The 252,304-nt window shown below is 33.3% G+C and overlaps 19 protein-coding genes and 1 non-coding gene across 39 annotated transcripts; 9 read left to right on the top strand and 11 right to left on the bottom strand.

The window, feature by feature from the left end:
* Nucleotides 1-6,268: 6,268 nt before the first annotated feature.
* LOC132254302 (secreted RxLR effector protein 161-like) lies at nucleotides 6,269-6,967 on the bottom strand. Its single transcript, XM_059739612.1, has 2 exons — nucleotides 6,535-6,967; nucleotides 6,269-6,417 (listed from the first exon to the last, which is right to left on the bottom strand). Exons 1-2 carry the CDS (start codon nucleotides 6,965-6,967, stop codon nucleotides 6,269-6,271), a joined length of 582 nt encoding a protein of 193 aa, XP_059595595.1.
* A 17,709-nt stretch (nucleotides 6,968-24,676) lies between these two features.
* Nucleotides 24,677-24,803, bottom strand: LOC132254384 (U6atac minor spliceosomal RNA). The gene has a single exon (XR_009466664.1). It is a non-coding gene; the product is annotated as a U6atac minor spliceosomal RNA (small nuclear RNA).
* A 1,387-nt stretch (nucleotides 24,804-26,190) lies between these two features.
* LOC100249613 (GDSL esterase/lipase At1g29670) lies at nucleotides 26,191-29,316 on the bottom strand. The gene is made up of 5 exons (XM_059739851.1): nucleotides 28,980-29,316; nucleotides 28,528-28,655; nucleotides 28,019-28,267; nucleotides 27,670-27,922; nucleotides 26,191-26,510 (listed from the first exon to the last, which is right to left on the bottom strand). Exons 1-5 carry the CDS (start codon nucleotides 29,242-29,244, stop codon nucleotides 26,287-26,289), a joined length of 1,119 nt encoding a protein of 372 aa, XP_059595834.1. The 5' UTR covers nucleotides 29,245-29,316; the 3' UTR covers nucleotides 26,191-26,286.
* An 11,495-nt stretch (nucleotides 29,317-40,811) lies between these two features.
* On the bottom strand, nucleotides 40,812-42,658 carry LOC132254301 (GDSL esterase/lipase At1g29670-like). The gene is made up of 3 exons (XM_059739611.1): nucleotides 42,275-42,658; nucleotides 41,926-42,178; nucleotides 40,812-41,035 (listed from the first exon to the last, which is right to left on the bottom strand). The coding sequence occupies exons 1-3, from the start codon at nucleotides 42,506-42,508 to the stop codon at nucleotides 40,812-40,814; spliced, it is 711 nt and encodes a 236-aa protein (XP_059595594.1). The 5' UTR covers nucleotides 42,509-42,658.
* Nucleotides 42,659-53,396: 10,738 nt separating this feature from the next.
* On the bottom strand, nucleotides 53,397-55,992 carry LOC100266713 (GDSL esterase/lipase At1g29670). Its single transcript, XM_002266879.4, has 5 exons — nucleotides 55,698-55,992; nucleotides 55,293-55,417; nucleotides 54,176-54,421; nucleotides 53,825-54,071; nucleotides 53,397-53,728 (listed from the first exon to the last, which is right to left on the bottom strand). The coding sequence occupies exons 1-5, from the start codon at nucleotides 55,942-55,944 to the stop codon at nucleotides 53,505-53,507; spliced, it is 1,089 nt and encodes a 362-aa protein (XP_002266915.1). The 5' UTR covers nucleotides 55,945-55,992; the 3' UTR covers nucleotides 53,397-53,504.
* A 5,075-nt stretch (nucleotides 55,993-61,067) lies between these two features.
* Nucleotides 61,068-61,913, top strand: LOC104880415 (uncharacterized). The gene has a single exon (XM_010656969.3). It carries the CDS (start codon nucleotides 61,134-61,136, stop codon nucleotides 61,827-61,829), a length of 696 nt encoding a protein of 231 aa, XP_010655271.1. The 5' UTR covers nucleotides 61,068-61,133; the 3' UTR covers nucleotides 61,830-61,913.
* A 903-nt stretch (nucleotides 61,914-62,816) lies between these two features.
* LOC100244390 (uncharacterized) lies at nucleotides 62,817-69,319 on the top strand. 4 transcript variants are annotated; one of them, XM_002266762.4, is made up of 5 exons: nucleotides 62,817-62,927; nucleotides 65,658-65,918; nucleotides 66,464-66,615; nucleotides 67,712-67,848; nucleotides 68,732-69,319. In XM_002266762.4, exons 2-5 carry the CDS (start codon nucleotides 65,665-65,667, stop codon nucleotides 68,897-68,899), a joined length of 711 nt encoding a protein of 236 aa, XP_002266798.1. In that variant the 5' UTR covers nucleotides 62,817-62,927; nucleotides 65,658-65,664; the 3' UTR covers nucleotides 68,900-69,319. The 4 variants fall into 4 exon arrangements, 2 of the variants coding, with proteins under 2 accessions (XP_002266798.1, XP_010655272.1); XR_002030896.2 differs by having other exon boundaries at nucleotides 62,820-62,927; nucleotides 67,717-67,848; XR_002030895.2 differs by having other exon boundaries at nucleotides 62,820-62,927; nucleotides 67,658-67,848.
* Nucleotides 69,320-72,058: 2,739 nt separating this feature from the next.
* Nucleotides 72,059-77,319, top strand: LOC100249551 (uncharacterized). 2 transcript variants are annotated; one of them, XR_786675.3, is made up of 5 exons: nucleotides 72,059-73,596; nucleotides 74,760-75,164; nucleotides 75,361-75,563; nucleotides 76,679-76,993; nucleotides 77,115-77,319. XR_786675.3 is itself a non-coding variant. In XM_002266713.4 (4 exons), exons 1-4 carry the CDS (start codon nucleotides 73,176-73,178, stop codon nucleotides 76,922-76,924), a joined length of 1,275 nt encoding a protein of 424 aa, XP_002266749.1. In that variant the 5' UTR covers nucleotides 72,059-73,175; the 3' UTR covers nucleotides 76,925-77,319. The 2 variants fall into 2 exon arrangements, 1 of the variants encoding a protein (XP_002266749.1); XM_002266713.4 differs by having other exon boundaries at nucleotides 76,679-77,319.
* Nucleotides 77,320-80,797: 3,478 nt separating this feature from the next.
* Nucleotides 80,798-99,303, top strand: LOC100254662 (pumilio domain-containing protein PPD1-like). 8 transcript variants are annotated; one of them, XM_010656975.3, is made up of 10 exons: nucleotides 80,798-80,950; nucleotides 83,668-84,391; nucleotides 85,493-86,964; nucleotides 87,097-87,238; nucleotides 87,364-87,471; nucleotides 89,178-89,390; nucleotides 89,473-89,583; nucleotides 90,126-90,320; nucleotides 91,809-91,980; nucleotides 98,930-99,303. In XM_010656975.3, the coding sequence occupies exons 2-10, from the start codon at nucleotides 83,747-83,749 to the stop codon at nucleotides 98,950-98,952; spliced, it is 3,081 nt and encodes a 1,026-aa protein (XP_010655277.1). In that variant the 5' UTR covers nucleotides 80,798-80,950; nucleotides 83,668-83,746; the 3' UTR covers nucleotides 98,953-99,303. The 8 variants fall into 8 exon arrangements, with proteins under 8 accessions (XP_010655277.1, XP_059595752.1, XP_059595754.1 ...); XM_059739773.1 differs by having other exon boundaries at nucleotides 80,813-80,950; nucleotides 83,746-84,391; XM_059739774.1 differs by having other exon boundaries at nucleotides 80,813-81,153; nucleotides 83,746-84,391.
* Nucleotides 99,304-100,039: 736 nt separating this feature from the next.
* On the top strand, nucleotides 100,040-105,282 carry LOC100259765 (reticulon-like protein B23). 2 transcript variants are annotated; one of them, XM_002266508.4, is made up of 4 exons: nucleotides 100,040-100,408; nucleotides 101,816-101,957; nucleotides 102,288-102,357; nucleotides 104,976-105,282. In XM_002266508.4, the coding sequence occupies exons 1-4, from the start codon at nucleotides 100,149-100,151 to the stop codon at nucleotides 105,068-105,070; spliced, it is 567 nt and encodes a 188-aa protein (XP_002266544.2). In that variant the 5' UTR covers nucleotides 100,040-100,148; the 3' UTR covers nucleotides 105,071-105,282. The 2 variants fall into 2 exon arrangements, with proteins under 2 accessions (XP_002266544.2, XP_019077745.1); XM_019222200.2 differs by lacking the exon at nucleotides 100,040-100,408 and adding an exon at nucleotides 100,462-100,963.
* A 918-nt stretch (nucleotides 105,283-106,200) lies between these two features.
* On the bottom strand, nucleotides 106,201-111,534 carry LOC100264965 (probable mitochondrial adenine nucleotide transporter BTL1). 2 transcript variants are annotated; one of them, XM_010656977.3, is made up of 6 exons: nucleotides 111,254-111,534; nucleotides 110,932-111,060; nucleotides 109,354-109,448; nucleotides 107,577-107,910; nucleotides 107,018-107,255; nucleotides 106,201-106,725 (listed from the first exon to the last, which is right to left on the bottom strand). In XM_010656977.3, exons 1-6 carry the CDS (start codon nucleotides 111,275-111,277, stop codon nucleotides 106,475-106,477), a joined length of 1,071 nt encoding a protein of 356 aa, XP_010655279.1. In that variant the 5' UTR covers nucleotides 111,278-111,534; the 3' UTR covers nucleotides 106,201-106,474. The 2 variants fall into 2 exon arrangements, with proteins under 2 accessions (XP_010655279.1, XP_010655280.1); XM_010656978.3 differs by having other exon boundaries at nucleotides 110,932-111,506.
* Nucleotides 111,535-115,460: 3,926 nt separating this feature from the next.
* On the top strand, nucleotides 115,461-121,552 carry LOC100259844 (RNA pseudouridine synthase 3, mitochondrial). Its single transcript, XM_002266974.4, has 10 exons — nucleotides 115,461-115,562; nucleotides 115,777-116,108; nucleotides 116,582-116,653; nucleotides 116,866-117,024; nucleotides 117,337-117,384; nucleotides 117,476-117,556; nucleotides 119,321-119,437; nucleotides 119,627-119,728; nucleotides 119,846-120,004; nucleotides 120,920-121,552. Exons 2-10 carry the CDS (start codon nucleotides 115,788-115,790, stop codon nucleotides 121,298-121,300), a joined length of 1,440 nt encoding a protein of 479 aa, XP_002267010.1. The 5' UTR covers nucleotides 115,461-115,562; nucleotides 115,777-115,787; the 3' UTR covers nucleotides 121,301-121,552.
* Nucleotides 121,553-127,126: 5,574 nt separating this feature from the next.
* On the top strand, nucleotides 127,127-174,337 carry LOC100265030 (uncharacterized). Of its 2 annotated transcripts, XM_010656979.3 has the most exons (22): nucleotides 127,127-127,398; nucleotides 131,848-132,232; nucleotides 136,574-136,690; nucleotides 136,792-136,871; nucleotides 137,135-137,281; nucleotides 137,369-137,517; nucleotides 137,596-137,726; nucleotides 137,857-137,979; nucleotides 138,116-138,189; nucleotides 138,781-139,371; nucleotides 139,549-139,660; nucleotides 139,814-139,951; nucleotides 140,672-141,001; nucleotides 143,356-143,629; nucleotides 143,747-145,050; nucleotides 152,113-152,515; nucleotides 152,607-153,532; nucleotides 153,617-153,682; nucleotides 153,765-153,890; nucleotides 165,585-165,829; nucleotides 165,921-167,152; nucleotides 173,840-174,337. In XM_010656979.3, exons 1-22 carry the CDS (start codon nucleotides 127,262-127,264, stop codon nucleotides 173,899-173,901), a joined length of 7,152 nt encoding a protein of 2,383 aa, XP_010655281.1. In that variant the 5' UTR covers nucleotides 127,127-127,261; the 3' UTR covers nucleotides 173,902-174,337. The 2 variants fall into 2 exon arrangements, with proteins under 2 accessions (XP_010655281.1, XP_019077812.1); XM_019222267.2 differs by lacking the exons at nucleotides 143,356-143,629; nucleotides 143,747-145,050 and having other exon boundaries at nucleotides 127,128-127,398.
* A 5,345-nt stretch (nucleotides 174,338-179,682) lies between these two features.
* LOC100242742 (protein SMALL AUXIN UP-REGULATED RNA 51) lies at nucleotides 179,683-180,762 on the top strand. Its single transcript, XM_002266880.4, has one exon. It carries the CDS (start codon nucleotides 180,126-180,128, stop codon nucleotides 180,657-180,659), a length of 534 nt encoding a protein of 177 aa, XP_002266916.1. The 5' UTR covers nucleotides 179,683-180,125; the 3' UTR covers nucleotides 180,660-180,762.
* A 2,261-nt stretch (nucleotides 180,763-183,023) lies between these two features.
* Nucleotides 183,024-183,437, bottom strand: LOC100247885 (auxin-responsive protein SAUR21). Its single transcript, XM_002266839.1, has one exon. The coding sequence runs from the start codon at nucleotides 183,435-183,437 to the stop codon at nucleotides 183,024-183,026; it is 414 nt and encodes a 137-aa protein (XP_002266875.1).
* A 3,477-nt stretch (nucleotides 183,438-186,914) lies between these two features.
* On the top strand, nucleotides 186,915-187,427 carry LOC100253008 (protein SMALL AUXIN UP-REGULATED RNA 51). Its single transcript, XM_002266804.1, has one exon. It carries the CDS (start codon nucleotides 186,915-186,917, stop codon nucleotides 187,425-187,427), a length of 513 nt encoding a protein of 170 aa, XP_002266840.1.
* Nucleotides 187,428-191,093: 3,666 nt separating this feature from the next.
* Nucleotides 191,094-202,619, bottom strand: LOC100258138 (uncharacterized). The gene is made up of 15 exons (XM_002265966.5): nucleotides 202,359-202,619; nucleotides 201,549-201,601; nucleotides 200,809-200,846; nucleotides 199,536-199,626; nucleotides 198,335-198,440; nucleotides 198,164-198,234; nucleotides 197,614-197,683; nucleotides 196,408-196,470; nucleotides 195,166-195,237; nucleotides 194,934-195,035; nucleotides 194,488-194,562; nucleotides 193,878-193,997; nucleotides 192,523-192,639; nucleotides 191,698-191,754; nucleotides 191,094-191,567 (listed from the first exon to the last, which is right to left on the bottom strand). The coding sequence occupies exons 1-15, from the start codon at nucleotides 202,518-202,520 to the stop codon at nucleotides 191,508-191,510; spliced, it is 1,257 nt and encodes a 418-aa protein (XP_002266002.1). The 5' UTR covers nucleotides 202,521-202,619; the 3' UTR covers nucleotides 191,094-191,507.
* Nucleotides 202,620-215,878: 13,259 nt separating this feature from the next.
* Nucleotides 215,879-216,690, bottom strand: LOC100242841 (uncharacterized). Its single transcript, XM_002265859.5, has one exon. It carries the CDS (start codon nucleotides 216,482-216,484, stop codon nucleotides 216,080-216,082), a length of 405 nt encoding a protein of 134 aa, XP_002265895.1. The 5' UTR covers nucleotides 216,485-216,690; the 3' UTR covers nucleotides 215,879-216,079.
* Nucleotides 216,691-217,110: 420 nt separating this feature from the next.
* LOC100247980 (pyrophosphate-energized membrane proton pump 3) lies at nucleotides 217,111-234,013 on the bottom strand. 6 transcript variants are annotated; one of them, XM_059739764.1, is made up of 17 exons: nucleotides 233,799-233,987; nucleotides 233,435-233,628; nucleotides 232,671-232,790; nucleotides 232,216-232,586; nucleotides 229,915-230,118; nucleotides 225,611-225,762; nucleotides 225,376-225,523; nucleotides 225,021-225,153; nucleotides 222,122-222,294; nucleotides 221,031-221,151; nucleotides 220,352-220,539; nucleotides 219,686-220,123; nucleotides 219,426-219,590; nucleotides 219,191-219,346; nucleotides 218,982-219,093; nucleotides 218,139-218,358; nucleotides 217,280-217,554 (listed from the first exon to the last, which is right to left on the bottom strand). In XM_059739764.1, exons 4-17 carry the CDS (start codon nucleotides 232,306-232,308, stop codon nucleotides 217,455-217,457), a joined length of 2,403 nt encoding a protein of 800 aa, XP_059595747.1. In that variant the 5' UTR covers nucleotides 232,309-232,586; nucleotides 232,671-232,790; nucleotides 233,435-233,628; nucleotides 233,799-233,987; the 3' UTR covers nucleotides 217,280-217,454. The 6 variants fall into 6 exon arrangements, with proteins under 6 accessions (XP_010655291.1, XP_059595747.1, XP_059595750.1 ...); XM_059739767.1 differs by having other exon boundaries at nucleotides 233,535-233,628; XM_059739766.1 differs by having other exon boundaries at nucleotides 233,554-233,628.
* A 7,765-nt stretch (nucleotides 234,014-241,778) lies between these two features.
* Nucleotides 241,779-245,339, bottom strand: LOC100251259 (vacuolar-processing enzyme). Its single transcript, XM_002266591.4, has 9 exons — nucleotides 245,092-245,339; nucleotides 244,834-244,998; nucleotides 244,590-244,746; nucleotides 244,019-244,101; nucleotides 243,399-243,598; nucleotides 243,255-243,303; nucleotides 242,458-242,664; nucleotides 242,147-242,356; nucleotides 241,779-242,065 (listed from the first exon to the last, which is right to left on the bottom strand). Exons 1-9 carry the CDS (start codon nucleotides 245,302-245,304, stop codon nucleotides 241,919-241,921), a joined length of 1,431 nt encoding a protein of 476 aa, XP_002266627.1. The 5' UTR covers nucleotides 245,305-245,339; the 3' UTR covers nucleotides 241,779-241,918.
* Nucleotides 245,340-252,304: the final 6,965 nt, after the last annotated feature.

Raw genomic sequence — 252,304 nt, 5'->3', positions numbered from 1 at the left:
GTCGCTACTTATTTTTGTTTTATTTTTAAAAGGGTAAACAAAATAAGAAAGAAAAACCCTAAGTGTGACTCCTTATTTCGGAAAAGGTGGTCTGTGAAAAAAAACCAGATCGGGTTCGGGGGTCAGGTTACTTATCGAGAAGGTACGGTAGAGACCGTAGCACCCCTCTAAGTCCCTAAAAACGGGTCTCTACTAATAAAATGAAGCAATTATGACAATTAATTAAGAGATCAATGAATACCCGGAACTATCATGCACATATGAGAGTCAGTAAAATGCATATAGACTAACCAGATTGGGAATGAGTGCGTACCTGGGCAACGAACCATCATGCGCTATCAAGAGAGGAGGGTTAATACACAATTAAAGAACGATCTCATGCATGGCAATTAAATCAATCAATCAGTCAATTAGTCATGAATTCACATATGTAGGGCCCCCCATCAAAGCCCGATTAATCTTGCACAAATTAATCCCACAAATTCCATTAATATGGAATTATGAAAATTACATTCATGCTTATGTAAAGTCGAAATAAATAGAAGATTATTTGAAACCCGAAAATCATTAAAACTGTTAAAGAGAAAACTGGATTTTTTTAAATTTATTTAAAAATTGGAGTCTTGGGAATTAAATTTAAGAATTGGAAAAGAAATTGGAATTTTTTTAAAGGATTTGAGAATTGGTGTCTTGAAAATTAAATTTAAGGATTGGAACTTTGGAAATTAAATTTTAAAGAAATTGGAAATCAGAATTTTAAAGAATTATTTAAAATTTGGATTTTTAAAAATAAATAAATAAATAAATAAAATAATAATAATAATGAAAATAATAATTAAATTAATGAACGAGAATATTGGAATTTTCGGGATTAGGGATTTAATTCGAAAATCAGAAGTTTTAAAGAATTTGATTTAAAATGGAGTTTTAAAATAAATAAATAAAATGCTAATGATTAAATAAATTAGTGGGAATATTGAGAATTTACGAAAATTGAAATTTAAATTTAGAAACAAGAACTTTGAAAGATTATTTAAAGGTGAAGTTTTAAAATAAGTAAATGATTGGAATAATAGTAATACCTAAAAAAAAACAAATTCGGAGATCGGGATGTCGAAGAATTGCTTGAGAACAGTGTGTAAAAAAAAAACTAAATTTTGAAGGAAATTGTTTTTGGTATGGAATTTTTAAATACATGGAAAGAAAATAAACAAATAAGTAAATACTCTTAAAAGGATGACACGCACCTGAGAGAAAGTGGTCATGCATAGCTGAGCCAAACACATGCTTTATGTACACCATTAAATGCAAATCATGCTGGTGGGACCCATTCCAAAATTCATTTCTCCATAAAGTTCTCTGCCAACATCTTTTCAAGCACTAACATTGTTTCATCAAACTTCCCAACCACTACTGGCATAATAAAGAGCCCCATCTGCAGTCACCACCGGCACTTAGAAACGGGAAAATGCAAACCTGGACACATAATCTGGCTCGTCCACCTCCAAAGACTCGACACAAACGTCCATTTCCGACATTACTCCATCATCATCATGAAATGGAGCCATAAACAGGGGAAAAAGAGAAATAGCAACAGGAAAATGAACATGAAACCTTTTACGAACGTGTTGAACTCACTTCATTATTTGTTCCATGAGTCCAACAATCGGTGGATTAAGGTGAAAAATGTTTACCAGAGCAGAGCATAGAATATCTCAAACTATTTCAGATATCCAAGTAATAATCCCTCAACCAAGCAATCCAGCCAACAATGTAGAGATTACAGAAAGTGAGACATGAGAGAGATCTAAAATGGAAGGATATGGGAAAATTATAATGGACATACCTGAAAATGTCCTTCTGTGGTAAGCTCCCGTTCAACTTCAAATACTCTGAATCTCCCAGGAAAGATACAATGCTTCAGAATATCCTCCAAACCAGCCCAGAAACTCCCTGAAAGCTTGCTCCCCCTAAGCTAGCCCAAAAGGAAAACCTCCCTCTGTCTTGACCTTCTCTCCCCCGAAATATCTCCCGGCAGCCCCTCCAAAAAGCAACCTCTGTTTCCCCCCAAAATATCTTCCCCGGCAGAACGTCCCAAAAAGCCTGCACCAAAAAGCACCCCCCTCCGTAGCAGCCTAAACTCCAGAAAAATCCCCCAAAAGCTCTCTGCTATCACTCCTCCCTCTCTTCTTCTCGCCCCCCCACGATATCTCCTCTTTCTTTCTTTTCTTCTTCTTCTCTGTTTTGAGTCTTCCTCCGCAAGCCAAGTTCGTATCCCCCGTCCCATCTGCCGTCCAAAAACCTCTCCCATCAGTCTCCTTTTTCTGCCCCAAAAACAACTCTCACCATCATGTCGAGCGGCTCGGGAAAAAATCAAAAGAAAACTCCCTGCCTCCGGGGGGGTCTACACTAGTATTTAAAATAAGTTGGATATCTTTTGAGATGTGGAATAATTAAGGTAACATTTGAATTTTTTTTTTAAATAGAAGTAACAATAATTTCTATATAAAAATAACAATATCTTCTATATTAAAAAAAAATTACTTTCAAAGTTCTAAAATTTTGAGATAATAATTTTTTTTTAATAAATTTTAAAAATTATTATGGTAGATATCAAAATTTTTAGAGAAATAAATTATCATTAAATTAGTTTTTAGAAAAATATGGTTACCCAAAACAACAAAATTTGATATTAACAAGTGATAAGTCTTATGCACATTTGACATGTGACATGCATCAAAAAAGTGACTGTGGTAAAATTTGAAAGACTATAAAATTAAATCTTACAAATAAAATCAAAATCTCCCTAACTACTTTTAAAAAAGAATTAAAATAAAATAAAATATTTTCTTAAAGGGGACAAATAAAAAAAGAATAAATAAATATTCTCTTATTAACAAATTTCTTTGATGAAAAAGATAAGTTGTTAAAATAAAAAAACCAAATTCTTTGAATTAAGCAAGGGAATCTCAAAATTTAATTCATTAATTTCACCTATAAACAAGGGTGACTTCCTTCCATGAAGAAACTTTTCCAGATATCTTTCTACAAATCCAAGAAACGATAGATATTATAGACCTTATCTAAACATTTTCATCATTGTTTGAAAATTGTGATGAAAGTGAAAGAATTAAAAAGATATATTCTTTTGCTAAAGAATATTACTACAAATATTGTACCTCATAATTTATTAATATTAATAAAATATTTTATTTCTCATATTTTTCTATTATTTTGCTTAAATTGCAAGACTTTTATGAAATTTGTAAGTACAATTATATTTAGAATGCAATTTAAATTAAACACGACAAGTAAATTATTTTGTCTTAACCATCAAAGTCCATCCTCTTATCCAAATAAAGCTCAATTTAAATTAAACACGACAAGTAAATTATTTTGTCTTAACCATCAAAGTCCATCCTCTTATCCGAATAAAGCCAAATCAAGTACGAAAACTTTCATATGTACTAGTCAAATACAGAGATACAGAAGATCATATTATCCTTTTTTACTTTTCTTTTTAGCATTTTTTTCCTGAGAATGGTTGAAAATCCTACGTTGGCATGAATATGGTTTGCTTATATCATGAATAACACCTTTTTCTTACATCATATTGAAAAAACACCATCAATTATCTTGATTCTTTTATTGTTCTAATTTTTAATTTGTTTCATTTTATTTATTGGGTTAAATATATGGATGACAACAGGGTGAGCTCGATACGGATTACCCCCATGCCAACCCCTCCCATTTATTTAAATCAATTCTCATTGCCATTAACAAAACAAACTTAACAAGCTGGAAGAGGCAAGACAAGAATAGGAAATTCCCATACCCACCTTGCCGCCATTTGCCTTGTTTAATTTTTTTTTCTTTTAAAATATTAGATTATATTAAAAATAAACATAATTTATAACTAAATGAATATTATACGTATTTACAATTTACTTTTATGAAAGTAATATTATATATATTAGAAAAATGAAAAATGAAAAATGAAAAATGAAAAAAATCAATTAAAATAAAATTTTGTTTGATATTATATATAATAAGGGGAGACAAAATCATACTCGAACCTGCCTTGAACTTATCTTGAGTTTTAAAATAATCACAAACCCATTCATATTTATCTTAATCTTGTCCCATTGAGGACGAGGTAAAAGAGGCACCCAAAAACACCTACTTTATAATCATCCCTAATTAAATCTATTTTATCCCTTTAACCTTTTTTCAATATGTTTTACATTTTGACTCTTCACATTCAAAACTAAACAATTTGCCCTTGGGCAAATTTGTTGAAAAAAAACAACAATTAACACCACCCCCCTCCCCCACCCATCATAAAACTTACATAAAATTATAAAATGATTTTTTTTTTTCACACTTTGATTCAAACACTAGTTTGAACTTGGGAAGAATTAACTTTAAATTGGTAGTCTTGAAATAAACTTTCTCAAACACCTTCCAAATAAAACAACTATCAATTTTAATTTTTTATTTTAAATAAATGTTTGCATGTCTATTCATGATTTTCACATGTACTTGCAAAGTGTAACAACTTTAAACTTGAAGAATGAGTAATTTTCTTTACATTTTAACTTTTTTCTTTTTTAACTTAATTTCAATAAGTTTGAGAAACAAAATATTTCACTTTAATAAATTTAAGAGACGAAGAGTTTTGAATGTGAGGAAACAAAAAATAAAAAACTTCAAAGATTGAGATGATCAAATGTATTTAACCCTTATTTATTTATATCATCATTTATCAACTCAAATTTCAACGTATACTAAAACAACTAAAATTATAAAGTCAACATGATACTATTTTTCTAGAAATGTGGCTAAAAGTTACTACACACGCAGTATAATATGTTGCATTTTAATATTTTAAACTAAGCTATAAATAAATAAATAATATATAGTCAATTTGTATTGATTAAATTAGTCCAAATTGATTTGATTTGATTCTATTTTGTTTAATTAAAAGCTAACTCTTTTAGTCAACTTGGTATAAAATTGATAATGTCTAAAATTGGACATTCGGAGTATTATTATAGTTTAGCAATTAAAAAATCTTAGGCTCTCTGCCCCTCTCTCTCTCTCTCTCTCTCTCTCTCTCTCTCTCTCTCTCAATTTCCATCTTTTCAATTATTACTCAAAATATATATATATATAAAATTTGCTAAATATATATATTTTTTGAGTTAGAAAACAATTACCTGTTATAATCCAATCTCTATTTCTCCTTGTTTTAACTCAACCAAGATAAATGCCCTAATTTATATATACTGGAATATTTAACAAGGTGAATACCCTAACTTCATATATACTGGAATATTTAATAAGGTGAATACCCTAACTTCATATATACTGAAATATTTAACAAGGAGAATACCCTAATTTCATATATACTGGAATCTCCTGATTAAAAACAATGAGTAGAAAAATAATAGCGGAAGCATACCTGAATCCATTGAAGGAGAAACCTTATAGGAAGAAAACCCTTTGAGATGGTCTTCCAATTCTAGCCACTAGATTCTGTATCAATTTCTCTCTGAGAGGATTTTCAGAAATTGGAATGCGTAGTCGTAGAATGGGGACCATAACCCTATTTATAAACCGCTAGGGCAGTTTTAATTTTATCACAATTATATTTCTGCCCCTCATAGAAATAATAATTGTCTAATGGTATCTACACAATAATCTCATGACAATTATACCCTTAAGCCAATTAATCAATTATTAATTAGATCACTATATTTAGGCTTAATTAAATGATAGCACACACATTTTAATTATTTACATGTGTGGCCCAAATTATAGATTAATTACAAAATTAATCTAACAATCTCCCACTGGGCCACATGCATATGTAATCAAATAAATGTACTTAACCTTATGAGCTCAAAATTTGCTATCATGTCCTTAGGGTATATCCGAACAATCTCGTCCATTAACTATACTGACATAGGATCAAGGTGGCCTTTGTTACATCAATCGTTACTAGACCAATCAATGGTCACATATATCTGCACAGCTAAATGACATAGATCAATCATGAGTGCATAGCATGGAAATTACATGCAATGTGATCTATTCATGCCTATTTCCAACTGGTCCAACTTAACTTTATTGAGATCAAATCTTTAGCATAATTTAACAGAGTGCAATAAAATGAATACTTTATTTCTGCAGAACACAATCCAAATGTATAGATAAAGTCTAAACATAACATAGAGCAATATACAATGAATAATACAAACTCCCACTAAATTTGGATATCCTCAAATGAGACAACACCCATATGAGCAGTGTGCTCATGAAAGACCTTGGGTGGTAATCCCTTTGTAAGCGGATCCGCTATCATGGAGTTTGTTCCAATATGCTCTATGGATATCTGTCCACTCTGTACTTTTTCTTTTACAACAAGGAACTTGATATCAATGTATTTTGATTTTGTAGAACTCCTGTTGTTATTGGAATATAAAACTGCTGATTTATTGTCACAAAATATCTTCAGTGGTCTTTCAATACCATCCAGAACACGCAGCCCAGTGACAAAATTTCGTAGCCATATTCCTTGATTGGATGCCTCATAACATGCTACAAACTCTGCTTCCATGGTGGATGAAGTTACGAGTGTCTGTTTGGCAGACCTCCATGAAATTGCTCCACCAGCCAACAGATAAATATAGCCTGATGTGGATCTTCTGCTGTCTTGGCATCCAGCAAAGTCGGAGTCAGAATACCCAATCAACTCTAACTTATCCAATCTCCTATATGTAAGCATGTACTCTTTTGTTCTCTGTAAATATCTCATAACCCTCTTGGCTGCTCTCCAATGATCCATTCCAGGGTTACTTAGATATCTGCCTAACATGCCAACAATGTACGCAATATCCGGACGTGTACATACCTGAGCATACATTAGACTCCCCACAGCCGAAGCGTAAGGAATCTTCTGCATTTCTTGACTTTCTAAACTATTTTTAGGGCATTGATTAAGACTGAACTTGTCTCCTTTAGCGACAAGGGTATCACCTGGTTTGCTATTTTGCATGCCATACCTTTGGAGGACTTTATCAATATAGGTCCTTTGTGACAATCCTAAAATACCCCTAGAACGATCTCGGTGTATCTGGATTCCTAAGACAAAGGAGGCATCACCAAGATCTTTCATCTCAAAATGTTTTGATAAAAATCTCTTGGTGTCGTGCAATATGCTAATATCATTTGTGGCTAGTAATATGTCATCGACATATAAAACCAGGAAAATATACTTACTCCCACTGAATTTGTGATACACACATTCATCCATAAGATTTGCCTCAAAACCATATGAGACAATAATTTGATGAAACTTGAAGTACCACTGACGAGAAGCTTGCTTGAGCCCATAAATGGATTTAGTTAATTTACAAACCATATTCTTTGAGTCTTCAGACACAAAATTTTCTAGTTGTACCATATAAATTGTTTCATCAATGTCACCATTGAGAAACGCTGTTTTAACATCCATTTGATGTAACTCAAGATCATAATGTGCAACTAGTGCCATGATTATCCTGAAAGAGTCCTTCGTAGAAACTGGAGAGAAGGTCTCGTTGAAGTCAATTCCTTCTTTTTGAGTAAAGCCTTTAGCTACAAGACGTGCTTTATATCTTTCTACATTACCATTTGAATCCCGCTTGGTTTTAAATATCCATTTACAACCAATGGGCTTCGTACCAACTGGTAATGGGACAAGTTCCCAAACTTTATTGTCTTGCATAGATTTGTACTCTTCATTCATGGCTTCAATCCATTTATGAGAGTTGGAACTTTTCATAGCTTGCTGGAAGTTGATTGGATCATCTTCCATCATTCCACTTTCTACCTCACGTTCCTGGAGATATACGATATAATCGTCCGAAATTGCATTTCTCCTCTCTCTAGTGGATCTCCTTAATGACATATTTTCTTGAGGTTGTTGAGTTTGTTCTTCAGGAACAATGTCCTCATTTGCAATTAAGGGTTGAACAATATTGTCTGTTGGTTGAGGATCCAAATTTACTTCTTGATCAATGATAGGTAGTGAAACCTGTACATTATCAAAAGCAATAGTAGATCCCTCTTCCTCCTCAAAGACAATATTCCTAGCCTGATTTCTCCCTCCAAACTCAACATCCTCAAAAAATGTTGCAGTTCCCGTCTCAAAAATTGACCTAATACCAGGATCATAAAATTTAAAACCCCTTGATCGCTCTGCATAGCCAATAAAGTAGCTGCTAACTGTTTTAGAGTCCAATTTCTTTTCATGAGGCTTATAAGGTCTCGCTTCAGCTGGACATCCCCAAATATGAAAATGCTTTAAACTGGGCTTTCGACCCGTCCAAAGCTCATAAGGCGTTTTAACAGCCGCTTTAGTTGGCACCCGATTTAGGATATAAGCTGCCGTTTTGAGTGCTTCACCCCAGAGTTTTTCGGGTAAAGTAGAATGACTAATCATACTCCTTACCATGTCCTTAAGGGTTCGGTTTCGTCTTTCTGCTACACCATTCATGCTAGGTGATCCTGGCATGGTGTATTGAGGGACGATCCCACATTCCTCTAGGTATTTAGCAAATGGTCCTGGATGTTGTTCACCTGATCCGTCATATCTACCATAGTATTCACCACCACGGTCAGATCTGACGCTCTTTATTCTTTTGTTGAGTTGTAACTCAACTTCTGCTTTAAATGTTTTGAACACATCCAATGATTGTGATTTCTCATGTATAAGAAATAGGTAGCCATATCTTGAGTAGTCGTCTATGAATGTTATAAAGTACTGTTGACCATTCCAAGATGTCGTAGGGTATGGTCCACAGATATCTGTATGAATTAATTCTAAGACGTCTGTAGCTCTATTGGCACCTAATTTCTTTGTTTTGGTCTGTTTTCCTTTAATACACTCAACACAAATATCAAAATCTGAAAAGTCAAGTGAATCCAAAATCCCATCGGACACAAGTCGCTCAACTCTAGATTTAGAGATATGACCTAGGCGTTTGTGCCACAATGAGGCCGAATTATCTTTATTCAATTTACGTTTTGTACCTCGTGATTCCACATGCAAGGTTTCATTATAGGACGGAACAGTTTCCAACAAATATAGATTATCATAAACATTAAGTAAACCGGTTCCTACAGCATTTGAATTAATAGATAATGTAAATTTATTGTTTCCAAATGAACAACAATAACCTGATTTGTCCAAAACAGAAACTGAAATTAAATTCCGTCTGAAAGACGGTACAATAAAAGTATCTATTAAATCCAAAAAATAACCAGATTTCAATAATAATCTAAAGTGCCCTATTGCCTCTACTTCTACCGACTGACCGTCTCCAACATAGATGCATCTTTCAGCATCACTTGGTTTTCGGTAACTCAGGCAACCCTGCATAGAAACACAAATGTGAGTAGTAGCACCAGAATCTAACCACCATGTGTTTCTAGATACTGAAGCTAAATTAACTTCAGAACAGACCAAAGTAAGAAACATACCTTTCTTAACACGCCAAGCAGCATACTTGGTACATTCCTTCTTAGTATGTCCAGGCTTATTACAGAAGAAACATGTTACCTCAACTTTCTGTTTCTTTTGTTCTGGACCATTAGAAGCAGCAACCTTATTATCCTTATTCTTTCGTTTGCCCTTATCCTTAGAAGTGCTAGCCAGATGAGCACTTTCGGTCTTGTCTTGCTTCAATCTCTCTTCCTCTTGCACACAGAATGAAATGAGCTCATTAAGAGTCCATTTATCCTTTTGACAGTTATAACTGACCTTGAATTGATTAAATTGTGCAGGAAGAGAGATGAGAACCAAATGCACGAGTAAATCATCAGATAACTCGAGTTTCAAAGCCTTAAGTTTTGAAGCAAGATGAGACATCTCCATGATGTACTCCCGAACATTACCCTTGCCTTTATACTTCATTGAAATCAAGCTTGCTAAAAGCGTGCTCGTTTCAGCCTTATCGTTTTTGGCAAAATGTTTCTGAATTTCCGCAAGGAAGTCACTGGCATTAGTAACCTCATCGGTTACCGCACCCCTGAAAGCTTCTGGAATGCCGTGCTTCATGATCATAAGACTTAGCCTATTTGAACGTTCCCACTTACCCCAATAAACCTCATCCTCTTGAGTACTTTGCTCATTGAGTTCATCAGGTTTGGGCATTCTCAAGGCCAAGTCTATATCCATGCAGCCTAAGAGAATCATCATATTCTCTTTCCAGTCCTTAAAATTAGTCCCATTTAACATAGGGACATTATTGATGTTGGCAGATATAGAAGTAGTTGATATAAAAGCTGAATCGAGAACAAAATAAAATGAATCAAATAAACCATCATGCTCACATAAAATAAGCAATTAAACACATAATCTTTAAATTTAAAAGCAAATTATGACATTTCAAGATACCTAGCACAACATTAATATCAAGTCTTTGGACAGTAATATTAACTGTAAGTGGTACTCTTGTTGTAGTGATCAAACATTGATGATAAGTTATGTCAAATAATAAATTAATCTTTGGATTGATTTATGATTCACATTAAGTTACCTTTATAATCATCACATATTTATCACCACAAGTATGTATGCAATTTGACCAAATATTAACTTTCCTTTGGGCCAGTCAATACCCGCATGAATCACATACACACAAATATCTAACACCCCGAACAGACTAATCTACACGGAAGATGTCACTTTGGTGATTTTCCGCTTTAATTAGCCTATTTAAAATGCTAGATCAATAACTTAAATATTAATATCATAAAATGCTATTAAATAATAATAATAATAATAATAATAGTAATAAAAAAAATTTTATCAACTCAATATTTCATAAATCTTAATCCATTGACATATATTAAAATAATAACTCAAAGAATTAATCAAAGAGTAGGCTCTGATACCACTTGTTATAATCCAATCTCTATTTCTCCTTATTTTAACTCAACCAAGATAAATGCCCTAATTTATATATACTGGAATATTTAACAAGGTGAATACCCTAACTTCATATATACTGGAATATTTAATAAGGTGAATACCCTAACTTCATATATACTGAAATATTTAACAAGGAGAATACCCTAATTTCATATATATTGGAATCTCCTGATTAAAAACAATGAGTAGAAAAATAATAGCGGAAGCATACCTGAATCCATTGAAGGAGAAACCTTATAGGAAGAAAACCCTTTGAAATGGTCTTCCAATTCTAGCCACTAGATTATGTGTCAATTTCTCTCTGAGAGGATTTTCAGAAATTGGAATGCGTAGTCGTAGAATGGGGACCATAACCCTATTTATAAACCGCTAGGGCAGTTTTAATTTTATCACAATTATATTTCTGCCCCTCATAGAAATAATAATTGTCTAATGGTATCTACACAATAATCTCATGACAATTATACCCTTAAGCCAATTAATCAATTATTAATTAGATCACTATATTTAGGCTTAATTAAATGATAGCACACACATTTTAATTATTTACATGTGTGGCCCAAATTATAGATTAATTACAAAATTAATCTAACATTACCAAATACAACTAGTATAAAATACCAATACTTCTTCTCCTATAAATAACATATGTTATAAAGTATGGGATTCACATGCAGCATATTATAATCCATTCATGCATCCATGCATGCATTTAGCTCCACCAGTATTTATTAATTACTTGCCACCCTTCATGAAAATTAAATCAATTTTGAGATGGTTATTACTTAATTTGATGCATGATAATTCATATATGGTTACTTGCTGAGATAATTCATTCCGGTTTGTTGTGTTTAGATTTTTTTTTTTTCGAGTGTTTGAATGCATTTTCTAGCTTTTTATTTTAAAATATATAAAATTATGTAAAATATAAAAAATTTATACAAAAAGTAATACATAGTAAGGTAATAATTTGGGTGGGGTTGTTCGGATTAATAATTAATCCAAATTATAAAATAATTAATTCAAACTCAACCCAACATAACCTCTAACTCAAGATATTATTTAACCCAAACTCAACTCAACTTCGTTTTTTTAAATTCAAGTTAAGTTTGGATTGGTCAAGCTAAACTTGGATTTATCGAGGTAAACTCGAGTTGATCGTATTAAACTCATATTAGTCTAGCTAATTGGATTGCCTGATTTAAAATCCATTTATAGTTATTTTTAAAAAAACTTTTTTTTTTCTATATGTTTATACCAAAATTCAAATAGTAAATAACACAAAATTTAAGATAACAATGAAAATGTAAAATAAACTTATTTATATTTTTTGAAAAAATAAAAAAGTATATATTATAATTTTTTTTTCAAATCTAAAAAGAAAATGAATATTATTGTAGAGGTTAATAAACATTATAAATATCATAAAAACATTAAGTGAGGTTGAGGTTAGACTCGAGTTGTCCAAATCTTGGCATTAACCCAATCCAAATTGAGTTTAGGTTAAAAATAAATAAAAAAATACTTAATCTAAACTCAACGCTAATATTAAAAATGTTTGTTCAAACCTACCTAAACATTAAGTTGGGTTGGACCAACCTGTCTAAGTTATATCTCTAATACATAATTTGTTACTTGGAAATAGTTTAAAAAAATTTTAAATTTTGAAATGTGTTTTAAGAACACATGGTAAATGTTTATTTTATTTCATTGTTATTCGTAATACCATTTTTACTAATACAGTAATTTACATTCCTAAACTACCGTCTCTTATTATTTCCCCCATTTCTCTCATCTCTCCTCCCCAACCTCATGTCCCAATTGTACTCATTTTTTATTTTTTTTTTCCTTTTCCTTATTTTTTTTCCCAACCCCCCACCCCCACATTTTACCTTTCTTTTTCTTTTATTTTTATCTTCCTTTTCATCTCTATCCACCCAACCTCCCACCCCATGTAAATTTGTTTTTTTTTCTTTTCATTTCTTTTATTTTTTTCACACTCAATTGTTTTTCATATTCTTCTTATGTTTTAAAATAAAATAATTTCTTTAAATAATAAATTATAAAATGATTTTTTCACCAAAATTATATTATGTAAAATGATTTTATTATATTCAATGTTTTAATGTGAAATTCATAACTCGATTTTTTTAAATAAAAATTATTATTAAAATTTTAAAATAAACAATATTTAATTGGAATGGTTTTTTAAAAAATATATTTTTTATTGTGTTCAATATTATTATTTTTGTAACCCAAACTAAAATATTGCATATATTTTACATAGAAAGGTGTTCAAAATTGTTTGGATGAAGCTAGGAAGAATATTCTTTTATTTAAATATGGTAAAGTTGATTTTAAGTATATTTAAATATCACCTTATTATATTTTTTTTTTATCTCATCCTAATACTAATGGGGAATATATTTGAAAAAATATATATATTTTACATAGAGAAGTGCTCCAAATTGTTTGGATGAAGCTAGGGAAGAATACTCTTTTATTTAAATATGCTAAAGTTGAGAAGGCATTATATCGAATTCAAAATCCAATCCTTTCAATATATGGTTAGATTTGGATCGTTGAATAAAAATATAAAAAAAAATGAAACCCAAATAAAAATAAAGATGGACAACGATAATTAAATTCAAAGCAATCATTTTATTATAAAAATATAAGAAAATGCTAAGATATCATAACGGTACCTATCGAAATCTAAATATAAACCATTAATTGTATATGATATGATTTAAATCATTGAATCCTGTTATAATTAAACTAATTTAAAACTAAATTATGTATGTAGCTGTCACGTGTCCTTTTTTAAAAAAAAATTAATAACTATAAAGTCAAACAATTGCATTTAATCTATTGTTATTATTTTTTCAAAATTTTGAAAGCTTTAAGCTTGTAAATGATAATAATTTTAATAATAATAAATGAATAATCAATGTACGAAAAATGTTATCATAAGTTAACAGGAGAATTATCTTTTGGGGGTAGATGGGCCCCCAAATTAACAAAAGATCCATATAACTCTTCAAATTGAATTGAAGGATATGAAATAGTAATGGACAAATATACCTTTTAAGAACACATATAAAATATTTTATAAAATTAAGTTAAATAATTTTTTTTCAATAATTTTTTTTCTTCAAAAATACTAAATTAAATAAAAGTAGTTTTCAAAAATATTAAATCAAATAATTTTTTTTTTCAAAAATATTAAATTAAAATTTTTTTTCAAAAATATTAAATTAAATTAAAGTATTTAAAAAAAATATTAAATTAAATCTTTTTTTTAAAATATTAAATTAAATAAATTTATTTTAAAAAAATATTAAATTCAATAAAAGTATTTTAAAAAATATTAAATTACATAAAAGTATTTTTTAAAAATATTAAATTAAATCAAAAATATTAAATTAAATAAAAGTATTTTTCAAAAATATTATTTTTTTTTCTCAAAATCAACAAAGGGCATTTTTGAAAATACTGAAAGATGATATCCTTCAACTCAATTTTCATACTTTCATTGGGTCTTGGGCTCAATTTGAAGAGTTACATGGACTTTTTGTTAATTTGGGGGCCCATCTACCCCCAAAATATAATTCTCCCTAAGTTAGCATTAGCCAATAATTAATGAGGTATATGTGTGGCATGGGTGGGTCCGAAAAGATTAAACCTAAACTAGGCATGATGTTGCACAAGAACCCCTTGTTGATTCGGGCAAATTGGAATGGACGTGACTATTCTTAATTCCAATGATAATAAAATCACATAAATAAATGGACAAATACATAGTATTAATTCAATATCATATCCAACTTTTAACTTGAACCGATCATAGATATGATTTTATTTGAATCATTAAATAATAATACAAATATATGATATCGTGGTATAAATAAATGAAATCATAATATAAATTAATATGATAAAGGTACAAAACAACAAAACTATGTAGAAGATATAAAATAATAAAATAATGAAACATGAGATGTAAAGCAATTGGACCGAAATAGGGATTGAAATGCACACATTTTGGTGGTACATTTTGGTATGATATCGAAAAGGTACAATTAAATACCTAATACTAAAAAGGGACCATTCCTATGCCATAGTTTAACTCTAAATAAATACATAATTTAAAATTTTAAGATAGCATAACATTACGTTAATTATTTTATATTTGTAACATAAATTTATTTTTATTTTTAAGGGATAGTTGACTTAAAAGCATGAAAGAAAAATGTATTATTGATAGAGAATAGAGATAAAAAAGAAAAAAGAAATGTCACAATGGAATATGTTTCTTTACGAGTAGAATAATTATTTGCACTTATAAATTTATGGTAGCTAGGTTAAATAAAACAATTTTGAAGTAACATATAAAAATAATTTATTATTTTTATTTTTATTTTTTATTTTTCTTCTATTTTCTTTCTTTTCCTGGGATCTTCTGTTATATTTTCAAGGATTAAAACATAGCATAATGAAATGAAAAAATGTATTATATTGCTCATTCTAACTTGCCTAAAATGAAGGTATTGAAAATTTAAAAAGATAAAAATAAATTGAATAAATAAAGCACTTTTCTTAGACAATCACTTCAAGCTTGATGTGTAAAATATTTTTACTTTTATGAAAAGCCATATATCAAAAATATCATATGTTATGTTTCAAACAAGTAATTTAGATAATCTAGTCGAAAATTACAATGTTTTTCACCTTAAAATTTTATAAGGAAACATATTTATCCTATGTTTTTATGATTTTCACATTGAAGTGCTAGCAATCTACATTCTACAGAACATGATTCTTTTCAAAATTATAATAGTACAATGTTGGAAAGTGTTCAAAATTCCTAATTAGTAAAAATTCTTTTTTGTAAAGAATATTATATAAAATATTTCTTAAATTGATAAGTTATTATAATACTATATTTCTTTATAAAATAAGGAAAGTTGTTAGAAATATATTTATAAATATTATAGGTTATAAGAGGAAAAAGTCATCAGATGGAGATGAATATGAGCTTATAGGGACTATACGAGGTGGATAAAAATGTAAGGAAGAATCGAAGACATTTGGTGAAGTGAGAAGCTCATAGCTCAGGGTGTAGGTATAAGGAATGGGGAAACATAGAATGTTTCAAGAACTTAATAATTGTATTTGATTCTATCATTTGTAATATCTTTTACGGTATAGTGAAAAGATTCTCAATGTAGGCATGATTGGTCGAACCACTTTAAAACTCTGTATACTATATGTGTGATTATTTTATATTTGTGTTCTTAAACTAACATGTTTACATTAAAGTTTTCGTTATCACAATGTATAATATCAAAATATTATCTCAAAGAGGTCTAGTAATCTACTTCCCCAACTAATACATAAAATGAATTCTCATTATCATATAATCAAATACTCTTTAGTCTTATTATCGAGTACTCTTCTAGATTGATCTTAAATGATCATGGCATGGAGCATTTTCCTTTCCATGTTACCTATATCGCACTCAAAACAACAAAACAATAAAGGAAAAAGAGGAAAAATAACTTAGGTTAAATTCAAACAATAGGCATTCACCTAGCATAGATGTAACACTTGCCAGAATGACTCTGAGAATTTGACATTTGGAAAAAGCAATCCTCTAAAGATTGTTTTTATTAGTGTTATGAGTAATTTCAACTAAATCGGTGTCCACCGGGATGAACTCATAAAATTGACGAGTTTTCAAAGGATCATTAGAATTGAAGTTGACTCCTTGAGGAAAGATGTAAGGAAGAATTTTAGGAATCTCTTCATAATTGAACTCTGGCTCAATGAAAGCAATTTCTAAGGTTTTGGGTTTTTTGACATATTGACTGTAAGAAAATGAAGAAGAAGGAGACTGAGAAGGAGAAGGTAATGTTGAAATAGTGTTAGGGCTGGATTGTCTCTGAACAACAATATTTTTAGGGGTTGATTTAGAAGTTTGAATAAAACTTTTTGAAGGTTGAAGATGAGGAAAATCTGGACTCAAAACTTGAAAGGAATTTGATGTTTGTAATGGAAAAGTAGGATGAACATTTGAAAATTTTGAAATCATGGCATATGAAGCTTTGGTTTTCTTGGATGATGAAGGAAGTTGAGGCCTAACGGGAGTGCCCATTAGGATAGAGAAGGATCCTTACCCTACAAAAACTCCCGAGTAAGGAAGTCAGGAAGGGAATTCAACTCTCCTTTGATAAATTCAATTTCAAAATCAAAATTTGAAAGTAAAACTTGCCATTTTGCAAAAATTTGTTTTGAAACTAAATTTTTAACATCTTTTTGTAAAATATTTTTTGCAGCTTTGCAATCAAATTTCAAAAGAAATTTTTTGTTTATCAAATCACTTTGAAATTTTGAAATACATAAAACTATGGATAAAATTTGATTGTTATATTCTTGCTTTAATATGCCTCCATAACCTAAATTAGATGCATCTAATTCTACAATGAGCAATGCATTTGGATGAGAGATGCTGATGCATGGTAAACATTTGACTCTTTGTTTAATTTCTTTGACCAAATTGGTATGATGCTCAGTCCATGCAAGTGCATTTTTTCTAAGTCTTTTGTATAAGGGTTCACAAATGATTCTCAAATCTTCGAAGTAATAAAAAACATAATTTAAACAAGCTAGAAATCTTTACAATTGTTTTTTATCTTTTATTTCATCAGGAAATTTGTCAGCAAATTCTATTGACCTTTGAATTGGTTTTGTTTTTCCTTGAAAAATTTCATGTCTTACAAATCTCATTTTTGTTTGAAATAATTTCATTTTTGGAGCAGAACAAACCATTCCATTTACTTTAATAACATTAAAAAAAAAATTTAGATGAACAAAATGTTTTTCTAATGAATCAGAAAATACTAAAACATCATCAATGTATACAATTATAAATTGAAAATAAGGATTGAAAATATCATTCATAATATTTTGAAATTCAGAAGGGGCATTTTTGAGACCAAAAGGCATGACATTCCATTCATAATGACCAAAAGGGACAGTAAAAGCAGTTTTATATCTATCTTCTTCTTTAATTTGAACTTGCCAGAATTCAGATTTCACATCAAATTTTGAATAAATTACAAAACTATGTAGTCTTTTGAGTAAATCTTGCTTATTAGGAACAGGGTATCTTATCTATTGTAATACTTTATTTAAAGGTTTATAATTAATGACTAATCTAGGTGCTCCTCTTTCTATCTCAGCAGCATTTTGTACATAAAAAGCGACACAACTCCAAGGAGATTTTGAGGGTCTGATTAATTTCTTTTTTAATAATTGATTAATTTCTTTTTTAATAATGAATCAATTTCTTGTTTACAATATTCTAAAAGTTTTTCATTCATTTGAATAGGTCTAGCCTTAGTAGGAATTTTAGATTCATCAAAACTTTGAATGTAAGGCAGACTTATCTCATGTTTCTTTCTAGACCAAAAAGCATTTGGAAGACCAGAACAAATTTCTTTTTAAAAAAGATCTTGGATTTCTTTTATTCTCTTTTGAACATTTTCTTCTACAAGTTGTTCTTCTATTTTTTTATATTGAATTTCTTTTGATAGATAATTTATATGAACTTGTTTTCTTTGAATTAAATTTATTCTTTTATTTATTGAATCACTTCGGACTTGATGTATTTCTTTTTTAGTTAATGGATATATAAAAGGAAAAAATATAGTGTTTCCTAATATTGTAGTTTTGACACCTTCATCATTTACTTGAAAATGGTAAAATAATGTAATAAAAGGAGTTCCCAAGATTAAAGGTTCAATCATATTTTGTACTAATATAAATTGAGTTCTAAAACAATAATTATTTTGACATATATGAACATTTTGAAGTTTAAATTCTATTTCTAATTTTCCTTTATTTGTAGCAAAAAATTCTTCTCCGATTTGTTCATAATATTTAACAGGAATTAATCCTTCTTGAATACAATTCATATCAGCTCCTGAATCTATTAATGCTACTATTTCCATTTCAAAATCTTCTACTATGAGTTTTATATTTGTATACCATCTTTGAAAATCTATTTTTGTTATTGTGTTTCTAAATGATTCTATAGGAGTTTGTTTATTAGGTATTATTATTCCTGGATCTTGATTATTAGATGTTTCAACAAAATCTTGTTTATATTGTATTACATTTCTAATTTGTTCATTTTCTTGTTTTATTATTTCGTTTTCTAGTTTTATTTGTTCATTTTCTAATTTTAATTGATTTATTTGAATTTTTATTTCTTTTATTTCTTCTTCCAAGTCTTTAATGGTTATTGGCCTTTGAGTCTTTTTGAATCTATTATAAATTTCATCCATTGAATATTGTGTAGATTTAATTTGAATTTTATTTGAATCTTCATTGAGAATTAAATTTTTTAAAATTTTTAAATAGTTTCTTTGTGTTTCTTCATCTTGAATTTTATCTACAACATCAAAAAATATTTGCTTATCTACTTTTGAAGATATTACATTTATTGTTTTTATTTTTTCTTTATTTTCTATTTTTTGTATTTCATTAATTTCTTTTATTGTTTTTTCTTCTATCTTTGATTCCTCCACCTCTCTTGGGGCAGAAGAAAACAAAATTTGATTAAATTTTGTTTTACTTGACTCGTCTTTTGATTCTTTACTTGACTCTTTTGGATTTGAGTTTTGTTGCTCTAATAATTTTTTATTATGTGGAGAATTTTCTATTGCTTTTCTTGAAGTTAATGTTGCAATTCTTTTAAGGGGTTTCCTATATTTGAAAAACCAAAGGAAAAAAAGAATAGTTATCCTAACTTGTTGCATATATTTTTCATATTGTTTTCTTAAAGCATTTCTAACTTGAGGAGGAAGTTGTTGAAAATAATTTCTTTTTGCAGTATTTTCAGGAAAAAAATAATTTGCTTTGATCAATTCTACTTCAGGAACAAAAGGATTTCTTTTAATATTTCTTTTTCTAATGATATTTATGTTTAAAGGAGGTTTCAAGAATCTTTTATACATCTGTATCTTTGTATTCCCTTGTGTATATCCAATAAAAAAAATAAAAAATAAAAATCAATAAGTCAAAAGTCATGAATAGTAGAATTTGTCTACTATTGTCTACTATTTTACTTTGCAAGCAACGTGGAGAATGGGAAAGCAAAGAGAATTTTTTTTCTTCTCAAGTCTCTAATAAGAAAAAGGAAAATATTCTCCCTTTGCAGACTTCATTTCTACAGCTGTCTCTACACGTGATGAATTTCAAAATTTTCAAGATTGAAAATTCAAGATAGATTCAAGTCCGACTTCATCACCTACAAATAGAGCCACTTAGGACAGAGGTTCTAGGATTAGGTTTTTTTTTTAAAAAGAAAATTTTGGAGGATGATTGTTATTATTATCCTATTATAACCATAAAAATAAGAAAAATAAATTGCTTAGGACACAAGACATATTTAAGGCTATGTTTGGTCCTTAAAAAATTTAAAAGAAAATACAAGGGAAAGTGCATAAAAAGGAAAAATAGAATAAAAGAAAAAATGAAGAAAATAAAAAATAGAATTAAAGTCAATAAATTATTTTTTTATACTATTTCAAACTCATTTTATTTATATATTTATATATTTATTATCTAAAGATTAAATAATTTTAAAATACATAAATTTTTAAATAATTTTAATTATATTTGATTTTCTTTTATATTTTTCATATTGAAACCAAACATAAAAAAAAAAATCATTTTCTTGTGTTTTTTTTTTTTTTTGCCTTAATACCTTTTGAAAACTAAATATAACCTTAGAGTAGTTTGTTTAATAGAAAAAAGTAAAAGTATTTTATTTTTTATGTTAATGAAAAATTTTATTTATGAGAAAAAAATGTGTTTTCATACATTCGTATGAAAAAAATTGTAAAATAAGAACCTAAGTTTGTAAAATATAAATTTTAAACAACTATCTAAAAATAATTAGCATTTTATTTATTTTTTTTTTTGTCAAAGATACTACGATTTCTATTCAAATTCAAGTAAATTAAGATATATTCATATTTGAGACAAATAAAAAATAAAACCACCACTCAAATCATAATTATAAATTTTAATTATTATCGAATGATCAAATTTACATTAATTACATAATTAATCATTATAAATTTTTTTATTATAATAATAATAATGAATTTTACAAATATTCTTAACATCTGACAATAAATAGATTTAAGGGAAAATTGGGTTTTGATTCGCTAATTCAAAAAAATATAGAAAAAAGAATTATAACTGTAGACCCCCCGAACAGTAAAGGTTTTTTTTATTATGATGATTGTTTTTCTTTGTTTGTTCATCTGACCACCCCGAAATCAAGCTGGTGGTGGCGGCGAGATGGGACAAAAAGACAGGAGAATGGGCGGGAAAGAAAAGGAGAGCAGGTGAAGATTTTTTAGAGGGGGGGAAGAGCATTCGCGGAGGGAGGTTTTTGGGAAGGAGCAAAAAGAAACTGCCAGGAGAGGAAAAAGGGTTTTTTTTTTTCTGGAGGGGACCTGAAGCTAGGGGGGAGCTCGAAATGGGGGGTTTTGGGAGGTGGAAAAGCTGAGAGAGATTTGCGGGAAGAAGCCCAGGTATGGCCATGAATTTTTTTTTTTTTTTCATTTCTGGTTTTTGTTTCTCTTCATTATTTCCATTGGGATAACCCATAAAGAAATTTTTGGGTTTTTGTCTCCTAATAAATTCTTCTTTGCGGAGGATGGAAGAATCTTGATGCGGTTGGTGCGCTTTCGGGTTTCGGGCTTCCATGGAATAAGCTCGGGACGATTTTATCACGTAGGTTGTGTCGGTTTAGGGTTTTTGGGCTTAATAATGTATTCTGTTTTTGGATTTAGTTTGGCTTTTCCATTTGTTTTGGGTGGGAAGGGTGATTTAGGCCTTGATGCTGGTGCATTTGTTTGATGGTTTGAAAAAGGTTTTTGTGGGTTTTGATTTGGGAGTTTTGTGGAGGAAAACGTGGATGCTCAGTATGAGATTTGCAGAAAAATTAGGTTATTTTTAATATCTTGGTTGTGAGAAGGGGTCATTGGTATTTGCGTTGAGCTTGAGGCATTTTCTGAGAATGGGTTAGTGGGGAGTTGCAGGAAGAAAGTGTGGAAGCAAAGGTTTTTTTTTAATTCTTAAGGGAGTTTTAATGGAGCCACGTGTGAGTCAAAGATGTTAGCATAAAGTAGGGGTTTTATTTATTATTAGCATTGTGTTATTGTTGTTTTATTTGTTTGCTTATTTATTTATTTTAAAATTATATTTTAAACAATTCTTTAAAATTTTCTAATTTTGAATTTCGAATTTAATTTCTAATTCCAAAAATTCTAATGTTCACCATTAATTTATTTAATCATTATTATTTTGTTTATTTATTTTAAAATTCCATTTTAAATAATTCTTTAAAAACTTCCGAATCCCGAATTTAATTTCTATTTCTGAAAATTCCAATATTCACATTAATTTGTTTAATTATTATCATTTTATTTATTTATTCTAAAATTATATTTTAAACAATTCATTAAGATTTCCCACTTCCGATTTTAATTTCTAATTCCAAAAATTCCGATATTCACATTAATCTATTTAATTATTTTATTTTATTTATTTATTCTATTTTAAACGGTTCATTTAAAACTTTCGACTTCCGAATTAAATCTATATTCATGAAAATTCCAATATTCACGTTAATCTATTTAATTATTTTATTTTATTTTATTTATTTATTCTAAAATTCCATTTTAAACAGTTCATTTAAAACTTTCGATTTCCGAATTAAATTTATATTCATGAAAATTCCAATATTCACATTAATTTATTTAATTATTATTAATTTATTTATTTATTCTAAAATTCCATTTTTAAACAATTCATTAAAATTTCCGCTTCCGCTAATTCCAAAATTCCAACATTCACATTAATCTATTTAATTATTATTATTTTATTTATTTATTCTAAAATTTCATTTTTAACAATTCATTAAAATTTCCAACTCCCAATTTAATTTCCCAAAATTCCAAAACTCACATTAATCTATTAAATTATTATTACTTTAGCTCTTTATTTCGAAATTCCATTTTAAACATTCTTCAAAATTCCAATTTCTGAACTTAATTTCCAATTTCCAAAATTCTAATTTCTTTCAAATTTAATATCCAAAATCCCAATTCTTAAATTTAATTTTTCAAGACTCTAATCTTTAAATAATTTTCGAGACTCTAATTTCCAAATAAATCTCAAAAAACCCAGTTCTCTCTCGAATAGTTTTAATTTCACTCCGATTTTTAAATAATGTTCTATTTCTTTTGATTTTTACACAAGCAAGAATGATGAATCTTCATAATTCCGAAATAATGGGATTCGTGAGATTAATTCATGCAATATAAATCGGGTTTTGGTGGGGGCCTAACATATGTGATTTCCTTATGATTGATTGATTGTTTGTTTGATTTAATTGCCATGCATGATCGATTTTATTCTGCTCTATGACATGCTCAAAATTATTCCTTGATGGTGCGCTAACCTCACTTCTTGATAGCGCTTTATGGATCACTGCCCAGGTACGCATCCACACCCGCTTGGGTCATTTTCTGCATGCATGTTTAGATTCCCACATGTGCAGGATCACTCTGAGTATTCATCGATTCCCTCGTCAATTGCCATTGATTGCTTCATTTTATTAGTAGAGACCCGATTTTAGGGACTTAGAGGGGTGCTACGGTCTTTACCGTACCTTCCCGATAAGTAACCTGACCCCCAAACTCAATCCGGTTTTTCACAGACCACCTTTTCCAAAGTAAGGAGTCACACTTAGGGTTTTTCTTTCTTATTTTGTTTACCCTTTTAAAAATAAAACAAAAATAAGTGGCGACTCCAAGTCAACTCTTTTTAATAAATAAAATCATTTTCAAACCAAAAATCGAGTTTCGCCATCGAGTGGGAAACGCATTGAGCCGAAATGCGGGGTTCACAATAACTTTTATAAATTAGTTTTATTTTCATCAATTTAAAAATATTTTAATATATATATATATATATATATATATATATATATATATATATATATATATATATATATATATATATATATATATATAATTCAAATAATTATTTCCTGAAATACTTGATAATATTAAATAAAATTAATCAAAATTAATTTATCATTTTAATTTGATAAAATTGTTTTACAAATAAATACATTATAAATTTTTTATTTTATAATATGAGATACAAATTATTATGAAAAAAATTTCCAGGATTATAAATAAAATATTTATAAATTTTCTAATTAATTATGATTTTATATTGTGTATTATGTAGATCCCTCATCTTATCATTTTATTTAATAAAATTGAATAAAAAAAATTATTAATTGACATCAATAATCAAATAAGAAATTTTAAAAATTAAAAATACAATTAAAACTAAAAAACATAAAAATTAAATACAATTAAAAACTAACAAAACTTAAAAATTATAAAATAAAATATTTACTCCCATTATATCTACACCTCTTTCTCAATATTTATATTTTCTACTTTTAATTAACTGAAAGTTAATACTTAATATTCTACTTTTATATTTTTAGGCTTAATGGTTTTTTTTTTTTTTTTAAATAATAAAATAAGTAAAATTTGATTGCTATATCAAGCGTAAATGATAATAATTAGGAAAAAAATTGGGTTAGAGATCCACCGAAGTGGAAAGCCTTAACCGGATGTGTGGTAACAGGTAAGCCCGAAGGCTGTTCCCGTCCCTGTCAGGGGAGATGCCAACCGTCTCTCCTTTCTACGAACACAATCGGTTGACGCCCAGCAAAGGTATTAAAAAGGGTGATAAATTGTTCTCTTCTCTCGATGTGGGATGGCACTCAGTGTTGATAAATTAGTCTTCTGAGGTCCCTTTGAGAGTGGAAAAGCCATTGAGGTGTACAAAAAGACAAGCGTGAGATGAAAGGAGTTTCACTGGGGAAGGCATCTTTCTATGATTGTATCTTTAAAGCATTTATTGACTTCTCAACTTTTGGAGTTTTCCTCCAAGAAAAATATTTTTAGTAGTTTGAAAGAGTTTTCAAATCCTCCAAAAAAAAAAAAAACAAAAAAAGGGAAAATTATAGTATTAGTATTTTGCATTCATGTGCCAAAATATTTAATCCAACCAAATTAAGATACATCACACAAACACAAATCTTTCATATAGAATTTGTTTTGATTTATAAATTTTTCATATGATTTTTTGAATTGAAATTCTTGAATGTGTCCTAAAGGTTATTGTTCTTATGAAAGATAGGGATAAAAAAATGTTATTTATTTATATATTTTGGTAAATAATGATATTTAGAATCAGTTTGTAAATTATTTTTTAGAACAGTTTTTTTGTTCTCTGAAACAAAAAATATTGAAAACACGTTTAATAATAAAAAAATTGTTTTTTCCTTTTTGTTCTTAAGAACAAAAAATAAGATGTTTTTAAAAAATATCTTTTAATTATTTTTTGTATTTTCACTTTTTTTAGACTATTTTAAGAAATAATTATACAAATATTTAGAATGATTAAAAGTAAAACACTAAATATAAAAAATATTTTTAAAACATATTAAAAATATGTTAAAAACATTTTAAGTTTTCAAATAGACTTTTATTTTACAAAATTATAAAACAGTTTTAAAAAACTATTCTCAAAAATCATTTTTCAAAATTATTTTTAAAAACAACTATAAAAATGACCCTTACATTTTATGTTAATTCAAAAATGATATTTTAATGGTTTTGATTAAGATTTTGAGTGAGTTTAATGGTGTTTTTCATTGAAGTATTTGTATCGAAAACATTGTAGTATTTTCGAAAGAACCATCTATTAAGTGTTTATCTAGAAAGTTCTATGAATGGTTTTCTTTTTTTAATTTTTTAAAAGTGTTTTTAAAATTTTTTCATACATCTCATTTTTCTTTAAAAACACTTTTTAAACTAGAAGTATTTTTTAAAAACAGTACAAAAAAAACTCTTAGAATCCGTTTGATAATGATTTTAAAAAGTGTTTTTAATATTTCTAATATTTAAACATTTTTATCATTTAAGTGTTAGAAATATTAAAAACGCTTTTTAAAATTACTTCCAAACACACTCGTATTATTTTAACCGAAAATATTTCCATATAATCTTTGTTGTAGTTAGAAGAAATGAAGGTAGTAGTAAATAGCCTTATTATTTGAAAATAAAACACAAACTATGGAACTTCAGTACAACAAAAGCCAAATATTTGCTATTTGCAACAAAACCCTACTAGAGCTTGGCGAGGTCAGATATGTCAATCGGACAAGTGTGGGTGGGAGATTGAGCATTATATGACCTATTTGCAATGAACATATTGGTGGCCTCCGAAAGATGAAGGGCATCCCAGTATAGGTATTCATCTCTATTAGGACATGGAGTTTGGTTAATAGTACAAAGTATGAGAGTATTATTGCTTGCCACCGGACAACATGGTGCATCGATGACCCTGAAGCCTAAAATGTACAAACAAAAAACCCCAATAAAGTTCAAGAAAAAGATAAAAGGGATTGATAATTGTTTTCGAAAATAGTTTTATTTTTTTTTAGGATAAAAAGAAAAGGAAAAGGAAAACATATTTAAAAATAAAAAATAAAAACAAAAAATAGTTTTTTATTATTAAAAACAAAAAATAACAGCATGTTTGGAAATTGTTTTTCAGAACGGTTTTCTGTTCTCTAAAACAAAAAATATAGAAAACATATTTGATAATTAAAAATTATTTTTTTGTTTTCTTTTCTTAAGAATAAAAAATATAGTGTGTTCAGAAAGCATTTTTTAATTATTTTCTTTTATTTTCACTTATCTTTTTAGAGTTTTTTTTTAAAAATAATTATATAAACATGTAAAATAATTAAAAGATGTGTTTAAAACATATTTTAAAATATTAAAAATAGGTTAAAAACATTTTTTTAGGGTTTTTCAGAATTTTTTTCGAAAACAGTTATCAAATAGATCCTAAGATGCTTCAATTAACATCCTTTTATTATTTTTAATTGTTTTCACTTGTTTTTCAAGACTATTTAAAAAAAAATACAAAGATGTAAAAAAAATGATTAAAAATAAAACACTACATATAAAAGTTAGTTTTAAAACATATTTAAAAATATAAAAAATATATTAAAAACATTTTAAGTTCCAAAACAAACATTATTTTACAAAAGATTAAAGAACAACTTTCAAAAATTATTTTTCAAAACTATTTTTAAAAACAATTACCAAACAAGGTCCATATATTATCCTTTTAATAAATTTTCTAAGATTAAAACTAATGTGGTATTTGTTTTTTTACTTAATTCTAAATTGAACCTTAATGTTTAATAGTGTTAAATATTAGGTTGTTTGTTTTTGTAATATTTTATTTTTATTAAGTATTAAAAGTAAAAAAAAAAAATGAATATGTTATTTTTTATATTTAGAAAAAGTTACATATTTTGGTTTTTTCTATTTAGTAAAAAGTTTATAATAAATCATGAAAAAGTAGAAAAACAAACAACCTAAATTTTAAAACTAAATTGCTTTCAGTAAAAAGCCAAGAAAACAAACACCACCTAAGCCTTAAACATATAAAAAATAAGTATAAAGTAAGAAAAAAAAAAGAGTATTGTTACTTACTAGGATATGAAGTTGCCTCTGATGCTATCTCATAAACATTCACATAGATAAATTTGGCATCGGTTAGGTTACGGTTGAGCTCATCCACCAGCTCTTTGAGTCGATTGTTGAAAATTTGAACAGCGTCATTGATGTAATCCACACATGCAGAGCCATTTGTGGCACCTTTGGAAGCTACTACGCTAGGAGCGCAACCTAGCTGCGCCAATCCAAATAGGGCTACCTTCCTTGCTCCATAGTTTGTGTACAGAGTCTAGCATCAAGAAAGAAAAGAAAACCCAAGTGACTTCTTCATATGATCTCCATGTTAGGGGTGCTAAGAGACAGAAAACTAGGCACTAGCCCATACCTTTAATTGTCGTGAATATTGTTGAGCTAGGACTAGAGCATACTGCTCGGGAGTATAAATGCGACTAGTTGGATAAAGTGAAGGGAGAAAATAGTTTGAGACATAGTCGTTAGTCCCCAATCCAGCAGCATATATGCACTTGTTTAGATACTCTTTAGCAGCAGACTCATTTTGCCCCAATCTGTTGATGAGGCTTAATACCGTGATTTGATGATTTCGTAATTGCCCATCCATGCTAATCCGCGCTCCCTACGAGCACCAAGGATGAATTAGGGATGAGGGATCAACAAGTTAACAAAAATTATTTTTCCCTTTAAGCTTTTGGCCATGGAAGAACGAGTCAAATAGTTTCATTACGATGGATCGATAGATAGATCGATCGATCAATCAATCAATTTATCGCATTGATATCCATCAAATCCAATATATATATATATATATATATATCATGTTTTGGACACAATTCTATGTGAGTAAGCAGCAATGGCAGTGGCATATATATGCATTACCGCATGCTGTCCAGTTTCAGCTCGAATCCCCGATCCCCCAGATGCATAATTCACGCCTTTGAGTATGTTTTCGCCTCCTACCGTGCTTGCAAACGATGGAATGTAATCGTCGAACCCAAGAAATTCAGCTGCAAGAAAAAAGATCCCAGTTACCACGCATACACATACATATAGGCCTTCGTGACAAGATGAGTTCTCATGAAAAATTCAGCACCAAAGGCAGGAAAAAAAAATGAAAAACAAGATTGAGTATACATTGAAGGTATGAAGAAGGTATCAGACCATGTTCATTAGTTTCAGAAATCAACCCTAAACCTACAATATTATTCCAGCATATGTATACCCTTTTAATTACAAGGAAGAAATACTAGTAATAATTGTAATATATATATATATATATGGATAAGAGTATGATCAGTTTAGGCATGTGTAGGGAGAATGGTGAATAGTACAGATGATATCGACAATGCTTCGCCCGTTGCTAAACCTCCCCGTTGGCCCTGCAGGGAAGTCGATCCCATACGGCGGGTAATTGGCTTTAGCCAAAGTTGGGAGGGCATTGTTATTGCCATTGTCAAACGAGGAAGCTCCGAAGATGAAGAAACATGGCACCATGAGCTGCCCGTGATCATGCCTTCCATGAACCGAACCCGATACCGAAAACAATATGAACAAGAAGCAACGTATTGCAGGGTTGCAGTAGTAGGACTCCTTCATTGTGGAGGAAGAGAAACAAGGAAATGGAGAGGAAAGCAGGAGGGGAGAAGTGTATGGATATATAGGAGGAAAATGAAAAGAGATGAGAGTTAATGTGGGATGTCCCATTTCATATCTTTTGACCGTTCCTCTACATATTGGAAGGCGGGTTTTGGATGAAAAGGACATCTTTGGAGGTTAAAGGGTGAGCTTTTGGTGGATGGACTTGCATTATTGCGTGTCAGCAAGGTGGGTTATGTACTTTGGAAAATCATGGGGCATGTGACAATTTTTTAATGAGTTACAAGAATTTAGATTTCTAGTAATTATGTGGGTAACTTGGAAATGCCAACCTGTAAAGAGATGTATCGTGTTCTTGACATTCTTTCGATCGATAACAAAATATAAGAAAATTATATATTTAAAAACTATTTTTTATTTTTTAATTTAAAAACAAATTTTAGAAAATATAGTCAAATAAACCCGTTTTTTCCTTTTATTTTTTAAAATAAATGCAAACAACTTCTATTTGTTCTCATTTTATTTTGTTTTTTAAAATTGTTTATCAATAACAATAGTAAAAAAAACTGTTTTTAAATTACACGATTGTAATTTGTATTAAAAGTATGATATATATGCATATTAAGTTCAAATCAAGTTTAAAGTTATAGGAAAATTAGTAATTCAATATGGTATTAAAATTTTATTTGACAAGAGGCCTCGGATTTGACTCTCTTCTTCATAATTTATATTTTTCTTATTCATTTGTTGGATATAAATCCAAATTTTGTCTGTCTCTATCGAGGTAAGAGAAAATACTTAACATTTTAAGGTTAGATATATTTTTCTTTATTTCATCAATATGATTTTTTAGACAATAGGCTCTATAGTCATTTTTAAGATACAACTCAAGGAATGCTAGATAGTTTTGGTAGTGGATCCCTTTAATTTCACATATCGTAGACAAGTTGAGGGATAGCTTCATTGAATGTTTCCTTTTAAAGAGTCAAGGAAATGTTGCTAGAATACTTCCAAGCAATTAAGGGAATTGTTACTTTCAGTTTCAACGTGCAGAGATCTTTTTTTGGTCAAACAATCAGTATGAATGCTGAGACTTTGGGACCCTCACAGTGCCATATTATTTTCCATGGGTTGAGAGGTAGTGAGATCTTATCAATGGAGTTGAAGAAAAAAAAAAGGATATTGTCAAATCATATAAGTCGGTGATTTGAATTGATTGGTTGAATAGAAAATTTGAAATGAATATAATATTTTGAAATATCAATATTTAATTACTTATATTTGTTGAAAAAAAAAATATACATGTTGACCAATAACATTTATTTTCTCACCTAACAAGCTTATTATAATTTATTTCTTACATTGATTGTAGACATGTCAGATTTCAATTTTTAGAAACCTAACTAATTCCTACCAAAAAAAATTTTATATTAAATAAGTGGGCATTATTTATGGGTACTTAATTGCTAGTATTTAATTTCTAAATAAAAATTACAATCTGTTCTATATAAAATGAAAAAACTCTTATTAAAAAAAATTAATTTCAAAGTTTTAAAAATTCCTTTTATCCTAATAAAGAATTTTCAACCAAATCTCTTCAAATAAAACTAAATCAAAGTATGAAATTTTCCATGCATGCTAGTCAAATAAAATGTGTCTAGATCTAAAAGATGATATCATCTTTTTGACTTTTTTTTTTCTTGAATTTTTCTTTTGTTTACTTATATTTTAGAGGATGGTTGAAAATTCAAGGATGGATTGTAGTACTTAATATGCTGGTATGATTATCTTATTATTTGGTATCTTTATTCTTTTATAGTTTTATTTTTTATTTTTTATTTCATTTGCATAAGCTGAAATTGTATCTTTGAAAAATCCTGAAATCCGATAGGATAACAAGTGGGTGAATGGATGTACTTAAAAAATTTAAATAAAGATTTATATGTATTACCTGTTAGATAATCCCATTAAAGATAGAAAATACAAACAAGATAATAAAAAATATAAGCAATAAGATACAAGGATTTTTGTCAAAAATCAAGAGGTCTAAGACCATTGATCTAAATCCACTATATGAGATAGAGTTAGTGGAATTACCTTATCACTTTACCCTAAAAACTCATTTCCAATATCTACATCTTGATCCACATCAACAACACAACAATTTACCCTAAAAACTTATTTTTCAATACCTACATGTTGATCCACGTCAACAACCTCATATTGTTCCAATAAATACATTTCTAAATTCGAAGGGTTATAATAAAGTATTTATAGGCAAATAACTCGAAGAGTAGTGGTTTTGGAACAATTCTAAATTAAATTTGCATGAAAAAATTTAGGAGAATCAACTTGCTTGTTGGAGCGGTCTTCAATGCTTGAGTGCTTGAGCTATCTTCAATGCTTGGAGCATTTCAAACTACTTGAGCGGTCTGCCCTTTTTCAAAACAATAATTTAAAGCATTTTAAGTTAGAAAAACAAAAAAAAACAAAAAATACAAAATCGATTCACTTTATACCTCATACGAACCTAACTTAATTACCATAAGTCAAACATTTTTAAACATACCTATAACTTCTCGGTTGAACGAATTAACAATCTTTAATTTTCAATGAAAAACAAATCACTATCTAAAAGGACTTTTATAATCAAACATTTAAAAAAAAATACAAAATTACCAACATACAAATAAAACTCAATATCCCAACGCATCATATACTTAAAAAAAACTTAAATCAAAACATCAACATAATACCAAATCAATACTATATATGGATTTTTTTTCTAGAAATATGGCTAAAAGTTACTGCACACACAATATAATACACACACACATCAATTTAGTTCATTAAAGGGATGAATTTTTTTGAAAATTAAGGCTATGTTTGGTAATTATTTTCAAAAACAACTTTTTGTTCTAAAAAAAACACACGTTCAATAACTAAAAAATAGAAAATGAGGGTATTTTCAACTAATGTAAGAGCATCTTTTAGTTGTTTTTACTTTTTTTTCTAATGAATTTTAAAAAAATAATAATTATACAAATGTGGAGAATGATTAAAAAAATAACTCTATATATAAAAATTATTTTAAAAAAATAGAAAACATGTTTAAAACATTTCATATTTTCAAACAGATATTTGTTCTATAAAACATAAAAGAACGGTTTTTGAAAATAACAATTTTTTAAAATTATTCTCAAAAACTATTTTTAAAAATTGCTTTTGAAAATAGTTAGCAAAGAGGCATAATATTTTGAATTGCAAAAATTTACATTACAAAAGGCCAATATACATGAGCCTTCTTAATAAAATGATTGAATAAGTACAACAAGAAATTTTATTGAACTTTAAAAAAAAAAAATCTAAACCAACTAACGGTCAAGGGCATGTTTGGTAATATTTTTTAAAAATGTTTTTGAGTACCATTCTTAAAAACATTCTTCAATTATATATTTTCAAAAATAAAATTATATTTGAGAACTCATATACGAAAAACAAGTATACTCATATATAATGTAAAAGTTTTTAAAATAATTTCCATCTTTTCAATTATTACTCAAAATAATTTATATATATAAAAAAGAACATGTTTTTAGAATAATTAAAAGAAAAAAACAAACTGTTTTTTTATGAAAATTTTGCTAAATATACATTTTTTGAGTTACAAATTAATCAATTACCAAATACAACTAGTATAAAATACCAACATTTCTCTTATAAATAACATATGTTATCAAGTATGGGATTCACATGCTTTTACTCCCAACAGACAGGCACAACATCATATCCTTTATTTGGCTTAAAATCAAACACATTATTGCCAGATGGCATAGGAATTTATTGTAGGAACTGGGTTGGAGTTGAATGCCCTTAAATACTGGCCAATTCCTCTTCTGAAGGGTTTTTCAATGGCTGTTGCCTTGGAGTTAAAAACCCTCTTTACTACCCCTTGCATGCATGCAGCTCCACCAGTATTTATTAATTACTAGCCACCCTTCATGAAAATTAAATCAATTTTGAGATGGTTATTGCTTAATTTGATGCATGATAATTTATATAGGGTTACTTGCTGAGATAATTCATTCCGGTTTGTTGTGTTTAGATTTCTTTTTTGGAGTGTTTGAATGCATTTTCTAGCTTTTTATTTTTAAAAATATAAAATTTTATGTAAAACGTAAAAAGAAATTATACAAAAAGTAATGCATAATAAGGTAGTAATTTGAACGGATGGTTCGGGTTGATAATTATAACATGAATTAAGAAAAAATCAACCTGAGATATATACTTAACCAAAATCCAATTCAACCTCATTTTTTTAAAACTTGGATTAAATTTAGATTGGTCAAGTTAAAATGGTGTTGATCAGGTTAAACTCGAGTTGATCGTATTAAACTCGGGTTAGTGGAGTTAATTGAATTGCATGGTTTGACATCCATCTATAGTGATTTTTTTCTTTTAAATTTCTACATATTTATACCAAAATTCAAATAATAAATAAGACAAAATTTAATATAACAATAAAAATGTAACTTATTTATCTTTTTTTTTAAATAAAAAAGTATATAATATAATTATAATTTAACTTTTTTTAAATCTAAAAAAATGAATATTATTATAAAGGAAAATAAACATTATAAATATTATAAAAACATTAAGTGAGATTTGTGTTACGCTTGGATAGCCCAAATCTTGGCATTAACCCAACCCAAATTGAGTTTTGGTTAAAAAAACTTAATCTAAACATTAAAAATATTTATTCAAATATACCAAAACATCAAGTTGGGTCAAACCAACCAGCCTAAGTTACACCTCGATCTAATACATAATTTGTTACTTAGAAACGCTTTCAAATTTTTTAAAATTTTGAAATGTGTTTGTATGCACAAATTTCGTAAAATTTGGTCTTTCAAAATTAGCAAAACAAATAGGAAAATAATGTGAACAAAAAATTTATTGAAATTAAAAATATTGTGGGTACAATCTCAAAAATAATATTCTTTCCAAAAGAATATTTTCCCTCTGATTCTTTTACCTTGATCACACTTTGAAGATGACGATGATGTTTTCTTGATTTCGAAGATCAATCGAGGGTCACAAGTGGCTTATTCCTGAATGACCTTGTTGAATGGCGAAGAACACATGTAGCAGCTCTTTTTTTGCCATTTACCAAACTTGTAGGGAGATTTGATGAAACTCTTTCTTTTGTTGTGAAACCCCTTTTCCCATATGAAATTACCTTTGAATTTTCTCCTTATGATTTTCCTTTATGGATTTTTATAATTTTCTAAATTTTCTTCACCCCTCCTTGATAGAAGACATCCCTATTTTTAGGTGAAGATAGGGAATTTGAATTTCAAATTCCTCAATTTTAGTTATTTAATTCAAGGGATTTAGTTCCTTGATTTTAGCAATGAGAGGTTTTACCAACATAATAATAATAATAATAATAATAATAATAATAATAATTTTCTTATTATTATTATTATCCTTTTGGAGATTAAGGAAACTTATCCATAAGAGGATTTTTTTTTTTAATTTATTCATTTTGAAGACCAAATTAGTGATAATTTATGTCTACAGTGTTTTGAGAACACAAGATAAATGTTTATTTTTGTAAATTAGTTCTTATAAAATATATAGAAGTTTCTATTTTTAAAATAAAAATAAAAACATATTTAAATGTCACCTTATTATATTTTTTTTATCTTATCCTAATGCTAATATATATATATATAGTTGAAAATATATATATTTTTATGGACCCCGCATCTTCACACGATGCGTTCCCACTCGATGACGAAAATCTTTTTTTATTTATTTAGTGAAAATATGATTTTTTAGAAAAGACTTGAAGTCACCACTTATTTTTGTTTTATTTTTTTTTAAAGGAAAAACAAAATAAGAAAGAAAACCGCAAGTGTGACTCCTTATTTAGAAAAGACAGTATGTGAAAAACTAAAGTCGGGTCCGGGGGTCAGGTTGCTTATTGGAAAGGTACGGTAAAGACCGTAACACCCCTCTAAGCCCCTAAAAATGGGTCTCTACTAAATAAGGTGAAACAAACATAACAATTAACTAGAAAAGTAATGGATACCAATGAAATGATTAAATAATAAAACAAATCATGCATAAGAATAAGCAAAGTGGGAGTGGGAGCGTACCTAGGCAACAAGTAATAGTGTGCTATCATGAAAACAAAGTTAGCTCAAACATAAAATCATCATATGCATATCAAAGAGCAAGCCAAAGATCAAGTAATATCTATTAAGCGTGATAGTGAGACAATCAGAAGATAAAAACTTATATGTAAGGCCCCCACCAAAGCCCAATTGATCTTGCATGAATTAATCCCACAAATTCCATTATTGTGGAATTATGAAAATTATCTTCATGTTTATTAAAAATCAAGGAAAACGGAAAATTATTTTAAAATCAAAGAAAATTTGTTAAAGTGCTTACCTGAAAAGAAAGGTAGCAAGTTTATTAAAAACGAGATAAAATCTTAATAAAGAATGAAAAATTGTAAGATTAATGAGAACTAGAGTGAACTTAAAATTATTTGAAAGAAAACTAGAATTTTGAAAATTGTTTGAAAATTGAAATTTTCGGAAATTAGATTCAAAAGAAATTGGAGCTTTGAAAATTATTGAAAAAACTGGAGTTTTGAAAATTGAATTTAAGAATTGGAATTTTGAAAATTAAACTTAAGAATTGGAAGTTTGGAAATTAAATTTAAGAATTGGAATTTTGGAAAATTATTTGAGAATTGGAATTCTGAAAATTAAATTATGAAAATTGGAAACTTGGAAATTATTTAAAAATGGAAGTTTTGAAAATTGGAATTTTGAAAATTGTTTGAAAATGGAAGTTTTAAAAATAAATAAATAAGATAATAATAATAACAAAATTAATAATGATTAAATAAATATATGTGGAAATTAGAATTTTGGAAATAGGAAATTATATTTGGAAATCGGGATTTTGAAGAATTATTTAAAGATGGAATTTTAAAAAATAAATAAATTAATAATAATAATAATAATAATAATGAAAATAATAATGATTAAATAAATAAATGTGAAAATTGAAATTTTGGAAATCAAAATTTTGAAGAATTATTTAAAGATGAAATTTTAAAAATAAATAAATAAATAGAATAATAATAATAATAACGAAAATAATAATGATTAAATAAATAAATGTGAAAATTGGAATTTTGGAATTTGGAAATTAAATTTGGAAATCAGAATTTTGAAAAATTACTTAAAGATGAAAATTTAAAAATAAATAAATAGAATAATAATAATAACGAAAATAATAATGATTAAATAAATAAATATGAAAATTGAAAATTAAATTTGGAAATCAGAATTTTAGAAAATTAAGCTTGGATATCAAAATACGAAGAGATAATAAAAATAAATAAATAAATAAGTAAAAGAGGTGTGGCACTTGGGGTTGGCGGCCAAAGGTGGCCATGCGAAAATAAGGTCATGCACATGGGCCCTAGGTGCAACCAAGGATGAAAATATCAATAATCACGGTTATATCGGTACTTCGATTTTACGGATATAACGGAGATATATCAACGGATATTTTGGAAAAAAATATCGATAACCTAAAATTAATCAAAATTTATAAAAAATACAAAAAAAACTTTATAAAAATATAATTAGAAGTATAATAGATATTTTAAAGTTGTTTTATTAAAGAATTTGATATATGTATAATATAATTTATCATATTTAATAATAATATCGTATGCATCGATAAAAATATGAATTTTATAAATATACATTTATTATTAAATTATATCAAATATTATTTCATAATAATATTATAATATTTGATTATAATATGACTAACTTAAAAATATATATTAATATCAAAATTATGATCAATTTAATTCAATTGTATTAAATAATATAAAATAAATTATGATATATGTACAATTTTTTAATATTTAATTAATTTATTAATGATATTGAAAACACTATGAAAAAAATTATTATGATAATTTTTATATTTTTGGTAATCAATTAAAAGAAATTTTTTTATTTAATTATAAAATAATTATACTTAATTTGCTCTCTAAAATTTTCTTTTAAAATTTTCTTTACATGATGACTTTGAATATATATTTTAAGTGCAATCTATTTAACAAAAAGCAAGCTTGCCCTAGTGGTTGGATGCGTTGAACCCCAAAAAATGAGAAAATTGAGGGTGCACTGTAGCTCACTATAGTAGGGGCACTATAGCGCGTTGACCCGCATTGACCGATCGAAATATCGACGATTTTCATCTTTTTGGCCCTTTTCCCATTATATCGGCGATATATCGTTGATTTTTTGGGGATTTTTGCGAAATATCCCTCCTCCAATTTTTCTTCATGAAATATCGTGTCACCCACTCTTGATACACGATATATCGAGACATTTTCCTACTTGGGTGCAACTAGCACTGCACTGTGAGGCTAGTGATTACAGTTGGAGAATGTTGATTAGTTTCTATCAAAGGCAATTGTTAGGAATTTGAGGCTAATCCAACCTACAGTAATCACCCTAGAGGGGGGGTGAATAGGGTGATGGTCTCTTCTCGCAAATTTAAACAAGTAAATGTAAGAGACAATTATATGCAAGTATATAATAAGCAATATATAGACAATTGCATATAAATTAAGGAGTAGGGAAGAGAGAATGCAAACACAAGAGTTTATAGTGGTTCGGCGCAACTCGGCCTACATCCACTCTCCTCTAGCTTCAATCCCGAGCTTGAGGTTCCACTAATTTAAGGCTTCCAACCCAAGCTTTCAAGTAATACAATTGGATTATGGTTCCAATTCACCCTCTTGGACTTTTGGCTCTAAACACCCTTTACACTTCTCAAGAGATATCCCTCTCTTAAACAACTTACTCTCAAGGGTTTACACAAGAACTTTAAGCTCAATTGATATAAGAAAAACTAGGATTGAATGGTGCACTAAGAATATGCAAGTTTTGAAATAATGGTGCACTCAAAAATACTCTTCCAATGCTCAAATATAATCAAAAAAGATTTGGGAATGTTAAGCTTATGAAACAATGAAGATTGAAGCCTTTTTATAGAAGAAAAAACACCAAACTAGCCATTGGGGGTTCGACTAGTCGAGCTAAGGGTCGATCGGTTGACTAGCCGTTAGCATTTAATGTTTGGCAAGTGACTGTTGGGCTTCAACCAGACCTATATTGGACCTCAACCGGTTAAGGTTCAACCTTAACCGGGAAGAGAAGGCCATTGGGAGAGAGAGAAACTTTTTGGCCTCCCTCAACTGATTCTCGACCGGACGAGCACAACCGATCGACCGGTTGAGCCATTTTTTGGCTCAACACCCAACATTTTTCAACTTAAAACCTTTTAACACAAGTTTGAAAATCATTTAACACAGGATTTTAGTTGAAAACATGAAATCATCCAATTCTTAAGATATTTAAAACAATATTACTCTTGGATGATTTTGGTGCATAAATAAAGAATGAAATGCATGAAAGTTTTAGTGCACCAACAACCTTACAAAGAGATCTTATGAAGCTTTGGTCTTGAAAAACTCTTATCTTTGAGGTGGTCTTCTTCTTCATGATTTCTCCTTGGCTTGATTTGTCTTTGTGATTGCCACTTTGGAAATCGTCTTGCCTAATCACACTTGAAATATGATCATTAGTTCTAAACCTTATTTTGTTATCATCAAAATCAAGATTAACCAAACTTTGGTTTCACAGCAATGTATCAGCTCTATATGCCACTGCAATATCCAATGACTCTGGTGCAACCAAGTCTTCATCGATTGTGCTAGCAGGAGAAAGGACAACATCCGAAGTGGCACCAGTCTATGGAATATGGCAAACTTCATTGGCTCCATCTAGAAGTCTCTCTCTGGAAATTGGTTGACCAGTTTCAGACACCCACACATTCTTTTTTTTTTTTTTTTTAATTTTATCACCACCTTCAGTTTTGGATACCAAAGATGTGGAAGTATTTTCTACGCTTGTGACAACAAGAAGTGAAGGCGGCTTACTCAAAGAACAAAAGGACCATCAAACTCAACTTGAATAGCTCTGATTTCCTCCATCATATGTACAGATTGTAGTCCAATCGGCACTCCAACACGCCGTGGATCACGCTCCGTTTTCTGCTTGGTCAACTGACCAGAAATGTCCGGCCCAGAACGAGCCAACATTTTTCCGGTGCTTTCGTCTACCGCCACCACTGTCCAACCTGGAGAGGCGATTCGTGGGGACGTCACCTATTACCCGGATGTCGTCTGCCGGTAATGGAAGGTGAAGGCTCTTCGACTGGCGAATCTGGGAGTAAGAAAGAACGCCACTCCTTAGCAGGAACCACCAGAATCTCCAACCCTTGCCATAATTTGTCCACTTGTAGAGAACTCCGGCGACGTTGATATCAGATCCTACCTGCCGCCCCGCGTTGCCGTCAGATCCACCGGAAGAGGCTGTAGTTACCGCCCTACTCACCTCTGGCGACTGGTCTCCTATTCCGGGACTCTCCAGCGATATACTACACAATGGATGTATCTTCTTCACCCGCATTCTGATCCATAAACACCTCAATCCATCAATCAAATATCCATTCAATACGAGGAAGGAAGAGAGAGAAATAGAAGATGGGCTCGAGTTTTTGGAGAGCTCTGAAACTGAAAGAAAACAGATGAGGGAGGGAGGTATAGAGAGAATCAGGTCTGGCGGGTATGGGTGGAGTATGGAGGTCAAAAGATTTTGCAAAGGTTTGGTGGGGTGCCATGCTTGGCCATGCAAAAAAAAAAAAAAAATGGAGCCCGGGTGTTCAGAAGAGTTTGGGGTAGCATTGCGACTCCTTCCTTCTTTGCTGTTTGAACCACTTTTTGCTTTGGTAGAGATGGCTTCACAACCTGCTTGACACGGTGCGTGAACTCTTGCAGAAATTCAGAGTATTCCTTCCCAGTTGCTCTCCATTATTTGAGACCAATATTAGAACTCATTCACCAACAACTTTTCATTTGTTCTCACGTCAACGATTGAAGGCAAGCATGCTGAAGGATGAACACCTTCAAGTGTTGTATACAGAGAAAGTTTCCTTACTAGTATCCTCATCCCCTGGAAACCAAGGCCCCCAAGTCCCAGAAACTTGGCCATTGACGATATCACTCCACCATCAACAAGAAAAAGAGTAATGAACAGAGAAGAATAAAAGCGTAAAAAAAAAAAGAAAAAAACAGAGTATGCATTCAGCTCTATGTCATGGACTGTCAAGGAGCTAGAGCAGGTGGAATCCAAAAGAAACAAAAGCATGATTTTGATACGGTTCACCAAATAAAAAATGAGTCTCGCATCGTGAAAAATATGGGTTGAAAACTAACAAAGAGACTCTTAGTATTATTATAACCCAAAATATTTTCATATAATTTTTCTTGAAGTTGAAGAAATGAAGGTAGTACATAGTCTTATTCTTTGAAACTAAAACACAAACTATGGAACTTCAATACAACAAAACCCTTTAGATAACATTGTCCCATGTAACTGTCATCTCCTTTACTAGAGCTTGACAAGGTCAGAAATATCAATCGGATAAGTGTCGGTGGGAGATTGAGCATTGTATGACCTATTCGCAATGACCATATTGGTGGCATCCGAAAGATGAAGGGCATCCCAGTAGAAGTACTCATCTCGATTAGGACATGGAGTTTGGTTAATAGTACAAAATATGAGAGTATTGTTGCTTGCCACTGGACAACATGGTGCATCGATGACCTTGAAACCTAAAATGGACAAACAAAAAACCCAATAAAGTATAAGAAAAATACAAAGGGAAAAAAACATTATGACTCTGTTTGGTAATTGTTTTTTAAAACAGTTTTCAAAGAACAATTTTTATTATTAAAAACAAAAAATAAAGGTCTATTTAGAAATTGTTTTTTAGAACAGTTTTTTATTCTTCAGAACAAAAAGCAAAAAACATGTTTAACAACTAAAAATTATTTTCTGTTTTCTACTCTTAAGAATAGAAAACATAGTGTTTTCAGATAATATCTTTTATTTTCATTTTTTTTAGGGGTTGTTTTAAAAAATAATTATATAAATATGTAAAATAATTAAAAATAAAACATTAGATATAAAAATTATTTTTAAAACATATTTAAAAATATTTAAAATAGGTTAAAAATATTTTAGGGTTCCAAACGGATTTTTGTTCTACAAAAATTAAAGAACAGTTTTCAAAAACTATTTTTTATAATCATTTTTTAAAATAATTACCAAACAAACTCTAATATGTTTTTAACTAACATCTTTTAGTTATTTTTAATTGTTTTCACTTGTTTTTCAAAACTATTTCAAAAATTAATTATACAAAAATATGAAGAATGATTAAAAATAAAACACTACATATAAAAGTTAGTTTTAAAACATATTTAAAAATTTTAAAAATAGATTAAAAATATTTCAATTTCCCAAACAGACATTATTCTACAAAAGATTAAAGAACAATTTTCAAAAATCGTTTTTCAAAATTGTTTTTAAAAACAGTTACCAAACAAGACCTATATAATTACCCTTTTAATATATTTTCTAAGATTAAAATGAAGCCTTAAACGTATAAAAAAATAAGTATATATAAAGTACGAAAAAAAAGGAGAGTATAATTACTTACTAGGATATGAAGTTGCTTCTGATGCTATCTCATAAACATTCACATAGATAAATTTGGCATCCGTTAGGTTACGGTTGAGCTCACCCACCAGCTCTTTGAGTCGATTGTTAAAAAGTTGAACAGCGTCATTGATGTAATCTACACATGCAGAGCCATTTGTGGCACCATTGGAAGCTACTACACTAGGAGCGCAACCTAGCTGTGCCAATCCAAATAGGGCTATCTTCCTTGCTCCATAGTTTGTGTACAAAGTCTAGCATCAAGAAAGAAAAGAAAACCCTAGTCACTTCTTCATATGATCTCCATGTTAGGGGTGCTAAGAGAGAGAAAACTAGGCACTAGCCCATACCTTTAATTGTTGTGAATACTGTTGAGCTAGGACTAGAGCATACTGCTCAGGAGTATAAATGCGACTAGTTGGATAAAGTAGAGGGAGAAAATAGTTTGAAACATAGTCGTTAGTCCCCAATCCAGCAGCATATATGCACTTGTTTAGATACTCTTTAGCAGCCGACTCATTTTGCCCTAATCTGTTGATGAGGCGCGATACCGTGATGTGATGATTTCGTAATTGCGCATCCATGCTAATTCGCGCTCCCTATGATCAAAAAAGATAAATTAGGGAAGAGGGACCAACGAGTTGAACAAAATTATTTTCCTCTCTAAGCTTTTGGACCATGGAAGAACAAGTCAAATATATTGATCTCATGCTTCAAAGAAATCTCTCAGTCGATGTTGATTTGGTAGGTACATGTACTTACGATCGATCAATCAATTTATGGCATTGATATATATCCATCAAATACCAATATATATTGTCCCTCTACATGTTTATGGCATGTAATCATACATAAAATACCATGTTTTGGACACAACTAATTCTATGTGAGTAAGCAGCTAGCAATGGCAGTGGCTTATATATACATTATGCTGTCCGGTTTCAGCTCGAATCCCCGATCCCCCCGACGCATAATTCACGCCTTTCAGTATGTCTTCGCCTCCTACCGTGCTTGCAAACGATGGAATGTAATCTTCAAACCCTAGAAATTCAGCTGCAAGAAAAAAAAATTCCAGTTACTATGCATACATATAGGCCTCTGCAACAAGATGAGTTTCTGAAGTACGTCATCTTGTTGGTATGAAGAAGATTGAGTATACGTTCAAGGTATGAAGAAGCTATCAGACCATGTTCATTAGTTTCAGAAGTGAACCCTAAACCTATGATATTTTTCCAACTATATGTACCCTTTTGATTATAAAGAAGAAATACTAGTAATAATTGTAATATATATATATATATGGATAAGAGTATGATCAGTTTAGGCATGTGTAGGGAGAATGGTGAATAGTACAGATAATATCGACGATGTTTCGCCCATTGCTAAACCTCCCCGTTGGCCCTGCAGGGAAGTCGATCCCATACGGCGGGTAATTGGATTTAACCAAAGTTGGGAGGGCATTGTTATTGCCATTGTCAAATGAGGAAGCTCCGAAGATGAAGAAACATGGCACCAGCTGCCCACGATCATGCCTTCCATGAACCGAACCCGATACCAAAAACAATATAAACAAGAAGCAACATATTGCAGAGTTACAGTAGTAGGACTCCTTCATTAATGTGAAGGAAGAGAAACAAGGAGATGATGGAGAGGAAAGCAGAAGGGGAGAAGTGTATGGATATATAGAAGGAAAATGAAAAGAGATTGAGAGTTAACGTGGGATGCCCCATTTCATATGTTTGGACCATTCCTCTACCAATTGGAAGGTTATGGATTGAAAGGACACCTTTGGAGTTGGGCAGTCTTTTCTTGTTAGGGCAAAAATGAGGTGGGTTAAAGGGTCAGCTTCGGTGGATTGACTTGCATTATAGCACGTCAGCAAGGTGGGTTAGGTACTTTGGAATTTTTAATGATCAGTTACAAGAATTTTGATTTCTAGTCACGTGGGTAACTTGGAAATGCCAACCTGTAAAGAGATGTATCATTTTGTAGGCGTTCATTACAAAATATAAGAAAAGCTTCTCTTTCCCCATATTTTCTGAAATTTATTTTTAAAAGTAGATCCATTTTTTTCCTTTTTTAAAAAAAAAATCTATGAAAACAACTTCTACTTGATTTTTTTTTTAAATAAAAAAAAACTATTTTCAGATAATAATGATCTAACAGTGTTAGAAATTTGTAAAAACCGCTTTTAAACCATTCAACCATACTCATCATTTGTATTAAGAGTACAACATATATATGCATATTGAGTTCAAATGCGGTAAGAAAATTAGTATTTCAATATAATATTAGAACTTGGTTTGATGGAAGGTCTTGGATTTGACTCTTATTTTAATAATTTGTATTTTTTCTATTTATTTGTTGAATATTAATCCAAATTTTATATGTCTCTATCAGGATAAGAGAGGATGTTTATCAGTATAATTTTTCAACGTGTTAATCAAAAAGAAGAAATTTATGAATGTAGTGGAAGAAAAAAAAAACATTGTCAAATCATATAAGTGAGTGATTTGAATTGCTTGGTTGAGTAGAAAATTTGAAATGAACATGATATATTGAAAGATCACTATTTAATTACTTGTATTTGTTGAAAAAAAAAAGTGTTGACCAATAACATTTATTTTCTCACTAAAGAAGCTTATTATTACTTATTATATAATTTCTTTCTCACCAAACAAGCTTATTATTACTTACTATATAATTTCTTTCATACATTGTTTGTTGACATGTCAGATTTCAATTTTTAGAAACCTAAGTAATACCTACCAAAAAAATTTAAATTAAATAAATGGGCATTATTTATGGGTACTTAATTGCTAGTATTTAAAATAAGTTAGATATCTTTTGAGATGTGGAATAATTAAGGTAACATTTAAATATTTTTTATTTTTTCATTTTAAAATAGAAGTAACAAAATTTCTATATAAAAATAACAATATCTTCTATATTAAAAAAAAAAATTACTTTCAAAGTTCTAAAATTTTGAGATAATAAATTTTTTTTATTATTTTATTTTTTAATAAATTTTAAAAATTATTATTGTAAATATCATAATTTTTAATGAAATAAATTATCATTAAATTAGTTTTTAACAAAATATGGCTTGGACAAAATTTGGAATTGACAAGTGATAAGTCCTATACACATTTGACATGTGGCATGCATAAAAAAAGTGACACATTGTAAAATTTGGAAGACTACAAAATTTAATCTTACAAATAAAATCAAAATGTCCCGATTGCTATTAAAAGAGAATTAAAATAAAATAAAATATTTTCTTATTGAAAATTTTTTTAAGGGAACATATCAAAAGAGAATAAATAAACAAATAAATATTTTGTTGATAAATTTTCTTAATGAAAAGACAAGTTACTAAAATCAAGAAACTAAATTCTTTGAATTAAATAACTAAATCTTGAGAAATCTCAAAATTTAATTTCTTAATTTCACCTATAAATAGGAGTGACTTCTTTCAATGAAGAGACTTTTTCAAATCAATAAAAATGACTCTATACGGAAAAAAAACTTCACAAAGAAGAAAAAATTTTACAAAATCTTTCTATAAGTCTAAAAAACGAAAGATATTATAGACGCAATCTAAACATTTTCATCGTCGTTTTCTAAATTATGATCAAGATGAAAGAATTAGAGGGATACATTCTTTTGCTAAAGAATATTACCACAAATATTATACCCTATAATTTATTAATTTTAATAAAATATTTTATTTCTCATATTTTTCTATTATTTTGCTTAAATTGCAAAACTTTTATGAAATTTGTACTTACAATTATCTTTAGAATGCAATTTAAATTAAACACGACAACTAAATTATATATTTTGTCTTAACCATCAAAGTCCTTCCTCTTATCCAAACAAAGCTCAATTTAAATTAAACACGACAAGTTTATTATTTTGTCTTGGCCATCAAAATCCATCCTCTTATCCGAATAAAGCCAAATCAAGTACGAAAACATTCCTACATGCTAGTCAAATACATAGAGATATAGAAGATCATATTATCCTTTTTTACTTTTCTTCTTTTCTTTTTTTCCTGAGAATGGTTGAAAATCCAACGTTGGCATGAATATGGTTTGCTTCTATCATGAATAACACCTTTTTCTTACATCATATTGAAAAAACACCATCAATTATCTTGATTCTTTTATTGTTCTAATTTTTAGTTTGTTTCATTTTATTTATTGAAAAAAACAACAATTAACACACCCACCCCCACATGTTCTAATTTTTTCAACAGTTTACAATTATCTTTAGAATACTCTTCACATGTTTTTTTTTTTTTGCACACTTTGATTCAAACACTAGTTTGAACTTGGGTAGAATTAACTTTAAATCGGTAGTCTTCAAATAAACTTCTATGTTAACCAAACTTTTATAAACTTTATGCGAAAATTAGAAACAATTTTGGATATATAAAACAAAATAAATGGAAGTACTAAAATAATGATCATATTCTTACCTTGATCCATGATACCAATAACACTTTTGAACTGAGATTGAGTCACCCTGTGAATTGGATTGTCAAGGTCTTCAACTTACTACTATCATATAGTGGATGGGTCACTTGTGTGGTGTATGTTGTTGAAAATAAAATAACAAAAAGACATGAGAATGAGAGTGTGGCTTGGAACCTCAACTTATAAAAAATTATACATATCTTAGTCTTCCCATCAAAGACTATATGAGAGTTATACTCATTATTTACATTCATTATGTACAAATTAATGGGTAATGGTGGGTTATTAACTTGAATGCATCTCTATAATTGCATAGGTTATACTTTTCCATTTTCCTCCATAACTCATAAACATAATGTACCAAATAAATTTCATAATGATGGGGTTACAAAAGTTGTAACACCACATTCATATAAATTAAATTTACAAACTCCCCATTTTTAATTTGAGTTTTCCATACATAAGACTCTTGGATGCCAAATCAATTTATTTACCTACCTATCAATTGATACCCTTAAATAATATTTACACAAATGTAATTATATGGCCACACATTATGGGAAAAAAACTAACAATCTCCCACTTGGCCTACATAATTATATTTGTAATAGATTAAAACATAATATGGTCATAATAATTTCTCAAAAATAGGCATCCCTTACGTTAAGATTATGTTTCATGGAATCACTAGCTAATACCAAATCATTGAAATGATTGGATCACACAACGATCCAATATTCTTCAAAGATTATAGTACTAGCACCTCCATTAACAAGAATCAATGACTTTTATGACATTAGCAACAGTAAGGTGATAATGTTAATTCATTAACATAATGGTCTCATCAACTTTTAAACATCTAGATTGTGCACAAAATGGATGTATAAAAGTAACATAATAATCATCAATATATCATAATTAAGAACTTTATTCTCATTATAATGTGATCACATACATTACAATCTCAATCAATCTAAAATTGACAAACTTGCCACCAAGCCCATACGCGCAACATAATCCATAAAAAGCTTTGGAAAAAAACTAAGGGCTTGTTTGGTTGCTGTTTTTGAAAACTGTTCTGAAAAACAGTTTTTGAGAACAGTTTTTAAGAACGGTTTTTGGTGTTTTTAGAAAAAAAATTATGTTTGGGAACTGAATTTTGGAAAACTGTTTTTGTTCTCAAAAACAAAAAAAACATGTTTGGCTTAGTTAATAAAAAAGGTTTTTAGAATAAGTAAAACAAAAAATATGTTTGAAAGATGTTTTTTTTTTCCAATTAATAAAATATTTTCTTCAAGTAATTTATATTATAAATTTATAAATAATTTTTATATACACAATTCATTTAAATTAAAAAAATTATTTTATTTTGATTTATTACAAAAATATACCATTAAAATTATTTAAAATTTATATATTTTAAATTATATAATCATATGAAAAAATTAAAATAAGTTTGAAGTAGTATATAGAAAATAATTTAATAATTTTGAATTTATTGTTTATTTTTATTTTTTACTTTTTACTTTATTATAATTTTTCAATTATATTTGCTTTCATGAGATCGAAAAGTGGGAAGAAGGGAAGCAAAAGAGCGAAGGTCCATGGTCATCAACTGGATTTAACCGGGCTTTGGAGTCCGGATGAGAGAGAGAAAGAGCAGGTCTAAAGAGAGAAACAACTCTTGGTGATTCAACACCTCCTCTTCTTCTGGTTCTCTTCCTTTTTCCTTTTTCTCCTACAGATCTCCCCCATTGCTCACTCTCACCATTTTTTTCCTTTTTTTTTTTTCCATTTTCCTTGAGGTGTTTTACCCGTCAAGCCTGGATTTTCCCGTTTGATTTCCATGTCCTTAAGCAAGGTTTTTGTTTTTTTATTTAATAGAACAACCAACTCAAGAAAAATCAAAACAGGAAAAATCAGGAATTTTTTTGTGCTAGAGAAGAGGAAACTGGAGAAGCCGCGACTGTGCTGGAGAAGAAGAAACTGGAGAAGAGGAAATATGAGAACGGGAAGAAGAAAAACACGGAGAACATATGGCTTTTTTGTTCTGTAAACAGTAAAAAAACGGGGAAAACACCATTTTGTTGTTCTCTAAACAGTGCCATTTTGAGAACACGGGAAACAACAAAAACAAAAATTACTCTCTCTACCAAACAAGTTTTTGGTGTTTTTTGTTTTCAAGAACAGAAAACAGTTCTTGAAAACACCAACCAAACAGGCCCTAACAGTCTATTCATGATTTTCGCATGTACTTGCAAAGTGTTACAACTTTAAACTTGAAGAATGAGTAATTTTCTTACATTTTAACTTTTTTCTTTTTTAACTAAACATGTTGTTTATCGACTTTTCAATGAGTTTGAGGGACAAAATATTTCACTTTAATAAATTTAAGACACAAACTGTTGAGTTCTAAATGTGATGAGACAAAAGGTAAAAATATTGAGATGGTAAAATGTATTTAACCCTTATTTATTTATATCATCATTTATCAACTCAAATTTCATTGTATACTCAAACAACTTAAATTATAAAGTCAACATAATACTAATTGATACTATTTTTCTAGAAATGTGGCTAAAAGTTACTACACACGCAATATAATATGTTGCATTTTAATATTTTAAACTAAGCTATAAATATATATATATAGTCAATTTGTATTGATTAAATTAGTCCAAATCGATTTGGTTTGATTCTATTTTGTTTGATTAAAAGCTAACTCTTTTAGTCAATTTGGTATAAAATTGATAATGTCTAAAATTGGACATTCAGAGTATTATTATAGTTTAGCAATTAAAAAATCTTAGGCTCTCTCTCTCTCTCTCTCAATTTCCATCTTTTCAATTATTACTCAAAATATTTTTATTTTTTTTAACATTTTTTATCAAAAATTTGCTAAATATATATATTTTTTGAGTTAGAAAACAATTACCAAATACAACTTGTATAGAATACCAATACTTCTTCTCCTATAAATAACATATGTTATAAAGTATGGGATTCACATGCTTTTACTCCAAACAGGCAGACACAACACCATATCCTTTATTTGGCTTAAAATCAAACACATTACTGTCAGATGGCATGAGGAATTTATTGTAGGAACAGGTTTGGAGTTGAATGCCCTTAAATACCAATTCCTCTTCTGAGGGTTTTTTTAATGGCTGGCTGCTGCCTTGGAGTTGGAGTTAAATCCTCTTTACTACCCTCTTGCATGCATGCAGCATATTTCAATTCATTCATGCATCCATGCAGCTCTACCAGTATTTATTAATTACTTGCCACCCTTCATGAAAATTAAATCAATTTTGAGATGGTTATTGCTTAATTTGATGCGTGATAATTGATATATGGTTACTTGCTGAGATAATTCATTCGGGTTTGTTGTGTTTAGATTTTTGTTTTTCCGAGTCTTTGAATTCATTTTCTAGCTTTTTTATTTATTTTTAAATAAAATTTAATGTAAAATATTAAAAAATCTATATAAAAAGTAATATATAGTAAGGTAATAATTTGGGTGGGTTGTTTGGAATGATAATTAATCTGAATTAAAAAATAATTAACCCAAACTCAACCCATTGTGACCTCTAACCCGAAATACTTAATTTAAACTCAACTCAACCTCATTTTTTAAAACTCGGTTTAAATTTGGATTGGTCAAGTTAAACTTGGATTGATCAGGGTAAACTCGAGTTGATTGTGTTAAACTCATATTAGTCTAGTTAATTGGATCACATGATTTAACATCCATTTATAGTAATTTAAAAAAAAATCTACATATTTATACCAAAATTCAAATAGTAAATAACACAAAATTTAAGATAACGATGAAAATGTAAAATAAACTTATTTATCTTTTTTGAAAAAATAAAAAAGTATATGTTATAATTTTTTTTCAAATCTAAAAAGAAAATTAATATTATTATAGAGAACAATAAACATTATAAATATCATAAAAACATTAAGTGAGGTGGAGGTTAGACTCGAGTTGTCCAAATCTTGGAATTAATCCAACCCAGATTGAGTTTAGGTTAAAAATAAAAAATAAAAAAATAAAAACTTAATCTAAATTCAACCCGAATATTAAAAATGGTTGTTCAAACCTACCTAAACATTAAGTTGGGTCGGACCAACTTACCTAAGTTACACCTCTAATACATAATTTGTTACTTGGAAATAGTTTTAAAAAATTTTAAATTTTGAAATGTGTTTTAAGAACACAAGGTAAATGTTCATTTTATAAAAAAGTTTCCATTTAAAAAAAATAAAAAATCTATATTTAAATATCACCTTATCATATTTTTAATCTTATCCTAATACTAGTGGGGAATATAATTGATAAAAATATTTTACATAGAAAAGTGTTCAAAATTGTTTGGATGAAGCTAGGAAGAATATTCTTTTATTTAAATATGGTAAAGTTGATTTTAAGTATATTTAAATATCACCTTATTATATTTTTTTTATCTCATCCTAATACTAATGGGGAATATATTTGAAAAAATATATATATATTACATAGAAGTGCTCAAAATTGTTTGGATGAAGCTAGGGAAGAATACTCTTTTATTTAAATATGCTAAAGTTGAGAAGGTGTTATATCGAATTCAAAATCCAATCCTTTCAATATATGGTTATATTTGGATCGTTAAATAAAAATATAAAAAAAATGAAACCCAAATAAAAATAAAGATGGACAATGATAATTAAATTCAAAGCAATTATTTTATTATAAAAATATAAGAAAATGTTAAGATATCATAGTGGTACTTATCCAAATCTAAATATGAACCATTAAATATATATGATAAGATTTAAATTATTAAATACCGATATAATTAAACTAATTTTAAATTAAATTATGTATGTACGTGTACTATGTCCTATTTTTAAAAAAAATTAATGACTATAAAGTCAAACTATTGCATTTAATCTATTGTTATTAATTTTTCAAAATTTTGAAAGTTTTAAATGATTATAATTTTAATAATATTAAATGAATAATCAATGTACAAAAAATGTTATCATAAGTTAGCATTAGCCAATAATTAATGAGGTATATGTGTGGCATGGGTGGGTCCGAAAAGATTAAACCTAAACTAGGCATGATGTTGCACAAGAACCCCTTGTTGATTTGGGCAAATTGGAATGGACGTGACTATTCTTAATTCCAATGATAATAAAATCACATAAATAAATGGACAAATACATAGTATTAATTCGATATCATATCCAACTTTTAACTCGAACTGATCATAGATATGATTTAATTTGAATCATTAAATAATAATACAAATATATGATATCGTGGTATAAATAAATGGAATCATAATATAAATTAATATGATAAAGGTATAAAACAACAAAACTACGTAGAAGATATAAAATAATGAAACATGAGATGTAAAACAATTGAACCGAAATAGGGATCGAAATGCACACATAGTATCCTCTTATTGGTGGTACATTTTGGTATGGTATTGAAAAGGTACAATTAAATACCTAATACTAAAAAGGGCCGGACCATTCCTATGCCATAGTTTAACTCTAAATAAATACATAATTTAAAATTTTAAAATAGCATAACATTACGTTAATTATTTTATATTTATAACATAAATTGATTTTTATTTTTAAGGGATAGTTGACTTAAAAGCATGAAAGAAAAATGTATTATTGAAAGAGAATAAAGATAAAAAGGAAAAAAGAAATGTCACAATGGAATATGTTTTTTTCCTGGTAGAATAATTATTTGCAGTTATAAATTTATGGTAGGTTAAATAAAACAATTTTGAAGTAACATATAAAAATGGTTTATTAATTTTATTTTTATGTTTTATTTTCCTTCTATTTTGTCTTTCTATTTTCTTTCTTTCCCTGGAATCTTCTGTCATGTTTTCAAACATAGCCTAATGAAATGAAAAAAAATGTATTATATTGCTCATTCTAACTTGCCTAAAATGAAGGTATTGAAAATTTAAAAAAATAAAAACAAATTGAATAAATAAAGTACTTTTCTTAGACAATCACTTCAAGCCTGAATTGTGAAATATTTTTACTTTTATGAAAAGCTATATATTGGAAATATCATATTTTATATGTTTCAAACAAGTAATTTAGATAATCTAGTCGAAAATTATAATGTTTTTCACCTTAAAATTTTACAAGGGAACATATTTATCCTATGTTTTTATGATTTTTACATTGAAGTGCAGGCAATCTACATTCTACAAAATATGACTCTTTTCAAAATTGTAATTGTACAATATTGGAAAGTGTTCAAAATTCCTAGTAAAAAGTCCTTTTTTGTAAAGAATTTTATATAGGATATTTCCTAAATTGCTATATTATTGTAATACTATATTTCCTTATAGAATAAGGAAAATTGTTGAAAATATCTCTATTAATATTATAGGTTATGAAAGGAAAAGTCATAAGATAGAAATGGATATGAGCTTGTAGGAACTATACTAGGTGGATAGAAATGTAAGGAATAATCGAAGATATCCAATGGAGTGAGAAACTCGTAGTTCAGGGTGTAGGTATAAGGAATGGGGAAGTATAAAATGTTTCAAGAATCCAATAATTGTATTTGGTTCTATCATTTGTAATATCTTTTATGATATAGTGAAAAGATTATCGATGTAGACATAATTGGTTGAACCACATTAAAACTTCGTATACCATATTCATGATTGTTTTATCTTTGTGTTCTTAAACTAACATGTTTACATAAAAGCTTTTATTATCACAATGTATAATATCAAAATATTATCTCAAAGATCGAGGTCTAGTAATCTACTTCCCAAACTAATACATAAAATGAATTCTCATGATCATATAATCAAATACTTTTTAGTCTTATTATCGAGTACTCTTCTAGATTGATCTTAAATGATCATGACATGGAGCATTTTCCTTTCCATGTTACCTATATCGCACTCAAAACAACAAAACAATAAGGGAAAAAGAGGAAAAATAACTTAGGTTAAATTCAAACAATAGGCATTCATCTAGCATAGATGTAACACTTGCCACAATGACAACGCAATGTGAAAATCCCCTTGCCATGAATCTATAGCCATCATCTCCTTCATTAGAGTTGAGCAAGGCTATAAATATCCACAGGATAGGCATCAAATGGGGACCGAGCATTGTATGATCTTGTTGCAGTGATGATATTGACAGCCTCAGTAGGGTGAAATGCATCCCAAAACACATACTCAGCTCTATTAAGACATGGAGCTTTAAGGGGAAGACATGTCCCCAAGCCATCACTACTTCCTACTTCACAACATGGAGCACCCACAACTCGAAACCCTAATTAAATTAACAAAGACATTAAAAGCAATGCAAAACAAAAGAAATCGTGCGCGCAAGAAATAAATGAAGTACTAACTAGATGAACTGAGTTACCAGCCAATGCAGGATCCGTCGCAAGAATCCCAGAAGTGTTCACATAGATGAAGTTCGCATTAGTAAGATTGCTATTGAGTTCATCTACTAGCAATCTAAGCCTATCATTGAAAATTTGGACTTCATCATTGATGAACTGCACACATGAGGAGCCATTGGTGCCATATGTAGCCAATTCTTTCGGAGTGCAACCGAGTAGGCCTAGTCCATCTAGAGCAACCTTCCTTGCTCCAAGCCCGTACAAAGTCTATCATCAAGAAACCAAAAGGAAACAAAAGCAACATTAAGTTTATATTGAAGTCTATAGTACTAGAGGTGAAAAAAGAGAGATAGGAATTGTAGGTTTAAAACCCTTAGTTGCAGAGAAAATTGTTGTATAAGAACTATAGCATATTGCTCTGGGGCGTATTCAAGACTTGTCGTATAAAACTTTGGCATATAGTAATTGTTAACATAGTCGTTGCTGCCCATTCCAACCAAATATATGCACTTGACTAGGTATGATTTTGTAGCTGAGTCATTTCCTAGCATGTTGGCAATGCGCGAGACTATGGTTTGATGATTTTGTAATTGCCTATCCATGCTGATCCGATCCCCCTACAAGAATAAAGGGAAAAATTATTTTTTTGCATATGATTTTTATAATATAAAGTTTATATCATGTCTAATTCAAACCACAATCCAATCCCTTCATTAAGTAAATTAATTAAAATCGTGATTTTCTACTAATTTATATTACATTTTTTGAATAAGACTATTCTAATACAATTAGCTTTGTTTGCCAACCATAAGAGTGCAGATGTATTGGCATAGTCGGTTTATATTTGAATTACAACTTAACCTAGTTTTAACAATAAAAACACCAAAATATACCGAGCTTAGTTAAATCACTTTGGTTTGGTTTAAAAAGATATGTGAGATACATGCTAATTTAGGCATTTTGTTCGATTAGTTTTAGAAGTTATTTAAAACCGGTTTAGGTATAAAATCTAAAATACATTTAAAAATTTTAACTCGAAATACAATAGATACATTAAAAATTTATTTCATCATAACTTAATATAAATTAAATATTTTAGTAGAATCCATCTAATATAGATACTAATAATTAAAACAAACAAACAAATAGCAAAAAATATAAGGCTTATAATACTAGTTTGATTCAATTTTTATTAACTAGAAAACAAAAACCAGAAAATGAAATCAACTAAGTTGGTTTTTATATTTCAAAATTAATTAAAATACGAGAAACTCCACATGTCATATATATAAAGATTAATATGTACATTTTGTTAGAAAATGTTCCAAGTTAATTAGTAGTGAGTACCCTAATTGAACTGTACTAACTTACGACATTGAGTGCATGCATGCATGTATGCATGTGTATGTATGTCCTAATTTAAGAAGCTAATCAAGCTACATTAGGGTTTAGTCATAATTTAGAAGTTGCAAAACCATGTAAATATACCTGTTGCTGCCCGGTTTCTTCGCGAATTCCAGCTGCACCCGATGCATAGTTTACGCCTTTGAGTATGTCACGGCCATTGGCGATGGCGAAGGGCTTAATAGAATCATTGAAACCCAGAAATTCAGCTGTAATAATCATCCTATTAGCATAATAATCTATCATGGAATCAACCTACCAACCCCTCATAAAACCTCATCATCACTAAGAAAACTCACAAAGTAGAAACATGAGTTGGACATGTTTTGAAACTTAAATATAAAAAATAGTTTTCTCGACTTATTCTTTTGTCAATGAAGATACTAAAAACAAGTCTAAAACACCTTAAATTTGTTTTATAAAATCATTTTTTTAAAACAAATCATACATATATACTAGGTAGATCGAGGTAAGGAAGGAGAGATCGACCGATGATATCGACGGTATTTCGACCATTGGAAAACCTTCCTGTGGCTCCTGTTGGAAAATCAATACCATAGGGTTGGTAATTGGCTTTGGCCTTTGTCACAAGGCCATTGTTGTTGCCATTATCAGCCATTGAGTCTCCAAAGATGAAGATGCATGGAACTTGCTGTTCTCCATAAACCCTAGGTGGCAGATTCAAACCCAAAACCATGACAAACACCATGCAACATACTGTAACCACAATGGCCATTCACAAAATGGAAAAATAAATAAATTAAAGGAAAGGAAAGGTAAGAAAATGAAGGTAAGGAGAAGATGGTGTGAAGAAATTAAAGCCCAACAAGGAGGGATATATATATAACATAAAAATAAAATAAAAATACAAAGGAAGAAGAAGAAGAAATAATGAAGATGAACGTCATTTATTCTCATGGGGCTAGTAAAATGGCTGATAAATGTAGTACGTACTAATGTTTTTTCAACTTTTTTGGAATTGAATGTAGTAGTCATAATGGTCACACCAGATTAGCTACAAAATTGTGTTGTTTTATGGCTCCTAATCCATGATTTCAATCAAATTTTTGGTGCATCTTGATGGTCTAAAAGTTTTTTATGATATGCTTGGCAAAGTTTTCGAAAACAGTTGTGAAAAGATAATTCTTAAAAATAATTTTTAAAAATAGTTTTCAAATATTTTATAGAACAAATTTTCTTTCAAAAATTTAAATATGAAAAAACAAAATTTTCTACTTATTCTTCATGAAAATATATACTATGTACTTATACATAATACAAAAAGTTTCTAAAATATTCTCAATATTTTCAATTGTTTCCCAAAATACTTCAAATTTGTCGTAAAAAAAAAACAATTTATTTTCATATTAAATTCTAAAAAAAAAAACTATTTTTAGGAAAAATGTGTCTTTAAACTTAATTTGCAGAAGCAAATTCAATCAGGGTCTTAATATAATTAAGAAAAATAATATATATAAAAACCAAATAAATAAATATGTTGTGTCAGATGAGCTGAGAACTTAATGTGCAGTAACTGGTTTGGAGTTATATCTCCATGAATGCCTTCTTTTATGAGGATTTTATTACCCTATTGCAGCCTTTCATAATTCACACCAGCTAATATTGTCCTCTGCTCTTATTTATGAGCTGCTCCATGCAGTATCACTGCTCTTCCTCAGCAAATGTTATAAATCTTTGAACCAAGAACTCTGCAGGTAATTCCTTCCATAGAGCTCCTCATCCATGACTAACCACCCACATGCACATCATCTAAGAAAAACAACCATTCTTACTCATCTTTTATCTCCTAAGAAAGAATGATATGGTACTTGTAAAAAAAAAAAATAATAATAATCAATCATATTGAAGTCATCTTTTGAGAAGGTCCGTTCAATATTCAAAAACTACTCAATGATAATCATCTTTTAGATCGTATGGATCTTAGTGCTAGCTAGTAAGTATCAAAACTATTGCATAAGAGAGAATTTTGATAAAAATATCATTTAAAGTGATTGGTAAATCACTTTTATGATTTAAAGTGATTTAATGACTTAATTTATATTAATTTCAAATTTTTTTATTAAAATAACTTAATATGACAACTTAAAGTTAAAAATAACGGTAAATATTAAGTTAAAATAATTAACTTATATTAAGTTAAAATAATTAACTTATTCTTACTTAAATTTAAAATTGTATTTTAAAAAGAAATTAAGATTGATATAAATTATATCATTAAATCATTAAGTTACTTTAAGTCATTAAGTTGATTTATCAAATTCCATATTCAACTTTGTTATACTTTGATTATATGTAAAATGAAACTAAAATTAAATCAATTTTTGTCTTTTTTCTTTTGTGTGAAATATTCAATATTTAGATGAAATGTGTAGAAATCCAATCTTCTCTCATTTTGCTCCATTTGACTTCACCCATTTCTGAGTTTCACCTCCAAACTTCCCTTGAAGGTGTTTAAGCCCAAACCTTTGGGCCCAAACTCCAGACCGGCCCATCAAAGGCCCATATCCAAAACACCCACAAAACCACAAAAGAACCACCCCATCCACAACCCCAAACCCAAATCCCATTTTCATCTCGGGAAACTGGATCAAAAGGGACAAAAAACCCTCAATATTGTAAAACTAACCCCCCACTTTTAATAGCCTCCAAAATGACCCGATCTGGACAAAAATACCCCTCAGCTACATCAACTCCTTTTTCCCTCCCATTCTAATTTTATTTCCCTCCATTCACCTCTTTTTTATTATTTCTTCCACTTTCTCCTTTTTTTTATTTTCTCCTATTATTCCGTTTCTCTCTTTTCAGTGCATTTCTTCAAGTCTCACACAGTTTCTCTTCGGATTTCTTCAACTTAAAGCGCTTTAAGTTGTGGTTGGATAAACAGTGTACGTTTATTTTTATTTTTCCATATTTTTTTCTTTCATGTTTTATTTATTGAATATTTTCAAACATTTAATGAGATGTAGTAAATATTTAAATAAGTTTGAAATTGTTATAATTTTTTTAATATCATTTACAGCCATGAAAAAAGGGATTAAAAGAAGGAAACCATCAGCTTAAAAAATGTAGAGTGGAGAAACATTGTCTATATGAAAAAATCAAATAATGGTAAGTAATAAAACTTGTGGAATTTTATGATGGTTTTGGTATTGTTTGCATATTTGTTCTTTATATAGATGTAAATATGTGTAAATAGGGTTTTGATATAATATATAAAGTTATCTTTTTTAGTTATATATCAAAACCTTACGGATATTATGTTGAACTTGACGTGTGTTAAGTTAAACTTGACGTAAGTTAAGATTGTATATAGTTATTTTATAGTAACATTATATTATTGTTATTTTATTTAATTATACTCAATTTGAGTTGAATCATTTGCAAATTACCCTTGACATTAAATGAATTATAACATAACCAATCTTTTAGTAAATAAATATATTTTTATTGTTTAAAATAGTTTAGAGTTACAATGTTTGAATTTATTTAATAACTATATACATTGTATTTCTTTAGCATTATTGGTATTATTTGAGGTAGTAAAGATGATTAATAATGTTATTTATTTGTTGTTTATTAAAAAAATAAATATGTGTAATAAAATAATATGTATTTAATAATGAATGAGTTTTTTAAAATTAGTACCTACTTATTAGTGCTAATGCTATGATGTAACTAAAAAATATTCTAATATTATTTGTTGATGCCACTAATTGAATTATTTTGTTATTTTAGTGGTTGATGAAGTAGGAATAATGCTTTTATATGAAGGAGAATGGGTACGATATGGAAATGTTTTCTATTTCAAAGGAAGTAAAGGTAAAGGCATTGAGATCCCGAAAACTATATCATATAAAGAGTTATTAGGGGTTGTCCATCATATTCTGAAGCTAGATCCAACAAATTGTTTTCTTTCAATGAAGTATGTATTCAATGCCAACATACCCACAAGTCTTATACAACTAACTGACAATGGGGATGTGAAATTCTTTATTGGTTTAAATTGTACAAATGGTAAGCTGTCTGTTCCATTGTGCATCATAGTTGAAAAGAGAATTGATAATCACAATCAGAAATCAATTTGCAATTTTTATTTTGAATGTCATATGCCTTCTGAGATTGATAAAGAATTGAATGGAGACTCAATGTTGATGCAAAAAATTAGACACATTCATTGTGATTTAGTTGAAACTCTTACTGTTGATGGTGAAAATGGACCAAGATTTCAAAATGAGTCACTTGAAGGGTATAAAGTTCATGATTGGAACATAAATGAGACTGCAATTAATGAGGAGGATTATAGGATGAATACTAACCCTACTAGTGATAAGCAAGTGACCCAAATTGGCTCATTCAGAACTAGTTCAACTCAGAGTACAGAAATCTTGACCATGATTGATACAAATGATGGTTTCATACATGACAATCCCACTATAATCGAAGATGTAGCAAATGAAAGACAAAACATGATGCAACAACCTATAGTTAGTGGAATTAGTGATGACCATCTAGAAGAGCACCAAATATACTCAAATAAGAAAGAATTATAAAGGAAGTTGTATATGATGGCTCTGAAAAGGAAGTTTGAGTTCAAAACAACTAAATCCACTACTAAGTTATTGCTTGTTGAATGTTTTGATAAAGAATGCAAGTGGCGAGTTCGTGCTACCAAGTTGGGGATTTCCAATATGTTTCAAATAATGAAATTCTATTCAACACACACTTATCGATTAGGTATGATGTCTTGTGACAATCGACATGCAAGTAGTTGGTTGATTGGTGAGAGTATAAAAGAAACATATCAAGGGGTTGGTTGTGAATTTTGACCAAAAGACATTGTAGCAGACATTCGAAAGCAGTATGGTGTTTAAATCAGTTATGATAAGGCGTGGAGAGCCAAAGAACTTGCTTTCGGTTCTATTAGGGGATCACCTGAGTAGTCTTATAACACTTTATCATCCTATTGCAATGTTTTAGAGCAAAAAAATCTTGGTACCATTACTGATATAGTTACTGATTGTGATAATCAATTCAAATACTTTTTTATGTCGATTGGTGCATCTCTTGTTGGGTTTCACACATCAATAAGGCCTGTGATTGCAGTTGATGGGACATTTTTGAAAGCAAAGTACTTAGGGACTTTATTTATTGCAGCGTGTAAAGATGGCAACAATCAGATATACCCTTTAGCCTTTGGGATTGGTGATTCAGAAAATGATGCCTCATGGGAGTGGTTTTTACAAAAACTGCATGATGCACTTGGACACATTGATGATTTGTTTGTGATATCAGATCGACATGGTAGCATTGAAAAAGCAGTACATAAAGTATTTCCCCATGCGAGGCATGGTGTCTGCACTTATCACGTTGGACAAAATTTGAAGACACAGTTCAAGAATCCTGCAATTCATAAGTTGTTCCATGATGTTACCCATGCTTATCATGTTTTAGAGTTTAATTTTATATTTGGGCAACTAGAGATGATTGACCCAAGAGCAGCAAGATATTTGATGGATATAGGTGTTGATCGATGGGCACGTTCATATTCTACCGGAAAAAGATATTGCATATTCAACTTTGTTATACTTTGATTATATGTAAAATGAAACTAAAATTAAATCAATTTTTGTCTTTTTTCTTTTGTGTGAAATATTCAATATTTAGATGAAATGTGTAGAAATCCAATCTTCTCTCATTTTGCTCCATTTGACTTCACCCATTTCTGAGTTTCACCTCCAAACTTCCCTTGAAGGTGTTTAAGCCCAAACCTTTGGGCCCAAACTCCAGACCGGCCCATCAAAGGCCCATATCCAAAACACCCACAAAACCACAAAAGAACCACCCCATCCACAACCCCAAACCCAAATCCCATTTTCATCTCTGACCTCCTCAAAAACCCTAACCATGAACCACATCCTCTTCCACTCCTCCACCCTCCCACCCAAAACCCACATCATCAAAGCCTCAACCCCACCAACAGACAGAGTCATAGTCTTTGGAAAACACAAGGGCAAAATGCTGGGCACCCTCCCATCAACCTACCTCAAATGGGTCTCCAAAAACCTCAGAGCCGGAGACACTGAGCAGTGGGCCAAGCTTGCGGACCAAGTCCTCCAACACCCACTTTACCAAGACCGCCTAGAGTGGGAACAAGCCGAGAGACTCCTCACAGGCAATGACGCGGCCTCACGTGGGGTCGAGAACCCAGCTGAAGAACTCGCCCACCTCTCTGAAACCTTCGGGTGGGACAACGGCGACGGAGTTGGGTGGAGTAGAGTTGATTTTGGGCTTCTGGGTACCTCAAAAACTGGGAGAATTCCAAGGGTGGGATCTGAGAGAGGCGGAGGAGAGGTGGCGGAGAGGGAGAAAAATGGAGGGTCCGGTGGAGGGAGAGCGAGGAGGAGAGAGAGGTCAAGAATGAAGGGTAGGATGGGGATTGTGGAAAAGAGCGGGGATAGTTTTGGAAATACTGGGGGAGATGCGGGTGATGAAGATCGGACGGTGGAGAATCGTCACCGCCCTCACAGCCCTGTCCGCAGCCCTTTTCCTGGCCGTCAAGGGCTCCTCAAGAAAGTGCTTGAGAGGAAAAGATTCTTGTAATTTTATTTTTATTTCTTTGGGAAATTATTTTGTTTTTTCTTATTTTTCTTATTTATTAATGTGAATGAGACAATTCTACTACAATCTTGGAATTATCAACAATTTCAAAAGAGAAAATATATGTTAAAAAATTGTTATCTATTTTCTAAAATTTTAAAAAAATAAAAATCTAACTTACAAACAAAATGACACTTTTTTTTTATAGAAAATAGATTTTTGAAATTTAATTAAAATGTTTTTTAGAACAAATTTGATGGTTTTTGTAATTTATTTTTAATAAAACATTTGAAAAATGGTTAAAACTATGAATAAATATCAATGTCTTGATTATTCACGAACGTGAAAAACAAATTATTATTCATCTACTCTATGAACAAATTATTATTCATCTACTCTCCGAAGAAATTGGCATTAAGGTCGCAAAGATCAAAGCACCAATTGGCATTAAGACGGCAAAGACCAATGCACCAATTGTGATGCAATGAAGTTATTCCACATGTTTGTCACATCTAAAACAATTAGAGGTTACATTTTGACTTTTTTTTATGAGAAAAATGACATATACCAACTTTATTCTTAATTTAAAAAATTTTTATATAAAGAAGACCCGAGTTATATTTGATTGATAGAATAAATATCACCCGTATATGTATAAAACAAGATATCATATGATTCAAAAAGATAAGATATTTATGTTGTAAATTATGATATGCAATTAAAATTAGTAAAATTTGAAAATTTTCTTAGAAGATTTTTTTTTTTTTTTTTTGAAAATAAAATGTGAATGAAATTAGATTTTTTATTTTTTTTTTAACGAATGTGGGATTTTAGACATTTGTTAATCTCTATTAAAATTTGATAATTATATATATGAAAAAAAGACTTTATATATAATTGAATATTTAAAAAGATAAATGGGAGTCTATTTATTACACATGTTCCATCATTTGATTGGTGACAGCCATCACGGTGACTGTGAGAGTAGCTTCTCTTCTTCGGGAAAACGTACGTTATCAACACTAAGCTTTCTTCACACATTGAGCACAGCCGTCTCTTTCTTCACCTTCCACAGCTCTAAGCCTCTATTTTTTCTCTCAGGTAATACCATTAATTTAAAATAAAAATCAATTATTTGTATTTAATTTTATTGCTGAATCATGTTTTTGCTTATTTATTTTGTGGGTTTTTATTTGAATTTTTCCCATTCACTTCATGGGCTTGAATTCATCCGTTAATGAATCAATCTATACTTAAATTTGCTCTGGCTTTGAGTCATGATGTATTGTGTTTCTGGATTCTGGGTTTGTTCCTTTTTTTCTTTCCCTTTGTGTTATTTGTTCATTTGTTTTTGGTGAATTTTGTGGTGGGTTTGGTGGAACCTGATGAAAAGTGAATTGATTTGATAGTGATGATTCATGGGTTTGTTTTATTTTAGTTTAATTTCCACAGAAATTTCTGGGTCTGTGTTGTTCTTAGTGAATGAAGTAGAATAAAGGTTTTGAAGCTGTGTGTCTGTGATTGTGTTTGTATGTTTGTTTGTTCTTTCCTTCTTTTTTTTTCTTTTCTTTTTTTGGGTGGGGGAATCTGTTTTTTTCTGGGGTTAGTGCTTGGTTTGAAGAGGAGATTGAATTTTAAAAATGGGTTTTTATTTGGATTTTGGGAAAGAAAATTGGAGTTGGTGTAATGGAATGAGTTATGTAGTGTGATATTGAATTCACCTTTTCATCACCATTGCACAGAAGTTGGTGTTATTCATGTTCTGATCAGTTTTCTTATATCGTCTCCCTTATGATTCTCTTACAAATTGTGTTTTCCTACAATGTCTTTGGAATGGGGAATTTTCGGGGAGGGGAAATGATTTTCTTAAAAAAAATTATTTGGTTGTTTTCATCCAAATGAATTTATGATGGAAGGGAATTTGAAGGTGATTTAGAAGGCTCCTATGAAAGTTTGAATTGTGCTGAAATTAGTGGAATTTTCCGTTTGGATTGAATTCATGTTAAGACCAAAAAACTTCCTAATATTCCTGTCTTAGTCTCATGAAAATTTGTTTATAATTAAAATTTTCCAAGTGCCAAACAAGAGACAGGAAATGAAACCCTTTTCCCTGAATTGAATTTATTTCCCTCGAGGATTTGTTAGACTGTGTTGACATCTTTTACCTTTGGTGTTATTGAGAGAGAGACACACACACACAGAAAGAAGGATAGGACTGTAGGAAAACTTTTGTTTTAAAATGAATTCTGCCCAAATTCCACCACTTTTGGGTGGAATTCAAACACATTTAAATCCCTCCAACTTGTTTACCAGTTCCTTCTATTACCAACTTTTCTTATTCCGAACATTGAAATTTGCTAAGTTCAATTCAGATCCTTTCCCTTCACCCCAAATTTCCATTTTAACCACAACAATGGGGTTTTCATTTGCGATGTATAAAATCCGAGTGGTGTGAATTTAAACTTATGTAAAGTTTCACTTTTCAGCACAAATAATAACAAAAATTGAAATGACCTAATTCCATAAGATCATAAGATTTAAACCGTATCATTGATTGTTTAGCATGTAATTTCATGTTGATATTGTTTTGATTGCACTCATCCTAGAGCCCTGTTTTCTTTGTCTATGATCCCTTTGTTGGAAATATGACATTGCTTTACGAGTATGTAGCAAATGAATTTGGTTGCAAGTGTAATCAACTTCTGTGGTTCACATGCCTCATGTAGAAAGTGGTTGGAAGCCAGCTCTTAAGAAAAAAAAAATCAGTGTAAAAGATTGAAAATTAGACATATTACCTAATATTTTACCTGGAAAATTGCTGCCATTTCACAAGCTAAACACTTTGAAAACTGATTTCTATCCAGAAAATCATTTCTTGGAAACAGATACACTCGTATTATATTCCAGAGGGAAGTCTCATTAAACAAACATCTTTGGGAATGTGAACCTTCTTTTGTTGATATTTTCGGTTTCTCTTATTTTATGGGTTTCTTTTCTCTCTTTTTTGACCTATTTGGGAGAGCTTTTGGTAGCAGCACTTTTAATCTATAGCACTTCCTTTAGAAACACTTTTGTAGAAAATCAGTTATTGTTTGGATATAAAGTCATTCCCTAGACTTTTAAGATTTTTCCAAACACCTAACTTTTGTAAGGAAAAACGGTTCCCCTCCCTAAATCATGACCAAATGAGCTCTTTATATGTCTCCACGTGTGCATGTATATTTTCATCCTTTTCTTTTGCTTCTCTAATTAATTCATTTTACCTATAAATGATTTTCTCGAGATGCTGCTTGTAAAATTTTCTGCTTCTTTTTTTATTCACACCAATGAAAAAGTTATTCCTAGTTTGGTTGAAATTGGTTATCTATTTCTTTATCATTATGGAATATTCATCCACATCATGTACAATTTCCTGTTTGGCTAGTACACTTTTCCCTTCTTATCTCAATTTGAGGCTCAGTGGTATTTGTGAAAATAAATGTTAGGAATCATAATGAACAACAGCATATTCAATAACTCTGCACTTCTTTGAAATGGCAAAAAATGTCATCTCTTGCCATTTTGCAAGAAATAGGCTGGACAGACCAGCTTCATTCATTATTTCTTGATAAGTTCCGTTATGTAGCTTAGTTATCTGCGAATTTCAATTATGAGAGGCCTCATTCATCACCATGAACACTTCTTTTGTCTTGATTTTGTTTTCCTGCAACATAATGGAATCAGTTAAAGAACTTTTACTCCCTTTGTTTCTCTTCATTCCGAAACTTGTTTTTGCTATTCTTTCTTCTATTTGATAATGAACTTTTGAAACTTTTGGTGCTTATTTTGCAGAGTCCTAATGACAGATGATGCTGATGCTAACACTATAGCAACAGCAGATAGTCCATTTGCAAAGCTTCCGGATCATCTCCTGATAGAAATTTTTGTCCGTGTCCCCCACTCAGAGTGGGCACAAATTTCTTCTGTTTCAAAGCTGTGGGCCAAACAATTTCGGGAAGAAAGCCTGTGGCAAACTGCTCTTGTCAGAAGTTTTCCCTTGGCAAGCCAGGCCAAAAGGTGGCCAGGACCTATCCCTAGAGGGTTGAGCAAAAGGTAATTCTGAATGTCTCTTTGTGATAACATAAGTGTTGAACAAGGAAGCAGATGCAACACATGATTTAACATCAAATACCTATCAAAAAAAGGGAAACAGATGCAAAACATCTGAATCATCTCATTTTCTGATCAAAGAGTTGTTAGGCTACCATTTGACCCAAAATCTTAAGCAAGGTTAAGCTATTAGGTAATGGGCCAACAATGTATGCAAGGCTAACACCTCCTATGTGCAACCGCATGTCCACATAAGGAGTGGCAAATCACAAAGGGAATAAACTGACAGAGACTTGACCTTGAAACCTCTAGTTGACAAGCCCTAGTATCATGTTAAACTATAAATTTGACGCAAAAGTTTAAGCTCAACTTAAGCTGTTAGGTAATGGACTAACCATATACCAGGATAACAACTATGTGGACAGACCAATTATGTGAAATGAAATTCTAATACTTAATTCGACATCAGTGCTTACTCTTTTTTTCATCTAGTACACTCAATTCGGCTAAGCTTAAATATATTTCAACACAGCACCTAATATTTTCAGGAGATATGCAGCACTATGTGTCAGCAAGCACATCTTCACACTTGATGGTGAGATGGATGAGATTGTGGGCCACACATACTTGTTTTTGAAAGAGCAGCTTCAGCTTTCAACTATGGCACCTTCTTCTGGAATCCTTCATGGAACCATAATTGGTGTGTCTTGATTTTCACTCGCATCGTTTTGTTTCTTACAACTCTTGAATGAATCAATTGAACCATGATTAAAAATTTTACTCTCCATGGTGTGTTACTTGGGGGAAGACATTTCTTTTAGGCCAGCACTTGCTTCTGAATGTGCACCCAATGTTTTTGCTTTATTTGATCTGAATTGCATGTTCTTCCTTATGTAAATAAGTTCAGGAATCTAAAACCATGGTGCCTGTTTGATAATCAAGACAATAGGATTCTCCACATTTTTGTAGAAGCTTACTCCAGTAGTTAGCTTAGTGCTTTAAACCTGTAGGAGAATATCAACCAAGCCTGCAATTGACTAGAAGAAAAGAGGTGGGGCAGCCACTGGTCTTCCCTTAAATTTCCCTTTTCCTCTGATACATGAAAAAAAATTACAGGCTGGGTTAGGTAATATGGTATCTACTTAAAGTATTGTTCTTGTCTCAGTTAAAAAACAGAGTTAAGCTTCCTACACTATAGCTTGCCTGGAAAATGAAATAAATGTGTTTTCTGTGATGTTCCCTTTTCCAGTATTTTAAACTAAACTCATTGGTGCAAATCTAGAACAACCATTTTCTTGATCTAGTGCCTTGAAATTCTAAATGATTGATTGCATTTGTGTGATTGTCTATTGTATTCACCATGATAGCACTTTCTTGATTAGTAAATCATGAATTGTATGAATGACTAGTAAGAACAAGAAATCTAATCTAGATTTATTGTTTGTCATGCATAACAAGTGATTTAGTGAAAAAGAATTTGTATATTCTCTTATCATTGTGTGTCTGTGTGAAAATGTCCTTTTAGAACTTTTTGTGCTTCAATTGGTCACTTATCATGCAAATATGTGTCTCGAGTTTTTTGCATAGTTAAGCATAGGTGTAAAAGTGGAAAATAATTGGATCTCCAAACCACGGGAACAGGTTTGCATGCTTGGTTAAGATGAGTGCTCTTTTTCTAGCTTATTCCGTTGTGTGTCTGTGTTTTTCCATAACAATTAGTTCTTTGTGGAGAGCTTGAGCAGAAACCCGAATGTCCTTAAGAACTCCTATCTGGGAATGACTTTGCATTTTAGCAGATCAGTTTATTGCCTGTGGTAAATCAAGGGATGTGGCCCATGAGCTTGCTTCGCAGATCTGGCTGGCTGTTCTTGACAATTTGGAGGAAAATCACTACACATTTCTCTTACTAAAACGATTCGCACAAGAGGGAGATGTAAGCATCTAATCAGAAATCACTCTTTCTATTACTTTATGATTATACTTGATCAAAATAAGATTGATTTACTGAGATAATACTACACACATACATATATATACATGCAGAAGACCATCGCAAGGTTTCGAGTTTTCTTTGCCCCCAATTCTTGACTTCACACAATCCTCTAAGCAATGATGCCAAACTCCTTGAAAGCCAGTTAGTGGAAAGAGACAGCCTGCAACTATTCTTGGCTGAGACTTTTAGGCGGGTAGAAAAATCTACCCGCTTGTTCATGCAATTCAAACGGATGTAACCAAGGAGTGGCCTTCCATACCTTATATTATATACTCTAGAAATGGTCTAGAAGAAAAGGCTAGAACATCCACTTTGATGAAGGGATCTGCATTTGTCTCTTAGGGAGATGGTCACCAGAGAGAGCCAAATCTGATTCTGAAACCTCAATGGGCTCCTCCACAACTCCCATCTAGCTATTTGATAAAAGAAAAATGGCTCGATCTTCACAGTTGAAACCCTTACACATGTATTTGTGTATGTGTTTTTTGTGGGTGTAGTTCATTTAGAAGGGGGAAAATATAAAAATAAAGGTCATTTCCATATTTTGAATCATCTGGGTGGATTTATATTTTGAAATTGACCATCTCAAAGGAGACCCCTGCCCCAGGAGAGTGAGAGCTCTATCACTTCTGTTAACAACTGAAGTTGAAATTCTTTTTCCCGATAACAAACAATGAAGTCCTAACTAAATAACCTCACACTCTCTTAAATCCCAAACTTTTCAGCAAATGTAATTTGTTCCGTATTCCTTGGATATACTCTCTGCAGGGTTTTCTCCCACATTGATGGTATTTACCCTTTGCCCTATTGGTATTTTCTTCAGGTTTTTCTTCCATATCCGTACTCAAGATCGATTAAAGTCCAGTGGAGGGTGTTTGAGAAGCTCTTCACAGATTTTCGTGACTGCTTGAGCCATGCAGACTACTATGATGTATTAGCAATTGCCAAGACCAAGTTTCAGCCGATACCATCTGCTTGGTTAGGTTACTAGTCCACTTCAACTTAGCGGGCCAGAACCATGTAAGTCTTTGTATAAATCAATATAAACTCTTACTCCAAACTGTTTGGTAGCACATTGATATGAAGATCTCTATACCCTGCTTTACAAAAAAAAAGAAAAAAAAAAAGGCCTGTAAATTTTCTACCCAGAATTGCTGTTCGGCTTTAAGAAGATACCCAAGATTAGTCCTTTAAATGTGATAAAACTTATACATTGTAGATTTCCCTCTTTCCTTTTGTTCAAGGTTTTAGAGTAGAACCTCAAACTCTTGCCATATCTTGGTTGCTTCAGAAATTTAACTATTTGTCAGCTCTTGCTTATGTAACTTTGAAACAGTTTCTTTTGTTTCAACATCTCTCACATTTGTGAAAAACGAGCACATAATAATCAAATCAATTGATAATTCTATCATGATCTTGGTTGCATGTAGTTGAAACTTCTGTTTACCTTAGAAAGATGCTTTCTATATATGGCATGTGGCAATGGAAGCCATACCCGACGAAAGATTATGAGTTCATAGATGGTCATTTGAGCTATAGACGCAAATGAAATTATGAGTCTGTTTGGTAATTGTTCTTTAAAAATGGTCTTTTTGTGAACAGAAAACTGTTTTTCAGTTAACAAATTTCAGGTGTTTTCACTTGTTGGTAAACTGTTAGGCAACCCTAACTCTAATCCTAAGTCCTCCATCATCTTCTTCTCCTCCTTCATCTTATTAGAATTGAGTTCCCCAACAGAAATTTGTTTCCAAAAACAAATAAAAATAAAACTGTCTTAAAAACATTCCCAAACAGGCCTGTGGATTCTGTATCATGTAGCGTTTGAATTGGAGCTATTTTTTTATTTCTATCTTTTGAAACTTATATTCATTCTTATGCTGTGTTGCATTGAGATTTTGCTCTAAAATATTATTAGCAGGCCTTTCCAACAGTGAGGAGAATCTTACACTTCTCATTTCTGGTTATACCATGAAAATTTCTGCATGGAGCTTGCATCTTCCTTGACATCTAGGCTATGTTTGATACTCGGAAAATTTGAAAGAAGATTTAAGGAAAATAGCTTAATAGGTAAACACATACGTCTTTAGCTAATTTTAATTATATTTTTTTTATATTCCTTAATAAAACAAAATACAAGAAAATAAAGCTTATATAATATAAGCTTTAAAATAAATCTTAGGGTTTGACGGTGCTTTAAAATAAAACACTTTCAAATTATGATCACAATTATTTAGGAATAAGCTATTTTAGACCCTCAATTAACTTAAAACTTCACAAAACCTTCTTACAAATTCGAGAAAATCGTAGAAGAACTACATATGTATTATTATTTTCATCATCTGCTTTCAAATTGTGAAAAGATTAATAGTGAGATTATACCTCATAATTATTAATTTTAATATTCAAATGACATATCATTTGTGTAAAAAAAAATACATATTAACTAACGAAATGAAATGTGAATAAATATTTAAACAAGTAAAAATTAATAAGTACGAAATTAAAAGCATACCCTACACCCTCTAACTTTTCACTTTTGGAGTATTAAAGCATCCAAGCTTTTTCTAAGGGTGCGCTTGTTATTCTATAGGAAAACAAGGGCTACTTTCGTACTTGTACCTACTTCCCGCCTAAACCAGTTATAATTGTTTCTTAATCTTGGGTTACTAAATGCACCCACCCGGGTTCATTAAGTTAATCCACCTATTTTAATAAAAAAAAAATTAGATGAAATGTCAAAATTACCCTCACATTCTAAAGCCTATATTCTCTTTTTAGTTTTTTCCAAACCCATCTTTTTCCTTTTTTTCTTTCTCTTGCCCAAATCTATAATCTTTTGCATTATTTTTATTTGGTCAAATAAAAAATTAAAAAAAAAATCCTATTTAAGAATCTAATATAACAACAAAAATTAAATATTCAACTCAAACTCAATTCTGTGTTATTTTCATAAATTTGAATGAAGTTTGAACAAATGAAAACGATTGCATAAATTGAGTCGAATCAAATTCAAGTGAGATAAGATTGGATTGAGTTGACATCATTTTTTTAAATTTGGGTTAAGCTTCAATCGTGGACTTAGATTAGTTGAATTGATATAAGTCAAATTCAAGTTTGATAAGATGGACGAAATAATACAAATTATTATTATAACTTGATATTTTGTTCATATAAAATATTAAAATAATTTTGGCCTTTTCAATACTAGGATAGAAGATATAATTTTAGTAAAATTTGAAATTCAGCATTTTTGTGGAACTAATAAAAATAAATTTTGAATAATTATTTTTTATACACTCATAAGCTATTTTAATAAATAATTCTAAAAGCATTGCTCCACAGAAGTTAAGGGTTTGTTTTGATATCTATTTTTGAAAATAATTCTAAAAAATAATTTTTGAAAACAATTTTTTTAAACTGTTATCTAATTTTGGTAAAACAAAAGCCTACATACCTACTTTGTTTGTAACCTGCTTTTAATATTTTTAAATGAGTTTTAAAAATAAATTCTATATTAAGTATTTTATTTTTAACCATTTTACATTTGTATAATTATTTTTTAAAACAACCATTAAAAAACAAGTTAAAATAATAAAAAACAACTAAAATATATTTTCTAAAAACACCTTATTTTATATTAAAAAAAATAATTTTCAATTGTTAAACATATTTTTTATGTTTTTTGTTACAAAAAAACATAAAATTATTCTAAAAAACAATTCCCAAGTGATTAGATATTGTGCATTAAAATCGTAAAAATATTTAAACTTTGGGATCATGGCCAAACAATAAATATAAAATTGGATTAAACCCCTTGTATAACACCTTATTATATAGTTTTTTATAAATAAATATTTCAATAGTGAAAACATTTAGAATAAAAACATACTCTAAAAATAAAACATTATATATAAAAATTATTTCTAAAATATATTTAAAAATATTAAAAATAAGTTAAAAATTAAAGCCATTAAACAAACTTTTATTTTAAAAACTACAAACTAAAAATAGTTTTCTACATGAATCCATCTAATTCTTCCCGAACCAAGTACTGAAGGGTAAAATGGTAATTCTATAAAAATTATGTTAAATAAAAAAACAAACAGTTTCGCGGCTTTCTGCGAGAGGAGGGAGTGGAGGTGACTGTTGTTCTGACAATATTCTCTGTAGTCATCTGGGGTTTCGTGATCCAATTCCCATTTACGGAAACACCCCAAAAATATAAAATTATTCAAAATTTTTCTCTTTTGCAATAATTAAAAAAGTTTTCCACTGATTTTTTTCCTAATTATGGGAATTAATGCTCTCATTCTCATTATTATTGCTCAACTCTTTTGCATTCCCAACCTACTCTCCTGCCTCACCACTTCCCCTTCCGAGGCGTTCCATAGAAACACAAATCCTAGAGATTCTTCTCTGCTTCTGGGAACTCTGGGGTTTTTTTGGGTTTTTGATGATGTTCCTGAATATGGGTTTTGTTTTGTTAAGAGTCTGAGCACAATGCTGATCACCTGATCTGATCTTTTCAGGGTGGTAATGGGTTTTCTGTTTCAGGGTGTTGTTTGGTATGGTTTTTCGGAGAAATGTGGGCTTTTTGAGCACTGAGATGGTGAAGCTTTTGTGAGCTTATAGAGGTTTCTGGGGGTTTTTATCACCATGGGTGCTGTTTATGAGTTCAGCAAAGATGATCTGATCTATTCGGGTTTGTGAGGGGGTGGTGTTTGGTGTGATGTTGCTGAGAAATGTGGTTTGTTGAGCAGTGAGATGGTTATACTTTTGTTAGCTTGAGAGAGGTTTCTGGGGTTTTGATCAGTGTAAGTGTTGTTTCAGGGTTAAGCAAGGCTGATCAGATCTCTGGTTCTTTTTTGGAGTAATGTTGCTGGAAAATGTACTTTTCTGAGACTGAAATGTTGAAATTTTTACTAACTCGTGAGAGGTTTCTGGGTTTTTGATCGCTGCAAGTGTTGTTTCAGAGTTCATCTGACTGCATTTACTTTTCTGCTAAAAAAATGGGGTTTTAGTTTAGGGTTTCGTGTTTCAAAGAAAAATAGATTTCTTTGCTGTTTTTAGCTTGCTTGAATCTCTGGGTAGTCTATCTTTTTTCTTGAAAAGATCTTTGTTGTCTAATAAGTTTGAATCTGAGGCTGTTTTTGGGCCTCATAGGGTTAAGATAGGTGGTTTTGTTCTTAGTGGGGTTTGGATTTTGTAGCTTTTTTATGTTTTGGTTATAAGAAAAAGCTGCTTTGCCTCAAAAGACATATTTTATAATGGATTTCTTCAAAGTTAAGAAGTTTAGAAAAGCCCACAAACCAAACCCAGAAAAGGATTCAGAGGATAAGCCTGTGCCACAACCTGAGGAACCCAAGAATGAGAATGGTGATAATATGAGTAAACCAGCTAACTCTGATCCCTCTGGTGATGTCGAGGATGATGATGATGATTTTATTACAAATGAGGTGAAGAGGAGGTTGAAAGAATTGAGAAGGAGCAGTTTTATGGTGTTAATACCGGAAGAGTCTTGCCCGGAAGAGGAGGAGGAAGAGGAAGGTGAGATGAGCTCTAGCGAGTGGAGGGATGGGGATGCAGAAGGCCGACAACCATGGCACGGGTTTAATGATGTGTTTGACAAATATTGCGAGCGGATGTTGTTCTTTGATCGGATGAGTGCTCAGCAACTGAATGAAGCTGGTATATACATTTTGTTATAATTTGATCTAAGTGTTCGCGTTCATGTATGCTATATAATTTGAGCTGAATTGCCTCTTGACCTATTAGAATTTTCTTTTTTTTGTTTCAAAAGTGAAATTTGTTACTAACGTCTTCATAGAGATTATGTGTTCGTTGTTTTACTTCCCCTTGACCAAGATGCTATTTAAGAGGTGGCCAGAGGAAAAGGCCGAATCCTCCCTGAGTAAACAGCAACCTCATTTGATTTAGGCTTAATTTAGTGGAAAAGCTCAACTGAGAACTAAACCAACTAGTTCATCACCTCAATGCAAGAAACTAGATTGATTATAGAAATTTGAGTATGTTGGAGTTCTGATTTGACCCAGTTTTGGCTTCATGAAGATTGATGAGCCTTGGGTTCAAGATATATATGTTTTTTCTTGTTGAAGTTCTGAAAATCTATGTATCAGTTTTTGCCATTTCACCCAAGTCATTGAATTTGTGCAATTGTTTACTGAAATCATCAATATTGTATAATTCGAATTTAGGCTATTCCCAAATCTACACTTATTTTTTTCAGAGCATCCTACCTTTGAAGCTCATAAAGTTGCTTTTAGAACATCCTCTGGATGGGCTACCACAAACCTAGAGTTATCCTTTGGGGCATATGTAGGAATACTTGTAGTTACCTCCACTGATGAGAAACTCCATATGATTTTTCAATTAAGTCAGGATTATTTGTTAGTGGAAGATTTTTCAGTTTTATCTAGCCCGCCTCTTTCCACCAGATCACACCGAGTCCTGGACTGTGAACAGGGTAGGTTAAGCTCTTTAATGTTGGGGATTGTGGCTTCCAACCCTTCAAAGGTACTCTTGTTCCTATATTTCCTGATACACCAGGCCCGAAAAATTGGAACACCTCTCCCCACCTTTCTCATTCTTTTCTTGGTGTGGTTACTATCACAGCAGAGAAGCACCTTCTTCAAAGGTCTATGAAGCATCAAAGCAATCTGGAACAAAGCAGTAACCATGGACCAAGCTCCCTATACAATATCCATTTTTCTTGTCCTCCTGAATTTCCCAACTTTTGGCACATTTTTGTTTTCAAATAGCCTTCTTTGGGTTGTGTGGGATGCTAGAATCTTTGAATCTGTATGACAAATTAAGGTTCTGTTGTGTTGCAGGTTCTGACGTTCCTTTAACTCCATCACCAAGATCTGCATCTAAAAAGCTTTCATCTCCCTTCCGTTGCCTTTCTTTGAAAAAGATGGAAGAAGCTGAAGATGAAGCCGAACACCTGCAGAAGCCAGATAACAACCCATATCAGGATCTTGAAACGGCATATGTAGCTCATATTTGCTTGACTTGGGAGGCACTTCACTGCCAGTACACACAGTTGAGCCAGAAAATCTCATGCCAACCCGAAAATCCCACTTGTTACAACCACAGTGCCCAGCAGTTTCAACAATTCCAGGTTTTGTTGCAAAGGTTTATTGAAAATGAACCATTTGAGCAGGGCCCCAGAGTAGAAATTTATGCTCGAGCAAGAAATCTGCTCCCTAAACTTCTCCAGGTTCCAAATGTACAAGGTAGGTGCATATTTACATAAAAACACTGGACCATTTTGATTGGAAATTCCATGGTCCCACCTATGAATGGTGTGTTGTTTACATTTTCATTTTGCACCTTGAAACTAAAGAGTATTTTCAATAATATTTGGAGTACTTGGGGTTGAATTTTTTCTGGCTTGTGCTGTAAAGTGTTTTTCTTTGTAAATCTGTTCAGATTCAGATCAAACACGGATGGAAGAGGAATCAGATTTTCTTGTCCTTGCCTCTGATCTAATTAGAATCATTGAGAGCTCAATCCTTACTTTCCACCTTTTCTTGAAGATGGACAAGAAAAAGTCGAGTGGTGTTCTTAATCTGTTTGGTGGACAGAACCAGACTGCTACACCACTTCAACAGATTCAATCTTTTCTTGAGAAGGTAAGGTTTCCATGCTGTATCTCATTTCAATCAAGGCAATGATTCGTGACCTAAAATTTCACGTTCTTTTTCTGATAAATAATAGCATAGCTGTTGTAGAAATCCAGTGCAAGAACTTGTTGCTTGCTTAATAATACTTACCAACCACAACGTTTTATTCTATTCTTTTCAAAAGCCTAATTCTTGATAGAACCATCTAATTGCTAGATACATATTGTGTGATAGTCATTGGACTCGTTCCTGACAATCCCTTTCCATTCTCCTCATGTTTTTGCATCTTTCATGGCTTTTACCATGTGGGCATTTCCTCTCTTGAACACAGACATCTGATACATGTTCATCCTGGAAAGTCACATGGCAGCTTGCCTGAGACTGGTCTATATTAGTAGTTGACAAGCTTACTCAGGGATGAGGAAATTGGGGGATCCATATTAGAAAGCCGTTCCATTATTTTGAGTTTCCATCCCTCGTTGCAGTGGCTGGTAGTGGAGGACTCTCATAGACAGTTCAGGCATTTGGACCTGTTGTTTTGTGGGTGATTCAGCCATGCAATGTCAGGTCCCCATGGCTAGTCTTTGAGTCCCCACAGCACCCCCTCTCACATTCATGGTACTGTAGTAGTCTAGCACTCCAGTAATTGCTCCCACATTTCCTTATCATATTTTGGGTATTACCGTCTTCTGTGAATCCCTGTTTTGATCCTCCTTTTATTAAACTTGTCCTCAGTCAAATAATTTATGTATTTTTACATCCCATGCTCGAGATGATTTGTTTGGGACATACCTTTTACTCAATTTCCTTGTCATATTCTAATCATACATTCAACACTATCTCCTCAATATGACCGAATACTGTATATGATGCTTGCAATTTTGTTAGCTTCATTTCTAGAGTGGGCTGGGTAGTAAAGTAGTTTTGGGTTGATACATTCTCATAATCGTGAACATGAAGATTATAACCCTAGCTGACATTCCCAGATGCATGGGCAAGGCATTCCATTGTGCCAGAGCTGGGAACCAAAAGCCTTAACACATCCCTAAACTGTATTTATCTTTTATTTTATTTATTTATGGGAATGGCATATATGCCACAACTCACGTGCCTTCAAACTGCAGAAAGAGATGAAACTGAAGGAGCTGCGCAGAAAGCAGAAAGGCCGGAAAAAGAAATCCTGGCCCGCAACTCATGCAGAAGTGGAGATGCTGTTTGGCCTCATTGACATCAAAGTCCTGTCAAGAGTACTGAGAATGGAAAGGATCACCAAGGAGCAGTTGCTTTGGTGTGAAGGGAAGATGAACAAGCTCGAGTTACTGGATGGAAAGCTCCAGCGAGACCCTTCTCCTACCCTTTTCCCTTGTTAATATCTGTAAGGAAACATGAACAAACCAAGATTTTTCAGGTGGGAAGCTGCAGAAAGACCGTCTTCACCTGTAAGAAACTCTGCTAGGATGATAGAAACATCATTCTCCTATTTCCTCAAGAATTTTTGGGTTCCCTATCTAATTAGTTTGATCTTTGATGATACATTGGTCTGAATTTCTGTAAGCAAAGTATTCAAGGCTGTTGATCCGTTCAAATGGGTAGAAAACTTACCAGTGTCTACATCAATGAAGGAAATCTGCAGATTAGGCGTCTTGTCCCGTCTCGTTTTGCCTGCAGCTTCTTTGTCTGGTCAGTTCTTTTCAACCAAATCAATGGTGAATTCTATTATGTTGATGTTGTCTTCTTCCTCAATGGAGTTCATGTTTCTGATATTTGTCATGGAATCTTCAATGAAAATGGTGTTTTGAGTTCCATTTTGCTTGGATTATGGAGGATATGTTGTGTTCGGTAGAAGTAGAATGGCAACAGGACAGGAAGAGTTGACTTTTTCTTATTGTTTTTTTCAAAATATTTTTTCTTTTCTTAACGTTTTAATTATATTAAAAATAAGTATAATTTATTAATAAATGAATATTAATTTTTTTATAATAAATATTTTTTTTATTTTGTGTTTGTAGGAGAAAGAAATTCTCATTGTAAATTTGTGGAATATTTGGTTTTGGAAATCGAGGAAAAAGAAAATAAAGAGAAAAAGTAGAAAGAAAAAGTAGAAGAAATAAAAAGAATATTAAAAAATAGATTTAAAGTTTGTAAATTATTTTTATATATGTTTTTAAAATTTATTTTATTGTATTGGGATTAAATAATTTTAAATAAATACATTTTAATTATAAAATTTTTTTTTGTATTTTTTATAATGAAATCAAATATAAAAACATTATTTTGTTTTTTTTTAACAAACAGGGCCTTATGGACTTACCATTTCTCCTCGTTTTAAATTTTAAATAAACATATGAATTCAAAGAAAGAGAAACAGGACATATTTGGTAAAAAATTGTTCTTTGATATTTTGTAAAATAATTGTTTATTTGAAAACGAAAATACTTTTAATATGTTTTAAAAAAAAAATTTATGTTTAATATTTTATATTTAATCATTTTACGAACTATAATTATTTTTTTGAAACAATCCAAAAAAAATAAATAGAAATAATTAAAAAATGTTTTTTAAAACATCTTGTTTTTTTGTTTTTAAGTATAGAAAACAGTTTTTTTTTTTTTTTTTTTTTGTGAAACGGTTTTTCCTTTTTTTTCATGTAAAATAAAAAACTGTTTTAGAAAATGATTACTAGACCTTAGGCTGTGAAAAGAATTTGGGTTGGTGGGCTTGAGATTGGGCTTTTTGAGCCCACGAGGCTAAATGATTGGGCCTTTGGGTAGTTTCTTATTTTTAACTTTTATGATAAGTGAAGGCTAAGGCCAAGTTTGTTATTTTAAATGGCCTTTTTTTCTTCTTGTTATGAAATTTTTTTTGTATGGGCTAAAAAGGGCTTTCACTAATTTTTTTGGTAAAAATTCTCTTTTAGCCAAGAAGTCAAAAATTCTTTTTTAGCTTTAATAAAAGCTTTTGTATCCATTTAGATAGTTTTGTTAAAAGAATTTTTTATTTTTTAAAAAAAAATATTACTTCTTGTAAAAGCTTTATTCCACTTCTTTGATAAATGATTTCAAAATTATTATTATTTTGAAAATTATAACTTTGATTTTAGTTTTTAACAATCGATCGGAAGAGACATAATTTAAAGTATGTCTAATACAAATTTTAGAAAACGTTTATAATCTTCCTTAAAAAAAACTTTATTAAATGATAAAATATTAGATTTTAGCTTTTAATCAATAAAATATCATTACATTTTAATTTATTTTTATGAATTTGTTTTTTATTCAAGAAAAATAATACCCTTATGAATCCAAACATGATAGATAATTAAGAGAATTTTTTTTTCATTTTTTATTTTAGAAAAAAAAAAAGGCAAAGAGAAAAGGCAATGATGTGGTGACAAGCCAAAGTCCAAAAATGGGAGCCGCCACCCATGCCAAGGTCCTAAGAAGCAAAGACAACTCCAAACCCTCCAAATGGGTCTCTCAATCAACATTTCACTTTTTGGCCTTTTGGGAGAAAAGAAAAGAAAAGAAAAGAAAAGAAAGTGGGGCATCCACTTGTACTTTCATTAAGGTCTCCATCCCTTTCCCTTTGTTTTCTCCCCCATTTTCTCTTCCTCTTCTTTTCTTTTCTCTTGGGTGCTTCAATTTTGGTGGAGGATAAAAATATCACAAATTTATAAATATTAAATGGTTGGATTTTATGAAAATATAAAATAATAATATATGTTAATTTAAAACAAAATATTCATAAATTTATACTTCTTCTATATTTAATTACTTTAAAATATATATATAAATTATTAAAAATTTATTCTTCTGCGTTACTTTAAAGTGTGTTAGGTATGTGAGAATACGAATAAAAATAAGATAAGAATGGAATGGAATCATAATACCATGCAAAATAAATGAATCAAAATCTTAGTAAAAATAGGATTTAGTTTCTATAATAATGAAAGATTTTGATTTTAAAAAACAATTTGAAAACATAAATGAATAAGGGATGGAATTGACTTCTCATTCTATAATCCAGCGTTCCAAACACGGTCTTAAAGATCATAAGCTTTTAAATTTTAAAACCATAATTATTAAAAATCATATATTTGCAAAATTATTCTTTTATATATAGAAGAAATAAATTAATTTGGAGAAATATATGATAAAATATATGGAATTTAAAGATATATTTTTATTTTCCTTTATTATTATATTTTTTTTATAAATTTTTGAATTAAGTTGTTTCTATAATTGGGTAATTATAGAAAAAGAAATAATAAATATCTCTAAAAATAGATTTATAAAATAAAATTAAAAAAAGAAAATGATAAGCACGTGCTTCGAGGGCACCAACCCTTTGGGAGGACATCAGCCGTTGACCAAAAGGTCCCTTAGCGAATAATCGGACGGCCAGGATCACACCACATCAGTTCTTTCTCTTTTGCTTTGTGGGCACGTTTTCTGGCTTTTGGCTGCTGCTCCATGAGCCATCCAAACATGGTACTATTTTTTATTCGGAATTCCAAACTTACCCCTCTCATAAGCTCTCTTAATTTAATCACTTTCCCTAATCACATTATCCATTCCGAGGGTGTTTCAGTCACTTTACACACATTTTAAAAAATATTTTTTGCTAGTTATTAGGTGACTTGTCATTAGCAACCCAAAGTAGGAAATTTAAAGTAACAAGATTGTGTCACCAAAAAAAAAAAAAAGACCTAAAACATACCGGGCCTTGCCGGAGGTACCTTCTTGTTGATCCTATGGTTTGTGATAGATCAACGGCTCAGATTTTGTTGTTATTGTCCAATACGAAACCCACCTTGTTAGCTTAACTCTGCCCCATCACAGCCGTGTACACTATAAAATTTTTAGCTTCTCAGGTCAACCAACGTGAATCAAAGCATCACACGTCAACCTAACCCAATCGAACGGCCTAGAATTGCGGCCACATGGTTGACCATGGTAGACCGTGAAGCACCAGAACCACCCCCCAAATCTAATGGGGACAAAGTCCAGGCTACTCTGCAGTTCCATCAAAGAGCCATGCTCCCCCCTCCAAGAAACCCCTCCAAGTGTACTCTCCACTTTGACAAAAATACCAACATTGTCCTTCCAAAATCGAAGGCTTCCCGAAGATACAACCATGGCAAACCAAAGGGCATTATTGTCATTTAATAATATAATATTAATTAATTTATTTGGAAATTATATTTTTTTTTTTAAATAATAAATTTTGGAAACCTTGTCCATATACACTGTGGTGGCTTGGCAAAGTGACATTTGTTTCTTCACACCAAGAACTCTCTCTCTCTCTCTCTTGAATTTCCTCTCTCTAGAATTCCTTGAAAGCTTCTGCCGACTTTGGGGGGCTCAAACTTCTAGGGTTTATGATGACACTTGTGGGTGAGGCTCACAATCCCTTTGCCCAACATGGGTTGATGTGGAAATGTGCACTAGGGTTTTAAAGTTGGAGTCTTTTGTCTTCAATTGGGTTTCCCGTGGTGTTCTTATTGTGCAAAGCCGTTAAAGCCTCTTGCTTTGTTATTATTTTGTTGCTGGCCATGTGAATTTATAGTGGTTTGAGCGAGTTTGGGGTTTTAGGATTGGTGGGTTCTGTTAAATTTTGATGAATATTGGTTTTAATGGATTCTGTTCAGTGTTATTTGATGATCTTTTGTTGGAAATGGTGCTGAAATTTGGCTTGGGTTGGCGTGTGATCATAACCATATGTGGGGGTTTGTGAATTTGATAATTAAAAAATTGTACATAGAACACAGAGCTAAAAGTTGAATTTGGTTGCAAAAGATATGCTTAGGTAATTGCAACTTTTGTTATTCTGAAAATGTGTACTAGGGTTTGAAGTTGGACTGTTTTGTCTCCAATTTCTGATGGTTTGTGTTAAGCCTCTTGCTTTGTTATTATTTCTAGTCATGTATTTGAATTGATTGTGTCTGAGGGATGCTTTAGGGCTTTAGGAATGATGGGTTCTATTCAATTTTGATAGGTATTGGTTTCAGTGGGATTCCATTAAGTGTTGTTGGTGCTGCTTTGTTGGAAATGTTGCTGAATTTTTACTCTGGTTGGCGTGCGAAACCATAGATATTTGTTTGTGGGAACTATGCTATTCTCACAATTTTGGTTTTAATCGTGCATAAAACATGCAGTTAAGAGAATTTGAATTTGGTTTGAAACATATGCTTAGTAAGTGTATTGGGTGCTTTTCATAAGATTGATTATTGCGGTTGAGAAGATATTTATGAGTGAGCATATTAGATATTTGAAACCTTTCTTATATTGTCTCTGGGGAAGAATGCTCAATTTGTTAACAACAGTGAAAACTATAGTTGTGGTTTTGTTAACCTGCAAATAAGGACAGACTGGGGCAGCTTATACAATTACCTGCTTTGCCTTTTTTTATTATGGTTTTGCAGAATGGATCAATCATGAGTTGGGGTGAAATGATCTTTTAGAGTATTGATTTGTCTCGCATGTTTGAAATTAATACGTTCCATCATTAATTAGATACTAAGGGAGTTTTATTTGACTATTCAACCTAATGTGACTTTTTTTTTCTTCATTTATAAAAAGGGAAGATTTATTTTTCCCCATGTTGTTGGTTTGAGTAAAAAACATTTCAAATATTTATGTTCTATACCCACGTGCCCGCTCTTGCCTGGGTCAATTTGCATCACAACCCATTATGCCCTTTCTCGTAGCTCAATCCATGTTTTGGCCTTCATGTCATCCTTATAGAACCTTCAAACTTAAATAACTTTAATTCTTATAATTGCACTCACTGGTCTCAGTGAGACCATTCATGCAAAGACCATCTCAGTTGACTTCTTTTCACCTTATTTCCAGGCAACTCATTTGGTATTAATTATTTCTTACCTTGTCTTGCCAGTTGTTTATCTCGACATCCCCAGTTCATCTATAAGGATGTGTTTCTTGTTTACCTATCATTCTGTACCACAATGCATGCTGATCTTATTCCTTTAATCCGATATGTTGATGTTCATGGTGAACTAGTCTTAGTCACTTTTGTACTCAGTTGATTGCCCAAATTCTTTGTAAATCGTCCTCTTTATCCTCCCTCCTCTTATGGATGATTTGATCTCGCTGATAAAAAGGTAGCTCTTGCCTGTTCTTACAGCTGTTGAAATCTGACCTTAACACTTTTATGGCTCTTGAACTGCCTCATGTTAAATGTTTCTGGTTTAATCCAGTTATTAATTTCAGTTATGTTGAATGTTATGATATCTTTTTATCCTAGAAGCATTTTGAGGTACTTAATAGAATTATTTTAACATAAAATTTTATTTTTTTCCAAATGGATTATTACTTAGGCCCAGATGCACCTATCAGCATTAACCTAACATTTTGCTGGCTCTAGGTGTACCATAAATGACATATATTTTAGCTGCCTTTCTTTTTTGGTTTGGTTTTTTTCCCTTTCGTCAACAGCCTCATACTAGCAGGCAAATTTGTTGACATTGTTTCTGATGACATCACTTATTTTGGAGTTTGTTGTCTTGATGTATTATGGTGACCTTATTACCTTTGTTGGGTATCGATACTAGTTTTACTGTGGTTGTTAAGCCAATGTCACTGTTTCCCCTGATTGCATTGAGCTGGAAACGGAGCATGGACTTGCCAAAACCACCTACATGAGTTCTACAGCCATTGTAAAAAGAGCAAATGCAAGTAAATTTTCCCTTTAAATATGTATTTATATCTTATGATTTAAACAATTTGTTGGTTGTTTTTGCTTTCAATTAGGTACTTTGATTTTTTGTCATTTTTGTTGTAGGTCTACCTTTTAGAGTACTTTTTCATTGCTTCAACTGTGCCTTTTCCCCCCTTCCATTTCCCCTTTTTGCTGTTGGTAACTATTGATTTTACTCTGAAGTCTAAACTAACTTGCTTATGTTAACTTTGTTGTCAATTTGCTCATGATTCTTGTATATGGTTAAAGAGTAAAATGGCAACACCACATGTCGGCATGTGATGCTAGGTGTCTGCAACCTGTTTCCTTTATTTATTTATTTTGACAGGGTTCCTTTTTCTTTTATGTAAATTTTGAATATAAAGTTAATAATTGACTTAAAATTCGTGAATAGGGGGTTGACATGGCTCCCAGAAGAAAATATGAAAGTCATTGTTTTATACAAAGGTTGCCCATGATTATATTTAATCAGGATGGCAACTGAGAGCCCTATGAGAATGGTGGAAAGCAGTGGAGCTACTAAATGGCCCTCTTCCATGGATGCTGCAACATTTGTATCACCATTAAAGAATATGGCAGCGGAGGAGTTGGGATTACTTCTGAATGGTCATAGGTTGCATGGAGATCAGAGCGATATGGTTCCGAATCGAAGTGGTAGTGCACCACCTAGTATGGAGGGTTCTTTTGCTGCTATTGGGAATCTAATGACTCAACGGAACAATCTGGATTCAAGCTTGGCAAGTTTAAGCAGTGCTATTGAGAATTCTGAGTCTGAGGAACAACTGCGGTCTGATCCAGCCTATTTTGCATACTACTGCTCTAACGTCAACCTGAATCCAAGGCTTCCTCCACCGCTTATTTCACGGGAGAATCAACGCCTGGTACGCCATATTGGTGGTTTTGGCAATAATTGGAGATTAACTTCTTTTGACGACAGTGGAAATGGATCTCTGCATTTGTCTCGTGGTTCCCTATCTACTCACAAGGAGGAGTCTGAGGATGATAGGTCACCCCGACAAACCTCAGATGATTGGCCAGAAAGCAGCAGTGCAGTTATGCCTGGACAGAAGACAGCTTCTTCAGCAGGTCGTCATAAAAGTTTGGTTGATCTGATACAGGTCTAAAACTTAATCTGAGTGGTGTATTTTCTGAGTTGCATTCTTATCACCAATCTTGATGCTTGGTCATGCTTTATAACATTTCTGATCTTGGTTTTTAAAATTTGGTATATCTAAAAGCATATCAGCATGTGACTCTGTATATATTTATGGATATCTTTTTAATCCCAATGCTTTTTTGTCCCATTTCTCATTGTTGTTTTTATCACTGAGTTACTTATGTTTATGTTGCTAGTTGAGAGTTCCAAGTATCTTGCTATGAGCCATTTGGGCTTCTCCTTTTCTTTGTTTTATGTATTGACATTGCTTATATAAAATATAAGTAATCATATGACTTTTAACTACAATTTTGTGTGTCTTTTGACATTTCTTGAAGTCAGTTGAAATGTTTCCTCTTCGATCCTACAGGAAATATTGTGTATAGATGCTCTATTAAAAAATAATTTTGTATTCGTAAAATGACAAAAATGATTTTTAACATACAAAAAGTACCAAAACATCAACATGGCTGCTATATTTTAAATTATTTTTTTGATTTTCTAAGATGATGGATGATTGCTATATGATGTATATTGCCACAGTAATAATTATAATAATTATTTACTTCTTCTTCCAAAGATATCCTGTTTTCCAAATATTATTTTCCTGAAATATTGTACATAAATGTTACATTTGAAATAATTATTCTACAAAAGTAATTATTGATTATTATATTACATGTTCATTGAACATAGTACTTGTTGTACAATCGTTTTTATTTGATAATACTTTTAAGAATTGCTACACAAAAATCCATTATCTCTATCAAAAAAATGAAAAATAAAAAGATTTTTTTTTAAAAAAAAAAACCCAAAAATTGTACACATTATTAGAAAAATAAGTAATGAGATGACATTCCATTCTGATGTCACATTTTATATGGATAAAGTCTGTCTGATTTTCTCCCTCAAAAGAAGTCCCTCTTCTGAACATTGGTCATAATATTTATTGTAACATATTAATGATTAATTGCTGCTGTGATGTTCTTTAACTAGTCCTCTGGATAGTTGACATTGCTTATTTGTATTGCCTGGTACTCATGATATGTTTCATTTTTTGTAGGAAGACTTTCCCCGCACCCCATCTCCTGTATATAATCAGTCTCGTTCCTCGAGCCATGCAGCAACGGAGGAACTACTTGATCTTGATGTTCATGCCATTTCATTAAATGATTCCTCTCTTGAAATTTCAAAATTACCGGAACCAGGTCCAGGCACTGTTGATGTTTCTGCAAGCACATGCACTCTAGATGCACCTGCTATTGGGTTAATGCCCAATAAGGATGATGCGGCTAACTCTTTTCCAAGCTCATCATATTCTGATAGAAAACACAGCTCATTGCCTCTACCTAAAGATGAATCAAGTGATAAAGGTGGGGCTGGTGCGTTAGTTAGTGGGGGCGCTGGATTGGAGGTTTCTAGAGTGGAGTCTAAAACAAAAGCATCTAATGTATCTAGTCTTCTAGTTGCTGAGAATAATGCAAATAAACAAGAACAGAAACCATCGTATGAGAGGAATATGCCGCCACACCATCCATATGCACAACAAAGCTCTCCATACAAAGTTCAGGGAGTTCAGGCTCAAGTGATCTCTCAAGGAATGAGCCACCCTTATAATGGCATGGAAAAACTTCCCCATGCACCCCCTAAGTTCTCTTCAGTTGAGGTACAGCCTATGATGCAGTCTCCTGGACTCACCCCTCCTCTGTATGCAACAGCAGCAGCATATATTGCTTCAGGAAGTCCATTTTACCCTAATATACAGCCATCAGGCCTATTTGCTCCGCAGTATGGGATGGGTGGATATGGTCTGAGTTCGGCACTTGTTCCTCAATTTATAGGTGGGTACCCTTCTCCTGCTGCCATTCCTATGCCTTTTGATGCTACTTCTGGTCCAAGCTTTAATGTTCGAACAACTGGTGCATCAATGGGGGAAAGCATTCCACATGAGTTACAAAATCTGAACAAGTTCTATGGGCATCATGGGTTAATGCTGCAACCTTCTTTTCTGGATCCTCTTCACATGCAATACTTTCAGCATCCTTTTGAGGACGCATATGGTGCTGCAGGTCAGTATGGTCGGTTGCCACCAAGAGGTGTTATTGGGGGTCAAGATTCCTCTGTTTCACAGAAAGAGTCCCATGTCAGTGCCTACATGGGTGATCAGAAACTCCAGCCTCCAACAAATGGAAGCCTGAGTGTTCCAAGTCCAAGAAAAGGGGGAATAATGGGCAGTAGTTATTATGGAAGTCCTCCCAACATGGGTGTCATGACACAATTTCCGGCCTCACCTCTCTCTAGTCCGATACTGCCTGGATCTCCAGTAGGTGGGACAAATCATCCAGGACGTAGAAATGAAATGAGGTTTCCTCAAGGTCCAATTAGAAATGTAGGAGTATATTCTGGATGGCAAGGACAAAGAGGAGCAGACAACTTTGAGGATCCCAAAAAACACTCTTTTCTCGAAGAACTCAAATCTAACAATGCCCGGAAATTTGAGCTCTCTGATATTGCAGGACGCACAGTTGAATTCAGGCAGGTGTTATGTGCTGTGTTCCTGTTCTTTACATTTTCTTATATGATTAGGTTTCTTTTTTTACAGTTTAAAATTGAATTTCTGTAGCACATCCAATACAAAGAATCATTTTTCTTGCATTTTAATCTCAGTGTTGATCAACATGGGAGTCGGTTTATTCAGCAGAAGTTGGAGAATTGTAGTGGTGAAGAGAAGGCATCTGTTTTCAAAGAGGTTCTTCCACATGCTTCAAGATTAATGACTGATGTCTTTGGGAATTATGTTATTCAAAAGGTATGTTTTCAAACTTCTTAGGCATTAAATTGTATGTTTGTTTTCATGTATTATCTTGCATGACTTCTGAAATTTTATAAATGAGATAGTTTTTGTTGTTCAAATCTGGACTTTATATGTTACAGTTTTTTGAACATGGGACTCCTGAGCAGAGAAGGGAACTTGCATATCAACTTGCTGGCCAGATGATACCTTTAAGTCTGCAAATGTATGGTTGTCGTGTGATCCAGAAGGTATATTGAACTCTTGCAGTAGATCCATGGAGTTCTACAGTTCCAAAAAACGATTTTGCCTTCATCGGGTGCATCTTGGATGTGTCACTTTTTGCAATATAGATTTCTTTAAGGGCACACCTATGAATGAATCTAAGTAGGTGGGTGTCTGCATATCTTATATTGTTGAACAATGTGTTGACAGACAGAATCCAGATCCTACTAAAATTTTGGAAGAAACCCTTGAAGTCATATACATATATATATATAGATATATTTATGTGACTAATTAAAAGAGACTTCAAGGATTATGTCTAATTAATCACAGAAGACTTGCAAAAGTTCACATCATTTGCAAAACATGGAAGGAACTCCCATGTCCAAAATATGCAAGTCTGATGACATTATTAGGAGATTGACTGTTATTGGATTAGTTTATCTTGCTGATATTATTATGTAGCATTCAATTTATTCTTTGTATTTACCTCTTAGCTAATGGTATTTAGGAAATCTGATCTAATTGCTATTGATAGATTGTCACTGTTAGCCTTCAAGGAGTGACTGTAACACTGTTCATGGAATCCCTGGTCACAGAGAGAGAGAGAGAGAGATAATGGAAGATGGCAGAAGAACTATAGCAATGCAAAGACAAGGAGCCCTCTGATATGCCTCCTTCCTGTCTCCTTCTTCCTCCTCCTCAAACCTTAACTGTCCAAGCCCTGCTATAGCAATGCAAAGACAAGGAGCCCTCTGGTATGCCTCCTTCCTGTCTCCTTCTTCCGCCTTCTCAAACCCTAACCGTCCAAGCCCTGGAGGCCTCCAGATCCAACAGTTCTGGAGGCCTGCCTCCTTCCAAATCAACAATCTACACCTTAAACCTCGATTGTACCTGCACCAGGTCTGTCCTCATCATACCTTCCTCTAGCAAAGGTTGCTAAGGTCACTGTCCTCAAAGACCCACCCATGTGCAGCAGGGTCACATATTCTAAAGAAGCCCTCAACAAAGTAGCACCGACAGAATACATGGATGGCAAGGAAAGGATATACCCTCTCCCCTTAGCCACTCCTTTTCGTTTCATTTTATTCTGTCATTGTAATCATAAAAGACCAGAGGGCTGTGCCCTCCTAAAATCTGTTATTCAAAATTTGATGTTGGGGAATTAGTGGAGTGTGCTTATATTCTTATGTCTAAAGGGCTTTGACTTGTTGTCGCACACAATGAGTTTTCCACTGTATTAAAAATATGTTTCAAAAGATCAATTCTGCTGATTGTATGAACAATATGCAGCTCTATGTGGTGGAATACTAAGCCAATTGTGCTAACAAGCAATGGCTCAAAAACTTGGAATGCCACTTACAAATTGAAAAGTGCTATTACAAGACTGTGTTATAGGTTGGTAGATAAGGCAACTGCTGTAGAACTTACTGATCCCATGACAATTAAGATGTGGAACTCTCTATTCATTGCAAAAAATCTTGAGCACTACTCCTCGATATTGTTTAGTAGCTGGGAGATAGAAGGTATTTTTCTATAAGCATGTCAGTTGGGAGCATGAAAATGATACGTATGTCACTTGTAAGGATTTGCATTTTCCTTTTGTGTGTAGACCTGTATGATTTGTTTAAATGACTTCCTGGAAATAGTTCACTGTGTATTTCTATCTTATGTCATTTTGAAATGTGAACTGCATAAGAACTTTTGATTCTGTGCTGAATGCATGTCCTAGGCCCTTGAGGTTATTGAGCTTGATCAGAAGACACAACTTGTGCATGAGCTTGATGGACATGTTATCAGATGTGTACGCGACCAAAATGGGAATCATGTGATTCAGAAGTGTATTGAATGCATTCCTACAGAGAAAATTGGATTTATTATATCTGCTTTTAAAGGCCAAGTTACCGTGCTTTCTAGTCATCCCTATGGTTGTCGTGTTATTCAGGTAAGACCACATCTTTTTGGTTGTGAGGCACCTTCATGTTTTCCCTCTCATATTATTGGAACATTTTCCTTCTTTGTCATAGAGAGTTTTGGAACATTGTTCGGAGGTGTCACAAAGTCAATTTATAGTGGATGAGATCTTGGAATCTGCTTATGTTCTTGCAGAAGACCAGTATGGCAATTATGTTACTCAGGTTAGTTTTTTATGCCTAGCATAACTGAGTTATTTCCTTCTTTGTTTCACACAAGGTTTTCACTCTGTAAATATTGGGAATTTGACTTATACCTTTTGGGTATTTTATTAATCCCTCAATCATAAAATTGGTGGTTGATTATATCTGCAATGCCTCGTCCTAACTATATTTGAGCAGCAACATAAAATTTCTAGTTGATCATTTTCTGCTGAGTGATACCTTATTCCCCCCTCTTTTGCTTTAGTCAACCATGGACCATATTGATTACTAGCAAAGCTCAGTCATCAAATTAATACCATCACTACCTTCTGTATATTCGTTTGCCTCATGTCATGAAGTATTTGGTCACTATTGAGTGCACTACCGTGTGTTATGGATTTGTACATGAGGCAGCTGCTTTAAAAACATAGATGGTTTTTCTGTGTTCAGTATGGGATTCCCTATACCTCTCTTCTTTGGTGTAGTTGTAATTAGCAACTGATTTTTATGTTTCCTGCCTTAATGCTTGATGATAATGTCATAATTGATTGTACTGTTTGCAGCATGTTTTGGAGAGGGGAAATCCCCATGAAAGAAGCCAAATTATCAGCAAGTTGACTGGAAAAATTGTACAAATGAGTCAGCATAAATATGCATCCAATGTTATCGAGAAATGTTTGGAGTATGGTAGTACTTCTGAATGTGAACTCTTGATCGAGGAGATTATTGGACAATCGGAGGACAATGATAATTTACTGGTAAGTTGATTAAAGTATTAATGCATTTTTCATGTTATATACCCTTGTGATATTCAGGAAGTTAAGGTATATACAAGCCAATAATATGACTTTGGTACTTAAAAGTCATCTTGTATTTCAGGCAGGACCAAACTTTGGTCAGCCAAATCAACCCATCTAAATAGTTCTGGTACTTGTCAAGCTGATCTGGATGGTTTTGGTACTTGCCAAGCTGATCTAGATGGGTTTGGCTCAATCTAGATCCATTCCCAAGTGTAGCCCAAACAAACAGGCTTTTAACTTGCCCATCAGTGATCATCGTGTGGGGGGCCAGGCACTGACCTTCATTGCTTTAAGAGCACAATCCATGTGAGCCTGATTATATCACATAGAATATGTCATGGCCACAGGCCCAGAGTTCAGTGTCATATGAGATTGAAACATCATAAAAACTTCTTACTCATGTCATCAATGGGCCTTCTGTGGATGAGGAAAGCAATAGAAGGCCAGTGAAGAACCAGTGGAAGAGAAGCAACATACTTCAAATTGGGGTTTTGTAAAAGCATTGGACCTTAGATGTCAGTGAGTGAGTGAGTGAAAGAGAGACTACAAAATGGATGGATGAATCAGCTTTTCCCACTTGCCCAAGTATCATAACTTATGTAGAAACCACTTATTCACTTCATATTGTGCATGCAATGCTAGGCCACTAGTGGAATGGATGAATCAGCTTTTCCCACTTGCCCATGACATCCCCATGCATCTATGAGGGGCATTTAAAATTGGGCTCAATAGTTGTGAGGTAGATCTAAACTCAAAATTTCACAGTTCCTTCAAGAGATTTAGGAAAATAGTCTTACAGATGAAGATTCGCTTTTCTATAGCCAATATAATCACAAGATAGAAACTTTTGAAATTTTTATCTCAGATTCAATGGAGATGCTCCATGTATTAGTTTATCCAAGTTTTACCTATCAAACGCACTCTTTTACCTTATTTCACTGCATCGTCATGTAAATGTAGGTCAAGCATGTTCTGTATGGTTCTGATCATTTTAAAATGAAAAACCCACTTCATATCTGGTAGTGACAAGAGGTTGGATTATTACCACCCAGCTAATCCACTCCCGGTTTTTGGAACGTTGCCTTGGAGGAAGAAATTTATTACAGGTCATCAATTTTTTTCAGTGGATTTCTATTTAACTTTCAGTATAAGCATGTGCTCAGTTGGGTGAGGACCCAACTTCTGGCCTGTTCTACTAATTAAATGAACATTGCTTTCAGATTAGTTTATGGTTGATAATACATTTGATCGTCCTACTTCTGATGTTACATTTCCTTTTTCTCCTCGTTGTTATGAACCTTCTCTCGATGATAAGCTTGCGGATTCTTGTCAAGTATATCCTGTTTTCATATGATTTTATGTAGTACCCAACTTTGAATGCACGTACAACGCTATTTGAAGTTAGTACCCTTCTAATTTTCTTGATGTGATTTGATTTTATGTCAGGTGATGATGAAGGACCAGTTTGCAAATTACGTGGTTCAGAAAATTCTTGAGACGAGCAATGATAAACAAAGAGAGATATTGCTCAACCGGATAAGAGTTCATCTTAATGCTTTGAAGAAATACACTTATGGAAAACACATAGTTGCTCGTTTTGAGCAATTATGTTGTGAAGGTACGTTCTGTTACGATACCTTTGATTGAGCATTTACACGTTTAAGACCACGATTTATATGATAGAAAACTGCTTTTGATACATAAAGGCATCATTTGTGTAGGTTGTCAAGTATGTCTCTTGCTTTTTGAACCCCAAAAGGCAAGGTGAATACGGCCAATAGAATTTGTGTTTGATCATAGAAGGCACATCTTCCATGAGCTGAAAAACCGACATTCCACCCCCACTCTACTTACACGACAATCAGTATAATGATCATCACCTAGACCATTATAGTTTTCCTGATGTGTTCTGTTATATGCAACCCACTAACACTGTTGGTACTGGCGTAGAAGCCGCTGCCTCCCCCTACTCGTGTCACCACCTCCTCCCCCATTCAGTTACCAACTCTTCCTATATTGTTTTAAATATCACCCCCACTGTGTCATGTGCCTTCGATGTTTCAGTTTGGCTAGTTGGTTTGCAAGATTGGCTTGCAATGTGCTAAGCCTGAGTTCAGCCATAAGGCTTGTGAACCGAGCCCAAGCCTCATGTCAACTAGTGTAGCTAGTGTAAGCTTAGAGCCTGTTTGGAAGTCATTCTTGTAAAAGTGTTTTTAAACTGTTGTGCTTCCATAGGAAACATTTTTATAAAGAATTAGTTGGTGTTTGGATATGAATTAAAAACGTGCTTTTGATAAATAAATAAAAAAAGAGTGAGTTTGGAAGTACCATATACTAACTTCCAGTTTGGGAGTGATTTTGAGAGGGTTAAAAGAGTTCCCTAATGTTTGGAAATGCTTTCCTAAAGAAATTAGGTGTTTGGTAAAGTTTTAAAAACCGGTTGTACAAATCTAGAGATATCTCTTAAAGTGATTCCTAGACAATTTGGTCCTGTAACTGATTTCAAAAGCAGTTTTTTGTTCTCTAGAACCAAAAGAATAAAAAAAAAACACGTTTGATAATTAGAAAACATTTTTTACTTGTCTTTACTTGTTTTTGAGTGCTATTTTAAAAAATAATTATATAAATATGAAAAATGATTTAAAATGAAGCACTACATATTATTGAATATAATGAATTTATAGTGTACAATCTTTCCTTTTTAATATAGGTTACATGTATGGTAGTTAGGACTCCTGGCCTTGTATATATATATTTTCTTAATTGTAAGTAGACACAATGAATGAGAATCAAGGTTTTCTTCTCTCTCTCTCTTAACATGGTATCAGAGCCAAGGGAGAAAACCTAATTCTTTCCAGTTTCCCCGTGTCATCAATTCCGGGAAACCTTCCTGTGACCGTGTTTCATTCCGGTCACCTTCCCCAAACCCCAAAGTTTTCCGGTCGGTCGAATCGTCGTCAGAAAACATTCACCGTCGGCGACTTTTCGGGCGAACTTTCCGGCGATGTCTTTTTCCCACACCGCAAGGAGCGCTTGGAGGAGATCTCCAATTTTTCCCAAAGCACCGGAGCCAGAAAACCACCCATGCGTCGGCCACGTGCGTTTTTCCGGTCGGCGATTGCATCTCACGCGCCAGCGCGTGAGGGCGCGTGAGCCACTTTCTGGCGACCCGCTTCCTCCTCCAACTTCGCCTGACGCCGATTAGCCACCCTTCATACCTGTTTTTACCATCCGAGCCCTGCACGTGCCTCTTTTGGGGTTCTTTTGCCTCCGCCGGCCCTCCGAACAGTTTTTCCAGCATCCTCCGGCTATTTTTTCTCAACCCCAATCCCTGCACGTGCCTTGGGAAGTGTTCTTCTACCTTTCCGGTGGTGCCACAGTTGTTTTTCTTTTCCATTTGGTCTCTCACATGGGCGATTCTTCGTTTTTCCTTCTTCAGCCGCATCTAAAGTCGTATTAGGGCTCTCTTCGATCCAAATATACTTCATTCTCCAAATAAGTGGATATGGCTACTAAAACTTCCATTTTTTCCTCTGTCATATCTGGATCTCCTATGATTACTTCGGAGAAATTGGTTGGCAGTGAAAATTATCTTTCTTGGTTTGCCTCTGTTGAACTTTGGTTTATGGGACAAGGATATGAGGATCACTTGGTTACACAGGAGGCAGATATCCCTGAGGTTGAGCGCGTACAGTGGAGAAAGATAGATGCCCGGTTATGTAGTGTGTTATGGCAATCCGTTGATCCCAAGATCCTTCTTCATCTTCGGGCCTACAAAACTTGTTTTAAATTTTGGACTCAAGCCAAAGGATTATACACGAATGATATTCAGCGTCTTTATAAGGTGGCTTCTGCTATTGTCCATATCAGCCAATAGGACTTGGATCTATCTACTTATATTGGCTAGATTGCCTCTCTTAAGGAGGAGTTCTTGACTGTGATGCCTCTTACTCCTGATGTTGGGGCTCAACAAACACAGCTTGATAAGTTCTTCATGGTCCTTACTCTTATTGGCCTCCGTCCGGATCTTGAGTCTGTCCGCGATCAAATTCTTGGTAGTTCATCAGTTCCGTCCTTGGATGATGTGTTTGCTCGCCTCCTTCGTATCTCGTCCACTCAGACTTTGCCATCTGATAGCATTTCAGATTCTTCTGTGTTAGTTTCTAACACTACCTTTCGAGGAGGACGCAGTGGTAACCGAGGTAGAGGCCAACGTCCTCATTGTACCTATTGCAATAAACTTGGCCACATTCGCGATCGTTGCTATCAGTTACATGGACGGCCTCCTCGCACTGCCCATGTGGCCCAGTCCTCTGATTCTCAGCTGCCTCAGCCTCCGAGCTCCTCCGCATCTCAGGCATCTCAGGCTTCTATTGCCTCTGTTGCTCAGCCTGGTAATGCTTCTGCCTGCCTTACCCACACATCTTCTCTTGGACCCTGGATTCTAGATTCTGGAGCTTCTGATCACCTATCTAGTAATAAGGATCTTTTCTCCTCTATTACTACTACCTCTAATTTACCTACTATTACCTTAGCTAATGGTTCTCAAACTATAGCTAAAGGTATTGGTTTGGCCCTTCCTCTGCCTTCTCTACCTCTCACTTATGTCCTTTATACTCCTGAATGTCCTTTTAATCTTATTTCCATAAGCAAAATCACTCGTACTCTTAATTGCTCTATTGCCTTTTTTGATAAATTTGTGACCTTGCAGGACCGGAGTACGGGGAAGACAATTGACATAGGACGTGAGTTTCAAGGCCTCTATCACCTCACCTCGGATTCATCTCCTACAGTTTGCATTTCCACTGATGCTCCTCTCCTCATTCACAGTCGTTTGGGCCACCCTAGTCTCTCCAAGTTCCAGAAGAGGGTCCCTCGTTTTTCCACTTTGTCGTCGCTTTCGTGTGAGTCATGTCAGCTTGGGAAACATACTCGTGTCTCGTTCCCAAAGCGTTTAAATAATCGGGCAAAGTCTTCTTTTGAGCTTATCCACACTGATGTTTGGGATCCTTGTCAAACTGCGTCTACTTTAGGATTTCAGTATTTTGTCACTTTCATTGATGACTATTCTCGATGTACTTGGTTATTTTTAATAAAAAATCGAGCTGAGTTATTCTCTATTTTCCAGAAATTTTATGCTGAAATTTAGACCCAGTTCAATATTTCTATTCGTGTGTTACTCAGTGATAATGTCAGGGAATATTTTTCAGCTCCATTTACTTCATTTATGTCTCATAATGGGATTCTTCATCAGTCTTCTTGTGCTCATACTCCTCAACAAAATGGGGTAGCTGAACGCAAGAATTGACATCTTGTTGAGACAGCTCGTACTATCCTCCTCTATAGTAATGTTCCTTTTCGTTTTTGGGGGGACGTTGTTCTTACCGCTTGTTATTTAATTAATCGTATGCCCTCCTCTGTTTTACATGATTAGATTCCTCATTTCCTTCTCTTCCCTGACCAACCACTTTATTTCCTTCCTCCTCGTATTTTTGGTTGTACTTGTTTTGTTCATATTCTCACTCCTAGATAGGACAAGCTTTCCGCCAAAGCCATGAAGTGCCTCTTCTTGGGATATTCCAGACTTCAGAAGGGTTATCGCTGTTATTCCCTTGAGACTCATCGATACTTTTTCTCCGCTGATGTCACTTTCTTTGAGGACTTACCATTCTTTTCCACCACTTCTGAGTCTCTTCCTGTTTCTGAAGTCTTGCCCCTTCCCATTGTCTCCCCATCTGATGTTGTGCCTCCTCGACCACTTCAGGTATATCATCGTCGCCCTCGTGTTGCTACTCCTTTCCCTTTTGCTGAGGCACCTGCTGACTCACTTCCTATCCCTTTGCCTTCTCCTGCCCCGGCTCTGCCTTCTCCTGATGATTTACCTATTCCTATTCGGAAAGGTACTCGTTCTACTCGTAATCCTCATCCTATTTACAATTTTTTGAGTTATCATCGATTATCTTCACCCTATTCTACTTTTGTTTCTGCTATATCCTCTGTTTCTCTTACAAAGAGCACCCATGAAGCTTTTTCCCATCCAGGCTGGCGACAGGCAATGGTGGATGAAATGGATGCTCTGCACTCTAATGGCACTTGGGATCTTGTTGTTTTACCCTTTGGTAAATCTATAGTTGGCTGTCGCTGGGTCTATGCAGTTAAGGTTGGTCCTGATGGTCAGGCTGATCGCCTTAAGGCCCGCTTAGTTGCTAAAGGCTATACTCAGGTTTATGGTTTTGATTATGGTGACACATTCTCCCTTGTTGCCAAGATTGCTTCTGTCCGCTTGCTTCTCTCCATGGTTGCTATGTGTTCTTGGCCTCTTTATCAGTTGGATATTAAAAATGTCTTCCTTCATGGAGCAACCTCCTGGTTTTGTTGCTCAGGGGGAGTCTGGTTTAGTGTGCAGGTTACGTCGTTCTCTATATGGCTTGAAACAATCTCCTCGAGCATGGTTTGACCGTTTTAGTTCTGTTGTTCAAGAGTTTGGCATGCTTCGCAGTACAGCAGACCATTCAGTTTTCTATCATCATAACTCCTTGGGGCAGTGTATTTATCTGGTTGTTTATGTGGACGACATCGTCATTACAGACAGTGATCAGGATGGTATTCAGAAACTAAAGCAACATCTTTTTACCCACTTTCAGACCAAAGATTTGGGGAAACTCAAGTATTTCTTGGGAATTGAGATAGCTCAATCCAGTTCCGGTGTGATCCTTTCCCAAAGGAAGTATGCTTTAGACATCCTGGAAGAAACTGGTATGTTAGACTGTAAACCGATAGACACACCTATGGATCCGAATGTCAAACTTGTACCAGGACAGGGGGAGCCTTTAGGAGACCCTGGGAGATATCGATGGCTCGTAGGAAAATTGAACTATCTCACCATTACTCGTCCAGACATTTCTTTTCCTGTGAGTGTTGTTAGTCAATTCCTACAGTCACCATGTGATAGCCATTGGGATGCCGTAATCCGTATTCTTCGATATATCAAAAGTACACTAGGCCAAGGTGTGTTGTACGAGAACAGAAGTCATACTCAGGTTGTTGGTTACACAGATGCAGATTGGGCTGACTCACCCACAGATAGACGTTCCACTTCAGGGTACTGTGTTTTTATTGGAGGTAATCTAATATCTTGGAAGAGTAAGAAACAAGATGTAGTGGCCAGATCTAGTGTTGAAGCTGAGTATCGAGCTATGACTTTGGCAACATGTGAACTCATATGGTTAAGACATCTTCTTCGAGAGTTGAGATTTGGAAAGGATGAACAGATGAAACTCATCTGTAATAACTAGGCCGCATTACATATTGCATCCAATCCAGTCTTTCATGAAATGACCAAACATATTGAAGTTGACTGTCACTTCATTAGAGAGAAGATCGCATCAGGATGTGTTGCTACAAGTTTTGTTAATTCAAATGATCAACTAGTAGACATCTTCACTAAATCTCTCAGAGGTCCTAGGATTAAATACATTTGTAACAAGCTTGGTGCATATGACGTATATGCTCCAGCTTGAGGGGGAGTGTTGAATATAATGAATTTATAGTGTACAATCTTTCCTTTTTAATATAGGTCACATGTATGGTAGTTAGGACTCCTAGCCTTGTATATATATATTTTCTTAATTGTAAGTAGACACAATGAATGAGAATCAAGGTTTTCTTCTCTCTCTCTCTCTTAACACATAAAGGCTTTTTTTCATTTAAAAAAATAAAAAAAAGAAGCATGTTTAAAAGCATAAAAAATAAGTTAAAAACATTTTAGGTTCCCAAACATATTTTTGCTCTGCAAAACATTAGAGAACAATTTTTGAAAACGGTTCTAAAAAACTATTTTAAAAACCGCTTCCCAAACATGGCCTTAGTGGGTGGATATTTCTTTCAAAAATCACTTTTTTGTTATATGACCCATGACCAAAGATGCTATTAAAGCACCTTTCTAGTTTATATTAAACGTTAAGTGATTCTCTTTGGAAACATTTCTAACGGAAATATTATAAAAAAAAACATTACGAGTCCGTTTGGTAGTGATTTTAGGAAACGCTTGTAATATTTCTAATACTTGAAAATTTTTATCATTCAAGTGTTAGAAATGGTAGAAACGCTTTGTAGAATCACTTCCAAACGCACTCTACATATTAGAAGGAACTTTGCCATAATCACTCCTGTACAAACTCTATGCTAGTCCAAAAACCACTTTATTGATTCTCTAGATTTTTAAAAACAAATTTACAAATTTTGTCCGAACATAGATTTTTTGTGAGAGACACTTCCAAACATTGGAAAATGTTTCTAAGCACGGGAAGAATCGGTACTTATCTAACTCTAAATAAATTGATGTATTTACATTAAATAGAATAGTTTTGGTCTTTACATATCATGAGCCGGCTTTTAAGAAATAGGATTAGTAGATGGTTGGTCTAGTATTAGCCGTCTACATACCCTTTAAACAAGCAAAACCCTAAACCCTAAATCTTAAATTGTAACTTGTTAACATCCTCATGTAACAACATACTGATACCATTCCTCTTGGTCTGACACTAGTCTTAATCTTTGACATGCAGAAAGCCCAGCCCCGGAATCATAAGCGCGCTTAAGAACAGCTGCATTTTGCGGATGCTTTGATTACACATCGCTGATGGTAATCGGAAAAAAATCACACAAAAGGTCACCTTGGGAGGCCCAAAAATTGGGAGATTGGCAAAAACCCTAAATCATTCTTTGCAGAGATGTGTAACCATGGTGGCTGCTGCTGCTGCTGCATCTAGTTGGCAGTTCAATATGGCCAAGTTACTAAATATATGTATTAGTAAGTGATGTATTTTATATAGATTTAAATATTTATATAGATTCAACTGTATTTATGTATATTTATGTATAAAAAAATAATCAAAAAATGGTGATTGTTCAAGAAAGAAAAGGTCTTATTGCTTGCAAAGTTGTTTATCATGGGAAATAGTTGTTGTTTTGTTACGTGTATGCTGTTTGGTTGCTGAGAAAATGTGGAATTCATATGTTCTCCTGAGATTGTTAAGACTTCCTAGTTTTCTTCCACTTTGTTGTAGAATTTCACCACCTAGAAAATTTTATCCATGGTGGTCTGTCATTTGGGTTAGGTCCTTTGCCTGCTCAGTGCTGCACCTCCCCATATCTTACTGATCTTTGGAACTCTGGTTTTGACTGCGGATTTATGCCTTGTTTGGATTGGCCTTTTCTGTTTGGTAGTATTTTTCAAAAATACTTTCAAAGTAAAAATTGTTTTTTTTAAAAAAAAAAAAAAAATCAAAGTATTTGGTAAAATTTAGAAAATACTTTTAAAATTTAAAAAAAATCTTAGACCCATTTGGCTATGTATTTTGAAACTTGTTTTTAAGCTAAAGAATAAAAACATTATTAGATAAGTTGTTTTTAAAAATAATTGAAAAATATAACTTATTCGCATAAGTCGTATTTAAAAAATAATTTTTTGGTTTGTTTTCTTAAAAATATTGCGAATTCAATTTTTATGATATAAATTTAATTATATATATATATAATATAATTATAATTAATTAAAAATTCATATATTATTATATAAAAATTAAAAATGATATAAAGGTTTTTTTTTTTCCACATTTTCTCTATCTTTTTAGAAATTTCCTAACAACCAAACATAGTCTTAAAAGGTATGGGAATTACCAAATATTTGCCAGGTGTAGTAGCGACAGCGTTAGTATTGAACATGATGTAGAGTTGTAATGGTCTTCAATTTTGTCACAATTATTCAGTAGTCAAGTATTTCTGATGATGCGTGACGTAAGATTCGTGGAATTCAAAACGGGAAAGTCAGAATTGCAGGAGGAAGAGAGAAATCGAAGGAATAGGGAGATGGATTACAGAGCTGAGATAGGGAAGCCTGTGATAGTGATGATCTGCGGAACCCTAATCTACTACCACTGTGCTTATCGGAATTCCACGCTTCTCACCCTCGTCTCCGATGTCCTCATCGTCCTTCTCTGCTCTCTCGCCATTCTTGGTCTCCTCTTTCGCCAGATCAACATTTCGTACTCTCTCTCTCTCTCCCTCTCGGTTTTTATTTTTTATTTTTATTTTTTTGCTGTTGGTTTTTGGTTGTTTTGGGTGGTTGAGTGTGGTTTCGTGATTTGTTGTGGGGTTGGGCTCCGTTTGGTTGATGGGAAAGTGGACGAAAAGGTGTGGAAAATGAAGTAAAACCAAAAAAAAACCAAACAAACAAAAAAAAAAAAAGGAGATTTTGAGGTGGGTTTTTTTTCCCCTGAATTGGAATTCTGTTTTGTTGTTGTTTTTGCTTGTTTTAGGCGCTTTTGTGATTTATTGTGGAATTGCGCGTTGTCTGGATGCTGGGAAAATGGGGGAAAAGGTGTGGAAATTGAAGATGAGATTTGGACGTTATCTTGATGCTGCTTTTGCTTTTGGGGAAATAAAATGGGGAAGTTTACACAATTAAGGCAAGTACTGGGTGATTTATTGTGGCATTGGGCTCCGTTTGGTTGCTGCGAGACTTTGGAAAAAGATGTGGGACAAAAGGATGAGGCCTTGACTGGTTTAGAGGAAGGGAAAATTAGAGAAATTTACACAAGGTAAATACTGGGTGATTTATTGTTGGATTTGGCGCCGATTGGTTGCTGAGAAATTGGGAAATATGTGGGAAAAAATGATGAGGTTTTAGCTGTTTTCTGCTTTTTTTGGTTTTGGGAAAGGGAAACTGACTTCATGAGAAGTTTATACAATTGAGGCGAGCCCTGTGTGATTCATTTTGGGATTGTCTTCCGTTTGGTTGCTGAGAAAATTTAGGAAAAGATGTAAAAGAGGGAGAGAGAGAGAGAGAGAGAGAGAGAGAGAGATTTTCACTGTGTTTTCTGCTGTTTTTTCGCTTAGGGAAAGGGAGAAAAAGGGGAAAATGAATGGGACTAGGTTCCGTTTGGTTAGGATGAAGATGTGGGAAAAGATGTGGAATAACTTCATTTTTGATGGTCTTCAATTTGTGAAATGTAAAGAGGAAAATTCAGTACAATTGCACAGATAGGTGGATTAAAGAAGTTGTAGTGGAAATTGGCCCCCAGTTTAGTATGATGTCTCTTGTTTGGTGATTTATTGTGGGAAAAGAATCAAAAGATATGGGGAAAAAATGATCAAGTCCTGAATAGGTTTTGTACTCTTTTTGGTTTTGATAGGGAAAAGTTAAAAGTCCGATCCAATTGACGCAAACCCAACTACCAAATTCAGATTCATCCTGTCTGACCTTGATCTATGAAATTACTTTAACTAGTTAGATTTATCAAAATTGAGCTTGATTGAATCATTTCCTGGTTCTTTGAGCTAGTTACCTTGGTGATTATATCTTTTGCACTTAATCTCTATATCTTCTTTCAGCTATTATAACGAACTTCATGTTTGTATCATTTAAGTTTACTCTGATATGATTTTTGTAGGGTTCCTGTGGATCCCCTCGAGTGGCAGATATCTCAGGACACTGCTAATAACATTGTAGCATGCATGGCTAACACGATAGGGGCGGCTGAGTCTGTTTTGAGAGTTGCAGCAACTGGGCATGATAAGAGGCTCTTTGTTAAGGTAATCTTTAACAACTTCATTGTTGTCGTTGTTGTTTAACGAGGTTTTTATACATTCTTGATAAATCATGTTTCTGCCTTAAGGGCTGAAGAACTTATTTTGATGTAAGCCTCCATCTTTGATAGAAAAATCAAAGAATTCTAAAATACCGGCACAATTCAGCAAGCTTTAGAAGCACCATGCTGGAACATAGGATGGACTAGTTCAGAGATCCATCTCATATTACTATGTCATGTTGTAATACATCTCTTTACTGTATTTTTAGTGTAAATAAGATTGCTTAAGCTTTTAAGTTTCCAAAATGTTGATTTCATATTTGTCTCTCTTCAGGTGGTTGTCTGTCTTTATGTGCTATCGGCTTTAGGACGGGTGGTCTCAGGTGTTACAGTTGCTTATGCCGGTATGTGAGCCATGTGCTTCTTTTCTTTGCTTTGTCTGACATTAGTTTCAATATGGTGTTTAAAGCAAAATTTACTTTTAACACTTGGAATGATTTGTGCCAAAACTTCCATTCAGTTTTACCGAATTATCTTTCTAGTTGTCACTTTCATGGTTGCTCAAAACTTACGATACACAATATGATACAATAATATAATTTTTTTTATTTTTTATAGAAATCGATATGAGATATAACGATACAACAATATATGCACTAACTATCACCCTCAAATTTGTTAAAATCTTACAATACACAATATGATACATTTTTTATGGAAATTAATACGTATCGCAATCCATATCTTATCTTAAATGTATCTCACATACATATATGATACATGATATAAGATATGTGATATAACAATATGTGATGCATATATATATATATACACTAGTCATCACTATTTTAATAAATTATGAGATTTAACGATACAACAGTATATACACTAGTCATCACCCTCAAAGTTGTTAAAAACTTATGATCCATGATATAAGTTGTTAAAAATCACTCAAAATTTTGTTTATTAAAATAATTATTATATTAATGGTTTAAAACGTAAAAACCAAATTTTTAAATTGATTGAGTGAGAGAAAAAGAGAAGGTTGGGGGGATAAAATAATCCTACATGAAAAACTATATTTTTGTTATTGAAGGCCAAAGTAATTTTATTCTTACAATAAATATTGAAGAAATTTCATTTGAAGAATATTATTAACATTAGAAATAATGGTGACTAGTGAGCACAAACTTGTACTTAGTATATTAATTTTTATTTATATATTTATTTGGTGGGAAAGGAATGATAACAAATATCAAAAGTTAGAACTTGGAGATGACAAATATATACAACACCATGTATAAGTATATATGCTTGGTTAGAATTTGGAATTAAAAATTGCTTTAGGCAGTTTGGAACGAAATAAATAGAATTGCTTTTGAAAATGAGGAGTTTTTGATTCATAGAATGAAAAATTCTTTTGTATGTAATTTTTGGTTTTGGACTAAGTCGATTGTAGATGAAGGGCATCTTCCTTTAATCAGCTTTTTTGATTGGTTGAATTCTAGTTGAGGGCTGGTGATTTTTTGTATCCCCTCTTCTTTTTGTTCTTGTTTTTTGGTGCCTCTTATATACCCCCTGTATGCTTTGGGTCAGCCTTAAGGCGCCCTTTATTCTTAATATATTTTCTTTGTGCGTTTACTTATAAAAAAAAAAAAAAAGAATTTGGAATTAAAAATCATATCTAATAATTTAAAAACTTTATTTTTACAGACTTTGTGATGATCCTATAAATTTATGTGTTGTTAAAGTAAACTTTTTAAAACTCTAGGATTCATTGTTTTCACATGTTATGATATAGGTTAATCCTTTAAATCTTACTAGTTTTCATGAATTAGTTATATATTACTGTATATATCTTGCTTCCAATATATATACATAGTTTTTATATTTATGTTCACTATATTAACTTATGACACACAACGATACACAATTTGGGAAAAAAAATGGTACATATTAGGTTTTATGAGTTAACAACTACGGTCGTCTTATACCTTGTCACTTTTGTTGTGTTGCTTTTACTTGATGATATGCAAGTAGAGAGTTTTTCTAAAGCTGCTGAGCTATTCTAATCTCATTCCTTGTGTGAGACAAATCAAAAGGCTTTAGGGGAAGGTCATGAAATTATTAGTTGGAACTGTGCTTAGGTGGACACGAGTATACAGTGACATATTAATCCAAACTCATCTTGTTTCATTTACGGTTTCTTCTCTTTTCAAATTTTGAGTATACCATCAGCAGTTTAGTAGCTTAAAGGGGTGTCCTCCAATCACAATTCCCACCCTTTATACTTGAACAACAGAAGGAAGAGAAACAATATATAACCCAAGCATCTTGAAAATTCTGGCAACACCATGCTGCAAACTTCATGTCATCTGTTTGGTTTTATCTCTAGGGCAGAGAAAAATCCACTTGTATGATGTCTGATTGCCTTTTTTCTGTTTCTTGCCTGCTGACCAATAATTTTATGATACCATTATGTACAATGCAAATCTATTTCTGGAAAACATTTTTAGGAAACTCATGCAGCTTTCCTCTGCTTACACCTTCGATATTTTGTTGTTTATAATTTTTAGTACATTTTCTTTTGAATTTTCGGAATCAAGCTTACTATCTACATTGCTTTCATCTCATATTAAGCATTGAGTTAGTTTACATAGAATAATGATATTGTTCTTCTTGTGAAACAATTAATTCATTATGTTGAATTTTACTTACGCTGCTACAGAGATCAGCTTGTAAGCACTTGTTTGATGGTGTTAATACAGATACATCTGCCAGTCACAGAATTCAATTAATTTGGAAAATCATTACAAAGCATCTCCTGATGGAACAACAAACTCCATTAGAAACAGTTGAGATGGCTAAATCACCAAAACTCACCCCAGCTGCCCAGCATAAACAAAAGGCATAATGGGTCTTTAAATTGAAAAACAAAATCAGTTCTTAGCATTCCTTAACTTTTTAGGTGCACAAAGTTCTTTGATTTAGCCTTAATCTCTAATTGCGCTTGCTGAAACAGGATTGTGGTTGTTCTGTCTATACATGTTTGCTGAGAACTCACAGACAATCTGTGCATGTATGTCTCGGTTCATGAGGAGAAGAGATAACATATAGGTTTCATCATCCCCTGCATGTATCAAGTATTTTGCTCTCTGGCTCAAGATTACCAGCAGCTACTTATTGTTCCCTTGTAAATACAACTGTCCATGTCTTTTTTCTTTTCTTTTCTTTGTTTTTTTTTTTGTCTGAGAAATGAACTGTTATTTTTTCCCAGTGTAGAACAAATCCATTGGAGGAATAGAGAAAGGAATAGCAAGTTTTGCTTATGTTGTCCTAATAGCAAGAATTATTTTTACAATAATTGGTTATTAGATGTGCAAATCTTGTGTAAGGGCTTTAAAAACCTGGGCCATCACACGATTCAGGATGCTAATGCTAACTCTTAATGCTAGGTGATTTACTAGACTAATGAGCACGGACAGTTTGCTTCTCACGAAAAACTGTTTTTCAGACTACTTGTCTACCTGCTTTCTGAAGATCAACTGCTCGGGTATAGCCAGTCTTGTATGATTCTTGATACAGCTTCGCCAGGTTTAGCCTGTTTCTTGTTTACTTTTTGAGTTGATCATTCTCCTGTCAGGAAGCCTAACAAGGCTTGGGATAAATATTGGTCATAGAGGCTCATATTGCCTGTAGAGTTGGCCGTAATGCAAGGTGTTATTCTGTGATACTCAAGAACCTGACTTGATCAATGGATCGATCAACAGAAAAACCCAAAACATTGGCCCTGTGACTCAGCTAGGGTTTGAATACTGCCAATGAAGATTTGGATCATCTGACAACCCTCAAACTAGACCACCCAAACCCCATCTCCCAAATCCTTCCCACCTAATATGGAAACCGATGAAAACAACATAGCATGGACGTGTGCGTCTCCTTTCCTCCCTGCTACATACCTCATGTGCAACAAACTTTCCAAACCCTGGAGGAATCTTAATTGACTAGTCATTTTTTCCAGTTTCCTGTTCGCAGGCATGTCTCTTTCCTCAGTGTAGACAACATTCTAACTCAAAATGGCTTCTCAGCCATTGGACGGCAGCTCAGGATCATGCCTATCCTACCCTATCCTCAAACCCTAAACCTTTCTATTACTGCCTCACCCTCTTATGGTAGATAAGGGTATCCCTTCCCAAACCATAGCTTCTAGTTTCAACTGAGCAACACCATGAAGTAGTTTGCAGTAATTTCAACAGAAACTGAAAACTTGTATTAATATTTCCTCAAATTAAAAACATTTGTCGGTACAAATCATTCGTTATTGATGGGGCTCAAGGGTCAAAGAGCCCAATTTATGATCCCAGTGAAGTCAGCCTCCTTCACATAAGCTTCTCATCTTCCGAATCCGCTCGCATAAGCTTCTCGTCTTCAGAATCCTGGCTCGAGCACATCTCCGAGCCCTGGTACTCAGCCTACCAAACAAACTGAGGACCAACCAATGTAGCAGTCTTAGAAGAGTCGTTATAGATGTCGTCTCTCCGCAAGTAATATATCTTTCCAAGCCTCATAAAACATCCAGGTGATGCCAGATGAGGGCATGACTTTCAAACAGCTTGCACCCCACCCTCTGTAGAGACCCATGATTCCCTGCTCCCGAATAACTTCTGACAGTGCTGCCGCCATGTGGGGTGGACACTTGCCCTGTAGAGCTCCAACCATCAGCCGCTTCCTTGCCACCTCCAATGGGAAGCTGATTGTGCTTGCCGTAAAACCTGTCAATAGATTAAAAGCAAATGAAACTCGTACTCCACAACTCTAATTCCTATGTCTCCCAAGAGAAAGGGAAATCTATGACACTGTCCCTCACTCCCATGGGAAAGTTAGATTTTCCTGCCAGGCAAACACGGGAAAATGTTAAAGAGATCACAACCCGGATCTTCCTACCATTCTGAAACTGAACCCAAGCTTATTACAGGGGAGAGGGAAGGGGATGTTGCCCAGCAGAAAACAGAAACCAAGGAGCTTTCAAACCAGATAGACAGAGCTCAAGGCCAAGATTGTCACCTGAGAGAGCTCCAATCAGGAGCATCTCGGGTCGGCTGAGAGATGTTTTCTTCTTTGCTGTGCAGTACGATTTCTTCATTGTTTCATACATGAAATAGTAGCACGTGCTGTATGGGAGCATGCCAATCAGTGTAGGTGAAATGCCGGCATAGAATGCTCCAATCCCACCATCATTGTGAATCTTGCTCAGTGCAACACTTATACTAGGGTAAATGTCTGGACTAACAGTCAACCGATCCTGTATGGAATTTAACGAGAAAAAGGAATCAGTTTCCCTAGAATTCTTCCAACTTCCATGCTTCAAAGATCCTAAAATCCAAACTGACAAAATTATTTTAAATTCTCTAAACAAAAGATTAGAGCATGATATACATTATAAGTTCAAATCTTAATAACTTAAGTTTTTAGAAGGTTGGTTGCTCAAGGTGGAATCAGAGCTTTGGTTAATCCATGGTCTCGAGTTCTAGCACGCCCTCTATTAACACATGATCTTAGGAACGTTGGTTACTCAACATTAAAAATAACAGAAGATTCACAAGAAATAAAGCTATGAAAATACCTTCAAAACTTCAAGAGGGTGGCAAGCAAGCGTGCTAACAATTCCAGCAGCTGCACCCGCCACGGCAATGGGGGAGATCCACGAGATAGATAAGTTAAGACTGACAGGACCAATCTGCAACTTGGGGCATTCCTTTTTGCTCCATTTCTCCTGGGCTTCTGTCATCGATCGCTTGACACACTCAAATGTTGCAAGCTCTATTGCCTGTGTAGGGATTATGCGCAGCATGTTAATTGTGTTCCCGGCCCACAGCCCTTGCCAACCCTGCTGCTCAATGACCTCTAAGAAACTACCCGAAATGTTTTTCGACCCAATGCCCACCACCATTCTTGTCCTGCAATTTCACATACTTCTGATCAGCCATTACATTTCTACCTCAGATTCAATCTTTCAAAAACCCGAGCACAAGTAGAACTAGAGCTAATGAAAGATTAAATTAATGGTAATGCAATTTTTAGCAATGGGGTCTCAAGATTGGTATCAAATCAAGAAAAAACCATAGAATATTAGGTACAACATCTTATTTCACAAAATTAGCCAATCCATCTAACAATAACCATGTCTTTGCATCATTTATTTACAATGTTCATCCTCTTATTATGATAGAAACTGCATATAAGCACACATATACACATTACACAAATCAGATAAGCAATTACAAAGAATAACTTGGATGGATTTATAAAATCACGAACTTAAACTTCTGCCGTCATATTGAGATCACACGCCATATTGAAATACAACTAAAGTGATTCCACCAAATCACAAAAAAATTGATTCAATGAAATGAACTAACACCCCCAACTAGATTTGCACCATTTTTCCATAGTGAACTGTTCTAAACCCTTTTTATAACCGATGAACCTTCCATAACTGAGCCTTTCAGACTTTCCATGGGGATCCAATCTAAGGGGCATTCAACCAATAACAGGAATTGAATCTGGGGCCATGCACCTCTAGTGACAGGTTCTAAACTAAGGCAATGAAACTTGGTGTCTCACTAAAACGAATAAAGTTTAAACCCGAATCCTATCTTGGGATAATGAACCAAAAGAATGCTCTACCTAACCAGAAAATAATTCAAGCTTTTATTTTTATTTTTTGATAAATAAGCAAGCAATAGATTAAGAAGCGGCAAAAAGTCACAAGGTATACAGGGAGCATACACAATAGCCTAAACCAAAAAACAGAAAAAAAAAAAAAAAAAAAAAACAACCTCACCAGCCCTTAAGTGGACGCTAGCCACTCCAAAAAGCCTAAGAGAGACAAGGACTCCTCACCAATGTACACCCGAGCCCAACTCCACAGACTACAAACAAAAGAATTTTTAAGCTTCTGAATAGCTAAAGACCCCCCCCCCCCCAAAAAAACTAACCAATTCCTCTCCTTCCAAACTGTCCAAAAAATACACAATGGGATGGAATTCCAAATATTTTTCCTTTTTTTTTCCCACAAAAGGGTCCTTCCAACTGAACAACACCTCTTTAACTATCTCTGGGAACACCCACGGAACCCCAAACAAGGCAAGTATGATCTCTCAAAGGACCCTAACCACTGTACAGTGTAAAAGAATATGATTTACAGTTTCTTCTTCACAACCACACAAAAAACAACAATTGGGGAGCTGCCATCCCCGTTTTTGAAGCCTATCTAGGGTGAGAATCTTCCCCCAAGTGACCTCCCAAGCAATGGGCAATGGAAAGATCAAACTTCTGAATCAAATGACAAACCTTTGTGTAGAAGATGGAAATCACAAACAAAAAGATCAAAAGTCAACCTGATGGTCTCAAGAGGAGCAAGAACAGCTTTGGTCATGGCCCCTGCTAAAGCCCCGCTTATAAATTCCCCAACTTCTCGGGTCCTCATAAAATCCTGAATCACATCAATGCATTGCATTCTAATTACCAAAATGCAAGAAAAAGCAAATAAAGATAAATAAAAAATGTAAGAAAAAGAAAATAAAGAGAAAAAATAAAAAGAAAATAACATAAATTTAAAGTTGATAAATTATTTTTACATTTTCTTTGAACTAATCTCACTTATATTTTCTCTTCTATATAAACTTAAATAATTTAAAAATAATAATATACAAGTTTCTAGACTAGTTTGATTATATTTTACAGAACCAAACATAGCATTGATCAAATTTGCAAAGCTTCCATATAGGAATCAATTCTAGGTGGAAACATTTAGGGTGGTGACAAATCATTTTTCCTAATATTGTTTTTCTCTCCTTAATACTTTCCTTGGAACCAAACATAACATTAATCAACATCAATTTTAGGGTTTGTTTGGTATGCAATGATGGAATGGAAGCCGTATTAAGGTGAATCATAATATCACATGGACGATAATAATCAAAATTCTTACTAGAATGAATGAATTTTTTATTCCTATTCTCATTTATAATTGTAATCCAAAAGCCATAAGGAATGGGAAATTGAATGGATTTCCCATCCCCTTTCTCTATTCCAGGGTTCCAAACGCACCCTAAGGAAGCCCACCATGACATTCCAAAAATTCCAACAGAAAAAAAAGGCTGAATTTGATCAGCCACAGTAGCTTAACAATAGAGAGAGACAGTCTGATCTGAGAACAAATCCTTGATGTGATGTTTGATTCTCAAGGAATAGGAAAAGAAAATAAATTAGGCAGGCAAAGACTTTTTTTTACTGTTTGGAAGCTGATAAAAACGAAGCCCCTCAGTCATGCAACCATTCAACTCGGATGCACTGTTCAAAATTCCACGACAATAATCCTCTCATGGCCCACAAAACCTGTTTGGTCATCAAGAAAATGCCCGAAAAACGACAAGCCAAATTTTCAAACCTTACACTTTCCAGTATTTTGACTAAACAAGCGCCCACCCATTTTCTCAGAAACCAAACAGAACCCAATAATTTTTTTTTTTTATATAGGGAAAAAATTAGTATTAGCAACTGCGCCTAATCAACAGAAAATTAAAAATATGAAATGAAAAAGTTGACATCTCAGAAAATTAATAAGTCTTATCCCACCCGAAAAGAGAGAGATAGAGAGAGAGTCCTATCCTTTTCCTCAGTCTCCTCAGAAATCGGAAACAACCCACTAAAAGTGAAATAGAAAAGTTAAAAAATAAAAAATAAAGAATCCCATGCCCACAGTTTTCTCGACAACCTAACAGAACCCAGTAGAAAAATAAAAGATAAATAAATGACTTTTATTTCCTAAATTTTCTCAGCAACTAAACACACCCAGTAGAAAACGGAGAGAAAAAAAAAAGGCAAAAAATGAAAATCATTATTTTCCTCAGATTTCTCGGCCAACAAACACAACCCACAAAAAAAGTGAAACGAAAAAATAGAACAAGACTAACTTGGAAAGCTTGCTTGAGATCGGGAAGCTGAAAACGAAACTGATCAATGGAAGCATCCTTTTCGATCTCGAGCTCTTTGGGGACCATCATCACCCCGTACACGTCGCCAAAAACGCCGTAGCTCTTCTTCTGCGATTCCGATTCCAACGCCATTGTCACAAAAGATCAAAACTTTTCAGAAACCCTAGAACCAAAACTCACTTTGCAGCACAACCCACAATTCAAAAAAATAAAAAAATGCCTGTGAACTTATAGATAAATCCAAATCTAAAGAGAGGGAGAGAGAGTCTAGAGAGAGAAACAGAGATAGAAATAGACGTGCCTGGGACGTGCGTTTTTGGATCATTGTGGACGAAGAGTCGGATATTTCTTCTGAGTTCAGTTTCGCTGAGTTGAGGCGAGTTGAGTTGAGATCTTCAAGAGTTTTTAGTTCCAATTCAAACTTGTTTGGTGTATGTGTAGGGCTTTTGTGGCATTAGGGTTTTGCATATTTTTCACTTTTTGGGGCATGCGTCTGGACCCCACCATTTTTGTGTCCTACCGTTTGGTTGGAGAGAAAGTGCAAGGTGCTTGAAGATTGACTGGTTCCAATGATTCTCTAAGACAACACATTTATCCTATTAAATTTTTTTCCTTATTTGGTAATATAATTATGAAAAAAACATTATATAAAAAACATTAAAATATTGTAAATTTTATTTTCTATCAAATATTTATGTTTTTTAAGAAAAAAAAATCTGAAATATTTATTGTGACACTTTTAAAATACTTTTTGATAGTGATTTTTAAAAGTATTTTTAATATTTTAAAAAATAAAAATTTCCTAAAATCATCATCAAAATGTATAGGTATTGGCATTATTTGTTTAAAAAAAACCTTTATAAAAAATTAATTAAATAGTTAAATATAAATTAAAAAAAAGATAAAAATAAGTAAATAAATATATTGGAAAAAAGATTATTTGATATTGGGAATTATTAAATAAAATTAAAATGTTAAAAATATATTTAAAATTTTAAAAAAATGAAAAAATAAAAAGCTAAATAATTAATCTCTACTTGGTTGGTAATAATAAATAAAATTATAGAAAACATAATTTTATCCATAATAAAATAAGAAAAAATTAATCTACAATTTAATGCTATTTATATACATAAATTAATTTAGAGAACTCATTATTACCATTTTAATATATTTAAAATTAAAAAAGAGTATGATATCTAAAGAAAATTAACAAAAATATTAATATAAAAAAAAGGAAAAAAAATAAAAGCAAATAATAGGAAAGAATGAACCATTTCTTAAACATTATTAGGGAAATGATTCTAAAATAATAATTTCATTAAAATTTGAAAAAAAAATGGAAAATGGAGAAAGAAAGGGAGATAAATATAAAGAAATGACGAATTTCATTAAATATGACATGGGGTAAAGTAGAATTAAATTTTTTTTTTACATTGAGAAAATATAAGTTATTTAATAAAATATTTACTGTATACAAATTATTTTCTATATTTAACAACATTATATAATTTTTAAATATCTAAATCATAAATATCATAAAAAATAAATAAATAATTAAGATGCTGATTTATTTTATTTTTAATAAAAAATATTGGGATATAATATAATTTTTATTTTAAACAAAATTTGAATAATTAAATGTATGATATTTTTCATTCTATTCTTTTATTTTTTTTTCCTGCAAACCAAACATAAAACACGGCATAGCATATCTCATTGGAATATAATATTCAAATACATCAAAAGTATAAATGATATGGAAAAAAATAAATATCTTATTACATTTAATTAGATATATATATCTATATGATATGATATCTTAGGATATCATTTATTGTGGATATCATGAGGAACATATTTATATTTTATTTGTAAAATAAATAAAAAATATATTGTATTTTATATATTTCATATTTGTTTTAAATAAAAATTACATTGCATTTTAAGATTTGATATTAAATAAATAAAAATATCTTTTATGTTTAATATTATACCTTATATATTATATAGAGTGTCTTATCTTATCTATGTTATATCCTTTCAATTAAACATAACCTAATATAGCATAAAAGAAATTATTGAGATGTTTCTAATAATTTCATTAAACTTTAATGTTGTGTTTGGTTTCCGAAAATTTGAGGAAAAAAACTAGAGAGGAAAAATATAAAAAATAAAGAAAAATAAAAAATAATTTTAAAATCAATAAATTATTTTTATTTTTTATTTCAAACTCATTCCATTTATTTAGTTTATTAATATAAATATTAAACAATTCAAAAATATATAAGTTTTTAATTAGTTTTAATTATAATTGATTTTTTTTATATTTTCCATAATACAACCAACTAAACATTCTTTTATTTCTTTGATATTTCCTTGGAACCAAACATAACTTAAAGAAAAAATTAATGAAAAAAATTGGTTCATAAACAAATTTTTATGCTAAGTAGAAAAATAGTTAATATTTTATGAAACTTTTATGATACTGAAACAAACGGGTTGTTTTAAATCATAACTTGGATTTCATTCCTAATTTTCGAAGAAATCAAAATTGAAAACCTAGTTTTTGAAATGAGGCATAAATTTTATTATAAAAATTAAAAAATATGGTAATTTAATTAAAGGGTTTGCATCAAGGGATTAGATGAGTCAACCAAAAGTAGGTAAAGAAAAGAGAGAATATTCAAATACAACAATTATGAAATAGTTCCAAGATACAATAAAAATCTAAAGTCTAGGTGCCTCTTGACCAAAGGCCATGTGAAGAACCTTTTCCCTTCCCCCATTTTTCCTTTTTTCCTTTTTTTTTTTTTTTTTTTTTGGATACTTGTTGATTTGAGGGAGGGACCGTTTGGAAGAATCCTTTTTCTCGAGAAAAAGCCTTTGAGAGGTGATAGAGAAGGCTTTCATGCCATGAACCATACCTATCATCTAAAAAGAGTCACCATGCCACTTGCCCCTATCCAATTTGGCACCATTATTCGGTAGCCACAAAGTCATAGCTATCTGGATTCTTTTTCCATTTCCTTATGAATAGATGTTAGCTCGTGATTGACCCGTTAAAGCACTCGAAAATCACGTGAGAAGACGCGGTCTAAATCATGTCAATGGATTTGATAGTGAAATCTATGAAAGACTAGGTCACATATGGATTGTTGGAATTGGGTTTGGGTGTCTAAACGGTTACCCGACCCGATCCAACAAAAACTGAGCAATGGGTAACAGTTTTTTAGAGTTAAAACTGTCCAAAAACTATCACTATGTAATCATAAAAAATAAATAAATCCTCTCACTCATCTTTTTTTTCTAAGGAAAAGTTTGAAATAATGCATTTTTACAAGATATGTTGTGATAGCCTAGTTGGTCAAACTGAATACTAAAAAGTATAATCCCAGTAAATGACACATGGTTTTCGGTTTGAATCGTACAATTGATAATACTTTTAATTTACCTAATACTGGTTGTTGTAACACGGTCAACATCCTGATATTTGAGTCCACATTTATAACTTGGTTTGAATCCTACCATTGATAATACTTTGAATTTACGTAATACTAATTGTTATAGGACAGTCAACATCCTAATATTTGAGTCTATATTTACAACTTGATTTTGAGCAGAGAATTTGTTAGTAAAACAATTGATTAAGATGTTTGACATTTTCAAAAGATGACCCGAAACCTTATTTTTATTATGTGCAATTGATTATAATTAAAAAGAGGTTGAGAGTTCTTGTTTAATATTATAAAAGAATTAACCAAAGTTTTATCAATCAAAGTATAATATTTTGACTAAGGAAATAGAAATTGCGATTTCATTTCTCCTTTCTTTCTAAATTCAATAATCAAGACACTCAATTCAACATGAATATCATTCTAGTTAGAAAATATATTTTGATGTTTGTTATTTGACTTAAGAATGAAATTATAGACCAAATTAGCTCAAATTTGATCTAATTAATTTTGTTTTCTTGTGAATAGTAAAGAAGTTAGTCACTTGCTCAAAATCATTAGAGATATGAAGAAGAATGAATGAGAACTTTATTGATCAAAATAAAATATTAGATAAATGAAAATTTTCAAAAAAATTTATATTCAACTCTATATCCCTCAAGTGAGTAAATAAGAGTGTATTCGTTGTGTTTCTAATTAAAGTGTTTTATTTGAAATTGTTTTTAGGAAAATCATCTGTTAAGTGTTTCTTCAAAAAATACTATAATTAATTTTTCATCATTATAAGTGATTTTTCAGATTTTTTAAAGTGTTTTCGAAAATTTATCAATATCCTAATTGTTTTCAAAAAAAATTTTTGTATGAAAAACGCTTTCTAAAATCGTGGCTAGGGCTTTAAATTTATTCATAACTATAACATATCTAAAGTTCATCTATGTTCCACAAAGGTAATCATATCATAATTGTGTTGCCAAGAGATGGGCCGGGGCTTTGGGCTCAGAAGGGCCTGGGCCGACCCGAGCTATAATGCCGGGCTAGGCCCATAGCCATTTTCACTGCGAAAGCTTCCTGCTTTCTCCCACAACCAAAACCCTAATCCTAGCAACCCCCCCTCTCTCTCTCTCTGCGACGAAGACGAAGCTTCCGGAAGAAAAGGTATTCAAATCCACCCCTTTTCTCTCTCTGTCTCTTTCTTTCTACATCTCTCTTCTTTTTTCTTTGAAAAAAAATTACTGTCATCTTCACTTGTTTTTATTTATTTTTATTTTGGTTCTTGAAATTAGAAAACTGTTCTTATTCTGGTCTACCAATCGAGCCATTAATAACCATGATGCTCACAACAAGGATGTTCTTTGTCTATTATGTTCAGTATGTGCGATAATGTGGAAGAATGTGCTTCATGAATGCCAAGGCTTGTTTCCTGTGGTGAGGCACTACTCCAGGATTGCTCCTCCACGCCCTGCCTCAGCTGCACCAGTCATCCGGGTGTCCAACAATGTAGCCCAGTTGGGATCCCCCAAAGAGGGTCCAAAGCCTCGACAGCTACTGTCATTGCCCCCTTTCCCTGCTCATCCTTTGCCTGGAAAGAGCTTGGTTAATGTGTCTGGGCTGCCCACTCATGTCACTGCCATCAGTTGGATCAAGTATTACTTTGACGAAATCCCTGGCTCTGTGGTTCAGTCTCATTTCAACAAGGGCCTCGTGAGTATAAGACATTATTTCTTTTTGGATGATGAAATCTCCATATTTTCTTCAGTTTTTTTTTTTTTGTTGGTACGAATATACAACATGGTACGACCAATGCCAATTTAGTGCCTTTTGTTGGGCTGACTGTAGTTGTTCTATAAACCATGTTTGCACAATAACTTGAGAGGAATTTTGGATGAAAACAAATTTGAGCTGTTTCTATGCACATGCACATGTTCTCTTAATAGAAAGTAATGGAGTTATTTATTGTAAGAGGAAATGTTTATTTCCCGGAGAGGTTGACCTTGTAACAATCATAATATGCATGGGTGTTAACCTGTGGTTTATTTGGTCTATTGTGAAGTTTGCTATTATTATCACTGAATGATCTTAGCCATTGAGGTTTCACAGATGAAAAATACTTGAAGTTGTTATTCTGGGGAGTAACTATTGCTTATTGTAAAGTGTACTAACATTTCTTCTTTTAGGTGCATATGGAACGTTCAAACTTGGATGATTCATCTCTAGAAAAGGAAGGACAAATAAAGCCCCTGAGAAAGGTAATGATTCCTTTGGCCAATTCATTTATTTAATCAGACACCTCCCTGATACATCATAAAAGGATACCTAAAGTTCTTTCTCTCCCCCCTTCCCGCTTCTTGTGTGTGTCAGTGTGTGCGTATTTGATTCTTCTCTTCATTTTATTTTTCTATTGACTGTCAACAATTCAATATAGGTTTAATTATTCTACAATTCTACAGCTTCTGTACAGATTAAGCCTAATGAGGTAATGGAGGCGGGCACAAGAATTTATGTACCAGTATCAGTTGCTGAGGCAAGGATTTCCAAGAGATTTGACACTATCCCAAGTGGAACTCTACATCCAAACGCTGATGAGATAGAGTATTTGCAAAGGCTTGTCACGTACAAGGCATGTAGTCAGCTCAGTCACAAATTGTCTCCTTTCATGTTATTTGGATGTATAAATGAATAGTTCAAATGTTTTTTTGTTATATCCTTATGCTCAATAAATATAAGTGAGTGCATATGGGTTTTGTTTGGTTGGTTGTCTTTATGGTCATTGGCTTTTTTCTGGTTGTTTAGATATGATAGTGTTGCTAGGTGATTCTGTATTCATTTTGATTTTACCTTGGTGAATGCTGTGTGACTCCATTTTTTGATTCATTCTGCAGTCATTTTACTTTATGTTGTTATATATAATCAGTGGTTGTTGAAATTTCAGGACCCTGCTATACTTGTGCTAAATAAGCCTCCCAAAGTGCCACTCAAGGTTAGAATCTCTGCAACCCAATTCTTTTTAGTGCTTCATGTTGGCATATTTTCTTGTCTTTTGATTTCATTGTATACAAAAATGTTAATAGGGGAACCTTCCAGTTCATAACAGTATGGATGCCTTGGCAGCTGCAGCATTGACTTTTGACTATGAGGAAGGTCCTAAGTTGGTAAGCTTCTAGTTTAACATTTATAAAGTAGAAAGCTTTTGTGAGTTTTAAATTTTTGTGCCCTATATTTACTGAGTTGAGCAAAGATTCTACTAAGTTATCACTGGTGGTGATGTTGTGTGTGGATATTATAATACTTATGTTTTTCATTTGGAGACTAAGCATCCTGGGCACTTTCATGGCATGTCAGGGATCTGCTATGGCCATTCATGAAGATGTGCTCACTTTATGAAGAATTTTTTAATAGGTTAGCTTTGATAGGAGTGGACATCATTTGGATTTTTAAGTCTGCTAATTAGGATGCTGATTTATATGCCAATAGGAGAGCTCTGATAAGCATAGCCTTTGCAAGTCATCTCTTAGATCCCTGAGAACTGGTTTGTGGGTGGTTGCTATTCTTGAGGAAAGCTTTGTATGGCTATACTCTATTTTTTGAAGGATACCTTGTGCTTATCCTTTTCCTCCTGAAAATTCTTGATTAGTAAATTACCCAAGTTTGATTGACTTATTTAGTAATATCAAAGATGGAAACTGATTGATGGAAAGTCAGCTCATAGATCAATATTAGAAACTCATAACATCAAAGATGAAATATGTTGTAATTTGATTGCTTAATTGGAAACCTGGGATGTGATGCACTAAGTACTTGATTTGGTTTGGGTGTGAGCCAACAGATTGTTAGAAGAAAAATAATATATGATGAGATTTTGGATTTGATATATCTGACTGCAAAAGTTTGTCAGGAAATTAGTTCAGTATGTGAGAAATCTGTTAAATAGTATAAAAAGGAGAAATTTCTATATTTGCTAAATTAGGTGTCAGGGAATGGTAGTGTTTTATGTTAGAATTCTGTGATTTCATACATGGATAGGTAGGGTACCTGTGTCTTATGTTAACAATGGTTATAAATTCTTTTGTTTTGCTCTTTGGACCTATCATTCATGGTATTTTGGTATTTCCGAAATCTGCCATATTTTCACTAGGTTTCTCACAACTTTTTTCTGTTCTCTTTGACATGGTAATTTTTTTGTTTTAGAAGGACCATATTTGCAATACTGTTTGACCTTATTGGGTGTGAAGGAATGAGGAGTGGGAATGGACATTTCATTCCTTTTCTCATCGATTGTCAAGTTTGGATAACCTAAATGGCAATGAGAATGAAGCAAAAAATGATTCCAATAGGAATGAAATCCCCCTCATAAGTGAGATTCAATTGATCTTGAATAGGAGGTATTTTGATTCTCTTAGTGCAGGAAATGATATAGAACATCTTAAATTACTATTTTACCCCTACATTTCCTTGGGTTTGTATAACTTTTTATTTATTAAGTAATATTATTTTTCTTAACCTTATTATTTAGCAAAAAAATCCAAAAGATGTTCCTTTAAAATGAAAATAGAACATTATTTTAAACCATGTGTAAGAGTATTATTGTCAATCTATTTTTTTTTCCCTTAACATTTCCATTGTTGCCAAACATTGAAATGGAAACAAATAATCATTTCAACCTTACATTATTAAGGGCATCCAAATACAAGAATTGAAATCACCAAATTCATTCCTACTCAAGGAAAAGAGGAATGAAAACAAAATATTCATTCTCATTCCCCATTTCCACGTACCAAACATGGCCTTCATGTATTCCATTTATCAATGATAGTCACTGCTTAAATACTTGTACTCACTTTATGTGTGTGTGCTTGAATTGTTGATTTCTTTCGAAAGCATTTTTGTTTGTTGTTTCTTATAAGTCACTTTATTAGGTGCATCGTCTTGATAGAGAAAGCAGTGGTCTTTTATTAATGGGGAGAACGAAGGAGAGTGTAGCTCATCTTCATTGGTTGTTCAGTGACATAAATAAAGCAAAATCCCTATCTAAGGTACTCGTACTTCTGCTTGATCAATCCATATAATGCAATAAATACTACTCCTGAGCATTTTAGGAATAGAGTTTTTTATCAATAAAAAACATGATAGGAAAATAGTGTTGAATGGTACAATCAGATGCTTTTGTGTGTTTTTTTCTAAAATAATATTAAAATCTGTGTTTTATATATGGGTGATCTTAGGCTTGGGACGATGCATGTGAAGCAACATGTCAAAGGTATTGGGCATTGGTCATAGGCTCTCCCAAGCAAAAGGAAGGTGTAATCCATGCCCCTCTTTCAAAGGTTCTCACTCGTCCTCTCTCTCTCTCTCTCTCTCTCTCTGAGAATAAATAATTCTTATAGGATGTTAGCTAGTCCAGAAGAATTAGCAGCTGAATGCATTTGTTGTTGTTGATTTAGGTGCTTCTTGATGATGGGAAGACCGAAAGGGTCATTTTGGCTAATCAGTCAGGTTTAGAAGCTTCCCAAGAGGCTATAACTGAATATCGTGTTCTGGGTCCAATGATAAATGGTTGCTCATGGATTGAACTGTGTCCACGCACTAGTCGGAAGCATCAGGTACCATCAAAATAACTACCTCTCTCTCAGCACATGGTGAAATTTGGTTTTCTCATGTACAATTATTTATGCTTTTGTCTCAAATCCCTTGTAATTAATACCATTTGAAATGTGTTAACTCACATGGCTTTATACTTCATACCAAGAACGGCATTCTCATCAATGAACTGATACTTTCAACTATAATCTGTTTATTCATGTTGGATGTATTTAAACTTATATTGCATTTAACATGTATCTGGTTTTCACAACCCTTGCATGGTTCCATCACAACAATTGTTTTCTTAAATGATATTTACTGGAGTTGAACGAATTTATACCCCACTCCATAAATCCTTGTCAAACTGTTGGAATTGAAATTGCCGGTTCCTTGATATGAATACTAGATGGATACACACACACGAGTTGCCAGGAGGTTAGAAGAGTGAAAATAGACAATAATGGTGATTATCAATAGTGGTTAAGAGCTCTAAATCAAATAGGAGCCTGCTAATTTGTCTATAAAGTTAAATGAAACCCGAATGGAAGACAAGATAGACTGAAGAAATGAGAAGCATAGGATGTTATCAAGCTTAACAATGTATATTGTGCTCTGACACCCTCACCCCCCACATGCAGCCTCATACCCGCCATGGGAGGCACAAGACAAATAAATAGATAGGGAAAGAACTTGAACCCGATGCCTCTAGTTAACCAAAGCTCTCATGCCATGTTGTGTTGACATTTTCCCAAAGGATCAAGTTATTAGGATTGGGCTCAGAATCTATATCATGTTCTAACAATATTGATGTTACAACCAACCACATATCTACCTTAAGGCTTATAAGCCATGCATGAGGTTCAAAGTCGCATTAGGGTTAGGTGTGTATAGTGGATCTTGAGGCTAATAACACAGTTCTTTTTCTCTTCTTGCAGCTCCGAGTCCATTGTGCCGAAGCTCTTGGCACGCCAATCGTGGGTGACTACAAATACGGGTGGTTTGTTCACCGGAGATGGAAGCAAATGCCCAGAGTAGACCTTGAGCCAACAACCGGGAAACCCTACAAGATGCGCAGGCCGGAAGGCTTGGATGTTCAAAAGGGAAGCGTGTTATCAAAGGTCCCCTTGCTGCATCTGCATTGCAGAGAGCTTATACTTCCCAACATCGCGAAGTTCCTCCCCATTTTGGATCCGAAACCCAAAAACCAAAACCAGTATCCCAAGCTCAGCTTGAAGCCGGATATTCTTCGGTTTGTTGCATCAATGCCGAACCACATGAAAATTAGTTGGAATCTCATGTCCTCCTATCTGGTATGAGGAGAATGCCGGAGAGTTGCGTGTATTTATTTTATGGACTTCAGTTGTGGTTTGTAGGATTGATTGAGAGGTTTATTAGTTTACTTTAGGGATGTCAATGGGACGGGTTTAGGTTCGGTCCTATTTGAACCCAATTATTTAAATGTATTTATATCAATCCCAAGCCCAAATTAGTAGAGTTTAGGTTGGTTACCTCACCCTTAAGGAAAAGAAAAAATAAAATAAAATAAATATAATGGCCTTTTCATGTGATTGCTCTAGTACTTGTATGATTCACGTGAGTTTCATTTCATTTTATGATTGACCAAGGAATGGGTCTTCTATGAAAAACATCATAAGATAAAATATCATGATTTTTAGTGAACTTTTCATGTGGTTAAAGATGTACAGGATCATATATAGAGGGTATGTAAAATGTAAAATAGGAATATAATACTTTTAATTAATCACAAAAAGCACTAGTGAAAAGAAAATTTATCATGAAAAATCAAGTTTTTATATATTAGTTTGATATCTACTTGTTATTTTTAGTTGAATAGAAAAAGTTAAATATTTTAGGTGTTGTGTGGTAATTGTTTGGAAAAATAGTTTTTGGAACAATTTTTTAAAATTGTTTTATGATGTTTTGTAGAACAAAAGTTTATTTAGGAACTTGAAATGTTTTTAACATGTTTTTAATATATTTAAATATGTTTTAAAAATAATTTTTATGTTTAAAGCTTTATTTTTAATCATTACATATGCTTGTATAATTATTTTTTAAAACAACTAAAAGATGTTTTCTGAAAACATCTTATTTTTTATTCTTAAAAACATAATATAGAAAACAATTTTCTAATTGTCAAATGTGTTTTCTAGTTTTTTTTTTTTTGAAAAATGGAAAATTGTTCTTGAAAATAGTTACAAAAAAAAAACTTGGTTTTTTCTATTCACCAAAAAAGACAAACACTATCATATTAGTGTTTTTCCATTTTTCTTTCTATTTTTTTCTAATGTCTTTTTTATGTGCTAAAATGATTTAAAACTGATTTTTTATCTTTATTTTTCTAAATAATATTAGTATTAGTAATTACTAGTAGGCATATGCATTTAAATAAAGGTGAAAATTAATAAATAAATACATAATTATTGTAATAAAATAATGAAATAACAGCAAAATTAAGTGTATAAAATGGTGATAAGATAGAGAGCATCTCATTGCTTTATGACTTTTAGTATGTTACCATTTAATTTTCATGTAATAATCATTTTTATATAAAAAGATTTTAAATGGAGATATTTTTGAAAGGAAAGAGTAAATAAATATTATATATTATTAAATGGAATAATAGCAAAACACAATTATTATAATAAATGGTTATTTGATTTAAAGGGATGAAATCATCCCCAACCTATATAAATAATCCTCCACCTTTCTTCACCCTGAAAATACTCATTTTGGACAAAAATGCCTTTACTTTTTTGTTGCAAAAACTTTTTTTTTATTTTTAAACACACAAGTAAATAATCAAAATATTGAAAAATATTAATGTAAAAAATAAGTTAATCTTTAAATTTTAAAATGGAAAAGATTAGTTATAAATATATAGTCTCGTCCATAAGCTACTTCATTGTGGTGTCTCTCAATCTTGAGAAAATATTGAGCTTATAACAAAGTTAGTAGTAGTTTTGACCTATGGGTGAGATTGTAAGTTGATTATATATTTCTTATGGATTAAGCCTTTATTAATGGAAGTCAATATCAACAGGAATTCTCAATAAATGTACCATGATATTTCATGAGATTGCGACAAAGTATATTCTTAGGTGATCCTAAGGAGGCGTGTTTATATAAATTACGACTATAGTAGTTTTGTTGGGATTGAACCCTAAAAAACATGACATGATGAAATAGATTAAGATTCATTTATAAATTTATTTATTTATGTTTGTTGGTTTCCTTTTATTATTTAATTTGCATTGATTAGTTATTTAAGCATGCATGCCTCATATCACTTGCATTGTATATGACTTGAGTGCATTAGGAGTTGAACAAAAGATCCAAATCATGAGTTCTTTGTAGAGTAATGAGTTGCCCATAGTTGATTCATGGATTTGGGTTATCCATCTAAGGCTGTAATATACTACATCTTAATTAGACAAATGACTTGTTTTGGTTGTTGGGACGATTTTCCCATGATGAGTGCACTAGTGTATGTGATGCACACTGGATAGGACATATAATGAATCATGACGTAAGACTATTAACTATTATGATTTACCAAACTACTATACTACATGAACTTTTAACCTTGAGAGGATATTGAGTCTATGCCAAGGTCAACAAGAGACTTTGACTTATGAATGAAACGCTAAAGTAGTGATATATCCTTATATATTGGGTCATTGTTAATAGAGGCTAGTGATAATAGGTATTCTCAATAGAGACACCATGATATTTTATGGGATTAAAACAGTATGTCCTCTTAGGTTATCCAAATGACATGCGATCTAGAAGATTAGTCATAACATTTCCTTTAGTGGGAAATTGGCATAAGTTCCTTGGAGTTAGAGTAGGTAAATTGATCACATAATAAGTAGGATATGTAATTCAAGGATTGAATAGATAACCTTGATAGGTGATAACACTACCTTGTTAAATTACAGACACTTGTTCATTGGGAGTCTGCATGTAGTGGATAGTAAGTCCTGGACTCAAGTTACATCTTGTTGTTATTTACATAAGACATTGAAGTCTAGTTGATTCTTTTTTGTGAAATGTTGAATCAACTTCAAAATTGGATTATGAAGAAGCCAACACTGCTATAGGTCCTAATTGACCCTACTCTGAGCACATATACCATGATGACACGTTTTATTATGGTTAGATTAGCTCCATGTTCACATTTGTGCATAAGGGTATTTTGGTAATTATGCAAAGTTGCACAAGAGATAGTGAAAAAGTTCTTTAGATTGACCTAATTGATTAATTAGATGACCCTATCTAGTTAATTAATCAACCATTGCCTTTTTTTGAGTTAGATTAAGTGACCCAAACCTTGGTGATTGCTATATAGGCAATGAGAGATATTACCCTTATCTTAGATGATAGTAGTTTTTTAGAACTCAAAGATTGTCATTATATTCCTAAGCGTAGAAAGAATTTGATTTTGGTTTCTAATCTATGTAAACTAAATTATTCAATGGCTTTTAGTAATAAACAAGTTTTATTAAGATGAATGATTTGTTTATATGCTTAAAATCATTGGTTGATAATCTTTATCATGCATCTCCCTTATTTCTTTTGCCAAGTAATGAAAATAATCATGACTTACTTCAAAGAAAGGAATATAGTACTAATTAACCGCAACTTTGGCACTTGCACCTAGGTCATATTAATCTCAATAGGATTTAAAGACTGGTTAAGTTTAGAATATTACACTATTTGATTCAAGAGGATTTTCTAGTCTATAAATCTTGTATAGAAGATAAAATGAGTAAGAGACTCTTTAATGCTAAAGGAGATAGAGTTAAGGGGTGTTTGGAGTTAGTGCATATTGACGTGTGTGGACCTTTTAATGAAAACCAATGAGTATTGTAGCTATTGTGATATTAAAAGGTTGAATAATTAAATTGATAAATTATTTAGAAGCATTTTTAGAGTGTTGGAAAATACAAATAGTAAAAAAAAGAAGATATTATGAATGCAATAATGAATTAATTAAATAAGCCTTTTTTTTTATCCATTTGAGGCATTTCAGTATCTATAAAGAAAATTGGAGTTGTGTTATGATAATCAATTTCATAAATATTATTATTTTTGTCCACAAATAAAATGGAAAATAATATACAATTATTTTAGATAATAGAAATCATTGATTACAAAGATAATCGGTAATTAATTTGAGGTTAATTTTTCTCTTATACATAAATGGTAATGGATGAAAAAAGCAATCATCGACTAATAATTCCACTCCTTAGATCCATAATACATGAATCCATTAAAACAATGATAACGAGGGGCATGTAGGAATAGTTTGTTGCACAAGCAAGGAGTTTATCGAGTCATATAACCCAAATACCATTCTCGCGATATCTTGTTACTTAATCACTACAACACTTAACGAACCATGACCTATTGAAAAATATATCCAAATAAGCACGTGGGAGCATTAAGTCAACAATTGTAATGTGATCAATCCTTGAAATGGTCAATGGTTCCAAAATAGTGGAAGTATCAATTAGAGTGAAGGTACTTCATTGCATGGAGGGGTAGTACATTGGCATATCTTTCCATGGCACTACTATACCATTCCTATGCATGACAATTTTTAGAAGGCAACATGTATGAATGCAACTAAACTATATGTGAATAATAATCAAGGGCTCTTGTAGAGAGACTGCTTAAATGGAATAGATGACTATGTTGAGATTTAGTGAAGCACTTGAAGCAATAACAAAGAGGGATGTGTAAGGCTAATTCATTGCAAGAGCAAGGAGTCTACCAACTCATATAACTCAAACATCTCTCTCTTGCTAACACGTCACTTGAGCACTACGACACCCAACTAATTATGATCCATTGAAAGATATACCCTAACAAGCATAGAGAAGAATCAAGTGAAATTGTGTAAGCATTGTTAGATTGGATAATAAAACTAACAATTGTTATGCAAACAATCCCTTGGTATGGTTGCTCGCTCCAAAATAATGGAGGTATAAATTAGAATGAAGGTACATGATGCTCATTGCATAGGGAAGTAGTATAGTAACATGTTTTTCCATGGACAATGCTATACTAAAGGTATATGCAAATCCCTCTAGGTGGCAATCTCCATTGGATTGCAAGTATGAATGCAATAAGGCTATTTGTGAATGATCGAGGGCTCTTAATAAAAAGGAATATTTGATTAAAAAAGATGAAATGAACATGATTTTGTAAAAGTACTTCCTCCCATATTTCAACTTGAAAAGTAACTCGTTTTTTTTTTTTTACATAAATGACCTTCACCATTTGAATTATTTTCATATAAATTTTGCAATATCATGTTATTTTCACAATGAAAGATGAATGATATGTATTTGTAAATAAGGGTTCATGTTTTAGGCTGAAACATGTGGAAGGTTATATTTATAAATTTGATATTGTTTCATATCTTTTAATCAATTAATCATCATATAAAAGAGAATGATTAGAATGAGATAGATATAATAGTTGGAAGTTACATATTAGTATGCCATTTTAACGAGCAATGTTCTGACAAAGACATGTATAATCTTAATGTATGACGACGCTAATAACATTTAATCATGAACTAGTCATTAGAAGATACTAAATACTTATAAAGTTAGTAGAGATTAATTGGAATGAGAGGGACACAGAGCTCCCTTGCATGAGAAAGTTGCATATCGATATGCTCATGCCATGGGCAATGAAGGGTGTGCAACCCCAACATGCAACATGGACACATATTTTGAAGCATAACAAAATATAACCTCGAAAAAAAAAGAGACATGATAATGATTTTCAACTATTATCAATTACACACCAATAACACCCGTTTATTACTATTTTTCAATGTGAATAAATAAAAATAATTACACATAATACAAAATAAGGACAACATTATAAATAAAAAATAGTCCTAAAAATTAATCTAAATTTAATACTTTTTATAAACCGATGACACAACTTAAAGGAGCAATTGAATGACTGAATCCACTATTAACATGATTATATTTTCATAAAATAAATTAATTGAAATTTTTTATTTCTGTCAAAGAGATTAATCGAAGACAAAAACAAAAAATCGGAGAAATCAAATAATTTTGGTTATAAGATAAAGATGCTTAGGGCATAATTTCCCCTTGGCGGGAGAAAGAGAGAGAGTTGGGAAAGTCGTTCCACTCAGTCACACGCTCTCTCTCCTTCCTCCCTCTAAAATCATTGTATTTGATCAGGCAAAACGACGCCGTTTTGCAATGGCGAAGAAGGTAGCGACCAGGAGAGAGCTCCTGGTCCGATGGAGAGGCATCGAGGAAGTCATCGGCGATGGCGGCGACGACGTTTTGCCCGACACTCCAAAACGGCGCCGTCTCCAGCGCCTGAAAGAGGACTGGTGAATGCCACTTTTACTCCCTCACGGCGTTTCCATTGTTTTCGTCTTCACCCTCTGTTTGGTTATCGGGAGAAACGATGAAAGAAAAAAATGATTTTTTCCTTTATTTTTTCCTTTCCTTTCCTTGAAAAAATAAAAATAAAATTCTTGTGTTTTGTGTTGTATTCGGTTTAATTGAGAAGAATTTATCGTTTTCTCGGATCACGAGCGGTGTAAATATTTGGGAAGCTTGAATTTTGAGTTCCTTTGTTTTCCGGTCTTATATTGGCAATGGTTTTGTTGCTTACTGTGCTTTTCTCAGTGATCGGATCGAGTTTTGGTGGTTTCTTGCCTTTTCAATTTGGAGTCCTTTTGGTTACCTGGAAAATGGAGGGAATGACACAAAAGGATACGATTTTGGTTTTTGTGTTTTATGTTGTATCGGGCTTAGTTCAGTGGAGCTTGTTTTGTATCGGGTTATAAGTGCGGAAAATATTTGATTAGTGAATTTTGGATTCTCATATTTTCCTGCATTATTTCTGCAATCAAACGGAGGTTTTATTATTAGTGTGTTCTTGCTTTTTTGCTGTAGAGTCTGTTTAGTTACCGGCAATTTGGTGGAAATGAAGAAAAAAAGATACAATTTTGATTCTTGCGTTTTATGTTGGATCCGGCATAGTTAAGTCGAGTCTGTCTTGTTTCAGAAAACGAGTGTGGAGATTTTTTTGATTAATGAAGTTTGGGTTCCTATATTTTCCTGCATTTTCTCGGCAGTCAAAAGGCGGTCTTGTTGTTTAATGAGTTTTTCTTGGTAATGGAAATGCGGTAGTGTTTTCTTCATCGTCATTATCTTCTTTTTGAATTTTTATATTTTATTCTTGGCCTGCAGTCTGTTCCTTTATAGACAAAAAGGTGGAAAATGAAAAAAGAGATTTAATTCTTAATTTTTCCTTTTGTGTATTTGCTGTATCAGACTTAGTTGAGTGAAGTTTGTTTTGTATTAGATTATGAGAAGGCAAATTTTTTGATTAGTGAGTTTTAGGTTTTTATATTGTGCTGCATTATCTTGGCAACCAAATGGCGGTTCTATTGTTTAATGTGTTTGTATTGGTAATTGAATTGAGTTTTAGTGGTTTTTTTTCTTTCCGATTTGGTTTGGGTTTAGTTGAGGGGAGTTTCTTGTTGTTTTGGATCAGGGGTGCTGGAAACTTTTGATTCGAGAATTTTGGTTTAATTTTTTAATTCTTTTCCTGCATTATCCTGGCAACCAAAAGGAGATTTTATTGTTTGGTGTGTTTTGTCAGTGATCAAATTGAGTTTTAGTGTTGGTCTTGCCTTTTCTTTGAGAGCCTATTTAGAGTTTGGTTACCAGAAAATGGAGGAAACAAGGAAAAATAATACAATTTTGATTTTTTGTGTTTATATTGTATTGGGCTTAAATGAATGGAGTTTCTTTTGTCTCACATAATGGGGGTGGAAATTTTTTGCTGGGTCAATTTTGGGTTCTTTTGTTTTCCTACATTATCTCACCAACCAATGGACTCAGTGGTGAGATTTCATTTTATTGTGTTTTTATTTTTAAATTTTAAATTTTATTTATTTATTTTTATGTTTGGATTAGAGTCTGTTTAGTTATGGAGAAAATGGTGGAGTTTCTTTTTGTTCCACGTTGACGGGAGAATTTTGAATTGATGAATTTTGGATACTTAAGTTTTCATGCATTATCTTGGTAACCAACCAGAGTTTTTATTGTTTAATGTGTTTTTCTTGGTGACTGACTTGAATTCTAGTGTTCTTTTTTGTTGTTTGTTTAGAATCTGTTCAGTTACCAAGAAAACAGAGGTAACTAAAAGGAAGACAGAATTTTGATGCCTCTGTTTTTATGTTTTTTCTTAAGAGTAGAAATTGGCTCCACAAAGCCAGATGGCTATGTCTGGGTCAATTGAGCAAAACACCTTTTTTGATTAGTATTTTTTTTCCATGTCCTAAAATTTAATTTACTCTTAATTTCTTTTCTTCCCTGCATTTTCTTGAAAAAAAACTGAGGGTTGAACTTTCATTTATGATTATCTCCAGTTGTGTTTCCAAACTTGTGTATTGTAAAGTAAAACAATTTTTTTTTGATAGGCAAATAAGAGATTGTATTAGAAAAGCCTAGAAGAGGCGAAAAGAGTACACACGAAGTATACAAGCAACACCCAAGAAGCTAGGCAAAAGAGAGAAAAAAACCTTTCTCCTATCTAGACAAAAGCCACTCTATAAAATCAATTAAGGACAAAGAATGATCCTCTAAATACACCTTACCCCAATTCACAAAAGTGTACAAAAAAGAAAGTTTTAAAGCTTGGTCAGAACGTTCAGTGTCATTGAATACTCTTTCATTTCTTTCCTTCCATAAGGTTGTAAAATAAAACTATTGTTTGAATTTTCTTTAATTTTGTTTATAAAAAGTAATGAAAAGTGCTCCTTAACAAAGCCAAATAGTCGTATCAGGTTGGTTGAGTGTAAATTTTAAAGATGTAAGTTGACATTCTATCAGCAATCAAACTTGAGCATTAGTGTGCTTATAGATTGAAATGTTTGTCTATGATTAGTGCTTTCTTTTTTATGATAAGCATTTGTCTTTATTATAGGTGATGCAAAGCCCCAGTGTGCTTTTATTTTATTTTTATCTCAATTGCTGATGTAGCAAAATGTAAGGCTGTGATTAGGTTTTTTTTCCCCCCATAACATGGAATTCACACTGACAGTGAGACGTTTATCTCAACTGCTAGTGGGTGATATGGGCCACCATCCCTCTTCTCTACACCATTTTAAATACGTCATGCTATGATTTTTTTTTTTTCCCCTTGATAGTGGGGAATCCATCTTGACTGCTAGACATTTATCTCAGCTACTAGTGGGTGACATAGGCCGCCATCACTTTTCTCTACACCACTTAAATACCCTGGGTTATGAATAGTTTTTTTTTCTCCAATGGCCGGGAATCCACCCAGGCAGGGGGAACATTTATCTCAACTGCAAGTGGGTGATATGGGCTGCCATCCTTCTTCTTTGTACCACATAAATATTAGGGATGCTCGAACTTGGGACCTTTGGTTCATTGCTATTTGCTAGGTGGCACTACTGTGTAGCTACCCTTTGACGGCCGTTTGTTTATGATATTACTTGTGCAGTTATGATTTTATCACATGGTTCTTTATGCAATGCACTGGAACATCAAAGAAAAGTTGGAATTTTATATGCTTTGTATGATTGAGTTTGTTTCCGTTTGAATGATAAAAATGTAGGAAAAGAAAAGAATTTAACATTTTGAATTTTAAAATTTTAATTATTTGGTAAACCAGAAAACAACCTTGTATTACCTTAGTTGTGGTGAATTTTTTATTCTTTGGTAAGATGATGACAAGCTTTTTTCATGTGATGGTGAACACTTAAATTGTGCATTCATCATCCAAATATCACATAGTTGGAAATTTCATGGTATCTTTAATTTTGATTACTACTTTTTAGTATGGGGAAATCTTTAGATGGCTTACCCATTGAAAGTATATACCTTTTTAAGAATGTGAAACACTGTATTTTAGAGGTTCATATTCTTCCATTTCCTCGTTGTTCCTCACACCTAGTTATACCTTATTCATGCTTGTAGCTTGAAAGTTTGTCATATTCTTTTTTTACTTGTCTTTTGTTTTTCATGGGGTTGTGGCACAGATTATTTTAATTAGCAAAGACGGATTGGGTCCTCCCAAGGAGCATCTTTGACATGTTATCTACTAATTTTAATGGTTTTGGATCTTCTAAGAGAGGGATTGTTTTGATGGCAAGCTGCGTGCATCGCTTTAATTTGGGTGGTGTGGCGGGAAAGAAATGCAAGGATTTTTGAGGATAAAGCAAGGAATTCAGAGAACTTTTGGGACTCTATTCATTTCCTTGCTTCTCTTTGGGCTTTTTGTTCTAAGGTTTTTAAGGGGATTCCCCTTAATGTGTTACAACTTGATTGGTTAGCGGCATGTAATCCCAATGGGTTGGTCTAACTAGAGAGTTTGCTTGTTTTTACTTTGTATTTTCTTATATTTGATTCCTTGTAGTTTTGTTTTTCTTTGGTGGGAGGATTCCTCATCCTTCTCTTGTACTTTTTTTTTTCAATATATTCCTTTGTAGTTTCCTATCAAAAAAAAAAAAATAAAATTTGTCTTTTGTTTTCATTCTTTTTCCTTCCCCTGTCTCTCTATCCATACCATTGGATCCACAACCAAATTGTGGACTTTCTTATGGAAAAGCATGTTCATGTTAACAATAGTTGTCTGTGTTATTAACTTTATTATTTTACTGTGCTTTAACCCTTTTTAAAATTTGCTTATAAATATTTTTTTTTATTAAAGTCTATTTTAGGTCTCAATCTATTTTTTTTTTCTTTGCTGTCTCTTACCATCTAACAAGGAATCTTTTTTCATGTTTTGAGTTCAGGTTTTCAGATGCATTTAACTTCTTGATTGATTTACCTAGTGAAGATCATATTTGGTGTGGCTCCTGGGAGTTAATGGGGCCTCTTTTGGAAACTTTCTATAATTACTCAACCGATGAGTCTAATGATTCTCCTCTCAAACTTTTATGGAAGAGGATGTCTGTAGAAATGCGGAAATGCACACTATGCATCTCTCAGCATCATCAAGCTCAAGATATGTACAGTATGGAGTATGATTCCAGTTCCATTAGTCCCCTTCTTTCAGTGCTTCGAAGCCTTGATGAAGAAAGGGTTGGTCAGCACTTGAAAGAGATCAATGCAAGATTAGCTGGGGGAGAATATATCCCTGAGCGTGACAATGCTGAAGTTGTTAGTGTCATGTTTGAGGTATTTATGTCGTTTTGATCTTTGACTTTTTCCTTGCACTCGTGTTTTAATCCTTAATGCGATGATTTACACTTCTATTTTTTTCCCGTCATAAATGTTGATTCTTGGTAGCTTCTGTTGCATTTTTTTTTTTGGTTCAGAATATAGGAAATCTCATTCATCTGAAAAAGGCGTCTTATGTCTTCTTGGTATACAAGTAACCTGAATACCATCTTCACAAATAAGTTACATCAGATGGAAAATTATAAGACCAAATATGTTAAAACCTAAAGATAAGCTTGGTTGGAAATAACATCTACCAACTTATTAGTTATGCAGAAAACACACGAGCAAAATTATTGAACTCAGATAAAGTCTGTTTCACATCCTGAATAAGCATCTGAATGCACAACCTGGTATTCCTGACATTATTCACAAGGTTAATTACAGTTTGGGGATTTTCTATATTGTCCTTGGGGCTTTGGCATAAGCTCTTCAGTTTAGCCCATATGGATTGGGTGCCACCTAGAAGTATCGGAGACATGTTGATTATCTCTTTTAGAGGATTGGGGAATTCATTGAGAGGCAAGACTCTTTGACAAATTGCTTGCCTCACTATTATTTGGATTGTGTGGCACGAAAGAAATGTTAGGACTTTTGAGGAAGCCTCTTGCTCTGTTGCTTTTAAGGAAGTTCCACTTAATTTTTTCGATTAAGTTGGCTTTCGGTTTGTAATTCTTAGAGGGTGGATAACATTATGAGAAGTTGTACTTGGTTTTATGTTATTTTGTGTTGTTCTAATTGTATGGTGGAGTATACTCTATTTTTGATTTGGTGTTGTATGTTTGTGAGAAGGACCCCTCATCCTTCTCTCTTTCTTATGTCAATAAAATTTATCTTCATTTTTGATCAAAAAAAAAAAAAAAAAAAATTGCAATTTGGAGATGTCCTTCAATCTCATTTTTCCTGAAAAGATGCAATCTTCAAGCTCAAATATCAATTACAGAAGTCGTACTAGAATGAGGTTTAGCAATACAATGAAAAAAAAAAAAAGGAAGAAAAAATTAGCAACATTGCCAAAATATTTTGTAGTAGCAAACTTGATAACCCCATATTTATAACATAATATCAACTTGAAGCATTACTAAAAGAGTGAAGGCTCCTCTTTAGTTGTTGCTTTCCATTATGAAGGATTTTATGACTAATTGCATGGGGATTCAATACAATCCTCTTGAGATTCTTCAAAATAAGGGCAATGTGTCACCATTCACTGCTGTAGACTGTACGATTAGCAGGTTCTGTTTGTGGTCATGGAGAGCCTATTAGTTATTTGGACCTCCTTCTTGGGATGATCTAATAACACTTGATTTTTAGGATCCAACAACTTTGGATTGCCAACAATCATATAATCTACCTAGTATTTTCATGTGGATCTCTTAGATAGGATAATTTATTTATGGTTCTTATCTTTTACTTGCAAGCTGTGACTACCAGATATAAGGTGATTATGGAGGCTTGACTACTCTTATTCAATATTGTCCCTAATGTATCTATTGCCCTTTGAGTTATGGCTTTTCTAGAGCTGGAAGCCTCTGCAATATTTTTTATATTTTTGTAGATTGCATAATTTTTCCATAACATCTACCTATTTAACCTATGTTTAGTTTTGGTGAATTCATGTTCAAATTTGTGTCAGTGTTTTTTCTAGGACTAAGTTATTTTTTCGCTTTTCTTTTTCCTTTTTTCTTCTTTGATAAGTAGGACTAAGTTCTTCTTGTGTGTGTTTTTGCTACTATCCATATATTTCTTGGTTTTGCTCTATGATATCTTGACCCTTCAATTTTCCCAAGGTTCTTGTGTCAATGCAACATTATAATGGGTGCAGGTATGGCATCCTTGTCGGATATGTGTCTTTAGTTCTGACACCGTTGATTGATTTCTAAGTAATTTGTTTTTTCTTTTTTGTGTGTAATGATGAAAAACCTTGTACATTTTGTATCTTAGGCGTTTGAGAGAAAATGCGTTTTCATGGGGAAGTGAAGTCAGAAATATAGGTCAATTTTTAAGTCTATTAGCAAACTTTGTTAATTTTAAAATGATATAGAGATGTCACTATCTTATTTATTTATTTTTTATCAGAAACAAACAGATTTTTATTAAAATGAAGGAGAAGGATGAGAAATCCTTCCCTACTTTACAAAACCTGATCAAAACAATAGAAAAGAAATAACTCCCCAGTATACATCAAACAACTCGATATTGCTATTTTAACCCTTTGGATCTAGATGTCGACATCCAATCAAGTTGAATTATGTTGAGAGGAATGCCCTAGAAAGCTATAGTAGAGGCCCAAAAAGATGAAAAGAAGTAAACTAGATCCCATATTGTTTCAGTAGACCTTCACTTGTCCTAAAAAATCCTTGTATTTATTTCCTATATACTATTTAAATCAATGAAGACAAACGATTTGCCGAAGAACTTTGCGTTTAGAAATGTTCCAAAAACCATAAAAGAAATGGTGAACATGTCACTAACACTTCTAGGAGGTATCTAAGCCAAATTGGCTGAACTAAATAGTTTGTGCCATAACTCTAAAGTCATCGTGTAATGTAAAAAGAGGTGATCTATTAATTCTCCACTGCCCGTACATAGAGTGCAAACATTTGGACTAAGGGCCTTGAAAGGCCTTCCTCACTTGAAGCAAGTTGTTATTAACCTTTTTATTGGCTACTAATTAAGCAAATACCTTGACCTTTGATGAAGCTTTTGATTTCCATATGAAATTTGGAAGGGAGAAGATGACTTGATTTGATTGATTAGATAAGTCTAAGAAGAAAGCTTTGATCAAAGATAAACTGAAAGATGATAAAGACTAGGTTCTCACATATGGGAAAGACAGTGGTAAGTTAACATGATTGAGAATAGTCAAATAAAGCCTTCATCAACAGAGCGCCTAACAAAAAGGGTGCAAGCTAGTACACATGGAGTATATACAAGGCACACCACTTCAGAAAACAAGAAAACCTAGACCAACCCAAGGCTAAACTATCCTCAAAATCCATCCAAGAATTTACATTAACTACCTTCAAGTCTCTATCCCATAAGAACAATTTGAAGAAAGAATCCTTCTCCATTGAGTTTGAATCTTTACCCCTTCAAAATTTCTTCTATTTCTTTCTTTTCATGTTGTCCAACATAAACAAAGGGGTGCCAAATTTCACACTTCCTTGTGACTCTTGGCCACAAGACCACCATTCTGCACTCAATATATAAACTAGATCAATACTTTGACTAAATTGAAATAGTGACTGATTAAGTGGTTAAAGATGTAAATAATAAAATAAAATCAGTTATGGAGATAAGTATGCAGGTTGTACTTCAAATAGTTTAATTTTATCCACATACAAGTACAAAACTTCTTGTAAAAAAGATAAATATTGTTTTAGTTTGATGAAAACATTTTAATTTAAAATTTAAAGTTGCACTACTTGTACTAACAAATTGTTATTTAAGACTTATTGATGGGAGAAAGCCTTTTTAAAGTATATTCAAGAAAGGGAAGAAAAAGAATAAATAAACTTTAAGTGACTTGGTATTAATTGGAATTAAATTAAGATTAGTATTTTTTGTATTTCAATTAGCTAATTATTAGAATTATACTAGGAGTATTGGAATTAGAGCCATAATAAGTTATTAGAATCTTAGTAAATTTGAATTTCTTAGAGAGGCTTATAAATAAGGCTAATTGATTTAAATCAAGATAGAGTGATTAAATAATATTTGTTCCTTTTGCATGTGTTGCATTGTTCAATAGTGAGACTCCATTGATTTTTTTCCCCTTCTCCTAGGTGAGACTCCTAGAAGGCCTTAGTAAGACTCTAAGACAACCCTTTTAGGATTGTCTTACATCACGTATACGATTCCCCAATAGATCTTAACAGAAGTTTGAAATTTCAAAAAATAAAAATTTGACCAAAAAATGACATCTTTTTGTTAATCTCCTCTATGCCTTAAAATTATATGATTTTGCATTAATCGCAATTGATAGGATAGATACAGTAAAGAACAAAGTAGATATATTTCTCAATCACATAAATATTTAGTTTTTTTAGCCATATCTAATTTCACATACCTGTTATAGAGATCATTTTTAGCCAAGTCTCCATATCTTAAAACTTGGGAACTAGAAGAGTGGATAAGCATAATTTCGCAACTGAACTTTTGTAATATGGGTTTTGCTTGCTTTTGTTCTAAAGAACATAAATTTTATGCGTTTTTTTTTCTTTTTTTAATTCTAGTGTCTGATATTTTTTGCACATGTAAGGAATTGGATCTTGGTAATTGTGGTTGTGTTTCCAACAGGTTTTGACATTCCCCTGCCTGTTCGATGACCAGTCCTTGGTCACTGAGTTTCAAATATTTATTGAAACAATCGATGATAAGCATGAACTGACTTTGGAAGGACATCAACAATACCCTGTACGGATTTTTGTTTTTGGATGATTTGTTTGTGCATTCTATTCATTGGCTTTCAATTCATTTCATATATTTACCTTGTCAATCAAACTGATTTACTGCAGGGTGTTTATGCATTATTTTTCTTTAAAAGAAGAGTACGTACCATTGGTCATCGCTTGGCTGGATATCTTGGAAAATTAAGGTATAGCTGACTAATGCTAACTGTGATAATGCTGTTGGTTATTTGTTTAATTGCTGTGGATTCATTGAGGTCTGTTGCTAAACAGAGAACATCTAAGGACACTCGCTTCTAGCTTGAAACATGGGCTCTCAAAATTCCAAGTGCTTGTTAATTGTCTTATTTAGTAGGGTACTTTAAGATAAGATTCTGTTTGAAACTTTACTTTTGCTTCATGGCCATGTATATCCCGGTTCTAATTTATACATTAATCTAATTGTGTGTAGGGAAGCAACAGAATTGGAACCCTTGCAGCCGTTTCTCAAGAAATGCATTGGCCTTTTGGAGACAGATGTTTTACCATCAACTTTTGAGACCTCAAGACCAAGAGTGCAGCTGGAGCGTATATCTGTATGGCTTGGAATCAAAGCATTGTAAGTGGTTTTGATACTGTTTTTTAGCATCTCTTTCCTTTTGTCCTTGCTTTTCTGCTGACAGTTTCTTTTTTCTGTAACTTGAAGGCTTGGGTTCTTAGAGCCTCCAGCATTAGAAGAAGGCATATTGGAACGCTATCCAATATTCTTTAGTATTGTACTCAATCATATCAGTGATGATTCACTAGAATTTTCTCATGCGGTTGTTTGTTTGAGACTGCTTTTTGAAATGCTTGGTAGGTTCAACCATTTTATTTGCCAAAAATTTTTTTCAAGACATGTTAGTGACAATTTCTTCTTTGGCTTGCTTTAAGGATATAAGCTTTGGTTGAGGTCTACATTATCTCCAACTGTGATGCGCAACACATTACTGAGTCAGTGTTTTCATACCCAAAATGAGAAGAGCCATAAAGAAATTTTTGATCTTTTTCAGCCTTTTCTGCAGGCATGCCAGTCAATCATTCTACTATCTTTTGAATAATTTTTCATTTTTACATGTATCTTCAAAGAGCCAGTGTACATTGTGCAAGCAATTTTTTACTGACATTGCTGATATTACAATCAAATCTATTCAGTCTCTTGAAGCTTTGCAAGATGGGGAACATGAACAACAACGAAGGCATTTTATTTACTTTCTTCTTCATCAAGTAAATGTGAGCAGGAACTTCAGTTCTCTAATGAGAAAAAAGGCTTGCCAGGTTCTTAATTCTTCCTCTATATTGTTAAAAGAATAGCCATTTAGTATATGTCCCTGTAATATTTTCAATTGCTCTTAGATATTTTTTCACTTTTGGATCATTAGTCTTGCTGTTTAATGCACGTTTGTATTTTCAGATAGCTCTTCTTATTATACTCCGAGGTTATAAAATGAATCCTCCGTCTCCACCCTTTGAATGTGCACATATGTGGTATGTCATTTTTGTAGTATGTGCTTGATTACAATTTGTATGTGGATGATTTTTTGCTGGTCATATGCTTTATGTATCTGCCTTGTTTGGAAAAAAACCAGAACTAGCTTTTCTTGAATACGTCTTTGGAACTTTTTCTTCAGATTAATACTTAAAGATTGAAGTTGGAACTGGGAATTTGGAGAAAAAGAAGAAATTATTTAAGTTTCACTCTCTCCTTTGGTTCAGGCAGATGTGTTATTGCAGATTGGATGGGAAAGCAGGGTCTTCCACAGAATAAATCTGTCTTAAAGGTGGAGAAAATTGGAATAAGATGAAATTTATAGAAGTTGGATAATTTTGTACTTCACCATTCTACTTCTCTTTCTCGTAAAACAGGGATAGAAACTCTCAACAAGCATTTTTTGCCCTGCAGGGCCTTTTTGATTTCCTTCCTGAAAAGAAAAAGGGGGATATTTTCTTTTCGTTTCTTTCCCACTGTTTTGTTTCTTTTTCTCCAAATCCCAGTTGCACAAGGAGTTTATTGGACAAGGATTGTGTGCAAAGACAAACTTATATATGGCTAATTTTTTATGTGATTTTATTGGACAGGGGCCCTTCTCTTGTTTCATCTCTGAAAGATTCTTCACTTGAGAATTCTCTGCGACGGCCTGCCTTTGATCTTATTGAAACTCTTATTGTGTCTGATGCTGCTGCCTTGGTAACCTCAATGCTGAATTGCTGCAAGCATCCCAGTATTGACCAAAGCATGATTATTGAGTTGGATGACGAGGAAGATGATGATGAGCTTCCTTTTGTCCTTGATGTTGAAGAGAAACATTCTAGTTCTTGGAGTGAATACAGTGAACAGAGTAAAATCACCTCTCAAGACTGTAGAAGGTGGAGGTGCATTCCGATGTTATGGCTTGAAGTTTTAGTTGAAATCAATCCCTCGGTCCTCCCAATATCAGTCTCTAAGGCTGTTTTCTGGGCTCGTTCTCGTTTTGCTTTAGTAGAACCTGAAAAGAATGCAGAAATGGAAGTTCCTGTTAAGAATTGGCTGTCTTTCTCTGCAAAAGAAATCTCATCTTCATTTGGATGGAAGGTTCCAACTGGTTCGGATGATGGTGGGGATGGGAAGGAGTCCCAAAACTCGATGAAAGTGTCAACAATGTGTATCCCTTTAATAAGAACATTTAAGAGGTTTCTAACATTTTATTTCAAAATCGTTAGCCATATCTTTATTACACTGTTGTTCCCCATATCATTACAATTTGATTTCTGTGATATATAGCCTCCATTTTTGTGTATTTTTTTGGATTAGTAAGCTAGTGGTAGCTGCATGATCTTATGAGTACTCATTCTGGAGGTGTACTACAGGTTGACTGCGCATTATATAGTTCAAATGGAGCAAGAAGAGCTTCGGAAACAGTGGATTTGGGAACCAAGGATGGGGGAGAGCTTGATCCTTTTGCTTCTGGAACCCAATGATGTACTTATTACTTATCTACATTTTGTACATCATGTAGTTTGTCCTTTATGACTGAAGTGATGTAGTAATGAATTCCTTCCTTCCTACTCCCCCTCCTCTGCATGATTGAGCTTTCACCAAGAGTCGAACATAATATTTTTCTATTTGATGCAGAATGTGAGACAAGTTGGCAAGTGTCTCTTGGAACAAGTTTCAAACATGCGTGGCCTTGCCCACTGTTTGCAGTTCCTTTGCTCCTGCACGCTGTCTATGTCAGCCACTTATAATGGCCTGAGACATGCTTTGAGACTGGTAACTCTTATTCTTGGTCTGCATTTTAGGTTGGCTTCTTGTTTTATATGACCTGACCTAAGTATATTTGTTAAACCTAGGGCTTAAATTATATTTTCTTTGTAATCTTTGGGCGTGGTCTAAGTTGTTTACAGCTTCTATTCCTTCTTCCACTGTAGATTTTGTGGACTGGTTGGGCTTTAGGTGAGGGAGACCTGTTTTTTGTTGTCCCTCTCTGTTTTCTGGTGGCGCTTTTAGGCATTCTTTGTATACTTCCTGTATACTTTGGGACACTCGTTTGGTGTTTCTCTCTATAAAATTCTCCTTTTTATCCATAAAAAACAGTATATTAGTTAAACCTGAAATCAACTAGATGGCTTTCATGCAGACCTTCTTGGATGGTCGTATGCACTCCTGTCTTTTCTTGAAGTTGCGCTCTATGCTAGTCTTTGTTTTTTTTTTTTTAATTGGTTAAGAAAACCCTCTTTTTTTCCATCACCTGTATTTGGAGAATAGATTGTTGTCCTCTAAATCAAGCACTGTGGGATGTCAGATCATACTTGTCCTATTGCAGAAGCACAAATCACAACATGATTGACAAGGGCTGATATTTTCTTGCAATAAGAGGATGCCCCTTAGCAAATAGGGGTGCCATGTGGTAGGTCTTAAAAAATGATAAGACCTTCTTGACAAGTTCTTCCTTGTTTCCCTTACAACGCTTTCTTGTTTGTGCTTTTCCAGGTCCAAGTGGATTCAGTCCTATTAAATTTTGAGACTTTACACCATTTCTTCTTTGTTTTATGCAAACTACTCAAAGAAGGGGTTATATGTACCTCAGATCCACAAAGGCATTCATCTGGTATCAAAAATATTTCAAAGTTCTCCTCACAAGGAGGATTCTTGAGGCAGCCAGCATTTGATTCTTTTCCTGAAAATGTTAATGGACATTCATCAGTGGATGACTCAAAATCTCGGGAGAAGTTCAGTTGCTTATTATCAGAAATTACATGGCCCTTTATACGCAAGTGCTTGGTTGAAGGAAAGGCATTTGTTGATTATAAAATCTCTCAGGTATTATCTCAAGCTTCTAGTTGAGTATAATGTCTGCCTTTAAATTTTATTTCCTTAGTTAACTCTTGGTTATTTGTTCGAAAATCATGCATTATTATCAAAAAGAACAAAAGCATCAGTACGGAGTGACTGCGTGTGGAGGAAAGAGGGGGGGAGTAATGTGTGCATGCGAGTGTGTGGCTTGCATGCTCATTTTGTTGAAAAAAAATGATTATTAGCAACAAAAAAAGAATTCTCTTTACTTATCAAAAAAGAAAAAAGAAAAAAAAAAGAGAATATATGAAAGTGACAATCATGTATTTCGCTCTAAGTTGACCTAAGTTCATGGATAAACTGCATCTACATTCTCTAAGGTAGAAATAATATAGGATACATAATATAATGCCTTTTTGGCAACTCCCTGTCTATACACCTCCTCAAAAGCATTTGTGGCTAACAGAGCCAAAAGTTCCCGAAATACCCCTCTAGATTGCATGAATATAATACAAATTCTCCAGGCTAAGGGTTGAGCCTGGTACCATCAGGCCTCACATAACAATGTGATTGTGTGTAAGCCCCAAAGCGTTCATTTGGAATGGTATTTAATGACTCTGGGTGTCATTTTGGGTGATCCTTTACATGGTAAATCCTAAATATTTGGTCAACATCTAGATGGGTAGGCCTAACAATTGTGGATCAGTTTTGATGGATTGCAGTCTTTTCTCTTAAAGACATCTCCTATAGATTGGTGTTACCACGCTTCATATTTTACCAGATTCGATGGGGGCTCAGATTAAGCTTTTGTTGGGTAGGGTATTATTAGATTGATGCACCAATACCAATGCCCATCATAAGTGAGTAAATAATTAAACATGCACTTAGCAGTATTTAATGTGGTTTGTTAAGTCATCCCTACATCCAGAGGTGAGATGGGACAATCTACTATAAGCCATTGAGAAATCACAAAGGATAAGTAATTGATCTTCAACTAAAATCATAATAGTTCTTTCACTCTCTTGTGTATTCAACAACTCAACACCTCAACACCTCAACACCTTAGATAGAACTTGTGCTCTAATGCTACTTGTTGGGGCCCTGAGAAGTTTTGATATTCATTTGTTGGGTGGGGTGTGGTTAGATACTTAGACAGTGTGTGATAAAATTTAATACTTATTACTTAATGAATCAAGTTGACTTTAAGTTGAATTATTTTTAAGTTGTTGACTTAAATCGTATTACTTTATTTTTACTTTAGGTATTAAGGTTGTTTGATAAAATGAATTTAATTTTTTGAAATGGTCAAAATTACTTACTTAGCCTTATTAATTTTAATTAATTTTTACCCTCATTAATTTTAACTAACTTTTATCTTCATTAATCTTAAGCAATAAATTTGTTTGTTATCCATATTAAAAATATTGTAGATATGCAAAATAAATATACAATATTTACTATAAAAAAATGAGTCATAGATGTGGAATCATGATTGTAAAAGAAACTCTCATTGGATATGGACAAATGGGGCAAAGGAGATTTGTGATTTAGAATAAGTTAATTATTTTGACTTAATACTTAAAGTTATTTTTAACTTTAAATTTTGGCATTAAGTTATTTTATCAAGCATGCTTAATCCACTTAATGACTTAAATTAAGTTGTTAAGTCATTAAGGTGGTGTTTGTTTTTTGGCTGAAAAGAAAAAGCCAAAATATTTGGCTTTTTCTATTCAGCTAAAAGTAATTTGTTGACATCATCCAACATAACTAAAGTGAACTCGTTATCAATAGATTCAATTTAGTTATGTTAGATGATGTCAATAGGTTACTTTTAGCTGAATAGAAAAAGCCAAATATTTTGGCTTTTTCTATTCAACCAAAAAACAAACACCACCATTACTTAGCAAGCATCTTAGATTGAGGTACAAATGCCAAGATCCAACATATCACTATAAACAAGAGAGAAATCTTAGAGGATAGAGAAAATTGATGCAAGTCTAAGCCCTAAACCAAATCGAATTACCATGCTCCTAGTATCTATGCCCTACCCCAGCCTTGAAATAAGCCCATGTTTCCCTGCTTTAGCATGTATGTAACTGCTTTCCCTTACGTCTCTACTTCCCATCTCTTTCTCACGGGTTTCCAGAGGACCTTCCTTTACAAGAGCATTTTTACAAAGGGATTCAGATAAGATAGGAATTGAGACAAAATAAGTATCTGAGACCATTTCTAACATTAGGCCATGTCTTAGGTAAGGAATTGTTTTCTCATTCTTTGTAGTTTCTCATTCTTGGTGGAGTTTAATGCCTTATTTTATCTCAAGATGTATTTTAGTTTGGCTTCATTGATAGGCATTGTTTTCTCATTCTTTGTGGTTTCAGCTCACTTGTGCCCGCTTACTTGAGATCCTCCCTGTTGTTTTTGAAAAACTTCAACTATCATTTCATAACCTGGATGGAAGTTCTGGGATGATGGTAGAAAATGTAGTTGACTTTAAATGGCTTCTGGATTTGATGGACTGGGGAAAGTCAAGAGTTCCAGTGATAGCCAGATATTGGAGACAAACTATGATTTCATTGCTACATTTACTTAAAGGGTCATGCAGCGATAAGTCCGCATCGTTTATTAGGGCCATTGAAAATCTTATTTCATGTGGTGAGCTTATCCTTTATTTTGAAGTTGTTTTTTTATTGGTTTTTCATCGCCACAGAATCACAGTCATCATTATTTTATTTTCTACTTTACCTTATGTATTTTTTCTTTTTGATTTAGATAGCCTTATGATGGATGAATTGACGGAACAAGTAGCTCACCTTTCCGTTTCATTATCGAATGAAGCTTCTTGTATTGTTGGAAAGACAGACTTGAAGTCAAAAGCTTTTTTCTCTGAGGATTCATCCTTTGAGAGACAGCACTCAGCTTCAGATTTGCAACCTTTTGCCTCAGACGACATGGATGTGCAGATTCTGGATTCAGTAACTGTATCTAACAAAATGGATAACAACAGTGTAATTATTCTTTCAGATGATGAAACAGAAAAACAAATTTCTTCCAATAAGGTCATCCTATCTGACAATGAGTTAAGTCACTGCATGGTGCATGGCAAGCCTGTGGCGCCTGGTGCTGATAAAGAAGCATCACAAGATGACCTTGCAAGGAAGAGTATTTCTGAATATGACACCTCAAAGCAATTTTTGGAGGCTTTCCAGCAAAGAGATGATTCAGATACTTCTGGTCTTGCTTCTCAGAAGCAGGAATTGGATACAACAAAGGACAGACAAATATCTGCCTCTCATCCCAAACCAAAAAGTGTAGATAGTAGGAGAAAGGAAATAAACTCCAAATTCAAAGTGAAAGACTCCTTCCCATCCCAGTTTAAAGGTAATTTGGTGAGCACATCTGATAAAACTGCCAATCTCAAAATTATGGATCAAGCACTCAACAGAGTGGCTTTAAAAACTGGTGAAACAGCCATAAAGGAGTCAGTACGTGATATTGCTGATGATCCTTGGGAGCTAGCCGTCAAATCTTTGAAACCTCATCAGTCATGTCTGACTAAACCAAGTGCCTCTATTCCAAAACGGCAAGTCATTCAACTTCAATTACCTGGAGAAAATAGATCTGGCTATCTGCGTAAGCTGGATGCTGGAGTCAAAAGGTTCAAGCCTCCAAAGCTTGATGACTGGTATAGACCCATTTTGGAGATAGATTACTTTGTCACAGTAGGGTTAGCATCTGCAAGCAAAGATGAGAGTCAAACTGTTAATAAATTAAAGGAGGTTCCCATGTGTTTTGAATCACCTGACCAATATGTTGACATTTTCCGGCCATTGGTTTTGGAAGAATTTAAAGCACAGTTACATAGTTCCTTTCTAGAAATGTCTTCATCTGAAGGCATGTGTTGTGGCAGTGCATCTGTTTTGTCAGTTGAGAGGATTGATGACTTTCATCTTGTTCGCTGTGTTCATGATGGCAGTGATTCTGCAGCCTATAGAACCTTTTCAGAAAATGACCTTGTTTTGCTAACCAGACAGCCCCTGCAAAATTCTTCCCATGAAGTTCATATGGTTGGAAAGGTATTCCATTATATAGTTTTATGAAAACTTAAGAAAGAGTTGAGCAAGTCTTTTACAGTTGCAAAAAGTTACATTTCTGTTATCTACTCTGACTGCATTGGTCTATCCTTAGTTTTTCAAATTGATGACATTTCTTTTACAATTGTCATGAATTAGATGTTTTTATCCTTCTGATTGATGATCTTTATGTTGTTCATTGTACATATGATCATAAACTCTGCTTAAAATTTTTCTAACTTCTAGGAGGTTTTTTTTTGAAGGAAACTGAAATTGAATTCGACAAACTTCTAGGAGGTTTTTTTTTGGAAGGAAACTGAAATTTAATTTGACAAAGTGTGAAAGCATATATTTGATATTTTGTTTATAGCTTCATTAAGAGAGAGCAAATGATCCTTCATTACTAAGTTCTAGATGGGTCCAAGAGCAAGCTTAGAGTCCAGCCTAATGCCGTGCTTTAGTGGGTATAGGAGTTACTATTCCTTATTCTAATAGGATTTGATTTTGGGTTTTAGATGGAGTGTTAGGTTTTCCTTATTCTACTAGGATTCATTTTTAAGTTTTAGTAGGAAGCGCTAGTTTGTTTATTTGTTTATTTTTATTTTTATTTATTTATTTATTTATTTTTATTATTGTTTTTCTGTTTCTATTTCCTTCTTGTTATCATACTAGGATTGTGAAGTTGGTGATCTATATATAGAGCTTGTACCCCATTAGTATGATTTTTCTGGAAGGGAGGGAGCTTGTGGTGACTTTGGGAGTGAGGTGATCAGGACTTAGTGGGTGCCCCTCCTCTACGCTGACTTAAGCTTAATTTTGATGGTTGTTCATTACAATATAGGACAAATGGGGATTGGTGGAGTATTTAGAAATCTTGGAGGCAATATGGTTAGAGCTTTCCCTAAGCAAACAGGGTTGAGCCTGGTTACCGATAGGGGAGCTCCTAGATTTATTGGAGGAATTGATAAAAGCAACCTTGCAGGCTTTTAGTTGCCTTCTGGTAGAGGGGATTCAACTATTGTCATTTCCTAGGTGTTTCAAGTTAGAAAAGGATCTTCAAGATATGATCCTGCCATGTACAGTACAGTGGATTTCTCTAGAGGCCTGGGCTATTCCTTTCTTTGGAAGCTTAGATCAACCAAGTAGATGCATGTCATTTGGAAAAGCTAGGAGCCAACATTGGAGGTGTTTATTGGGATTCAATACCTTTTTGAAGTCCCTAGATTTGGATTGGTATTTTACTGGCTTCTATTGAGTGTAAATAGATTTAGATTTTGAGATATGCTCGGTGATATTTAAGTGGCAGTTGGTATTGTTGCCTTTGGTTTGTCTTGATGGATATCTCATCCTTCCTTATATCATGCTCGCTCTATTTGATAATTTGAACATGTTGTTTCTTTTAGGGGATTGAAAATAACAACATTTTCAGGAGGTTTGAAGATCTTAAGGTTGTGTGATGTAATGCTAACCCTATTGTGATACCGATATATCCTAGCGTCAGTTCGTAGACCCTCTCAGTGTGGTGCTAGTCTTTCTCTTTCTTCTCAATTTTTTATTTTTTTTCCTTGCAATGCCTCTTCTTCAGACCTTTTCTATTGATACCATTTAAATCCTTAATTATTACTCGCATGGCGTAGAAACCCTAGACCAACTGCTGTATAGTCCTATTTATGTACTAATTCATTCCAAACAATTCTTGTATAAACCCTAATGAAACCCCAATACTCAGATTCCCAAATTTTCTCCATGACAGCACTTGATTCCAACTGCTTGATACTTCATCCTTCCTATATTGTTAACCTTTCTTAATCTTTGACCAGTTAATTCCACTTATGGAGTAACAACATTTTATCCAATTTGTAGGTTTATATGTTTATTTTTATTTTTTACTCTACTATCCTTCACAGTTTGAAGTAAATTCATTTGTTAAGGTAATCATATCTGGTAAAGTGTGGCTTGAGGTGAAATCTGACTCTTTTAAAATCTGTGTGGGAGAGACTAGTAAGGGTAGAAAGTAGATTGTTGTTAGAGGTGGTGATTTTTCCATCTGGATCAAGTTTTGGGAGAAGAGCCTGTCTTGGCTTCTTGAAGGAGTGGAACCATGTTGTAAAGGAGAAGTTGTCCCCCCTTTGCAGTGTTTGGAAGGAATGGGGGAGGGTTTTTTGCTCAAATTGCAGAGCAATAGTGTGGATATTTAGTGCTCTGTTTGAATTGGTGAGGGAAAGAAATTCATGTTAGTTTTTCCAGAAGGTTAAGGCCTTCTAGGAGGTTAGGTTGCTTTAGCCAAGAAGCTCCACTTCCTAGGGGTTGGTGGCCTTAACAATAAGAGCACTCTAGCTGTTTTTAATGCTGTGGGGAGGGCTAAGCTAGTGATAGGTGATGAGATATGGATCCAACTAGGTGAAATGGAGGTAAAAAATTGGAGGACTTCTTGTGGAACTGCTTAGTGGGGAGATGGGGGAACTTTGATGATCTGGAGCCAGTGTTGTCTTCGTTAAAACAAGTTTAATATATGTGTTATTCCTTATTTTATTTTATTTTTTTGAGTTTTCTCAATATTTTCATGAGTTTTAATCAATTTTTGTTTTATCAATTTTTTTTTGGTCAAAATTTCCATCAATATTTCTCGATACATTCTGATATCTCCATAAAATCCAATTATCAATATATCCACAAAAACCGATTTTTTCATCCTTGATAGGAACAACCGGTCCTAAGGGTGACTCCCTCGCAAAGTGTTGTTCCAACCTTCATCATTGCCTCCTTCATCAGGGCTGATGCTGTGATCATCTAAGAGTGGTCATGGCCTAGATGGGCTTCTTTGTCTCGATTCTTCTAGAGGGTGGGGTAGCTGTTTTGGAATGGGTAAAGGGTCTTCCATGCAGGAGGGATACCAAAGGGTATTTGGGAGAGAGCTAGGGGAGAAGTCTTTGACAAGGGGGAGGGGTGGTGTGAGGTGAGTTTTGTCCCTTCGAGCAATGGTCTTATGTCAAGATGGTTAAGTTTAGCATATATCCAAGGATGTCCATTGAGGGGTTCAAGGAGGAAATATTAACTCTATTAAGAAAACTAGAGGCAAGAAAAGGGAAAAAGACGAAGAAAATATGGAAAATTTTAAAAACCGAGAGGGAGCTGTGGAATTAGTGAACTATAAACAAGCAAAAAGGAAGGAAGATGCTATTGGTAAGGGTGGTTGGGGCCTAGTTGTAGGGAAGTAATGAAAGTGAGAATTCTCTCTTAGAATGTAAGGAGGATCAATTACAAGGAAAAAAGAAGGATTTTTATGTCTTTGATTAGATCTGAGAGAGTAGATGTGGTTTGTATGTAGGAGACAAAGATCAATGGCATATTAATGGGGTTGGTAAGGAATCTAGAGGGTAGAAGATGTGTAGATTAGGGTGCAATAGAGGCTTAGGGAGCTACTGACAGAATCTTGGTAGCAGGGGATGGAGTGCTTGAATTGGTTGTCTTGGAAGTGGGGATGTTTTCAATTTCATGTTGATTCAAATGTTATGAGGATGCTTTGTTTAGGTATTCATGGGAGTTTATGATCCTTCCTATAGTAGGGGAAAGGAAGACTTTTCGGTTGAATTGGGGGATATTAGAGGTTTGTGGGATGATCCATGGTGCGTTGACAGGGGTTTTAACATGGTCAGACTTTTGGGGGAAGGAAAAAACAAAAATGGCCTAACAACTTCCATGAGATGTTTTTCAGAGATTATTGAGGACTTGAACTGCAGGATATTTTGTTGAATGGGGGTTCATTCACTTGGTGTGGGCGTGAGAACGATCAATCACATTCGAGACTAGACTAATTCTTAGTGCTAGATGAGTGGGAAAACCATTTCAAAGGCCTTTTGAAAAGTGTTTTGCCAAAACTAGGGTTAGATCACTCTCTTATTTTACTTAGGGGCAAAATAAGGAGGGGAAAAACTCCCTTCAAATTTGAAAGAAAGTGGTTAAAAGTGGATGGGTTCAGAGACTTACTAAGGGGCTGGTGGGTGGGATACAGGTTTAGTGGGTCTTACAGTTTATTCTGGCTTCTAAGTTGAAGGTTTTGAAGACAGATTTGAAGGTGTGGAACCATGAGTTGTTTGACCATGTCTCATTTAGAAAGGAGATGGCCTTAAGAAAGGTGAACTTTTGGGATGCAAAGAAAAGAGGAAATATGCTTAATGCTGAAAAAGCTAAAGCTAGTAGGGGTAGACAAGGAGGAGTGCCTTCAATGGGCCTTATTGGTAGAGGCCTTGTGGAAGTAGAAATCTAGGTAAATTTGGTTGAGGGGAGGGGACAGAAACACCAAATTATTTCTCAAAAAGGCTGAACGCCTATACAAAGAGGAGTTTCTTATCTAGGATTAAAGTGAATGGTGGTTGCCTATTTGAAGAGGAGATAAAGGAACAGGTAACTCATTCCTTTATCTAGTACAAGTGATTAAAGACCAAGAATCAACGGGATGATGTTGGACACTTTGTGTAGGCATGATATTGAGGCACTTCCTTTCACATAGGAGATTGTCTCAACTTTGAATTCAATGGATGGGGATAAAGCTCTAGGTTTAAAAGGTTTCATAGTGGTGTTTTGGCAAACTTGGTTGGGATTTGTGAAGCTTGAGGTGATGAGCTTCTTCAAGGAGTTCTATGAGTTCAGTTCTCTTGAAAGAAGCTTAGATGCCACCTTCTTGGTAATGATCCCTAAGAATGGAAGGGCAAAGGAGTTGAAGGATTTTTTGGCCTATTAGCTCGGTGAGTGGTTTATATAAGTTGCTTGTTAAGGTTTTACCAACTATCTTGAACAAGGTGGTGGGGTCAATTACTTATAATTCTTAGAATGCTTTTGTGGAGGAAGGCAACACTTAGATGTGGTTCTAAATGCCAATGTTACAATTGACTCAAGGCTGAAGAATGGTTTAAATGGTTCGATATGCAAGCTTGACATAGAAAAGACTTATGATCATGTTAGTTAGGCTTATTTGCTAGATATTCTTGACAAATTAGGGTTTGGTCAGAAATGGATTAATTAGATCAAATGTTGCATCTCTACAACTAGATTTTCAGTGCTAGTAAATGGATCCCCTAGTGGCTCCTTTCAAAGCTCTTTGAGGATTAAGGCAAGGGGATCACCTTGCCCCATATTTGTTTGTATTAGCTATGGAGGCACTAACTTGTTTATTGAAGAAGGCGAGGGAAGGAGGATATATCTTGGGGTTTAAGCCTTGTGGAAAGGGTGGTGATGGTGTGGAGGTGTCCCATCTTTTATTTGTTGATGTCTAACCAAGACCAAATTCTTTATCTAAGTTAGATCTTCATGTGGCTTGAAGTCATCTAAGGTTTGAGGATCAATTTGGGGAAAAGTGAGTTAATTCCGATGAGCAATGTTCCTTATATGGAGGAATTGGTGGTTGAGTTGGGGTGTAGGAAGGGTGAACTCCTAGCTATGTATTTGGGTCTTCTTCTAGGTGCATGCTTTAAATCGAGGGCTGGTTGGCATTCTATGGTAGAGAGAGTTCATAAGAGGTTGACTATTGGAAAAGGCAATATCTTTCCAAGGGAGGGGACGGGGCTTACTTTTATCAAGAGCACTTTGTCAAGCTTGCCCACTTATCACATGACTCTATTTGTTATTTGCAAGAAGGTGAGTTATAGGATTGAGAAGATTCAAAGGGGCTTTTTTGTGAGGAGGGGGTTCTTTATTAAAAAAAACCTCACTTGGTGGATGGGAGATTGCTTGCAGAGAGAAATGTAAAGTGGATTTGGATGTATGCCTCAAAGAATGAGTCCCTATGGAGGCAGGTTATTGTTGAAAAATATAGGGAGGAGAAGAGAGGTTGGTGCTCCTGAGAAAGTAAGGATGGTTTTGGTATAGGTTTGTGGAAGGCCATTGGGAGAGATTGGGAGAATTTTAATAGCTTAACCTCTTTCAAACTAGGTAATGAGAGAAGGGTGAAGTTCTGAAAGGACAAATGGTGTGGTGATTATACTCTAAGAGAGTCTTGCCCCTTGTTATATTCCATAACTTTGACAAAGGATGTTTAGGTGGCGGATATATTCGATCATCAAGGCGAGGGAGGGTATTGGAATCCTCACTTTTCTGAAAGGGTTGAGGCTTTCTTTTTTAGGCTTTAGGGTAAGGATGTTAGAAGGGATGAGGAATCAAAATGGAATGGATGGATGTAAAAAAGGGAAAATTTTTAGTCAAATCACTCTTTTTTTAGGGTAGGAAAGAGCAGAAGTTTTCCCTATGAGGACTATTAAGAATTCTATGGTTTTGACTAAAGTTAGTTTTTTTTGCTTGGAAGCATCTTGGCGCAAGGTTTTGACACTAGATCAATTACAAAGGAGAGAGTGGTCTCTGGTGAATTGATGTTTTCCATCTATGAAGAATCGATAAATCACATCCTTCTGCATTGTGCAAAGACGGGGTGTTATGGAATTTGGTGTTTTCCTTATTTGGAATTGTGTGGGTGATGCCAAGTTTAGTAAGACAAACCCTCTTCGGATGGCATGGTGCTTTTGTTGGCAAATAATAAAAAAAGGTCTGGAGGGTTGCTCTATTGTGCACTTTGGACTTTATGGAAGGAGAGGAACTAGAGATATTTTAAAAGCAAAGAGATGCCTGATCAAGTGTTTAAACTCACTTTTCTTTGTAACCTTTTGATGTGGGTTAAATTGTATATTGATTTTTTATTTTTGTGTGTGTGGGTTGTGGGGAAGGGTGGGAGAGGTGGGTGGGGGTGGTTCCCTATCTATGATAGATTTTATAAATTCAGTAGGGTCCCATGAAGGGACTTTTATTTTGTTGCCCTATCTTTTGTATTTTGGGCTTTTTGTCCTCTGTATATCACCTGTGTATTTGGTGCGGCTTTGCTTGGTGTTGTTAATATAATTTCTTTATTTGCCTTTCAGAAAAAAAAAAAAAAACTAAATAATTCCTAAATGATATATCATCAAATAAGAAGCTGTGTAAATACATGGGTGGCTCTCCATATATTAGAATTTAATGTATATTTGGTGAATTCCAATATTTTACTTGATATATTCTATTGTTTCTGCTACTCTTACACAGGTGGAGAGACGTGAGAAAGACAGTAAGAGCAGATCAAATGTTCTAGTCATCAGGTTCTATCTTCAAAATGGTTCTTCACGTTTGAATCGAGCTAGAAAGCTTCTTATTGAGCGGAGCAAGTGGTATCTAAGTCGTGTCATGAGCATTACATCTCAACTCCGAGAATTCCATGCACTGTCATCAATAAATGATATCCCCATACTACCAATGATCTTGAAACCTTTCAATGGTTCTCTTGGTCGCAGTGAGTCTAGAAAACTAGATCCGAGTAAATTGTCCCAGCCCTTGCAGCGAATACTTGAATCATCATATAACAGCAGTCAACTTCAAGCTATCAGTGTTGCTATTGCCTCTCCTGATTCAAAGAAAAATTTTGACTTATCCCTTATCCAGGGTCCACCAGGTATGTATGATTTTACACTGCAATAATTATCAGAATCTGCATTTTACACTCTATAATGTGCTAATGCGTTTTGAACTACATTCATGTTTAGGTACTGGGAAGACCAGGACTATTGTGGCCATCGTCAGTGGTCTGCTCGCTTCCCCTTTAAAAGGGGTTAATATGAAAAATTCTGTAGATGGAAGTGTGAAACAAAGTAGCATAGTATTCACCAATTCAAGGCCGAAGATGAGCCAGTCTGCTGCAGTTGCAAGGGCATGGCAGGATGCAGCCTTGGCTAGGCAATTGAATGAGGATGTAGAACAGAGTTTAAAACCAATGGGAACTTCTGTGAGACAAAGGGTGCTCATTTGTGCTCAATCTAATGCTGCGGTTGATGAGTTGGTATCAAGAATATCTAGTGAAGGCCTTTACAGTAGCGATGGGAATATGTACAAGCCATATCTTGTGAGGGTTGGAAATGTAAAAACTGTACATCAAAATTCACTTCCATTCTTTATTGATACACTTGTTGATCAGCGTTTGGTGGGAGAGAGGATGGATCTTACTGATCCAAAGAATGATTTGAGTGGGGATACTTCAGCACTCCGGGCTAGTCTTGAAAAGTTAGTAGAACGAATTAGGTTGTATGAAGCCAAGCGTGCTAACTTACGGGGTAAAAACTCAGAATTGAAGAGTTCTTTGGATGATGAGACTCCCAGGGTGGATGACATAAAGGAAACATCTGATGCAGAAATTGAGGTGAAGCTACGAAGACTGTATGAGCAAAAGAAGGAAATCTGTAGAGACCTTGCCACTGCTCAAGCACAAGAGAGGAAAGCTAATGAAGAAAGCAAAGCTCTCAAACATAAATTGCGGAAGTCCATATTAAGGGAAGCTGAAATTGTGGTAGCTACATTGAGTGGCTGTGGTGGAGATCTATATGGAGTCTGCTCTGAATCTATATCAACTCACAAATTTGGCAGATCCTCTGAAAATCATCTGTTTGATGCTGTTGTGATTGATGAAGCTGCTCAGGTATGCTTTTCTTTGCTTTTCATTTTATTGAACTGGTCTATCTTTCTCTTTCTACCCTTTTGAGTTTTTCTCTTTGTCGTCCAGGCTCTGGAACCAGCTACTTTGATTCCTCTTCAGCTTCTAAAGTCAAGTGGGACTAGATGTATTATGGTAAAGAGAACTACCTCCTCTATGATAACTATTCTGGTTTAAAAATCAATATTCAAGCTGTCCTTGAAATTTCTAATTGAAGGTTGGTGATCCAAAGCAACTTCCTGCAACAGTTCTCTCTAGCGTTGCCAGTAAATTTCGGTATCAATGCAGCATGTTTGAGCGTCTGCAAAGGGCTGGATATCCTGTTACTATGCTGACCAAACAGGTGAAATGAACTGCTATGATTTTGAGAAGTTTTTGGCTTCTTATGGTCATCTTTGGGTTATAGTCAACAGTAGGCTTATGAGCATTGATATTACTGACTCAGATATCTCTGTTGAGAATTTACAATTTTGAACCTTCAATTCGAATATCCAAAGGTGTTGATAGGCTCCCAAGCCCACACCACTAACCCCAAAATGCCACACCAACAAAAGATTATGCTACTTAAAAAATTGGCTCTAAAATGGTTAAATGTATTCTCATTGTAACCTCAGTTCCTTTATTTACTCAATTGGGAGCAAATAAATATCTATCAGATATTTACTTTTGGCTGTTTTAGTAATTCTGTAAATTTAATTCAGAATTTGGATGCAAATTTAAAAATTTTGTCAAACTTTGGCTAAATGGTCAGAAGAAATTTAAAGAAATGGTTTGTCCATGTTGGCAATGCATTCAGTGATGTAGATGAGTGCAAATTACAAAAAAACTTTCCCTTGATAGTTTGTACAATTACATGTTCCCAAAATGTTTTAATTGGTGAACTTTTTTTTTTTGATAGGTAAAGATGGGTATGTATGAATTAGTAATAGAAAAATGTACACTAGAGTACACAGGATGTATACAAGGAGTACCTAAAGGAAGGCCTTGAAAGATAGTACACAAAAAACACCCTGACACGCAACAAGACCCCACCCACTCTACAAAATCAAACAAAGGCATTAAGCCTTTGCTTATGTACATGCTAACCCAAGCTGAAAGATTACAAAGGAACAAGAGTTTTATCCTTTGGTCATTCTATTCCTTATAGTCAAAAGCTCTTTGATTATGTTCCCACCAAATTGTCCAAAAAATTCGAAGGGGGGTAGCTTTCCACAACTCTTTCCTTTTCTTCCCTACAAGGAGCCATGCCAACTTAAAATGGTATCTTTTATTGAAGAAGGGATCACCTAATCTACACTATATAAGGAAAACATTAGGTGCCATAGAATCCTAGCTTTGGAGTGGTGAAGAAGAATGTGATCAATAGATTCTCCCCCCCTCCCCCCACCCCAGTTTACAAAGATAACATCTATTCACTAGTGGTCACCCTCTCTTTTAGAGATTATCTAAAGTCAAAACTTTTCCTCAATTGGCTTTCCATGAAAAAAAGCTCACTTGGATGGGACCCATGTGTCTAGATAATGTTTGTTGGAAGATGGACCACCCTCCCCACCTCCAAGGCTGCATAGAAAGATGTTAGTTGTTGTCCAGTTCTTGCCTTTCATTATTTCACTCATTTTTGGGTTTAGTGTGCATTAAAGATGCTTTAGGTATCGTTCATTTATTAAATTAATGGTCCTCTTCATTAGCTTATGGTGTATGTTCAACTATGTAGCCTAAACACTTCAGAAGGATGGTTGCGACTCCTTGTATGCCTAAATTATTTTAGATTAATTTTTTCCATTTATGGATGCGCTAGAATATGATTTTTTCACTTTACTAAAGAAAAGACTGTAGTTAAAAAAAAACTATGTAAAACTCTTTCATTGTTCAAAGGTGTGCATTTCTTAATTTGATGGACCTTTTTGTTAACATATGGTGTTTCTGAATGTTTTCCTCTATACCATGAACTTTTGAAGGGGAATTGTGACTTCTTACACAACTGTATATATGAAGAATTTTTGGATTAATGCACATGGCTACACAAATGAAACACTGTCCAGACATGCTTGAATATGATTATTTTTTTCAATAAAAAAAATAATGTAGCTTTAACACAAAACTGTCATAATAAGGAAGTAGTTTGAGTAGGACATGATATAATTGTGCACAGTGTTTCTTCCTCTCCAAGCTATGTAATTTTAGTATATTTATCGACCTGATTAGTTAAACGTATGTACTTGTTATATATAGTTTCATATAAACTTCTAATTACTTATTGTCAATGTTTTAAATGGCCAAAGGCGGTCTTGAGGTGAGGTATAACCCTTGAGGCAAAACAATGCATAAGCCTCAATTTAAACAAATAAATAACGAAAAAATTATTAAATAATTAGAAAAAATACTCATAAAGTCTCAAGAAAATTCAATAGTAATAAAGGCATAAACTTCATTACAATAAAACTAATTATTTGTCATTGTTAATAGTTTCTTGAATGGGGAGCAGTGAATGTGAGGGAGGCAGCAGGGGAAATTGTGGTTTTTTGGGATAATAGAGCTCTTGAGCTAGTGGGAATGGAGGTTGGGGTTACTTGATTTCATGCTGGTTCAAGAACTATGAAGATGGCTTTGTGTGGATTTTCTCTAAGGTGTATGGCCCTACCTGTGGGATTGTTAGAGAAGATTTTTGGGCGGAGTTGGGGGCAATAAGGGGTTTGTGGAATGACCCTTGGTGCATTGGGGGTGACTTTAATGCTGTAAGATTTCCAGAGGAGCGATTGGGTGTTAACATTAGACTGTTTATGACAATGAGAAGATTTTATGAGGTTATTGAAGACTTGTAGTTGAGAGACCTTCCGTTGCTAGGGCATCCCTTTACTTGGAGGGGGGATTGAATATTCAGACCCAGGCGAGGTTAGATATATTTCGGGTGTCAGATGGGTGGGAAGGTCTTTTCAGTGGTGTGATATAGTGTCTACTGACCAGACCAGTATCAGACCATTCACCGATTCTGTTGGATGGGAGGGAGAGTGCGAAGATGACCATCCCCTTGAAAATATGTGGCTCAAGGATGAGGGATTCAAAGTGTTGAGAGAGAGAGAAGAAAACCTTAATTCTCATTCATATTATTCACTACTTACAATTGAGAAGTATATATATATATATACAAGCCTAGGAGAACTAACTACCATACATGTAACCTATATTAAAAAAAGGAAAGACTGTACACTATATATACATTATATTCAACACTCCCCCTTAAGTTGGAGCATATATGTCATATGCACCAAGCTTGTTACAAATGTATTTAATCCTAAGACCTCTGAGAGATTTAGTGAAGATGTCTGCTAGTTGATCATTTGAATTAACAAAACTTGTAGCAACACATCCTGATGCGATCTTCTCTCTAATGAAGTGACAGTCAACTTCAATATGCTTTGTCCTTTCATGAAAGACTGGATTGGATGCAATATGTAATGCGGCCTGGTTATCACAGATGAGTTTCATTTGTTCATCCTTTCCAAATCTCAACTCTTGAAGAAGATGTCTCAACCATATGAGTTCACATGTTGCCAGAGCCATAGCTTGATACTCGGCTTCAGCGCTAGATCTGGCCACTACATCTTGTTTCTTACTCTTCCAAGATATTAGATTACCTCTAATAAAAACACAGTACCCTGAAGTGGAACGTCTATCTGTGGGTGAGCCAGCCCAATCTGCATCTGTGTAACCAACAACCTGAGTATGACCTCTGTTCTCGTACAACACACCTTGGCCTGGTGTGCTTTTGATATATCGAAGAATGCGGATTACGGCATCCCAATGCCTATCACATGGTGACTGTAGGAATTGACTAACAACACTTACAGGAAAAGAAATGTCTGGACGAGTAATGGTGAGATAGTTCAATTTACCTGCGAGTTGTCGATATCTCCTAGGGTCTCCTAAAGGCTCCCCCTGTCCTGGTACAAGTTTGACATTCGGATCCATAGGTGTGTCTACCGGTTTACAGTCTAATATATCGGTTTCTTCCAGGATGTCTAAAGCATACTTCCTTTGGAAAAGGACCACACTGGAACTGGATTGAGCTATCTCAATTCCCAAGAAATACTTGAGTTTCCCCAAGTCTTTAGTCTGAAAGTGGGTAAAAAGATGTTGCTTTAGTTTCTGAATACCATCCTGGTCACTACCTGTAATGACGATGTCGTCCACATAAACAACCAGATAAATACATTGCCCCAAGGAGTTATGATGATAGAAAACCGAATGGTCTGCTGTACTACGAAACATGCCAAACTCTTGAACAACAGAGCTAAAACGGCCAAACCATGCTCGAGGAGATTGTTTCAAGCCATATAGAGAACGACGTAACCTGCACACTAAACCAGACTCCCCCTGAGCAATAAAACCAGGAGGTTGCTCCATATAAACTTCCTTGGCAAGATCACCATGAAGGAAGACATTTTAATATCCAACTGATAAAGAGGCCAAGAATACATAGCAGCCATGGAGAGAAGCAGACGGACAGAAGCAATCTTGGCAACAGGGGAGAATGTGTCACCATAATCAGAACCATAAACCTGAGTATAGCCTTTAGCAACTAAGCATGCCTTAAGGCGATCAACCTGACCATCAGGACCAACCTTAACTGCGTAGACCCAACGACAGCCAACGGTAGATTTACCAGAGGGTAAAACAACAAGATCCCAAGTGCCATTAGAGTGCAGAGCAGCCATTTCATCCACCATTGCCTGTCACCAGCCTGGATGGGAAAGAACTTCATGGGTGCTCTTTGGAAGAGAAACAGAGGATATAACAGAAACAAAAGCAGAATAAGGTGAAGATAATCGATGATAACTCAAAAAATTGTAAATAGGATGAGGATTACGAGTAGAACGAGTACCTTTCCGAACAGCAATAGGTAAGTCATTAGGAGAAGGCAGAGCCGGGGCAGGTGAAGCCGAAGGGATAGGAAGTGAGTCAGCAGGTGCCTCAGCAAAAGAGAGAGGAGCAACGACACGAGGGCGACGATGATAAACCTGAAGTGGTCGAGGAGGCATAGCATCAGGTGGGGAGACAATGGGAATGGGCAAGACTTCAGAAACAGGAAGAGACTCAGAAGTGGTGGAAAAGAATGGTGAGTCCTCAAAGAAGGTGACATCAGCGGAGATAAAGTATCGATGAGTCTCAAGGGAATAACAACGATAACCCTTCTGAAGTCTGGAATATCCCAAAAAGAGGCACTTCATGGCTTTGGCGGAAAGCTTGTCCTGTCTAGGAGTGAGAATATGAACAAAGCAAGTACAACCAAAGACACGAGGAGGAAGGAAATAAAGTGGTTGGTCAGGGAAGAGAAGAGAGTAAGGAATCTGATCATGTAAGACAGAGGAGGCATACGATTAATCAAATAACAAGCGGTAAGAACAGCGTCCCCCCAAAAACGAAAAGGAACATTACTATGGAGGAGGATAGTACGAGCTGTCTCAACAAGATGTCGATTCTTGCGTTCAACTACCCCATTTTGTTGAGGAGTATGAGCACAAGAAGACTGATGAAGAATCCCATGATGAGACATAAACGAAGTAAATGAGGCTGAAAAATATTCCCTGACATTGTCACTGCGTAACACATAAATAGAAATATTGAACTGGGTTTGGATTTCAGCATAAAATTTCTGGAAAATAGAGAATAATTCAACTCGATTTTTCATTAAAAATAACCAAGTACATCGAGAATAGTCATCAATGAAAGTGACAAAATACTGAAATCGTAAAGTAGACGCAGTTCAACAAGGACCCCAAACATCAGTGTGGACAAGCTGTCAAGCTCAAAAGGAGACTTTGCCCGATTATCAAACGCTTTGGGAACGAGACACGAGTATGTTTCCCAAGCTGACATGACTCACACGGAAGCGACGACAAAGTGGAAAAACGAGGGACCATCTTCTGGAACTTGGAGAGACTAGGATGACCTAGACGATTGTGAATGAGGAGAGGAGCATCAGTGGAAATGCAAACTGCAGGAGATGAATCCGAGGTGAGGTGATAGAGGCCTTGAGACTCACGTCCTATGCCAATCGTCTTCCCCGTACTCCGGTCCTGCAAGGTCACAAATTTATCAGAAAAGGTAATAGAGCAATTAAGAGTACGGGTGATTTTGCTGATGGAAATAAGATTAAAAGGACATTCGGGAGTATAAAGGACAGAAGTGAGAGGTAGAGAAGGCAGAGGAAGGGCCAAACCAATACCTTTAGCCACAGTTTGAGAACCATTAGCTAAGGTAACAATAGGTAAAGCAGAGGTAGTAGTAATAGAGGAGAAAAGATCCTTATTACCAAATAGGTGATCAGAAGCTCCAGAATCTAGAATCCAGGGTCCAAGAGAAGATGTGTGGGTAAGGCAGGCAGAGGCATTACCAGGTTGGGCAACAGAGGTAATAGAAGCCTGAGATGTCTGAGATGCGGAGGAGCTCGGAGGCTGAGGCAGTGGAGAATCAGAGGATTGGGCCATATGGGCAGTGCGAGGAGGCCGTCCATGTAACTGATAGCAACGATCGCGAGTGTGGCCAAGTTTATTGCAATAGGTGCAATGAGGACGTTGGCCTCTACCTCGGGTACTACTGCGTCCTCCTCGAGAGGTAGTTTGAGAAACTAACACAGAAGAATCTGAAGTGCTATTAGATGACAAAGTTTGAGTGGACAAGATACGGAGGAGGCGAGCAAACACATCATCCAAGGACGGAACTGATGAACTACCAAGAATCTGATCACGGATAGGCTCAAGATCCGGACGGAGGCCAATAAGAGTAAGGACCATGAAGAACTTGTCAAGCTGTGTTTGTTGAGCCCCAACATCAGGAGTAAGAGGCATCACAGTCAAGAACTCCTCCTTAAGAGAGCCAATCTGACCAATATAAGTAGATAGATCCAAGTCCTGTTGGCTGATATGGACAATAGCAGAAGCCACCTTATAAAGACGCTGGATATCATTCGTGTATAATCCTTTGGCCTGAGTCCAAAATTTAAAACAAGTTTTGTAGGCCCGAAGATGAAGAAGAATCCTTGGATCAACCGATTACCATAATACACTACATAACTGTGCATCTATCTTCCTCCACTGTACGCGGTCAACCTCAGGGATATCTGCCTCCTGGGTAACCAAGTGATCCTCATATCCTTGACCCATAAACCAAAGTTCAACAGAGGCAGACCAGGAAAGATAATTTTCACTGCCAACCAATTTCTCCGAAGTAATCATAGGAGATCCAGATATGACACAGGAAAAAATGGAAGTTTTAGTAGCCATATCCACTTATCTGGAGAATGAAGTATGTTTGGATCGAAGAGAGCCCTAATACGGCTTCAGATTGAGGTGTGGCACCACCGAAAAAGGGAGACGACCTCAGATCGCAGCGTGGTACCACCAGAAAGGTAGAAGAACACTTCCCAAGGCACGTGCAGGGATTGGGGTGGAGAAAAAGTAGCCGGAGCTTCGCTGGAAAGACTGTTTGGAGGGCCGACGGAGACAAAAATCCCCAAAAGAGGTACGTGCAGGGCTCGGATGGGAGAACCAGGGATGTAGGGAGGCTAGTCGGCATCAGGCGAAGCTGGAGGAGGAGGCGCGTCGCCGGCAAAGTCCTCACGCGCCCTCACGCGCCGGTGCGTGAGATTCAGTCGCCGGCCGTAAAAGTGCGCGTGGCCGGCGCGTGGATTGTTTTCTGGCTCCGGTGCTTTGGGAAAAGTTGGAGATCTCCTCCAGGCGCTCCTCTTGGTGTGGTCGGTGTCGGAAAAATATGGCGCCAGAAAAGTTGCCAGTGGTGAGTGTTTTCTGATGACTATTCGACTAATCGGAAAGTTTTGGGAGATGGGGAAGGTGACCGGAATGAAACACGGTCACTGGAAGGTTTCCCGGATGACACGGGGAAACTGGAAAGAATTAGGTTTTCTCCCTTGGCTCTGATACCATGTTGAGAGAGAGAGAAAAAAACCTTAATTCTCATTCATATTATTCACTACTTACAATTGAGAAGTATATATATATATACAAGCCTAGGAGAACTAACTACCATACATGTAACCTATATTAAAAAAAGGAAAAACTGTACACTATATATATATTATATTCAACACAAAGATTTAGTGAAGTCTTGGTGGATGGGCTTCAGTTTCAGGGGGTCCCCTAGCTTCATTTTGGCAGAAAAGTTGAAAAGCCTAAAAAGCTTTTTGAAGAGGTGGGACATTGATATCGGCAATGTGGTAGTTAAGAAAAGATTGGCCTTATCACAGTTGGATTTTTGGGATTCAAAAGAACTTAAGGGGTAATTATATTTTGAGGAGGGGTTTGCTAGGGAGGCTTCAAGGGCAGAATACCATAAATGGGGTCTTATGGAGGAAACAAGCTAGAGACAAAATCTAGGGAGGTTTGGTTGAAGGAGGGTGACAGAAATACTAGCTTTTTCCAAAATGGAAAATGCACATAGAATGAGGAATACTATGGCAAAGGTGAAGATTAATGCGGTTACCCTCATTGAGGAGATTGATATTAAGTTAAGGGTTGCTCAGGCTTTCCATTCTCTATTGACGGAACCATCTAGGGAGTGTTTCGATGGTTGATAGTCATGATGCAACAAAGTTGGAGGACGAGAAGGGGAGGCGTTCAATGCTTTGTCAGAATTTAAGGGGGATAAAGTGCCGGGGTCGGGATTCACTATGGTCTTCTGGCAATGTTGCTGGGATTTTGTAAAGGAAGAGGTTTTGGTTTCTTTATGGAATTTCATGCATAGGGTTGTTTTGTGAAGAGCCTTAATGCTATGTTTATGGTGTTGGTGCCAAATAAAGGAGGAGCTGAAGATTTGAAGGACTATAGACCGTTAAGTTTGGTGGGTAGCCTCTACTAGCTAAAGTGTTGGCCAATTGGTTAAAAAAAATGGTGAGCAAAGTGGTCTTCAAATTCTAGAATGCATTTGTGGAAAGTAGACAAATTCTTGATGTGGTGCTTGTAGCAAATGAAGCTATTGACTTGATGATGGGAAGTAATAGTTCGGGGGTGTTGTGCAAGCTTAATATTGAGAAGGCATATGACCATATCAGTTGGAATTTTTTACTTGAGGTGTTAGAAAAAATGGGCTTTGGGCGAAGGTGGATTAGTTGGTGTATCTCAAGACCAAGGTTGTCAGTGTTAGTGAATGGCACTCCATCGGGGTTTTTCAAAGCTCTAGGGTTCTAAGGCAAGGGGATCCGTTCTCTCCATATTTGTTTGTTCTAGCCATGGAGGTGCTCAGTTGCCTTCTTAGAAGGGCAAAGGAAGGGGGTTATTTGTCAGGTTTCAAAGTGCTTAGTAGAAATGAAGAGGGTTTGGAGCTTTCCCAACTTTTGTTCGTTGACAATACTTTGGTTTTTTGTGAGGCCTCTTCTAACCAAATGACTTACTTGAGTTGGTTGCTGATGTGGTTTGAGACTATTTTGGGTTTGAAAATTAACTTAGCAAAAAATGAGCTCATTCTAGTTGGAAGAGTGTTGAATGTGGAGGAGTTGACTTTCGAAGTTGGTTGCAAAGTGGGTGCTCTCCTAACCACTTATTGGGGGCTCCCATTAAGAGCCACTCATAATTCTGTGGTAGTCTGGGAAGAGGTTGAAGAAAGGTTTTGAAAGAGATTGACAATGTGGAAAAGACAATATATTTCCAAAAGGGGAAGGTTAACGTTGGTGAAGAGTATGCTAGCTAGCTTGCCAATCTACTTTATGTCTTTACTCTAGATGCCAAGGAGAGTTTGTTTAAGATTAGAGAAAATTCAAAGGGATTTCCTTTGGAGGGGGGGGGGGGGGGGGTCGTCTTTAGAGAGTAAGCCTCATTTAGTGAAGTGGGCTATTGTGTGTTCAGACAAGATCAATGAGGGTCTTAGAGTTAGATGCTTTTATTATCTAAATAAAGCCCTCCTTTGCAAGTGGAATTGGCACTTTGCCACCGAAAGGGATGTCTTTTGGAGAGATTATTTGTGACAAGCATGGGGAAATGGAAGGGGGTTGGTGCTTTAAGGAAGTGAAGAGTAGCCACGGTGTTGGGTTTTGGGAGACTAAAAGGAACTTGTGGGAGTTAGTTTCTAGTCGGATTTCTTTCTCGGTGGGCAATGGGAGAAGGATTAAGTTATGGAAAGACAAATGGTGTGGAGATGAGCCTTTGTGTGATTCGTTCCTCTCCTTATTTGCCTTATCTAATTGCAAAGAGGCTTAGGTGGCGGACTTGTGGATGCACTCTAAAGGAAAGGGCTCTTGGTTTCTTATTTTTCTCTAGATCCCTCAATGACTAGGAGGTTGAGACTGTGGAGTGCTTTTTGTCAAGCCTCCAATATAAGGCAATGGTTGTAGAAAGTGAGGACAAGTTGTAGGTAGTAACAAAGGGTGGATCCTTCTTTGCTAAGTCCCTCTATTCTATTCTTGAGGCAGGAAAGGTAGAAAATTTCCCTTCTAATTTCGTATGGAATGTGTGGGTTTCTCCTAAGGTAAGCTTCTTTACGTCGGAGGCATCGTGGGGGAAAGTTTTGACTTTAGACCAACTACAAAGGAGGGGATGAGTTTTGGCCAATAGATGTTCCCTTTGTAATGCTCATGAGGAGTCGATTGATTATATCCTCTTGCATTGTGGGAAGGCGAGGGTGTTGTGGGAGATGTTGTTCTCTCTTTTTGAGGTGCATTAGTTGATCTACGCTATAGTTAGAGAGACCCTTTTAGGGTGACATGACTCCTTTGTTGGTAGAAAGTGGAAAAAAGTTTGGAGAGCAGTGCCTTTATGCCTTTTCTGGACATTATGGAAAGAGAGAAATAGAAGATATTTCGAAAATGTGGAGCTTTCAGTTCAAAGGGTGAAATTCTTGTTTTTGTGTAACTTATTATCTGGGTTTAATTTATTTATAGAAAATTCAACTATGTCTTTAGTCAATTTTATTGATTGGTTGGGGTTAGATTGAGGGAGGGAGTATTTTTGTTTTCCCTATACTTTTTGGCACTGTTTGGCGGCTATTGTATACACCGTGTGTACCATGGTGCGCCCCTTTTAGCACTTTCATTAATGCTATAACCATTTACCTATAAAAAAAAAAAAAAAATTCCTTTTTCTTTCTTCTAAAATTTAACTCTCATGGTTTTGTCAAATAATTTTCAATATTACTATCACTATTACAGTAGGATCCTCCTAGGAATATAGTCATATCCAATGGCTATATTATCCTCCCCATTAGTCTTAATATCCACTCATTCTTCTTCTTCTTTGTCCATTAATTGCAGTGATATTTTTCTTATCTATCAATAATAAGATAATGATTATATATGAGATTAGCCATTAAGATAGTCAACAGTTCCCCCATTCTTTCTTCTCAATCTCTTTTTTTCCCTTCCATTTAAAAGGTTAATTGAAAGCACTGAGTCCTTATTTCGTAAGAAGTTAACCAAGTCAGGACCCAACACAATACTCATGAATTCTATGTCAAAAGCTCACAAAAGCATAGATGATAATAAAAGCCATTAAAATTCACTCAATATTGAGACTAAAGCCTCTTATAAAATATATTCCAAAAGCCCACAAAGGATGAAAACCCTTCGGATATTTGAGGCTTAGGCCTCAATAGCCTTGAGGCTATAGTGTGAAAGCTATAAGCCTTGACAGGGTGAGATGTAAGCCTCAATTACACTACCTAAGGCTATAGCCTCAATTACCCTACCTAAGGCTATAGCCTCAAGGCTAATTCACAGAGTCTTGCCTTAAGGCATAAGCCTCAATAGCCTTTAAAATAACACAGATTTTTGTGTTTTTTCTATAGCAGTGTTCTACATAATCTGGATTTATTGTGTTGGTGTTTTTGTGTCTGTTGGGTCTTGTCATATGCGTTTCCTGTGTCTGTTTTTCTGTTAGATGTCATTTGCTCAGTTTGTGTTCACCTTATGTTTTACCCCATTTTATGTTGCTTTATTCCTTTTAAATTTTTGTAGAGGCTATTCTCTGGAAGTTCTACTTCACTCCAGATGCTTTAATACTTACAACTTACAGGTTGTTTTACCATTTGGCAGTATAGGATGCACCCGGAGATATGCCGTTTTCCTTCTTTGCATTTTTATGATAGCAAGTTGCTAAATGGGGAAAATATGTCTAGCAAATTAGCACCTTTTCATGAAACTGAGGGCCTTGGACCCTATGTATTCTTTGATGTTGTTGATGGCCAGGAGTCTCATGGTAGGAACTCTGGTACATTCTCCCTCTGTAATGAGCGTGAGGCTGATGCTGCGGTTGAAGTACTAAGGCTTTTCAGGAAGAGGTATACCTTCTCTTTCTTCCTTTCCCCCCTCAATTATCATGATTTATCTAGTTTATTGCTTTTAATTTTGGATTTTATATTCTTTGTATAGGCATCCATCTGAATTTGTTGGTGGGAGAATTGGCATCATAACTCCATATAAGTGTCAACTTTCGCTTTTGCGTTCACGGTTTTCAAGTGCTTTTGGATCTTCCATTACATCCGATATGGAATTCAATACTGTGGATGGTTTTCAAGGTCGGGAGGTCGATATTCTAGTGCTTTCTACAGTTAGAGCGGCAGGTCCATGCTCTGCAGCATCTGGGATCAACTCAAGCAGCATAGGGTTTGTTGCTGATGTAAGGCGGATGAATGTTGCTTTGACAAGGGCCAAGCTCTCCCTGTGGATTTTGGGTAATGCAAGAACATTACAGACAAACTGTAACTGGGCTGCTCTCGTTAAGGATGCTAAAGAAAGAAATTTGGTTATATCAGCTAAAATGCCTTACCAGTCCATGTTTAAGAAAGCTTTAAAAAACCCTAGTTCAGAAAATTCTGATTATAGTTCAAGACAATCAAGGCATGGTAAAACTGACATCACTAGCAAGCGTGCCAAACAAAATGAGAAAAATGCTAAGGAAGTCTGTGAAAGGAAAGAGAATTCTGTCAGCAGTCAATCACAAATTAACAAGAGAAAAGCTGGAGATGAACATGACCTTTCAGCAAGGAAGGAAGATGTCCAAAGTAACAAGAGAAGAGCCAGTGAACTATGTGATTTTTTAGCAAAGAAGAAATTTCCATCTTCAGTTGTTGCACAACGGGATAGTAGTACCTCCAAGGATGTGAAATCTTCAACCATGGGAAACAATACTGATGGGGATGGTAGAAGTAAAGAAAGTAGGGAAAGGCAGCTTCACTTGAGGAGTACTCATTTAGGCAAGGGGAAATGTACACATGAAATTTCACAAACTAATGCAGATCGGTCTGAACAAGAAATGGGTGATGGCAATAAAATTTTGAAACCACAAGTGTTGAAAGGAACTTCAGAATCTTTAGATCATGGGGGAAATCAAAAGAGTATGGAAGCATCAACATGCTCTGCTGGTAGTATCCTTGAAGAAAACGATGCGAGTGATAGACGTAGGGCACTTAAGGAAGTTGACACTGCCAAAGATGTGATTTCAAAAAGGAAACAACAACGTGAGGCTGTTGATGCTCTTCTTTCTTCTGCTCTTATACCTTCAAAGAAGTCTGCAGCCTCATTGAAGGCAGCTCCTGCTAAAAGGTCTCTTTCCCCTGCACTAAATGCAGGTTGTGACATCAACCTGCCTAAGCCAAGAAAAGGTGAGCTCCTTTCTTTGTTGTTGTCGTTGACTATTGAAAAACCTTTTTCTAGTGAGGAAAATACAATGCTTTGCAAAGTGGTCTTCTTATTACTGTGGTTAAATGTTTTAGTTGGCAGTAGCATGGTTATTTTGCAGACTGGATTTGTTTATGGAATCATTTATTTGGTTCTTGGGGCTTTTTATGTTCAGGTGTTAAATTTGATTGCCTGGTTTAGAAGTAGCTTTTTCCTGCCTTAGTTTTTGATAATTATATCCTATTTGTTGATAAGTAGTCAAATTTTATGGAACTTAAACAAAAATATTGAATTTTAAAATTTGATTTCTTAATGCAATTTCCATAAGAGGTGCTCATTCAGTAGGTTCATTTGTGCATTGTAGAACTCATCCCTCTCAATTGTGTAGTCTGAAATCATTCTGCAGTATTGAGGTAAATATTTGCATTTTAGAATTTATACAAGGCTTCTCTTCAAACAGATCAACATTGAAAGCAATTCACATACCGGCTCTGATTGATGGTATCCACAGTTAAAACCTGAACATTTCAAGCACCATTCTGGTTTGAATTAGAAGAGAATTGGAGGCAATTCCATAAATTAGAAACAAATTGGGGGCAATCATTTTAAAGAACAAGGTTGGCTTTTAGGGAGGGAGGGAGGTAAAGAAAAATTGTAGTTGTCTTCTTTTCTGGTGTTGAGGGACTACCTTGGTTTTCTATACTGCAGTATCTTCCTAATAATTTGCTGCATATTATGATGAGAGCCTGGTTGAAGATTCTGGGAATGTTTCCTTCTCTCCAAATAAAGAATCTAATACTGGATAGTAAATGCTACATGTTAGGCAGTTGAGCTTAAGGACTAAACTTTGAAGCAGTTCCTAGGAAAGCACTACTAGAAGAGGCAGTGAAGTGTAAAATTTCTCCTTTTATTTGGTCATGTTGGCTAGTTATGAGGATGTGTCCTGTTTTCTCCTTAGATTCATTATTTGGCAGGTGATAGAGGCAGTTGAGCTTAAGGACTAAACTTTGAAGCAGTTCCTAGGAAAGCACTACTAGAAGAGGCAGTGAAGTGTAAAATTTCCCCTTTTATTTGGTCATGTTGGCTAGTTATGAGGATGTGTCCTGTTTTCTCCTTAGATTCATTATTTGGCAGGTGATAGAACAAAAATTCGTTTTTGGGAGGAAGCGTAGTGGGATAATCAACCTCGTTGGTTTTTATTCCCAACCTTCTTTTGGATTTTCAGGTTTACAAATTCTCCCATATCTCTGATGCTAGAGCCTTATTCCCTGCCAGTCTTCTGGAATTTCATCTTTCTTCTTATTTTAAGAGATGTGGAGATTATGAGCTCTCTATGCTCAAGTCTTCCTTATTTCCTGTGCTCTTATCTTCATCTTTCACTGACAAGAAGGTGTGGTCTTTGATGTCCTAGGGCCTATTTTATTTGCAATGTGATTCCATTTTTAGTGTATGAAAAACTGGAGTACATTAGATCCTAATCATTCCTCTGATTTTACTTCTTGACTGCAGCACAGCATGGGGATGCTTTAATCCTCTATCTCTTAGGACATTGTGCTGTCTGCTTTCAAGCAGGCCATTGATTTTAAAGGGTATCATATATATATATAAGGAAATAGAATAACCCTGAGGGGTAGCTCAGTTGGTCCGGCCTTGGGTTTGCTCCCCAATGGTCACCAGTTCGAGTCCCCTCAGGGCCACTGGAGGTTTACCCGGTCGTTAACTTCAGGGCCCCGTGGGATTAGTCGAGGTGCGCGTAAGCTGGCCCGGACATCCACGGTTATCAAAAAAAAAAAAAAAAATATATATATATATATATATAAGGAAATAGAATGAACATGGAGATTACAATGGCTATATTAATCTAACTAGAGCAAAGTTTCCTACCCTTGGTGACAGGGCAAAAATGCACACACACACACGCACTTGCATCTTTCAAACCCAACCATCTTCCTGAAAAGAAACTTCTTGAAATATTAATCATGTTATAACTAGGGTAAAACTGTGAAATACATCATTTGATTACATATTCCTTATCTTAGTTTCCTGTACTCTACACCTCAGTTCAGTTGGTTAACTGGACTTCCATCCGGTCACTGAAAGCTAAAGGTGAGATGCAGTGCAAAAATCTCTCAGCTTAATAAAAGTCTTGTTTGGAAAATGGTATTGGAGGTTTTCTGTGGAGCAGAACAACCTTTGTAATGAGAAAGTTCAGAGAGGTGGAGGGGGTTTGCTGCTCTAGGATGGGGAGGAGATCTATGATACTGGTCTTTGGAAAGCCATTAGCTGGATATGGGATGATTTTCTTGCTAGAACTAGCCTTAAGTTATGCAATGGGAGCAGCACCATACTTTAGCATGATGTGTTGTGTGTGGAAGTAGTGTTGAAGGGTCATTTCCTAATCTTTATGTTTTACCTGTGCACAAAGATGCATGGGTTGCAGATTTGTTGGTGAAAGGAAGGGGAAACCCTGGTAATTGGTTGAGTAGATTTAGAAGGAGCTTTCAGAATTGGGGGCTGACCTTTATAGGTTTTGCTTTTTATTTTTTTGCAGCTTCTCCACCCTTGTACTACTAGGTAGAATTGTAATTAGTTGGTGTGAGCAGCAGCCAAGAGGGGTCTTTCCTCTCGTAAGTCTTCTTATCTTTTGTTATGTTCAGGAAATCCCATCTCTTTCCCACTAAGGAATTTAGGCTTCAGTTGCTCCTTCTAAAGTGTGCTTCTTTATGTAAGAGGCTGCATAATGGGAGATCTTATTTCAATCAGCAAATGACTAGAAGGAGGTCACTAGTGAACAGATGTTGCTGTGCAAACAGAAGGAAACTGCTTATCTCATCCTCATTTTTGTGAGTAGGCAAGTACACAGATATTTATTATTCTTTCCTTTTGGTATGATGTGGCTTCTTCCTTCATGGTTAAGCTCTTGCCTGGTTGACATGGTAGTTCTGTAGGAAAGAAACACAAAAAAGTTGTGGAGGACGTCTCCCTTGTACCTTTTTTTTTATAGGTAAATGGAAATTGTATTAAAAAAGTATACACAATGTATACAAAGCAACAAAAACCATAAGGGGTGAATACACAAAAAACAACCGCACCCTACGGGGAACCTAGCCAATCCACAAATTCTAATAATGATATAGTCCCATCCCCAATGTACAATCTAATCCAATCCCAAAATATATATATAAAAAAAAGGAACTTTTAAATGCTTCATCCAAACTTTCACAATTTTCAAAGGCTCTCTTATTCCTCTCCCTCCAAATGGACCAAAAAAGGGATACAGGAGCAACTTTCCAAGCCTTTGTCCTTTTTTTTTCTGACTAAGGAGCCACTCCAACTCAATAGCACCCCTCTCACTGAAGAGTGCATCATCCACTGTACATTAAAAACAGAAAAAACCAGCTGCCACAACATGCGAGATTTCGGATAGTGCAAGAGAATATGATCACCCGTCTCTTCTTCTGCTTTGCACATGTAGCATCTGTTAGGCATCCTCCATCCCCTCTTCTTGAGTCAATATCTTAGTCCAAGTTGCTTCCCAAGCAAAGAAACTAGCTCTTATAGGGTGCCTAAGAGATCCAAACTATGCTATGAGGGAAAAACTCTGCTCTCCTACTTGCCAAGGAGTAAGAGGACTTAACTAAAAAAACACCATTTTTTTGTCTCCAACCAAAAAAATATGCTATGACGTCTCCCTTGTACTTCTTTTGGTGCTTATGGAAAGTGATTAACTTAAAGACTTAGGAGGGCCTAGAGTAGTTAAAGTTCAAGCATTCAAAGACCACTTGAAGCCTTTTTCTTTTGGTCAAAAGGAGATGCTATGAAGGGGTCTTACTCTTCTTTTCAGAATTCATTGATTTTCTGGGTATATGGGGTAGGCTGTGTTCTAACCAGAGCAAAGTTTCCTACCCCTGGTGACAGTGCAAACATGTGCACACACACACACATGCACTCGCATCTTTCAAACCCAACTATCTTCCTGAAAAGAAACTTCTTGAAATATTAATCATGTTATAACCAGGATGAAACTGTGAAATCATCATTAGATTACATTTTCCTTATCTTAGTTTCCTGTACTCCATACCTTGGTTCAGTTGGTGAACTGGACTTCCATCTGCTCACTGAAAGATAATCTCTAGCTTAATAAAAGTCTTGTTTGGTAAATGGCGTTGGAAGTTTTCTGTGGAGCAGAATAACCTTCACAGTAGAGTTGTCATGAGAAAGTTCAGGGAGATGGAGGGGTTTGGTGCTGTAGGATGGGGAGGAGATCCATGATACTGTTGTTTGGAAAGCCATTAGCTGGAAATGGGATGATTTCCTTGCTAGAACTAGCCTTAAGGCATGCAATGGGAGGAGCACAAACTTTTGCATGATGTGTTGTGTGTGAGAGTAGTGTTGAAGGACCATTTTCCTAATCTTTATGTTTTACCCATGTACAAGATGCATGGGTTGCTGATTTGTGGGTGAAAAGAAGAGGAAACCCTGGTAATTGTTTGAGTAGGTTTAGAAGGAGCTTTCAGGATTGGGGGCTGACCTTTATAGGTTTTGCTTTGTATTTTTTTGCAGCTTATCCACCCTTGTACTAGTAGGTAGAATTGTGATTAGTTGGTGTGAGCAGCAGCCAAGAGGGGTCTTTCCTCTCGTAAGTCTTCTTATCTTTTGTTATGTTCAGGATCATCTCTTTACCCTCCAAGGAATTTAGGCTTCAGTTGCTCCTTCTAACCTGTGCTTCTTTCTGTAAGAGGCTGCATAATGGAGATCTTATTCTCAATCAGCTTATGACTAGAAGGAGGTCACTAGTGAACAGATGTTGCTGTACAAACACAAGGAAACAGCTTATCTCATCCTCATTCTTTGTGAGTAGGTGAGTAAACTGATATTTATTATTCTTTCTTTTTGGTATGATGTGGGTTCTTCCTTTGTGGTTAAGCTCTTGCCTGGTTGACATGGTAGCTTTGTAGGAAAGAAACAAAAAAAAGTTGTGGAAGACAGCTCCCTTATACTACTTTTGGTGCTCATGGAAAGTGATAACTTGAAGGCTTTGGAAGGTCTTGAGTAGTTAGAGTTCATTCATTCAAAGATCACTTCCTTGAAACCTTTTTCTTTTGGTCAAGAGGAGATGGTATGAAGGGGAATTGCTCTTCTTTTCGGAATTCATTTATTTTTTGGGTATGGGGTAGGCTGTGTTCTCACCTTCTGCAATTTTCCTCTCTTTTATGTTGTCCTGTGCTGTATTTTGTACGCTTCCTGGTGTATGCATGTGCGGCCCCTTTCTGGTTAGCGGTTATTTATACTATCAAATGACTGGTGTACTCCTGTAAGGAATGACACATGCATAAAAAGTGCAAACAGTCCTTGCGTAGTAATTTGTTTGTGCTGTGTTCCCATTTCTTCTGGATGTTTCATCCATGCATTTGTTTCTTTTGTGTCTGCAATCTTGTTAATCTAACTGGTGGCAACAAGAGCTGTCAATCTTGCTATGCTTGTGCTGATCTTAAATATCAGAAAGGAAAAGCTTCACACCCTCTTTTGACTCTGCAAACTTGTTAATCTAACTGGTGGCAGCAGCAGCTGTCAGTCTTGCTTTGCTTGTGCTGATCTTGAATATCAGAAAAGAAAAGCTTCACACACATCCATATTGAACTGATATCATAAATTTGAACTATATATGATTTTTTTTTTTTTTATAGGTAAGAACCTGGTATCTCTCACAATTCCGCCCAACTCGTTACCCCTTGAGCCAGGCCCTCAAGGGCATTTGAAATAAATGACTTAGATCCAACATCCATGGTAGGGGTGCAAGTGAAAACCAAAAAACTGACACAACCGATTCAACCCAAACAAAACTAACCAAATTGGTTTTATTTTCAGTGACCATGAAGCTTGGTTTGGTTTGAGAATTGTGGAAACTGACTTAGTCAGTTCAGTTTTCGATTTCTTTGTCTTCTAACCGATAAAATTTGAACCAAATCAACATTCTAAGACCTATATCTCTTGTAATATATAATTATTTGATGTTAAATGGGGTTTTTGTATTCATTCTTTGTGGACCTTATTAAGTAATTTGTTTTTGTTAGATTATGGTCAAATTAATTTTAAATGCATCCATTATATTTTGGGTTAGAAATTTTAGTGGGATGTTTGGTTCTTAGAAAATAGTACAAAAAGGAAAAAAAAAAGTACAATAGGAAAATCATTTTACTATGTTTGGATGATATGGAAATGAGGTTGGAAAAAAGTAGGAGGGGAAGTCTTAAGGAAAATGTTAAAATACTTTTTGGTATTTTCCTTTGAAAGAGGTCAAGAAAGTTTGGGGAAAGTGGATTCCTCAACAATTTATTTATTTTTCCTTCAAATTTTCTATGGTTGACCAAACAAGAGAATCTCCTTTTTCTTTCATTTTATTTCTTCTCTCTAAGTTCTTTTCCTCAAACTTTTTGTGAACCAAACATAGTTTAGATGTATTTTAGACTTCAAACCTAAATTGGTTTTAAATAACTTTTAATAATCAATTGGGCTTAAGGTCTGAACAGGCTTGCATCAAACCGAATCAACATCAATCGATATGTTAATTGTTTGTAGTCTTGTGTCGCTTTGTTTCCAAGTTGAATCTGCATTTTCTTGTGGATGTTCCACACATCTAATGTTCTTATTTCACTTCTTTATACCTCCAGCAAAGCAGGGCCAAATTCGTCAACACCGTGACAAGAAGCACAGAACTGGGGATGAAGCATGAAATTGTTTAAAATTTTGATTCAAGATTCATCAACACCGTGACAAGGAGCACAGAACTGGGGATGAAGCATGAAATTGTTTAAAATTTTGATTCAAGATCCAGATGAAGCTGCATGAGGATCTTATAACTTTCAATGAACTGCAAAGAGAAAGTGTTGTCGACTTTCCTGCAGGCCACATGGTAACTTACTGCTACCCTTTTATGGTCATATACTACTCCCATAAACCATAGTTGAGATTAAACCATCTGGATCACTATCTTTTTGTGAATTAGGATATTTCCATTTTGGTGTCTTCTACAGTAGTTTCTAGCCCTTGGGAATTACCCTTTGATCAATGTCAATTTTGCCTCTAAATTTGAGTAAAAAAACTCTGTACATTAATACTATTGATGTAAATATGCACATTTTATAGATGAATTTTTACTCCTTTTCTTCTCTTTTGTTTTTCTTTGTTTTTGTTCTTGATTTCGTAGAGGGAAGGATAGTTAACGGTAGGCTTTAAGCTGGGAACAGGACCAAGTAGGTAGAGATTAAGAGAGGGATTAATTCTGAAAATAATTTAGTGGCTTGTTGATATTGCCCGGATTTGGAAAAAACAACCAAATCCCCTCACCTGTTTTCTGCTTAGTTGCTTGAATATTTTTGTAATGCTATATTTATTGTTGTCTTGGTTCTCCATCTCCATTCTCTTTTAACCCTTGTTGTCCTCCCTAGGCCTTCTATGTATCTCTTTTACTTCAGCCTTATAATATGCACTACAAGAATTGCCTGAATTTAGTTGATTTTTGCTGGTTGTCCTCAAATGGAGCTACTTTGATGATGTAATGTAATCTCAATTGATTTGTGGCATCTTCTTGCAAACTAGTGCTATCTTCAAATTCTTGTGTTATAAAATATCAATTCAGTACATCCTGAAAAGTGGGACTAATCAGATTGTGTCATATATACATTTTAGGTCTCATTGCTTTGTATTTTAATTCAGTTTCATTGCTTTGATCTCATTCTTTTGTAGCTTATGTCATTTGTCTGTACCTTGATTCCATATATTTGTACACTTATCGAACAATCTAGATTTCATAATACATTTCCAATAGTTCGGACTGCATATTCAATAGGTATCGATTCAATATTCTAGAATTTTCCCACCTTTTAATCTTTTCACTGATACATTTTTATATCCTTATTGTATATAGATAAGGTACAAATTGTCTATTGATAGGGCAGGGTTGCAACATGGGCAGGTTAAAAGGTAATCCCTGTGTTAAACTGCCTATCAATATGTCCAACCCGCATCAAATCCAGTTTGACCTAGTTGTAAATTTCTAATCCACATCAAACTTATGGGGAATTTAGGTTTCCAATATTTTAATAATTAAAAAAGTAATAAGCTTGTAGTCTAATATAATTAAAAATTAAGAAAAGTTAGTTCTTTCTTATTATTTCTATGTTTTTTATATTTTAATAAAACAAAATAATATAACTTAAAATAAATAAATAATGTGCGGGTTTGAGTTTTGATGAGTTGCCTAGACCTTCAATTGGCATTAATCCTAACATTTTTAAGTTGATAAGCTTGATCCTAACCTATTCAAATCTTGTCCAGTCCAACCTGAATTGCAGCCTTCTTTGTTGAGATGCTGATCATCTTCAAAGAGATGAAACAATTCTAGCCCTTTTTATAGGCTAAAAGATGTATAAAAACTCAACATTTATGCCATGCCTTGAATCCCAGGAACCCACTCCCTCAAACTCAATATAGGCGGGTGGTTTGGAACCATATCCAACGAGCCCCACACCATCCCAATCTCCGATACCAAATTCTCAAATACAAAAGCAACATTAAAGTATAGTTGATGAGCATGATCTTTCTCATTCTATTTTTTAATAAAGTTGGTGAGGTGTTGTAGCTTTAGATAGGTATTGATGGAAGAGAGAGCTATGTATTATTATTATGAGATATGTAGGGCTTGAGTTCGCCTGTATCATGATCACATATTCTTGGTAACGACATTTTCTTACAACTTTATTACCTTATCACATACAATGCATCTAAATAGGGTTATCTACAGTACTGATTTGATATATATCGAAAAACAGGACTACTCGGGTTGTGTTACATATATACTTTAGATATTATTGTTTTGTACCCAAGTTCGACTCCATTATTTTGTACTTTAATCTCATATATTTACACCTTCATTCAGAGTCTATATTTTACCATAAGCTCGAAACGGATGAAGTATACTATCATTTCAAGATACCATCTCTAGAAATTTCCCCTCTTAGATTGAATGATTGAACCCCACCTCGATCCTTTGGTGATCGGCACCTGGGGTATATGAGAGGATTCGTGAAAATTTTGTCAAATTTGATATTTTTCCAATCATATAGTCTCGCTCTATGATTGGAAAGGAGCCGTAGAGATAGAGGTTTAGGCGTTTTGGAAGTTACAAAGGGAGTTATGGCATTGAGTCAGAACCGCCCTAACTTCATTATTCTGCTGCAGTTGAAACCATCTATATTCACTTCACTTGCTTCTTGATACCAAAACCGAACACTACACAACACTGCACTCTACACTGCTTTTTCAGCTTCATCTTCCATTTTTGTAGCAGCATTCAAGGAACCTAACCCCACCACCGCCCACCTCCCTCAATTCTTTTGCTCTATATAGAGGTTGTTTATCATATGGTTTATCTCTTTGTAGATACAATAATATCGTAATATGAAAATGAGATGATGCTGCTAGCTTGCGAATTGATTGCAGATGTGATGCTTGTGTTGTCTTATTTGATGATCCTGGATTCTCTTGGAGTTTTCTCTGTTGTATTTGTCTGAAAAAGTCTTTTTATCTCGGGTTAGGGTTTAGGATTTAGGATATCTTAGTCGATTGAGTATCGATTTTCAGACTTTTTCATTGTTTAGTTGTTCCTTCAAAAGGAATAAAAAATTATTTTAATAAATAAAAATTATTTTTAAGAATAATTTTTTTACTATTTGCACTCTAAACTATGGTAAAATCGTTAGTTTTGATTAAATATTTACCAATTAATAATAAAAATAAAGATGATGAATTATGATAACATGTATAAGAGAAGAATGAAAAGAAAATTTTATTTATATTGTTACATCTAAAAAATAATTTCATAAATAAGAAATAAAATAAAATTTATATTCTTATTATTCATTCTAGTATTCCAAATATGCCCTTCTAGATGGAACTTGAGCTTTGTTGTAAGTCACGTGCCCATGGGAGTAACCCCAACTATTATTTGTTGTCCAAAGACATGTGAATGAGAGAGGGATTACTTCTTTTTAGTTTTTTTTAATTACATTTTATTTTATTTTATTTAGATTCCTATATATATAGTAAGAGATCATGTGAATTACCCAAAAATAAGCAAATGAAGATAAATAATTAGAATAAATTCCCACATATGATGATAGAGGAGACGGGCTTAGCAATCAACTAGCTATTAAATAAGTAATTATTAAAAATTAGTTAAATCAAATTGTACTATTGTCCATTTTCTTTTGACCTTTGACCAAACAATGGGGGTTCCATTATTATCCAATATTTTAATTCAAATTGGCAAGTGATCATCATTTTAATTCCATATTTGGTACATCCACTTTGTTTATTGATTTGTTTTAAGAGTCCATTTCAACTTCCAAGATGTGAATCCAACACATGGTTTTCTCTTGGGAGGACCAAAAACCACCATTAGTCAAATTACATTGAAATATGCAACATTTATGTGTACTACATGTATTAAAAGCCCAACGTATGATGGATTCAATTCAAAGAAATATCTTCTTTTTCTTAATAATATTAAAATTATAACCCTATTTTGGATGGGTTATATTCATAATTTTAATATTTTTAAAAAATTTATACAAACTTTCTTAAAAGTACTTATTAAAGAGAATTTTATGAATAATCTAAAATTCTTAGACTTTATTAGGGATTTTTTTTTTATCTTGAATTGACAAAAAAATAATGTCATGATTTTAAAATGATAATATTAATATTTAAAAAGCTTTATAAATAAAATAAAAAATTGTTTTTATAATATATATAATATTTATGAAACTACCAATTTTGCTAAAAACTTAAACTTGTATTTTTTAACAGGTGTGATTCGAGATGCCATAAAATTATAAATTATTGTAAATTGATATCAAAGAATTACAAATAGGGAAGAGGTAGAGAAATAAATGAAGGAAACAAACATGTAAATTACAATATATAGAAGTATTAATTTTCTTAAACACTGAAAATTTGTATAATTTTAATTCAATATGCCTATCATGTTACTTAATAATATTTACATTGTAGAGTTTTTTAAAATCAAAATCATTTAAATAATATATGATGTGATTGAATGAATATCCAAAGCAGAACTTAGTGATAACTAATCATTCCAGAGTTGGTCAAATAATAAAAGAAAGAGAAGTTAGTTATTAAAAAAGAGAAAGGGCCATTGATGTGTTGTTTCAGTGTGCTAATCTGTCAACTCGTGACTTGTGAGCTCATTGTTTTTTATTTTTTTTATTTCTCTCCATAAAGAAATGGGCATTTTCACATGGAAATTTGTGGGCTTCTTCCCATCTTCCACGATCTTCTAAGCACCTCAAATCCAACAAACAAAACTAGTGGAAAAACAGATATATATATATATATATATATATAAATTAATGACATGAAGATGCAGATACCAAGGCAAAGCTATCTAGGGTTTGCCTTCTGGGTTTTGACTGTTGAGGCAGTTGCACCTGTCTCCAATTCATTAAATATCATCATGACACTCCATTCTATTTGTTAAATTTAAAAATATTTGTAGCTTATACTTAAGTGGAGTATATTGCATTTTTCACTCAATCATAAGCTAAAAATTAATAATCAATTTATCAAAAAGTTAAAACCTAATAAGGACCATGATATCCATATAACCCAAATCCCTCTAAGGTTAAACTTTTGGAAAATTTGGTAGTTCATTAGAACTTGATTTGACAGAAGTTATATATTCGAGCTACCTTTTCATAATTTACATGTTTGTTTCCGCTATTTGTGTCTGTTATACTCCTTTACAATTTTTTGATGTTTTTCTCTCCTAATTTGTAATTCAATGATATTTTTTCACATACGGGTATGAGGTCGTATGTGAGGGAATTGGTGTTAAGAAATATGTTATGCGTATTGAACCCAAATCTTACAAGCTTAAACCTTTATAAAAAATAATTTAAAATCTTTAAAAAAATTGGTAACAAATAACACTATTTAATTTTTAATGTCGGAAAAATTTATAATATTATGTCATTACATCTTGTATCATGGCCATGAATACTATTTTTAGATTTTGTGCATATATAAAATAAAATGAAAAACAAAAGAAAATATCATGTTAAACTATTAGTCCAACCAAAAGGTTTAACCATCAATTTATTAATTAATTGATGATGATTGATAGAAAATAATTTCTTCCCCTTTTGGCAAGGGCCTTCTCTATTTCATACATAATTGAGACAAATGTTTATAGGATTGATCTAAGAGCCTCACACTATTTCATACATTGGGACTTAAGTTATAGTCTTAGTACTTCATACTTACAATAAATGGTATTTCGTTTTATATATGTATACATGTCTTAAAACTATCTACAAAGATTTTAAGTAATTAAGCTAGCAAAAATTAGGCTTAAACTGTTAGATACAAACTTTACTTCACAGAGATTTCAATTTATTTATTTATTTTGCCATAAACAAGCCAAAGTAAGAGGAGTCCAAAAACCAATGGTGGGAACTTGCATTAGAAGCCAGTGCAATAAATAAGGTTATGAGAGATCATGTTCAGAGAGAGAGATCAGTGCAGCAGTAGAATTAAGGAATACAGATACCAAGAGAGATGGAGGCAAACTTCAAAAAGAAATCTGGAAACTACCCTTCCCCAGTCCTCAATTCATATATGTAGACAAAACCCTTGATGGGTTTTGATTCTTGAGGCAGTTGCACCACCAACCGACTGTAAGTAATATTTCATATTATAATCATCCATAACAGAAGAAAATGAATAAAAAAATCAGAATCCAAAGCACCCCACAACTTTAAAATCTCTGCTCCCTCACCCCATTTGGGATTCACACACCCACACCCACAGAGCCAGAAGACAGAAATATTTTTTTCTTTTTAGTTTAGTTTACTTGGTGATCAGAAGCCCTACTTCATGGATTCAAAGAAGTCTAACAAGATCAGTGAGATTGTTAGGCTTCAGCAGATCCTCAAGAAGTGGAAAAAGCTTGCAAATGCACCAAAAAACAGCAACAAAAATGGCAGCCACAGCTCTACTTCCTCCTCCTCCAACAATGGCAGCAAGAGCATCAAGTTCCTCAAGAAGACTCTCTCCTTCACAGACACTACTTCAATGCTTTCTACCGAGGTCGTCCCAAAAGGGTTTCTGGCAGTGTGCGTGGGGAAGGAGCTGAAGAGGTTCATCATCCCAACCGAGTACCTGGGTCACCAGGCATTTGGGGTTCTGCTGAGGGAAGCCGAAGAAGAATTCGGGTTTCAGCAGGAGGGTGTGCTCAAGATCCCATGTGAAGTGGCTGTGTTTGAGAGGATCTTGAAGGTGGTGGAAGAGAAGAGAGACGTGTTCTTCCTGCATGAGTTTGGATTGAATGCAGAGAAGGAGATGATTGGTTGTTGCTCATCCTCAGATTGTGAGCTCACACCTTCTCACCATCCTCAAATGTGTAGGTGATCAGAAGATGAGAAGATCATATCAGATCAGATTTCACATATAATATTTTCATATATATATCTTTTTTTTTTCCTTTCTCTTTTGCTTGATTTTGTGAAGGCAGTGTACGAGGGAGAGAGAACAGAGTAATACTAAAGTTTGAATAAAGTAGGGTACTTCACTTTAGAGTGATCAGTTCAAATCAATGAATCATATAAGACACAAGTATTTGATGTATCTTCCATCTCTATGGAATGGAATGGATTAATTCTCATTCACATTAATCTCTATTCCAACCTTTCAAATACACCCGAGGACTTGATTTGTCCTCGAGAACTCTATCTAGTCATGGTATATTAAGAGTGAGTTTGACAACAATTTTACGAAACATTTTTTTTAATATTTTAAAATTAAAAAGTTTTTGTATTAAAAAAAGTTTAAAAAAACTCTCTAAAAATTACTATCAAACAGGTTTTAATTGACTGCTTAATGCATTAATGAAATCATCATATCCGGATCTGAAAAATGTGATTCATAATATTTTTTCTTTTCATTATGTGGTCACATATGCCCCCTTAGATAGTGCTGCATCAGCTTGGAATCCTTTGTCTTCCTGCAAATCTCCATTATTGCCTTTCCCCACCATTGTTTTAATTTAGTCACAGCTATTAATAAGCAGCCATTTATAGAGTATGATAAAGTACTGAAGTACTTAACATTAGTACTTAGTATTTTTAATCAACTACACATGGTTGATTGTCCTACCCAATTAGTAATTTAAGTTTCAATTTGTAATAATAAATTGGCCAAGAAGAAATACATCTACAACTTTGGTACATAAGAACATTGTTATATTAGGAAAACCACATGCAGAAACTGGTTTTCATCAATTTTGAAACACAAATTTCTGAGTCCATTATCTTTCTTATGCTTAGATTCTTTCTTGCTAATTTTAGATTATGGATTGATTAGGAAGTACTGCAAGTGGGCAATTATGATCTTGTCTCATTATGTACTTAATAATACTTTGCTCTATATATCTTGGCTTCTTTGGTAAAATTTAATAGGGTTTAAATGAATATTGATCAATATTGTTCATTGAAACTTTTATACAATGTTTATGTAATGACCTAAAGCCAAGACGTTCTACGTATCTACATAATTAAAAGGGACCTAGTTAAAACGAGAGAATTTTTTCCCCACATGATGATGTGAGTTTTCATATTTTTTGTCTAATGTCAAAAGTCATACGTCATCTAATTGTATATTTTCACCTAGTCGATATAGGATTTCATCATCGCTTTCTCAAATAGGACTAGTTAGAATGCCCATTCAAATTTCAAATTGTTTAAGGATTAACTTAAACTAAGAACCTCACAAACTTAACACGATCTTTACATTTAAAAGAAGTCGATCCACATACTCTATCGAAAACTTTTTCTTCTAATTGACATGGGATCTCACAATTATCTTCATCAAGGTTATTAGATTATTTATTTTCATGATCCTACCTATGTTTTTGAACATGGGGCTTGCTTACAGGAAAGGCATGTAACAACGTATTATAATGCAGCCTCATTAATTTTTCTTTAAGATCAAGCAAATCCTTGTGATCCTGCACCACCAATGAACTAAAATATACAAGTTAGTTTTCAAGTTTAAACTCACATGCAACTCCATGTTTAAATCATATTAAAAATGAAACTAATCCCGATTAATATAGTTATCTAAAACATGCAGTAGTTAATTAGATCAACTGTCACGTAGCCGTATGGCTTTGTGTACCCTCTTTCAATTGTCCCAAGTCAAATACTTTGATTGAAGCTCCATGTGGGTGATCATCATCTCCTCTTCCCTTCATTAATTTGTTGTCTAGGTCTTGTTTACAAGTGAGAAACTGAGAGAAATGTATTGACCAAAACCCTTGAAACTGATTGAAAATTATTCACGGAACCCCAAAAATGTTTAAATACCTAGCTAGCTAGTATGAACCAACACAATTTCCTGCAAACCATCCAATACAGAAAGGAGGAATATTTAAGTGAAAGAAAAGATTGAATGTAATAACACAAAGCTTGCTTTGGATTGCATTAGGGTTCATAAATTTTCCTTTTATACATGTATATATTTAATTATGAACAGTTATATTTCAAACCCGATCTTATAGTTATTATTCAAATTAAGCAAAATACTTACATAATTCTGGGATTTTTCAGCAAATCCTCAGTTTAAACAGTCAGCAAATAGTTCTTATTGCAGCCAATCTAAGGAGAGACGAATCTCATCTCCTTGAGAAAGGAGAACGCCATTACACTAAAGGTCATAGATATATACTTATAAATATATATGAGTGAACTATTGATAATGGGTGATCTTCTCCATCAATCAATTTTGTACTACTCCTTTATGTTTCTTCATTTTATGCCTTGTCAGACACTTCCCCAGTATCTCCTCAAAATCTTCCTCCTCACAAGGAATTTGCAGTCCACCTTCTTGCTCGAACCCAAATTCATCTGCCATTCGCTCCATCAAAGCCCTAAAGTCAGGCATGGACAAGTAGCTGGTAGGGATTACAAACCGCCTTAGCTCCGGCCCGACGTACACGGCCAAGAACCCTCTGGGGACCTCCTTTAGATTCCATTGACACAAGTACTGGCTGGCCAGCAATGACCCCCTCAAGGTCTCGGTCGAATGAACTTGAAAACCCTCCTTGTTCAATGGCAATGCCGGAGACCTACGCCGCAGCTGCGGCGCCCACCATAGCCATAGCCGGAGAATCTTCTTTGACCGCATAACCATGGCAGAGTTTCAAAAACTATCTATCTGTATATATGTATATGGAAATATTGATGTTGTTGGAGACCTCTGCATGCAATTATACAACATGCACAAGGTTCATCTAAAACCCTAAAAGAATGAGAAATTGCACTTAGAAACCATTGATTTCAAGCAAACCCCATATAACAAATGAAGAAAAAACAATGCTATAATCATGATAATGAATGCATTTTTCTTCTAAACTCTCGAAACCCGAAATAAACGATGAACTCAAGTACTTCGACTGCATCATGTAGTGCACAAAGAACAGGGTTTAAGAATTTTTTTTTTCTCTCTTCTTTCTCTACCAAAGAAGAATGAATGTCGTGAAGAGCATGGCAGTTATCTTTGTGGGGTTTAACTTGTATAGAATAATATATATAGGAAATTAAACTCAAAGATGTTGTCTTGTCCACCTAATTTTGGCTTCTGATGCCCTAAATTTTGCCGCAGTTGCACCAAAAAAATGGCCAGTTTTGTTGTGTAATAATGCTTCTAATGGAGTTCCATAAATCCCACCGATGATTTGTTCATTTTTTATGGAATTTGGATTAGATTAAAGCCAGTTAGAACCAATTTTTCTAGGGAGTCTGATCAGTTTGCAAGGGGTGTAATCTTAGTTAAGGGTTTTCAACATTTGTTTTTTCTTTTAGTTTGTAGTTTTTTGTTGTGTAGAGATTATAAAACTGGCTAAAGATGATTACTAAAGAGGCTAATTGGGTGGATTTGAGGTATAGGAGATGATTACTATGGTATGGTCACAAAATAACTAATCTATGTTTTTCCATCATCTTTGAAGATATCAAATTCGATACAATGAAACCCAGCCTGTGGCCAGCCTAGTTTTCATTGGCTAGTGTCTTTTGGATCGATTATCAACTACACGATAAAATTTAATAAATATATAAAATCAATTTAGAAAAAATCATTTAAGATTTATTAGAATGTGCTTAACTTTTATGTTTAATGATAGAACAAAATAGATTGAATTTTCTATTTGAGAATAGTAATTTTATAATATGTTTAATGATAAATCATGTTAAAAAATGTGGGGCCATTATTAATAGTTCTCGAATGTCCTTAAAAATTGTTTTTCAAGTGTATTTAATAATGTTTTTATTATTTTTATTTGAACTATTTTTAGTAAAAGTATTTTTCTCTAAAAATGTTTTTAGAATAATCACTATTAGATATTTCTTCATAAAAATATTACAAGTAATTTTTTAACACTGCAAGTGATTTATCATATTTTTAAAAGTGTTTTCTAAAATTTTTTGAACACCTAAGAGTGTGTTTGACAGTAATTTTTAGAAACATTTCTATTATTTTTAATACTTAAAAATTTTTACATTTTAAATATTAAAAATACTTCTTAAAATCATTATCAAACATACTCTTAAGTTTTTTACAAAAACACTTTTTGGACTAAAAATACTTTTTAAAATCAGTGGACTCTTACTTTTAAATAATGTATTGAAAAGTTTATACTTTTTATACATGGATAAAACCAAAGGTTCAACTTTGCTAATGGGCCATTTGGGCCACATAAATTTCAGAGCATGATGAAAACTTGGGCTTAGAATTGGGCCAAGTCCTTTTCCAAGTGGATATTAGATTCAGAGCCACACAATAATACAAAAGAAGTGACAACATTATCTGATGTCATGGATATTTGAAACTTGTAGATTCCAATAATACAAAGTTGCCTTCCAAAATACTTGGACCAAGTTAGCTGATAAAAACATATGGTTATCATGTGTTGATGAACCTTCATAAACTTCAACGTCCATGAATTTATTTATTTTTTCAAAAAAAAAGTTCCATATGAGGTTATTATTTTATTCTTTCCAAAATAATAATAATAATAATAATTTAATCAATTGCTGCACAAAATATCTAAGAAATTGAGACAAAGAAGCCAAATTGAGAATGAAAATAAATTCTTTACAAGTTGTTTAATTTTTACTTTTAGTAGTGTAAAAATTATAGGTAAATATTTTTATATATTTTTATTAAAAAAAATATGAATCTTTGGAACATTTAATAAATAAAATTATGTTTTCTTAGACTTTTACCTTTTACTTTTAGTAGGAGAAAGTAGAAAAAACTAATTTTATTGTATATTTTTATTAAAAATAAGAATAATTTTTTGATATTTTTAATCTAAAATGTATTTTTAAAGAAAAATTAAGTGTTTGATAAAATTTAATAAATATTTTTAAAATCATTTATATTATTGAGAAACCATTTATTGAAAGAAACACTTAATATATAATTTTGTTAAAAAATGCTTTAAAGTAAAACATTTGTATTGAGAATACTTTGAATAAAAACGATGTCAAATGCAATCACTCATAAACATCCCATACCCGTTTGTAAAGAATATATGGATAATAAAAACCCGAGACCTCGAATTAACCAAAGTTATGCTACAGTTTGATTTAAAAAAAAAATAAAACGATTGATTAAGTAAAGCGACCATGATGATTAAGATGAATTTTATACCGTTCGATTTCTATTTCCATGGCATGACCAAAAGATAATGATGACATGTTTGATTAATAAGATTTGTGGTAAAGCAATGTTGCCCTTAAATCATGCTTTAATCTATCATTTCTTTAATTTGAAACAATAAGATTGACAACTTTGTCAAAAAGTACACAATCATGCAATGCAAAAGTGAAGAAAGATCGCCTTTAATCAAGGATACCACTTGGCCCATAGAATCCAATCTTACCTTCCACCCTCTTTTAATTTTCATTTATTTTTCTTTGGCCCCAAACATGGAATCCTTTTTCTTTTCTTTTATTGGTCCTTCGGACATTGTACTTTTGTCCCAAACTGTGTACAGAACTGCAGTGTAGGGAACCTTGAATTTTTCAGTACTCTTCTTCAATCTTCTTCATGTTTTGTCCCGAGAATTTTAAAAAAGAAAAAAGAAAATTCATGAATATGGAGAAGAACAATTACAGAGAGCAAAGAGACAAACAACAAAAGATTGTAGGCCTACATGAATGAATGACGAAAGTGACTTCTCACTCAAAGCTTGAAAACCCAGTCATGGTGTCCCTTTCCTCTATAGATTAGTTTAATTACCTTCATGCCATGAATCTATTATAATCCTATTTGGGATACCATTTGATTTTTATTAAAAACAAAAATAATTTTGATAATTTTAAGATTTTAATTTAATTAATAAAAATCAACTTTTTGTGTCGTCTTTTAATGGCAGAAAGGGTTTCCTTGTTCACGAGGAAATGATTAAATTTCGTTGAAAAGTATGAGACCATGTTTGAAATGTTTATCGAAAAATCCTTAGATTACAAGTAAAATTGGATTGGTTGCTTTTAGTGGTTGCACTCCAATTTGGAGAATCTTCCTATTTATATATAGATATCTTCTTTTTTTTTTCTTCAACCTTTAGTGAACCCAACAACCTTTTTTCTCTCTGCAACTTTCATGGCAACCTCCCTGAAGATCAATCAAATTGTGAGGCTGAAACAGGTGATGAAGAAGTGGAAGGCAATGAGCATGAAGCTCAGACATGGACCCTCTCCAGATGCCACTGACACTGATACTGACAGTGAGATCGACACCGATAGGGGGGCTTCTGCGCCTCGCACTCCCTCTGGCTTCCTTGCCGTCTACGTTGCATCCGAGAGGGAGAGGTTCTTGGTCCCCACTAGGTATGTGAATCTTCCAGTGTTTGTGACCCTTTTGAAGAGAGCTGAGGAGGAGCATGGATTCAAGTTCAGTGGAGGGATAGTGGTGCCTTGTGAAGTAGGGTTCTTCAGGAAAGTGCTGGAGTTCCTTGAGAAAGATGAGAAGAAGTTTGGGAGCTTGGAGCTGGATGAGTTCTTGAAGATGTTTTCCGAAGTGGGTTTTGATTCTTCATGTAAGACAAGTAGCTACGCCTACAACATTAATACTTGTCATGACCAGTTCACACATCTGATGCACAAGGCCAGCTAGGGTTTGATGTATGGTTTGTGATTCTCTAGGGTTGCTTTGATGCATGCATGGTGGTCAGCTAGGGTCTTCTTCCATTTTCATCAGTTGTAGAATTAGGGTTTGTAACTTAGAGGATTTTCTTTTCTTTTCTTTTCTTTTCTTTTCTTTTCCTCCAAACTTGGAGGCTATTAGCTAGTGTAGGGAGGTGGATGTAAGATTATGGGTGGTCCGGAGAAAAATGATTGTGTTTAAAGAATGTTAGTGACCATGACCATGAAATTATTTGAAAAAAAGTAAGAGATTGATGATGGGGTTAAAAGCATGATTATAATTTTATTTTTTTTATGAAGTTAGGTGGAAAAGTGTGAAAATTTTCAACCTAAGCTTTCTCTTTAATGATTTTGTCCATCTCAAAGTATGATAAAAGTTAACTAAATAATAATATTATTATCCTCATAATCTATATTTTTATGTTTTTGAGGATGTGGCATGCTCAAACATAATGATTGGTTGAAGTAATGTCCACCTTGAATGCCAACCATACATTTCATTGAGACCATTATCTCCTTTGAATTCTTTAGGTTCTTAATTTCTAGGGTTTATCTTCACTACTTAGAATCCAATTTTAAAACAAGAATAATGCTAGGTTTTCCCAAAAAAAAAAAAAAAGGTTAAAGGGAGTTGATGTGAACCTCAATCGACACCCTTTGAGACTCAACAAACAGTATTAGAATAATTGTCCAAAAAAGCTAAAATACAAATTTTTAATAGAACCCTGACCCAATGTTTATAAGTGAAACACGAACAAAAAATATAAGTAATAGACCTTGATCCAATGATTACAATGAAATCACGAACCGAAATTATAAAGTTTGAATGCCATAAGGAAGAATCCCTGATAAGTTCACAGTTTTTGAAGAATAAAAAAAAGAGCAAAGCCTCACCTTTTTTTTTTATTCAATAAAATTATCCCTATTACAATGAGTGCGTGCTATTTTATGTCATGAAAAAAACTTACTAAATATTAAAACCCTAAACTAAAAAATGTACTAAATATTAAAACCCTAAATAAAGGTTGATTTGGTCTGAAATTAACATATCCAAAATAGGAAAATAACTAAAAAACGTTCTAAATAAAAAAAGCCTAAATTAAGGTAGATTTGACTTGAATTTAGAAACTCTAGAATATGAAATAACTGATATGAAGTTGAAAAGTCAATCAGTCATTAATCCATGCCATAAATCACGCCCAATCAAACCAGATTAGCCCTCAATAGCTTGGATTAAATTTATTACACCTTCATCTTCCTTTGGGCCAAACTTGGAATGTCCTGCGTTAAAATCAGTCCAAATCTCTTGAATTAACCCATTAAGTGCTTCTTTGATCTTCTTAAATCTTGCTTTAGTAATAGGCCCAACTGGAACATGCAATGGATCCTTGAATGCTTGTTGATTCTCATCAGGAGTCTTTGAAATGATTAAATATTGCACACTTTCATGAAAAGTAGATAGGAGTACTTAGATAGGTTTAATGATTAGAAGAGATGATAATTATGTTTATTGCTTGTGAAAAAAATTATCAAACATGTTTAAGGCTTTAAGAAATTGAGTAGAGATTGGTGGTAGAATGATGTTCTATCGAAATTTACGAAATTTCTAAACATTAAGTTTGTTTTTCATTACAATTTGAACCAAAACCTCGTACAGCAAAACCTCAAAGGTTTGAGTTATTTTAATAAAAACATTTCTAACTTTAACAAGAGTTCAACATAAAGTTTTTCATGCAAATCTTATTTCAGCTCAGGTGAAAAATTATTTTATATATTTAATTAAACTTTCATATATTAAAATTGTCGTTATTTATAAATTATCAGGGAGCATGAGATGATCATATATCTATATATATTTAGAGATGCAAATGGATTAACTAATTCCATCACTATCATAATCATAATATTGATTGTGAAAGTATTTGGATTAATTTTTTACAAGCAAAGATGCCAAGATGCATCAAAACCCACAAAATTAATATTAAATAATGATAAATCTTGTTCAAAAGAAAGATAATTAAAAAAAGGCAGCCACCTGAAAAGTACAGGACTCTACCAATCCATTTGTTGTCTATTAAACAATGTAGACAAAAACTAGTTGTTAGTGATATCTAGAAGGAGGTTTACTCAATTTGTATTTACCACATTAATATACTAATATGCAATAATATCCTATTAGAATATGAGAAATTCTACACATCAATATCAATGTGCTTCAAGCTTGGAAATTAGAGATTCTAATATAGTTATAAAAGTCATCGTAAGTAGACATATAAGTAATGCATCATTAATTGTCACAAAATATATGATTTTAAGATATGACATATTAGCTACTAGAAATAATAGATTCTTAAAATTTGAGATTGAATTTGATTCAAAAATAGTGATAAATTGCTATAATGTTCATAATTCTATTAAGTTAATAATGGAAGATATTTAAAAATTAGCTTAGGGAACCCAAATAGAAGAACATATGGTTTACTTCATAAAGGTATTTACGACATGGAGTTTATAATTTGGATGTCAAAATTTTCTAAATATGTTATAAAAATTTGAATATGAAGATTATTGTGAACATCTTTTAATAAAATTTGTAGATGCCTTATGTCGTATTTTTTTTCTTCCAATGTCGTATATATACAATTTGTGTCCTAGTAATTTTTTTGGGTATGTTAATCACATTCAAATACCTAATTACTCTTAGTTTACTTATATACAAATAGGAATGGCTAAAGGCATTAGATATGGCAACAAAATATTTTCCAATACTAGTATTAGAGTCTGTTTGGGAATGATTCTTGAAAGTTTAGAAATATTTCCTAATGCTTAAAAATATTTTCTTAAGCATTTGACAAAATTTGAAATTATCCAAAAACTGACTTGAATAATTCGTTTGACAATGATTTTAGGAAGTATTTTTAAGTTTTTCAATACTCGAAATTTTTTATTAAAATAGTTATTTTCAAGTGCTTTAAAAACTAATAGTGCATTTGATAGTAATTCTAAAAGTGTTTCTAGGTTTTTTAATACTTGAAAAATAAAAATTTTCAAGTATTAAAAAAACGAAAAACACTTCTTAAAATTACTATCAAACACACTCTAAAAACATTTATTAAAATCATCGTCAAATAGGCTTGAGGTAATTTTTGAACCAGCATTTAGTAAGTAGCACCAAAAATTACTTTTTTATCATATTGATATATCCTATTACCAACACTTACAAAATTGTTTAATAGTTTCTAATAGAAGTGTTTCTACTAGAAGCATACCAATAAAAACTAAGAATCAACTCCCAACCGGCCCCCTACCCCCCAACTGCAGAATATTCATAAAGCTTGCTGCCTCAATTGTACTTTGCTTTGGATGTGGTTTTCTGATATTTGTTGGCTTGTGACCAAAGCTTGGCCCAAGCTACTTTTAGGAATTTTATGGTATCTCTCTGGCTACCCTTTGCAGCCAAGTGGCATTCTATACATAGCTTGGACTTTAGCTTTTGTCCCTACTCCAAACAAATTGTAGCTTCAACCATATATTTATGTACTCCAACTAGTGTTTTCAATCTAGGGGAGTATATACATATATATATATATATATATATATATATATATATAAAGAGAGAGAGAGAGAGATCCACAGGTTGTTCAACTTTGAGATATATATATATATACTCAAACTGTAGATGGATAGAATCCCAAATTGAGTCTACTAATTAAGAGAAGGGATGGTTCTTCAATATCAAATATGATAGCAAAAGGATGTGCCAAGATTTCACACCTATTTTTTGTAGGGGTTAATCTAATTTAATCTGGGAAAGCTCGAGTTGAATCAAATATGCAGGAAAGAAAATCAGTCATCTGACTTACTAGGTAATGGTTTAAACTCCAGTGTGGCCTTCCTTTGAAGCTGTTTTTCTAATTCCATCACCCTCCACACCATTGTAATGTGAATCCCTTGATATTGTACAGGCCATGGACTGTTCTGCTAAACCAGGAGGGGGCTTTGAAAGGGTTTGAAGTCCATCTTAGGATAGAGAAGCCATGTGAATCAGTGATCATTTCCTTGAGTAACGGTCCACAAATGACTTGGCTTTCTCTGGTGCAAAGAACCGTGCCTGCATGCGACATCAAGAAGAAGAAATCATAACTAGTCTTGTTTCATATGTGGATAAATGTTATGAACTGTGGGTATATCTTTGTGCATGAGCATGGGGCCATGTGGATGAAAGACATTCATATACTCACCTGTATGAACATCCTCTCTGCATCTCCAATGTTGCCATTTTCTTTCAAAATAATTCCCTGCAGAAGCATCAGAGAAATAAAACTTGAGCTTTTAGGTTATGGTGGGCCGAAAACGTATATCAACTATCAAGCTAATTTGGATCAAAGTTTAGGCAGCTTGCCTTAGGCTTGCATGTGGGCTCAATATATGGAAAAAATAAACATCAGTGAGGATCAAACTCTCAACCTAAAACCCGTAATCCAAGCCTTTGATGCCATGTTAAGTTACAAATTCAACCTAAAAGTTTAACCTATTTAGTATTGGTAAGCCAACAATATATCAAGCTAATTAGGTCTAAAGCCCTACTTATGCAAAAATCTTCACGTATTTAACATGACTGGATTTTTTTATTACTTAGGTCACTTAAATCCTTGTTTCATACTACAGATAACATGGTTCTCCCTTCTAGCTAGTGCAGCTTCAATCATTTCATTCTCTCATTGAAACCAAAATCATCCCACAAGTAATCAACTAACCAACTTGCATGTAACATATATATCTTCTGCGCTTTCAGTTGATTAAAAACCATTCCTTTTCCAGTCAATAAACAATAGACAGTATTATCATAATGCCTAGTTTTAAACACAAATGGTTGTCATGCAGGAGACTAGGACGAGGGTTTGGAGTATCCGGCTCCAAGTTATGCTTTTTAGTAGAATTTAAATATTATAGCAGGCACTAGTCTATATTAGTAATACATGCAGATTTCGCTTTGGATTGCCTTTCACCTTAAATTTGAAGGGACAGAATTTCATCTAAATTATTCAGAAAGTCATGAAGAGCACCTTTGCTAAGTAACCCCGGAAGTCCTCAGGGTGACTGGAGATGAGTTGATCATAAAGAGATACAGCATCACTAATATGGCCCCAATCTGAGTAAGCTTTTCCAAGAAGTAATTCAACCTGAAAATAACATCTCATATGAAGAAAACTAGATAGTGAAGGGCTGAAAAAAGAATAGTCTTATGTGCCAAGAAGCAACTCAACCTGAACATGTCATCTCATATTAAGGGAACTTCTACTTTTCCTTTTCTTGTCCTTATTTCCCATTTTGCTTTCAAGAAACTTACATGCACCTAATACATTTTCTCCGACAGGTATGCCTTTTTTACTTTTAAAAACAAAAAAACATGTCTTAAAAAGTGAATTCAAAGGGCCCTGAAGCAATTTGCAAGTGGAGATGCTTTTACAAATCCTTGTCCTTTGTTTTCCACCTAGTGGTTACCAACTAGATGACATGACAATTGTGATTGAATAAAGAATATGCATGTCATTCATGTCAAGAAGATAAAACTACCTGATACAAATGTTACATCATAAGCAGGAGGGTAAAAGTAAGTTCCATTCTTAAATTTCCTCTATGTTAAAGGTAAAAAAAAGTACACATTTAATGAAGTTCAAAGTAAATCTATCAGAATAAACTTTTCATCCTTTTCGTTTTTTCTCTTTCCCTTCCCCCCATACCTAAATGACCTAGACTACTAGTATCATGAACTAAATGTTGGACACAGAATCTAAAATCTGCCTACACACTGTGGTGTCACATTTTTCAGAGTAGCCATGTATAAGTCCCCTTGGTGTGCCCTTGACTGACTCGCAGACAAATACTATGAAATGGATAACTAGATAAACAGCTGACTGATCATGTTGGATTCTATTCCAAAGATTGAAATGATTGTTCTCTGTTCTTTTTAAGTCTCCCCACTACAGAGACTGAGAAAATGAGGCTCCTTTCTGGATATTTTCGACAGTCTGGCTCCCCTGAATTAGAGGGATGTTCATAATTATTTTTGTTCTCTTCTGTTCATCTTTTGGGATGTAATATTTAATTTCACCTTTGATGTTCACTTAATCTAGATTTTTGTTGATTGTTGCCTACTAAATCAACTTTGTGCCGAAAGATTATGAAATGTAATAAACTAATGGTAAAAAACAAAAGAACAAAAAAAATAAAAATTGGGGTAATGAACAAAAATTTAGGTCTTGTTATAGTGATAAAATAACAAATCAGGATATGAGTGTCCAAACAGCGTAGGGTGATAAATGCCTCATTATTATGGCAATGATGTTATGCCATTATTCATCTATGTCTTACTTCATGATGCTTTCATCCATCTCATTACGAAGATATTACAACTCACTTGAACAGGGTCCACCTCCTGTGATTCTGTCTCCTTCGTACCACTGTCAGACTTGATATTGAGATTGCTGGATTTTTCTTTATTCAGACGTTCACGGGAAGCCAGTAAGACTTGAACTGCCTGCATCGAGAGGAAAGAAAAAGGAAAGATTTAATTAATTCCGAAGATGCTAAATTTGCAGGCTGTAAGATTTGAACCATGAATAAGTTTAGAAACAACATCAAAGATGCGAATTTATTGTTAAACTGTTAATTTCTTAAAAATGAGCATAGAAAAGCATGATACATGCAGACTCACTTAATCAGTACCAGTTTTAAAACAAATAATATTGTAAATCTTTACAAATAAATAATTCGATACTATACCACTTGAATCATAAGCCTGGAGAAATATCTCACAAATGAAAGCAAAAAAAACATGGTAAAGTCCAAAACCAAGAGAAGGTAGATAACTTAGAATTCGATTAACTTAAAAAAACTCTGTATTAGTCACAATATGGTAGCATCTAGAATCGAAGGACAGTAACAAGTACTTCAATTAAGAAAGATTTTGATTACTGATTAGTTGAGCAGATTCATACAAAATTTTATCCACTAGTCTGATTACAAACCTCATCTGGTTTCTTAGCAGCAAGCAATGCATTGGTAAGACCACGCAGAACTTCGAAATCAACAGTTTCAGACACCTGTATAAATAAAAGGACAGTAGATGACAGCATCAGTGAACCACAGAGCTTCAAAATCAATTTCAGACACCTGTAGGTAATAAAAGGATGGTAGATGACAGAACCAGTGACACACTCTCTCTCTCTCTCTCTCCTGTTTTGTAACCATTGAACACTTTCCTGTAATCTCTAAGCAAATGCATTTCGAATGACTGTCAATGTCATATGTTCTCTTCTATATAGACTAATGAGAATAAAAAAAATAAAAAATCAGAAGCAAATACAATTAGACACACTTATAGGTGTGTCCAAACCATAAACAAGCATGATATGGACTATGGTTCAAAACAGCAATTGTTAACAGGTAAGTGGTAACATGTACGAAGACAGACCTTAGCAGAACTCCTATATGCGGCAGCACTGCCTTCATAATCCTTTAGTGCAAATTTTACTTCTCCAAGCAGACGGAAAGCTTCAGGATCATTTGGCTTTTCCTGTAGGATTGTTATACATCAATCAAATAAAAATTGACTCAAGAAATTCCTGAACATCTTGATATAAGCAGCATATGGTACATGGAGTTCATCATATATCTAATGCATGCTAAATCAGTGAAGGACAAACCTTTACAAAGTCCTCAAGCAGTGAGGCAGCCCGGGTATACTCTCCTAATTCTACTAAGGTTACTGCAGCTGCCTGTCAAACCTCAGGTATAAAGTTAAATTAGTTGGCACAGCAGAGTAGATGGTAAAGAAGACACAAAACATCCACAGCGCAAAATAAAAAATGCATACATTTTCTGAAGCAGTATATATTATATAATCAGGGGCAATTGATACAACTTAACATAAGAAATAAGATTTTCCTCTACAAACACTCTAAAATTCAATCACTGGTCTCAAGAGGTGCAGCTAAATATGAGCAGAGAATGATCAAAAAGAGAAAAACCTAAAAAGAGCAACATAATAACCATATCCATACCAAAATAATACTTCAATCTTAACCTATTTGTTCCTTTTTTTGTTTTTTTCTCAAATAGAAATTGTTATTGATCTTTACAGATGATGCTTAACTGCAACGGCTAGGATTGAAAATAAAAAATTAAGCAAACCATGATAAGGTTAGGATGCAGAATGTGCAATTTCTAGCAATGATTAGTTCTATCCTAGCTTATTAGTTCCTTTTCATCATTGCAGTTAACTACAATTAGAAGCAGAGTGCCAAAATCCAACTCAAATCAACCATCTGAACCCAAAATATTGTTTCAGTCAAAATGGTCAATTTTAGATAATGCTAATCCCAAATCCAACCAAAATAATAGTACTTGGTTATGAGTTTAGTTGTGTGAATGTAAATCTAATAAGGCCCGGTTTAGGATAGTATTTTTGTTTTTGGCTTTAGCTAGAAGTTGAAGTCAATTCCAAAGCCATAATTTTTACATGGCAAAATTGGTATAATAAAAGTTTCATTCAACATAAAATAGCTTATTGCATAAGCCAAAATAGAACTTCTACGAAAAGTAATATTTTTCAAGCTTCGATATTAAACTCCTTTTTAAGTCACAAACTCTTTTAACAAAATTATCCAAACAGGTACATAAGCTCTAGCTAAGCTTGAAAAAGAGTTCTTGGCTTCTCAGAAGTCAATCCAAGTAGGGCCTTGGTTACAGCTTGAAACAATTTTTTATAGTTATTGAAAATGATCCCCCATTTACTAGGTTCTAAGAACATGAAGCCTTCATATTTGATATATATCTACCTTCAAATATCGCACCAATAAGGAAATGCTATACCTAAAAAACAAACTTCAATAAATAGATGTCAAATTCAGGTTGTAAAAAGTGTATACTAACACGTCATGACTCACTTCAAGAGCAGTTTGATCTTTTGGGGAGCTGCTAAGTGTTGCCTCGTATTGTTGCAGCCTAGCCTGCCACAAATTATGAATTAAGAGTGTAAAAATGATATTCCATTATTCCCCCAAGACACGAAAAGAAGAAAACTGATCATCACTAAAGGAGTCAAAATGTAACATGATGTGACAAAAATACATAAAATGGAAGTAGTAGTTAAACACAAACATGAGCAGATATCCACTTGAGCATAGTCTGCACTAAGCAAAGGCATGGACAAAGACACAGCTCACATACATTTCTTTAAGTATCAGTAATTTCTATATGAACCAGAGAACCTACAAGCCATCATTAAAATTTTGTTACTTTCCTCTTAGAAAATTTACAAGGACAAACTGTAGAAAGTGATAAAGATGCCAATTCAAAATTTTCCACAAATTCACAGAAAGTTTCCTTACTTGTTGGTTGTGTACTTCTTAAATTTGTTCCAATAAAAATAAATGATTATTTTTCACAACTGTTATTTTTTTAGCCACAAAAATTAAACTATCCACAGCCCATCCTACCTATCTCTTCCAAAAAGCTGTCGTGCCACATACATAACAAAGAAGCTCTTAAATCTTTGTAGGCCTTCTTAAAATCCAACTTGCCAAGCATTTCATTAATACCCAGGCAATCTCCTTGGGTCAATGCAGTCGTTTGCAATCAAAACAACATCTGATAGAAAAAAAAAAAAAAATCCTCCAATAAAAGTTTTAACTTATGACCTGTCCATGTGACATCCACACAGCACCCACCATTTGGATTGTTTAAGTTTAGCCATGCCAGCCCTTCACCTTGCATAAAACCTTCTGTCCTTTTTTGGTTGTTTTCTTGGGCCGTTTTCCTATGTGTGACTCTATCAGGAATCTGGAGCTTTCTTTTAAGTGTATATGTATTTCACCTATCCTTAATGAATAAGGCAACCTTTGTCCACTGACCTATTTGACCTAAAAGGAAAACATCTCTTCTTTTTAGAAAATTGTTGATTCTGAGTTTTCTTCATACAGAAAGAGACAAGGCTAAGGGACGGGAATAGAAAAGGAACTACAAAACTGCTTAGGAATGATAGGAGTAACACTCCATAACATACAACATATTGAAAGCTTGATAGTTATAAATGCTGAGAATTTTACACCTAAAAAGGAAAACACTTCATAGGCTGTTTCCAACAGTGTTACCTGAAGAGTTGATTTTTCTTCTTCTGACAGTTTCTTACTGACCACAGTAGCTTCCTCACTAGGACTATCACTGTAAAAAGAAGGCCAAATCAAAGATCAACGAATCATAAATTTTTTTTCCTTTGAAAAAGTAAAAAAGCATATATATATATGTATAGCAACTTACAAATCCAGTGCATCAAAGGGTGGCTCCTGATCTAAAATAAGCACGCTACATAGCATCTTAGGTATCTAGACAGTACAAGAATGTTCTTAAGCTCATGAAAATTGATAGTGGGAGGGTAATGGAATTATATCTATATATTGGACTGAAATTTTTTTCCCATTTTTTGGTATTTTGCCTTTAATGTTAATAGGGCAGAAAGCTTTTGCAACAGACAGGGTTGAATCATTACAGCTTGCTCATCAGTGACCGCTATTCATATAACCATGTGAGGGACAGAGGAGCACAATTTGTTTTTTGTTTGTGGTTTCTCACTTCTCACTAAAAGAATGCAATACTGATCTTACAGATGGGACAAGAGGTAAAACCTTTTATGTACAGCCATACCTTCCAGAGGGAAGAAAGTCTCCAAGAGCAAAAACTAATCCAAATACCACAACAGCTACTCCAACTCCAATCTGTTTCATTCCAAAGTTTCAATTAGTAATCTTTGTATAAATGGATCATAGACATGCATTTTGGGTCAGAATATGCATCAGACAACTGCAGAATTTCCACCTTTGTACCAAGTCCAATTGTTTTCTCTTCTGATTCAACTGGTGTGTCATAATCAATTGCTCCATATTCTTTCTTTTCATCTGCTTTTTTCTGCTCAAGCGCAGTCCTGAGAAGCAAATAGAAGGATTAAGAGTCATGGTGATGGATCCATCCTCTTAGTCTGCTTTTCAAATCACTTGATGAACCTGAAAAGCTTCTTCTTGGAATAACATTAGGCCTCCCTTAGCCATGTGAACCCAACTAAGCACTTAGGATGCACAACAAACTATTATAATGATGAGAAATGCATACTTCAACTGACTCCAGAATCTACCAACTGAAAGGTCAAATTTCTCAAGAAGCAAATTATGGCTTTGAGATACCATTCTAATTGATGAAAGTAACCTTTACAAATGACAAGATTTCTTGCATCTCTGGAGTGCAGGTGGAGCATAGGACTGAAAAAGATTTACATGCATAATCGAAGTATCATCATAGATGTATACGTGCATTATGACTACCAACCAATTTTAGTTTATTGAATATGACATCGATTAGTTCTCAAACTATTTAAAACAACTTACAAATCTCTACTTCCAAAGGTTCATTTCACCTGAAAGAAGTCTAATGATATAAAACCCAGCAATGAAAAAACACTCCCATTTTTCGTCTTCAAAAGAAATTCATAAATCAACAATATTACACAATTCTCATATCAATTTTTAATTTTATTTCAATAAACTTGAAATGATCAGACATAAAGCATGTAAAATATGTACATATTAACTTACAAAATGCATATGGTAGCCAGTCGGGCTAATCTTAATAGAAATTGGTAACAAACAGCCCTAAATTTACAAAAGACACACCCTATAGCAGTGCTAGTATATAGTCAACATGGTAACTAAAGTATTACCAAAAAAGCTAGGAAAGAAAAGGGCCACTTATTTGACCCACTTATTCATGCACCAATCATACATAAATATGAAAATACATGCATAAGTACATAAAAATATATGCCTGTTTATGTGCAGGTATGCATGAACAATACTAAGGACAGACTAGTAAGATGAGAAGAACACCTTACAACACGATGTAGTAAAAAACTCAACAAAACAACATATAGAGCAGCTATATGGAAATTGGTAGTGATTTACATAATATTGCATAGAATTGTTTTCTAACATGCATTTCCTCTATTGAAAGAATCTGAGCCATGCACCTTCTAACTGCTTCCAGCCGTTCTTCAAAATCAAGATCTATGGCAGCATCATTAGATTTTCCACCAGATCGAGAACTTAGACCAGGTGCCTCTACAAGAAAAATGACATGTTATGATGTTAGAGATTTTGCAAGAGAAACATACAAAAGAATACAAAAGGCAGCTCCTAGAAGATCAAATAAAAAATGGTTGTGGAAATAGGTCAAACAGGACATGGTAACATGCTTATTTATGGAAAACACGTGGCAGTGGACTGTACTAGGCCGTGAAATTCCACAGTATAGCACCATAGGGGCTAGAAACTAATTCAAGATGATGGCCAGTTTCATATCAAGTGTATGCTACACATCAGCCTTAGAAGCCTATGATTGCTAAGAAAGCTTTGAACAGCTACAGGATAATTCCCATAGATCCATTCATTCGGGCAAATAACTGAAGTTATTAAATTTAGGTTAAGCATCATCTATCTCAGACATCTGAAACAGGACAGATTGCAGTATGAAATCCTAGTTTGGGCAAGGCCAAGTAACCAACAAACTGACCTGCAGAAAATCAGAACAAACCTTCCCCCCACCCCACATGGGAAAAGAAAAGGATACACACATACAGAGAATGAAAACCCAATGCTAAACTAATCCACCTGTTGATCAGAATCAACAGTTCATGAAGAGGACAGGAATCCCATCATTGACACGAGATGGTTCCAGAAGCAGGTACACTGGATGATTCATCTTTCCCTTACTCATATAGATAGTTATTATTGTTTGGATATCTGTACAGCTTGATGGGGAAGAACTTTTGAGAATGTAATCAATTAGGAAGAAATAACAACTGCCCAGATTTACAGTATGAATTAGGGTAACAGTAGGCAGACATCCAAACTGAGAGCTACATAAAACACACCTTTACCAGATTGAGCATGATTAATATTTAAACACAATCCTTAGGCAACAGCATTTTTATAAATTCCAAATGTCTATGTTGGGACATCTAAGCACATTGGTAGTAAGGAGCACAACTAAAAGATGATACATAAACTTAACCATTTGTATGCAATCCAAAACAACTACTTAAACCAAGTTTTGGCTAATTTTTCGATACAGTACACACTTAAAGTCCAGCTGAACCATATAGCGGTATAGGGGTACATTTCATAACTCACCAGTCTATTCCATCTAAGGAGAGATGAATCAGTGTATTTAGCTTGCAAAAAATAAATAAGGAAAAAAAATGACCTATCACAAAATTAGAAGTCAAAAACTAATCCACTTACGAGTCGGTACAGAGCCAGATTGTTTAGATGTAGATTTCCTGCATTGATTGACATCAATGATTGAAAGTACTACAATCACAATAAAAGAATTACATCATAAAAGTGCAAGTGACCTTTTAGAACACCCAACTAAGCAAATTTATCAAGAAAGAAAAGGAAAAAGGAAAAGGAAAAGGAAAATCCTTCTGCAACATGAGTAGAACTTAACAACAAGATACAATAAAGCCTTGCTAGTTATTTAGGATTTCAATGCCCAAAGGACAGCTCTTTTTGTCCATTTTTTGGCCTCCAAAGAAGGAAATAAACCACAAAATAATTTACAGCAAGTAAAAATCGACAAAGGACATCTTGTTAATATGGTGTCTCATTAGCACTCCCGATGTCATATATCAAATATATTTTCACGGGCTATTTTCATCAAATTTTCATTAAGCTTGAACATCAGTTGTCTTGCTTTAGTTTTGGACATTAATTTTCTTTCTTTATTTTGTTCTCTAGATACATTGCTCAACAAGTGTCGCACATGTTGATGCAAAATTTTCCGAAAAACCACATCTTGGTAAATACTAGATGGTGAACCAAAAAAAGAATCAATCTTCAGGTCAATTATTCAAACAAGAGATCATGAAAATATGCAGAAAATTTCAAACATATATATATATATATATATAAATGCAAAAGGGCCAAAAAAAAAAAAAAAAATCAGCAAGAGAATAAACTTTAGTTCCCATTTTGGATACCTTTGTTGCAACACCCCACCCTTGCCCTCCTTTGAAGTGGTGGATTTGCTCATCTGGGCGTTCAAAAAAATCAAGAAATGAATTCAAAACACACCACAGCCAAAAATAATTACATTACTCAACAGAATTTGGACAATTGGTATAATTGAGCTCTGTTTGGTTGGTGAGAAAATGCAAGAAAGATAAAATCAAATGGAAAACTTCTCCTGCTTAAAATTGGTGACTTTGCCCATATGGGAATTCAAAAAATAAAAAAATAGATTTAAAACAACTCCAAATCCACTACTAATGACATCATTCAAACAGAATTTGGACGATTAGGAGAGTTGGGCTCTATTTGGTTGATGAGAGAATGCAAGAAAAGATAAAAGGAAATCGAGAACTTCTCCTTTGAAGCAGTGACTTTGCTTATCCGGGAATTCAATAAATCAAGAAATGAATTCAAAAAAATACCACAATCACAACTAGCTACCTCATCCAATAGAATTCAGACCATGAATAAAGTTGGGCTTTGTTTGGTCGGTGAGAAATAACCAAAATTAAAAGGAAAGAAAAACTTCTCCTCCTTTCAAGTATCGCTTATCTGGATTTTCCAAAAAAATCAAGAAACAAACTCAAACCCACAACTAACTAGACCACCCAACATACTTTGAACGATTAATAGAGTTGGGCAGGCTCTGTTTGGTTGACAAGAAAATGCAGGAAGAAGACAAAGGAAATGAACAAAAAGATTGAAACTCTGGCAATTATTGCTTCACTTTTCCTTTGTGGGCAAACATTAATTAAAGTATAATAATAACAAACCGGTACCTTGTTGTCCCGTTGAGGAGGCTGAGGGCCAAAGCCACGGGTGGGCTTGGAATCAGAAGAGCAGTGAATTCGAAAGGTGAGGAGAGAAGGGGGCTTGCGATTAAGGCCACAACCATAGCCATAGACGACTATGTGTTGCATTCCACTTCCTACAACCGCCATAGTTCTCCCTCTTCTGCCAATTCCTGCAGTGCCTTCTCAGTCTGCAATCTCCACCCTCTTATCCTCCTTCCATTCCACGTGCGCACAAAAAGGCAACAAGGTTTGTGTCGAAGTGCTTGTAATTATATTATTATTATTATTATTATTATTAGAAAATGGTTTTAAATATTAGTTAGTAAAAAATAATTTGTGAGAATATACTTTAAATATATATCATTTTAAAAGATAAATTTATGGTATTTTAATTATTTTTATAAAATATTCTTAATAATAATCAAAATATTATAATATATAAGTATGGGGTGATATTTTAAGTCCATAATATTAAAAGACGAGTAGTTTTAATTTTCAAAGATAATTTTTTTTATTTTAATTCGAAATTATTAATATAGAATGGATGTCTTGTATTTTTAATACCGTCGTTGGTAGATGTCATGTACAAATTATTATGCAAACAGAAGGTTTCTATAGCGACCTTTGTATTAACTCTTGTAATGACTTAATTATATAATCAATAATCTTTGAATGACTTAATTTATAATGCAATAATATATATTAATCCATAGATTTTGCGGAAATTCGTGAAGGATTTAAAATATCTTAATAAGTAAATAATTCCTTGAAGAATTAAAAAATTATTGTAGTAAATAATTCATTTAAAGTGTTTGAAGCAAATAATTCCTTGAATGGATTAAACTACTTGAAACAAATAATGGAAAACTTTGAGCATGTATTTAATAAAGTTATAATGATCCTTGTATGGATTGAAACAATTTAAATACATGTGGTAGAATCGTTTTAACGAATAACTATTAAAAAAAGGGTATGCGAATAATCCTATATGTCCATACATTTTCATAAAAAATAAAAAATAAAAAAATACCAAAAACTAGATTTGTAATTATTACAATATATGTTGATGACTTAAATTTTGTTGGAACTCTTAAAAAGCTCATAAGAATAACAAATTATTTGAAAAAAAGAATTTGAAATGGAGAATTGTGTTTTGAGCCCAACTGGGCTCAAAAATTAACAATTGGTCCATAGATGTTACAAAATTAATAGAAAGGCTATGAGATATTAACTGACCAATATACCCTTCAATATTTCCAAGTTAGATGGTTGTAAATTAAAATGGTTTCATAGGTGTTAAACTTGAAATGCCATGTCATCTGACTGAAAAATCTGAAATAAATGGCAAACCTCCTACCCCTTTCTCTCCATCCGTAAACACCATGGTCAAAGACGAAGCCAACTGTGAATATCCCCCAATCGGTTTCTTCAGCAGCTGAGGATTATGATCAACTCGGAAAAGCCTTTGCATGTATTTTATGGTCATCATTCCCAAATCAAAATGAGGGTGGGTGTGAATTATTTTTTCTCACATTTTGATTTGATTATGTTGGTTCCTTTGATGATGTGGTGGATGTTTGTTTACTGGATCAGTACAAGGTTTGAGGAAAGACATCCATTTTGATCTCGTGTTGGGGTGTTCTTAAAAATTTTTGAACTTAATAACAACGTGTTTTTGGGTGCAGGGTGGGGTATAAATGAGACTTTGATCATATCCATCTTGACTCATAGGAATGAAGCACAACCTAAGTAAATTGAAGATACTTACAGCTAATCTTTTCTAAAGGATCTCCTAAAAAATGGCATTTCACCTGTTTGAAAATTCTTCACTTTATAATTTGGTTATTAGGTTTATATTCTAGAGAATAAATGGGTATGGTGCAGACGGTGAGTTGTGGGGATTAGTTAGTGCACATATGATGAATAGGAAACGAAATTAGGTTTCATTTTCCCCATTTTCATTGAGTCATGACATTGGGAAGTGGTTAACCGACCCATATGCACTCGTTAAGTTGTACCTAGGTCGATTTCCTACAATTGTACAAGGCGTTTACACTAAGTGTACAAGGCTAATGTACTAAATGTACAAGGGTGTACAAGGGTGTGTATCTTAAGGGTTTTCAAGTGATTTTGAAGAATTTACTCATTTACTTTTTTCAATTGTGGGGGACATTCCTTACACATATTGCTTGACAACACACTCATTGCACACATTTTATTTGATGTCTACCATGTTAATTCATTCTATTAGCTCCCCTACTAATGATGCATATGAACCGAAATGAGGGTTAACTTTTTCCTCATTTTCCCTTATCCATGAGAATGGAACCATTGTTTACCCACCCATATGCACTTGTTGGGTCGTCCCTATGATGGATTTTGTTATTGTACAAGGCATTTACACTAAGTGTACAATGCAAATGTGCTAACTGTACAAGTCTGTACAAGGTTACCTATCTAAAAGGATTTCAAATTTTTTTCAAAAAATTCCTTACTCATTTCTTTTTTCATAGGGGGACATTTCTTGTAATCATTCCTCATTTCCCTTTGTACACATTCATTGGAATGTGCTAGCACACTTATGATGAATGAGAACCTAAATTGGGTTTCATTTTCCCACTTATGATCAATAGAAAGTTATGTCATATGCTTATTGGCAATTCAATAATGGAGCAATGATGTCATGTTTTATCATGCCTCATTGAACGTTGAATTTTACATAGCCTCCAAAATTAAGTTCTTGTAGTTGTAAAGTTTCCATTAGTGTCTAGATAACCATGCATGCCTTTATGAAGTTCCTAGAGTTTACACCTGCAAAGGCAATGGTCTGTGTGTAACTTAGTGTGTTGTTGTTCAACCTATGCCTAGGATCATGGATTTTAAAATAGGTTGGTTGTAGGTTTAGCATATCACCTTGATGCTTTGGTTGGTTATTTCTAGATTGATGGTTGGACCAAGCTTGGTTTATAAGCTCGACCAGATTGTAGCATCGCACCATGCCCAAATTGTCCTAATTGAGCTTATTTAAGGGTGCTATAAAGTACTAAAAACTTCCAAAACATTGTAATATACCTTTGATTAATTAAAGTTATATTCTTTCAAACCTCCCTTCTTCCTATGTTCATCTTCCTTACCTTCCATGTTACATAATGTTGCCTAGCATGACAAACTAATTTGAGTGATATAGTAACTTCAAAATGCCTTGATTTATCTAAGTGTTGTATGTGTGCTTAAAAAACACCAAGAAAACACCTAAGTTGTGACAGTAGACCATATTAATTTATTATGACTAAGTTATTGCTACAGTTTCAAGGCACCTTGGAGGATGCGAGACTGACATTACCCTCTTTGTTTTGTTCCATTTCAGAATGAAATTTTGCTTAGAAAGACGGAGAACTTTGATGAGTTGATGGTTGCTGCAACTGAGGAAAGGGAAATTGGAGACTACAAGGAACAAAACTAAATTAAGATGTTCTGATCATACTTGTTTTAGGAGTTTTTAATTAAATATTAAAAAAAACACTATCGAACTCAGAATAAAAAATTTAGTATGTTTTTTTCATTATTACCATTACTTAAGTCTTCACATTTGCATTATTAATAAAGCTTTAGTCCCACATAATGGACATGTTGATCAATTACTTGTTGTATTTAGAATCTTGAAAACTTATTTGAATGCATTCTATAACCATACTATAACTGGATATAATTGGAAGGACCTCTTCCATATATGATCGCATAATTGAAGTAACCCGTAGCCATCATGTGAGGGTAGTGATAACTTTCGAATGGTGCCTTGTATTATCCCCTTCACCGGCCCTGCGTCAGGCCCTTCTGACATGGATCCAAGGCCAATCATAGTGAAAACTTAAAAAACCATCTCATTTCAACAACCAGTGACCTTCATCACATTCTTCAATTACTAGTTCATAATTTAACCCAATAAAATGCAAAACCAAAGTCATAAAATATTGACTCTCCAACCAGGAAGAGCAACCTACTAGATGAGAGAGATGGATTGCACATCCTCGATCGGAACTCAACTGGTTGACCGGTTGCTCCTATCCTCAACCAAAACAACCTATAGCCAAAATGTAATATTTTATTGAAAATGTGCCATTCTTTAATCCCTACCAAATCATCTAAAGCAATCATTCCAAAGCAAGTAGATAAGTGTACAATATTGTCGCCAAAATGGCCATGCTGCCTTAAAGTGTTGATAAGATTAATAAGATTGAGTTATTTTTTATTAGCTTTTACTTATGTTGTGAATGTACTGCTTAGACTGTCCTTGAGCTAACCTGACAAGGTACTTCAGCTTCGTAACTAGAAGACTAAGTAATTGAGTTGGTAATCTATAAGCATGAATTATATAAATACAATTATTCGGCTCAAAGGTTTCCATTTTTTTAATAGCACTATAATCAATTTAGCCAACTAGGTGATCCATCAAGTGAAATAACAACTCCAATGAAAAGAATTAACAACGCCATATAGAAAGCCCACCTAACTTAGCCAACCTATCCATTGTTTGGCTGGCTAGACAAGGGATTTACTTTAGAGAACATGAAAGAAAAATGTTGCTCTCTGTTTTGCCCACTAAAAAAAAATTCTCTACATAAAGACAAAAGATTTTCTGCAACCATTATCCCCCTTCTAAGAGCCTCGCATTTAAAAAAAAAATCCAAGAAACAACTAAAATAAAGTTACCTTCCACTAAAAGGTTGTTGGGTCTCTAAGAAGAATCTAAGGTCACACTTGGTCGACTTCTTTCTCTTTGGGCATCCAATCTATGCATCAGACCATGCATGATGCCAAGCTGCTGCTAAATGCCTTTTTTTATATGCATTTATTGCGCGTTCTGCTGCATAGTACTTCTCCAATATTTCTTGTGACATGCTAACGAATTGCCTAAAGATAAATTACTCTAAAAATATTGAAGAAAATATTTATAACTAGTGATTTACAATATTCCAGTAAGTAAACCTAATTGTAGTGGCATTCAAATGGATTTAATTTGTAAAGTAACAAATAGTATGCGTACATGACTACTTGTCGAGCCACTCTCAAACTCCACATGTGTACGGGGCGGTGACAAATCATCAAACCCCTACAGTTGAGAACATGACACTTGTTAAGAACACATAAACCTTGAAAGTATTCAATTTGCATGTCATCAAATTACATAACAAACTGTATGTAGAGTAAATGACTACCTTGCCATGTCCGAAACTACCAAACTCACTGATCTCAGTAGCTAAGCGTTCCTTTATCAACTCATCTGACCATACGGAGAGGAGGGACACTATCATGGGAACATGAACGGAAGGAAACTTGAATTTAATTACGTAATGGAGCTGCACCATGGAAATAAACATATGTGCATTCGTTACTTGTTGGTACTGATGTTAACAATTAAAAACCAAGTAATCAATGTAAAAGAAGGGTAATACCTAGAGAAAGAGGATGCAACCATGTACCCACACATTGTTTTGTTGCTTAAATCATCTTATACCCTCAACAAGCTGGTCAACAACAAATTGGCCCCAATTTACATCGTCTCTAAAACCATCTTCACGGATGGTATGCCACAAGTTTCGGCATCCATCTATCCTTGAGGTTGGCGCTAATATTGTTACACATGTGTAGTAAAGGAAGCATCTACAGAACTCCTCCCCGACAAGTAAGTTGAGGAGTCTCTCCTCACAAGTGTTGAGTGTACCGAATGGATAATCAGATGGGGTTGATGTAATTTGTAGAATCCATCCGGTTGTCGAGAGGCCAAAGACAAGGCCCACATCAGTAGCTATCAGATCATAGCTTTTGTCGGATGATATGTCTATGCGTTTGAAGCCAACGTTAAAATGGTCGATCAGCCATAGACATATATTATGTCGTATCTCCTTGCAATTTAAGTTTAGAATACCTCCAAACTGAAGGTCTCAAACCACTTCCAATTTCTCAACTGGGAGCCTGTTGCATAGTTTTAGGAATCTTGAAGATGAACAACGTGTGAACAATCTGGTGGCCTACATTAAAATTGTAGGAGATCATTAGTATCTTACACATGAATTTTAGTAATCAACAAAAAAAAAAAATCAATATAAATTCATAAACGTGGTAAAAAAAAAATACAATTGAATGAACTAACAAACAAAATAATGTGGATGAATAATTTACTAGTGGATGTTTATGTAATAATGAATCTTTAACACCCATAACAAGTAATTGTGTTAAGTAGGTTAAAATATCAAGTATCCGAAATAAGTGATGAAAATTAAAAAACAAGAAATAATGCATTACCTCCGCAGTGGCCATTGAAGAATGAATTTATTGTTGTATGCTTGAACCTTGGGAGAACCAGTAACTTCAAATTGGTGCTATAGTAGTTATCGCTAACCTGTAGAAACTAATAATAAAAGGAAATGTCATTTGACTATTCGTACCATTAATCAATTGGATAAATTTGGTAATGGTATACCATATTCAGATTTATAAGGTAAAAATAAATGAAATAAAGAAAAATATGGCAATTTAGGAAAGCGCTAACAGTTTGGAAGCAAACATGTGTATGAACTACTATCCTATTGGCAACTGATCATATAAATTAGTAGATAATAATTAGAATGGTTACAATGTGCGTAACAAGTGTATCTCATTGAAGACAAATTGAAAGACAATTTTTAGTATGTGTTAGGAATTCATGACACATTGAAATAGGTGCAACCAGAAATGCTTGATAATGTAGACACACTGATGGAATTAAATAACAAGTGAAAAGAAACCACATTCAAATTGCACTTTCAATTAATTTGGTTAATCAAAACAATTGTAAATCATGAAAATAACAAAATAGTGCATCGTGCCTATAACGAGGCCAATACATAAGAACGAAAATCAACAACCCCCTACCATATACCCTACAATAGAATGTATGGGATGATACAAAATATGAGAATCGTATAAGCACAAAAAAGGCACATGTCACGACAACGAATTATTACATTTAGAGCGGTTGTGATCTATGTCATTGCATCGAGAGCAATGAATTGCTCTCTTATGACTAAACTGTGACTCAATGCGTCGGCGGGGTCTTCTTGGAGGACGTCTCACATGAGGGGGTTGGAGAGTAGGAAAAAAGCTGCCCGTGCAATCTTGTAAACTCCCATCGTCACAAACTTTCGGCATATTGTGTATTGGTAATGGTTGAAATTGACTTGAGTAAATCAAATGTTGCGTGGAGACATGAAAACATGGGTTAATATACTCATACACCTCGTGTCTCAGTGTTGACAGCACATACGTGTAAACATGGCAAGCCGAACATTTGCCATGTCATGTAAGTACACGTACGTTGATTGATATCAACGACCAAATAAACCTCCCCAGTAAACACCTTAAACGTCCCCCCTAAATAGGGCAACATACTAATTGGACCGGACCTCATGATATTTGATATTAGCTTTTCTTCAGTTTTCGGTCCAACCACGCTCTTCCACTTTTGTGTACCACGCATATGGGTGTCCAACATGGCTACAAGCTTATCCATGTGCATTAACAATAACGTATAAATTGTTTAGTGACGCTCATTTCTTAACCATGCATTGAAGGACTCTACAATGTTAGTTGTCATTTTATCCCATCATTTTTTAATAAACTTTGACATTGCCTAATGTTCGGGATTGTTTTCTGCAACCCATTTTGCGAGGTTGTCATTGAAACGTATAAGTTTTTCAAATGCCTCGTTGTAGTCTATATCCAATCCAGCATACGCAATGCTGTCCAAAAGTAACAAAACATCTTTTTTCCCTTTCTTTCCTTTAATGTTTTGCTTATTCAAGAAGCTATAAAAGTTTTCTTTTACATGTCGATAACAATATGCATGATTTCCTATCCCGAACAACTCGAAAACACTAAGCAAGATTCCCTAATGTCTATATGATATAATAACAACTTTTTTACCATCTAAGACCCCCTTTAATTTCTCCAAAGACCAATACCAGTCCTCATAATTTTCTGAACTGACCACACCAAGGGCTAGAGGGAACATTCCATCATCTGCATCATATGCAATGGCGGACAAAAGAGCTCCCTTATATGGTCCGCTTAGGTGGCAAGAATCAATAGCAATACTGGTCGACACCCCATGATGAACCCTTGAATTGAAAATGCATGGGCAATGAACAATTGCATGAAGTGACCTTCATGGGAAGTGTACTCTGCAATTGTGTGGGGGCTGATTTCCCTTAGCCTATGGCATAACCAAGGGACAAACATGTAAGACTCACGTGGAGCTCCATATATGCGTTCTTTTGCATTCTCTTTAAGGTGCCATGTTTGGTTATATGTCAATTGAACTCCATGATCACGTTCAAAATCCTTACAAATTTGACGGGGAAGATAGTCTAGAGTGGTTCTAAACACATCTTCAACAACATTCGTGCCTCTCTTTGAAGAAACCTTGACCTCAGATGAACACTCATCCTGAGCTATATGATTATGATTCACTTGGTAAGTATGACCTTGCAAGATGACATTTCTTTCTACAGCGTGAGCTGTTATCTTCCAAGGACAACCCTCAACCGAACACTTTATAGACATATGCGTAGGGAAAATTTTTTTGTACTTGTATTCAAACCTTCCACTTAATGACATCTGGTAAATTGCATTGTGAAACTCCTCAGCATTTTTAAATGTATGTCTTGACCCTAATATTGTCTGACGAAAACAAATCGATTCCAAAGGGGTGTACTCATTATCTGCATAGCGCGACGCAAAACCTCTTGATAGCATCATAGTATTAGGAATTGCATCGCATGATGCATTAAAGGAAGGAAATGTCGCAGGTGGACCTCTACATTTTACATACATTAACATAATTAGACTACGTGATGCGCAAAATTGATATTCACAATATTTTAAATAGACATTCATGTTAAAGTCCATTACCCAAATGCCAACTCTGTATTCGATATATTTGCTTCAATGGCTTCCACACAGGGTAAGTCTACTAGGTATACATTTGCAAAGTCATCACCGTGGGAAACCACGTTATCCAAGTCATCCTCATCTTCTACATCTTGGATGACTTTGGGGTTGAACTTGAGGGTGTAGTGCATTTTCATCGTGTCAAAGGAGATATTGAATTTCTCTAAGATTTTTTTGGTGAATTCTTCAAATGACATTCCTTTATATATGTGAATAACTTTGTTTCTTCCACCCACATATTCCCATTGCCCATCATTTTTTTGGACAAGTTTGCCTCCCACAAAAATGTAACAATATATCCTATTAGTTGCATCCATCAACCTATACAAATATAGCATAAATTTCATATTATAGAACAAACAATTATGCATATTATAGAAAATGGGGTTGATCTTTTCTCCCATGTGGGCTTTTGCTTTGAAGTTGACATTATTATTAGTCGCCATGTCAAGTTTATCAACCATCATTTATACATATACTTTTCTTTTTGTTACTTCACTTATTCTGTTTTTTCACAAGTTGGTTGACTCTTTCTTTATTTTTCAGATTGCTATGACCCTCTGGATCCCAATGGGAACATCACACTTACTTTTGACACTCATAAATGAACAAATGATGGCTATGTGGTTTGTGTTTTGACTCATGCTCAATAGTCAGCTTCAAATTTCTCTAAATTTCATTCTGGTTGAATTATATGCTGAAAATAATATTGACTTGCATGCGTTTGATATTCAACATCAGTGAATAGTAAACATGGAAGGAGGTGTTTATGCACTAGAATGATTGTTGGAAACCATTTTGGATTTCAATGAGAAATCGCTTGATTCATTTGTTATGTATTTAATCCCTAGTTGTTGGTCTGATTTAATAGAATTAAGGGTCATTGAACTGATTTGTTTCTTTATTTGCCATTTATATTCATGTTAGCTACAGATTTCATGAAGTTGGAAATGATAATCTATTTACACATACTAAGTAGTCCACAATATCTCATACTATAGGGTCACTAGAACTTGGGTTTTATCGAAGAAAGTTAACAAATGAACTATTATACTTAACTAGACGGCCACACGAGGAAGTCAATATAATGCTAAAAGATTTTATTTGAACCAAATGAGGAAAAATATGTCTGCAAAAGGAAAATTAATTTGCATTGACTAATCATATATTAGAATCAAATTGCACGTATAAAACAAACTTCTTAAATGAATATGCAATGCTAAATCAAACAAACATCAGTGAACCAAGTAAAATGCAGGCAAAATCAAAAAATATTTTTATGTCATCTTCATCATCACCATTATCGTTCATGTCAATTGTGGGTTGTCATATTGATGGAGAAACAAGTCAATCATGGTGACATCACAGGTTAATAAAAAGAAGTGGGTTTTCCATGTCAAGCTTATCAATCATGTAAATTGAACACAAACATAATTATCTAAACAAAAACTGTTGATACCACGACATGCAGCTGCAATTAACCCATGAAGATCCTCGCTATTTCAAACTGTGAGCCATGTCTTAGAAACACCATAACCCAGAATGAAAGATGGCTATCAAGAGATCAAGTCATCCACACAAAATAAAGAGTTGATAATCATAATGCTAAATAAAAAAATACCCATAAAAAATATATGTTAAACCAAAAAACATCAGTTACGAGGTTTAAGCTTCAAAAAAAAAAAAAAAACTGCTTTACCTGATGGTAAGAGAAGCTCCTTCCTCAATTCAAACAACAAGCAACCTCCAGAAAGTCCCACCTAATATCAAATATCCAACAGTGCTCAGCATAGAGGGCACCACCAGTGGGGATCGATGAGGGAACAATATATGGCAAACTGAAATCGCGAGAGAAATTAGGGTAATGTATTTAGGCTGAAATCAAATGGTCCGAATAGCCGAAATGAAGCATAAAATGAAATTGTTGAACCTACTAACCTCAACTATCAACTACTTCGCCATGGAGCCCAAATCTAGTGGGGATCGTCGACGCCAATGGATTGATGGAGATGAAAAACTCCATTGCCTACACCTAAAATCAGATGGCCGAGAAATACGAGATCGAAAGATAACAAGATTGGCACAGAGGATTAGGGCATTCTTTGGGCGAAAGCGAGGGACGAAGTCGGGAATGTGAAAACACCTAATGTAGACTCCAATTTGGGGAAAACAAAGGGAGAAATCCAACGTAGATTTTAGTTTTTTTTTTTTAATACCCAACAAAGGGCATTTTCAACAAATTATACATGGGATATCCTACTTATTAATTTTGAGACTTTGTTTGGGTGGTGGGCTTAATTTTGTAACATCTATGGACCAATTGTTAATTTTTGGGCTCAGCTGGGCCCAAAACACAATTCTCCCAATTTGAAATAGAAGATATTAGAAAAACCAAATTTTGCGTCAACTTATAAATCGAGCGTTTTCCAAATAATTTTTTAATACACTAATTAATATACATTAAGAAAATTTTGAAGAGTTTTCATTCATATGTATAAAGTACACCCTTTAAGTTCTTTCATGGTTGTTCGATCACTTGAAGTGAAAAAAAAGACTCATTTCACCCTTATAAAAATTGCAAAAAAAATTACTTGGTTTTAAAGCATCATATCTTAGTGTTATTAATGTATTTATTTATCTCGCTAATTGTATACACTTAGACATTACTTTTTCTATTAATTTATTAACAAGATATTATTCCACTCTAATGGAGCAACATTAGAATTATATCAAACAAATATTGCGCTATTTTCATGAAACTACTTATATTAGTTTATTTTATTTGAGAAAACCAAAATTACAATTGTTTGGATATTGAGATGCATGATACATTTCATACCCACATAAAGTGAGGTCACAAATAGGTATGTGTTTCCGAGCCATACCTAAAGAACATTAGGTTTTGTATGGCAAATGTTTTTTAAAACAACTTTATATTCTCCGAGCCCAAAAAATAGGAAAACATGTTTGATTAATTAGAAAATAAAAAATAGTTCTTTGTTATTAAAAATAGAAAATAAAATATTTTCAAATAATATTTTTTAGTTATTTTAAGTTGTTTTCATTATTTTTAAAAACTATTTAAAAAAATAGTTATAGAAATATGAAGAATGATTAAAAATAAATCATGACATATAAAAGTTATTTTTAAAATATATTTAAAAAATATGTTAAGAATATTTAAAGTTCCTAAATAGACTTTTATTTTACAAAATAGAACAGTTTAAAAATTTATTCTCAAAAACCATTTTTTAAAATATATATTTTTTTAAATTGTCTTATAATATTTTGTAAAACAAAAATTTGTTTGAAAACTAAAATATTTTTATATTTTAAATATATTTTAAAAATAATTTTTATATATTGTACTTTATTTTTAATTATTCTCCATATTTATATAATTACTTTTTAAAATAATTTTTAAAAAACAAATGAAAATAACTAAAAATGTTCTTTTGAAAATAGTTATTAAACATGTTTTTGTTATAAAATAATAAAATGAAAGGAGAAAAAAAATAAAAAAGAGAAATTAGAATATAAAAAAAATAGAATAATCTTTTATTAAAGGTTTCTCCCATAGGAAATTACAAAGAGATATTTTATTTTATTTTTTAATATTTTTGTTTATTTATTTGTCTTTTCTTCTCCTCATTCTTTTATTTTACAATCATTTTTCTTATTTTACAATGGTTTTCTTATTTTTCGTTTTGAAGAACAAATATATGTATATGATAAATAAAACATTATATATAAAAATCATTTTTAAAAATATAAAATACAGTTTAAGAGTATTTCAAATTTGCAAATCGATTAGAAACAAAACGTTATAAAACATTTTTGTAAAAAAAAAAAAATTAAAAACTATATTTTAGAATTATTTTCAAGCAAAACCTAAAATTTCCTCCCATTTGACAATATAAAAATATATATGAAAAATAAAACTAAATTGTTCATAAATGCATTTCTCCATACTTTTCTCACTAAACAAACTAGAATTGTTTTTTCTTTAACAATTTTACTTCTTTTTTCTTGGTATTTTTTTTAAATTTTTTTCTTTTTCACCTAAGTATAAGAAAATCATTTTTCCACATCCAAAAAAATTTATTAAATTATGTATATGCATTAAATTAATTTAATTATAGTTGCTATTTTTCTATTCATAATAAATCCAAGATGAAAAAAAATTAATTTTTTTTCCATGCCAAACATAATTACATCCTTTTTCCATTTTTAAGAACCCAAAAAAAGCCTAAAACTTTTTGAAGCTTTATTCAAGTAAAAATTAGTAAAAAAAAATTATTATATTGGGATCTGTTATTGAATATTTTATTTTAATTTTTTTCTAATTGTATTAATAAATTAATAACGCTTCAATAAAATTAATAAAAAAATAAAACTCAAATATTTCATTAAGTCCACATCAGCAATTTAAAAGTTCTTTCCCTCCTGCCTAAATCAAGACATGCTCGCTTTTCCTGCATTTTCTCGAAAACCAAACTGTAAACTCCTCCCAGATCTAACAGAACTCCAAATCAGCTTGGTTTATTCTTTCTGATTTTTTTTTTTAAAATAGGATTACAGTAAATACCCAAATGACATCTTCCATTTTCCTGCATTTTTCTCAGAAAGCAAACAGAGCCCATAAACCCTCGCCACATCCACTGTCACCAAAACTCCTCTCTCCCACCTCCCAAACAGAAAATTGACAATAAAAAAAATCACTTACTGGCACTCCTAACAGAACTCCAAATCTGAGAGAAAGCCCCAAACACGTGAGGCAACGCGGAGGCGATTCCGGCGGAAGCGACCCCTAGGGCTAGGGTTTGGGGGTATCCAGGCTTGGAATCGAGCTTCATCTCGAGAATGGCGAGGCGGGCGTTGGCGGTGTCGAGCTTCCGAGACGCGTCCATCGTGAACCGGTCCTTCTTGCCTCGGCCGGAGGAGATGACTCGGAAGAGGGCGGTTTGGAGGTCGTCAATGACTTTGAGGGAGGCTTCTTGAGGTTCCATGCCCTGGGATTCGTAGTGGGCGATGAGCTCTTTTGGGGTTGGGAGCTTTCGCTTCTGTGTTCGTGGCGGTGGTTGAGAGGAGGGAATGGCCGATGGAGTTAGTGGTTTTTCCATTGATGCTCAGAAAATGGAGGAGATGAACAGAGAAACCCTAGAGAAAGGGTTTAGGGTTTTGGGCCAGAGAGGCAGTGTTTTGGGGGGCTTGTATAAAACCCTTCAAATTGGGGGTCTTTGGATTTAGGATAAGGTGAGAATTTTATTATTATTATTTTCTTTTTCTTTTTTTCGCATTTCAAGTTGAATTGAGTTAAAAAAAAAATATAATTCAATTGACACTATTTAAACCTCTATAATTTTTTTTAGGGTGAATAAACATAATTCTTTTTAAGATAAATTTTATTGTCTAGATATTATGTCTAAATTTCACCCCTAAATATGAATGGCATTTTTTAACAGACTGGCATTTTAGGTTGTATAGGTGTTTAAAAACGAAAAAAGAGTTTGTGCGAAGGTAGAAAAATTGAGTGAATTTTATAATTTTGATTTTACTAAATGGAGTCATGATGGGCAATTTGATTAGAAATTAATTTGAATTAAACCCGAGCTAAGGAAAATAAGATTGATGGAAACTTGGATTAAAAATCAACCCTAATCAGTCTAATGAGTGGTCTAACATGCATGGCAGACCACTCTCCCTAACTCCAAAATATGCAGTACAAGCATGATCAACTTCCACAGAGTGATAAACAATAGAAAAGAATACATTACTGGGTTTGATGATTTGATCAAAAGCCATACACTTTCTCCCGACTCTTACGATTGCTCTGACATGGCGTTTTTAAGGGTTTAAACTGATCTACTGATCCATCAATCCGGACACTTAGCTGCATATTTATAAAAGAATGTTGATAAAAGCTAACTATTGAACATCTCTTATTTCAAGTTAAAAGAAAGAAAATTCAGGCACTCTAATTGAGTTACATCCACCTATCTCTGTATATTTGCAAGAAGATATCAAAATGATTCGAAGAGAGCAATGGGTACCGTATTTACCAAAATAGATTAAATATAGCCTCAATTCTTCTCACAGAAAGACCGGTGCCATGACCAGAGTGATGGTTGCCAACATTTTGATTAGAACATGGAGCGACGGTCCAGCCGTGTCTTTGAAGGGGTCTCCCACACTGCACACCAAGGAAAATGGGCGTTATGTAATTTTTGGAAATACAATAATTAGGGAATGCTTGAAAATGGTTTTCTACTAAAAACAGGTTTTTGAAAGTTGATTTTGAAAGCATAGTGACTTCATGGAAAATAAGTCAGAAAAAACTACCATTTATATTTGGGTTTCCTAATAGAATTTTGTTTCCCAATTGTACAATTAATAATTGCTCACAGGAATGGTTCTCAAATTCTGAAAAATAGTTTTTGAAAAATATTCTTTAATATTTTGTAAAATAAAAACCTATTTGAGAACTTGAATGTTAACTTGTTTTCTATGTTTTTAAAAATAATTTTTATCTATAGTGTTTCATATTTGTATAATAATTTTTTAAAAGTCTTCAGAAAATTATATCAAATATATTTTCCTATTTTTTTGTTTTGAAAAACAAAAAACTATTTTTGAGAATAGTTAACAAATGGACCCTATATTTTTTTAAACCATTTTGGAAAACATTACCCAACAGCCGCTATAGACCCTTGGATTAACAAACGAGGAGCAAGAAATTCATTTGACTACCCCCCAGTAAGCAGGAATGAGACTTACGTGTCTCCGGTAACTGCAGCTTTGTGGGCATCACTTCCCTTGCCTCCAAGCGCGCCCGTCTCTATATACTTCTTTGCATTGTCCCAGGCACCACCAGCTGTGTTCAGGAAAAGGGCCATAAGTATACCCGCAACTGTTGCAAACATCAACATTGAAGCCACAACTTTAGCCCCGAGTAGAGGATGTCCGGTGTAGTATCCCAAAATCCGGAACAGAAAGCCTGCAAGGGATATAAACATAAGATGAGAAAGCCCCAAAATAACCGAACGAAACAAGAAACGAAAATAGCAAGATCACTCAATCACAAAAGGTTGAAGGTTAGAGACCTTTAGACAACTGTCTATGCCAGATATAAGCATTTACAGGTACAAATGCATAGATGCTTAAGAAATTACTGGATGGCATAACCAAACCGTTCATTTAAAAACACTTCTATTGTATGGAAAAACGAGTTAGATATTAGTGTATGTTATCCTATAATGCATTAAGCTAGATACAGTAATATTTGAGAAAATGAATAGAAAGAAATTGAGAAATATGCACTTAATCAGAAGAGAAGAGAGGGTGAGAGAATGCCAGAAAAAATTCACATTCCACAGCCCCATTAACCAAAACTTGAGTTCTAAAAACCTCCTAATTGTCAGTTCTTTATTTTGAATAGATGTGGCAGCTTAATGAGCACCACCCTAACATGTTCCGAGCTCCCCAGTAGTACAGAATGTAGAGACAATCTTCACCACTGGAATGCAAAAACATGATGTTCCATAACTGCTAGAGCAACAATAACAACAATTTTTTCTTGAGCATGACAAAAGGCTAACGAACAAAGAGCAGATGACCCACCAACCACTATAGGTGATACAATAGCCAAAGCACCGGGTTTTATCATCTCCCTCAGAGATGCAGATGCTACAATGGCAACACAACGACCATAGTCTGGTTTCTCTTTATAGTCCTGTAGCAAACATGTTAAAACAATTTCATGCATCAATTAAAAATTAAAACCTACATTCATGATAAACCATAAAAATGCTATAGAGAATCATACTCACCATGATACCTGGCCTCTCAATAAACTGTCTTCTTACTTCATTGACAACCTCTTGAGCAGTCCGGCCAACTGCAGAACATGCCCATGCACTAAATAGGAAAATAAGCATAGAGCCCAACAACCCACCAACAAAAACTTCTGGAATGGCAATATCAACCTGTAAGGTGATTAACATAAAAAAGCAGTGAGTTAGAGAATGTAAACACGATGAAGAGATCAAAGTAGTGTCCACTTACCTGCTTAAAAGGTTCATGAGCAAATGCTGACACCTCATCCATATAAGCACTGAACAGAAGGAAGGATGCGAGTGCCGCGGATCCAATGGCGAATCCCTTGGTGGTAGCTTTTGTGGTGTTCCCAACTGCATCAAGAAGATCAGTGATCTCCCGAACACTTTCAGGCTGTAAGAGCATTTTGTATCAAGTTAAAAACAAAGCACTAAAGTTCCTTTTGATTCAGCCAACATTATTGAAAAATTCAGTTGTAGAATGGCTACCTGCTGACTCATCTCTACTATTCCACCAGCATTATCAGCTATTGGACCAAACATATCCATAGTTAGAACATAGGCAGCAGTGCTCAGCATTCCCATTGTTGCAACAGCAGTCCCAAACAGCCCACCAGTTGGGTTCCCAGTTTCATCCACTAGGCCCGAAGTTTGGCCGAGCCAGAAAGCTGAGACAATAGATATGCTAATGACGATGACAGGAAGAGCAGTAGATTCCAGACCCAAACTGACACCTGCTATTATGTTGGTCCCATGCCCTGTGGAGCTAGAAAGAGCTAGAGTGCGAACAGGTTCATGCTTGTAGTCAGTATAGTACTTGGTGATCCAGACAAAAACATAAGCTGTCATAATTCCAACTAATCCACATAAGGCAAAGTTCATCCAAGCAGAAGGTGCTTGTTCGGTGTAAAGTAGCCAACGGGTAGACTGTAAAGGTAATTCAAACAGTCACCAACAAAAACATGCATCAGTACACACAATAATAATAATAATGATAATCACAGTAGGTAAAATATTGCAAGCTTCCAATATCTGATCAATTTTAGAGAGAAAGACAATCACAATATTCTTGAGGATGAAAGACGGATAAAACAGCAGCCACAATCAACTGTTATGAAGAACGCCAACATTTTCAGACGGTAGATGAAATCTTACCAAGCCAAATGTCAAAACAGCTAAAATTATTGTAATGGAGTATCCTTTCTGAAGAATTGCCATTGGATCCTCGACAGGTGACTTCACTCCAGAGTCACGTGTCCCCCTTATTGAAAATATTCCAACCGATGATATTACCAGGTCAAAAGAGTGAATGACAAGAGGAAACAGGATGAAACCAGATGGATCTGCATGAACATAATCAATATTTGAAAGGATCAATCTATAGAAAACAAACAAACCGACGAAAGCAGTAATGGATCTATGGCAAAGGTCAAAGCACGATCAGATGTATCATTCAACAATGGGACACAGTTTAGGTTAGTATAAACTTGTTTGGAGAGCAGACAATTGACAGTCAATGAAAAAACACTACAAATTGTAATCTGCTACTAGCTATGGAGAATTAACTGCAACAGAAATCACTCCAAAGCTCAAGGTCAGAAGCATATCAGGGACTTCAATTTCAAAAACCATAAGGATAACATAGCAAGAATATGAGAAGGAAGTACATGGATATCTTCAACCTAAACCAGCCCTTCCTCCCCTCCCCACACCCACCCCATACACACACACAGTCTCTCTATCTCTCTCCATTCTTGAACATGAACTATGTTACACAAAAGAAACCTCTATCAAGCAAGGCACTTCCTTTAAACATCAAGACCAAGGTACTTGCCTTCAATCTTGCAACGTTGAGCCATTGTTCCACCCAGTATCATAGCACTGATGATTTCAGCTGCAATACTTTCAAACAGATCAGCACCTCTAGCAGCACAATCACCAACATTGTCTCCAACCTTCAAATGAAGAAGAGGGAAAACTCTTGTTATGGAAAGGACATACATTTTTCCCTTAGAAAAAAGGCAAAGACATGAAAAATGCACCAATGAAACAAATCTACATAAGAAGCAGATTATTATCTGTTGGATCCTACTATGGGCCCTCCAAGGTCCTACAAAAAGAAAGGTTCTTCAAGGTTGCTAAAGTTCAGATGACTTCAGCATCTGACCAGTTAAGGTTCAAGGCCAGCCCATTTGGAATAAAGATTAGTACCTATGAGAAATGAATTAACCTCACTTGTTTGCAAGTGAAGCAAGATCATTACAGACCCACAGACAAGATAACAGACAATTATAATGAGAAGCAAAACATAATTAAGCATCCCTAAATTAATCTGGTGCTTAAGAAGCCTGAATCATCACCACAATTGACAAAAAGAGGTGGTCAAACATGAGCAGGAACTCAAGAAAATAAGAGATTTCTGCAAAAAAAAAATGCACAAATGCAAGTGAAATTAGCTGAGCATTACCGTCAAACTGGGACCATAACCCATATCGTACCATAAATTATCCCCAAATTTGGAAGGAAATGAAGTAATTGCTCATGAAAGATGGCATGTGAAAAAACCTTTTGCAATTTGTAGGAAGCAGTAAGAAGATTTTACATTCACAAGAAGGCCAAATTTCATCTTGGGAATGCATATTGACTTGGCCATAATAGCTTGTCTAGCATTTATCACAAAGGTAACATGAACAGAAAACAAAGATAAAATATTGAAAATTCTACCTTTAAAGGAGAAAATAATTGCACTAACCAATTTTCATACTATTTTCAATTCAAACATCCAACAAATTCCACACTAAATAGTGACAAGCCACAGAATAAAAATGGACAAGAAACCAATTTAAATGTAAACCAACAAGCAACATTCTGGTTAACACAAGTGCTTTTAAACAAAGAAATGAACATTAAGGAGAAGGTCGATACCAAATCTGCAATGACAGCAGGATTTCGAGGATCATCTTCAGGTATTCCCTGCTCCACCTTTCCAACCAGATCAGCTCCAACATCTGCTGCTTTTGTATATATTCCACCACCCAACTGAGCAAAAAGGGCAACAAATGAAGCTCCAAATCCATATCCCACAAGAAGAAGAGGCACTGGGAAAGAAGTACATTGAAGTCAATAAACAGATTACACCACATTAATACATGTGCATGCTAATTCAAGAAAATGGTAGGTGTAAAAGAGATGTAAAAAAACATAAATAACATATAATTAAATAGGCACATTAACAGATAAAGTGACCACTAATCAGTCCCAAAGCATTTTGGTAAGGCTAAGGGAGTTCCTACAGTATTCAAGGTAAATGTCAATTGAGATAGCTTATTAGGGTGGCAAGGTCAGTTTGTAGAAAAAGCAGGAAGCATATTTGCACTGTGTATCCATTCAGCATCCTTTAGTGTATTTGGAGGGAGCCAAATTTGAGAATAATGAGCCTCCAGTCCCTACACAGCTATTTTTTTTTTCTTTCTTTAAATTCCTTATTTTGCTGGGTGGAATGATGGAGGGGGAATATGGTTATTGTGATTTTTGTAGATGGTAAGTGTCATAGATGCTTCTTTTGTAGTTACCAGGTGCTCCCCATAGGGGTTCTCTAAATACTACTTCGCATGGGATGTGGCCCTATTAAAAGAATTGTTCAACATGATCATCTTACTTACCAATAAAAATTTGAAGACTAAATTCTGACTCCAAATCAAGGAAACCAACAGATTTTGTAAACTAGGTTAACAATGTACATATGTACAGTTTTCTTGACAAGAAAATAGAATTTTATTAACATGTCACCCAACAACAAAGGGGGGTGCATCCCCATCCATAGGGATTATTCAAGGACCATAAAAAGGAAAACAAAAGGAGAGAGAGAGAGAGAAGGGGGAAACAAAAAACAAAGGGAAGAGCCATGTGGAACCCAGACTATCTACAAAATCCAACAAGTATAAATTGGCTTCCGCCATGATAGCAAGGTTTTGAGTAAGATAGTTTCAGCCACTGATACAGATTCTTCCACACCTTAAAAAATTCTACTGTTTCTTTCTTTGTAAATAATCCAGAAAATGCAAAAAGGAGCCATTATCTAAACTTTCTTGCTACTATTGTCTAAGAAACCACCCCGCCATCGAAGTAACAAGTCTTTAACTCAATGGGGGAGAACCCAAGAAACAGAAAACAATACAAAGAGTAAACTCCACAAACTGTTTATCTACCCACGATGAATCAGAATATGATCGGTAGATTCCTCCATACATTTACATAGACAACACCTATTAATTGGCACCCATTGACACTTCTTCAGCTGATATATTTTCAAAATTTTTTCTGATGTTGCTTCCCATAAAGAAACCTGCCTTGGAAGGAGCTTTGTTTCTTCAAATCTCTTTGACAGGAAAAGAAGTAGCCTCACCTGCAACCAGAACCTTGAAGTAGGATTTCACCAAAAATACCCCTTTCTTTGAAGCCTTCCATGACAACTTGTCTTTCACATCACTTTTGATCGTTTCTTGGTGTAACGGCTTGAAGAATGATTCCACCTCTCAAGCTCCCAATTGAAAAAACCTTCCTAAATATCGGGATCCAATTTACTCTAGGCCCAACTCCTCAATCCCAACAAGCACCTATCCCTGCAACCTTATGAGTGGCTAAATTGAACAAAGAGGGAAACCATCTTTCAGAGAAGTATCACCGCACCAAATAACTGACCAAAATCTTGTTGATCATCTCCTACAACCATATACATTCTGACTGAGAAATCATCTCATCCCTTCCTAATAATTTTCCATATGGTTGATCCATTAGTTTCCTGACCTCCTTAGAACACCATCCTCCTTTCGCACCAAACTTTCCCACTACGACTTTTCTGCACAAACTATTGCTCCCACCGGCAATTCTCCTCAATCATTTAGCCAGCAAAGCTTTTATTAAGAACCACCACACTCATAATACCCAAACCATCCCTTAGTTTCTCCATGCACTATTCCCCATTTTACCAATTGGATTTTTTTTCTCCAATGAGCCTTCCTCCAAAATAAAGTCCCTCTGAATCTTTTGGAGCCTTCTACACATCATTTTCAGGATTGCAAATGCGGTCATGTAATACATCAGGAGACTGGAAAGAGTACCTTTCAGATGGGCAAGTTACCTCCCTATCATGAATACTAATACTAACAAGAGGAAAGTCTATTTTGAATCTCACTTCAATAGGATCCAAAATCGACAGTGGTCTAAAAGGAGGTCCCAAGGGTAGTAGTCCATGATAAGTGTTAGGCAAGTGTCTTACTCTATATCCAATTTACTGGTTGATGTGCATTTATGTACATAGATACATCACATGTACACACATACACATACAGAGAGATATTATGAAAGGGATTTCAACAGAAATATGTGTAGTTCAGTGATTTTTTAGTTGATTTCTTGTTTCTTTGTCAGACTCATGAACACTCCTTTATGCATGAATCAATTCACCATTCAAGTGCAGACACACACAGATATATAGAGAGAGGGTGAGAGATCATGCACAAACAATGACAAAAGGCTAGGTAGAAAAAGTCACGTGTTAATGAAAGGATAGATTTGATGATTTTCAACAGAATATCAACAACAGAAACTTGTTATATATGTGCAGACATCACAAGTTCTTTTCAGTGATTTTTTCAGTTGATTTCCTGTTTCTTTAGCAGACTGATCAATAGGTTTTTATCTATAGATCAATTTCCTACTCCATATATGATGATATGAAATACATATGAATTCATAGTTTTTATAGTTAAGTATTATAAGTTTCATGGTAATAAATAAATAAATAAACAAATAAACTACTTACAATCAGTAACCTTCATTGAACCTGTCGAATCTACGCCCAACCAAACATAAAATGTGGCATAAAGGATGGCAACACCAATTACAGCCATACCAACAACAACAAGGGCAGAGAAACCACCAGCACGAACAGCTATCTGCACATGATATTTTCCTATTACAAAAGAAATATAGATTTTCCTGTTTAAATTTTGATGGGTTATTTTTTTCCTCACTATTAGGAAAATGAACCTGGAACCTTCTTCCCATATCCCCACCCAAAACCCCTGCCACTTGAGTCAGGCTTTAAGGGCTAATATAGTAGTTTCTTAAAAAATAAAAAAGTGTTTTTCAGTTGATAATGAACTATGAAGGAAAACCTGCAATGCTTCTCTTGCAGACCGTCTTGCAGCACTTGAGACTCGAACGTTTGCACGTACCGACACCCACATTCCAACATACCCAGCAATTCCTGAACAAAGAGCCCCTAGGAGAAAGGCAGCAACAGTAATATATGCAGTTGTTGACCTGTATCAACAGGACCAGAACAGGATCGTTCATCACAAGAATATTGATGTGGAAGAGATGCAATCTAATATGTAAATCTGTTATCACCTTCCTATGCCAGAAGATTCTTGTTGAGGAGTTGTACTGCGAAACAAATATATGCTAAGGATCACAAGAGCTAGTAACATTGCCATCTTGGAAATAGTCCCATATTGGGTCCTGAAGAAACCTTCTGCTCCATCACGTATCGCATCTGATATCTAGAAAGTGGAATAATAAGCTCAGGACAAGTTCACAAAGAATTTCTGAATTATAACCATGAGAATACTTCATTCTTAAGTTTGGTCATTCTCAGATAATAATACTGATAACAGGATGATCATGTGTTTGATATGACAAGTTGCAAAGCCATCTTGATCCCTTTCATTACTGAAGCTATAAAAACTAAATGGATCAGCAAGATTATAACTCCATGATAAAAAGGAGGCTTGGAATTTCTTACACCCTTCATGCTTTTAAAGGATGTTTGAGTTCCTGAATTTAAGACTTTAAAGCACCTGGTGACACTGACATTAATAGCCTTAGAGAACCATGCCTGATGAAAGGGTTCTGTAGTTTATCTCAAAGACCAGAGACAAGAATTATCCACCACCTCATAAGAAATGTCTCTCAAACTAGTTGCATAGAAAGTTTTTATGACAAGAGACTCAAATTTTTTCTGAAGTCATTGAAAGGATATACAAACATAAACATCAACTTACCTGATCAACACAAAACTACAACATATTTGATAAATATGCTAGAGAATGTTAAATTACCATTCACTCTATCATCACAAATAATAAGGAGAATTTTATATCAAAAACTAAGGTCACTTTTGATCAAAATGAAAATTAAGTACTAAAAAACTTTAGTTCCGAATTAGAAAAAGCAAAAAGTGTTTGGTATCATTTTAGGTTTAAGTGTTGGACATAATTTAACAGTTTAATAAAGGAAGCAGCTGAAGTCTGAAAATGATACATTTTAGAAATTTTATATGACATCCCTTGAAAATTTAAGCATTGTGTATAATATCTTATGGAGATAAAAATGCACACTGAGTGCAGTGATTAAATCTTGATTTAATAATACAATTTTACATGTTATGGTTAAAACGAAAAAAAAAAAAAAAACCATTATTATTTTTTGTTGTAATGAAATGTAACAACTATTGAGATAAAAATGCACTGAGTGCAGTGATTAAATCTTGATTTAATAATACAATTTCACATGTTATGGTTAAAACTAAAAAAAAACCATTATTATTTTTCCTTCTATGGAAATGTAACAACTATTTTTCAATTATCCTTTATTTCAAAAATGGTATGAATGTTTAAAAACATTCTAAACAGTTATCTTCAACTACGGAAAAAACTGGTATTAAGCCTTCGTCCAGTATTTTGTCTTTACTCCAAATTTTTAATTATAAGAATGAAATCAATTAAATAGAAGTTTTATTTAGAATTCTAATTTTATTTTTTCAATAAAGGTTTTCTTTTCAAAGAAGTTCAATTTTAATTTAAAAAGGATTCAATATACTTCTTCTAAATCAACCACTCTTATTATTATGTTGTTCACTAATATGATTTGATTATAAATAATAAATGAATTATGAGTTGGGTATAATTAGATTATTATATATTGATTTAATCATTTAATTATACCCTAAAACTATCTCATAAATGTTTAATTTTTTTCTTTTTTTGATAGGTAAATGAAAATAGTATTAAAGCGCCAAAAGAGGCGCACCAAAGTACACATGATGTATACAACAACTACCAACAAGCACCAAAAAGGATAGGTAAAACAAAAATACTCTCTCAATCCGACCCCAACCAATCAATAAAATCTATTATGGACATAGTTGAATTTCCTATAAACAAATTAGTCCAAGATAACAAGCTGCGCAAAAACAAAAATTTCAGCTTTTAAACAGAAGGCTCCACATTGTCGAAAGATTTTTATTATTATTATTATTATTTTTTTTTTTTTTTATAACTGTGGATGTCCGGGCCAGCTTACGCGCACTTCAACTAATCCCACGGGGCCCTGAAGTTAACCACCTAGTAAACCTCCAGTGGCCTTGAGGGGACTCGAACTGGTGACCATTGGGGAGCAAACCCAAGGTCGGACCAGCTGAGCTACCCCTCAGGGTTACATTGTCGAAAGATTTTCTATTTCTCTCTTTTCATATTGTCCAAAAAAAGACATAAAGGCGTAGCTCTCCAAACTTTCTTCCGCTTTCTTCTAACAAAAGAGTCATGTCACCCTAAAAGGGTCTCTCTAACTATAGAGTGGATCACCCAACACACCTCGAACAAGGATAACAATAGCTCCCACAACACCCTCGCCTTTCCCCAATGCAAGAGAACGCGATCAATCGACTCCTCCTGAGCAAAACAAAGTGAGCATCTATTGACTAAAGACCAACCCCTCCTTTGTAGTTGATCCAAAGTCAAAAATTTCCCCCACGTTGCCTCCCAAGCAAAAAAGCTTACCTTTGGAGGAACCCACGCATTTCACACTACACTTGTTGGGAAGGGCTCTACCTTTCTTCCCTCAAGAATAGAATAGAGGGACTTAACAGAGAAGGATACACTCTTTGTCTCCACCCAAAATACCATGTCCTCCCCGTCCACATCCACCGCCTTACCTTGAATCCTTAACAAAAAACACTCCATAGTCTCAATCTCCTAGTCATTGAGAGGTCTAGAGAAGTTAGGAATCCAAACACCCCCCTTAGAAGAGTGCATCCACAAATCTGCCACCCAAGCGTCTTTAGAGCTGGCTGGGGCAAATAAGGATGGGAAAGAGACACAAAAAGGCTCATCACCATAGCAAATGTCTTTCCAAAACTTAAGCCCTCTCCTATTGCCCATCGTGAAAGAATTTTTGCAAGAAACTAACTCCTACAAATTCCTTATAGCCTTCCATAACCCAACACCATAGCTACCCCTCACTTCTTTAGAGCACCAACCCCATTCCATTTATCTCATAAATGTTTAATAATAATAAAAAGTAGTGGTTTATTTTGCTTCATTGTAATATTTTCTTCAAGGGTATGTTTGGTTCTTGGAAAATGCTAGGAAAAGGGGAAAAATGTTAAGGAAAATCATTTTCCTATGTTTGAATGACATGGAACATGAGGTAGAAAAACAATTAAGGAAAGTATAGGGAAAGTGCATTTCTCAACAATTTGATCTTTTTCATCTCAAATTTTCCTTGGATAACTAAATATGAGAGGTTTTATTCACCATTTTTCTATGCTTCTATTTTTCCTTTCTAACTTTAACCAAATATAGTATTAATTAATGCAATATTAATAATAAAATCAACAAAAATAAATTTTAGAATAAAAAAAAAATCTTAAATAGCATACATAGTTTATAATAATTAAAAAGAGTGTATTGCCTAATTTATTTTTATTTAGAATTTGAATTTTATTTATTTAAAAGAATTATGAATAAAAAGTTTTATTTAAAAAAATATATCAATTTCAACATAAACCAATTAAAAAAGAGCTTGATTCAATGAAGTTCCCATAAATAAATTAAAATAGATTTATTTTAGAATTTTAATTTTATTATATTATATGAAGGGATGATAATGAAAATCTAGATTTAAAAGAAGATAAATTTTGGTATAAAAATAATTTAATAATAAAAAATTTTCTCCTACATACAATCTTCTACAAAGTTGTTGATTCATGTCTTATTTCTTTATTTGACTTCTTTCTCCTATACTCATACATTCCTTTTCTAACCAAGTATTTACAAATTCTACCCTAGCTCCTATGTAAGGAGAGAGTATCCCAAAAAGATAGGTTAAAATGCATTTAAGTTTTTCTGGGACATTATCAGGGATCTGAGTTATATGGTTTAGAATAAGGTGTCTAAAAATTTCCTGATCTAAAACTGAGTTAACAGGTCCACTTATCTATTAGCCCAAAAGTTCAATAGAATTAGTATAAAACATGTATTGAATAGTTGATCCGCCTGACATGCACCAGACCAGTACTTACAGACATTAAAATACAGATCAAATAATCAAACCTCTGCAAAGTCTCAGCTTGTAGAAAGAAACTTAGTACCGGTATTTAATCCATTTTATGCATAATTGCAAAAAGGGTATCTAGTACATTTTTGCAAACTTGGCAAGTTACATATGATAGAATAAACATGCACATGATAAGCAAATCATTGTGCAGTTTAATTAACTACAACTTAATAAAAATGATCTTCAGCAAGATTATAAAGCAAGTAATAATTAAAAAATGATACTACTATTATCTGATAAAAAAATTATATTAAAAACAAATTAACAATAATAATTAAAAATTACTATTACTAATAACAATATATTGAAAAATGTACCTGAGCCATCTCAGGAGGCCCCTCGTCCTTCGCTAGTACCCATTTAGTAAGATAGACTGATAAAAGGAAGCTGATGATGCACACTGAGAAGACAAACACAAGGATTGGAGAAGTTCTTGCCCCAACATAAAAAACAGCTCCCAAGCCCAAGAGCAGAAGTACAAAAAGCACACGGACATTTATTCCCATGAAAATTCGAAAAATCTGCATAAAACAACTCGTCAATGCTATCCAAACAAGAAATTTTTTAAAAATGCACAAATCAGCAACAAGATAATAACAAGATGACAAGGCATTCGCGATCCTCCATCAATTCCAAAATAAGAAGATGAAAAATAACATAGATGATAGATCTGATTTGACAGGGGGGAGATTCATTAACACTTTCAAAATTATTGGACGGACTAAATACAGGTTATTCTGAAAGAGGCAAGACACATCTGGACAGTTGCACCTAGTCCTCATTTCTGAGTGGTTAGATTGTGCAGCAGAGATACAAAATGGAGTGTGCTGGATTTCAATCAGGTAAGAACATGCTCTGCTCTTCCTCTAGATGTAGATTTGAAGTAAGAGAAAGAGACAGAAGAGTTTTCCCTTGGGCCAGACAAAGGAGGATTTAAGACATTGAAACATCTTAAAGGCTCATTTGGTAGCTAGATTTCAGGGTGATGGTGGACCAATTTCGGATATTTCAAGCTGTGGTAACACAAAAAGGGGAAGTTTCATTGGAATTGGAGATGAGGCCTATGTCTGTTTCTTATCATTTTCTATCCATGAAGACCAAGAATGTTGGGTGAAGGAAGTGGAACTTGCATGACACCTATAGCTGTGTACTGTCAAGATTTCTAGTGCTTTAAATCTGGTTGTCTGAGAGTCACTGACATACAAGGGAGAGGTTGGGGAAGGTGGTGGAACTTCCATTATATATATGATCTGATCAACCCTTCAGGGGGATTAGATGATTGACATGGACGATTTTTCCCTCCCAAGGAGTTGGTGGGGGACAGTACAGGGCCTAGAACTAAAACCTTAAACTCCAGCATGCTTTTTGATAATGAGAGGACCTAAGAATGTGCATCTCTCTTATGATGGACTGAAAGCAACAGGGTCCAAGCAACAAACTCATAAGCAACATTTGAAGGGGGAATTATCTGCCTTTGTCAATATGGCTATCTTACTTGTACAAAAATTTAATGGTATAATATCATTTTTTTTTGTCAAACAAACTGTTGCAACCTTTTCTAAAGTTACAAAAGAAAATTGCAACAGTTTTTCTTAATATTTCGCAATTTTCCAACTACTAATAATACATGGTCTCACTCACAAGCATCTATATTCTTCAGATATATTTTATTTATAATGTTTTTAAGTTATTTATATATGTTGATTTAACATTTTACAATGTTTTACTAAAATTTTCACAATTTACCTAAAATAAATAAAAATGTGTGTGTGTATTTTTTATAACCGAGGAACCTTCCATGGTCGACCCCTTCAAACTCTCCACACCTGCCACAACCAGCCTCAAGTAATCCAAGGCATTCAAACAGAGGTTCATTTTCTACCACTGGTCAAATGCCTTGGATTACTTGATGCTAGTTGTGGCAAGTGTGGAGAGTTCAAAGGGGTCGACCATGGAAGGTTCCTCAATTATAGAAAACACACACACACACACACACATTTATTTATTTTAGGTAAATTGTGAAAATTTTAGTAAAACATTGTAAAGTGGTGTATATATATAATCCAAAAAATAGTGCTATTGATGTATCTATGGACATATGCCTCTTAATGGGTGAAAATGTCATCCTGCTCAATACAACAAAAACTCATCAAAATATTTGTGATAACTCATAAGAGCTTGTAGAAGTTTCAGTGTATCCCCACAAAAAGGTTCTTCATGGTCAAGACTTGAAACTAAAAGATAAAAAGGAAGTGTTAAATTGGAATTCCTTATCAGGTGCCATAGACAAGTTATGAGGTGTCCTCCTCTCAGGATTGATGAGTGTGGCTGCAGTGAGGAAAAGACTTCTTCCATCTCGTGCTTTCTCTTCTAATAAATGTCATTCCTCATTAAAATAAATAAATGGGAAGCATTGTTCAATACAAAAAACCACACTGTGATAAGTCACCATACTGAGAAAAAGCAATATGGTTCCACTAGCATATTCAAATCCATCATTCTCCATCAAGGCAGGCAGCAATATAGTATTACCCCAAGAACCAAAAAGGGTAAGAATATTCCAAACATAAGTAACTGAGGAAACATGTTAACTACAAAGACAGATACAGTGTCCTTACCAATGGGGTGTAAGATTTACTCCGCATGTTGGGGAAAATCCTTGGCTTATCTTGGTAAGGCCCCAAAGCACCACTCTCCACATCGTCATCCATAGTTACAGCATGGGAGGAATTCACCCTCCTGGCTACAGGGAAAGGGATGAACTCGCCACTTTGGGGCAAGTCACCCCCTGAACCTGGTCGCTGAATTTTGAATGTTGTTATGCAGACAGTGAAGGTTAAAATCTAATCTTATATAGTTAAAAAACCATCAAATTACTCTTTCACTCTTCTCCCAGTTTTCCAACTTCTGTTCTCTTGCCTTGCCTTTCAAGAATTAAAGCTTTAGGGAAGAAAAATCCTCGTCCAGTCCTTTAATGCAGATCAGTTCCCTGAAAGAGAAATACATTAACAACATATTAATACAAAAAAAAAAATCCATATAATAAAATCAAATTGAAATATTAGAGGCATACGGAAGAACAGTATAACAAAACCCATCAATTTTGCCAATTGTTGGACACTAGAGGGAAAACCAATATCCAAATTTCAAAGGTGCAATGTTTCAAAAAAGGCTTTGTGGCAACAGATCTCACCTACATAAATATAGAAATAACCAAATCAACAAAATTCATCCAGCAACTTTATATGCCTGATTCAACACAAAACAAATACCAGCTATGTGCTGTTGCATATGAACCCCAAGAACCACTTGAAAATGCCAAATGTTGTTAATAAGAAAAAGCATTTGAAACATCGCTATCTCCTACATTTACATTTTGCCACTAATTTCTACCATTTCAATTGGCATCTCCCAAGTTTCAAAACGTCAATGTGATGGTCAATGACTTCAAATATCATGAAAATAGGTTCACACAAATCTTATAAAAACCATGCACATTTAAATCATTTATCATTTAAGAAACAACAACCCTCGCATAAATTTACAAAACCGTATTGATCAATCAGAAGGAAAAAGCAAAAAGAAAAAAAAGAAAAGATAAATGTTGGAAGTTAGAACCGGAGCTCCAACAATTTCCTTACATTTTGCTATTGGCATCTCACATTTTCAAAACGATAATGTGTAGGTAAATGACTTCAAATATCGTAAAAATAGGTTCGCACAAATCTTATAACAAATATGCACATTTAAATCATTAATCATTTAAAAAAACAACAAAATAGTAAACAATAAGAAAATCAGGATTGATCAATCGGGAAGAAAAAGAAAAAGAAATACTTCCAAATTACAACCGTAGCTCCAACAATTTCCAAGTCAGAGATCCGAAAACAAAAATCTTAATCCAAACGACTCAAAACACGGAGATCTAAGCAAAAACCCTAGATTCCAATGCCAACCGCTACGGATCACCGCGAAGCAGAGATCTCCAAAAGCACTCACTCCGCTCCATCCCGCTCATCACAAACCCAACCCTAGAGAGAGGAAAACCTAGAATTCGCAAATCTTCAAAAACAAGAAAAAAGAAAAAAGGAGGAGAGAAAAAGCGATGGAGACAAAAGAAAGTTTCGGAAATTGCACGGACTGAAATGAAATCAGATTAAAGAAAACTGAAATCGAAATTGAATTGGACATGAGTACGCACAGGCCATTGAATGAACTTCTGTAACCGCCATTAACGGAAGCTTTTTTTTTTCCTTTTTCTTCACTTAGGGCCTCCGACAGCTCCTCGCTCTCTCTCTCTCTCTCTATGATTTCTGCAGAGTTTTAGAGAGAGAAATTGAATAGAAGAGAAAAAGAGAAAAAATAAATTTTTTTAGATAGGGAATTTTCTTGGCGTTTCTGCAGAAAATTTCCGTGGAATCACAAAATACCTCCTCCCGTGGATGTCAATTCCGTATTCGCTGCCTCAGATTACCACGTGTCCTCCACGTCAGGCTTCCAATGATAGTTTGCCACGTCATCCTCTAGCGAACCAATAGCATGACTCCATCTCATATCAATTGGATAAATTATTTTTTATTTCTAAGAATATAAATATAATACCTTCCTATATAAATTTAATAACAAAAAATTTGATCATTAAAACTGGTGGGATCCACGTTGGACAAAATTTTTAATTTTCTCACCTACTGATGCCTTTGCTTTGGTTTATTTTTAATCAACGAAGATTTGACAAGTAGTGTTTGATCCAGTCAAATATGGCAACGTGTCAGACTCAATGGGGTTGACTGCATCTGATCATGACTCTAATCCAAAAATACCAAAATGCCATCGCTCTGATCATACTCTGCCGTCAGAATTAAGCAAGCGAGTACTTGACATTCTGTACTCTCGAGAATACCGCTCTCGATTTCCGTCGTTCATTTTAGGCGCGAGAAAGGAGAAAGGAAAGCGGAGAAAAGTAAAAGGAAACCAAAGACAAAATGCTAAAGTGCGCGGGATGCATACCGGGGGAGCGCATTATGCCATGCCGGTGCACGATAAGCTCCTTGGCTACAGCACATGGTTTATCACCTATTGAATTATTTGATCCAAATCGGATGGCATGTGACATGATTATTTAGAAAATTAGATTTTTTAAATATTTTTTAAAATCATTTTTAATATCCAGAGTTAGAATTAGATTAAATTTTAAAAAAAATTAATACAATATCAAATTCTCAATTTATCATAAACTTTATAGAAAACCAAAAATTTTACATAAAAACAAAAGTTCAAAGATATTAAATCCTTGTCAATAACATTCCATTTAAATTATTTTTTAGTTTTGAAAAATTCAATTTAAGAATTTAAAAAAAAAACAAATAAGTAGTTTATTTTATAAAATAAAATAAAAAATTGAGGGGCTGACATGTGCTGTTGAGGCCATTTTTGTGTTCAAAAGTTGGAAACAGATTGGCGTTAATGGAGGGATAATGGCTTGGTGTCCGTGGCCAGGCACTATATTGATGAATTTGTACTATGAAATAAACTTGGTTGTCAGAATTTTGATTTAGAAGCCATTTTCTTAGGGATCTTTTTTATAAAAGTAAAAAAAGAAAAAAAAAAACATGAAATATTAGAAAAATATTATTAAAAAGGCAAGTTATTTTATTTTTGGACACCTATTTTATTTTTGCCTTTTTAAAAAATAAAATAAAACAGAGTTACTTTGAATTTATCTATTTAAAAAATGAATTTTTGGTAGAATTTTAATTTTTTTTAAAAAATATTTAAAAATTTTACACTATTTGTGCAAAAAGCTTCTATTTCTCTATCTATTGAATTTATTTAGAGATTTAAGGTCTATTTAGAACTGTTTTTAATAACAGTTTTCTATTTTCTAAAATAAAAAACACATTTGATAATCAAAAACTATATTTTATTTTTTGTTACTAAGAACATAAAATATGATGTTTTCAGATAATATATTTTAATTATTTATTATTATTTTCATTTGTTTTCTAAGGACATTTTTAAGAAATAATTATACATAGAATGATTAAAAATAAAACACTAGACATAAAAATTATTTTTAAAACTTATTTAAAAGTATTAAAAACATTTTGACTTTTTAAAAAGACTTTTGTTCAACAAAAATCAATGAACAATTTTTAAAAACTATTATAAAAAAGCTATTTTTTAAAATTGTTATAAAAAATAGTTACTAAACATTTGACTAATTTTTATTTACTTATTTTTATTTTTCATGTGTACATCACATGATTAAAAATAGTTATGACATTAATACAAGGAGACGAAGTTTGAAAAAGTCAAACCTATATTTTAAAAAACAAATGATATGTTATTTTACAATAAGATAGAATAATTGAATTGTAATTGACTTGGAATGCTTTATTTGGTCAAGTGTTTTTACTTTGAAAAATAAATTAAGATTTGATGGGTTTTCTTTAATAAATAAATAAATAATAATAATACATTTAAGAATTAATCAATTTGTCTAGTAATGGTTTTTAATCATGCTCTAATTATTCCTCATATTGGCTATGGCATGAACCTTCCTTTAACTAGATGCCTAGTATTTCTTATTTTTGTTTTTGAGGTTTTGTTATTTTTATTATATTCTTTTTAGAATTGTGGCTAATTTCTATATTAACTAAGAGCAATTATTACAACAATTGAATTTTATGTTAAAAATATTTTTATCAAATAAAAGAATAATTATAATATTTTTTAAAATGAAAGGCATAAAAGTAGGAATGTATTATATATATATATAGTCACACCATTCTAAATAATTTTAAAAGAAAAAAAATCAAATTAAATTATATTATATATTATTTTATTTTTTGAAAGATAAATAGCTTTTTTTATTTATTTATTATTTACTACTTAAATTTTAGTATAAAAGTACAAAGTATGAGGATGAGTTGAATTACTCATTAATTTCACCAAACCCAACCCACCCATGTTGCACCCCTAGCAAAACCCATGGTTAAAATTTTCATTCAAGCACTTTGACCACCTTGACTTGAGTTCAAGTTGGGGCTATGGTGCATTTATTTGAATTTAGGTTGGACTGAACTATATTTAGTTGGACGGAAGTGGAGTTGGGACCTTACTAGGAATTTATTCATAAACTTCCAATCTAACTTAGGTTTTGAACTAGGCTATTGACTCTACCTAATTGTGGACAAATAATTTATTGAACAATTATTTTTATTTTTGTTTTTATTTTTCTTTCAAAACAAAATAACTAATAAAAAATCTAGGCTTAGCTTGAGCTTAAAAAATCAATCAAAATCTGATCATATGTTGGATGAGCCAAAGCTCAAACATAAGCTACCTCGAATAAAATTTTCAAACAGATCTATAATAGGTTTTAGATAATGGTGCCAACTTACATCCTTACCTAATTTAGTGTGGAATGGGTGCATAAGGATGATGTACTCAGTCTCGAATACAATCATAAAGTTGAAAGTACCAAAAAGTCCTAGAGGCATACCATTAGAAAAGTTTCATTGACCGATTAGGTTGATCAAGAAAACAACAATAGTACTACAACAAGAGTTGAATATGCAACAACAATCCAAGAGCGCATATCCAGACAAAATCTAAGTTCCCACTCACAATCACCATAAAGACTTCATTTTTTGTCCCCCTTGAAATAATTCTTCTATTTCTGCTCTGCTATTAGTGGTTGTATCTTTTTTATCTAATTTTGCTTCTTCATTAACCTTTTTCTAATTTTTATTTTATTTTATTGTATTTTGTTATTGTCTTCAATTCAATTTGATTCATTTACCAAAAATAAAAAATAAATAAAAAGAAAGAAAAAATAAAAAATAAAAAATGAACTTCATTTATAGCATATGGTAATGGTAAGCTCAAAAACATTATTATTCCATAACTAATATATGGGATCAATGCTTACCAAGCATATTAAAACAATATGCATATGAATTTCTATTTTCAACTGAACTTCATCGTGATAACATCTCTGAGAACTAGGGGTTGATTTTGGCAAAAGCTTTAGCTAAAGCCATTGCCATATACTCCATCTTAACCCACTCCATACATATGCATGTTTGCAAGCTAGGCACTAAGCATATTTCAAGTCATATTTGGATAAAGATCCATAATTTGGATTGCAGTTCGGGCGAGTTGAATTGATCCAATTTACACCTAATATGATCTTTGGGAAAAGTATGAACAATTATTTTTAGTAATTGGGTTGAGAACACTCTTTATGAACTTAATTCAGATTAAGCTTAGATCAAGACTTTGGACAACTCAAGCTTAACAAGAACCAATTTTAATATTTTATAATAATTATAATTTATACATTATATATAATAATATTTTGTTTATGTCATTTCAAAAAAATTTAAAAAATTTTCAATTTTAATATTAATATTATTTTAGTTTTTAGAAAGATAACTATTCTTTTATTTTTCTTATTTTCCTAAATCAATGTGTCATTTTTTATTTAAATTTTGATATAAATGTATAAAATCTAAAATTAAAAAGGCCATTATAGGTATTTTCAACTCAATCCAACTAGAATTTGATTCATATAAGCTGAATAATGTGTCTAACCCCTCACTCAAGCCCAACTGAAACATTAATACAAGCTTAGGAAAATCAGGATGAGTTGATAGTTTGGGTTGATCATCTTGGATTAGAGGTTGGGTTGTGTTCGGGTTATTGAATGTTTATTAGTTAAAGTTGAGTATAAACTCAACCCAACCTTAATTATGGATCTCATGCATGAAGTATTTAGACAAACTTAATGAATTATTTGAATTTATTATTGATTGAAAAGAGAAAAAAGAAAGATTTAAATTTGGTAATCCTCAGTAAAAACCCTAAAAATTAAAGGATGACACACTTCGATAATTTTACCATATTAAGGCTCTAGAAAAATTTGAAATTGCGATTTGAATGTCTCTAGGTATCACTCTTCAATAAACTACGTCTTATATGCACAATGTGGATTCGATTCCCTCTAGTTTCTTCTTCTCCTAACTTACACTATTTTTGCACTATTTTTTATCATGTCAACAAAAAAAAAGGAACCAAAATTGATAGATTTCACAATAAATTGTTTTTTTAGTAATGGGATAAAAATTTAGTGCAATCTTTGTTATTTATGCGACCATATATATATATATATATCATGCATGGCTATCTAGATAATAATTCCTCAATTTAGTAGTCCTATCTCTTACTCAACTTATTAGTAGGCAACTAATTAAAAAGGCATTAATTTCACCATTTTATTTCTTTACTCAAACTCCCAAAACGTTCTCAAATTAGACACTAAGTTTTGTCTTAATTTCTTAACCCATAAAACCTTATAAATTAAAACTTGACATATACTTTTGATTTTTGATAGTACATTGATTCTAGGGCACTTGAAGTGTATGGCAATGGAAGACTTTTTGAACTGGATTTATCCATGCTTAATGAATCTTGAGATTGGACTAAGTTTTTATTAAGTCATGAATATTATAAAAGCTGAGCTTTTGTAAGTGAACATTATAAAAATAGTACAATTTTTTTCTTTTTTTTGGATATTCATTTTTAACTAATTAAGATGTGGTACTCGATATTAAGCCAAGAAAAGTTAATTAATTTTGAGGAGAAAAGGAAAAGTAGGTTTGAAATGTTTTTTTTTTTTTTTTTTTTTTTTTGCTCTTTTTAATTTTTATATATCACTATAACTTTTGTTCGTAGAGGAGTGTTCTTTTCTCTAGCTTTTAACCTCTTGGTCATCCATGCTAAGAATATGATGAGGTGCAACACTTCCTTCCATTTTTTCTTCCATGACTAAGGAATTTGATCCATTTCCCAAAGATGAGGAATGCATTCCTTGGTTACACATGTAGTTTGTTCAATTTTTCCCTCCTTGAAATAAATATTTAGATCTTGCCTTCTTGCAATTCATTTGCTAGCTTTGTCACGACGAGAATTGCATGTCCACTACTTTTTCTTGAAGGGTTTGGTATTGCCATTAAACTCACTATTACCATGGATAAACTCGATTATTTTGTATGATGCTTGTTTAATATGCAATGGTGTCTCTCAATGGATAGACTCAAGAGTACAAGGAGAAGAAGCATATCAACTATATATTAAGCCATTTTGATCGTAAAGATGATCGAAAAATGATATGCAACATTGATCTCAAATGTGCTTCTGAGCTGAATGCGGAGAAAACCATTTCTAAAGGGGTTTTTGGATTTAAAATTCAATTTGAATTTGAAAAAGATAAGATACTATAGTGATTGTCCCATGTTTAAGGTGTATAAAAATTTGAAATTAAAACTATTGAATGCTTGTGACTAGGTATCAATCTTCAATAAAAGCTTTACTAAATCCACTTTCATAATATATTTTTAAAATGTGAAAATATCATAATGGGTTTCGTTCATTCTAATCTATATTATACAAAAATTTTGCTGTGTCAACAAGAAAAAGGAATTGATCAAAATTAATAGACGATCAACCTCTCATGATAAAACCATAATGCACTTTTGTTAGTATTTCATGTCATGGTAGCCTATTTAATTAAAAGATTCCACAATTAGATAACACTACCTAAATCAAGTATGAGGCATTAATTTCAGATTCCTCCTTCAATTCTCAAAACACTCTTCAATTAGACATTACCTTCATCCTCTTTCTAATCTTAATTTGTTCTCAATTAACTTCAATCTTAAAACTCAAACATATTCTAATGGTACCTTGATTAATTTAAGGCACCCAAAGGTGTTTGAAAAACCAAATTTGGGAAAAGGAAGTCTAGAATTAATATAGACAAAGTCACTATTCAATTATATGCCATCCAAATTCTAACCCAAAAAAAAAAAAAAAAAGTTGTCTCAATTTGTACTTCTCAAGATGCAGTAATTATCAGTTTAGTGAAAGGTGTCAAGCTGGTTGCATGAGTCATGCCTATCTAGGAGTGATTTCACTTTATCACATTTTTGGACCTCTTTCCTCGTACCTCCCATTCCAAAATATTTATTTACAAAGCTGTCAATCACCTAATTAGTCAGTCTTGTCAAATTTGAGCTAAAAAGCCATCAAGTTTTTCAAGTTCTTTCCCATAGCTAGGAATATGGTGTTACTAGTAAGTTACATTGGAAATACCTCTGGTTGGAGGGTTGTTCCATATCTATTCTACTTAATTAATTTACTTCTTGAGATAAATTTGAGTCTTTGGTTTGTCATCAATAAAAAGTGATCTTTTTGTTCTTCTAGTGAGCTTTTATATCCATCCTCTTTGTGATTCTTTGTTATACCTCTTATTTCTCCATCTTTCATATGTAGCTAGATTTGCTAATTCCAAACATGTGTCACGTGCCTTTCCTCTTGGGGTCAATTCACTTTACCAATCCCTTGATCCATTAAGGCAATTTTGTGAGGAATTGGTTCACTTTCTCCTTTTTTTTTTTTGGCTTTCCAACTTTCATATAAAGTTATCATACTATGAACTTGTTTGGGATAGTTTTCTATTTTTAATTTTATCTTAAAATTGAAGTTAAAGTCAAAATTATAATTTTTAAAGAGTTAATATTTGTATTGTAAAAACTTTAACAAACACAAACTAGTTTTATATAAGGCTAGTTAGATTTGCTAATTCCATACCGATGGATTCAACCTTTACTCTTAAGTTTAGATCCCCGAAGGCGATTTTGTGGGGAATTGATCCACTTTCGCCACCTGTTCTTTGGTTTCCATTTTCATGAAGTTATCATACTACAAGCTGATCGGGTATAGTTTTCTATTTTTAATTTTAGCTCAAAATTGAAGTCAAAGTCAAAGTTACAATTTTTAAAGAGTTAATAATGGTATTGTAAAAATTTTAACAAGAATTTGATAATTTTATATAAGGCTAACTAAAATAAATTTTATACAAAAAATAATATTTTTTCTAAATTTCACATTAAACCATTTTTAAAAATCATAAGATATTTTAATAAAATTCATTAAAAAATATCTTAACTTCTTATAAGTCGATACAAATTAGGCTTATGTATTGCTTTAAAACTTCATATATTCATGAACACATTCATGCATACTCTATATAGCAATGTATCTCTCTCTCTCTCTCTCTCTCTCTCTCTCTCTCTATATATATATATATATATATATATATATATATATATATATATACACTAATCAGACCATAACATTTATTAACAAAGAAAAGCTTCATTTATGGAAGATGATAATGGTAAGATCAAAGAAAAGCAGTATGCATGGATTTTTCTTATCAACTCCTCAACTTCATCATAAGAAGAGCTCCATGAACTAGGGTTTGATTTTGGCACAAGCTTGAGCTGAAGCCACAGCCATCTGCTCCATCTTAATCCCAGCATTGCACATGTTCGCGAGCGCTCGGGTGTATTTCAACCCATACCTTGATAGAGATCCACAGTGTTCCTCATAAGTCTTTACCTATATTGATAGAACTTACGAGTTCAGCAAAGCATTTCGACAAACTTATCAGTCCTATATTAAACATAAGAAAGAACTTACCAGCATTTTGTAGCAGTCCCAATCATCTACAACAGGCTGATCCAAAGGTCTAACCGTCTTCAACAACATCATCGTAGAATTTTCCGATCCAAGTATGAGCTTCCCAATCTCCTTCATGCTGTGGTCTACATGCATCCTATGGGAAATTTTCCTATGCAACTCCTTCTGAGCTTCCAGTTTCCTAGTGGACCCTTCAGGAGCTCTATGGAACTGTAAAACCAAAGCATTGAATTCTTCACTAGAAAGGGCAAAAATGGGGGCATTCTCATATGAAATGATCAATTGAAGAAATTCATTATTTGGTAACAGACCTTGTACCAAAAATGGAGGAGTTCAGCATCATACTGACTGGCAGAGCTGAAACCAGATGGCTTGGAGTTGGCCATGGAAGTATAGTTATCGTTATCGGGATTTGTGCCCATGTAGGTGAAGAGAAACTCCTTGCTCAGCTTCATATCCCCATATTGAGTGACATGGGAGTTAAAATCCAGATCCTGAGTAAATACCCTTCTTCTAATCTGCGAATGCAGTGATCATAACATGTTATTCCTACCAGGGCATGCATTATTTTCATACAATTTATATTAAAGGGTACTAATTAATTACAATCAAAACCCGCTAAACCCTTGAGACTAATCGCCATAATTTCATAAAAAGTATCGATAACCCATGTAATTAATTGGTGTAATTATAAGTTTTCCCAATGGGATTTGCTCCTTCGGGAAACAATTTATGCTATATTTAGTTCTATAATAGTATCAAAGAAAGGGAAAAATTATTAAGGAAAATCATTTTTTCGTGATTTGTTATAAAAAAAATAAACAAAAATTTAATATAATCAAAATTAGTTAGAAATTTATATATTTTTAAAATTATTTAATCTATAAAAGTAGAAAAATAAATGAAATTATTTTGACTAAGTATGTAAAGATGGTTTTTAAATTACTTTTTATGTTTTTCCTATTTTCTTTTCGCTGTGTTTTCTCTCAAATTTTCCAATAATCAAATGTAAGGTTACCGAATAAGTTTGGAGTTCATATTGAATATGGAGTAGTAGTGCTACCACAATTTCTAGTTTGATATAAAATTCAAGATTCGAAAAGTTTACCGTCTTATATTGCTTCTCTAGGGTTTCAAAGCGAAGATCATGCATTTCACTGCAAATAAAACGCAAAGGGATAGACCATTAGTATGTCTAATTACCCGAAAAATCAAATATATGAATATAAAAGGAGTGAATGTATAGCAGTACCTGTCCTCCAACCAGGCAACACTGTATGTATCCCCCAAACAGGTATCATATTCTGAGGGAGCAGAAGGATAATCATCGGGACAATATGTTCCATAGCTATTCTCTTCAGCATTAGCTGCTGTGGTTGCATATATATCCCAGTTATTCGGAAGGAGGCCTTGAAACATACTCCCTGCCTCGCATGCTTCAATGTAGATTACCTGAAAGTTCATGTAAAAACACTATTAAAAAGATGAAATATCATTACATATATAGATTAAGAGCCTGATTGGAAGTGATTTTAAGTAAAACTCTTTCATGATTGACACTTTTAAAAAAGAATCACTTAGTAATTGAATATAAACTAAAAAAAAATGCTAAAAATGAATTTAACCAAAACTGTTTTTTTTTTTTAAATTACCTATCAAGTGCTGATCCTCGAGGAATCACTTCTAGTGATTCTTTAAATTTTTAAAAGTGAATTTAAAGAATTTACCAAACATTTAAGTTTTATAAGAGAAACCTTTCCAAGCATTCAAAAGCACATTTAACCTCTCTCAAAATCGCTCCCAATCGGTCTATAAATTGTGAACAAGTAGCAATAAAAATTAATTAATAGCAAGTTGTGTATGATTAAGTACCATGGTTTTGTAGGCTTTAGCCTCATGCTTCTTCTTCAACACATCGATGAGATCCTTTGCATAGATTAAACCATCAGTCATGCCTAAAAAATTTGCAATACGATTGCACATATGAATGCTCAACCTTTTAGTTCCATGGCATCAAAGGGCATAATTGTTGATTAAATGTAGGAAAGGATAGAAGTTCTTGTTAGATTACAAGAAAATTGTAATATTATATATGTTTAAATAAACTTTTGTTGCTCACATAATAACTTGCAATGTTACGAGGGTTTATTTAGCAGATGTTCTTGAAACAATATTCTAGCTTTTAGAATGGAAAACAATTTTTTGATAAGTTTTTCTAAAAAAGAATTGAGATGTTTTTAGTTGTTTTTATAAAGTAGTCGGAGAAATAATTAAAAATATGAAAAATGAGATAGGAATCATTGTTTTTCATATTTGTGTTTCTAACCAAGATACAACCAAAAACTGTTTTTAAAAATTATTTTTTAGAACGGTTTTAAAAAACATGGCCCGATAAACCGTAATATAATAATTTTCAACGTAGTTTTACTCAACCTCTACTCACCGATAATCCCTGTGGCACCATGGTCAGCGTAATATATGAAAACATGGTCATCAGGACCGCTGTCTAGAACCTTGCCACTACCTCCTTGGACAGCGGTCTTGTTTCCAAGTAAAACAGCAAAAACGTTGGCCACAGTGGCGGCAGATTGAGTGTAATCCTGGAACAAAACAAATCCCATACATAAGATTGCCTCATAATTATCAGCTAATTGTTAAAGCAATGAACCTAATCAGTAGAAAAAGACCTTTGGAACTCCTTCATAAACATCGTCTCCCCCCGGTTGGTTGATTATAACACCAGGCCTAGGGTTTTCTACATTGAAAGCAATGTCATCATACATGAAAACAATGATATTTTCATCCTTTAGTCCTCCTTTCTTCAGTATTTGATATGCATGGCAGATATCAGCCTAAAAAATAAAAGCATCAATTAATAAGACTATGGATACAATTGAAAAACCATACGTAAGAAATGTAACAAAAAAAAAGGAAGAAACTCGCACTTGATGCCTATAGTTTTCATAATCGGTCGAGCCAGCGATTAGGACTGCCCATTGCTTTCCCTTGGCGGGTTCGGCAGCTTTGCAATTAGGCTTACTATTGCCATGAATAAACTCGGTTTCGTTGGATGGTCTATCAAGTTTGGGAGGCTCGCTCTTAGTGAAGGGACTAAAGAGAGTGATGAAAAGAAGTATGCCAACAATGTAGTAGTTCATTTTGATGATAATTGTATGCTCTATCTCAAATATGCTTGTTAAATGAATGAGGGGAAGGCTATTTATAGAGTTTTATGTTAGAGAATATGTGGCCTGGTTTTAATCTTAATACAAAAGAGAAGGAAAGAGGAGGAATGAGACTTGATCTTCAATCTAAACAAAAAATTAAGGATAAGATACGAAGAAAATTTTGAAAATTTGTAAAAATATTAAAGCGGGTTTGGTTTGTTCTACTTTATTTTTATATTAAAATTTTGTCGTGTCAATAAGAAAAAGGAATCAGAATTAGCGAACCCATATCTCACAATAAAAATATATATAGGGAAAATTTTCTCATTAATTCATGTCATGGTGACCTATTTAATTAAATGATTCCACAATTAGGTAGCACTATTACTCAAGTTACAAGTACTAGTTAAATTAATAAGACATTAATTATAGATTCTATCTTGAATTCTCAAAACATTCTTCAATTAGACATTATTTTCTCCAAACTCAAGAAACTTTCTTGATTACTATCTTTGGAGATCTTCTTTCGTAACTCAAAATCATTGCTACGTTTATTTTAGAACCGGAAATCTTCGTGTAATACTTCGATTTTAAAGCACTTAAGGTATATGAAGATAGAATATTTTTTCTATTAGATTTAAGTTGTGTTTAGTGAATTGTAAGATTTCTATTTTTGAAATTAGAGGATTTTTTAGAATTGGCATTATGAATATAGTAAACTTTTCACATTTTCAGTATATATATTTGTGGACGTATTTTCTTCATTTTCAACTAAAATTGCAGTTGATAATTTGCCATAGAAATTTACTTTCATGGCTAAGAGAGAGTAAATGAAATATGCCTAGAATACAAAATGAACATTTTCTTACATATGGATGTATAAGGCTTCAACCCAGGGTTTGGATCAGAATGGATAAGGTTTAAACAATTAGGGTTGAACTTAGGTTAGAAAAATATTAGTCCATGGTTGGCATAAATTGAAGGTACAACAAGTCCTCCAAACTTGAACTTGCACATTATCACATTGTTATTTTTTAAATTATATTATTTATTATTTTATTAAAATATATAAGATATTAAAAAAAAAAAATCTTATATATTGGGAGGAGTAAAGGCAGTTGTAATGGTAAGTTTGGTATTGGGGATTCTTGCAGGACAATCTGCAGCATCTTTTACCAAATGTTATTCAGAGTGTTTTCACAATTGTCATTAAAAAAAAAAAAAAAAATCCTTTAATTTGCTCTCCTGATTGTTTGAAAGAATGCACCAACCCTTCATCTAACAAGCCAAATACTCACAACTTTTGCAAGTTCGGTTGTGCCTTAACTCTATGCTCCAATATCAGTACCATGATGAAACCTGGTAATTAACTCTCTCTCTCTCTCTCTCTCTCTCTCTCTCTCTCTATATATATATATATATATAACTCTTTTTTTTATTCTCTCTCTCTCTCTCCATTCTTCTCATAGTTTTTTTGGTTACATTTTTTTATCAGCTGTAGGAGAGGTCAAAGGGTGTTGATTCCTGCTCAGGGAAGTGTCTCTTAGAGGACTCTCTCCAATGAAATGAATTATTTGTTCTATCAATAAAATAAAAACTTTAGTTTTTGTGTATTCCTCTCTATAGAGAGAGAATTTTCTTAGCCTATCTTTATATTATATCTTATATATATATGAATTTTTTCCTATGTTATAAGCCTATGCTTAGCAATAAAAACAATTAACGAGACGATATACTCTTCATTAACCTATAACTCTATTATTTGAAATGTGAATTAATGGATAATGATACGACATGCATAATCTAGTGTGTTAATAATTCATTTTTTATATTTAGAAATTCTAGTTCTATTAATTAGGTAACAACAAGAAGATACTTTTTTTCAATATTATTGTTTTATTATTGAATATTATTTAATTTTTATAAAGATATATAGTATTAAATTTTAATTTTTTTTTAAAAGAATATGGATAACATGGTTCAAATAAGAGTTTTCATATATACCCTTATACTATATTAGTCGTGTAGAAATTTCACTAAGTATAAGAAATATATCAATTTTAAAACTTTCAAATTTAAGATAAAAAGTGGTGAATTTTGTGTTTTTTTTTTTCTTTTAAGTTGGTTATATTCAAAATAATTTTTCAAGATTTTTATATTTGATGATATTACTTAGACAAACTTTTTTTTTTGAAGAAAATTAAAAAAAAAAATTGTAAATTTATAAATAAAATTAGAAAAATCATATTTTGATTTACTTGAGCTTCTATTCAAATATTATGGGGTATTTCGTTGTTTAAATAGTAAACTTAAATATTTATTATGAAAATTTGAGGATACAACTATGCTAAGGTGTTGGAGTCAGGGTATAATTAAATTGAGAGGTGTGCCAATTACATTGAGAGGTGCACCACTTAAGTGGCACAAGTTGTGCACCTTTTGTTTTAAAACAAGTCTCATGCAATTTACCTTTTGAATAGATTCAGTACAACACTTACCATTTAATTAGGTTATACACCTTGCCCTTCAAACATCTTGCTTAACTCTTTCTTTAAATTATTTCTGCTCATGTCCTACCAAGCCTTCTATGTGGCATATTGGTGTTTTAAAAAAATTATTGTGCACCTTAATTTGGTGCACCTAGCACCTCCAACAACCCTTGAAATTTTCCCCTTTTTCATATTTTCTCCAATTTTCCACACCTGGAATTTCTGAAGCTCAATTTTTTTTTTTTAAATAATTTAGAACTTTAAAAGCTTATTGACAATTAAAAACTTGGATTCTTATGTTCGAAACCGAACTTATACATCTCCAAAAAGATGAACGTCCTTCACTAGGCTCTATAAAGTAGTAGTTGTTTTCAATATTTTCAGAATCGGATCGGACAATGAACCGGAAAAGTTACCGGTTCACAGTTCACTGGTCGGATTAGTGGTCGAACCGATGACGTCATAAATATATAATTTATATTTTATTAAAATTTAAAATAATTTTAAAATATTTAAAATATATAATTAAAAATTAATAATATTTATGCTATTATTTATTCATTTTTATATAAATGTATTAATATTTTAAATTTATTAAACAAAATATATATAATATTTAAATATGAAAATAATAAAATATATTGAAAATGGTAAAAGAAATTGTATTTAACTATTTAAGTATGAAGACATATTCAAAATGAAAAAAAATTATGTAATTTATATATATATAAATTATTTTTTGAAATAAATCTTAACACATTGAGCATAGGGGGACGGGGGGTTGGGGGTGGGTGTTGCAAGCTGCAGGAGGAGGAGGAATTTACAGTTGGTGTCGACCGACGGGGGGAAAGGGGAGAGGGGGTTTGGGTTTATAGTGAGTGCCATGCAAGGGGCGAGGGCGGGGTTTACAGCGGGTGCTGCTAGAGGAGGGCTTCACAACACTGCAAGATGGTGGGGTAGGGGCGTTTTAGTGGCAACTTCGTGTCAAAGGGGGGTGACGTTCGACCAGTGGCAGCTCCATGCCGACAACAATGGCCAACTCTTAGAGAGGTTACTAAAGGGGGAGGGGATTGAACCACCTCGTTCGATGGGAACCGGTCGGACCACTGGTTCAACCGGTCTGATTCCAGTTCAACCTCTTTCCAGGCTAATTGACCAGATCAGAACCATGACCGACCGGTCCGGTCCAGTTTTTAAAACCATGGTTGTTTTTACATAGTCATAAGTACAACCCTTTGTTCATTTTATTTACTACCACCTAGCTTAGCAAAAAAAAAAAAAACCCCTCAAATATATAATAAAACATATTTAATATAACCAATACCAAGTTTTCAAGCTTCATAAAATTTTCAAGTGTTCTTCATTTCTTGGTCGTAAAAATTATTTTTTGAAAAATAAAAGGTGAGCTAAAACTCAGAGAAAAGTATAGCAAAAAAGGCTTTTAAAATAGTGTTTTAATATTCTTCAATAGCAACATACCAAAATTTGTATAAAAACATGAATTTCCATCAATAGATAATGTATATCACCAATAACTCATTTTTAACTCACGTATGCCTTTCAAAGGGCTTCCTTGTAGCGTACCAATAACACTTCTTTTATAGCCATAACACATGTATTTGAGGAACTCTTACCTAAGGATATATGTTTATGCTACCAATTATATCTACTCATGGATCTTCGTGGAGATGTTTTGCATTTTTTGCCTTAGAATACGTCACCATTTTCCTTTTGGGACTTTCACCTAGGGATCAATCATTCCTCCCTATTATTTGTTTTCAGGTCACCTATCATGGTGCCTTAGAATTAAAAATTTTAGTGCCTTCAACACTTTCCATATTGCTTGTACTACTTATTAGATTAGTTCCAACAAAACAGAGTATCATAATGTAACATAATATATCTCCACCATGAGTAACAAGTCTCAACATATCAATCATCATGCTATTCATTCAATCATCATAGATAGTCAAAATATCATCACACATGCATAATCCAACATGTTAAATTATTTGACAACTTAGGTGTCATTAAAAATATCAATTAAATATTAGATTTTCAATTCCCAAATTTATTAGAAAATAGGGGTTTTAAAATCGAAACTTCTTTACTTATAAAGTAATTTAAGTACATGTCCTCAACTTTCAACTTTGTTTCCTTTGGTTTCCATTCAGTTCTAACTCTAGTTTTTAGAGAAAATTTGTTATTGTTCTCCATTCTCATGTATTTAAGTTTTCATATGAAAAGTAGAGGTTGAAGCTAGTAACTAGTTGATTTTATTAAGATACTACTAGGTGTCTAATTATGAAGCACTCTAAGTGTTTCACTAGTCACTAGGTTATAACACTTATTCCAACCCCTTTTCAAATGAATCTTAAGATTACAAATGACTTCTATAATAGACAAATAAATAGAAAAAGTTAGTTGAATTTTCAAATGCACAAAATTAAGGATGCAGCTGACTAAGCTTCTTGCTTGTATAACTATTGGTGTTGCATGCAAAGAATTTCAACTATTTTCAATCACCTTTAAGCTAGTTTTAAGCTAATTTACCATGTTCATTACCCAACTAACAATTTTATTAATCAATTCACTAATGGAGCCATTAATCCTCATTAAAAGACAAGATTATAGAAGCCTTATTTGGTAGGTCTCGTATTCAAACTTTTTTGTATATTTATTTTGTCAATTTATTGAAACCACATGTAAGTCCATGGACCTCACGAGACAAAGAAGGATGTTGGAGAGCATGATATACATTACAAGCCTAAATCCTATAAATTTAAACTTTTTAGAAAATTGATCGCCCAACATAACAATAACATGATATGAAAAAGATTTCAAATATCTACTAGCAAATGAAAAAACAAATAGACAATTGCATGTTACCTAAAATATCTAAAGATCAAATTATGTGTATCTTTTAAAATGGATGAGATGATTTTATTTATTTATTTTTTGTGAATTGATGGAAGAAAGTTGGCTTTCCTTTAATTTACACTACTACAAAAATAGAAAATTATGACTCTTTAATCCTTGGCACTTTCATAAAGTATCGTTATATTGGGATATACAATGGCATTTTTCAAAAGGGTCATTTTTTACAGTAGTTATTTATTTATTTATTTCATGGCACTTATTTAAAGTATCATTGCCTAATGTGACCTTTATAAGAATAATTGGTTATGTCATGATGCTTTATAGTAGTGTCATAGTTGTGATATTTTACATTGACACTTATATCAGGTGACATTAAATAATATATATATATATATATATATATATATATATATATATATGTGTGTGTGTGTGTGTGTGTTCCAAATATATATTAATTAAAAGTTTTTCTCTTTCTATGAGTACCCGCCAAACATTCCCTCCACCATTTCAGACCTCAACAAACCTCGAAACCCTAGAACTCTCACTAAGATAAACTAATGAACGATGACCGAATCATGAGTTGTCGAAGACTTACCGCAAAGCCATTATCCTGAACCCCAACTTTGTCTATCGAAGCTAACCTTGTTCCCGGGTTTCTCTATAAACATTAGTGTTCTCCTCAGATTATAGCATTTTTTGTAAAGACCCTTGCTTCATAAGTAACCAGCATGGTGAGAAACCTTTGCTTCATCCATTATTAAGTTGCCCTAATGCTTTCATTATTAGTGAAATCTGCAATGCCTTAAATCATTTGACTCCACATCAGTTGCTAAAATCCATTCCTCTTGCAAAGTCCACCACTAAATGCCCTAATCCGTTGGAATGTCCATGTCTAACTTCCATGGGAGGTCACCATTGTCAAAATCTACTATAGAGCATCATAGTTACGGGTAAATGTCTTTCTCAACTAATGTTGTTTTCCTCATACTTGAATAGATTAGTATGGATGAAGACAAATGGAAGGGTTTTCATTGTTCCAAATATTTGATATTTTTGTTTCATAGATGGGGAAACTATTTTCGGAGGACGAAATCAAGGAGATGGTATCCCAAATTTGGCTGGGTGAGTGGTAGGATTTTGGGCAGGGTGGGTGTGCTCCTCTGTTTTATTTCTTGGATGATGATGTTTGAGCAGAAACTTGTTTAATATTTTTAAGAGCAGACAAAGATGTGAGAAATAATAAGGAAGAAGATTTCTTATTCAACAAATTATTAGAATTCATTGGAATTGTTGTCATCTATGACTATTGATTTCTAGTGGATGGTGGCATGAAATTCTGATTGATTGGTGTTGTAGTTTAGAAACAACCTCTGTTTTCTATATTATATGGTGTAATTTGGAAGGAGTGGAAGAATTCAAGGTTTATGAACTTATTTTCTCCACTTTGAAGGACTACTTGTTGTACCATTCAATCCTACTTCCATTGGATTTTTTCGTTTGGGGGTGGAGGGGGAAGGGGGAGTAGTGGTTTGCAGTACCAGATGGAAGAGGAATGGCTTGCTTTGTGTTGTAGTTTGATCATATTTGGGTGGGTGGGGCTAGCAGCATGCTAGTTTTCCATC

This window comes from Vitis vinifera, chromosome 9 (assembly GCF_030704535.1).
Source record: "Vitis vinifera cultivar Pinot Noir 40024 chromosome 9, ASM3070453v1".
Classification (NCBI taxonomy): Eukaryota; Viridiplantae; Streptophyta; class Magnoliopsida; order Vitales; family Vitaceae; genus Vitis; species Vitis vinifera.
The sequence above is the reverse complement of the archived record's forward strand: the minus strand, read 5'-3'. Positions and strand labels throughout refer to the sequence as shown.

What these genes read in the sequence shown, in the direction of transcription:
- LOC100247980 (XM_010656986.3), bottom strand. Translation starts at nt 232,308, where the DNA reads ATGGATGACGATGTGGAGAGTGGTGCTTTGGGGCCTTACCAAGATAAG. An exon ending in CTGCAAGAGAAGCATTGCAG is followed by an intron (nt 225,154 to 225,375) that starts GTTTTCCTTCAT and finishes TATCATGTGCAG; the next exon opens with ATAGCTGTTCGTGCTGGTGG. An exon ending in TAGTAGAGATGAGTCAGCAG is followed by an intron (nt 219,591 to 219,685) that starts GTAGCCATTCTA and finishes ATGCTCTTACAG; the next exon opens with CCTGAAAGTGTTCGGGAGAT.
- LOC100265030 (XM_010656979.3), top strand. Translation starts at nt 127,262, where the DNA reads ATGGCGAAGAAGGTAGCGACCAGGAGAGAGCTCCTGGTCCGATGGAGA. An exon ending in CAGCGCCTGAAAGAGGACTG is followed by an intron (nt 127,399 to 131,847) that starts GTGAATGCCACT and finishes TTTTGAGTTCAG; the next exon opens with GTTTTCAGATGCATTTAACT. An exon ending in TGATTGATGAAGCTGCTCAG is followed by an intron (nt 153,533 to 153,616) that starts GTATGCTTTTCT and finishes TTTGTCGTCCAG; the next exon opens with GCTCTGGAACCAGCTACTTT.
- LOC100249613 (XM_059739851.1), bottom strand. Translation starts at nt 29,244, where the DNA reads ATGAAGGAGTCCTACTACTGCAACCCTGCAATACGTTGCTTCTTGTTC. An exon ending in AATATTCACGACAATTAAAG is followed by an intron (nt 27,923 to 28,018) that starts GTATGGGCTAGT and finishes TCTTGATGCTAG; the next exon opens with ACTCTGTACACAAACTATGG. An exon ending in AGAGGCAACTTCATATCCTA is followed by an intron (nt 26,511 to 27,669) that starts GTAAGTAACAAT and finishes TGTACATTTTAG; the next exon opens with GCTTCAGGGTCATCGATGCA.
- LOC132254301 (XM_059739611.1), bottom strand. Translation starts at nt 42,508, where the DNA reads ATGGATGCGCAATTACGAAATCATCACATCACGGTATCGCGCCTCATC. An exon ending in AGTATTCACAACAATTAAAG is followed by an intron (nt 42,179 to 42,274) that starts GTATGGGCTAGT and finishes TCTTGATGCTAG; the next exon opens with ACTTTGTACACAAACTATGG. An exon ending in AGAAGCAACTTCATATCCTA is followed by an intron (nt 41,036 to 41,925) that starts GTAAGTAATTAT and finishes TGTCCATTTTAG; the next exon opens with GTTTCAAGGTCATCGATGCA.
- LOC100264965 (XM_010656977.3), bottom strand. Translation starts at nt 111,277, where the DNA reads ATGATCCAAAAACGCACGTCCCAG. An exon ending in TCCAAAAACGCACGTCCCAG is followed by an intron (nt 111,061 to 111,253) that starts GCACGTCTATTT and finishes TCGGAATCGCAG; the next exon opens with AAGAAGAGCTACGGCGTTTT. An exon ending in ATCTCAAGCAAGCTTTCCAA is followed by an intron (nt 109,449 to 110,931) that starts GTTAGTCTTGTT and finishes GATGTGATTCAG; the next exon opens with GATTTTATGAGGACCCGAGA.
- LOC100259844 (XM_002266974.4), top strand. Translation starts at nt 115,788, where the DNA reads ATGTGGAAGAATGTGCTTCATGAATGCCAAGGCTTGTTTCCTGTGGTG. An exon ending in AAATAAAGCCCCTGAGAAAG is followed by an intron (nt 116,654 to 116,865) that starts GTAATGATTCCT and finishes GCTTCTGTACAG; the next exon opens with ATTAAGCCTAATGAGGTAAT. An exon ending in GCACTAGTCGGAAGCATCAG is followed by an intron (nt 120,005 to 120,919) that starts GTACCATCAAAA and finishes CTCTTCTTGCAG; the next exon opens with CTCCGAGTCCATTGTGCCGA.
- LOC100258138 (XM_002265966.5), bottom strand. Translation starts at nt 202,520, where the DNA reads ATGGCGGTTGTAGGAAGTGGAATGCAACACATAGTCGTCTATGGCTAT. An exon ending in CAATTGGACTTGGTACAAAG is followed by an intron (nt 198,235 to 198,334) that starts GTGGAAATTCTG and finishes GGAATGAAACAG; the next exon opens with ATTGGAGTTGGAGTAGCTGT. An exon ending in AGGAGGTGGACCCTGTTCAA is followed by an intron (nt 192,640 to 193,877) that starts GTGAGTTGTAAT and finishes TGTTATTTTCAG; the next exon opens with GTTGAATTACTTCTTGGAAA.
- LOC104880415 (XM_010656969.3), top strand. Translation starts at nt 61,134, where the DNA reads ATGAACCACATCCTCTTCCACTCCTCCACCCTCCCACCCAAAACCCAC.
- LOC100242742 (XM_002266880.4), top strand. Translation starts at nt 180,126, where the DNA reads ATGGATTCAAAGAAGTCTAACAAGATCAGTGAGATTGTTAGGCTTCAG.
- LOC100266713 (XM_002266879.4), bottom strand. Translation starts at nt 55,944, where the DNA reads ATGGCCATTGTGGTTACAGTATGTTGCATGGTGTTTGTCATGGTTTTG. An exon ending in AAGAAACCGGGCAGCAACAG is followed by an intron (nt 54,422 to 55,292) that starts GTATATTTACAT and finishes TTATTCTTGTAG; the next exon opens with GGGGATCGGATCAGCATGGA. An exon ending in GACGGATCCTGCATTGGCTG is followed by an intron (nt 53,729 to 53,824) that starts GTAACTCAGTTC and finishes TAATTTAATTAG; the next exon opens with GGTTTCGAGTTGTGGGTGCT.
- LOC100259765 (XM_002266508.4), top strand. Translation starts at nt 100,149, where the DNA reads ATGATGCGTGACGTAAGATTCGTGGAATTCAAAACGGGAAAGTCAGAA. An exon ending in ATAAGAGGCTCTTTGTTAAG is followed by an intron (nt 101,958 to 102,287) that starts GTAATCTTTAAC and finishes GTCTCTCTTCAG; the next exon opens with GTGGTTGTCTGTCTTTATGT. An exon ending in TGTTACAGTTGCTTATGCCG is followed by an intron (nt 102,358 to 104,975) that starts GTATGTGAGCCA and finishes TTGCTGAAACAG; the next exon opens with GATTGTGGTTGTTCTGTCTA.
- LOC100251259 (XM_002266591.4), bottom strand. Translation starts at nt 245,304, where the DNA reads ATGAACTACTACATTGTTGGCATACTTCTTTTCATCACTCTCTTTAGT. An exon ending in CTAAAGCCTACAAAACCATG is followed by an intron (nt 243,599 to 244,018) that starts GTACTTAATCAT and finishes ATGAACTTTCAG; the next exon opens with GTAATCTACATTGAAGCATG. An exon ending in GTTGCCTGGTTGGAGGACAG is followed by an intron (nt 243,304 to 243,398) that starts GTACTGCTATAC and finishes TTTTATTTGCAG; the next exon opens with TGAAATGCATGATCTTCGCT.
- LOC100242841 (XM_002265859.5), bottom strand. Translation starts at nt 216,484, where the DNA reads ATGGAAAAACCACTAACTCCATCGGCCATTCCCTCCTCTCAACCACCG.
- LOC132254302 (XM_059739612.1), bottom strand. Translation starts at nt 6,967, where the DNA reads ATGCAGAAGATTCCTTACGCTTCGGCTGTGGGGAGTCTAATGTATGCT. An exon ending in TGGGCTGCGTGTTCTGGATG is followed by an intron (nt 6,418 to 6,534) that starts GTATTGAAAGAC and finishes TTGTTGTAAAAG; the next exon opens with AAAAAGTACAGAGTGGACAG.
- LOC100253008 (XM_002266804.1), top strand. Translation starts at nt 186,915, where the DNA reads ATGGCAACCTCCCTGAAGATCAATCAAATTGTGAGGCTGAAACAGGTG.
- LOC100244390 (XM_010656970.3), top strand. Translation starts at nt 65,665, where the DNA reads ATGACAGATGATGCTGATGCTAACACTATAGCAACAGCAGATAGTCCA. An exon ending in CCTAGAGGGTTGAGCAAAAG is followed by an intron (nt 65,919 to 66,463) that starts GTAATTCTGAAT and finishes TAATATTTTCAG; the next exon opens with GAGATATGCAGCACTATGTG. An exon ending in CCTTCATGGAACCATAATTG is followed by an intron (nt 66,616 to 67,708) that starts GTGTGTCTTGAT and finishes TTTGCATTTTAG; the next exon opens with CAGATCAGTTTATTGCCTGT.
- LOC100247885 (XM_002266839.1), bottom strand. Translation starts at nt 183,437, where the DNA reads ATGGTTATGCGGTCAAAGAAGATTCTCCGGCTATGGCTATGGTGGGCG.
- LOC100254662 (XM_059739769.1), top strand. Translation starts at nt 83,747, where the DNA reads ATGGCAACTGAGAGCCCTATGAGAATGGTGGAAAGCAGTGGAGCTACT. An exon ending in GTTTGGTTGATCTGATACAG is followed by an intron (nt 84,392 to 85,492) that starts GTCTAAAACTTA and finishes CATTTTTTGTAG; the next exon opens with GAAGACTTTCCCCGCACCCC. An exon ending in ATGGTTGTCGTGTTATTCAG is followed by an intron (nt 89,391 to 89,472) that starts GTAAGACCACAT and finishes TCTTTGTCATAG; the next exon opens with AGAGTTTTGGAACATTGTTC.
- LOC100249551 (XM_002266713.4), top strand. Translation starts at nt 73,176, where the DNA reads ATGGATTTCTTCAAAGTTAAGAAGTTTAGAAAAGCCCACAAACCAAAC. An exon ending in TCAGCAACTGAATGAAGCTG is followed by an intron (nt 73,597 to 74,759) that starts GTATATACATTT and finishes GTTGTGTTGCAG; the next exon opens with GTTCTGACGTTCCTTTAACT. An exon ending in TTCAATCTTTTCTTGAGAAG is followed by an intron (nt 75,564 to 76,678) that starts GTAAGGTTTCCA and finishes TTCAAACTGCAG; the next exon opens with AAAGAGATGAAACTGAAGGA.